Source organism: Phascolarctos cinereus, unplaced genomic scaffold (genome assembly GCF_003287225.1).
Source record: "Phascolarctos cinereus isolate Bilbo 61053 unplaced genomic scaffold, phaCin_HiC Scaffold_7;HRSCAF=346, whole genome shotgun sequence".
Lineage (NCBI taxonomy): Eukaryota > Metazoa > Chordata > Mammalia > Diprotodontia > Phascolarctidae > Phascolarctos > Phascolarctos cinereus.
Window position 1 is genome coordinate 31,420,862 of NW_027556180.1, and position 288,358 is coordinate 31,709,219.

Consider the following 288,358-nt stretch of genomic DNA (forward strand, 5'->3'; position numbering starts at 1 on the left):
ATGCAGAGAGAAGTCAGAAGAGCATACATATTGATGACAATTGTGTGTGTCTGTGTCTGTGAAACACAAAACTGAAGGTAATTAAAATTTATAATTATAAAGAATGATTTAGAAGGAATAAAGAACAAACAAGAATGCATTCCAGGTGTGGATATCACCTGTGCAAATGTTTGTAGGTGGGATGTGGGCAGGTGCATGCGCTGGTGTCTATTTAATAATTATCTCTCTGGAAAAAAATGTATCTCTGACACACAAAGTTTAATCTGCATTATTAAGATTTTCTCCAACACTTCTTAAGTCTAGACAGTCAACAAAACAATAAATGAAGGCTGGATTTATAGAGTTCGCTGATTTTCAAGGCGTTAAGTGTTCATACTAAAAATTTAACGATCAGATCAAAGGCACTTACAAACTGACTCCAGCACACCCTCAGAGGTGGGAAACAATTAACAAGCCAATTTGACTAGAATGGGAGCTCCTTGCAAAGTGTTAACGTGAAATAAGCCTGGACAGGTAAATGCAATAGATTTATAAGTCACGAATTAATTTTCTAGAGACTAATTAATTAAAGGTGAACTTCTAAGGGAGATGCTTGAGGAGCTTACTAGTTTTTCAGCATTTTCTCTCGTCTTCTCATGGTTGCTCATGTTTGTAAAGAACTATAATAAAACCACTGTCCTTGTGACTGTATGAAGCAGGTAGAAGCAGCATTGTTTCTGCTTTACAGATGAGGAAATTGAAACTTAGAGGTTGAGTAATTTGTCCAAGATAACAGTTTGTTGATTGATTAATTGGTTGATGGATAACTATGAAGAGGCTTTAGAGTTAGAAGACCCGGGTTCGAATCTGCCCTCTGATGCTCACTGTCTCTGACTTTTGGCAAGTCGCTTAACTTCCCTGGGTCTCAGTTTCCTTATTGGTAAAATGAAGTGGCTACTTAAACAATCCTTTATAAAGCAAATCAACACCTCTAATTTGTCTTTTTGTAAATCTAGGTTTGGAGCAGTTAGGTAGCGGTGGATAGAGCTTTGGGTAGACCTGAGTTCAAATGTGGCCTCAGAACTTATTAGCTCTATAACCCTGGGCAAGTCACTTGTTTGCCTCAGTTTCCTTATCTGTAAAATGAGCTGGAGAAAGAAATAGCAAACCATTCCAGTATCTTTGCCAAGAAAACCCCCCAGAAGGGGTCACAAAGAGTTGGACAAGCTGAACAACAACCACAAACCTAGGTTTCCATATGTTTAATTTACTTAAAGAAGAAAAGATTTGAAGAATAAAGGGAGTCTAGTCCTGGCCAATTATTCCACATCTTGAATTAGTGAAGCTAGTAGGAATGAGGTTTGTGGATAAATAGATCCTGCAGGATTTACACAGAACAGAGAAGAAATAATTTTCCTTTTTTTCCCTTTTTTTTCACTAGTGCTGCAATGATTTAAAAAATCCACTAGCTGTCTCTAAAGCCCCATTTCCATTTTCACAAGAATCCCTTAAAGATGTGGGCTCTGGAGCTGCTCATCACCACGATGGGCTTTATTTGTGCTGACGATGCACTGTATGTCTCATGATTTCCATAAACCCATAGTTAACTCTGGACTCCTTAGTCCCATTTGGGTTTCTACAGCATGAGAAGAATTTGAATGTTCCTATTCATGTGATTTTAGATTCAGGAGCTGGGAAAAAAACCCCTTAGAACTCATGGAAGGAACCTCCTCATTTTATAAGTAATGAAACTGAGGCTCTGAGAAGGTTGTACAGATAACAAGTGGCAGGGGAGGGGCTTAAATCCAGCTCATAGAGTCACAGGAGCTATACATGTAGAGCTGGAGATAATCTTAGAGGCCATCAGGTCCAACCCCTTTATTTTGCAAATAGGGAAAATGAGGCAAAAGAGGGGAAGTGATTTACTTAAGATCATACAGGTTGTAAGTGAAAGGGTAGGTATTTCGATTAAGGTCATGGAGTCATAGGGGCTATAGACTAAACCCTGAAGGTCATCTTAGAGGCCATTAGGTCCAATCTTTTCATTTTTATAAATAGGGAAACTGAGGCACAGAGAGGTGAAAGGAGAAGTAATATGGTGGAACAAGTATTCGAACTTGAGTCTTGGAATCATAACTATCTTAGAAATTATTTGGTCCAACTCTCCCATTCTAGAGACAAGGAAACTGAGTCCTAGAGAAGGGAAGAGAATTGCTCAAGGCCACTTAAGTAGTAAACAGCAGTGGGGTTTGAACCCAAGACTTCTGACTAAATCACTGCATTTTCCATGACATCATGCTGGAATTGAGTGGAAACTAAGTTTTTAACTAATTTTGCTCAGTACCTAGCAGATATTCGATAAATATTGACTGACTAACTCCCTTAACCTCCCTGCTAAATGTCCTAGCCTAGAAGTGATTTTTACATATGCTTAATCTGCAAAAGAGAATCCTGCATTAAAATTTTCTTTACTGATACCCATTTGAGCACTTCCATTCCTTTACTCATCCAGGTAGGATTCATAGAGGATCATAGGCTAAGAGCTAGAAGGGAAATTGGAGATCATCTGGTCCAACCTTTTCATGTTACATATGAAGAAACTGAGGCCCAGATAGGTTATATGATTCAACCAAGGTCCCATGGGTAGCAAACAGTGGGAGCTGGGGCTTAAACCCAGGCTCTCTGACTCTAAATCCGCTGCGCTTCCCACTACAGCACACTGCCTTTGTAGTAAAGATGCCAAGACAGATGGTAGAAGAAAAGTCAAAATCTCTGAAGAAAATTGTACAAAGTTACATCTTCTCTAGAAGAAGGGAAGAGATACATCTTCAGAGATGCCCTTCCTCCTTTCATCCTTATTTCTTCAAGGTTATGGGGAAGTTTTATAATTGTTTCCATGCCTTTTGTACCTAGAAAACTGAACTTGCCCTCCTCTACGGTATTCACAATCTAGAGGGGAAGAAAATAACGTAGCACAGAATTTTAAGTCAGTTCCTTAGAAAAAGTGTTTATTACTTTTTATCGTAGTTCTTTCCAATGTTTCTCTCCTGGTAGCAATATTCAGTCTTGGTCAGAAATGAAGTTATAAGCTAGGAATATACCACAAATCATCATCTTATCCAACTGCACAAAAGAGAGCTGAGACTTTCCAATGTAGAAACAGCACAAGGCAGATTTCACTAAGTGATGAAAAAGGTGTCAATTGCATGAGTGGGTGAAGAAAGTCCAGACGGGTATGCCATTGTTGGAAAGGAAGCAAGGGCTTTAGAAGAATAAACCTGCAACTTTCTACTGCAGTGGAAATGATCACTGGCCTGGGAGTCAGAATATCCACATTCTAATCCTGGCTCTCTCTCTTCCTTCCCCTGTGACCTTGGCCAAACCACTGAACTTCTCAAATATCTCCTTTTCCTTCACTGGGAAAGAAGGGGCTCAGATTAGCTAGGATTGCTGATTCCCAGCCCAGCTCTAACTCCATGGTCCTACAACCGGAGTTCCAAGCTCTCCCTACTTGCTACTTCCTGTATAATGGTCCCCCTCTGGGCCTCAGTTTCCTAATCTGTAAAATGGGTATAATAACAGCCAATTTACCTTATAAAGGGTGGTTGGGAGAAAAGAAAATGGCACTCGCCTGAGAACCAGGAGATGTAGGTTCTCAGGCCTGGCTCTTTTACTTCCTACCTGCCTGACCTTGGTCAAGTCATTTCTGTTCTTTTGGCTCAGTTGTACATTTTGAGGTGCTGGAGACATGTATCAATATGTAACAGCTAATGAGAATTGATAGCATTTACCTGCTTTATTGCTTGTTTTCTTCTTCCTATAAACTATCCTGATGGGCTTATAAATTAGAAAGAAAAAAGAACATGCAAGACTAGGAACACAGACCACAGTGCTTAGATCTCTTTTCTGTAACACGTTCATTTCTTCATTTTCCAATAAACATGTATTGAATTTGTGCTATTGTGTAAGGCACTGAGGCAGTGGAGAGGTTACAAAGATATGGAAGACACAGACTCTGCCCTGGGGTCGGGGAAGGGGGGAGATACTGAAACAGAGAGAGACAGCGACCGAGACACATACAGAGAGAGGCAGAGACAGAGACAGTGGGAGACAGATAGAGACAGACAGAGAATGAGAATGAATCAGCTTTGTTGATGGTATTTGTTTTTAGAGAGACAGACAGGCAGACACACAGATGGACGGACAGACTGAGAACGAGGCAACAGAGACATAGAGACTGACAGATACCAGAGACATACAATCTCGTGTTCTTTCTGTCTCTCTCTGTCTCTCTGTCTCTCTCTCTGTCTCTCTCTCTGTCTCTGTCTCTCTGTCTCTCTCTCTCTCTGTCTCTCTGTCTCTCTCTGTCTCTCTCTCTCTGTCTCTCTGTCTCTCTCTCTGTCTCTGTCTCTCTCTCTGTCTCTGTCTCTGTCTCTCTCTCTCTCTCTCTCTCTCTCTCTCTCTCTCTGTCTCTCTCTCTCTCTCTCTCTCTCTCTCTCTCCTGTCTTTCTCTCTCTCTCTCTCTCACACACACACACACACACACACACATGCACTTTAAGTTCCAACACTCCCCAGTGCCCCCCACTTCCTCCGGTTTACCCCTCCTTTCTCCTGCCGGATTCCAAACCCCGCCCCCAACTTTGGTCCTGTTTCCTGATTGGTTTTCTGGTGCCTTGGCCGCTCCCGATTGGCCGGGAGAGGGCGGGGCTCCTCGGTTTAAAGCCCGGGGGGCGGGGGCGCGCTCCTCAGCCTGTCTGCCCCGGGTACCCGAGAGGCTGGCACCGCTCACAGTTGTACACACTGTGCCGCTGCCCCTTCGGTCTGTTGCTACCTCTACCGCTCTAGCCCCGTTTCTCCCCTGGCCGGGCCAACCCGCTCTCTTGAATCTCCGAAGTCGCCCTGCCGGGTGTCCCTGAAAGGCCGGGGAGCACAGAAGGCAGCCCAGCCGTCTGCGCCGTCGGGGCTGGGCACAGCAGCCGAGCCCCCAGGGACAGCCGGCTTACTTGAGGGCTGAGCAGGGCGGGAGGGCTGGGGGCCGCGGCCATGGTTGCCACTTGCCTTCTGCTGGTTGGCTTTGTGACAAGCTTCGTGGGCTGGATCGGCATCTTGGTGGCCACGTCCACCAATGACTGGGTGGTGACCTGCGGTTACACCATCACCACCTGCCGGAAGATGGACGAGCTTGGCTCCAAGGGGCTCTGGGCAGATTGCGTCATGGCCACGGGGCTCTATCACTGCAAGCCGCTGGTGGACATCCTCATCCTGCCAGGTAGGGGCTGCCTCCTTCTCCCCGCTAGTCCCTCCTCTGTCCACTCTCGTAGGCTGCTTTTGTGGAGCCCATTCGGAGGCCTCATCTCTTCCATCAACCATCCCTGGGTTTACTTCTCATCTCTAGCATGGAGTGATAGCAGTCTCAAACAAGAGTCTCAGAAGGATGGACGTAATACAACGGACAGAGTACTGGAGTTGGAGTGAGATCTGGGTTCAAATCCCGATTCAGCCGAATCTTTAATACCTGTGTGACTTGGGGGCAATTCGCTTCATTTCTCTGGGCCTCAGTTTCCTCATCTGTAAAATGAGAGGGTTGGGCTAGATAACCTATAAAGTCCCTTCTAGTGCTAAACCTATGACCCTTTGAAATCACAGGGCTATGTATGAGGAGACTTCAGACACCATCTATTTCATATATCTCATTTTACTCTTAAGGAAAACAGAGGCTGAGGGAGGTGGAAGAACTTGCCTAAGGCGGCACAGGTAGCAAGCATAGATTGGGGATCTGAACTAGGTCCTCTGAATGGATAACCAGTCCTCCCGCCTTAGCACCCAGTGGAAAGGGCAGGATATTGGAACTGGGAGGAAACAGATTCATCTCCAAGCTTGGGACTTCCTACTTTCATGACCTTGGGCAAATTACTTTCCACAACTTGCTGGGCCTGCCCATAACTGGTCTGCTAGTCACTGGAGGGAAAGAGACAAAATCCATCCCTCATTTGTCAAGGGACAGGGTTGGATTTAAGGATCTGAAAGGTCTTTCTTCCTGCTCTCGGTGCCAGGCTCCTAAGATCACTTATCAGCTCCCATATTTAGGGACGCCAGTACCAATGCGAAATCCTCCCTCTAGTTATATTTTCCCTTATTTCTGGGGCTCATCAACAAATATTTTCTTTGTTATAGCCCTGCCTTAATCTCTTCTCCTTCCAATACTGTCCCCCCTCCCCCATCTGCACACAATACTTAATACAGAAGCCACAGGGCTTCATAATGCCAGTGTTTCCTTTGAGGCTCAGAATTCTTCACTCAGAGTTGGAAAAGATCTCAAGGCCATCTAGTCTGATTCCTGCTTGAACAAGAATCCTCTCTACAACATAGCCGACAAGGGGTCATCTAGTAGTTGAAGTTCTCCAGTGCTTGGCTGGGGGAGGGATCTCACACCACCCAAGGCATTTGGGGACAGCTTGAATTACTGGGTTGTTTTTTCTTGACATCAAGCCTAAATCAAGCTCTTTGCCACTTCCCTCGCTGTTCCTGATTGTGCCCTCTGAGGCCAAGCAGAATTCACCTGATTCCTCTGTCCAGTGCAGAGTTGGGGACTGATGGAGGTCCTCTGGAGGGATGCAAACATTCCCCTTACCTAAACTTGGTGACAACTTTTCTGGTCTTCAGCACCCACAAGCCACATCCCCTTCGTGGTCTATCTCTTTCATCCCCTGGGTTCCCCCCTCAACTCCACAGTGGGAATTCATTTCAGTTGAAAACCCTTCTGGTCCTTCTGTGCTTAGCATCATCCTTTTCAATTCCCTCCCTTTGCTGGGAATGGGGTGTGCTGGCATCTGAGTAGTAGTGTCTGTTGGAGGTGTTAGGGAAAAGTCTTTAAACTTCACAGACTTTCATTCTTGTTTAATTCATGAGGGTTCTTCTGCCTCTTTCCTCTCCCTTAAAGATGTTTTTTTTTAGCTGCCAAGAGCCCTATGTGAGTGGGAGCAGAGCCAGGATGCTCAGGATAATTTATGTTTCTGAGAACCATGGTTCTCTACTACCTCCAGCATCAAATAGCAATCCTCTAGCATTTAAAATCCTTCCCAGCCTGGCCCATTCTTACCTTTGTAGCAAGAATTCTGGAATTCCTTCCTCCAACACACTGTGCTCTAGTGACACTGCATGTCTTTTGCTGTTCCTCAAACTACAAAGCCCATCTTCTGCCTTTGTGCCTTTTCACTGGCTGGCGCCCAGGCTTGGAATCCTCTGCCCCCTCACCTCCACCTCCTGGCTTCCTCTTGGGCAGGAGGACTTAGGTGCTCCCACCTTGCTCGTTCTTTTCTTCTAAGATTATCTTCCATTTACAATTTACACTGCATCCGTCTTGGCTATCCCTAGTTATTTACACATGGCCTCCACGTTAGAATGTGAGCTTCTTGAGGGCAGGGATTGTATTTCTGTCTTTGCATTCCCAGGGCTTAGCGCTCTTCTTCCTAACACCAGATTCCAATGCGATGCCACCATCTTAATCACCTCCATCAACTGTTTGTTCCTTGTACCCAGGAATGTGCTAGTAAATGTTTAACAACCCCCAATCTGCACGTGGCATACTTTTAAGTTTAATATGCACTATTAACATTTTCCCTATCACTTTCTTAAGTTTAAACAATCAATACAATAATAAATCAAAACTTTATTTGTAGTGTCTGCCAATTTCTGGGTTGTAAATGCTCACACTGAAAATTTAACAACCAAGAGCAGGTAGGAGTGGGTTACCCCCCACCCCGACTGTTTAGTTCAAACACCATTCCTCCTAACTATAAAATGCTCAGTACTAAGATGGTATAACGGAAGATGGGAGGTGGTGGTATAGTAAAAAGAGCCTTGATTCTGGAGACAGAGGACCTGAGGGTCAAAGCCTATTTTTGATGACTACCTGTTGGCCTTTGCTGGGCCTCAGTTTTCTCATCTGTAGAATGATAGCCTAGTTAACCTCTGTGGTTTCTTCTAGCTCTAAACCTATGCACCTATGATTAGAATCTCTGCCCTGGTCCATGTTTGGATAAGTTACTTACTGTTTCTGGGACTCAGTTTCTTCATCTGTAAAATGAGGAGGTTAGACTCAATGACCTTTATAGGCCTTCTCCAAATTCCATGATTCCATAAAAGAATGTCAGAAGGAAGACTTGACAACTGGAGTCTTCCCTCAGGCTTTTGTTTCCCCCCATGCAGGGGTGTCCTCTGAAAAAAAAATGTATGCAAAACACACTTTGAAGTTTAATCTATTATTAACATCTCCATCACTTCCCCCCCCCACACTTTTTGGTGAGGCAGTTGGGGTTAAGTGACTTGCTCAGGGTTACACAGCTAGTAAGTGTCAAGTGTCTGAGGTCTGATTTGAACTCAGGTCCTCCTGACTCTCCATCACTTTCTAAAGTCTAGAAACCAACAAAAGGAAAAATCAGCCCCGATTTATCAGCAATTGCTGATTTCCTAGGTGTAAATGGTCACACTGAAAATTTAACTACCAGCTCTCTCTTTTTTTCTTTCTCTCCCCTTCTGCTCCTCTTTCTCCAGTATGAGCCAACTCTAGTATACACCTTCGGAACTGAGTTAGAAAGGGAGGCAGAGACAGATTAGGTCCCTGTGGTTGATTTTCTGGAAGACCTAGAGGTGGGAGGTCTTTGTGAGGTCAGCCAGTCTAACCCCTTCAATTTTCAGATGAGGAGACTGAGGCCCAGAGAAGTAAGCTTCAGAGTGAGGGTTTGAGCTCAGCTCCCAATGGGCCTCTCTGGTCAGTTTTTTTTCATCCACTCCCTCCTGCCTCTGCAAGTTTTAAGTTCAGGTTGAAGTTCTGATAGGCCCAGGACTAGATTGCCCAAGGTCCATCTCATAAGGCAAGCTGGGAAAAAGCCCTCCATGAAATTCCTTGCTTTAATAATAGACCCTGAGGAAGGATGCCTCTTGGATCTTATTAAAGCATTAGAAGCCTCCCTCAGAAGTTTTCATCATCACTCCTGAAAGAGGTGGTGGCCACATCACTCACTTCCATAATTTTGTCTATTCCTTAGCACACCTGGGTTGCTGTGGCTGAAAAAATTACTCTGTGGGGGTGGGGGGTGGGGCGGGGCAGGCACTCTTCTTGTGATAAGCCTTCCAGAATCAACTGAATTGGGCATGGAGGCCAGTAGGTGCAGGCTGCACTCAGAGCCCTTTCTTGGTACAGTAGCCTCTGAGATCCCAAGGTCACTTCCATGCCATCATGAGACATTGACAAAGGGTTTTAATGAAAGATGACTGCTCCATGTGGTGAAAAAGAAATAGGAAGATCGGAATTCCGAAGCCAATTTAGCTGCTTCCCCTCTTACTTGCTTTTTTTTTTTTTAGTGAGGCAACTGGGGTTAAGTCACTTGCCCAGAGTCACACAGCTAGGAAGTATTATTCATCTGAGGTTGGATTTGAACTCAGGTCCTCCTGACTCCAGGGCCGGTGCTCTATCCACTGAGCCACCTAACTGCCCCTCTTACTTGCTTTTTACTGATTGCCTGGGGCACCAAATTCCAAGGTGGGGGCAAAGTGTGTGTTTTAGTCTACCCTAGTCCCTAAGGATACCATTGGTTGACTATTGTCCCTTCCTTTTCCTCATTCATTCTGCAAACATCTCTACTGAGGAGTTATTGCTGGGGTGGGGGATGCTCTATAGAATGTCCCTGATAGAAGTAAGCCCCTTGAGGGCAGGAGTTGTTTCATTTTTGTTTTTGTGTCTTCAATGCCTGGCATGGTTCCCGGCACATAGTAGGTACTTAAAAATTAATAGCTACTTGTTGATTAATTGAGTCACTATGTGGAACGTTACACAAGGCCCAGTAGAGAGTCCCAAAAAAGAAGATGCTGTCTTAGCTCTTAGACTCCTTGGGGTGATGAAATATGCATGCCTGAAGTAATATGATAGTCACATAGCAAAATGCAAAATCTACAACACAAACTGGATGCATGTGGCTAGCTCTAGAATCAAAGGCTCTGGGTTTGACTCTCGCCTTAGGTGCTTATTACCTCTCTGAATGTGTGCAAATCACTTAGTCTTTCTGTGCATCAGTCTCCTCATCTGCAAAATCAAGGGGTTGAGCTAGATGAATTTGGAGGTCCCTTCCAGCTCTAAATCTGTAATCCCAAATGACAAAGAGCAAAGGAATAATCAGAGTGGGGAAGGGTTAATTAGGGGACTCTTTCTGGTAGTGGAAGATCTGAACTCAGAAAGGGTCAGTATCTCCCTCATCCCTCATCTTGAACCAAACAAGAAGTAATCCCCAAGTTTTTTCTTGTCTTCTAGCCAATATATACTTGGAAAGGTGACAACATGTAGTGAGCCATTTTAAAATTGAGCACGTTCAAAGCCCTGAGATAGATCTCTTATTTAATGTGAAAGATGGTCTTATCTATCTAGAGCAAGTGGAAGGAGGGGGCCATGAACTCTGGTGACCCCTTGCTTGCTCAAACACCAGTAACCCTTGGTCTAAATTTCTTTCTCATTGGCTTTCTTCCTGACAGGATATGTACAGGCATGCCGAGCCCTCATGATTGCTGCATCGGTCCTGGGCCTACCTGCCATCTTCCTGCTATTGACTGTCCTGCCATGCATCCGGATGGGTCACGAGCCAGGGACCGCCAAGTACCGGCGCTGTCAGCTGGCTGGGATCATGGTGATTCTGTTAGGTAAGGACAGGTTTTCCACCAGCCTTTCATCCATCGCAACTCTAATTCATCAGCTTTCTAGATACTTAAATGGCTATTAAGTAGTACAGGAAAAAAATGTGCTGGCTCTACAATCAGAAGATATGGGTTCAAATATGGCCTCTGGTGCTTAACTACTGGTACAGCTTTGGATAAGTCACTTTAATGACCCTGGGTTTCATTTTCCTCATCCATAAAATTAGAGGGATGAACAAGATGGTCCCACAGGTCTGACGTTGCTGATCCTATGCTCACTCCATAATGGCCTTTCCATCCCTCTTGAGTTGCAGCACTCTGTCAGAGGGATGGAGAATGTGCAGAACTATTGGGTTATCTCCATCCCTGGAGACCTTTAGGAAGAGAGCAAGTTGCTATGTACCCTTGGTGACTTAGATAGCAACTTATCAGTGCTACTAGCAGGATTAAGAAACATCTATGGATGCCACAGGGCACCCACCACTGGTGAGTGATACAGACAAGTAGGAGGTGGGGAAAAGGAGAAGAGAGAGTAAAGACCTGAAGTTTCTTCATCTGTAAAATGAGCTGGAGAAGGAAATGGCAAACCACTCTAGTATCTTTGCCAAGAAAACCCCAAAGGGGGTCATTAAGTGTCTGACACAACTGAAAAATGACTCAACGACAACAAAATATACGATCACACAGGGAGAAGGAAGAGCCAAAGAAGATAGAGTAAAAGGAAGGGATAGAATAGAGAAAGAGGAGGAAGAGACAGAAAGATTTGTCTGTGACTGGGTGTGATAGAGTGCTATTAACAATTGTCTTACTTTGCCCATAGGCAGGGGCTGAAATAGGTGCATATATCACTAGGTCTTCTGCCTGGTCCCCCCCCCCCCCCAATTCCATTTGTCTGTATTTCCTTTTTCAGTCCCACTTCCATCTTAGTAGTGGAAAGACTTCTGGTCTTAGAGTCAATTGACATCCGGCTTAGAATTCTGCCTTTGACACTAGCTGAGTGTTCCTAGACAAGTCATATAACCTGAGTTTCAGTTTCCTTCTTTGTAAAATTAGGGGAAGCTAAGTGGTGCCATAGTGCTTAGAGCACCAGACCGGGAGTCAGGAAGACTCATCTTCCCCAGTTCAAATCTGACCTCAGACTCTTACTAGTTGTGTGACCCTGAGCAAGTCACTTAACTCTGCTTCAGTTTCCTCATCTTTAAAATGAGCTGGAGAAGGAAATGGCAAACCACTTTAGTATCTCTGCTAAGAAAACCCCAAGTGGGGTGATGGAGAGTCAGGTACAACTTAACAAAAAACACCCCGCACCTGAACAACAACAAAATAGGGATAAAAACATCTCCCTGGCAGGGTTAGTGTGATACTCACATGAGATAATGTATGTAAAGAGCTTTACATGCCTTAAAATGCTGTCTAAATGTCAGACATTATTTTATTATTTGTGTGAGTTTTGATAATTAAGACTGCGTAAAATGAGAATTCTATACCCCCTAACCTGGAAACACCAGTTGTGCTGATTGGCGGCAGCAGCGTGAATCTTTGTGGGGAGGCTTCTCTCTCAATCTCAGTTTCCCTATCCACAAAATGGGGATGATCATAGCACCTACGTCACAGGATCGTTGTGAGGATCAAATGGCATAATATTTGTAAATTGCCTTGCAAACCTTAAAGCACTCTGGAAATTCTAGCTGTGATTTTTATGAGAGTAAAAAAGAAATCTAGAGATTCAGAATGCTATGAAGAAGAGCTTTAGGGGCCAGGGGCAGTTGATCTGCATTTGGTCTTGAGGCACAAAGACTTTTTATCTGCATGTAATACACAAAACAATGATCCCGTGACCACCCCCTCTAAACTCTTGGGGATGTCTGTAGGGAACGTTTGATAGGCAGGTCTCTGTGTCTGCTTTGTTCTCCCAGCTGTTCGGTCAACTTGAGCGATAATAAGGAGATCATGTTGGTAATGATCCAAATTGAAATACCTCTTGCCTCCTCCCCTCCCCCAACCCAGTATTTGCTGCTGTGACTTTGATATTTCCTACCCGTGCTCTTGAGCCACTCATGAAGGCTCAGGAAGGCTAACAGATGTAGACAATGCAGTTGGAAGGGACCACCGCTTTGGCTGCCGAGAAAGCAGCCTCACACAAGTAACCCTAGAGGTTCATGCAGTGGGTTGCCCACCTGTAGATGCTTCTAATGAACCTGCATGAAGTTATTCCTTGTAAAGCAGCATGGGATGATGGATGAGAAGCAAGCAGTTCTGGAGTTGGGAAGCCGTGAGTTCCGGTCTTGCCTCGACCCATACTTTGTGACCCTGGACAAGCCACTTTACTGCTCAGTGCCCAGGCAGCCAGCTCTTCCTCTAAGACTAGGAGCTATAGAACAATTACCCATTGGCAAAGGGATTCTCCTTACCTGGAGTTCTCTATAGTGATCAAATCCTGGGTCTGGACCAGTCTCCCAGCCAGCATCTGTAAGAGGTCCTGATCTCTGGATCTACATGAAAGAGAAGAAATTGAAGAAAAACTGATAGCCTAAAGGCTATGTCTACACATGCTCACAAAGTGGTTTGGTACAGTGGAGACAGCCCTAGATTGGAAGTCAGGAAACCTGGGTTGAAGACATCGCTGTCACTGTATAAAACCAGATGAATGATCTTGGGGCTTAGTAAATGTTTGAATTGACTAGAATTGAATCAAATTGACCAATTTTTTTGAGCCTCAGTTTTCTCATCTGTAAAATGGGAGAGGGTGGGGAGTTGATGATGTCTAATGTCCCTTCCATAATAGCTCATATTTACATAGCATCTACTACGTGCTAGGCACTGTGCTAAACACTTTACGAATGTTATATCATTTCATCCTCTTAATAACCTGTAAAGTAGATGCTATTTTAAATGCCCATTTTACAGATGAAGAAACTGGGGTAAACGGAAGTTAAGTGATGTGCCCAGGGTTGCATAGGTAGTAAGCATCTGAGGCCAGATTTGAACTTGAGTCTTCCTGACTCTAGCCTGTACTCTACCACTGTACCATGTAGCCCCTTCTAGCTTTAATATAATGATAGCTGACATTTCTTTAGTGCTTTAAGGTTTACCAAGACACTGTGTCACATCAGTCAGGCAGCAAGCACTTATGAAATGCTTGCTATGTGCTAAGCATCATAGAGTCCTTATAATAGCCCTGCTCCAATGGGTAGATAGTAAAGGGCTTGGTATGCCCATTTTGCAGATGAGGGAAATGTAAAATGAGGTATTTGGATTAGGTGGCCATTGAGATCCTTTCCTGGAGGATCTCATGGAGCTATGATCCCATGATTTGCCTGAGGTCTCGTGGCTAATAAGGGCCACTTGAACTCAGATCCTTTGATGTCAAATCCAGTATTCTTCCCATGACTCAGAACCAAACCAACTGAGTTCAGATGAACAAGGACCAGCTGCTAAGATAACCAGTTATTTTAAAATAACTGACTGGCTGCAGTAAACAGTCTATTTCTCTCTTTTTTGCTCCCTCAGAGTGCTCTTTATTTGTAGACCTAGCCAGAGATTGAACAAGAGTAAGGTGGGGTTGGGTGAGGGCTGCAGATGCTCTTCTTCGAGAGGCCCCCGGGCTCAGGGCCGGGGACTGTGGCCCTGGATTCCATGGGTCTGGCTGGGCCCCTTGAGGCTGTACATCTCCCACTAATCCTGGCCTGGTTTTTATCTCAGGGCTTGGCAGAGAGATGTTCCATCTGAAGACATTAGGAGCAGACTAGTCTTGCTCACCTCCCCCGTGGTCACCCAAGCTCAGATTGCCCAATGACCCGGCCACTGTGTGGAACATTGTTGTGACTCGGATGGGACGGCACTGGAAATGTGAAGCTCATTGTCTCAAGTGTGGCACCTGCAGATTTTCTTGCGGGTCTTCTCTGCACAAATCCCTGAAACGCCTTGTTTTCTCTAGTTGGCTTGATGAGGGGGAGGAGAGAGAGGAGGAGAAGAAGGGAGTTCTTTGTGTCTCCGACTTGAGTTGGGCCCCTCTTGGTGAAGAAGCCAGTGCTGATCTCATGCCGGGTCCCAGGGTCATCAGTGAGGGCGGAGGCCAAGGTGGCAGCTTTGGCAAGCAGTTCGAAGTGGGCAAATGGGGAACTTTGAACAATGTTTTCATTAGTACTGTTATGAGGAGTCCACAATTTCTTCTCTGACAGTTCTTTCTCTTTATATACTATATATGTCCTTTCTTCATGCTGTAATAGAAGTTTAATATAAGTAATAATAATTAATAAAGATACTTTCAGGAAATGTACAGATGAACTCATATCCAGTACTTTGATTCAGTTACAAAAAGCAGTTATTTTATTCACGTGTGTAATAATCTATAGAACATTAAACTTCACAGAATGATAGCAGGATAGGAGTCATCCCAAACTCTTTCTATCTAGACTCCATCAAGTAATAATAAGGGTAGGGAATAGGGAATAGAATAAAGATAGTCCCTACACTGGCCTTGTGATTTCATTGTTTTAGGAAACCCCCTCCACCAATACAGGTTGCTTCTTTCCCAGCAATGTGTGTTCTTAAAGAGTTGCCTAAAAGGGATTAAGCATTTATTTAGTGCCTACTATGCCCTAGGCTCATGGTGTTAAGATCTATACAAATATTATCTCATTTGATCCTCACCACAACCCTTTGAGATATGTGCTCTTACTATTATATTTAGAATAGCTTTTTTTACATCTTTTCTTTTATATCACTTAGATTTTTACCATGTGTGCCTTACTTTCTACTCTCCCAGAGAGCCATTCCTTATAATAAAGAATTTTAAAGAAGGAAGAAGAAGGAAAAATAATCCCAGCAAAATAACCTGATGAACACACAAAAAAATCTTTTGGTGCTATTCTTATCACCCCCATTTTACAGATGAGTAAACAAATGCTGAGAATTTAAGTGACTTGCCCAGGGTCACATAGCAAGTAAGTGCCTGTCCAGGATTTCAACTAAGGTCTTTCTGACTGCAGGTTCAGTGCTCTTATCCCCTATGCTATGTTCATATGAGAATGAGATGATTGTCATCAGCATTAATAATAATAACAATTCCTTTATTAAAGTCTTTTTGTGGTGCCTCATTGCAGCATGGAGGTGACCCTGGGTTCTTGAAGGATGTGACAGTGTAGCTATGGCAGGTGTTATCAAGGGGGAAAGTCTTCAAGCAAAGGCTTGGAGACAAAAATTATGTCCATCGTCTGAAGACCCGACTAGCTAAGTGTGGAGAGATTTATCTTGAGCTTCCTTCAAAGTATAGCTGGGTATTTCCTCCTAAACAAGACCTTTCCTCACTTTACCTAGCTGTTGACCTACTAGCCTTAAAATTCTTTTCCATTACTTTGTACACGCTTACATATACATATATATATATATATACATACATATATATGTGTATATATATATATATATATATATATAGTATCTTCTCAGTAGAGTATAAACTTGATGAAGTAAGGATCTATTTCCTCTTTGTATCCCCAATGCCAAGTACAGTGGATTCCTAATATAGGTTTCTTGAATTGAATTGATTTGAACCAGCATGAGCTTGGTTACTAGAACACAGAAAAGATAAATCTTGTTTAAGTGTGTGTGTGTGTGTGTGTGTGTCTGACATATGACTTAGACTAGCATTTGAAAGGGTTAAAAGAAAAAAGGTGGTGACCTGTGTGGGCTAGAAATAAAGGAAAAAATATGGAAAGTTGGCCAGGAAAATAGTGTGCTCAGTTATTCCATTGGTTTGATGTCTGTTGTAAATATCAAATCATCATAAAAACAATTGGACAAATAGGGACTAACCTGTGTATCCTGCCAGATGGATTTCTTTTGAAGTCTTGATTTTAGAGAAAGATAAATTAGAAAAGGGGAAATGAAAGGCCATCCCAGTCTCAAATGATTAAAAAAATGAAATGAGATGTATATGTAGTAACGGTCCTGTAGAAATATCATGACTATCTTTGCTTTGGAGACACAGTCTCATTTTTGAAAAGTGAGCTTATATATAGACTATAATTATAATCATAGCATTTATAAAAGGCAGGCATCATAGGATCCCAGATCTAGATGTAGAAAGGATGTTGGGATCTGCTTACTTCAAGTGCTCTGCCTTTTACAGCTAAGGACACTGAGGCCCAGAGAGGGTTACATGCTTTGCTCAAGATCACACTGCTAGTAAGTGTCAGAATTGGGATTTTAGAATAAACAAACTGAATCGGGAAGCAGTTTTCAGTACTGTTTGTACAAGACCCCAGAATCATGCAGAATCCATTCTGATGACAATGGTGTTCCTTGTTCTAAAAGCAGTATTTTATAAAGCTCCTGGACTTTAAGTCTGAAATACTGAGAATGACAAAGGCAGAAAGGCAGATACCCATTTCAGGGGACCAGGAAGGCTTCTCTCCCTCCCCCTCTTTTTCTCTCTCAGGAATGATGAGAAAGTTGTTATTTCAAAGTGGAATCATCAACATCCTTCAGTCTTGTTAATTCAATCACTTTGTCCATGATGTGCCACCTATTGAAAGCACCATAAGTAATACAGTCACCTTCTATTTTGTGATCAAGACTTTATATTTGAGAGAGATTTTGCTCATTGTCTATATAGAAATCTGTTTCTTTTTAAGAATATGAAAATCAATTAAAGGCTACCTCTTATCCCATTATTTGAAAGTAACAAGGCAAAAAACATTTCCTGTTGCTGAGGACAGCAATCAGCCATTTTCTCCAAGGCTAGACCAGCCTTCTATCTGTTCAGGAATGCTCTCTGTGGGCTTATGAAATAGAATTCATACCCTCCTTCCCCTATCTCAAGGCGAATAGGCGTCTTTTCTCTTTTCTCTCTTCCTCCCCCTCTCCTTCCCTTCTTGCTTCTCTCTCTCCCTCCCCCTCTCCTTCCCTTTTATCTGTCTCCCTCTCAGTTGCTACATTCTGTAAAATAATAAGGAAAGAATCGGGCCATTGTGGTTGCCTTCAAGTTCATCTTTATCATTTCTAGGGACTTAACATCCCAAATCATGTATGTTTCAATGAAAACCAGAAATGAATGGTTGGCCAAGACAATCGCCCTACTTCCCCTTTCTTTCTTCAAATCCCCATACCTAGTAGAGAGCTTGGATTATTTATATTAGAAAAAAATCTTCCTAGTTTAAGTTTTTCTTAATATCAGAGAGAACCTTTCAAAATATCAAAGAGGTTTCCATTTGTCTTTCTAGAGAAATTTCTTTGAAAACCTATTAAATCTTTCCCCTTTGTGCTTAAGGATGTCTAAAAGCTCAATAATTCAATGGCCCTGGGATCTCCAAGATGTGTATCCACTGGTGCAGGTCTCAAGCCATCTATACCTTCTCATTTCATGGTTTTCATGTTCACATCATCTATAAATTTTCAGCAGATGATGTCCCCAATGTGCTTGGGGGTCTTCCTCTTAGGTCTTTTAACCATCCATGGGTCCTCTTGTAGGCAATTTTGGTAGTAACAGAGGCAATATGGTGGAAAGAGTCTTGGATTTGGAGGCTGGGAAGCTATGTGTTTAAATCTCAGTTCTGACACTTACTTGAATGTATACCCATGGATAAATTACTTAGCCTCTGTAAACCTCAGTTTCCTTGGCTGTAAAACAGTGACAGTTAAACTTGTATGACTTGCTCATAGGGTTGTTGAAGGACAGAATGCTAGAAATGGGAGCTGCTGTTACTGATGGCTTTAGGTCAATAGTGGCTTGGCTTGTGTTTTGATTTTACTGGTCAAAATGTATCCCTCCCTCCTCCAAAGCCATTTCTGTAACTGAAGAAATTTTCCTTTGTTTTCAGTCTCTTCCTCAAACATGCTTCATCCTAAGGGCAATTGAAGGTCAGCATCTCAAATGACCCTCTCATTTCTCTTCTTGTGGCATGGAAGTCAGTGTGTCATTTTCCGTTGGTTTTGATGTGGTGGTTTTGTGAAAGCCACAGGAACTCCATTCAAGGCTACTATATCTGCTAGGAAATCAGGACGTTTCTGGCATTTGACTGCTATCTCACTTTAAGAATATGTGGATTAGGAGACTGGAAGAGTAGAACGTCTGGGAACCATCAGGTGTGTTCATAGGGTGATTGATTTAGAACTGTTGGCTACTTGAGGGGTCAACTAGTCCACTTACCCATTTTACAGTTGAGGAAACTGAGGCCCAGAGAAATTGAGTATCTTGCCCAAGACCACACAGCTGGTAAGCATCAGAGACAGAATTAGAACCCAGGTCCTCTGACTCCAGGGCTACTGCTTTTGCCACTATACCAAAACGAGATGGTTGGAATCAGAGTGAGGATTTGCTATTTTTAGAAGCCATCTTCTAGAGAGGATAGGGTGGAAAAGGGATCATAGGATCATAGTCTTAGAGCTTAAGGATAATCTTGTCTAACCCTCTTTGTGAGGAAACTGAGGTCCATAGAGGTGAAAGTTTATATCAGATGGATGTCATTGTGGTACAATAGGGAGAGCTCTATGGTTGTAAGACCTGGGTTCAAATCCCCTCTCTGATCTTTAGCACCCAAGTGACCACAGACTAGTCATTTACTTACTGGGACTCAGTTTCCTTATCTGTAGAGTAAGAGGGCGATTTGGACAGCCTTTGAGGTCTCTTCTAGCCCTAGCCCTGTAATTCTATGAATCCAAAGCTATGTTCTTTCCACCCCACCCAGCTCCACCTCCTAGTGGGGTGGGGTTGGAAGGAGAAGAGCTACCACATGCATGTGTACATATTATTATTATTTTTGGAGGGGAGAAGTCTGGACTTGCATGAGCATAGGTAGAACATCCTTACTGTGGAAACAATCTCCCCTATTGGAGATGGACATTTCCCTTTAAATCTGTAGTCTCAACAGTTGCTGGGGGCACATGGAGACTTGCACAGGCCAAAAGACAAGACTTGGGGTCAGGGCTCCCTGACTAGGTGACCAACCCTCCATGCACTGTGTGCTCATGGACCTGTGAATGTGTGCGTACAAATATCCATTCATATAGCTCTTTAATTATGGAAAGTTCCATTATAGCAATGGCTGTCTAGGAATTTCCCCAATCTCATGACTGTTAGCTAAATTAAAAAATTAAACCAAATTAAAGCTAAATAAAACCAGAAAACCCTTAGCTTGTCTGAGCAATCTTCAAATGCTGATCTGGCTCTCACCATGAGAACCAGGGCAATAGATTGTTGAGCCAGTACGTCTTAGCTCTTCTACTTACTTACTCCTCATGTGACTTTGGGCAAGTCACTTAACTGCTATGGGCCTCAGTTTACTTATCTGTGAAAGAAAGGGATTGGATGAGGGTCCTTCCAGCTCTAGATGTAATTTCTACACCTTTCTACGTAGTCCCAAATGATGTAGATGGGTTAAGCCTACCAATGTTTATTAAGCACCTACTACATGCACGATGCTGTATGTGGGATCCTTTAAGGCTCTGTGATTTGGTTGGCGTAGGGAGTCCCTACACCGATGCAGGTCTCAGTCCCTCTGTGACCTCCGTAACTGTGACAGCTGCTCTGGCCAACCCCTTAGATCTTATCTAGGGTGGTCCTCAGACAAAGGGCCCAAAGTCTATAGATGAGGTTATACTACAAGTCTTTCCAACTTGGAGGATCCATCATGGGCCCAACCTTCCAGAATTCAGGGTCACCTCCATGCCATGAGGTATTAGAGCAGGCAATGGAGACAAAAGCATAAATGAAAACTATCCTTGCCCTCAATGAACATACATTCTATTGCCCGACCATCTTATGGTAAATTTGGGTTGCATGGACAGAGAAGCTGGGGGATCCTCACCCAACTCAACCCCCTTTGTTCTAACAGTTACATGGAATTTCTTAGTTTAGTCCTCATTGTTAGAGGCACATCTTGCTATTTTTGTGTCAAACATCTAATATATTGTGGAAACTTAGCACATGTTATACAAAAGCCTATGTTTTACTTATTACCAACATGTGGTAAAATGGGTTGAGAGGCTTTCCCTAGGTGAGAAAAGGCTGAATCTTTCCTCAAATTTAGGAGAAACATAGAAAGAATGTGCCAATTCAATTTAAGTGCCCGTGGTGAAGGGAAGCATTGCTATTTCTCCTCTGGAACACAGGCTGGAAGTGTGCAACCACAATAACTCAGAAAAGCTCTGTAGAAATCAACCAACAAATATTTATTAAGTACCTGCTATGTGCCAGGTACTGTGCTAAGTGCTAGAGAAACAAAGAAAGATAAATTGTCCCCATTCTTAAGGAACTCATACCATAAGAGAAAATATATCAAATCCAAAGGTGTAGTCATGTCTGCTGGAGATGGGGGATGGAGGTGCATTAACAGTATTGTGAAGGTATTCCCACCCTACTTTTTATACATCACTTTACTATTTTCAAATAGTATGACACCCCCTCCCTTGCCCCCTTAGAATCCTTTAAAGCACAGCTGACATACTGCCCTCAACCCAAGGTCTTTCTTGATCCACCTTCTTAGTTCCAACCAATTGTTGGGGCTCTCTTCCTATGGAAATTACTTTGTGTAATTTTTGTGTAATTTTGTAATTATGTAATTTGTTTATGTTCTAGATCCTAGTAGAATGGAAGCTCTTTGAAGGCAGGGATTGTTTCATTTTTGTCTTTGTATCCAGAGTGCCTGGCACATAGTAAGTGCTTAATCAATATTTCTTGAATTGAATTCAGAGTTTTCTCATTTGAGACAGAAGTCTGTGCCCTTTACCTAATGCCACCTTGGCAGTATTACCATCAACTTCCCATTAGGGATAGTATGTGTAAGGAAGTGGATCTCAAGATATAGGAGCAATCATCTCATGCTCAAGAATTCTATGTCAAAAGATTCTTTCACTCTGGAGGTCAAGAAGGAAGTTGAGGCATTGCAAGCTCTTACCCAGAATACCTAGAAAGGGGAAGAAATAAGGCTAGGTAGTCAGCTGCATGGTTTAGTGACAATTCTACTTATCAGCAGGGATGTCTTTGGAGGATATTTATAATCCTTTTCTCCTATGTAATCTAAACAAGAGTTAAGCATGGGCTACACATTGCAAAATTCCTGTGTCCTACAGGTAAAATCTCATTATAACAAAATAACATTTTTGATCAGCTCCCTTTGCTTCAAAGGGTGGTATGGTAGAGAGCAGAAAGCGTACTGGCCTTAGAGCCTGAGTACCTAGGTTCTAGGCCTATCTCTTCTTGTTCAGTTCTGACTCTTCATGACCTCATTTGGGGTTTTCTTGGCAAAGACATTGGAGTCATTTGCCATGTCCTTCTTCAGCTCATTTTACAGATGAGGAAACTGAGGCAAACAAGGGTAAGTGACTTGCCCAGGGTTATATAGCTAGTAAATATCTCAGGCTGGATTTGAACTCATGAAGATGTTTTCCTGATTCCAAGCCTAGTGCTCTAACCACTAAACTACCTACCTGCCCTAGCCTCACCTCCTCTACTTTTTAATTGTGTGAACTTGAGCAAGTCAACTTCTCTGGACCTCAGTTTCTTTACCTGTGAAATGAGGTGCCTGGATTGGATGACACCTTTAACATTCTATAATTGTATTCAGTGATTACTCACATTCTTGAGGTGTATTTGGGAATAGTATAAATAGCGACAGCAGAAGGATTTCAAAGCCCCAGTTGGTAGTAGTTTATTTATTTTAAGCAATGTTCTGTACAACAAAGTTATACAACAACAACAGATCTGGACTGTTTTAATGTAATATGATTTACTCCATATGAATAAAGTGAATGGAGAATTGGGCCAAGTGGACTTTGCCCTTCCCTATTTGGATAGCTCAGACCAGTGACTTATTTGCCCCTTCTTTCCTTCCTTCCTTCCTTCCTTCCCTCCTTCCTTCCCTCCTTCCTTCCTTCTTTCCTTCCTTCTTTCCTTCCTTCCTTCCTTCCTTCCTTCCTTCCTTCCTTCCTTCCTTCTTCCTTCCTTCCTTCCTTCCTTCCTTCCTTCCTTCCTTCCTTCCTTCCTTCCTTCCTTCCTTCTTCCTTCCTCCCTCCCTCCCTCCTCCTCCCTCCTCTCTCTCTCTCTCTCTCTCTCTCTCTCTCTCTCTCTTTTTCTTTCTCCTTATTTCCTTCCTTCTTTCTTTCTCATGACTTGTCTAGGAAACAGTTTAGCTTTCCATTTTAGGGTGTGTGTGTGTGTGTGTGTGTGTGTGTGTGTGTGTGTGTGTGTGTGTGTTGGCAAAGCCCTTATCCTGTTTTGACAAATATTCTTCATCAGTGTTGTCTACTGCTAAACGTTGCTAGAGACTTTGTAGAGACCTGACCTCTGCTCTGGGCTTCTAGGATGCAGCTTCAGAGACAGACTAGATCTTTGGGGTGGCTATCTGGGGCAATCCCCTCGAAGTGCTCACACGGGCTATAAGTGGTGGAGCTGTCAGAATTTGAACCAGGTCCTCAGTCCTTTCCACTGCCCCACACCACCTGGTAGGTGGCGCTGGTGAGCCCGTCTCTGACAAATGCTCCACGGTCACTGCTTTCTTTGTGTTTCCCCAGCCCTGTGTGCCTTGGTGGCCACCATCTGGTTCCCTGTGTGCGCCCACCGTGAGACCATGATCATGAGCTTTGGCTACTCCCTCTACACGGGCTGGATCGGGGCCACCCTCTGCCTCGTTGGTGGTTGCATCATCTTGTGCTGCTCGGGAGATGCTCAGTCATTTGGCGAGAACCGCTTCTACTACTCCTTCAGGCTCCAGCTCCCCGACTCACGCCAAGAGCGCCCACGTATAAAGGGAGCAGCTGGACTTGCCCGGGCTGGCCACTGAGGTGCGCCAGCTGATGGACCGACGTGCCTAGGGTTTGCTTGTGACGGCGGGTTGCGCAAGAACTCCCCTGCCAAGCTCTGACGCCGAAGGTCTAGAAAAGCCTCCTGTCCAATGTTTCGTAGCCTGATTTGCCCACCTGTTGCCTTAAGAGAAATCTGTCCCTCGGTTGTACCCCCCTACATGTCGCCCATGGTTCTGCCCAGTCCAAGCACTCCCAAAAATTCATATTAAAGAACCTTGGGCCACACCTCTGTTTATTTTATTTTATTTTCTTGCTTTGGGTATCTTATTTCGCTTTTGCAGGTATTTTTTTCTTCTATCTCGTCCAACATTTCTGAGTTGGGAAGGGAAAAAAAAAGACACTTTCAAGCTATTTCAAATGACAATGCCAGTTGTAAGGTCACATCATTGTAACAAATAGAAAGAGAAAGGATGGGGCCCATGGGCTTGGGGAAGGGAGGGAGAGGAAATATTGGAACTTTCTGTTCCTGAGAAAGTTGTTTTTGTAAATTCAGAGTGGGGTGGAGGGGTTTGGGGGTGATTATTTTTTCCTTTTTTCAAAATTTGGGGTTTCACATTTATCTGTACTTAGCTTTTTATTTTTCATGCTCTTTTTTTGCAATCATGATTTTCCTGACATTCTCGATTCATTAGTATGAAGGAAATGAACCGATTAGGCTCTAACCACATAGTCGTTAACCATGCCTAGCTTGAAATGATATTCCACAGAGCAGCTTCTGATTTTTGTTTTCTTCTGGGTACAGAGTAGTTCTTCAACTCATCATTTCATGTTTCCATTTAACCATTAAAAAGCACCACCACCACTTTTCCCCTTTCCTGCCCTCGTGTCCATTCTGACAACCAGCTTGACGTGGCATTATTGAACATGTGCTGTACTGGGGTGTCTATAAGTCTCCTCCCATGCTGAGCCATGATGTGCCAGCTAGAGAGAGACAGACACCCATGTCTCCAAGTACTGATGCATTTTGTACCTTAAGTAAAGTACTGTAAAAATAAATAACAGACTGCAAAACTGGCCTTCAGTCTTCTGTATTGCAAAGGTATAACTTATTTTTAACTTCAAATTTCATCCATATTTACTAGTGGTCAAAGGGATGTCCCTTTGTGTTTCAGGAAGGGCTGATTCTGCTTGGGTCTCTATGATTATAACACTAGAGCTGGAAAAGATCTCAGGCCATCCAGTTCAACTCCTTAATTTTATACGTAAAAGGAAACTGAGGTCAGAGGGGTTAAGTAACTTGTCCAAGGTCACACGGATTAAGGAGCTGGGATTTGAACTCAGGTCCTCTGACTCCCAATCTAAGAAGAAGTGGATAAAAAAATCCTCCTTTTCCCACCCACCATATCAACAGAATGTGAGTTGGAATGGGTCTTGTAGGTCACTAAGTCCAACTTATACTTGAACAGTCACCTTTCCCCCATCTCTTCCCTTAACATACCCACAAGTGGTTGTTCAGCCTTTCACTGAAAACCTCCGTCAAAGGGGAGCCCACTGTCCCCTGATTGCTCACCCTAGAATCAAGACCTGAGCGTTATCCCTCTTTCCTGGGTTCAGTGCTGTCTGCCCACCAAGCTGCCATGCTTGAATGTGTACTGTGGTGACTGGGCTATGGATAGAATTATTTATCAAAAATTCCTCTTGTTCAAAGAATGGTTAAAGGGATATAAGCCAGGGTTTAAACCCAAGTTAAAGACAGCCTTTGCGAATTTAAAGAAATTGTAGCTTCTAAATAAGGGGCTGATTTCTAGTCATAATCCTATGGGCTGCAGTAAATGTTGGGTAATGGAAATACTTCATTCTTCATTTTTTTCAATGGTGTATCTATAGATATGGGTCTGCTCTGAGAAAACATAGGCTACCTCAGTTTTGTTTGCTTTCTTTTCCCCTGCAAATCAAATGCGAATTTCAGCAACACTTTGGTGATCCAACAGCTGCCAAACATTTCCTGTTTTGGAACATCTGTTCCAGTCATCAGAGAATGCATAAACATTTGATTTGCATTGGAGCTGGTTTGGAAGTTTGCACCCATCAGGAAAATGATGGCCCCAGTGGAATACGCCAGTAGCTTTGGGATCTGATCAATGATGCTTAATTTCCTTCCAGTAAAACGTTTGTGCAGACTAGATAGCTTTCTTGTTGGTCAGTATATATATTTAGCATTGTTGCAGTTACAATTAGGACATAAACCATACAATTATTTCTGGAAATGTCTGGATGTAGCTTTCTCCTACCCCCCAAAAAAAATGCATGAAAAACTGTTTAGTCAACAATAATATAATTCATTTTATTATATTTTATTATTTTATAAATTTTTTTCAGTTATCAAAAACTTTTTTCTCCAATCACCCTCCCACCACTGAAAAAAGAAATATAGAATCTATGAAATTTTATGCTAGAAGTGCGTAAGTAATTGAATAGAGTCAAGTTAAGCCAAGTCATTAAGCATTTATTAAGGGCCTACTATGTGCCAATTATTGAGCCAAGTACTGGGGATACAAAGAAAGGCAAAAGAAATTCTTGCTGTCAAGGAGCCCAGCTGAACGGGGAGAGAGAACATGCAAACAACTATACAGGCTATATTGGAATAATCTCAGGGAGGAAGGTATTAGCAGGAAGAGGAATGGGGAAAGGCTTCATATAAAAGGAAGGATTTTAGCTGATACTTGAAGGAAGCCAGGGGAGTCAGGAGGTGGAGAAGAAGTAGGAAACGATTCCTGGTGAGGGGGATAGCCATTGAAAATGCCTAGAGTCAAGCAATGGGAGTGTCATGTTTGAAGAATGACTGTCGAGTCACTGGGGAAAGTATGAGAAAACTAGAAAGTGGGAAGGGGCCAGGTTATAAAGGGCTTTAAAAGCCAAACGGAATTTTCTTTGATTTTTGAGGTAATAGGGAACCATTGGAGTTTATTGAATAGAGGAAGAAGACTCAAAGTTGAGAGCAAATGGGAATCGATTCATGAGATGGAGGTCCTACTAAAGGCTCTGTAACATCCAAATTGTTTTCAGGTACCTTTATTCCTACTGGCCAATTATACTTTTGTTAATTTTCTGTGTTATTGAGGCGCTGTGAGAAGTGTTGGGGTCCCAAAGAGAAATTAGAGGGTATACGCTTCTACTCCCAAGGAATGCCAGTAAGCCCAGTGGTAAGTTTCAAAATAATCTCTAGGCTGTTCCAGAAATGGCCATTCTCCATGTCCAACTAACAGCTTGAGTTGAATGCATCCTAAGTGACTCTATACTGTTGATGTCCCTTCTTTTCCCTAGCTGGCATTCACACTTTTATCTATATCATCTATATTACCTAAATCTTTCTCTATATCTGTATCTATATATATACCTACATATGTATACCTACATATGTATATGCACAATCCATATATATATATGTATGTATGTATGTATAGAATAGTTAACTCTGGGTCTGGGATGGGAAATGTCAATGATGATGAGAGAAGAAACAAATGCCTGGTCCCAGGTGCTTGAAGGTAGATAACCCAAATTTTCATCCATGAAATGGGGGAACCAAAGTTTATGTATCCGAATGCTGGGGCTATAGAGTATACTATCAAAGAGAAAAAGAGCAGAAGAATGCAGGAGAAAGAAGACCAGATGGGGTGGCCGGGAGAATTGGGGACAAGCCCCTGTGTTACTATTAACTTGTTGGATGACCTTGGACAAGTTGTGGTCTCTGGTGGGCCATCAGTTTCCTTGTCTGTAAAATGAAGGAGATGGGCTGGAAGCCCTCTGGTTCTTTTTCAATGCTTTCTATGCCCATGAATCACTGCTTCTCTGGTTTCCAGACAACACCGGCCTCGCCCTCTTTATCACGGTAGTTATGGGAGGGCAGGATGGCCTTGAGATGTAAGCTGAGGTTTTGTTTTTTTCCTCTGGCTTTCAGTGAGTAGACTGTGGGTTGGGGATCACTAGTTTGAAAATGGTCCAATGTAACTCATGGTTTTCTGGAAAATGTAGGGGAGGTTGATTTAACAAAATGTCTCAAATTAATCTTTTACTGGAGGTATGCTAGCGTTAGAGAAAGAAGATTGTGTACTTGAAGAGCACAATCTCTACATTTGTGCTGACTTAGTGGGTGGGAGGAGGGGAGCCCAAAAGAACAGAGTTTGGTTTTATCTCGTGCTGTATTTATTTTTTTTTTAAATCTGGGTTGCATATTGTCTTTCTATACAATGTACGCGATGTGGACCGTAACTCCTTAAATGTTTGGCAGGACATTCGTGCCCATTACCTCACAGGCTGGGTAGTACAGAAGAACCACTGCACGGCCGTCAGGAGAGGCAGAATCAGTGCTGCCATTGATTCTCGAGATGGGGCCCCCACAAAGGACTATGGAACACCCAGATGTGCAGTTCTATGGAGACTGAATGGGGATTGTGGATTGTACACTTCTCTGTGCTGTGGAGGGCCTGAATAGCATCTCTTGAGGAATCTATGTTTTTCAATATCATACAGAATGTCAGTTTCAGAGAGCGGGCTTTGTGTACCAAGCATTGGGGGAGGGGAGGCTTGTGGAGGGAAGGACCAGTCTCCTTTCCATACTCAGAGCCATAACTAGGATTTCTTGTGCCCAGGTCAAGTATCACAGCACTAGAGCAAGTGGGTGGTGGTGGGGTGGTGGTACATTGCCTGCTTAGAGGGAGACAGAGAGCAAGGACTACCTCCTCAGCCTGCTGGGGAGGCTGCACATGGCCAGTAGGTAAGGACTGGGGAGGAGAGGGACTCATTCTAGACTGACTCCAATTTTTAAACTAAATATTCTTGTAGACAAAGTGCTAAGCCCTGCTATTTCTGCACTGCCAAAAGACCCTCTAAATTCTGTGCCTTGGGTCCAACTCCTGATTGTCTAGTTTTGGTTACTACTCTGACCCCATGTTGAAATGAAAAACATGGAAATGTAAAATCTTTAGAATGTTGTAAAACTCTTCAAAACCGTCTTTTTTGGGGCACCCTATATCTAGTGATGAAAGAGTCCAGCCACCCCATTTTATTGATGAGGGAAGTGGGGACCAGAAAGTTTAAGGTCACATAGGTGGCAGAGCCGGCATTTGAACTCAGGTCCCGTGATTTCAAACCTGGTATCATGCTAGGAGACAGATAGGTAGAATGAAGAAAACTGTCAGGAAGAGTATTAGTGGTGACAGAAGAAACAGATAAGTGCCCAGGTCAGATGGCTCTACGCACTTTTCTCAAATGGTGATACCCCAAGAAGCAAATAAGAGAAGAATCATTCACCATTGAAACCAAAATTATTTTTGTGGTAGTAACTGTGAGAACATCTCTACCAGATTTTAAGCTTGTTGGTGCAGAGACTGAATCTTATCTGTATCTTTCCCAGATATATGCATAGTGGGTGTCGAATTTGTTTGTTGAAAAAATAAATGGCACCTTTTAATTTTTATTTTATTTATTTATTTTTTAATTTTAATTTTTTTTTTTTTTGGTGAGGCAATCTGGGTTAAGTGACTTGTCTTGGGTCACACAGCTAGTAAGTGTCAAGTGTGTGAGGCCAGATTTGAACTCAGATCCTCCTGGCTCCAAGGTCAGAGCTCTAGCCACTGTTCCATTTAGTTGCCCCCCCCCAATTTTTATTTTAAGGAGAGGTTTATATCCTGCAAGCTCTGGCCTCTTCAGGTGTAGGTCATGTTCACCCACAGCAAAACAGGCCATGCACGTGGACAAAGTATCTGATTGCCTATGCGATGTGATTTTATTAGTGTTGGGAAGGCTCCCTCTCACCTCCTGCGCTCAGCTCACTGAACTATTACAAATATTTTCTTATGGCTTAAGGCTTTGTCTCCTGAGGATGTAAATACTCCTCAGAAAAGAATCAGAGAGAGTAGCAGCATATTAAGTCTTATCAGGTATTTTCACCTTACTGTGAGTTTACTAGTTCTTTTTCTGAGGGTAGGTTTTGAAAGTGAGGAAGGAAGAGAAAGTATGTGTGTGTGTGTGTGTGTGTGTGTGTGTGTGTGTGTGTGTGTGTGTGTGTGTGTGAGTGTGTATTTTGTGTCTGAGGACAGGGCAGAGGGTTACTTCTAAGCAGATTTTGAGAACAGGATTGCAAAGCATTGAAGCTCACACACTTTACTTGCTTCTCAATGTTGCATAAGGTAGAGGCTAGCCCACAGTATCAGAAGATCCTTGGCAGTATGGAAGGAGTAAGCCTCTTCTCGGCATTTTTTTTTACCTTAAAGAATTTATGAACTCAGTTCCTGCAAAGCAAAGAGGACATTTGCCTCAGGGGATCTTCTATGTGAGAGGTTCTCTGGCTCTCCGGCCCCTCTCTTCCTAATGGGGCTTCTTTGCAGAGTTTCTCATCTCAGCCCTCAGTTTCTCACCCAATTTTTGACAATACGGGTTGCTGAGATGCATTACCCTATAGAATGTTACAGAAAGAAAGTCTACTGAGGTCATTCTAAGAGAGTGAAGACAAATTAATCTGGGTGTGATGGACGTGTGGCATGTGTGGATCTTAGTGATGTTTTATGACTATGTTAAAGATAGAAAGGAAATTTACCCAGAGCAGTTGTGCAGCCTTATCTCACATTGGTAAAGTTTCAGACAACGATGAGGTATTGCTGTGGGTGCTAGCAAAGGTGATTGTGAGTCACACTGCTACCATGGCACAGGGCAAGGGGTAAGTAGTTCTTGGTGAGCCTAATTATGCAGATGCAATCAGTAGGACTTTTCTATGCCCCGGTAATATCTTTCCAATTGTATAACAACCATTAAACATTTATTAAACATATACTATGTGCTAGGCACTAGACATATGAAGACAAAAATGACAATAACCTCTACCCTTAAGAGACTTACATCCTACCAGGATGAAATACGATGAAACAGGGTGAAGTAGCCAGAATGAGGATCATTTGAAAGAAGTGGGGATGTTTAGCTTGCAGAAGAAAAAAAATTAGTGGAACTTGAGAGCTATGTTCAACTGTTTAGATGGCTGTCATATTGAAGAAGGAATATGCTCATTCTGCTTGGGCCCACCCAGAAGTGATGGATGGAAATTGCAAATAAGTGAATTTAGGTTTGAAGTCAGGAAAAAATGTGTTAATAGAGCTGTCCAAGAGTAGAACAGATTGCCTTAGGAAGGAGCTAGGTTTCCCTTCCCTTGAGGCCTCTTTTTCTTATTTTTAATTTTTTTTTTTGCTTTTTAGTAAATATTTTATTGATGGTTCTTTTGTTTTTATGTCACTGTGACTTTCCATTGTCTATTACCAATAGAGCCCTTCTTCATGACAAATGACATTACAAATCAACACATTGACCAGATCTGGCAATCTCTGCTCCATTTTATGCCCATGGTCTACCCCTCTCTGTGGAGGAGAGTTGTGCTTCACTCTCAGTCCCCTGAAATCATGATTAGTCACTGCATCCACCAGTGTTCTGAAGCTTTTCAGCATTTTCCTTTACATCATTGTGTTCAGCATCTCTTGAAGTCTTTAACAAAGACTGGATCACCATATGTAGGGATGCTATGGAGAGAGTTCCTTTGCAGTTCTGCGACTGGTCTTAGAGGTCCCTTCCAGCTCTGAGATTCTGTTGTCCACTGAATGTGGACATTGAATTCAACCTTGTATTAGACTTATTTTTGTAGGTGGCTTATTTCCCTCTATTATATTATAAACTCTTTGAGGCCAGACACTATGGGTTGTTTATTTCTATATCTCCCCCAGTGTCCATCAGCATATTTTGCCAACATGAGTCTGGTCCATGTTTCTTATGAGAAAACTCCCTCCCCTAATATAGTTCTACAATTGGTGATCTTAGAGAGTGGCCTTGGGGCACTGAGAGGTAGTGACTTGCCCAAGGTCAGAGAGCCAATATGTTTCAAAGATGGGATGTGAACCTAGGTCTTCCTGACTCTGAGGCCAGCTCTCTATTCACTGTACTTCACTGAATCCCAGGCTATCGCCAGTCATCCTGACGTTTGTCCTGCTACTGGACTTCAATAACTCTGAAGGAGAGACTGAGGCTGATGACTTTGTGCAGCTCTGCCTCACTTAAATCCAATTCAGGTGCAAGCTGAGACATTACCTGTGATGTCATTGGTCTTTTTTGAAAATAAACCAACCACACGGCAGCTAGGTGGTGCAGTGGATAGCACACCGTCCCTGAAGTCAGGAGGCCCTGAGTTCAAATCTGGCCTCAGACCAAATACTTGACACTGGCTAGCTGTGTGACTCTGGGCAAGTCACTTAACCCCAATTGCCTTTAGAAAAAAAGAAAACAAACCAACCAGCCAACGTCACACTGTTATTTGTTTTGCCTATAGCTAGTGCTTAATAAATGATATTGTGTCAGTGAGTTAGTGGGCATTGAAACCTAGCCATTTTCTTTGGGTTACAGATCATATTTTCACGAATGACTGTGTCATTGAATATGACCCCAAAACAAATGTGGAAACTAGGAAGAAAAGTCTTGTCTGATTTCTGCTCACACTCCCTGATGAGCGTGTAGGGCAGTCTGAGTCTCTGCTTTCCATAAAGTTTCAGGGCATTCTGGCTTTGGGCTGGAATTGGACTGAAGGCTTCACTCTCTCATCTGTCTAATCTTTTTGAAAACAGCCTCTCCAAATGTCAGTCCTCAGCTTCTGTTATAATGGGGTGCTATGTAAATACAGATAAATCAGCTGGAGCTGTCACATACAGAAAATCCATGGCCAAGTCTAAGCTAGCAAAATGATATCAAAAATGGGCCAATCAGCCTGAGAAGAAGAGAATTTCCAAATGGGAAGGGACCACAGAAATATGAATATATGAACAGGAATCCTCTTTTATAACACCCCAAAGTTGCTCACCTGGACTTTACTTGTAGATCTGTAGTCAGAGAGGCATTGGTATTCATAGTCAGGGGACCTGGCTAAAGTGTTGGCTCTCCTACTTACTCATATATGTTGGGCAAACCATTTAACCTTTCTGAGATTCAATTTCCTCATTTGTCTAATGAGGGATTTGGACTAAGTCATCTCTAAGATACCATCAGATTCTAAATCCCATGATCTTAGGTCCTCAGTTGGTTAGTTGTGTGTGTCCTGACCCTGAAATGGAGCATGAAATGATGAGAGAAGCAGTGGACAGATTTGGGTTCTGGTCCCAGTTCTTCCACTGGCTAGGTGTGGGGCTTGGGGCCAGTGGCTTCATCTTTCTGAGTATGAGTTTCTTCGTTCTTTCTTTCTTTCTTTCTTTCTTTCTTTCTTTCTTTCTTTCTTTCTTTCTTTCTTTCTTTCTTGCAATTGGGGTTAAGTGACTTGGCTAGAGTCACACAGCAGTAAGTGTTAAGTGTTTGGTCTGAGGCTGGATTTGAACTCAGGTCTTCCTGACTTCAGGGCTGGTACTCTATCCACTGTGCCACCTAGCTGCCCCTGAGCATGAGTTTTGTCATCTTCTCAAATGAAACCAGGGGTGGGGAACCTGTGGCCTTGAGGTCCTTAAGACACACTTTGACTGAATCCTGGGAGATTTGTTCTGTGACGTTTGGATTCTTTGGATTTAGACAGTCTTCAAACTCTCTTGAAGCTGTGGCCTTCATGGGATCATGGATTCAGAGCTGGAAGGTGCCTTAGAGGTCATCTCATTCAATGTCCTCATTTGACAGATAAGAAAAATGAGGCAGAGAAGTAAGGCGAATCACCCAAGGATTCTCTGGGCTGGGATTGTCTGAAAATGTAGCTAATCATATTTATGAACCTAGTTACATTTTCAACCTGATCACATCTTGGAGGTAATAATGATAGCATTTATATAGCACTTTAAAGTTTGCAAATTGCTATGTATATGTTATCTCATTTGATTTTCATAATGACTTTGGGGGGGTAGGTGCTATTATTATGTTCATTTTGCAAATGGGAAAACTGAGGCACAGAGGTTAAGTGACTTGCTAAGGGTCGACCAGATAGTAAATGTCTGAGGCTGGATTTGAACTCAGGTCCAACATCAAGGTCCAGGGTTCTATACACTGTGCTACCTAGCTGCCTCTAGATAATGAGGTCTTTACATTTACTACCCACTGTGAGAATAGTCTTCCTTTTGTTTGTTCTCAGATGGCCTTCATTAAATTTGTTGCTCTGTTTGATAGATCTGACAGTCTAACCATCCACTGATTCCTATTCTCCTCCTTGATCATAACAGCAGGGTGCAGTGGAGAGAGCTTTGGGTCTGGAGTCAGAAGACCTAGCTCTGTTACTTATTTTGAGAAAATCAGCTGTCTTCTCTTAGCCTCAGTTTATCGATCTGTAAAGTGAGGGGATTGGGCTGGATGGCTTCAATGTTCACTGCTATCCTATGACCTCTGTTGCCCCCTCCCACTCTAAATCTGGGGTCCTTGCATCCAATTGTGTTGCACCCTTCTCCCTGCTTCACCCCATCCTGGTTACAAATTGGTCAAGAGAAGCCAGAATACACAGGACAGCAAAGGGTCCTTTATATATCACTGGCGTTATCATGCACTAACTTGGAAATGGGTTTCATGGGCTTGGGAAGATCCCACTGCCAACTGCCTTCCTTCCTTCCCTGGGAAGAACATTGCCATGAGGCAGGGAATCCAATCACTGCCTATTGAGAGCTTTCCAGCTGTGGCACTCCATTTGGGCAGTTCTGTTGATGAGTTTTGTTTCCTTTTTGGATTTCACTTCTAAAGTGCCTTTCTGTCATCCTACATGACGTCAGTTAGAGCCTTCAGTCATTTTCATCCCTTGCTGTCAGAGGAGTTACTGACATAGCACTTATCTGGTTGGGTTAATTGACATCAATGACTCCCCTTTCCTGCAGAGGTACTTGGAAAGAGTCCCAAATCTGTCTTTTTCCTGACGCATCATGGCACCAGGCTTGCACATGATTATATGAAACTTGGGCATGCTGTCATCTTTCTGGACCTCCCAGCTGCCAGGGGCTGTTTTGTAGCTTCAGATCTGGATTGGGGTGAAGTCAATGGAAGGCCAGTGGGAAGAACCTGTCCTGGGACAGAGTAGGGAGTGTGGGTGCGGTGGGAACCTCTGGCACCAAAAAATGCTCATTTGTACTTGGAAGTAAATTATAGAAATGAGGTCAGCTGAATATGTGGAATGAGAGGATGTTGGAGGAGGCAGTGAAGATAGTGATGTGTTTAACCCCTGTAATATCTCTGAAGCAGCACCCTGGGTAGGAGAGGTCCCTAAACAGCATGTGTTTCATTAGTCTGTCTGTTCTTTGGCCACCTTGAGAGTAAAAGAAATGGCATTACCACTCTTGGTCCTGGTTTGCTAGCCCCTATTCTTAGACTTGAGACGAGGGGTGAGATTGCCCTAAAAAATCCCTGCTGCTATGACCTGTGTGACCTTGGGAGAGTCAATGAACCTCTCCAGGTTTCTGTTTACACCTCTGGAAAAGTAAAAGTTGAGGTTAAATGAAGTCTAAGATCAATTCCAGATCTAACTTTTAGGATCTCATGATAAATAGATGGAGGAAGTGGTTTGGACAAGACAATGGTACTGGTAATCACACTGGATCATTGATTTAGAGTGAAGAGAACTTTAAAGTCATCTATCAGTCTTAACTTGGGTACCATAAATCTGATTTTAAAAATATTTTGACAACTATATTTCAATATAAATGGTTTTCTTTGCAATCCTATGTATTTGATTGTACTCATGTAACAACATTATTCTGAGAAGGGGTCCATAGGTTTCACCAGACTGCCAAAGAAATCCCAGACACAAAAAAGCTTAAGAACCCTGATAGTTCAACTTGTCTACAGGTTCAATTAAAGAAAAATTTTAGATGTTTTTAGCTGAGGCCAGATCTGAACATATTCTGGAAGAAACACACAGTCCACAGGTTCCAGGAGTTCTGATCACCCGAAACTCTTTCCATTTTGTGCACATAGAAACTGAGTCCCATCAATCGCTGTCTGGAGATGGATAGCCTGATGGCCTCAGAATACAAATTGAAGCAAGTTTTCCTTCCTTCCTTCCCTCCTTCCTTACCTCCTTCCTTCCCTCCTTCCTTCCTTCCTTCTTTCCTTCCTTCTTTCCTTCCTTCCTTCCTTCTTTCCTTCCTTCCTTCCTTCCTTCCTTCTTCCTTCCTTCTTTCCTTCCTTCTTCCTTCCTTCCTTCCTTCCTTCCTTCCTTCCTTCCTTCCTTCCTTCCTTCCTTCCTTGCTTCCTTCCTTGCTTCCTTCCTGACATGTCTAACAAGAGAATTTGCTTTGTATGACTATACAAGTTTGTAATAGGTTTTGTTTTTCTTGCCTTCTCAATAGGTGAGGGAGGGGAAGAAGGAAGGGAGAGAATTTAAAACTGAAAATAAAATAAAAATTGAATTAAAAAATAAATTAAAAAAAAACAAGCCTGAGTCCTAGTTGGGCTTAGTGATACACCTAAGATCACACACAGAATTGGCATTACACCCCCAGTATTCTGAATCCTAGGTCAGATGAGATCCACTAATCTAAGCTGTCTCCCATTTAAAATCCTTATCTTCATTTTTTTTTGTCATCTTCAGTTGTATTTCCAAAGAAGATGCATTTTGATGTGAAAGAATATGATCAGTCCCAGACACAAATGGTAATCCCTTTTAATGCTAGTCACCTTCCTTCTGTGATTATCTCCAATTCATCCTGTAAACAGCTTGTTCAAACAAACTGGCCTGTCTGTCATCTTCCCTATTAGAATGTGAACTTCTTGAGGTCAGGGATGATTTTTTGCCTTTCTTTGCACCTCCAGCATTTAGCACAGTATCTGGCTCATGGAAAACACTTAATAAATGCTCACTGACTGACTGAATGATGGTGGGTAGAAGGTGTGATTAGTGAGTTAAAATAGGATGGTTCGTTTCCAACATGATAGGAAATCTTTTGGATCATTAAAAGAGTATGATAAGAAAGAACTGGAAGAGTTATGTGCTCTCTTGTTGTGATTTGAATAGTTTATGGACCTGGGTTTGAATTCTGGCTTCATTCCTTGCGTGACCTGAGGCAAGTCAATTAATTTCTCTGAATCTGTCTCGATTTCCTCATCTATACAATGGAATAAGACTAAATGCCCTCTAAAGTTTCATTCAACTTACAATCTTTTATCCTGTGGAATCCCACAGTACCCCTCATTTTATGGCTGTGGGCATTTCCACCTCAGCAGAGTGGACTCCACTATCACTCGGTGGGAGAACTTTGCTGTGGTCAAAACGTTCATGCCCTTGTGGCCAATCTGGGGATGAGCCACTCCGCACTTTACTGGGCTGAGGCTCAGAGGGAGATTTTGTAGTGGAGAACACCTACAAATAAGAAAAATGAGACATCTATGCCTTTGAAAGAAGGGGGACTCTCCAGCGTGCCTCAAATCATGGGATGACAGAACTAGAAGTAGAAGGGGTCTGACAGACCATCTAGTTCAACCCCTTTATTTGACAGATGAGGAAACTGAGGCTAACTGACTTGCTGAGAGTCAGACAGGTAATAAGTGTTTGAGGAAGGCTAGGATCTTTTGACTCCAGAGTTGGTGCTCTTTCCTGGAAGAGCCCGCAACTGGCTTTTTCTCCAAATTAACGTTGTAAAAGTCAATCTGCTGGATTTTTTTTTTTATAGTTTTATTGTGTAAACTAAAGCCATTTTCCACAACAAAGCAATTAGTACCGAAATTAGCTCTTCTAAGTGGTCTTTCTGCAAAGGAAAATTGCAGCATTTAAGGCAAGATTCATTTCTTAATTTTCATTTGAGGATCAAAAGAAAATACCAGAGTTTAGGTATTGGTTAAGCTCAACAGAATCTGTTTGGGTAAGTTCCTCCATTATTGTTGTTGTTTTGGTTTAAATATCCGTGTAAAAGCTTTACATTACTCTGGAAATTTATAGCGAGACACTTCTGTTCCTGAGTCTCTTCATAAACCCATTTTTAATGTAAAGGCACACAAAAAAGCTTTATATATTTATTAAAATAGACACATTTTGTTTAGTTTAGAATTTCCCCAGTTTCGCAATAAGTTAATATAATGCTAACACTACAGTCATTGGAACATAAAATCCACTCCATAATATATATCTGCATATATTTTTTTCTTTCTTCATAACACACACAACAACGCCCCATTGTATGGTGCACCAATGGGAATTGAAAACCACAAGAAAGGAACACTTTGAAAAGCAAATACAGCAATTTCATAACCAAAACATCAGAGAATAGACACCAGAAAACACCGTCTGCACAAAGCAAGTTGTACTTCTTGAGGACCAAACAAAACGAAAAGTCGATAGAATTTACAAGCTGTATTTATAACATCAGATACGAATCAAGCAGCGATTTTCTCTTATATTTTCCACAGTGAGAAAGCTAGAAGTTGAGCTCATCATCAGACAGTTGTGACAGAGTGGAATATGTCCTCTGCAGACCTTAGCGAGCTGCTTACATGAGCAAAAACCGTTGAGGTATTTGTGATTCAGCAACCAGAGAGAGTGCTTGCTTTGGAAGATGGGAGCTCGGGATCCATCCCCAGTTTAGCCTTTCCCTGCTATTTGTCAGGGGATGCATGAGCCCAGTCAGCTCCCAGGACCCACCATAAAGGGACTTATGCCTTACCTGAACATCAAAATGAAAAGGATACCCCACAGATCATACTTCCTGGGAAAATCCAATGCCCCTCAGGTTTACTGTTAACGTCCTTGGTCTTGCACACAGTGCCTATGAAGACGACTTACGGGGAAAAGTTCGGCGGGGCTACCTAATGTGTGAGTGCACCTCCGCCTGCGTTGGTTTCTTAGTTCTGAGTAGCGCTGCGTCTCTTTCCTTGGCCTCTCCAAAGATCAGGGGCTCATGCACCCCTTAGGGGGCTGTGGACAGATTTCAGGGGCAGTCTATGAACTTTGATGGGAAAAAAAGATATTATTTTCACGAGCCTCTAATTTAGCATTTCTTCCAATTGTGAATCCAGGCAATAAAACATGATTCTCAGAAGAGGTCCATAGGTGTTACCAGACTGCTAAAGGGTCAGCGACACAAAAAACCACTTCAGAATTCCTGCATTAGAGGGACCCAGATGGGAGCTACTGGCTTTAAAAAGACTCACTTCTCTGCAATGGAATTCATGGATACATGATACATACAGGTCATCTTTTCTCCATCCATCTAGAATACTATTTATGGATTCACACCCCATTTAAGTTGACAGCATAGTATATGTCAATTTCAAAACATATATCAATATTGGACAAACCCCATAACCTTCCCTAAACTAAGGCAGGAAGAAGGATAGTACTTTTTGCTTGAGCTGGAGCTTGAGAGCTGAGAAGAGAAGAGGGGTCTATTTTTTATAGAGGAAAAAAAAAGAATCAAAGAGAGAAAATGAACAAAGGTTACTATCCTTGGGTTTACAAGAAAAGTGAGGATACCTTTCTCTTTTTAAGAAAAAGAGGGGCAGCAGGGCATAATGGGTAGAGGGCCAACTTTGGAGTGAAGAAGACTTAGGTTCAAGTCTCATCTCTGATACATACTGGCTGTGTGACCCTGGGCAAAGCACTTAACCTTTCAGCACCTCCAGGCAAGCCTTCAGTCTATCAGTGCCAAAAGAATTGTCAATTTGTGGAAGGAGTTTGAGAATTATCTACACCAGTGAGATCGCAGGTTAAGCCCTACCACTCCCTCATATAAACACATAAATACACTAATTAGTAGAGGAAAAGAAAATGTGAGTAATCTTTCTTATAAATTTTCAAAGGAAACAAAATATTGATATAGGGACAACATTGGAGGTAACATGTCCTACATATCTTGTTTATACACAGTTGTTTGCATGTTTTTTCCTCATCAGACTGTGAGTTCCACGAGAACATATACTGCTTTTTTTTTTGGCCTTTCTTTGTATCCCCAGTGCCTGGCACATAGTAGGTACTTAATAAATGTTTGCTGAGTTGGCTTGACTCAACTTGATTTTTGATTCAGGTTAAAGTCTTGCTTCTGACTCATGTTGGTTACATGACCCTGGGCAGACCACTTTACCTCTATGGATTATAGAGGAGGCACTGGTCTGTGTCACTGAAGGGAGTTTTCCTCATTGGAAATTCCCTATACCAATGACATCAAAGGCCTGGTTAAAAAAATAAAAAGAAAACATGAATTAAAGCTAAAAGGAGAACATTTGGTGACTAGTAGTAGTTGTGGGAATCACAGAATCCAAGAACTATGGAGTTGAAAAGACTTTAAAGGCCATCTCGTCCAACTGAGACCTGTGCAGAAATCCGTTCTGCAAACTTTCCAACAAGTGGTCGTTCAGTCTCTGCTTGAAGGTCTCCCTAATAGGACACATACACGTTGCTCCTTCCTTCCTCTGACCAGTGGAGGCCATTTTGGTTCCCTTCCTTTCATTCTATGTAAATATTAATGGTTCTGGAAATAACATTTAGGTTATTTGACTAGGGTCAAATCTAGAGATTTTCTCAGGAGCAACAGTCATAGGATAACAAGATCTAGAATTGGAGGGGACCTCAGAAGCTATCTTGTCCAACCCTCTGTTTTGTAGAGATGGAAACTAAAGCCCAGAAATTTCCATGATTTTCCCAAGGCCACCTAGGCAGGATCACATATCTAAAGCTGAAAGGAAGCTCAGGGGTCATCTAGCCTAGTCCTCTAATTTTTTTTTTAAAGATGAGGAAACTGAGTCCCAAGGAGTGACCTTGAGACTTGCCCAAGGTTACGCAAGTAATAGGCATCAGAGATGGGATTCAAAATAACTTAGGCTAGTGTAAACATTATGTCTGCTAAAGCTGCAACTTGAGGAAAAGGGGATACTGCAAAGGAGGAAAAAGAAAGATCTGGTTATGAAACATGGAGTTAGTTCCTCCTTTCTCAAGGATGGGCTCTGTCCAGACATTATAGTATATGAAGGTCACATTGTTCACAGGTGGTTCTACATCAGCCTGTGATATGAATACCTTAAGTCCAAGAAGAGTTCATTAGCTGCCCAATTCAGTCATTATAGCCATGGTTCAGTCGTGAGGTTCAGCCACATTTCCTGGTCTCTCCCACCTCTCAAGGGAACTGATTCTGATCTGGAGGGTCTGGCTTTATTTCAACACCTGTTCTCCGTTTTTGCTCTGGGAATTCCACCTGGCTATTTTGACCATCTGTGGCCTATTCTTTGGAGGATGGGCGATTCCACCATCTTGCAACCTTGAAAGAAGTACAGGCCAGGGGCTTAGTCATAGATTGCAGCCAAATGTGTCCTAAATTATGTCACTTGTATCAAATATTTCTAGGAGAACATGGGAATAATGTTTGTAGGAGTTTCCTTTTGTCTTACTCAGAAACAATGTACTAAAGTCAGTAGAAACAATCTCAGCACCTTGAAGCTTCCTAAACCAATGGATTTGTTAATTACAGATGACCCTATCTGGTCAATAAAGCAGCTTCAGCAGGGCTTGAAAACTCTAGGTTAGTTGTGATGACTGCTAAGGGAACTTGTATGTAACTGAAGTGGATTCTGAAAGGAATATTCTATAATTTTTTATTAATTTAGAAAAAAGAGACAGATCTAAATGAATGAGACAGTATAGTATAGTGGACAGAGAGCTGGTCCCAGAGCCAAGTAGACCTGAGTTCAAATGCAGCTTCTGACACATATTGGCTCTATGACCCTGCGGGCAAGCCACTTAAACTCTTAGTTTTCTAAGCAACTCTCTAAGGCTAAAAGTTTCAGAAAAGGTGCCATTCTGCTTTGGCACAAAGAATCCCTTTATCCAACAGTTCCCTATAATAATGAAGTAACAGATCCAGTCCCTGTTCCTGTCCTTTAGATTCTCATTAATTTAGAACGGTCTTAATCTGAAGAAGTTATTTATGATAAAAATTATTTTTTTTGGTCATAGATCAAATAACTATAAAAGATTATTATTAGGTCCAATGGCTTATATTTTTCTTGTGGATTAAAAGAATAATGTAAATGTCACATACCTATGCCTTCGTTTATGATTTCTGTTGGGATACCCAATTAATCAATCAGTCAGTCAACAATCATCTATTAAGTGAGTGCTATGTACCAGACACAAATGGAGAATCGAGACAGTCATTATCTTTAAGGAGCTTATATTCTATTGGAATGTAAAAATTTAACAGCTGAAGCTATTAGACTCATTTGACTTGTGGTGAAACCAAAAGTAGGACATGAAAATATAAGCATATATTGTATAAAATGGGCATATTTCTTACCTCTTCCCTCTGTTATTGTGAACTCAGACGATTTTCTGTAATTCCTTGTGTTTTTACATCAACCGATCACAGTAAAAGCTCATGGTAAAGAAAAGGCCAGACATTCATAGCCTAGGACAGACTTTTTCTAGCACCCAGGTCCGGTGCAAAGGAGAAGCTGGTGCCAACATCACTTTGTGCCGTTATCAGATATGGTTTCAGTTATCTGATTCCTCTCGGCATTCTTTCCTAGCACAGTTTGGATGACAGGTATAGTGAAAGAACTTTTTAATTTGCTGGGGGTTTTTTGGACCTAAACAGAAGCTGTAAAAAGTATAGATTTGTTCACTGATTTCTTCCCAGTGCTTTTTATCAAATCTTTAATTTCAAATTTGCATCCCATGAATTTTGTGGTTTTGGTCCCAAGAGGCTGATTTTTGTGAATGGAAGCTAACTGCTTGAGTCAGCACATTTAGGAAGTGGGATGAAAATGAGGTGGTCCTAGAGCTCTTTTAAATCACTTAATTCTATTTTAAAGACAGTGAATAGCCTAGTCTGATTAAAAAAAAACCACAACAGACCAACTGTTAGAAAAGAGCAGTTTTTGTACAATGCTGAGCAAGTCAGGGGCAGATCACCTAACCTGAGGATTATTAGAGCCATAGGCCTCTCTCTTTCCTTCTTTCTGCCTTTTGTTGGCCAGCTGCTATGGCACTGTTAGGAGAACCTCCAGTGGAGGCAATTGGCAAGGAAACAGCTCAGGAAATAGAATCCGAGCCAGTCAGTCACAGGATTGATGGAGAACCATGGATATGCAGAGACTTTCTGTTTCCTAGCAATTTTAACAGAGTGTAAACTCCTGGAGGATAGGGACTGATCTTTTCATCTTTGTCACTCTAATGCCTGACACATAGTATGCCCTTAAGACAAATATTTGTTGGGTTGATATGAATTTAACCCAGTAAAATGTTTCATGGAAGAGGTGAGTGGAATGATGGACTAAAATGATATTTGTAAGGATTATCAGTACATTCCAATTACCCACAATTGCCTTGCTATCCATTATTAAGGAGAAAGAGTACTTTTCATTCTGTTGCAATAATTCTCCCAGTATCACAGGAGCTTTGGTGATCTATGCAAAAGAAATGAACTTTACCAAGGACAACACACAAAACATCATTCTTTTCTTGCACTTTGATTGTTCATTACTTTGATTTACTCTTTGCTGCTCCAACTGGACTGGCCTAGTCATTGCTCCCCCAACTTTCTGCCCCATCTCATCACTGTGTCTTTGCTCAGACTTTTCTGCATAGTTAGAATTTCCTCCCTCCTCACCTTCCCTTCTGAGAATCTTTAGCTTCCTCTAAGGCTGATCTCAGGGGCCATCTTCCATAGGAAGCCTTTCTTGCCATCTCTTCTCATTAATTTCCTCTCCCTTCTCAAATGATCTTGAATTTCTTTATTTGTACACCAATAGGGAGGGAGAGTATAGGGCAGTAGAATGAGCATTAATTTGGGAGATGGAGCACCTGTGCTCAAATCCTGTATTTTATGCTTATCACTTTGGACAAATCACAACCTCTCTGGGGTCCAGTTTCCTCATCTGTAAAATGAGGGGGTTGGATTATGTTGCCTCTAAGTTTTTACTTCAATGATTTTCTAGTAGAGTATAAGCTCTTTGAGGAAAGGGACTGCTTTTCATTTTGTTATTGTAACCTTAGTGCCTATAACAGTGCCTTGCACACAGTAGGTAATTAATAAATGCTTGTTGAATTGAACTATTGAATAGTGGCAAAACACCTACCAAACCCTCCAACAGACCTCTGCCAATCTCTATTTTCTGCATTAAGATTTTTGCTATTTCCCCCTCCCCTATTTTTCTCCCTGCTGTGATGTTAATTAATAATTACTTTCTCTCTACCAGCTGAGAGACTGATCTAAAATGCAATTGGATATATTCAAACAAGGTAGGTTTGATGAGTCTTAAAATAAACCCATCACCTTTTTTTCTCCCACAAAGGTTACCAATGATTATCTCTCTCCAGTGCGCAGCATGAACATAAAAGCATGAATTTCATTACCCATCTGCTCCTTCAAATTCCTCTTCCTTTCAGACCAGGCGCGGTCTCCCTAAGCGAAGTTCAGATGAGAGAAACACAATATCGTGGATTGGAGGTCAGAATCCCGGTGAAGCCAACAGAAAACCAAAATTTCAAAACAATAACCATAAAGGATTTTTTTCTTTAAAGGAGTAGTGATAAGTTTAGAGAGTATTGCAGCTACTCATGAGCTATGCTGCTTTCCTGGGAAATAATTTCAAATGTGATTTTGAAGGGATGGCTCTACCTGTCAAGCCCATGTTTTGATTATAACGATGGTTATCTGAGATGGCATGCTGTAGCCCAGGGGTGGGGAACATGTGGCTTCTAGGTCCTCGGGGGTGGCCTTTTGACTGAGTCCAAATTTTGCAGAACACATCCTTTTATGAAGGGGATTCGTTCTGTGAAGTTTGGATTCAGCCAAAGGGCCACACTTGAGGACCTAGAGGGCCACAGGTGGCCTCGAGGCCGCAGGTTCCCCACCCCTAATCTAGCCTTTCTATGGGAGACAACCCTGGATCTGCTCTGTCTCTGAACAGGGTAGCTGTCTGCTCACCATCGTCCCAAAGCAAACGAGGAGGCTGAGAATACAAAGTCCTGACATTTAGAAAGAGAGAGACCAGGGCATATTGCTGCTTGATGGAATTAGGAAAACAGCAGGATGGAGAAAAAACTACCCCCCCCCGATCATTCTTGCAAAGATTTTAGCTGAAAGCAATATGTGAAACAGTTTTGATCGAGCTTATATGCAAGGAACAGTGACGCCTTGGGGAGAGGCGGCCAAAAACCTAAGGGGAGAGTTTCCAATTAGTTGTATATTACTCTTAATACTTCCACCACATTTTGTTTGGTGTGTGTGTGTGGGGGGGAGTGCTTTATTTTTTTCCTTGTAAGAATACCTACTACAGCCTAGACCTAGTACCTCCCCTGGTGAGGTTTTCCCTTGCTTGGGGCTTCACTGATACTGCTTGGAGAAACATATGGGAAGAGAGCACTGGTATGTAGGTGTATACCCCCTGGATCAGCTGGTTCTGAGGTGGGATGGAGGCTTGTGGAATGCTATTATCTGACTAGCCATATGTCAACATTTTTCAGAGTAGCACCCACTAGTCAAATGGTTAGATATATCCAAGTACTGCACAACTCATTATTTTAAAAACAGAAAAGAATTTTCTGGGAGACCTTAATTGTTGGGGGTACCTCTACTTGCTAAGATCTTTATCCAGTGATAAAGAAAATTTGGCCTAATTTTTCACGGAGTCCCATAAGATTCTTTGCCTTCTTTTTTAAACCTTTGTATTGGTCAGATATCTTGAACTTATTCTGAAAACAAATGCTCCCATGGATTGCAGATTTCATCAGTGTGGGGAATAGGTACTCCCTTCACTTCCTTTGCAGTGGCTACCATGATTTCTGCCCATGCTCTTTGGACTTTTTTTTTTTTGTCCCAGAAGCTCATCATGTTTTTAACAGAAAATTTTATGGTACCTCAGGCCATGCCACTTAGTCTACATGGCTCCATCTTTGCAGATCTGGGCCATCAGGGGAATATGTTTCAGATCCACTGATCTTTGTTTGGTCCATTGGTGCATGTGGGTAGAGTCCCTTAGTAAATACAAGGAGGCACCTGTCTTGTCCAAGAATTTCTTGAGCTTCCAAGACATTATATTCCTTGCTAAGAAAATGTCAGCTAACTTGTTTGCACCATTCACTTGTGGTGAGGGACTCTTAGCGGAAAGGATTGAGAACATGCCTTGTGCCCTCCTCGACTCGGAGGATGGGCTGAATCTGGTGACTTGTCATTCACCCACCAGCTTTGGCACCTCTCTCAATGGGATGGAAGCATTGGACTATGCTTCTTGGTGTCTCAACAGGGCCTTAAAGAACCTTTGAGTCAACCGATAAAATAGAGGGGTCAGAAACTCTCATTCAGATCACTCCTGACGTCGGAATGAAGAGGGATTCTCCATCAGCCTTGTTGGGTTTGGTTTTTTGCTAGTTTGGGGGGAGGGGTGAAGATGGAAGAACAGGGTCAATTATAGGGTTCAGGTTAAACCTTTTTTTTACAGAATTATCTCTAAGAGGGAAATAGCAAGGTAGAGGCTATGATTTGGGGGGTTGACTTATGGGACAATTGCAAATGACAGCTGAGAAAGCCCTGACCTCCTAACCCCCAGGTTAGCTTGCCCATAATCACCATCTCTTCCACCCTTCACTTATTGACTTCTACTCTGGGGAGTAATCTAACTCATCATTTGCGATCAGAGCCTCCGAGTTCTGTTTGTGTTTGCCTTTGCTTTTCGGTTTGCTACTTGTCCGGCTGCTTTCCTTTGCCTCTGACATCTGCTGGTAATAGAAGCCTTTGTCTTCAGCTGTGGCGTCTCCCCAGGCCTGCTGGCCCTCCCCCTCTGGGCCGTAGGAGAAACTGTCCTCTACGGCAAAGGGATCATCAACATCATAGCGCTGGTAGGTGCTCTGGTGCAAGGCCTCTTCCCGGGCACTGATTTCCAGCGTGCTGTTCCATACGCCATATCCAAAGTAAATAAGCATACCTGTAGAAAAAGACACAGATGGCATCAGCTGTTGCTTCTTTCATCTCAGAGCCAAGGAGGGCTACAGTACAATCAGAAAAACAAACAAACACACAAAACTCACTAAGTGGTTAAATCTCTTCCTCTTGCATTGAGTGTGGGTGGTGAGGCCAATCTGGATGGTTTTACAGGATCCCCGACATGAATGAAAAGGCTGCTAGCTGGTAGCTCTGGACCTTGGCCCAGTCTCACCATCCCTACCTCCTCTTTGCTGAGCTGGCATCCATTTCTTTGCTGTTACTTAGCCTGATGTCATTCCATTCTGCTGTGCACTCAGGACCCAGAAGGTCAAGCCTGTTTTTGCTGCCCTGGGCAACTGAGAAATCCTGTCCTCTTTTGGATGGTAAGTATTCCTTTTCAAGCTCGAATTTCTTACTGTTGTCTCATCTGACTCTCCAAAAAGCCCTAGTGAAATCATCCTTCCAGGAGCCAAAGTAAGCAGAGATTTATAGGCCTAATTGGTAATGAATCCTAGAGTTAATTATCTGCAGATGTGGCCTGCACTTCCTAAACAGCAGTTTCATCTTTTTGGTTGGGTATTTGCTCTTTCTGATGCTGTGCTGGGGGATGGGGAAGAGAGAGGAAGCGTCAGAAATTAGACGCAATCTTTGTGGAAAATGAGGTGGCAGTCAGTTGTTTTTTAATAAAGGGGCCAATATCCTTAGGCTTGAAGCTCTTCAGTTGGAGTATCAGAGATTTAGAGTTAGAAAGGACCTTAGAAGTCATGGAGTATGCCCCCTCCCATTTTACAAATGAAGAAACTGTAGTTACGGTTTCAGATCTGGAAGGGAGACAATTGAGTTCACCCCTCTTATTTTATAGATGAAGAAACTCGGAGAAGGTAAGCAACTTGTCCAGAGTCACACAGCTACAAAGCATCAGAGATGGGATTTGAACCCTAAGTCCAGCTTCTATAAACAGCACCCAATACTGCCTCTCAAGTAGGATCTGGGCATCTTAGGTGTTGGCTTGAATCATACAATGGAAACTGCAGAGACAAATCAAAGGAGAAGTTAGAGATGTTTGATTCTTTGCTGACTTTTCTCCTACAAATGACTGACATTTTAATAGTGTTTCAAAGTATGCAAAGTGCTTTGCAGGTGTGTGTGTGTGTGTGTGTGTGTGTGTGTGTGTGTGTGTGTGTGTGTTTAGGGTATGGGGTTGCACTATTATTCTCTCCGTGGATGATGCCATGAGCTTTGGCCCCTTCCAGTGGGGACAACTGTTCTGGTCCCTTGCTAAAGGATATGAGTAACACTGTGAATTCTGGCTGGTCCCTTGATCTCTGTGACTGGGGTTGTGTTGAATATTATTGGCTCCCTAGCTAGGAAAGCATAGAAGTGCTACAAAGGCTTTTCTTCCTTCCTTCCTTCCTCCCTTCCTCCCTTCCTTCCTTCCTTCCTTCCTTCCTTCCTTCCTTCCTTCCTTCCTTCCTTCCTCCCTTCCTCCCTTCTTTCTTTCTTTTTTCTTTTCTTTCTTTCTTTCTTTCTTTCTTTCTTTCTTTCTTTCTTTCTTTCTTTCTTTCTTTCTTTCTTTCCTTCCTTCCTTCTTTCCTTCTCTCTCTCTCTCTCTCTCTCTCTCTCCCATCTATAACAATTTTGTGGTTTAGGAAGATTTTCACCAATGGAAGTTTACACATTTGAGAAGCAGAATGGAAGTGAATTGGGTCTATTATTCAGTTTTTTTAGTTGTGTCTGATTCTTCATGACTGCATGTAGGATTTTCTTGGCAGAGATACTGCAGTGGTTTGCTATTTCCTTCTCCAGTTCATTTTACAGATGAGGGAACTGAGGCAGACAGGGTTAAGTGACTTGCCCAAGGTCCCACAGCCAGTAAGTGTTTGAGGCTGAATTTGAACTCAGGAAGATGAGTCTTCCTGACTGCAGGCCTCGTGCTCTGTGTGCTGTGGCACCACCTAGCTGCTCCTGGGGGCTAGGGCTCTCCAATCATTTTGTTCTGTTTAAACGTGGTGAAGTCTTTACCTTTCTCTGTATCCCCAGAACTTAGCACAATGCCTGGCACACAGTGGGTGCCTAATAAATATTTACTGACTGATTGAGGATAGTCTGATGTCCTGATGGACTGTATCACCTGTTGGACATGAACAGTTCTTGTAATATGCTGAACAAATTAAGCCCCTTGCTTCTCTCCTTCCTTCTGACTTTTGGGAAATCTGCCAGCTCTTCCTTGGATTCCAGGGGTAGAGGGAGGAGATGATTTCACTTGTGTGTCCTTGGGCTAGTCACTTACCCAAACTTTCTTTGTCAGGCTCAGTTTCCTCATTTGTAAAATGAAAGAGTTGGATCAGAGCAGGGGTGGGGAACCTGTGGTCTTAAGGCCACATGTGGCCTTCTAGGTCCTTAAGTGTGGCCTTCTGATGGAATCCAAATTTTACAGAGCAGATCCTTTTATTTTTATTAATTCATTTTTGTTCACCTTTCACATTTTTTATTTGATTATAGCTAAATATTAATATGGCCTTCCAACATGAAAAGGCTCCCCACCCCACCATAGAGGATCTCTCAGGGGCCTTCCAGCCATATGATCCTATGATACTTGTTTTACAGATGAGGAAACTGAGGCTCAGGGGTGAAGTGTCTTGTCAACGGTCATAAAGCTAGTGAGTATAGGGGGTGAGATTTGAGCCCAGGGCTCTTCTCACTCTAAATTGAGTACTCTGTGCACTCCATCATGTCACCTTTTCTATTACAACCAGGCACCTTCCAAATCCTTTGTAATAATCATCATCATCATCATCATCATCATCATCATCATCATCATCATCATCTCTCATCTCTTTGTCTCGCCGTGTCTGACTGTCACTTTGCTTCTTACTCTCTGCCTCTGACTTTCTTTGTGACTCTGACTCTCTGACTCTGACTCTGTCTCTTCTCTGTCTCTGTCTCCCTGTTGCTGTCTTTCATTACCTGCAGGCTATGGACATTACATCTTTTTATTAGGGTCTGCTATACTGTTTTGTAAGAAGCAGTGTGACACAGCATATGAGGAGCTGGCAGTGGAGATGTAAGTTCCTGTCTCTGATCCCTACTAGTTGATGACCAAGGACAAATCACTTAACTTCTCAGGGCTCTAGGGAACTGTCCAACACTATATGTTACGGAAAGATGCCATCTGCACTGGTAGAGGGAGTCTCCTCACCTGGGAGTTCCCTATGGCAATGAAATCACAGCTCCAGCACCATTTATTCTGAAATCGATTTGCTCTGGGACTGGATTATTGGGAAGCCTTCCAGGAACAGTTTAATGGTAGTGGGGCATAGTAGGAAAAGGGTAGGGCTTGGAGCCAGGAAGACCAAGGACTGAATCTTGCCTCTGACACTGGATGGCTGTGTGACCCTAGGTGAGTCACTTAAACTCCCTAGGCCTGATTTTACTGAGCTATAGGTATAATATCTCCTTCCCAGGTCTTCAGTGAGACTCAGACGAGATAATGCAGAGCACTTTGTAAAGTTTTAAGCACCATAGAAATATAAAGTATTATTCTTTATAGGTGAGAGGGGGTGCAATGGAACGAGCACTGGACCTGGAATCAGGAAGACCCGATTCAAATCCCATTTAGACACTTACTGGCTGTGTGACTCTAGGAAAGACATTGACCTTCTGCCTGCCTCAGTTTCCTTACCTGTAAAATGATGCACATACTAATAGCACCTTCCCAGAATTGTGCAGATCTCATGAGACAATATTTGTAAGGTGCTTGGAAAACTTTAAAACATTACATAAATATTAGCTATTATTATTAGAAATCAGTGAAGCCTGAAGGGACTAGAACAGGGTTGAGCCCTTGGCACTTCTGCAATATAAATAACAATTCGCTTATAACAGCTGACATTTCTATAGCCCTTCAAGGTTGGTGAGGCGTTTTACACAACAGCATTGTAATGTATTATTGTCCCTGTTTTACAGAGGAGGAAAACTGAGGCTTAGAGGTGGGAAATGACTCTCTTTTGCATTTATTAACCCACTAGACCAGGGGTTCTTAAAGTGGGGTCCATAAGCTTTTTTTTTTTTTGCTAACTGTATTCCAATATAGCTGGTTTTCATTGTAACCCTACATATTCAGCTTAATACATTCAAAAACATATATTTTTCTGAGAAGAGGTCTGTAGGCTTCACCAGGCTGCCAAAGGGACCCACGACCCCAATAAAGTGACGGGCTCCTGCACTAGCCAGCCAGAAGCTTGTCACATGACCTTACATGGCTCGGGGCAGCGGATCCCGACGTGCGAAGGGTGGACTCTTGGTAAGACACAGAGTTATTTCAAAAGGTCAGTAAATCCATAAAGGTACAACAAACAGTGTGCCTCATACAAGCAGGCGCTATTCTTTTTCAAAGGGGCGGAGACATCACTCAGGTGCATTCTATGCATTACTGCCGGAACGATTTTCCTTAAGCATAGACCTGACCACGTGACCTCTCTGCTCGACCAACTTCCAGCAACTCTAGAAATAAAACTCCCTCCGTTCAGCTTTTAAAGCCTACACAACCTGGCCCCCACATATCCTTTTCCCTTATTGGGAATACTCATCTGCCCGCATCTGGATCTAGCCAAAATGGCTTTTTCCTTGTTCCTCACACACAACTCTTCATCTCCTGTCTCCTTGACTTTGTGATGGCATGACTGGAATCCATTGCTTCCTTATCACCTCATAGACACCTTTCCTTCTTTGAAGATGCAGCCCAGATACCATCCTCTGCATGAAGCCTTTTCATAACCGGCCCCCTCCCCCTACTACTAATGTCCTCTCTTTCTAATTACATATTTGGGGGGGGGGGCAGCTACGTGGAGCAGTGGATACAGCACCAGCCCTGGAGTCAGGAGGACCTGAGTTCAAATCCAGCTTCAGACACTTACTAGCTAGCTGTGTGACCCTCGGCAAGTCATTTAACCCCCATTGCCTCTTAAAAAAAAAAGAATACTTCACCTAATTAATTACATGTTTGTATCTGTGCCCTTTATATTAAGATTGTATGCATATTTCACATATGCGCTCTTTTGTGAGTTAGTTCCTTGAGGGCAGGGATGGTTTCATTCTCTGTATTTGGATCCCCTGTGCCTAGCATAGTGCCTGCTGCATAGTAGATACTTCACAAATACTTTTGAATGATTGTTGCAATGAATAAAACACAAACACATTTAAACACGTTACTTAATTCATTGCAGCTTTGTTTTGTCAAATATTCTAGCCAATAGATACGAACACTGGTGATCACGTGTGGTTCCGTGACTATTGTTGAGTCCCTTATACTCGAAAAGGTCAGGAAACACTGGCTCAAACAAAAGCTATTTTAAAAGAGAATGCTGCCCAACATGAGATAACTGCTGCCTGATGGAAGAGGCAGCACCCTGCAGATGACCCGTTGGGATAAAGCAGATGGGGGAGGGGAGCAGAGGAAAGAAGGCTCTGCAACTAGGTTTAGATCCAAGGATTCTCTGCTTTCTGGTATCTTAGCATCCATGCTACCTTGAAGGTCTGACCCTTGTTGTCTTAGCTGTAATGAGGAAGGGTGAGGAGGAAGGGAAGAGGGAAAGGGAGGAAAGGCAGAAGGAAGGTGGAGGGAAGGAGAGAGGAGTAGAAAGAGGAGAGAGAGAGAGAGAAGAAAGAAAGGGATAGAGAAGTAGAGGGAAACAGAGAGGTAAAGAGAAGTAGGGAAATGTGAGGGAAAGCAGAAGGAAGGAGAGGAAGAGAGAGAGGAAAAGGCAAGTGGGAAAAGGAGACAGAAAGAAATAGAGAGAAGGGTGGTGAGGAAAGAGGGAGGGAGTGAGAAAGGGAAGAGGATAGAAGGAGGAGAGGGGGAAAAGAGAAAAGGAAAGACAGGGAGAGAAGAGAGGGAAAGAAAGAGGGTGTGAGAGAGAAGGGAGGAAGAAAGAGAGAAGAAGGGGGAAGGAAAGAGGTGAGAGAAGGAAGGAGAGAAGGAGAGGGGAAGAAAAAGAGATGGGAAAAGAAAGCAATAAGCTGACAGAGAAATACAGAGAGGGAAATTAGGAAAGAGAGGGAGAGAAAGAAAAGAAAGGGTAGGAAAGAGGGAAGAAGAGATAGAGAAACATGTATTGCTCTCTCTCTGTCTCTGTCTCTCTCTGTCTTTCTCCCATGAATGAAGGCTTTGTGTTGGAGGATAAACACAGTTGCTAAAAGGCTCCTGTATAGTAGCAACATTATTTGTTCTTGCTGCTTTTCTTGGTTGACTGTGAGGAGTGACCAGGGGACAGTTTCTGGAAATATGTGGGGATTAGGGGAAAATGCAATATGCTCAGCTTTAGGCAGCACCTGGCTATGATGAAGCATTAGAATAAGGGATGATTTTAATAGTGCCTTTCTTCTGAGGAGCATCGTTCGTGAGAAAGTGACAGCTTATCTCAACTTGCATCCTGATACTGTGGAAAAAGCGCTGTCTCCAGAGGTAGAGGAACTGGGTTCTCATCCCACCGCAGCCGCTTACTGCCTTTGTGACCTTGGGCAAATCACAGCCTCCCTGGGTCTCAGATCCCTCATCTGTGAAATGAAGGGGTTGGACTCTAAGGGCCCTTCCAGTTCTAGATGCATGGTTCTATGAGCTACCTTTGTCACTAATTACTGGTGGGACCTTAGGCAAATCACTTAACTTCCTTGGCTTCACCTTTGTCATCTGTACAAAGGAGGTGGGCTGGATGGCTTCTAGTTCTAGATCAGCTCAAAATTTTTTTTTCTATGTCGTGGACCCCTTTGTTAATCTGGTAATGCCTATGGATCTCTCCTTAGAATGATGTTTTTAAATATATGCAATAAAATACACAAGATTACAAAGGATATAAAGTGTATTAAAGTACAGGTATCAAAATATTTTTAAAAACCAGTTTGGGGCAGCTAGGGGGTGCAGTGCTTAGAGCACTGGCTCTGGAGTCAGGAGGATTTGACTTCAAATCTGGCCCCAGACACTTACTAGCTAGCTGTGTGACCCTAGACAAGTCACTTACCCCCCATTGCCTCCACAATTAAAAAGCAAAAAAACCCCACCATGTTTATGGACCCTTACTCTAGATCAATAATTGTATGATTTAATGTCTTGAGGACAAGTAGGAGGCATAGAAAATATAAGGAATTATCTGTTTTTAACTTGCCTAAGGTCACACAGTCAGTCTATGATTGAGTTGGAATTCAAATCCTAATCTCCTGGCCTCATGTTTTTTCCCCATATACCATGTTTCAGTGTCAGTTTGGGAACTCCTGGTTTGTGTCAAGCAGGACAGACTGGAATACCCTTTGATGCAGCAATGTCACTATTAGGTCGATTTCCAAAGATGATTAGGGAAAAAGGAAAAGAATTGATATGTTCTAAAATGTGCTCTCTTTGTAGTGGAAAAGAACTGGAAACTGAGGGGCTGCTCATCAATTTGGGGAATGGCTGAACAAGCTGTGGTATGTGATCCTGATGGGATACTCCTGTGCTGTAAGCAATGATAAGCCTGATTCTAGAAAAACATGGAAAGACTTGCATGAAATAATGAAGGTGAAATGAGCAGAACCAAGAGAATGTTGTATACAGTAACAGCAATATTGTTTTAAGAGGGGAAAGGCTCTTTAAGGACACTGGCAACATGGAAGCCCCTTGTCTGAGGTCCCTATGCTCTGGGCTGGTTACTGCTCCATGCTGTGGCCCCTGCATCAGACACAGGGCTAAGAAGCCCTTGGAAATGACTGAGGCTGCCTCTGGGGTCTGCTGAAAGCTTTTTCTCCTCCTTTGCCATTTTTTTTCTCTCTCTCAGAATTGGAGCAGAGGAACAAGAGAGGCAGGGATTAGAAATTCACTGCTGCAGGAAGTAGGAGCTATCCAGCAGGCAGCAAAAAGGTGGGAGGTTCTCATGTGCCTAGGAAAGGATGCTGCCTTTCAGCTGTGGGATTGTGGGTGAGGCACAAACTTTTCTGAGCTGATTTCCTCATCTGTAAGAGGAAGGGGTTAGAATAGGTGATTTGGAGGTCCTAAAATCCTGAATAATAACAATGCTGAGGACAGAGTGCCTGCAGAATGTTTTACATCCGTCACCTTTTTTGAGCATCACAATAGCCCTGCCATGTTGGTTAGTATGGTCCCTAATTTACAGAGGAAACCCAGGCACAGAGAGGTGGACTACTTGCCCAGGGTCACACAGCTAGTATGTGAGCAGAGACAGGACTGGAGCTCGAAGTTTCTTGAACCCTAATGCTTGCATTAGTGGACTTAGATAGTTGAGAGACAAGCTATTTGTAAGCCTTAAAAGGGTTATCTTCTCTTATAGAGAGGCAGCAGAGTACACAGAGCCCTGGCTTCCAAGTCAGAAGATCTGGGCTGAAATTGCTGGGTGTCCTTGTACAAATAATGTAACCTGGACCTCTGAAAATGAGGGGATTAGACAAGATGATTGCTTAGGTCTCTTCCAGCTGTCAATCAATGAATATGAGTATGTCCATATGTATATATGTATATCTAGGCATATGTATATGCATATATACACAGGCATACATGTGTCTATATATATGTCTATATGTATATGCACATGTATGCATATATGTGTCACACACTGTATACAGAAATGCATTTACATATCCATATGTGCACATACAATGCTTATATGTATATATGCACTGCATATTTATGCACACGTATATGTATGTATATGTATCTCTTAGAGGCATGGTTGTCTAGACCTTTGATATCATCAGCATAGGGGGCTCCCAGTGTTCTGGCTCCCTCCACTGATGCCTGGGGCACTAAAGAGGATAAATGGCTTACTCATGGTCAAGCAACTTGTATGTATCAGGACTCGAACCCAGGTCTTCCTTACTCCAAGATGAGTCCTCTAGCTCCTATGGCATTCTCCCTTTGAATATGATCTCTCTTTATCTATAAAGTCCTATATGGGAACAGGGACCCATGCTGTCACTTGTAATGCGGAGCTCTCGGGTGAGGAAATCCCTCTCCCAATGTAGGATGGCGCCCAATAATAATAGCTAAACATTTATAGAGGCTTGAAAGTTTGCAAAGCACATGACATGTGTTAACTCATTCAATCCTCACAACAATTCTTGGAGAAGGTGCTATTATTAGCCCCATTTACAGAGAAGAAAACAGAGGCATGGAGAGGTTAAATGACTGAAGCCAAAGATAATAGAGCTAGTAAGTGTCTGAGGCAAGATTCGAACTCAGGTTTTCTTGACTCCAAATCCTGTGCTCTGTCCTCTACATCACTCTGGTGTCCTCTTCTCTTCAACTTCTACCCTGAGAGTTAGAGCAGAGGGGTCAAATGTGTGATCTGCTGGCTGTAGGCCACCACTCCCAAATATAGCCCAAACCAAACTGAAAAGTAATTGGAAAATATTTAACAAAATAAATGAAGATACAATAAAACATGGATAATGCTATCATGTGGTTTCCTAAGTTAATATGAGCCCCATAGGAATCCTTATAAATGAATTAGTGGCAGCCATTTCTCTTGGAATTTGACACCATTGTCTTAGAGTACTGGAGCTTAAGTGATTTGCTCAAGGTCATGCAGATAATCTATGTCAGAGGCAGGACTTGAGCCCAGGTCTTCCTGGCTTTACGGTGAGCCTTCTTTTCATTATAAAGTCCATCCTTCCAAAGTCCTATATAAAGATGAGTTATTACAGTATACTGGAGAAAGTGCTAGGTTTACAGAAGGAAGGAAGTACCTACTATGTGATAAGCCTCAGATGAAGAATTTTCAATAAGGAACAGAAAATTAGAGGAAATGCCCGTGAAAACCTCAAGTGAGAAATTTGAATGTGTTCCATAGAACCAGAGGACTGAGAGCCAGAGGGGACCTGAGATGCTATCTAGTTGCCCCACACCCCTTTTCAGATAAAATGAGCTATTATTTGCAACATGCTTTGCAGGCCTTGAAAAGCCATATAAACATTAGCTATTTTTGTTGTTTCAGATGAGGAAAATTGGACAGAGAGAAAGAGAGAGAGAGAGAGAGAGAGAGAGAGAGAGAGAGAGAGAGAGAGAGAGAGAGATGACTTGTCCAGGACCTGGTACATAGTGGGCGCTTAATAAATGCTTGTGGGTTGATTGCCCAGGGTCACAGTTCCAAGCAGAAAGGAGTAAGTAGCAGAAGTGTGTTTTGAATCTGAATCCTTCAACAAAACCAAGCCTCCTAGCAGTCCTTTCATTCTGACACGCTGCCCTTTCATTGTGACAATGTCTTGGGTGCCAAGCGCCATATATGTACAAAACTCTGATTTCCACAAACAAACTGTCCAAGGTTTCCCTTGGAGTTGCCCAGGGAGATAGTGGGCTCCCCCTTCCTTGGGGTCTTCTAGCAGAGGCTGGGTGACCACTTGTAATTGTTATAAAGAGAACTCTTATTCGGGCACAAGCTGAACCTGATACTTCTGAGGTTCCTTCCAACTCCCAAATTGCAACATTTTATGATTCCCAAATATAGTGTTGTTGCATCTCGTGATTATGATGGTGAGGATTTCATAGGAGCCATCCATATTCTTGCCAGTCATCAATCAATCAATCAACTAGTATTATGAAATACCTACTATGTGTCAGGTACTATGCTAGACATAGGAGATAGAAAGACAGAAATGTAACAGCCCCTGCTCTCAACAGGCTTACATTTTATTAGGGTAAACTAGAAAGCCTCTAAGAATGATAGTTTCTTAAAATTAGGAACTTACCAACACAAAAATTTCAATATGCAAACAACCAAAATGAGAAAATAATCTTCTTATAGCAGTGGTAGGTTATTGCCTCACTCAATTATTTCCGATATCTCTCTACTGCTGCTACCCTCAGCCTGGGATTCAGTGATTCTATGGAGGCACTCGACAGTCAGCCCGCAAGCATTATTAAGTGCTTACTATGTGCCAGGCACATAGCTCCATCAGAGCTTCAATTTCCTCTTCTGCAAAAGGAGGATAATAGTATATATACTGCCTACCTTCTGGAGTTAAGAGGAAAACATTTTTACTAACCTTGAAATATTATGTAAATGTGAGTAGTTGTTATTATTGTCATGATTTCAGGGGCAGCTAAATGATATGGTAGCTGTGTAAATACTAGCTATTGTTGTTGTTAATTATCATTTCAGTGGCTGGAAAGAGAAGGCCGGTGGTGAGAGTGGAAAGGAGGAGGAGGAGGAGGAGGAGGAGGAAGGAGAGAAAGAGACACTCAATATTCTCCCAGGACCTGGGTCTTAATACTTAAATTGAAAACACCTTTGACTAACTTCTCTTCTGTTGGAAACTTGACTCAAGTTAAAAGAGAATCCCCCCTCCCCAGGCATAGCACTCAAATAGTTAAGCCAAAGACCCCATAACTCAGTGGGCCCCAAAGCTGTTGGAAGAAATCCAGGACAAAGATCCAGTTCTAAAAAGAGGTGTGCTTAGGTAAACAATGGTGGGCATCCTCCTCGCCCCACAGGCACAGAACTCGGCACACATGGGTGGGGCGGCCAACAGAATCAGGCAGCTCTTCCAGCAGGGCCTTAGCAGGGAGGAGGCCCACCCGACCTTGGGCTGGGTGGGTCCCCCTCTTCCTGGGGAGTCCCTTCCCCACAGGAAGCCCTGCCTGCCGCAGATAACCACAGGGCTTTTGTTTGGCTTGTGAACTTTTTTCTTTTTTATTACTTTGGTATCAAATTTCCAAAGCAGGCACGTCCAGCGCAGGGTAGTGGAGGCAGGGAGAGAGGATGGTAATGAGGTGGTTGGTCCCGCGGGCTCACTGAGTTCCTTTATAAAAAAGATCATGTACTCCCGATGAGTTACAATAGCAATTAGGTTTATTTTTTATTCCATTTAACACTGTGTGGCCAGGAAGGCATCGCTGAGGGTGGGAAGGCAAAACGTTGAACCAGACTGGCTTTCTAATTGACATAATGCAAAGTAAGTATACTGAGCTCAGCATGCCCCAAAGGAGCTCATTAGCTTCCCCTGGAAATCCTAGTTCCCTGTTTCTGCGGAGGCTCCCCCAGTCTTGCCCATCACCTCGTTTTGCAGTGTTGGAGTCTTCCCCCACTTTTCTCCCTCGCCTCTCACAACCAAATCTGGTGAATTTGACTTCCACAGTATCTCTTATTGTCCCCTTAGTTCCACCTGTAAGCCTGGCTGTTGCATCAGCCTCCGACTGGAAACTCCCTGTTTTCAGTCTGTCCTTTCTCCAACCCATCCTCCACACAGCTGCCAAAACAGCCTTAATTTTTCTTTGTTATTATTAACTAAATAAACATCACCAAACTCAAACATTCCAATACACAGAGAGTCAATATGAGAAATAGTCCTCCTACGGGAGAGGTCAGGTCATTCCCCTGCTCAGGAATTTTAAATAGCTCCCTATTGCCTCAAGGATAAACTATCAGCTCCTCAGCTTGGCATTTAAGACCCTTTGCAGTCCTGTTTCACATCGCTCTCATTCACACATTCTCTTTTCTTGCCAATGCTTGTTCTCCCAACTCAGTATTCCATTTCTCTTGGTGCAAAGGGCCTCCTCACATCCAGCTCTTAGAACACTTAGGCTTCCTTCAAGGCTCATCTCCTATAAGAAGCCTTTCCAAATGCCCCAGGTGTTAGCGCTATCTCGCTCCTCAAATTATCTCATATTAATTTATTTTTATGTGCTGTATTCTATTTTTCTTCCTTTCCCTCCCCTCTTGAAAAACACAAGTTCATGGATGGCAGGGATTATTCTTCATTTGGTCACTGTGTTCTTAGTGCCCAGCACCAGGGCCTTGCACATAGTAGGTGCTTAATAAATGTGTATTGAATTAAAAGACATTTCACTACTTTCTACCTCAGTTTCCTATCTGTAAATAGGAAATCTTGTCTCTGCTGTCTTCCTTGTCTGGGAGATGTGATTTCTCTGGGGTTTTAATGCTTGTCAAAACTCATGAGAGCAATTTCATAAGAATGTGAGTGGGGATCAAACAATAACCCCATCTTACCCCACTTAGCAGTCCCTATAGTTTTCTCATGTAAGAACACATCTTAATCTGAATCAGCTGGATAAGAGGTGTAAACAAAGTCTGTACACCTCTGTTGAATCAATCAAAGGCGATTCAACTAGGCTTGATAGGAAATCTAATGGGATTGGCTTACCAGTGAACTAGTTTAGAATTGTGCATTCAAGAGTTTGTCAGCTTAGTGGTGGGAGCCTCTGTCAAGCCTCTGAGAAGGAATCACTTGGGTCAAAGGAGAAGGCTCTAGCCTCAGCCCCCCAATCTCCGTTTTCTCCCATCCCTCTTCCCCGCTACTTTGACTGGAGGAAGACCTCATGAATGTTGGAATGCTGGGATTGTCCCCTGCTGTCCTAGTCTAAGCATTACCTCCCGAACAGCTATTTGCATCAGGAGCCCAGGACAAATTAGACACATTAAGGAAGAGGTCACTTTAAGACTAGAAAGCATCCAGCAGAATTACCTAAGGAGAACATATTGAAATTCCAGCAAAGGGTGTCTAAGACCTTGTCTAAGACCTGTGCTTAGAGGTTGAGCCCACTTTCCTTTTGGATTCTGGTCGTAGATTGCTAGTGGAGATATTTTATGCCAATTGCAGTAGATAGATAGCTTGACTTGGTGTCAGGAAGCCTGGAATTCAAATCTGGCCTGAGATACTCACTAGTTGTGTGACCCTGGGTAAGTTACTTAATCTTTACTTCAGTTTCCTTGTCTGTAAAATGAGGATAATAATAGCCCCTACCTCCCAGGATTGTTGTAAGGATAAAATGAGAAAATGCTTGTTCATTGCTTTCCAAATCTTAAGGTACTATATAAATGCTAACTATTATTATTATTACTACACCATTTTAGTAAGCAAACCTTTCTAAAGGTTAATTAAGTCTGGCTGACTAATTGATATCAACTAATAAATATGAGGGGAAACATTGATGGGGTCTCTTGGATTAGAAAGATAACCCCCAACTTCCTCAGGTCTACCCCTAGAATCCTGAGGGGAGACATAGCAGCTACCTTCTGGGCATCCATTTTGCCAAGCCAAGTAGGAGTTGGGCTAATAGCTCCAGAGAATGTCCTAATAAATAGAATTATTATTATTATATCCCACAATAGGATTAGAGATATAGAGCTGGAAGGGATGGCTTTGAAGACATATAATCCAACCACCTAATTTTATCATTGTGAAACTGAGGCAGAGGGAGGTTAAATGACTTGACCAAAGTCACTCGGGCAGTAATTATCAGACACTGAATTTAAACCCATGTCTTCTGACTCCAAATGCAACACTGTGTCTGCACTTAACTTGGGAGGTTGTGTGCTTTGGCTGTGGTGGATGTGGGGCCTATGAAAATTTCAGGGACTGGTAGATATAAGAAAAATTAATCATGTACAATGAGGCTTTAGATCACTAGAATTGAGTAAGACAATTGGACGTTGGAAACAGAAGAAAGTTTTCCAGAGAGGTTGGAATCTTCCTCCCTGGAGATCCTTAAATTTAGGTTAGATAGCCTTTAATTAGTCTCTGTGGTCAGTAGTCTGAATGTCCTTTTACAGGTCCAAGGGGGATAGATGAAATGATTCTGAGACTTCTTTCAGCTCTCTATTTCTCTAATTCTCCAAGTATATAATTATAGCAAAGGCTTCTGGGACTCTGGGAAGAATGGTACTACTGTGATGCAAGTCACGGTTTTATTAGTATTCCATTTCAGTGTTTCCAGGTGACAATTGCTAGGCAGTGAGAGAGAGATGCGGTTATGCCGTAGGACATCTAGCAATGTCAGGGGGCAGCGCTGGGCAAGAGCTTAGGAGGATCTAGCACTTGGGGAATTATGATTTAGCAAAAAAGACTGCTCATTTGGAGACAAAAGACTCGGATTTGAGTTGTGACTGTGCCCAAACTGAAACTCAACCCATTTCTTCCATGTGTTACCTTGAGGCAATGTCTTCATCTGTCAGATGAGAGGGTTTGGCAGGATGCTCTCAGAAATAACATTCTGGGATCCTTAGCCTGTGCTTGCAACTCAGCTGTTGGCTTTTAACTACAGTGTGAATTTTCACTCATATTTTCCAGATTCATTTCCTCTGAGATTTCAAACTTTTTTCAGCCTTACAAAATCCACAGGTTTACAAAATCTCCTATTTCTTTCCATCCCTCTTATTTCTCAAGAAGTATTTGCTAGCTTCAGAACCTGTTGCCCATCAGATTTTAGCTTGGTTAGCTCTTTACCCTTTTATTTCAATTCTCCAGCTCTATTAGCTAATTATGCTTGAACCATGGGAGGTCACTATCCCAAATCATTCTCTTGCTCCTGATTGGTCCACATCCACTGGTAGAAGTGACACCTATGTGACCAGTTTTGTTCCCCGCAGTTTCTGCCTCATCTTGGAGAGAGTAGGCATTGCTTTCTTCTTCCCACCTCACTTATGACCACATATCTGTTCTGGGCTCACTCTCTAGAGCAGGTCCAATACCTGACCTGCGTCTCTGCTCTACCCTTGCTGTGATCCTGCCCTCCTTCCATTTTTTCCCCTTGAGTAAAAAGGCTGCTTTTCAGATACCATGTGATTCAGAGAGCGCTACTATAGCCGACCATCTCCCTTACATACCTCTTTTTAGTTAGTCTTGTTTGTTTCGTTCTCCACTACCATGTGTCCTTTCTCTTTGAACTAATTTAACACCCGTTCACAGGCAATGTCCTTGGCTATTTGAAGGCCTCTGTTACTAGATGGAAACATAGCCATGGCGGGGAACTGCCAACAGGTGCTAGGCAGCTCGGTTACACAGCAGCTAGAGTCCAGACCTGGAGTCAGAAAGACTTGAGTCCAAACCTGACTTTAGATATTTAATGGTTATGTGACTTTGGACAAGTCACTTAACCTCTGTCTGCCTCAGTTTCCTCAACTGTAAGATGAGGATAATTATAGTATCTACCTTGTAGGGTTGTGTGAGGATTAAATAACATAATATTTGTATAGTGCTTTGCAAACCTTAAAGAAATATATAGATGCTAGCTACTATTATTAGATGAAAAATTCAGAGAAACTTGGGAATACATGAATGAAGTGAGGAAGAGTAAAATGAGCAGGACCAGAGCAATTTGCACAATGACCACAATCATCGAAAGGCTTCAGAACACTGATCAATTGTAACTTCAGAGGACTGATGGCAAGATGTGACTCTGTTCTCTCAATAGAGAGGTGGTGGACCATTGGTTCAGAATGAGTCATACATTGTCAGATGTGGCCAATGTGGGTTGGTTTCTTTTGCTTAATTTTATTCTGTAACCAGAACATGCTTTATGGGAGTGGGTAGGGACTCACTGGAGAGTGCCAGTTATATATTAAAAAGAGCTTCAATAAAACACAAAAGAAAAACTGGCAACAGCTGAAGCTAAGGCAAAAGAATGAGGTAGGCAGTATTAGCCCAAATGCAGATGCTTAAAAGAATGACAGCACTTAGCACATTGTAGGTGCTTAGTAAATGTTTGTTGATTGAACATTCAAGAAACTGAGATCAAAGGATTCCCTTTTGGATGAGCCCAACCTAATTCTGGGTTCTCTTCCCTGCCAGTTCTGCCCCTTTACAATACTCTCTAACTTGTTGTTAGGTATATGACCATCCGCGACCCCATGGACCATAGCACACTAATACCACCCATGGGGTATTTTTGGCAAAAACAATGGAGTGGTTTGCCATTTCCTTCTCCAGTAGAGTAAGGCAAACAGAGGTTAAGTGATTTGTCCAGGATCATATAGCTAATAAGTGTCTGAGACTGGCTTTGAATTCAGATCTTCCTGACTCCAGGCCCAGTATTCTATCCACTGAGCCAGGTAGCTGCTCTCAAATTACTAACCTGGCTTTCTGGATCTTGCGTGTGCTTCCTTTATCTGGCCTCTGCCCCCTTACTGGCTGTTGGCCAGCACGGTTTTTGGACTAAAAACTGCTATGGCCAGAAGCTTTTTACCAGGAGTGGTCTTTGTTCCACTCACAGTCAAACCAGGGGAAATAGTATAGTCCCTCATCTTTCTCTGCCTTTCTCATCATTACCACTTCATAGCTCAGCTGGGTCTTTACTGCTGCTTGGCAATACTCTTTTATCTACTTGTAAGAGTTTCCTATTTTATTTTCTACAGGTGATTTCCAAACCTTTTCTTCTCAGACTCATCTCTAGCTGCCACCTTCCTCACCCACCTTGTTCTTCATACTTACAGCATGTAACTTACCTTCCTATGTCTCCCCCCTCTTTTTCTTTTCCTTTTCTTTTTTAAAGTGGTTCTGTCTTCCTAATCTTCCATTTCATTGAGATGACTGAGGCTATCCAATGTGAACTCTCTCACCTCTCTTGCTACATTCCTAAAAAATTTCTAAACATTATCACACATTCTTCCTTTCTGCCCTCTTGTCACAGGAGAAGAAATATCCTGAATTTTCACAAAGGCCAATCCTTTAAATGGCGCCATTGATACCTTTCCTCTCTTTTCCTTCCTGACCTTTAGTCCAGCAGTCAACCTCTTTTCCTCGTGCATTTTCAATTTCTCTTCCTCTGACTCCTTCCTGTTCTGCTACATAATCCTTAGGTCTTCCCAATCCTAAAAACAGATCTTCTTTGATCCCTTGACCCTTCTGATCCAACTATTATCTTTTTACTTGTCCTCAGTGTAAACTTTTTGGAGAAATTGCTAACATCTGATGTTTCCACTTTCCACTACTCCCTTCAACTTCTTGTAAAATCTACTTTCTGCCCTTCCCAGTCTAGTCAAGCTATCTCCTCACAGCTCATCATGCCATCTTGGCTCTTTTCCTAATTGCGCATTCTGTGTCTCCTTCACTTGTGCCTTATCTTCTTCCTGATGACATAATGTGGATTTTCCCCAAGGGTCTGTCCTTGGCCTTCTTCTCTTTTGGCAATTTTGTGGATTCCTTTAACGTCAACTTCTGCCCCCACACAGATTAGTCCCAAATATGTATCTTCAGTGTTGATGACATTTGTGAGCTTTGGACCTTCATCTCCGACTGCCTACAAGACAGGTCCTACCTGGATATCCCATCGGGTTTAACACCAAGTTAATTAACCAGTTTTTCTTTCTGACTTCACCATTTCACCACCTAGTTCCCTATGTGTATGTGTTTGGCTTCCTTTCCCCGTATCTCTCAAATTTATTCAGTTACTGAGCCATGTCATTTTCACCTCCTTGGGAGCATGATGTCCGCAGAGATACCTTCTCTGGATATCTCTGTCTATACCATGGATAATATCTCTGCCTCAACCAAGGGAGCTAGCCTTGAAGTCACAAAGACCTGGGTTCAAGTTCTGCCTCTGATATATATTGGCAGTTTGCCCTCAGTAAGTCATTTTAACTGCTCAGTGCTTTAGACTTCAGTGCAGCTAGGTGGCACAGTGGATAGAGTGCCAGCCCTGGAGTTAGAAGGACCTGAGATCAAATCCAGCCTCAGGCTTACTAGCTGGGTGACCCTGGACATGTCACTTAACCCTGTTTTCCTCAATTTCTTCATCTGTAAAATGAGCCTGAGAAGGAAATGGCAAACCACTCCAGTATCTTTGCTAAGAAAACCCCAAATGGGGTCACAAAGAGTTGGACATGACTGAAAAATGACTCAATAACATTGAGAACAATACTCAGTGCTGATCGGACCACATCTAGGTATGTTCTTCAATTTTGAATGCCGCATTTTAAGAAAGCCATTGATGAGCTGATACATTTCCAGAGAAAGATAGGATGGTGAAGGAACTCTAAGTCATGTCATAAGAGGGGCTAATAAAGGAAATATGGATGGTGAGTCTGATAAGAGAAGCTAATGGGAGGATTATCCTCAAATTTATAAAGAACTATTCAGAGAATGGCACTTAAACTTGTCTTGTGTGGCATGCATCACAGAATAGGTGGGTGGATAGAGCACTGAAAACCTGGAGTCAGAAAGACCTGGGTTCAAATCCCATCTCAAACACTGTGTGATCCTGGGTAGATCTTGTACTCTCTCTCAGCCTAAGTTTCTTCATCTGTAAAAAGAGGGACTCTGAGGTCCCTTTTAATTCTATGTTTATGATCCTATAATGGATGGACATCATAGGGAAGTACAGGGAAGCTCATTAGAAGGAAGAGATTTCCATTACAAAGAGATGTCTAAAAATAGAAATGGGTTGCCTAAGACAGTGAACTCTCCATCACTGGAAATGTCCCAGATGAGGCTGCATGGCCGACTGTTGGGCATGTAGAAGGGGAGATTTCCATTTTGGATAGGTGATTGGCCTAGAACACCCTCAAGGCCCTTTCTAGTTTCTATGATTCTAGTACATGAATTGGTGATTTATGGTATGCTCAGTGAAAGTGGGATGGGAAATGGTTTTTATTGCCACCGCACTGGCTGTGGTTGTGGGGAGGAGTGAACAAAAGCTGTAGAGATTCCAAGTCATCTGGATTCCATGGCCCCAATATCTCTTGTATCTGTCTCCTATCCTCTGCTCACATAGCCATTACCCTAGTTCAGCCCTCATCACCTCATCACTATGGTGACCGCCTAGTTAGTGACTCTGTATCTAGGCTCTCCCCTCTCTAACCAATCCATCACATAGCCACCAAATTGAAATTCCTGAAGTGCTGGTTTGACTATGTTACTTCCCTCTTCAAGAAGCTTCTGTAACTCCCTATTGCCCTTGGAATAAAACACAATTCCTCTGCTTGGCATTTAAAGCTTTTTCCAGTTTCACTCTAGCTTATCTTTCCAGGTTAGGTTTCTATTGCTTCCCCCTCATGCACTTTCTATTACAGCCATGGCTGTGATATGGTATTCTTGGTACTCTATGGTACCAAGAATACTCTATGGGCTTTTTGGTACTCCACCTACAACGTACCATCTCCATAGTCTTTGTCTATGCTGTACCCCAAACCTGGAATGCTCTTCCTCTTCACCACTATCTCATAGAATCCTTAGCTTCCTTTAAAGCACAGTTCAGATGCCACCTCAAATTGTGCCTCTGGTGCCTGGCACACTGCCTGGAACATAGTAAAACCTTAAATAAATACTTGTTGACTTTTTTTTTTTTGCTTTTTGGTGAGGCAATCAGGGGTAAGTGACTTGCCCATGGTCACATAGCTAGTACTTGTCAAGGGTTTGAGGTCAGATTTGAACCCAGGTCCTCCTGACTCCAAGGCTGGAGCTCTATCTACTGAGTCACCTAATAGCCCTTGTTGACTTGTTTTGATCTATTATCAGAGGCATTCCCAGTTTCGTCCTTGTATTAGGGCTCCCTGACTTTCAATATTACATTTTATTGACTCTGTATGCGTGTATTTTGTATATACCCACCTGTGTATATGTAGTATGGGTTTTCCTGGCTGTCTGTAAGCACTTGGAAAGCACTTTTTGTCAATGTATCACCAACGCCAAGTATAGCAGCTGCCACTTAGTAGGTGCTAAATAAATGCTATTGAATTGAACTGAATCCAGCATTTCCTTACATTATTTATGGGCACTTCTTCCCCCCTGCAAGGGAGGAGTCTGGGAAGAGAAGTGGGGAGACAAGAGCTAGCTGCCCCTCCTGTGTCCTCTGCTTCTAACCCTAGCTAGGGATTAAAGTGACACCAAGCCACATTTCTGTAGTACCTAAAGGTTTACAAATACTTTTTCCCCCCATGACAAACAGATCATACGAGCATAATTTCCTCCATTTTACAAATAAGTCAGCCAAAGTCAAGAGAGGTAAAATGACTCTTGCATGTTCACATGGCTGATGGTGGGGTAGACTGGATTTGGCACACCTGGATTGAAATCCCAGCTTTTATTTAGTAGCTGTGTGACATTGGGTAAGTTACTTTGCAGTTCTTTCTGGGTGTCACTTTCCTCACATCCACAGAGAAGGCACTAGATTAGATGAGCTTTAGGGTATCCCCCAGCTTTGAATCCTAAGGGTTAAAAATGGAACCTGGGACTTCTGTGGTTGCTGTTTAATCGATTTCATTTGTGTCTGATTCTTTATGACCACATTTGGGGTTTTCTTGGCACAGATACTGGAGTGGTTTGCCATTTCCTTCTCCGGCTCATTGTACAGATGAGGAAACTGAGGCCAACAGGGTTAAGTGACTTGCTCAGGGTCACACAGCTAGTGAGTGTGTGAAACCAGATTGGAACTCAGATGTTCCTGACTCCAAGCCCATCACACTATCCACTGCCCCTTGGACTACTGTATTACAAGTCCAGGGTTCTTCCTACTACCCTACATTGCTTCCATGAAAGGGTGGCTAATGTATTAGGAGATAAAGGACTTCAGCTCTGTTCTCTTCTCAAGGGCACTTGCATTTTAATGGGCATTTCCAGTCATCTATTGCTCAAATCATATGGTGATTATGGGGACTTGATTGAGGAAAGGTTTACTCTGTTATTCCTCTACATATTAGATAGAGCAATTTTTACATCAAGAATTGGCCAGAGTTTGCTGCTTGGGCTAAGTAAAAAAGACTAGGAATATCTATTTCTCAAATCACAAAGTAATGCTGGGGACTTAGGTGAGCAAATACTCACTGTTACATGTATCAAAGAGATAATTTTAAAAATTTGAAGAACTTGCAAGAGTTAGATGCTTGGTATGACAGGAAAGATATGCTTTTGATAAAGCATTTCAAGGAATGGCTGACCCTCGGACTCGAAAGATGCCACAGGAAAGACAATTGTGCTCTCTCTTCCCTGACGATGTTTTCACGCTCGCTGAATCTCTCCCAGCTGAAGCCCATATGAACAATACTAGACTTTCTTTTACACAAATGTATTACCAGTGAGCAAAACAAAAATATTCTTTGGCTGGGGCTCCCTTTGTGGGGCTTAATGAACATTTGACATTTGTATTCCTTTTCTCAGCTCTGGGAGAAAAAGAAACAAAAGCAGGGTGACTCTGTAGGGACATTGGCTACTTTATGCTGCTTGAGTTCTGCTGTTTCTGAAGGTCAACACTTTTAGCAAAACGTTCTTGCAAAAAATTGTCTAACAAATACTTGCTTATCAAAAGTGAGAGAAGAAAAATGTACATTAAAGAAGCTTATCAAACAATGACAAGATGGAAACTAACTAACTAACTTTCCAAGGAAGCTGATGTTTAGTGAGAAATTCTATTGGGAAATAGTTTTGCTGGCCTTCCAGAGAAGAGTGTGGTTCAGTGAAAAGTTGACTAGATTTTGAGCACTGGAACCCCAGTTTGCATCTTTGACCTTGCTACTTGTAACTTTTGTGACTTTGGGCAAGTTTCTATCTGGTTGGGCTTCAGCTTCCTCATCTGAAAAATGAGGGAGTGAACTAGATGATTTTGAAGGGTCCTTTTAGTTCTAACGTCTGTGATCCTAAACCCAACCCAAGCCAATCCAATCCAACCCAACTCAACCCAATCCAATCTAATTCAATCCAACATGCACTTAGGCGTCTGCTATATGCCAAGCACTGTGTTAGATACTGGGGATTCAAAGTAGAGCAAAACCTAACAACAGTATATGCCTTCAAGGAGCTTATATTCTAATAGGAGAGAGGATATAACATGTCACCAACCTGGTACATAGACACATAGATAGATGGCAATCTGAGGAGGAGGAGGAGGAAGAAAGCACTAATAACCAAGGGAATTAGAAAAAGTTTCCCATATAAGGTGACATACGGATTAAGACTAGAATGGGACTAAAAATTTTAAGAGGTGTGGGTGAGGAGGGAGCGAGTTCTAGGCAAGGGCAGAGGCATGGAAGTGGAATATGGATGGAGTACTGAGTTCAAGGAATAGCAAGTAGACTACTTTGTCTGAAATGTAGTATATGAGGGGTTAATAATGTGTAATAAGCCTAGAAAGATAGGATAGAATTAGACCATGGCTTTAAATGTTAATAGAGAGGAGTTTGTCTTTTCTCTTAGAAGGAGTTAACCTTTTTCATGTCATGGACTTCATTAGTCTGGGGAAGCGTATGGTCTTCTTTTTAGAACAATATTTTTAAATGCATAAATACATAGGATTATAAAGGAAACCAATTATATTGAAATACAGTCATCAGAATATTAAAAAACCCCAAATTTACAGACCCACTGAAATCTTTCCATGCTTTAAAAACTCCAGGTTAAGAGAGGTTTATCATAGAGGCTTGAGGGAGCTACCAAAGCTTTGGGGTGACACAATTTTACATGCTTTAGGAGTACTGTTTTGATAGCTTTGTGGAGGACAGATCTGAAAGGGGAGAGGCTAGAAGCCAGGAGTTCAGGCCCAAAGATTTAGATATTGGCTGTTTATTCTATGTCACCAGGTAAGGTTTTTAAAGCCTACCGGGGGGGGGGTTATGTGTGTGGTGGCTGTCACACATAGTAAACCGAGAACAGAGAGGCTGTCTGTTCATCTGCTCATCTCTTAGTCGTGCATTCTTCTTAGATGAAACCTCTCTACTCCTTTTTGTAGCCAGCAAGAATTGTGTCAGTAAGGACACAAGGAGTAGGTATGGGTGGGACATGATAGCTTCTGAGATCCCTTCCAACCCTGACATTCTGAGCTTCTGGGACTTTGTGAGCAATAAGGAGTCCAAGAGACTAGGAGCCCAATGACTAAGGAGAGGGAGACGGAAGTCTCCTCATCTGCAGATCTGTCGCAAGATGGCGGCAGCAGGTGGCCAGGCTCCAACACTTTCCTTCACTGTGATTGAAAGTTCTGGGGCATTACACTGAGCAAAGGAACCCTTCCAGTACTAGACAACCAGTAATGGACAACTGGACACTTAGGGAGTGTGAGCAGTTTTTTAGGGAGGAGTTTTTAGTTTGTACTACAAGAGAGGCTAGAAATTAATAAAATAATAATAATTATAATTATAGCTGGTATTTATACAGGGCTTTAAGGTGTTCAAAGCATCTTATCTATGTTATCTCATTTGATCCTCTCAATAACCCTGTAAGGTAAATGCTATTTCAACCCTTATTTTATGTATGAGAGAAGCAAGGCAACATCAAGATTAAGTGACTTGCCCGGGGTCACACAGGTAGAGTCTGGCACTCCAGTTTGACCCTGGCTGCCTCAGGCAGCTTGCCTATGCCATAAATTCTCAAAGGGCAATCTTAGTTGAAATGACTCTATATTAAAAAGCTATTTGGCAAGTAGAGTATTTGTCCATGGCATAGTGGAAAGAACACTGTTGGAGGAGTGAAGAGACCTCGGTTCAAGTCCTGCCTTAGCTACTTCCTACCTATGTGACCACTGCTGATGAATCACTTAATCTTTCAGAGGCTCAGAAGACTCAGAATCTCTAACTGACAGATAGGGTGGGTCATCTGCATCACTGCATCTCATACTGATGAGATCATATGTCCATAGATTTTGCAGGGGACAATAAATGTATTCCAGTAAAGAAAGAGAAAAATATTATTATACAATAATTAGTGGATAATAACAAAAACAAGCAACAAAAGAAATAAACAAATAAACAACCAAATACTAACAAATAAAACAAACATAAAAATAACATAGATCTGATGCCAGGATAAAATGAAAACTTCCACTAGGGGGCAGCATGATGCAGAAGAAAACCCTGTCCCGGAACTAGGAAACCTTAATCCTGGTCTCCTTTCTGCTTCTGCCTGGCTGTGTGACCTTGGACAAATCACTTCTTCTCTCTGGCCTCAGATACCTCATTTGCAATAGGAAAGGGTTGGACTAGAGGATCGTTGAGGTTCCTCCCACCTCTAACATTCTGTAATTCTGACTGTGTGTTACTATCAATTGCCTCACAAAAAAAAAAAAAGATAAGCAAGGAGACATAACCTGAAGTTATGTCAAGGCTTGTAACAGACCTCAGAGGCCACATAGACCTACAGAATCAGAATCTTCTCCACAACGTCTTCCTCAAATGATCTTGCAGCCTTTTTTTGGAGACTTCCATCTGACGTCTCATGATTCAGGCAGTCCAGAAGTGAGACGCTTTAGGTGCTAGTGAGTTCCCCATCATTGGGGATCTCCAAGAAAAGGTTGAAAGACCCTTCATTGAAAGATGCTCTTCCTGTCTGTTTGTAGTTTTATCCCAATGTTTTGCACGGTGCCTGGAACATAGTAGGAGCTTAGCAAATATTTCTTGAATAAACTGGGGTTCTGAGAATGGAAGTGAGGTGTTGAAAAGGTGGAACAAAATGGTAGAAGGTAGTGGACCACATAGGTAGGAGCGTGTGCTGAAAGTCTAAGAAAGGGTACGAGGGATGCTCCTACCCATATTGCCTCCCAACCTCCAGTATTGCCTGCCCCTTTCTCTCTGCCTATCTAAACCCCGCGCATTCTTCAAGGCTCAGTTCAGATTCTGACTCCTCCTTAGACTCTAGCCTGAAAAACCTCCATCTCCTCTAGGTTCCCAGCCTGCTTATGGCTCGCAGTATCATCTACCATTTGGTTTTCACTTGACCTTATTTATCTCTTTCACTGGTTGGGGAACTTCTGATGAGGAATCACTACTAATTCAGATCACCAACTGCTCTGCAACGGAGTCTTAGAGAGCTGGCAGGGGTCATCAATCAGTTAAATGTGTAAGTGGGTCAGATAGCAAGTAGGTTTTAGAGGTAGGGCTCGAACCCAGGGCTTTTTGGCTCTAAGACTAATGCCAGCTGTTTAGCCTATATAGACTTTAAGGCTGAAAGGGATATTAGAGATTCTCTAGTCCAGGGTGCTCAGCCTGGGGTCTATGAACTTGAGTGGGGAAAAAAACTGCATCTTTATTTCAATATAATCAGGTTTCTTGGTAATCCTATGTATTTAATTTATGCATTGAAAAACATTACTCTGAGGACAGGTTCTTAAAGTTCACCAGATTGCAAATGGCAGATGGATAAATGGTGTGATGGATGAAGTGTTAGATTTGGAATCAGGAAGACCTGAATTTAAATTCTGCCTCAGTTGCCTAACTTTATCCTGTGCAAGCCATTGACTATCTCTCAGCCTTAGTTTCCCCATCTGCAAAATGGAGATGATAATGACACCTACCTCATCACAGGGTTGGGGCATGGATCAAATGAATGAATGTGTAAAGTGCTGTGTGAATGCTATCTATTATTATTAGCTGTTATTAGACCCTTTGGGGTCTAAGGCACAAAAATGGTTAAAGCCCCCATTCTATTCCAATCCTCTTAGTTTTTTGATGAGGAAAACTAAAGACAAGGAGTGGAAAATGGCTTGCCTGAGGTCAAGTACTATGTGGTAGAGACAGGCCCAAACCCACATCTCCCAATGACTAATCAAATGGTATTTCTACTCTGTTACATTGTACTTTTGAAGCATCACTTTGTAGATAGCAGGAGTTCAATGGATACTTGTTGAATCAATTGTTCCCCATTATCCTTCCAGAGTCAAGGTCATTGGAAGGAACAGGCTGTTAATCTGAACTAGAAAGGGCCACTCTGTTTCATTAATATAGAAGCCCGGGTCCACAGAGCTCAGCCTGATCTCTTTCACATTGGAGGTGGCCCAGTTCCCCCAGAAGAGTGTTGAGTTAACCCTACAAAAATGTCCTAGAACTCATCATCCTTGAAGGAAAAGGCTTACCCACAAAGCACCAGACAGCAAACCGGATCCAGGTGATGGTGGAGAGTTTTAGCATGAGATAGATATTCACCAGCATGGCGAAGGCGGGCACGAATGGGAGGCAGGGGGCCATGTAGGGCAACTTCTTAGGATTCTCTGGCTGCTGCAAGATCACAAACACCAGGGCAGCAATGAGCAGGACCATGAGGACGACCAGGAGGATGGCCCACCAGCTCTGCTCCGAGATGTAATCTGAGCCGAAGATGATGAAGGAACAGAAGATAAACATGAGGATGAAGAGCAGGAGCACACAGACAGTCACTGTGTGGCCAGTGGCCGCCGTGGGCCGGTCCATTTTGCCCGGAAGGCCAAGGCGGATCCGCAGGGTATAGTAGCGAGGTCCAATCAACTTCTTGAGCTTGATCAGGTAAATGTTTTCTGACTCGTCGGCCTCTATGCCAGATGTCATATCCACGGTGCCATAGTTAGGATGGTTGACATTGTAGGCAGACTTGTCCGACTTCCCGATGAGCATCTCATTGTCTCCCAAAGATGGTAAATTCTTGGCCCCACACGTATTTGTAGCTGGGCCTGAAAACTCTTCCCCTTCACTTACAGGAGAGCAAACTTCCTTCTCACATTCAGCCAGGACACCTTCCTTATTCTTGGTGTGCTCCTGAGACAAGAACTTAACGAAACCATCAATGTCGCTCTCTGGCTGGTATCGGAGGAGCAGGACGCAGACTGAGACCAAGGTGTAGGCAAGCAAAGTGCCAATAGACATCATTTCAATCAGGTCCCTCAGGCTGACCAAGAGAGAGAGCAGAGCGGCTAGGAAGCCGGACACGATGCAGGCCACCACTGGCGTCTCTGTGTAGGAGCTGACGTGGGCCAGGAATCTAAAGGGAGACAGAAGCAGGGCTTAATAATGATGCCGAGAGCCCTTTTACATTTATTACCCTATTAAATCCTCACGACAAATTTGTGAACTAGGGGCTATTGTTATCCTCATTTTACAGGTGAGGGAACTGAGGCAGGCAGAGGTTCAGCGATTTAAGAGTGGGAGGTAGAATCTGGACTGCCAGCAAAGGTGATTGATTTGGATCATAAGGAGCCCAGGGCAAAGTTTCTCCCACTCATTGACAGATTAGGTATAGTTCCACAAGAACCCAGAACTGCTGGTGCCTCAGGATTTGGCTCTTAAAAAAACCTCTGTAGTAAGAAGTAACCCACCTGGGATCATTGCAGGATGTGACCAGCTTCTTCACTTCTTGATTATCTGATGTGACATGTTGATTGGGTCTGAAGAGTATGTCAATGACACAAAGGGGCATGTGTGTATGTGTGTGTGTGTGTGTGTGTGTGTGTGTGTGTGTGTGTGTGATGACCTTAACAAATCATCACGGGTTGTCACTGTGATACCTACTTTGGAAGGAGATGGAAGGGCATTGTTTTAGATGCTCCACAATCCTCCTCGGCTCTCTAGGTTATTTCCTCCTTTCCTTTGCTATTCTGGGCATTCTGACGACTTTGGAGGGCATTTTGATCATAGGAAGGAAAATGGGCTGTTGGAGGGACTTATCAGTGTGACCCCTGAACCAACCAAGGGGCCATATCCCTAACTTTTTCTTGTTTTTAAAAATAATTTAATTTAATTTTTCAACTAACAAAAATCTATTTTGTCTTCCTACTTCCTTCTCCTTCCTCCCAAAGAAGAACAAAACCTTGAGAGGTGATGGAGTCAGGGGATCTGCCCCTCTTCTTATAAACCCTTCTCAATCCTTTGGCTTTCCTAGTGCATCTGTCCAAAGCTTCAGTCAAGAGTGAACAGTGACTGAGGTACTGACATGCGGCCACCTCCAGAGTCTGGGAACAGGGTGGTCATGGGAAAGGAGTCTACGTCCAGGAGCGTGGCACTGACCTGAAGAGAAGCCCATCACCAGCCATGGCGTAAATGACCCTGGGCATCGGGAAGAGAGACCCCAGCAGGCTGACTGTCAGGCCAGCGACAGAGCCGATGGCCACAATGAATTTTGCAGTGTAGAATCCGTGGGCCACAAACATCTCCATGAGGGGAGACTCGGTGTCAATGGCATAATAGGGCACCATCAGGGTCAAGATCACGCTCACCTGTTCAAGAAAAGAGAGAGAGCACATGCCAGATTATGAGCACGGAGTGGGACATATTAGACCAACAGTCATTTTGCAGAGTTCTAGGACAAAGAGAGACCTATTCAGATCTCAAGGAAGATTAGATGTTTTCCCATATAATAAGAGTTCTTACTGGTTGCTTGGGTGACTTTGCTCCCAAACTTGGTCAAATTATGTAGTTTTATGTATTACAGTGATGTGATGGTGTCTATTAGACAGTAAGATCCAGAGGGATAGGAATCCTATCTTATCTCCTGTGCACCATGCTCTGTCTCATTAGTGTTTACTATGGTGGGTACTGGATGCCAGCTGCTGATGCTGGCCCTTGTAGCCAAGCAACACTGAGACCAGTGGGTTTGCTGGGGTGTCCCTAAAGATCTTTCCATGCCTTTGCTCTCTTTCTTACTCTCTCACCCCTAAGTGCTTAGGAGTAGAGTCCTTCCAAGCCCAGTGATGGGATTTTAGGGTTGTTGGGACTAGCAGTTTGACTGAATGGCTTTCCCTTTAAGACCCAATGTGAGCTGAGGGACTCAAAGATTCCCATCTCTGCTCACTTTGGGCTGCTAGTCAGAGGCTGACCTTATCTTTAGAAACCTGGGCAAAAACCAACCAAATAAATAAAAAACTCCAGTATCTGGGAATAGACCTCCCCTCCATACAGAGATCTCGCTGGATGCTGTGAAAACTGACTACGACAGGAGAAAGGGTGAAGTAACGTAGGGGTGATAATGTTTATTTTGGACCCATGGCTGTTGGTGAGTGGATCTCCTGGCGTAGAGGCTCTCCAGACCGATGGCTCTTTTGTAACCAGTAAGTAGTCTTAGAGAGCTGCCTGAGGAACTGAGGAGTTGCCCTGTCCTTGGCCAAACAGCTTGTATGCATCCACAGCAGGACTTGAACTCCAGTCTTCCAGGATCTTCTTCTAGCCTTTCTATCCACTACGTCTTATTCAGCTTGTGAAAAAGCCAACTTTTGGGGGAGGTGCACAGGTGAAAAATGCCTTCAGACACTAAAAAGTTTTGAGGTGAGTAGAATCAGACACATTCATCAATGAGACAGCATGATGCAGTAGAAGGCCCTCAGTCTGAATCCCGGCTCTGCCACTTACTACCTGTATGACTTCAGCTAAGTCATTTTAATCTATCTGTGCCTCAGTTTCTTGATTTGTAAAATTAGGTGCGTGGAGTTGGTGGGTTGTTTTCTTACAGCTCTAAATCTATGCAAACCAACATTTCCAAGTGTAATTTGTGCTCTCCCCAAATCTAGCCAATCTTTTCCCCTCCCTTCTTTAACCAGTTGGTTATTCCTTGGGGGTGGCTGCTAAAGAGAGTTGTCATGAAGGAAGAGGTATCACCTTTTAGGTCATGGCAGGAGGAATGAGAAGCTTGGCCAATGACTCCAGGCTGTGATTTACAAACAGAAGTCCAAAGACTTTATTATGTTAATTAATGGGGTCTGGAAATGGTGCTGCCTCTCTTGGCCCAGCGTGATTAGTATGATGAGATAGCCTATTAGCCAGTCAGAGGTTCTCTGTTATGGCTTGCTGAGAGCCTGCTTGGCAGTGAAGAGACATATCTCTGGTCTGTGCACTAGGCAGGTACAGACAATGCCAAGCCTTAAAAATATTAGCACATTCCTAGGTGTCAATTCCTTTCTTTTTTTCACGTGGCATCTGCATATGAACCTTAGGAGACAAAGATGGGAGCCTCACACATCTGGGGAAGAGCCTCAGGGGACCAATTAGCATTGATGCCAAATGAAGAAGGGGCCAGCTGGAACATACCAGGCAAAAGGGATGGGAGTAGTTGTAGATAGGTTCAAGGACAAAGCTACAACAAGGGTGGGGTGATAAGGGCTTTATCCCAGGGTACTGATATAGTGCTTGTAAGCCTTCAGAAGCATAGAAACAACAGAGTTTAGCTCCTCCTTAGCAAAGACAATTTGTTAAAACAGGAAGCTACAAGATGGTGGGTCACTGTGAGCTCCTCCCCTAGCTCATCCTGTTTCCTTCCTACCCTGGATGGCAGCCTCGCAAGAAGCAGCCTCACAGTATCTCAAGAGTGCTCTCTCTGCCTCTGTCTCTGTCTCACTCCTGCCTAACAGAAAGCATGGTTTCTGTTGCTTGTCCTGGGTAAAGTTGGCGGTATTCACTGGGGTTCAAAAATTCCTAAGTACAGCTCTATTCTGCACAAGGGAGTGGCTGGTACTTCTGCTAAATTCTCCGGATGACATGCTGATTTACCTTCTCTTCTATTGGCAGCTGAATTTGATTATATTGCACTGGCAGCCTCCAAAGACAGAAGCTCATTGACGTGCGACTACACGAGGACCGAACAGTGCCTCAGCTTTGCACAGCCGATACCGCCAGTCTATGATGTGTGCTGCCTTGGACAGCATCCCAACCTGAAGTATTTGCCAGGGTCACTCTGGCCCAGAGATCAGAAGTGAAACTGTGCAAAGAGTGGAGTGGGTGGGGCATGAAGGGTGTGTTTTTGTGTGTGTGTGTGTGTGTGTGTGTGTGTGTGTGTGTGTAATAGGGTCTTTAGCTTATCTACTTATTCCAGTCCAAATTGAAATGAATGCTGGGGTTTTGCAGGAGAGACAGATGATTTCTATGAAGAAACATCAGACTGTGATTTTTTTTCTCTTCCGTGGAAGTTGAAAGAGCGCCCTCAGCAGACTGAGAAACTTTTGATTCTGTGGATGCTGCAAAGAAATGACGGCGTCTGAGGCCAAAGGGGATGACTTCAGAGATGTCTCTGGTAGAGACCTACCGTGACAAATGCTGTGAATCTCAAGTCTCAAAAAACATTTGTAAGTTGCTGGCTATGTGTACTTCTTGCCCCTGGGCCTGAGGGGTGTGTATGTGGCTCTCAGGTGCTAGAACCCAGGGCTTCAAGCAACAAGAGTAGAGGCTGAACGCATGTATTCCAATGTTCTGTCTCCCCAGCTGCACTGATCTGATGCAAGTCACAGAGATTCACAATGGACAACAATGTAGATGGAAAGAATGCAGCCATGAGGGTGAACACTGTAAGAATAGCTCTCCAGCTTAGCCCTGGAGAACTTCCATTTCCTTCTCTTATTTGCAGAAATGGGGAACTAGGGGTAGAGGACGTTGTACATGCTGTCAGACTTGGGTAGTGTGTTGGTTAGAATGGTTGGAAATGTTTTTTTCTTTCTCTTTTTATTCTCTGTTGCAAAGCTAGGAGAGAGGGAGGGATACATTCAGAAATGAAGATGGTAGAAAAGCAAAAGATATCAATACAAAAAAAAAGTCAGAAGACAGACAACAGAGAAGAAAACACACAGCCACAGTCATTTTTCTCAAATTAGAAAATGGAAGGAGGTCCAAGGGGACACCTGTTGCATGTCTCCCCTCCATGGATTCTTATACTTACGGACACATATGCCGTGAGGCAGATGACCAGGGAGGCGGTGATGGCATAAGGAATGGATGTGTTGGGATTCTTTGCTTCTTCTCCTGTCGTGGCGATGATGTCAAATCCAATGAAGGCATAGAAGCAAGTCGCTGCTCCTTGGAGAACCTGGATGGGTAACGAACATGGCGAGTCATGGGAGAGAGGGCTTGGTTCAAAGCCATGAACAGGACAGCCACCACTAGTGCCATAGATAGGACCTAGAGCAGGAAGGGGACTGGAGGTCATCCTGTCCACTGACTTTGCCCACCTGTGACCTGAGGATCAGGGAGCTTTTGGAAGGAGTTGGTCCACAAACCCATAAATAAACAGATGTCTGTTATGTAGACTGAATAATCATTCAAAAGTCTTAGGGAAGTTTTAAGTTACTAAAGCTTACCAAAGACTTTTGGGACACCCTTTGTTTTTCAAATATATGTAGACCCTTGTGTGATAAGTAAAGTAGCAACTCGTTAAAAAAAAGAATTATTGAATTCATAATAGCTTCCTGTCATTATATATTTTCTTAATCATTTTTTTTTGAGTAACCTGGAGTTGTGATTTCACTATGGTAAGAAGTTCCTGGTTGAGCTCTGCTGAATGAAGATCTCATGTGGTTCTGCATCTGCAGTCTTCTAGAGTTGCCTGGGGTGACTTGTCTAGAGTCACACAGTGTCTGTCAAAAATGAGACTTGAACTCAGGTCAGGCTGCCTCCAGGGCTGGCTTTATCTTTACTACACCACACTTCCTCTCTTCTTAATCAATAAGATCTGAAATTTATGTATCATCTTAGATACATTATCTCACCTGTGCCTCTGCATGGCCCTGTAAGAGAGGTACTAGAGTTACTATTTTCCCTGTTTCACAAATTAGTACATTGAGGTATATGGACACTGTACCCAGCATCACAGAGCTAGTAAGTGTCTGGAGCTGAATTTGAACTCAGCCCTTCCTGACTCCAAGGTCAATGCTTTATTCACTGTACCATCTAACTGCCTTAAGGATAGTCACTGACATCAATATGAATATTTTGATCTTGTAGAAAATCTTCAGTCACTTTAGCTGTGTGACCCTGGGCAAGTTATGTAATTTCTCTTACCTCAAGTTTCCTCATCTGAAAGAATATTTACCTGGGGCTGAACAAATTTGGGGAAAATCACAAAATCATGCTGACTAGGTCTACTACAAATGTATGTTACAGAATTTCAACTGGGTCCTCACAGCTTCAAGGCAATCCTTTAAACCTTCCTAACTGACTCACTATGTCAATCAAACCTCCTCAAATGTACCATGGCTCTCCCTCTCAGCTAAGGGAGAAATAAGAGCTGCCTTATATTTCACTGAAGAAAATTGAGGCGATTTGTTGAAAGTTTCCTCTTCTCTCTTCCTCCTCACTTCACATCACTCAGATGCCTTCTGCTTCTGTCTCCTCCTTCATCCCTGTTTCATATAATAAAGTGACTTTTCTCCTTACCAAGGCAAACTCTTCTATAAGCACGAGTGAGCCCATTCCATTCTGTCTTCTCCAGCAGATTGTCCCTCTTCATTCCCACTTTCTCACTTACCTTTAGTCTCTCCCTGACTACTGTCTGCTTCCTTCTTACCTACAAACTTGCCCATGTCTCTCCAGCCCTCAGAAAACCCTCACTTTATATGTTCATCCCCTCTAGCTATCATCTCATATCTCTCCTCTTTTTCATGGCTAAATTTCTGGAGAAAGCTGTCTCCACTTCCATTCATCTCATTTTCTTCTCATCTCTCTATGGTCTCCATTCTTAGCTCATCATTCAACTGAAACTGCTGTTTTTGAAGTCACCAGTGATCCCTTAGTTACCAAATCCGATGGCATTTTCTCAATCCTCATCTTTTTTGATCTCTCTGCAGCCTTTGACACTCTTCTCCCATCTATTCTTTTCTCTCTAGGTTTTCATGAAGATGATCTCCTCTGGGTCTTCTCCTACGTTTCTGTCCATTCCCTTCCTCCTTTCCTTTCTTTTCCTTCCCTTCCTTCCTCCTTTATTTTTCCTCTTTCTCTTCCTCCTATTCCTCCCAGTAGGCAGCCAAGTGGTGTGATAGAGTATTGGATCTGGAGTCAGGGAGACCCGAGTTCAAATGCGACCTCACACACTTACTAGCTATGTGACCCTGGGCAAATCACTTAACCTCTGTTTGCCTCTGTCTGTCTCCAAGTACAAAATGGGGATAATAATACCTCAGAGGCTGGTTGTGAGGATCAAATGAGATAGTATTCGAATGTGCCTGGCACGTAGTAAGTGCTATATAAATGTTAGCTATTTGCAACTTCTACGCACTGCTATTAGTAGATGCTTAACAAATGCTTGTCTTCCTTCCTTCCTTTCTTCCTTTTTCCCTCCCTCCTTCCCTCCTTCACATCCTCTTTTCCTTCCTTCTTCCTTCCCTTATTTCCTTCATTTTTCCCTTCCTTCCTTCCTTCCTTCCTTCCTTCCTTCCTTCCTTCCTTCCTTCCTTCCTTCCTTCCTTCCTTCCTTCCTTCCTCCTTTCCTTCTTTCTTTCCTTCCTTCCTCCTTTCCTTCCTTCCTTCCTTCCTTCCTTCCTTCCTTCCTTCCTTCCTTCCTTCCTTCCTTCCTTCCTTCCTTCCTTCCTTCCTTCCCTTTTCCCAGGAATGAGTTGCATAATTTCCCAGAGTTGCAGGCAATTCTCTCTGGGGCTACAAGGTATAGATATAATCTTTGGTCCTTGATTGAGAATTCAGGATTTTGTCCTTTTTTGGGCTGCTTTCTTTGGCAAGCTAATGCTGACCTTTTGTGGGGGGTGAGTGGGGGAACATGAGGAAACATGGATGATGGAAGTGTGTGTGTGTGTGTGTGTGTGTATGTGTGACAAAAGTGGAGGTGGTGATAACTTAAGTGAGGGCAGTTTATATGACAGCTGTCTTCAGTAGATGAGAGTGGGATTGTGAGTTCATAAATTGAAACATGTCACTTCAAATGCTGATCTGAGGGTTTATTTTCTCCTCCAGAGAATCCATTAAAGTAGAATTAATAGACTTGTACGGGCTCCCCCAGCATCAGATTAAAGTAGAAAATGAACTTGGGCATGTGCCTTCTGACTCTCTTTCAGGAGTAAAGGAGAGACATTGGGAGGGGCTACTCCTCTGCCCTGCTTGCCCACACTTCTGTGCCTTCTGCTGCATCCTGCATCAGTCCCCCCTTCCCCAGGTACCTCTGCCCACCTAATCTTCATGAACTCAGCTCACTCTGAGCAGCTGCCTTTCAATATTTGAAGGGCTGCCATATGACAGAGCGAGCTAACTCTTTCTGTGTTGCTTCAGAGGGCAAATCAAGGACCAAAGAAGTCAAAGCTGGAGGAAGGCAGGATTCCAGCTCTAAAGAAGAGCTCAGAAACAGAGGAAAGGTGCTGCCTCACAAATTGGGGCTTCCTCTTGATGGCTGTTATCACAGCCTTGTAGGCTCATAGAGTTAGAGGTACAAGGGACCTCAGAGGCCGTAAAATCCAGCCCCCTCACTTTCTAGAGAAGGCACCGACAGTGGCATCTGAATTCAGGTCTTCTGGATAGCCATCTATGTGGGGTGCTGGAAAGAAGGTCAAACTACTCCAACTACTGATGATGATGATGATGATGATGATAGTAATAGCTGATATTTCTAGAGTCCTTTCAAGTTTGTAAAGCACTTTACTTACGTTAAGTCACCTGATCCTCACAGCTATGCTGAGTGAGTTCATCCATTTTCCAGATGAAGAAAAGGAGGCTCCCATGGGTGGGTGCCCAGGGTCACACAGCCAGTATATGCAGAGATGAGGCTTAGACCTGTCTTCCTGGCTCCAAGGTTGTATTCTATGGCCCTTACGAATTCATTGGTGTTTCTATTTGGTTGTTTGTGGTGAATACTTTTACTTTAAGTTAGTTTAATTCAACAAGTACATACTAACAGAAATGGGATGACCCCTGCTCTCAAGGAGCTTACATTCTCCAGGACGGCTGACTCTTCTAGAGTTAAGGCACATGAAGCCCAGTGTCTTGAATGAATAAGATGACTTCTGGAACCTGTAGACCCACTTCAGATCTACTCAGGTATAATCTTCTCTGGAAGAGACCATTGAAAGCTATGGTGTTTATGACTTTAATTTAATCTCTGGAATTATTTCCCACAATATCTAATCCTGAAGCATTGACTAAAATGTTTTTCTTCTTCATCTCTACCTGAATACATAGTTCTATTTAAGGCTCACCTTGAGCATCCTAATGAGGTCTTTCCTGATTCCTTCCAGGTTTTAGAAATTCCTTTCCCTCAAATTATTTTGTATTTATTTGGCTCAGTACACAGAGGACTTGGGGTTCAAAGCACACTTTTTATACTTCCTACTTGAGTGATCTCAATGTAGTCACTTCCTGGACCTCCGTTTTCTCATCTGTAAGATGAGGGGGTTGGACAAGATGGCCTCCGAGGTCTGAATCTGTGATCTTACTTTGATCATACGTATTATTTTATTATATCTATATATCTATATATCATTTAATATGTATTTGGATACATACTATTACCTGTGTGTATGTTATTTAACTCTGATTCTTGAGGGCAAGGACTTTTGTTTTTATCTTTGTATTCTAGCACTTAATGTTTACTGAATTCAATTACAATCAGGGTCATGCCAGAAAGTCCATGGACCCCAGCTGCTGGAAGGCTGGTGCCTCATTAATTGGCAAAACCAGCCACACCATTTGTGGCATCTACCCAAATGTCTAGGTGTATGGTGGCAAAAGCTGGCCTGACTGCAGTTTGCTAATGCCTATGACTGACCAGGCCAAGCCTTTGGCCAGTCATCTCGCCAGACTCTGAGCGTGTAATTAGCCACCATGGCATCCTTATTCCCAGTTCTACAAAAGACCTAGCTTTGAAATGAATAGGAATTTGTAGCCATCTGTCCCCCTTCTTCATTAGCAGCCTACACATGGTGAGGGAGAGGGGGAATGTGTTAATAAGTTATGATAAATGCAGTGTGATATAGAACACACTCAAAACAATTTTTTTGCTGTGTTTGGACATTGCAGGCATTCTCTGTACCACTTATCAGGGACGTTTTTCCAGGGAATTGTTTGGACAGTTAAAATATCTTGCTTGGTTAAAGAAAAATACAAAAGATAGCATCAGGAACAAGTAATATAAGGCACATACATATTAAACAGCATCTGGAGGCTGAGGAATTACAGATGGTAGCTGGAGTTCATCTGAGGGACAGCTGTTACTTGATATGGGGGTGGGGGGATGTTTATTTTTCTTGAGCTGTCCAAGAAGCATTTGACCCAGATCTTGTAAGTGAGTAAACTGTTCTTCAGTTCATGAGAACCAAGAAAGGTGATGGTGGGGACGAGGAGGCGAGGGGGAAGGGAGGAGGAGATGGACACAATGTTCAGGAACCCTTTCAAACAACTATGGAGACCATGAGGACACTAGAACACTATGAGCTTGGAGAGCTTATTATACGGTGCTTACAGGGTCACTTTGACTTAGTCCAAACCTTTCATTTTGCAGGTAAGGAAACTGAAGCCCTGAGTAGTGGCTTGCCCAAGTTTACACTGGACCCAGGCAAGGTAGACAGGCAGCTGAAAAGAACGGAGGTAGGAGATGGAGAAAGGAGAAACCTAGAAAGGATGAACGGGACCGAGGTGTAAGAGCTTTTAATGCCAAACGAAGGACTTTCTAATTGATCCTAAATCAAACTAGGTTTCCCCAAGTGTGTATGAGGAGGGTGGCATGATCAGACCCATGCCTGAGAAAAGGTATGATGGTGGCTGTGTGGAAATGGATTGAACTGGGGAGGGACTTGAGGCAGAAAGACCAATCAGAAGGCAATTGTGATAGTCCAGGTGAAAAGTGATGGTGGCTGAGCTAGGGGAGTGACTGTGTGAATGGGGAGAAGGGGAATAAATGTCATGGAGAGAGAAATGACATTTGCCAACTGATTGGCCATGTGGCATCATCTTGAGAGGAACCTCAGTGATGTAAAAAGCATGGCATCTAGAGTCAAATGGTCTTGGACAAACGACAAGACCTTACTGGGCCTTGGTTTTGTCAAGTATAAAATGAGGCAGGTAGGTGGCATAGTGGATGGGGCTGTGGTCAGGAAGACCTGAGTTCAAATCCTGCCTCAAATGTTTCCTAACTGTGAGACTCCAGGCAAATCACTTCACCTGTTTCTTTGTCTGTAAAATTAGGGAGTTCGACTCAATGGTCCATTGGGTCTCTGCCAGGTCCAGGTCTATGAACCTATGAAAATGAGGGAATATTTGGTTTTGGTGACTTTTGAGGTCCCTTCTAGCTTTAAACATCTGCTCCTTGGATTTAATAGGGTCCAAGTCCCAGTTCACAAAGTATTTTTTTCCAGCTCATCCTACCTGCTAGAGGCTACAAAGCTGATAAAAGGAACCATTCTTGCTAGTTTCCCAGAGTATTTCCCCAAATATACCATGAAGCTTTCATGAGTTTGTGGCTTTGCATTGTGGTACCCTGAGGTCTCCAAAGATTTAAGCTTGAGGGTCCCTCAGAGAGCAGCAGAAAGGCTCATGGTAAACACGAGCAGACTTATAAAATGTGCACAAGGAATTAGGAAAGAAAAATGATGGAAAGTATGTCATCAGAGATGTATGTGAGTGATAGAAAGAGCGACTGGATATGTGGCAGGAATGGGGGAGAGTTAAGTGATGGACAGTCATTGAACCCCACTGTGATGGGGCTCACAAGAAAAAATAAAGAATGCCCTCCCCACATCAATAGTGAGTGGACTCTTTCTGGTGAAATTACCAGAGGCATAGGGTGAGTGGGCATGGATGGTTTGCAAACTACATTGATGGAGGGAATGTCTTCATCCATGAGACTACTACTTCCCCAGCAATTGCTTATTCCATTTCTGGCTACTGAAATGTAGAGCAAGCTCATTAAACCTGTAGATGATACATTGGTGGCAGGTGTCCAGCACTTTGGAAAATAGGATCAGATTCAAAGTGACCTTAGTAAATTGGAAAAGTGGCCAGGAGCCTACAGAGTAATTTTTTTAAAAAGGTAACACACAGTATGATATACATAGGGAGGAAAAATGCATAGTGTCTAGATCCAAGGCCTGGCTCTATCCAAGAAGCAAAAAAGGTGGATAAGTCCAAACTACAACACTGGGACTCAAGGCCCTTTATATTCTGGGTCTAAATGACCTCTCTGGCCTCATCACAACTATTCATCTCACACTCTATAGTCTAGCCGACCTATGTTGCTCTCTGTGCCCTGGAAATATCCTGTGATTTTTTTTGTCTTCATACCTTTGCTTATATCATTCCTGTACCTGGATGTTGGTTTCCTATTTACCCTTCAAGGTGCAGCTTAAATGGCACTTCCTCCATAAAACCATCCCAGATACCCTCAATCAGAAGTGATCTTTCCCTCAACTGTTCTCATTACACTTTATGAGACCTCTTGTGCACTTATTATATAATAATTTATAGTCTATCTATCTGCATTGCGTGTCTTATCTCCCCTTCTAGATTGTAAGCCATTTGAGGGCAGGGATCATGTCTTATTTATCTTTCCAGGTGCAGTGTGGTACAACAGAAAGCCCCTTGGATGTGAAGTCAGAGGAAACAGGCTTAAATCCAAGCTCTGTCACTTTACTACCTATACTACCTTGGGAAAATCACTTCACCTCTTGACCTCAGATTCCTCTTCTGCAAAATGAGTGGATTGAATAGATCATGTCTATGGTCCTTTCCAGTTTTAAATTTGTCAGTGAAAGCAGCATGAAATAGTGGATAGAAGGCCAACCTCTGATTCAGGAAGATCTGGGTTCAAGTGCTGCCTCTGTTATGTGCTGGCTATGAGACCCTTAATCAACTTGACCTCTCAGAGCCCCCATGACATCATTAGCTGACCTGCAGATGATGATCTACTTTGGAAGAGGGAACTTCTGCCCTGGGAATTCTCTACCCTGATACAAATTCTCTCAGCCCCCAACACAGTGCTCTGCATAAAGTTCTTATACGATGTTTCTTGAATGAGTTCAGTTCTTAACATTTGGAGGCAAAGATGTTGCTTCTTACTTACTTTTTTAAAACAAGCACTTATTTCCTCTCCATTCTCCTTGCCACTCCCGTTGAACAATAAAAAGAAAGAAGAGAAAACCCAAACAACAAATATGTGGAGTCCAGCAAAACAAGACTATTTTATGGAGAACTCACACAGAGCAAGCATTTACATGGTGGTCAGAAGAAGCCATACAAGGACACTCTCAAGGTCTCTCTTAAGAACTTTGGAATTGATTGCATGACATGGGAGACTCTGGCACAGGACCTCCCAGCATGGTGTGCCCTCCTCAGAGAAGGTGCTGTGCTCTATGAGCAAAGCAGAATTGAACCAGCTCAAAAGAAATGTGAGATGTGCAAATTTAGAGAACCCACTCCAAATGTTCATGTGGACTATTTGTGTCTGACCTGCGGTAGAACATTCTGAGCTCATGCTGGTCTGATCAGCCACAGTCGATGCACTGTAACTTGACTCTACATAGTGATGTCATTTTGTCCTTTTCGAGAATGAAGGACAGCAAATGAGTGCCAGACAAATAATTAGTAAGTAGTGAGTTTCTCATCAATAAAGAAATTGAAGGAAAGATTGAATAACCACCTGTTGGCGAGGAAGTAGAGAGGATTTTCACCTGAGGCAGGGTGGGATTGGACTAGATGTCTTCAGTGCTAGGATTCCATGGGGAACCAAATAAACAGAAGACATATAATTGGTCTGGAATGATTCCAGAATAATTGTTTGAAGACTATGGAATGAACTGAAGGATCTTTAAAAATTCTTCTCAGTGCCAAGAATCTATAATTATGTCACTTTGAGGTTGTGTAGGGAAATAAAAATTTAACAGTTGAACATCCTATTTTAAAGCACGGCTCATCCATCATTATAGTTAACTATCACACCCTATTCTTTTAAATGCCTTTCAAAAATAAGACCTCCTATTTCTTTAAAAATAACTGGTGTCAATTACTTGCCATCCCCATCTAATGTGTGAAAGAATCTCAAAAAGAGGAGTTTAAAAGGCTGGACAAAGGGTCCAGGGCAATAAACTACATCATCCTAGTGTTTTATTCACTTATCTTTGAACTCTTATTTTATTTCTTATGTCTGGATGAGAACAGTAAGAGTGTGTTCCAAGAATTTCCCACTTGGTGGGCCCTGGTAGGGTTTGTACTACTTTTTTATAGCTTTTGGGGACCATCTTGGGGTCAAGGAGGAAATTAGCAGACTTCAATGTAAATATGAAGTTATTTCATGTTCTCCCACATGATCTCTGGTCATGGGACCATAGATTTAGAATAGGAAGTTATGAGAAAGGGCATCCCATCTGACACCCTTACTTATAGTTTTCGATTTGGCACCAGAAGACTTGGATTCAAATACTACCTCTGCTAGCAGCGTGACCTTGGACAAATCACTTCGCCACTCTGGGTCTGCACTTCATTGGAGTGTAGATTTAGGGACAGCAAGGACCTTAGAGGTCATTTAGAACAACCCTGTCATCTTACAGATAAGGAAATGGAGAAGTTAGTTCACCAAGGTCGCACACACAATAAATAGCAAAAGTGAGATTTTGGACTCCATCATTGCTGCTGGATCCATCATTCTCTCAACCACACCACAGCTGCCTCATCCTTGGGGGGGAGCCACTTTCAGCAAACTCTAAAACAGCAAAACTGGCCAAGTGCTGAAGGAAGCATCCAGTGACTACCTGAAGAGGACTTTCTGGCAAATTCCATGAAATCCAAATAAGCACATAGGGCCAATTTGTTAAATGTGAACCAGACCTTCCTTCAATGTTCCCTCCTGTAAGGAACCAGTGAACAGTGACAACACTTTGAGGTTTATAAAGAACTTGGTCCCTTTAATAGCCTACTAGGGAGGTATTGCAGGCACTACTATACTCATTTTATAGATGAAAGAACTGAGGCCGGATAGGGTCACCACCTTCTTCATGTAGCTATTTCTGATCATTCCCATTCCTAGTATGTCCCTCCCTTAGTATCTTGCATTTAACAACTTCATTTATTTGGTATTTATTCCATAGCTATTTATATATGTATATGTTGCAGACCTGTTATGTTAAAATTTAAGTTCTTTGAAGGCAGAGAGTATTTCTTTGTATCCATGGCACCAAGCAAGTGCCTGTCACATAGTAGGTGCTTAATAAATGCTTGTTGATTGACCTGCCAAAGGTCACACAACTAATGAGTATCAGGAATTGGAAATCTTATTTTCTCCTGATGCTAGGATTCATCTTCTGTCCAATGGTAGTCATTATTTATGAAATGATTGAAGTTTGCAAAGCACCTTAGAAACATCACCTCATTTGAGTCTTACAACAACTATGTCAGAAAGTGTCATTACCAAATAATAGTAAATTATCTCCCATAGGGAAGCACATTTGGTCTTAAGGCATTATAGTTAGCATGACCCCTATTTTACAGATGAGGAAACTTAGGCTCAAGGAGCCCATGGTCACAAGATAGTATCAGTGGTGGGCTATGAGCCCATATTTCTGACTCCAAGCCCTGTCCCTGTTCTTTATACCACATTGCCTTTCTAAAATCTGCTTTGCTTGCCTTTCATTTTTAACTTAAAAGAGAATTGAACAACACCACATTCCGAAAAGGATATTCCTGCCACTCCAATTTAGAATGCAAGCTCCTTGAGGACAGGCACTGCTTTGTTTTGGTTTCTGTATCCCCAGCACTCAATGCTATGTCTGGCTTATTGAATGGATGGCTATGGTCAAACTTGTTAATACAGTCTCCTCCATCCAGCTCCTAAACCTCAGTTAAAATGCATTCTGAAATAGAGACTACAAGGCATTAAAAAGAGGCAGCTAGTGGCTCAATAGACCTCCAGTTCAAATCCTGCTTCAGATACTTGCCAGCTGTGTGATCCTGAGCAAGTACCTTCATGTTCTTCAACCTCAATTTCCTCACCTGTAAAATGGGAATAATAATACCACCTACTTCACAGTTTTGTAAAGATCAAATAAGATAAGAGATGTAAAATACTTTACAAAACCTTAATGGCTATATAAATCATAGCTATTATTATTAGAAGGGTGCTTTGAGCCCAGTGGGACAGAGTAAGATTTTCTGTTGTCTTTTTAGTTAGACTACCAGCCAGAGGGGACACCATGCCCACCCAGACTCTGAAAGAAGCTTACCCCTGACCATCCATGAGGCAGGAACTGTCCTTCAGCCCAGTAGCTTCCGTTGATGAAGAAAAGACCAGCAATCATGATAAACACCCACACAGCCAAGTTGAGTACATTGAGAACATTGTTGAAGCCCACAGAATTTTTCACCCCAAGGGCAACAATGATGGTCACAATGACAGCAATGACAAGGGCCAGCAGGTCTGGGTATGATTCTTCTCCTTTTCCTGTAACACAGAGGAGGTAGGCACCAATTACTTTTATAGTCAGAGAAAAATGGTTATGGGCATCCCACAATGAGACAGCATTTGTTTTTCTTCTTCTTCTTTTTTTTTGGCAATGCAATTGGGGTTAAGTGACTTGCCCAGGGTCACACAGCTAGTAAATGTCAAGAGGACGTATTTGAACTCAGGTCCTGCTGACTCCAGGGCTGGTGCTCTATCCACTGTGCCACGCAGCTGCCTGGTGAGAATAGGGCTGTATGTATATGTGCATGCATACATATCCTGTAGCCCATACGCAGCTGGATGTGCCTATCTGCAGACCAGTTAAAAGATGTGATCAAAACCACATGCTGGTTTTCATGGAGTAGGGCCAGGAGTCAGGAGATTACGATTTCAGCTTTTACACTTGCCAGCCAATTCTCCGGGGGCAAATTACTTCACTTCTCTGAGCTTCAGTTTTCTCATCTGAAAAATGGGCATAATGAGCCGTTGTACTCCCTATTTCCCTCTTTATGAGAGATGTACTTTGCTATCTTTAAAGTGCTCAAAAAGTTGAATTATTGTTATAACATGTATGTGGCAAAATTCTCTCAGTTCCTACTTGTAAGATTTCATAATATGATTAATTAAAAATGTTAGATCCTACTTTTGGTTTCACCATTTTCACATTCTCTTCCTAAGTTCTTTGTAAATTGATAAGGAAGATTGAAGAGTGAACCATTGGAAAATGCTCCAACGACAGATTTCTGCCTATGTGTGTAAATGTGCAGAGACAATGGAAAACAGAATGTAAGAATTTTGAGTTTGGGGACTATTTTTTCTCATGTCTTTGTATCCTCAGTACTTAGCAAAGTGCCTAGCACACAGTAGGTGCTTAATAATAATATCTAACATTTATGTCACACTATGTACCAGACATGCTGCTAAGTACTTTATAATTATTATCTCATTTGAGCCTTATAATAACTCTGGTTGTATATGCTATTAGTATTCTCATTTTACAGATGAGGAAACTGAGCCTGACAGAGGCTAAGTGACTTTCCTGCTAGTAAGTGTCTGAGGCTGGATTTGAACTCAATTCTTCCAGACTCCAGGCTTCGTGTTCTATCCACTGTGTCACCTAGCTAACTGAATTAAAATAGGATCACAGGAAGAGGCTTCCAAGGCCATTCCAACTCCCTCACTTTATAGATGAGGAAATTGGGGCCCAGAGAGTCTACAGGAAGCCTTTCTCAATCCACCTCATTTCTAGTACTTTATCTCTGTTGAACACTTCCTATTTATTTGTCTACAGCCTGTATGTACGTGACTGCTAACCAGCTGACTCCCTCATTAGATTGTAAGCTCCTTGAAGGCAGAGACTGTCTTTTGTCTTTCTGTTTATCCTCAGCACTTAGCACAATGCCTGGCACATAGTAGATGCTTAATAAATATTTATTGACTGATTGGTGGAAAGAAGATTTGAATTCAGGTTCTTGACTCCAGATCTCGAGTGCCTCTACTACATTGGCTGCCTGCAGTCTATTATTCATCCAAACATTTATTATTACATCCCCCCCTCCTGTTTTAGCTTCTTTTTATGTTTTATTTCCCCTACTAGATTGTAAGCTTCTTGAGGGTAGAGACTGCCTTTTACTTTTCTTTGTATCCCCAGAGCTTAGTACAGTTCCTGGCACACAGTAGGCACTTAACAAATGTTTATTGACTCAGACCCTGATTAAGCATCTACTATGTATTATCCCCTCATGGTAATGGTGATACAGAGATAAAAAGAACAGTATTTGTTATCCAGGAGCTCACTTTCTATTGGCTAAAGGGCAGTACAACATGTAAGCCAATATGAAATATGTAAAAAGTGTATGGCGGGGGAGGAGGCATGATGTTCTTTGACTTGTTCACTAGTAAGTGAGTTCTGTGGCAAGTGAGCTCTTTTCTTTAAGGACAAGGCAGGAGATACAAGGGAAGCCCTCTAGGACTGAAGAAGAGCATCAGAGAACCTAGCTTCTAGTCATGGTGTTATCACTAATGAATAATGAGAATTTGGGCAAGGTACTCAGTCTCTCTGGGCCTCAGTTTCCCCATCTGTAAAATGAAGAGATTGGACTCAATAATTTCTAAAATGTCTTGTGTCCCTAATTACGTGAGGCCCATTTGGACATGGCAAAAAGTGGGGATGCTCATTAGGCCTTGATGTATTTGGTCTTCTTAAAGACAGCTGGATCATAGCCTCACAGCCTGAGACTGATATGGTGGAATGAGCACTACCTTGGACATCAGTGCAAATCTCACCACTCACGCAGTCAAGTTATTTTGTCTAACCTCTAACCCTCAGTTTTCCCATCTCTAAAATGGGAACCATATTAGCTGTAGTGTCTGCCTGACAGGGTTGTTGTGGGTATCAAATGAGAAAATGTCTATAAAGTGCTTTGCAAACTTTAAGATATTAATGATAATTAGTGGATCTTGGTTCAAATCCCACCTCTGATATTTACTACCTGCATTGCTTTAGGTAAGTAATTTCATGTTTCTGGGTCTCAGTTTCCTCTTATGTAAAATAAGAGGGTTCACCTAGCTGGCCTCTGAGGTGCTTTCTGGCTTTAAAGTTAGGGTCCTAAGAGGCCTGCCTGCCATGGTAGAAGTATTCTGGAGAGGATCCACCAATGGGAACACAATCTTACTCAACTCTCTGACATTTAAGATAATAAAATCAGATACTTGGGTTGAAAAGAAGCTACCTCTGGTCCTTCAAACTTGGGTCCAGTCTCCTTTTTGACCAGAACTATGCCTTCTGGTTGTGTGAAGTGGAATGAATTAAATTCAATTGAAGTGTATTATAAACTTTTGTAGGCAGGATTTTTGTTTTGCCTATCTTTTTTCTCCATGTGTCTAGCACATAGTAGGGATTTAATAAATATTTGATTGGGATTAGTAAGAAGTAGAATGAGTCTGAAATACCATAGGATATATCTGTTGTGTGGGGTCTGGACAGATGGCTATGTAAGGATCCACTAAAGGGCAAGTGTTTCTCTTCTAGGATTCTTACCCAGACCATTTAAAGTCCCCACGCTGTCAATCATCCAGCGGCTGATGGTGTGGTTTGCCAGGGAGTCAAACATACTGCTTAGGGCACTGGCCCCTGCTGCGGTGCCAATCAGGTACTCCAGGATCAGATTCCAGCCAATAAAAAATGCCACAAACTCGCCCACTGTGACATAGCTGTAGGTGTAGGCTGACCCAGTGGTCTTTGGAACTCGAACTCCGAATTCGGCATAGCAGACACCTGCATGGGGCACATGTACAAGATAATTCTTTGAGACTGGAATTATTGGAAAGGGGAGAAAGCCTTTTGGTTGTTATCCATCTTGGGCTTCAAAGGCACCAGAATGATCATTACTTCAAAGAATGTACTACTCATAAGAATAAAAGCTTTACAAATATGAGTCCTCTTTAAATGTCTCTTCTGGAAGACTTCTCGACTTGGTCAAAGACAGAAATAAATTCCCCACATCACACAAAAAATATCGTTTTGTGAGAGGCAAAGGATTGGGGAAAAAAAGGACCCATGGATTAAGAAATGGCTAAGCAAATTGTGATGTATGAAGATCATGACATATTATTGTTCCGTAAAAAAATAACGAATATTAAGACTCTAGAGAAGCATAAGAAAGTTTTTATGAACTGATTCAGAGAGAAAAAAATAGAACCAGAAAAACTCCATACACAATGACTACAGTGATTTAAGCAGAAAGAACAGCAAAATTAACCCAAATGCTGTGTGATTACTTAAAATTTTTTTGATACTTTTTGTCACCAAAATTTCTCCTTTTATTTTCTTCTCTGAGAGCCATCATATGTAATAAATATTTTTAAAAGAAAAAATAGAATTAGCAAAATTGATCAACACATTGAAAAAGTCTGAAAAAGTTGTGCAATGTACCACAATGTGAATCTCCCACCTCTGCAAAGAAGTGAGGTGAAGGTGTCTTCTTATGTTTCTTCCTTGGAGTTATGCTTATTCTGTATAATTTTGCAATATTCACTTTTGATTGTTTTGCAGTTATTCTTTCCATTGAAGTTGTAGTCATTGGATATGCTATTTTCTAGGCTCTGCTTACTTCAATCTGCATCAGGTTATGAAAATCTTTCCATACTTCTGTTTTCATCATATTTGTTGATTTTTACAGCACAGGAATATTCTATTACATTCATATACCTCAATTTGTTTGGCCATTCCCCAGTCAATGGGCATCCGTCTAGTTCTTGGCTATCATAAGAGTGCTACTATAAATAATCTGCTGTACATGGGAATTTTCTTCTTATAATGAACTTCTTGGAGGTATAAACTTGGTAATGGAATTTTTGGATCAAAGGATTTGAACACTGTATTCACTTTATATGGACAATTCCAAATTGTTTCCCAAAAACTGTAGTGATTTCACAACTCCACCAGCAATGCATTAGTGTGCTCATCTTCTCATAAGCCCTCAAACATTGACTATTCCCATCTTTTGTCATCTTTGCCAATTTGTAGGGTGTGAAGTGAAACCTCAGTGTTATTTTGATTTGCATTTCTCTTATTATCAGTAATTTGGAGCATTCTTTCACGTGATTATTAATAATGTGCCTTTCTTCTTTTGAAAATTATTTGTTCATATCCTTTGACTACTTATTTGTTTGGGGAAGACTTTTGGGCTGAATTGCTTATGTATCTTAGATACCAAACCCTTATCTGAGAAAATTGATGCAATTATTTTTTCCTCATCCTACTGTTTTCCTTCTTATCCTAGGTGCATTAATTTTGTTTGTACAGAAGCTTTTCAGTTTCATGTAATCATTTTTTCTTTTGCAATTACCTCCATCCCTTGTTTGGTTAGTAATACATCTCCTGCCCAGAGCTATGAAGGGAATATGATTTGACTCTTTTCTACTTTTTATGGTATGATCTTTAATATTAAGATCATATATTGATTTAGAATTTATTGTGGATATGGCTTAAGTTTAATATCTGCCAGACTGCTTTCCAGTTTCCCTAATTGCTGTGTCATCATAATCACTAAACTTGGTCCCACAGAAAAGACAAGAAAGTGCATTTCCTCTTTTCACTGAAGAGCTGGGGGACCGTGGCTATGGAATGTTGTAGATATTGCCAAATATGGTTGATATATTGATTAGTTTTGCTGAGCTATTAAAAAAAAACCAGTATTCTTTATAAATAAGAGCTCCCTGGGAAGGCTTTGGGGAAAGGGATAGATTTAGAAATGACTGTGATGTAAAAACAAAAGGCATCAATAAAACAAACAAAAAAAGTTTTTCCATATGAAGTCCTTTGAAGAACCAAGATGACTTCAACATTTCTATACTTTTCTGACCTCAGTGGATGGCCTGAAATCCATTTCCTTTTTCTGAGTTAATCTGTGTGCATATTTATATTTCATTTTTCTGTTGAATTTAGATTGAAATCCACTGAGTGGGTCTGGTATTTGTGGTAGTCTGTAAAACTTTATTTTCTGCCTCTTTGAGATCCATCAGGCTTTTGTGTTCTAAATATGCTCCTTCTTTCTGCTGAGTCCATCTATCCTTTTTCTAGGCTTGCTCATTGCTGGAATCTTCCTTATTGATATGGGGATGGGACATCTTGGATATTCTTTGGCTTCTTAGCATCTCCCCTCCTGTGTCATCAGAAGTGGGAAACTAATTAGATAAGATTGCTAGAGATTGCCATCCAAATCAGTGGCCTTAACCTACTTTTGTGAACTACCTGATTTGAGGAGGATAAAAGATCCTGGGATGTAATAAAAGCTTCTTGTTGCCTAGAAGGGGCAAGTCTAGAGGGCAGGGAGCCTCTTCCAGGGTCATCATGACCCCTTTTCTTCTCTTGTCACAACCCACAAGTAATTGAGCCTGATGTTCTGGTCACCTCCCTGGGCTTTTCCCTAATTACAGTCGACCTTCCACCCTCAGGTCTCCTCAGTCACTCCTGCCCACCCACAGTGGTTAGAGAGCTGGAATCCAGAAGACCTGAGTTCAGATCTGGTCTCAGACACTTACTAGTTGTAGGTCTCTGAGCAAGTCACATAACCTTTCTGTGGCTCAATTTCTTTCTCTGTAAAAAGGGGGAAAATAATAGCACCTACGTCATAGTGTTGTTGTTAAGGATGGAATGAGATAAAATATGTAAAACTCTGCAAAACATAAAATGCTGTATAAATACTGGCTATTATCACCTGTCATGGTAGCTGAATTTCCATCACTAGAGATTCATCCTTTAACTTACTAAACATCTTCCTTTAACAGCTTTCTACCCCCAATGTTGAATGAGTACTGACTATTGATTACTACAAATTAATTTCCTAGCTTGTGTCGCTATCTGCCAATTAGCTAAGCAAAGCCTCGAGGGAATGGGAATTTTTATGGGGTTATGGAGGGACTTGAGAAGTAGTTTTGGAGCATGAGAAAGCCTAGTTTTCCCATAGTCATCTAGAGGCAGCAGGAGAGCAAGTATTCCAGGGGAGAGGATGGGATGGACGAGATCTCAGAAGGCAGAGGCTACTGAAAGGGAAGAAGGGAGAATGGCAAAACCAGACTCTGATGGTATCACCATTTTAGTTGCAGCTGGCATTGAAATGTTGAACAGTAAAAGACTGCTCACTTCATCCTGGTCAATTATCTGGGAGAGGCAAATGTTGTATAACAGTAGCTTTGGAGTCGGGGTCACTGCTGCTGCCCACTTGAAGGATCCATCAATGAACAGAAGACATTTAGAGACCACACACACTACAAGGAAACTGCAAACCTTTCAGGAAATGGAGATCCCCATTACCCTCAGGTTGCCCTCAGATTGCTAACTCAGCATACTAAGAGACAATTTCTGATACATGTGGACTAAGGAAGCCTGCCAGCTGCCTCTTTTTACTCCTTTCATGGGCATAAACATGGCTCACAGGTCAGAGGGGAAGGGGAGCCGACTTGCAAACTTTAAAATAGCTACATAAATGTCGGTTATTGCTGGAAAAGCTCTCAGAGCCTAACCTCTTCTTCTCACAGGGGCAGACTTCCAGTTCATAAATAGAACATAAGATCAGAGATTTAGAGCTAGAAGTCAGTCAATAAACATTTAGTAAAGTGTCTATTATGTGCCAAGCATTGTGCGAAGTGCTGGTACATACAGAGAAAGACAAGGGACAGCTCTACTCTCCAGGGGCTCAGTCTAATTGGAAGGAGCCTTAGATGTCATGAAATCCAAACCCTTCATTTGTAGATGAGGAAATTGAGGAGAGGAGTTACATGATTTGCCTAGGGTCACACACCTAGTAAGTGTCTGAGGGAGGATTTGAATTCAGGTCTTTCTGTCTCCAAGTCTAGCAGTCTTACCCTTTGTATCACCCAGCTTCCCCAAACCAGGGAGATATGAAAAGGAAAAATAACTGATTTTTTAAATCTTTGGGGCATTGTTTTCTCTACATTAGTAAAATTCCGATGGCTAGGGATGGAATGTTTCTGCCACTTCTACTTTTTTCTGGGGAGAAGAATTTGCTGGATTCTGAGAACAATCTATTTGGACATACTTGTCCTGTGTGGCTGAAGTTATCAATCCCATGACTGATACTCTTGCTTGGCTAAACAAATGGCTCATTTCATTTCCAGAAAACAATCCATTGGCTTCTCCCCTTCTCCTGCCTCTCTGAGACTGTCTGTCCTTTTTTTTCCATGGAGGATATTTTGCCAGACTTTATTGTTACATCACCTGTGACGAAGTGGATTCCCGTCAGTTTTTACAAATGTGTCTGGAAGAAAAGTAATTTGTCTGGGTAGTTCATATGTCTTTTCTCAACTCCTTCCCTTTGGGGCTGAGCAGAGAGATCTAAGTGCAGCTGTCCAGACATGCTCAGTGGAACAGCAGCAGAAGATGTTTTAAAGGGCAGAGCATGCCATCAATCATAGAGCTTTATGGAACTATTATTTACTCTATGCCTGACTTCCTGTAATCAGAGTTAGCCAGTGAATGGGGAACTCTTGAAAGAATGGCACCTAATTTATTAAAAATGAATCACTGGTGAGAGAAGGAACCCAACAAATAGAGGATTGATCTATTTCAAGTTTTGGGATAGTGAAAGAGAGCTTTATTTAAAAGTCAGAGAATCTGGGTTCAAATCTGAACTTAGCCACTTGTTAGCCTTGTGCTCTATCCATCTTTCTTGGCTTCCATTTCCTCATCTGTAAAAGGAGAGGGCTGGGTTAGATGATGTTTTAGGTCCTTTCCAAATCTCCATCTCTTCCTATGAACTTTTCCAAGTCTCTGATTGGGATTCAGAAGGACTTGGCAGTCATCACACACAAAGAGTCTACTGAGATTCTTTAAGAATACAAAATAAAAGACTTGCCAATGGGTTATCTGGGAATGACTTTCAGCAATGAACAGTGAGGACTACAAAATTCTTATATTGTGGTTCATAGAATCACAGGTCCTTGCATAGATTTAAAGCTGGAAGAGACTTTAAAGGTCATTCAGTCCACCCCCTCATTTTGGAGATGAGGAAACTGAAGCCCAGAGAGGCTTTGTGATTTGCACAGTACCAGAACTGGAATCTGAACCCAGGACCTTTCTCCAAATCCAATTCCTTCCCCTGAACTATAGTGAATAGAATTTTGTCTCTAGAAATGATTGTATAGCAGGCTTAAAATTCCAGTGCTTACATGGTATCAACAAATGCCCACATTTTCTCTCTAAGCATATCTCTCTTGTCTCCACTTAGGTCATAGAATTTAAAGAAAGAAGGAGCCTTAGAGATTATCTTCTCCAAATCCCTCATTTGGTAGATGAGAAAATGGTGGCCAAGATAAGTTAAATGACTCGCCTAATGTCAGAAGATATGTAGCATAACAGGGATTCAACTCCACATTTTCTGTCTGTAAATCCATTCAAAATTCACTGCACCATCCTACTGCATACACACCATACCCCAGTTCCCCAGACCTTTTTTTCATATTTTCTCATATTTAAGATTTGTGAGAGACCCTCTGATTTGAGCCTCTGAAATGTATTTGAATCTGGATTCTTACAAAGCAGATAGCCACAGCCCCCAGCTTAACTTCATGCCAAATATGAGGTGGGTTCTTTCAAAACTGACTTAATAAGCAGGTAAGCTCCGAATGTCAGACTTCAGCAGATCCTCTTGCACCTGGCAGGTTCATGTAACAGGAACCCTGAGGGAGATTGACTTGGATGGCTTTAAAATCAGGCAATGGTGCCCTTGAATTAATGATGACTTAAGCTAAGTGAAAGCCTAGTTATTGTTGCTGGCTGATTGAAACAATGTGACCCTTCTTTGTCTAACCCATGTGGAAAGAAATGTTGAACAGAGAATTGGGGCTTATTTTGTATTGCATTAGTTCAAATCCTATCTCTGGTCCCTGTTGGCTAAATAACCCTGGGCAAGTCAGTATCGTCACATTGCTGCAGACAATTCTCTATTAAGTTAAAGAGTAGGTGCTAAACTGCATTGGTAGAAGGAATTTCCTCAATGGGACTTCTCTATACCAATGAATGCATAGATGTAGTCCAAGAAGAAATGTCAGTGTAGTACCCATGATTTCAGGGATGTGGCACTCACTTCGAGGACACAAATTGCAAGCCCTTTATGATTCTGTAGATGGTCTTCCAGATTATTATTTGGAGATAGTCTATTGTTAAACCTTTCTAAACTTAGCCGGGCCGAGGTTTGCAAGCAATGTGCATTATATAGTCCATCTCCAGACACCTATCAGAAGCCTTTTCAGTTTTGCGCTTTGTTTGTGCTTGGCTGGCAAAGCCTTGGAGAACCAAGGTTCATCTCCATCCAACAAGTGGATATCAGAGGAAAACTTTTGTAGAACTTTGGTTATTATGGGACGCAGTGTGGAGCACTCGGAAGACTGCTGGATTTGGAACCAGAGGACCTGGGTTTAAATTCTCCCTCTGCTAGCTGTTGTTGCTGCTACTTAGCTGTGCAGTTGTGTCCAACTCGTCATGACCCCATGGACCCTTCTAGCCTTCACTATCTCTGGAAGTCTACTCAAACTCATGTTCACTGCTTCCGTGACACTATCTATCCGTCTCATCCCCTGCATCCCCTTCTCCTTTTGCCTTCAATCCTTCCCATCATCAGAGTCTTTTCCAATGAGTCCCATCTTCTCATTATGCAGCCAAAGTATTTAAGCTTCAGCCTCAGTATTTGACCTCTCAGTAAACAGCCTGAATTAATTTCTTTAAGTATCGACTGATTTGATCTCCTTGTTGTCCAAGGGACTCTCAAAAGTCTTCCCCAGCACCACAATTTGAAAATGCCAATTCTGTGGGGCTCAGCTTATAGTCCTTATAGTCCAACTCTCACAGCCATACATTACTACTGGACAAAAACCCATAGCTTTGACTATATCGACCTTTGTCAGAAAGGTGATGTCTCTGCTTTTTAATATGCTGTCTAGCATCTTTTAATTTCATCACTGCATTCACTACCTGCAGTGATCTTTGAGCCCAAGAATATAAAATCTGATACACTTACATTTCTTCTCCCTTCATCTGACACAAAGTGATGGGACCAGTTACCATGATCTTAGTTTTTTTTTTCTTTTGATGTTAAGCTACAAGCTACTTTATACTCTTTTCATTTACCACCATCAAGAGGCTTCTTAACTCTTCTTCACTTTCTGCCATCACAGAGGTATCATCTGAACATCTGAGATTGTTGATATTTCTCTCAGCAACCTTAATTCCTGCTTTTGATTCATCTAGCCTGGCATTTTGTATGATGTGCTCTGCATATAAGATAACAAATAAGGTGATAATATATAGCCCTGTCATACTCCTTTTCCAATCTTAAATCTTTTCTTTCTTTCTTTCTTTGAGGCATTTGGGGTTAAGTGACTTGCCCAGAGTCATACAGCTGATAAGTGTTATGTGTCTGAGGCTGGATTTGAACTCAGGTCCTCCTGACTTCAGGGCCGGTGCTCTATCCACTGAGCCACCTAGCTGCCCCCCTCCAATCTTAAATCAACCAGTTATTCCATGTTCATCCTAACTGTTGCTTCTTGGCCCACATACAGTTTCCTCAGAAGACAAGGAAGATGATCTGGCACTCCCACCTCTTTGAGGACTTGCCACATTTTGTTATGATCCACACAGTCAAAGGATTTAGTGTAGTCAATGAAGCAGAAGCAGATGTTTTTCTAGAATTCCCTTGTTTTCTCCAGAATCCAGCAAATGTTGACAATTTTGCTCTCTGGTTCCTCTGCCTCTTCAAAAACCAGCCTGCTCTTCTGGTAATTCTTAGTTTACATATTGCCAAAGCTGAGCTTGCAGCATCTTAAGCATAACCTTGCTGGCATGTAAAATGAGCACAGTTGTTTGGTAATTTGAGCTTTTTTGGCATTGCCTTCTTTAAAATTGAGATTAATCTGATATTTTCCAATCCAGTGGCCACTGTTGAATTTTCCAAATTTGCTGGTATATTGAGTGCAGCACATTAATAGCATTGTCTCTTAGGATTTTAAATAGCTTAGCTGGAATTCCATCACCTCCACTAGCCTTGTCATTAACAATACTTCCTAAGGCCAATTTGACCTCATTCTCCAGGATGCTGGGCTCTAGATTAGTAATCACACTCTTGTGGTTATCAGTGATGTTAAGATCTTTCTTATATAGTTCTTTGGGTATTCTTGCCACTTCTTAATTTCTTCTTCTTCTTCTGTTAAGTCCCTACCATTGTTTTGGTCTTTTTATCATGTCCATTTTTGCAGGAAATATTCCCTCAATATCTCTGATTTTCTTTCCTGCTACTTACTAGCTCTGTAACCTAAGGGCAAATCTCTTAACCTTTCTGAGCCTTGGTCTTCTCATCTGTAAAGTGAGATAAGTAGATGACTTCAGAGACCCTTCCTGCTCAAAAACTATCATCCTTTGTTTATTGTTCATTATTGTATATTGAAGACTACTCATTCTTCTCCCCACTCTGTCCCCCATGCAAGGTGGTCCATTGCCCTCTCCTTCTTCTAGATATTTCAAGAAGATATCCTGATTGAGTTGAATAAGCACACCCAGCTTCCCAAGAGGGAATCGCAACAGATAGAAATAATCGAGGAGATTAGATTATTTTTCTTCATCCTCTATCCCCATAGGTAGTGATGGCAAGGGCAGGAGACAAACAATCCAGAATTTGGGGGAGAGATAATACAAACTCTCAACATAAGCCAATATAAAATTAAGGGTAGAGATATATTTGTAAGGTGCAAGGAGAGGTGTAGTTCTTTTAACTCTCTTGCATGTGAGGATTGTAACCAGGGTAATTTAGAAAGGACTTTAGAAGGTAGTGTGGTCCAGTGGAAAGAGCAATGAATCTGAAGTCAGAAGATCTGAGTCAATATCACAGCTGTTGCCATCTGTGTGATCTTGGACAAGTTACGTGGCCTTCCTGGGCCTCAGTTTCCTCATCTGTAAAATGAGAGGGTTGGATGAGATGATAAACCTTGTTGGTCAGACAGAGGGACCTCTGAGCTCCCTTCCAACCATACATCTATGAGCCCTGGGGCAGCAATTTGTAAGGATGAGAACTTCATAGTTAGAAAGTAACCTCATTTTATAGAAGAGGCCCAGAGAGGGGATGTAATTTGCAGTAATGAACAGTAGGGTTAGGGTTTGAAGCCAGGTCTCCCGGCCACAGAAACACTACTCTTGCTACTATGCCATAAGAATCACCCTGTGTAGGAGATGGAATCATAGAGGAGACAGTTAGTCTAGAGAAACATTCCATAATGGAAAAAGCCCCTGCATCTGGAGTTGGATCTCATTTCTAAAGCGGCTTTGCCTCTCTCTGTGTGATATTGGGCAAGTCACTGAGCCTCAGTTTCCTCGTCTGCAAAATGAGGGATACCATTGACCCGGGTGACTTCTAAGGTCCCTCATAACTCTCATGTGAATATAGCTTATAGATGGCTAAGGTCATACACTGTGTAGGTCTCTGTGCCCCACCTGTCAATCAAGTGAAATACTTTTGAAATGCTTTTAGGTGCCACGTATAGTCCATTGTACAGACCCTCGAATTTTGGTCTGTGTGGGTAGCAGCCATATCTTAGCCTCTGGACTTAGAGTTTTCAGTTTCTGGTTCTCACCTTAAACACCTCTTTCCATCCCATGTCTCCAGCATGGAGCCCAAGGAGTAGATAAGGACCTATGAACCACTTCCCCCTACCCTTCTCCTGTTTGCCCCCACCCCTTCTTCCTTTAGGGGAATATGGCTAATGGACCAAAGACCAAGCAGACCACATGGAGAATGAGAAAGTGGAACTCTGACTCTTCCCTGATCTCCTCTCTTGCTCAAGTACTCTGCAATCAATAAGGCTCTAAAACCGGACAAGGGGCAGTGATAGCATAATGGCTAGACAGTTGGCCCTCGGGGTCAGGAAGACCTAGGGTTACGTCTTGCCTCTGACCTAACTTCTCAGGGCCTCAGTTTCCTCATCTGTAAAAGGAGGAGGTTGGGCTAGATGACTTCTGAACTCTCCTCTGACTCGAAATCTATGATCCTATGTCAGTGCCCAATTGTCCTTCCTCATGAGAACACCGTGGATAATAATCATAGCTCTTATTCGCAAGGTGTTTTAAGGTTTACCAAGCAATTTACAGACATGATCACATTTGATCCTCACAACAATCTTGGGAGGTAGGTATTATTATTATTCCCATTTCTCAGATGAAGAAACTAAGGCTTAGGGAGTGCAGATGACTTGTTCAATGTAACACAGTATTGGAGGCAAGATTCTGACTCTTAGTCCAGCATTCTCTTTATGTGACAGGGCAGGAAACCCTATAAACCCAAGATAACAGAGCTGATCCTTAGGTACTAGTCACAGGGCATGGTCAATTTAGGAACAATCCAAGCAGGTGGGGAGGTGATTGGTATGCATAATGGAGGGGTACATCTTAAGAATTTTCCAGGGATCATGGGACATAATGATCCAATTATAATTCCTCTTGTGAAGACTTTGATGTCAGACCTTGCCCTTACTGAAGGGTGGGAATTGTTTGCTTTTATGTATTGTGTCTGCCAATATGTATATTTTTTTATTATGAAACTTGGAATCTAGGAAGCAGCTGTCCCAGGGAGGGCCATGAACCAGGACTCAAGCCTCTGAGAGAAAGGAGCAGAGTTTAAGCAAGCAGCAGGGCCAAGAGAAGGTTCTCATTGTTTACTTTTCCCAGGGTGAGTGAGAAACGAGAATTGGGTGGGAGCATCTCTAGGTGGGATGGGTCCTGAACGAGAAATGAAGATCAATATGGGAGAAGGATGCCATGCTGGGAGCAGCAGGATCAGAATCGAAGATCACAGTGAGCTGAGATCATGGACTCACAGGGCTATATGACCTCGGGAGAGGAGGTGGTTCAGACACCAGGCTAGGACAACTGGGCAGGGGAGAACCAGCTAGGGGAAGCAGCTCCCAAACTTGCTTCCAGGAAGTCAGCCAGACCAGTGAGAGAAGAGCTTTTATCCAGGAAGCCAAGAAAGGATAGGTTTACCAACCAGGGCTATTAACTATGGGTAGCGATGGAATCATCAAGGGTGGGGTCTGGTAAAGAAAGAACACCTGTCATGGCACTGAGCTCTCATGGCTAAAGCTGGGGAAGTTGATTCCAGGAGGATTGGGACCTACCCAATATTGCCAAGCTGAACCATTAGCTAGAAACTAATAACTAGGGCCTGGCACATAGTAGGTGCTTACTAAATGCTGATTGATTGAAGTGATCTAACATGGAACTCTGAAATGATTGAGCTATATAACTTCAAGGATAAAACACTGTAGAAGTAGATGGTCAACCAGGACGAAGAAGAAAGGTGAAGAAAAAGCAAGGCCTGATTCCATGTAACTTACTTGCCTTGTGTTGTAACCCGTCTTGGGTGATGTAAGCTCCTTGCAAGCAGGGACTACTTCATTTTTGTTTTATTTTAGTTTCAGTTTTCTTTTTTATCTTAGTATCCCAGAGCCTATGAGTTTCTGTTACTTAGTAGGTACTTAATTGGTGCTGACTAAATAAATGAATGTATATTAGCCTGTAACTCAACTGAGCTTTAATCCAAGCCTGGGGTGTTTTGGACGTTGCTATATTTAGGAAGGAGTTGTGACTCCTAAGTGGTGGGGAGAATATTTGCTTTAACACTGCAGACTTATATAAGGGGCAGAGTTGGTTCCAAATATTCTTTGAGTCAGACCTTTGGGGAGAGAGATAATAAGTGGTTGCTGGCTGTCTTTGGGACCCACTGCAAGGAAGAGAGATACAAACTTTGGAAGTTGTAGAAATGTAGGGGAACCCTAAATAGCCCTGATTTCCAGCTTACCTCCCTAGAAGCAACCTTCCCTCCCTAGAGGTAATTTCCCCAAGGGTGAGATTGGATTCTTTCTCTTGGTTAGAGCTGCTATCTTATCTAGTTCCTGTAAAGGAAGAGCTCATTTACTCTTGCATATATTTTTTGTGATATATTCTAAACTGTATAACTTCCCCAGTTCCTGTTTACTGTTTTGCTTAGATAAAGGGGTTTGCTCACTATTTGCTAATAGGGATGCCTTTTGTACAGCCAAAATTTGGTGGGAAAGTGTCAAGTCAGTGGGTATAAGCTTGGTATAAGCATTTCTACAACTTCCAAAGTCCTCACTCAAGGACTAGTGATTAGCTAAGAAGCTTTTGTTTTAAATCCCTAGAAGCATAATATTTGGGGATGGAGCAGATAGCTATAATTTTATTCCAAGCACCCTTCTCCAAGACTGGAGAAAGAGTGTTTAATCGGGGCCCCTTTCCTGTTCCCCTCAAGTCAGGAATCAAATCTTCCTTGGGAAGAGGAAGGCAAACTGCCTGAGATCCTCTCTCAGTTCCTCTCATGAGCCACATTTAGACAGCCCATGTGGACATATACATCTTACATGGGCACACACATACATTATAAACACTTAGTTGTAAAGTCCTTTGCTTGTAAACACATGATTTCCCCAGTATTAGTGCTTCCTCCACCTGGGCACATTATAACCACTGTATGAGCTGGGAGGTGGTCCTCTTGAGTTACTATAGCTGAATAATTCACTACCTTTCAAGTGAGGAGCCTCTCAGAGCTTAGCTAGGCTAGTCCTCAGATAATACACAGACAGTCCATCCCTTGAAACCTTTCTAGGTCAGTAGGACCCGCCTAAGCCAGGGTTCCATTAGCACAGTTTCAAGAAACTAGGGTCATCATGGTACTCCAAGGAACTATTGGAGTAAGACTTTAGTGGAGCTATGTAAAACCCTTCCAAACACCTAGACAAGGGTAGTGTGCTGTTTTCAAGGAATATGGGAAGGAAAAATCTATGTCTTTTCCCAATGGACAAAGGGATCCTGGGAGTCCATGACCAGAAAGGAGAAGCAGCCAGAGAGGAGGGACAGCCAGTGAATCAAGCTCTGGGGTAGGCTGGATGAATCACTGAATATGCAAGCTGCAATTGTACTCATACTCCCAACTCACTGAAGGCAGTGGCCATTCTCCTTACCAAGACAAACTCCTCTAAGTGCGCAAGTGATTCCATCCCACCTTCTTCAGCAGATTGCTTCCTCTATCATCCTTCCTCTCTCCTATCCCATTCTCTCTCTTATCTTCAATCTCTGCTTGCCTGTGGCCAAAAGCCCACCCATGTCTCCCAGAATCTCGGAAACCCTTACTTTACCCATCCATCCCTGCTAGCTATCAGCTCATACCTCTCTTTCCTTCAGTGGCTAAACTCTTTGAGAAAGCTTTCTCCAGTTGTTTCCACTTCCATTCCTCTCTTCTTAACTCTCTGTGGTCTGGTTTCTGACCTCATCATTCAACTGAAACTCCTCTTTCCAAAATTACAAATGATCTCTTAATTGCCAAATCCAATAGCCTTTTTGTCAATCCTCATCCTTCTTGACTTCTGTGCAAGCTTTGACACTTTCAATGCCCTCTTCTCTTGATTCTTTCTCCTCTTTAGGTTTGGTGATACTGCTTTCACCTGCCTCTCCTCTTACCTGCTTGACCACTCTTCACTTTCCTTTGACCTCATCCAGATTATGTCTAGTAACCATGGGTGTCTTAAAACTTCATCCTGGGTCCTCTGCTCTTCTCCCTCTCAGCCTCAAGGTCATATATGACCCTTTAGGTCCTCAAGTTTGGCCTTTTGACTGAATCTGAAGTTCATAGAACAAATCCCCTTGGATTCAGTCAAATGGCTGAACTTAAGGACCTAGAGGGCCACATTGGCCTCGAGGCTGAAGGTTCCCCACTACTACTCTAGACTATTTCACTTAGTAATTTCATTAGCTTCCACAAATTCAATTATTATCTCTATGCAGATGATTCTCAGATCTATTTATCCAACCCTAATCTCTCTCCTGACCTACAGTCTCACCTCTCCAACTGCCTATTGGACATCTTGAACTGGATGTCCTGTAGTCATCTTAAACTCAGCATGTCCAAAACTGAATCCATTATCTTTCCCCTCAAACCCTCCTTTCTTCCTCACTTCTCTATTACTGTTGAGGGCAATACCACTCTCCCAGCCCCTCAGGCTTGTAACCTAGGTGTCCTCTGTGGCTCCTCACTCTTTCTCACCTCCCAAATCCAATCAATTGTCAAGTTCTGCCAATCATACCTTTACAACATGCCTTGTCTATGCCCCTTTTTCTATTCTGACACTGCCATCAGTCTAGTGTAGACCCTCATCAACTCACACCTGGACTACTGTAACAGCCTTTTGATTGGTGTCCCTACCTCGGGCTTTCCCCACTTCAGTCCATCCTTCACTCAGCTGTCAAACTGATCTTCTGAAACTATAGGTCTGTCCATGCCATTATCTCATTTAATAAAGTGCAGTGGTTCTCTATTACCTCCAGGATCAAATATAACTTTTAAATCCCTTCATCACTTGGCCCCTTTCTACCTCTCCATTCTTCTTATACCTTCCTTCATGTACTCAGTGACTCAATGACACTGACCTTGCTGTTCCTTACACAAGATATTGCATCCAAATGTAATTTCCACTAGCTGTCTCCCATGTCTAGAATGCTTTCCCTCCTCATCTCCACCTCCACGATTCCTTGGCTTTCTTCAAGTCTCGGCCAAAATCCCACCTTCTGAAAGATGCCTTCCCTTCCTTCTGAGATGACCTTCAATTTATCCTGTATATATCTTGTTTGTACGTTGTTATTTGCATGTTGTCTCCTCCACTAGAATGTGAACTCCTTGAGGGCAGGGACTAGTTTTTTAAACTTTATTTGTAGCCCCTGTGCTCAGCATAGTGCATGGCATATAGTAAGCTCTTAAGAAATGCTTGTCCTTGATGAATAAAAAAAAACATTTGTTAAGGACTTACTATGTGACGAGTACTGGAGATACAAAAACAAAAAAACAAGGCACTGCTTGCCTTCAAAGAACTTACAGTCTACTAGGGAATGATTATAAATAGAGAGGAATGGTGGCCAGAGAGAACTGATTTAGACTGGAGAATCAGAGGGATGGTCAGTGGAAGAAAAGACTGTGGTCATGGGTAGTTGCTCCCTTAACAGTGGAGAGAAATTCCTTCTTTCCAAACAAGGTCTGGCAAGAGTTTGGGGATGAGACAATGGGATTAGGTACTGATTTACTTATCAATATCTGATTAATGGAGAAGGGCAAAGCTGGTCACAGCAATCTTTTGTGATGGGTCCTAAGAAATAATGAAGAGACTCATAAAAGTGCAAGAATTTAGATGTAGGAGTAGAAATCACACCCACTCTCCTTTTCTCTTTTTAGAGGTCCAGAACCAAAAATGGTTAAGAACCTCTGGCCTGGATAATGTACAAGGTTCCCTCAAGCTGAGAACCAATGATCCCTTGCCTTTGTTTCCCCTCACTGTTGTGCTGCCTAGGCTCCCTTAGCCAATGAAACTCCCCTCCTAGAGTCTGATTTTGTACCGGGGGTGATGAAGGTTAAACATCACTGGTGAAGTGAGCGCTGCCACCTACTGGTCTGTAAGGGGGAGTGGGTTCCATGCCCAGTACAAATGGCACCCATAGTGTCATCATTCCCAAAAGAACCTTCAAATAGGAACAAGGAACAGGTCCCAGGGTCATGTTTCCAGCAAAGCACATGGTGCTTCCTTGAAGATCACTGAAGTGTTTTTAATGGGGAACCCTAGTGGGTAGCACTGAGAATACTCCTGGGACTTCAAGGGACTTCTCCTAGAACCCTTCTTAGGCAAGAAAAAAATCAAGTATTCTTAGCTTGGGTCATGAAAATGATATGTGTGGCTCTTCTCACAATGAAGAGATTCTTGGTATTATAGAGATGGAGTGTGTGTATAAGTGTGTGTATGTATGTGTGTGTTAACATTTGTTGGGTAAGAGAGTTGAGAAATATTATATTGGTTATTTTCTTTAAAACTGTAAAAGGTTCAAAGTACAGATATTTGTAAATATCATCACCAAGACAGATCAACTTGTGCAATCCATAGCTGTTTCTGAGTCCAGTAGGACAGGGGAAACGCCTCAAAAGTGTGCAGGACCTCCTGGATTACATAATATATATGTGAATATATGTATGTCTATATACATGTCTACATACACATAAATATATTGACATGTACCTATGATTTTTTTCCTTTGTTTCATAGGCTTCCGCGGCCAAAGAATTGATCACAAAGTGGCTAGGCCATCACTACTCTTAGCTAGACTACAACTACTACTATTACCAGTACTGCTGTTGCTGTTACTGCTACTACTGTTCATGCTGCTGCTGCTGCTGCTACTACTGTTCCTACCCCTACTGGCTAGCATTTATATAGCACTTCAAGGTTCACAAAATACTTTACACATTATTTCATTTGATCCTCCCAAATCCTCATCACAGATGAGGAAACCAAGGCTGAGAGACACTTACTGACTTGCCTGGGGTCACATAGTTAAGTGAATGTTGAAGGCAGGATTCAAACTCATGTCTTCCTGATTCCAAGTTCATCACCTTAGCCTGCTAGGCCAACTAGTTGGGTACTGAATTTTTCCATTCTTGAAGAGGCTGCTGCATAGAAAGCAGACATAGTCTCTTGCTGCACTCAGAACTTCAAGAGAATTTGAGAAAGGCCCCCAATATTTGGGGTGATTCCCAGTGGTGACAAGAACCAAAGGTGAAAAGACAGGCAGGCACAGATGGGTTGCTATTCGCATCATTGGAGGGATTCTGCACATTGATGTGATCTCAGATCCATAGGAGAATTAGAATCCATAAGGCTTCAAAGGTCATACAGGGGATCATAGCTTAAGAGCTGGCCATCATGTCTGATCTCTTCATTTTATGAATAATTAATGAGATACAGGGAGATTAAATGACACTTTCTGGGTCACCCAGCTCATAAGCATCTGAGGTAGAATTTAAATCCAGGTCTTCCCAAACCCAAGTAAATACTTTGCCTTCTTCTCTATACTGCCTCTCAACCTAGAGTAGGAATCATTATTTTTTAAAATTGATATTATTCATTTTTAACATTCTTTAAGAAATTTTGAGTTCCAAATTCTGCCTCTATCTTTGCTCACTTCACTTTGCATCAGATCACGTAGGTCCTCTCATTTTTTTTTTTTTTAGGTAATTGGGGTTAAGTGACTTGCCCAGGGTCACACGGCTAGTAAGGGTTGAGAGTTTGGTCTGAGGCCAGATTTGAACTCAGACCCTCCTGACTTCAGGGCCAATGCTCTATCCACTGTGCCACCTAGCTGCCCCTCCTTGTCATTTCTTTATAACACAACAGTAGCCCATCACACTCATGTACCACAATTTGTTCAATCATTCCCCAATGGATGAGCACTCCCTCAATTTCTGATTCTTTGCTACCACAAAAAGCTGCTATAAATATTTTTGTATATGTAAGTCCTTTTCCTTTCCCTTTGATCTTTTTGGGATACAGACCTAGCAGTAGTATTGCTGGGTCAAAGGGTATGCATAGTTTCATAGTCCTTTGGACATCATCCTAAATTGTTGGACCAGTTCACGACTTCACCAGCAATTCATTAGTGTGTCTAATATTAGTGTTCTTTCATCCCTTCCAACATTTGTCATTTACAATGGAAAGAACACTGGCCCTGGAGTCAGATGATTTGGGTTCAAATCCTTCCTCTAATGCTTATTACTTATGTGACCTTAGCAAGTCGCTTTATCTCCCTAAGCCTCAGTTTCCTCATCTATAAAATGAGAAGGTTGGATGAAAGGTATTAGGTGCTTTCTAGCCCCTGACCTATGATCCAGTGGTCCTATAATTTAATTCTGCATGATCCAGTAGAATATAAGTTCTTTTAGGACCTAGCAGACAAGCATGTATTCATTTATTCTTTGTATCTCAAACATTAGCATATAGTAGAGTTTAATGAATAATTATTAAGGGAGCCAAGATGGCATATTAGAGGCAACTCACTTGAACTCTCAAAATTCCCTTCCAAACAACTTTAAAATCATTTCACACATAAAATTTTGGAGCAGCAGAGACAATGAAAGGTCAGGATGAGACATTTGGGGGGTTGGTAAAAGTATGTGACATTAGAGTGGAATACCTGTCCAGACTCCACATATGTGATGGCAGCAAGAGCAGCTTCAGGGGCTCTTAGTCCAGAGATGGTAAGGAGGTCAGACAACTGTCCAGAAAGAGATTACAGAGTACTTCTGCTAACACTGGCACTGACTGGCCACTCTATTGTTCATACGCAGTTTTCAATCACAGTTCCAGAGGAGAGAGGAGCACTGGTGCTCATTCACAAGGAAGCAGAGGCCCAGGTAGCAGTTTCAAGGCAAAGAGAATGCTAGTGCTTGTGGGTGCAGGGGACTAGGGACTCTTCCCAGGTAAACACCAGAGCATAGGCAGGAAAGCAGTGATCACGCCTCTTCCAGGATCACACCAGCTTGGAGGCACCAAAAATTGCAGGCCCCCAGAACTACTTCTGAAAACAGCAGCACAAAAAAGCCTGAAGCTTGGGACAGTGTTTTCCGTCCCCAGGTAAGCAGACATCAACTTTAATATAAAGTGTAAAGTAAAGAAATAGGCTGGAAAAAATGAGCAAACAACAACAAAAGCATTTGACCATAAAAAGCTAATATGGTGGCAGGGAAGATCAAGACATAAACTCAGAAGAAGACAACAGTGTGAAAACCCCCAGAAGCAAAGCCTCAAAGAAAAATGCTAATTGGATCCAAGCCCAACAAGAATTCCTGGAAGAGTTAAAGAAAGAGATGAGTGGTAGAGGAAATATTTGGGAAAAAAATGAGAGTGATGTGAGAAGACTACGAAATGAGAATTAACAGATTGGTGAAAAGGGTAGAAAAATGCTGAAGAAAATAACACTTTGAAAAACAGAATTGGCCTAACGGTAAAAAGGGCACAAATTCACTGAAGAAAAGAACTCTTTAAAAAGCAGAAAAGGTCAAATGAAAAAGAAGGTACAAAAGCTCACTGAAGAAAATAATTCCTTAAACATTAGAATTGGACAAGTTGAAGCAAATGAATACATGAAATTTCAAGAAACAATACAACAAAGTAAAAAAAGAATGAAAAAAATAGAAGAAAATGTGAAATATTTCATTGGAAAAACAACTGATGTGGAAAACAGATTGATGAGAGATAATTTAAAAATTATTGGACTACCTGAAAGCCATCATCAAAGAAAGAGCCTAGACACATTTCAAGAAATTATAAAGGAAAATTGCCTAAATATCTGAAATCCAGAGGGTAAAATAGAAACCAAAATAATTTGTTAATCACTTCCTGAAAGAGATCCCAAAATGACAACTCCTAGGAATATCATAGCCAAATTCCAGAGCTCCTAGGTCAAAGAAAAATACTTCCAAGTAGCCAGAAAGAAACAATTCAAATATTAAACCACAGTCAGAATCATATAATATTTGGTGATTTTCATGTTGAAGGATCAGAGGGCTCAGAATATAATATTCTGGAAGGAAGGGAAGCTAGGATTACAAATAAGAGTAACCTACCCAGCAAAACTGAGTATAATCCCGCAAGGGAAAAATGGATATTTTAATGAAATAGAGATCTTTCAAGCATTCCTGATGAAAAGACTAGAGCTGAATTGAAATTTTGACATTTAAATATGATTCAAGAGAAGCATAAAAAGGTAAACATGAAAGAGTAATCATAAGGGTCTCATTAAAGTTAATCTGTTTACATTCCTTTATGGGAAGATGATTCATGCAATTCCTAAAAACTTTTATCATTATCAGGGTAGTTAAAACAAGTTTACACAGACAGAGGGTGTGGATGTGAATTGATTATGTTGGAATGATCTCCAAAAAAGAAGGGATGAGAAAGAGGGATGAATTGGGAGAAGGGGGAAGGGAGAGGTAGAATGGGGAAAATTTTCTCACATAAATAAGGCACACAAGGAAGAGATTTTATAGTGGAGGGAATAATGAGGAGGGTGATGGGCAATGCTTGAACTTCAGTATCACAGGAATTGGTTCAAAGAGAGAAGAATACACATACACACACACACACACACACGCACACATTCAGTTGTGTTTAGAAATGTAACTTACCCAGTAGGAAGTAGGAGGAGAAGGGGATAAGAGAAAGGGAGGGGATGATAAAAGGGAGGGCAGAATTAAGGGAGGCAGTGGTTAGAAACAAAATAGACTTTTGAGGAGGGACAGGATAAAAAGAGACAGAGAAGAAATAGCAGAAATAGAATAAAGGGAAATACACAACTAGTAGTCATAACTGTGGATTTGAATGGGATGATCTTATCCATAAAAGGGAAGCAGATAGCAGAATAGATTAGAACTCAGAATCCAGCAATATGTGGTTTACAAAAGACACACTTGAAACAGAATGATACACAGAGTTAAAATAAAGAGCTGGGGCAGAATCTAACATGCTTCAGCTGAACTAAAATGGGTGGGAGTAGCAATGATGATCTCAGACAAAGCAAAAGCAAAAATAAACTTAACTAAAAGGGTTTATCACAGAAACTGTATTTTGCTAAAAGGTACTGTAGACAATGAAATAATATGAAAGCTTTTTACAGCAAGTTTGTCTGATAAAGTTCTCTTTTCTCCAATGTGTACTGAGTATAGTATCCCCAATGGCTAAATAGCCAAAGCATATAAAAAGGCAGTTTTTAGAAAAAGAAATCAAAGCTATCTATTGCTGTTGCTTACTTGATTAATCGTGTCTGACTCTTTGTGAATCCATTTTCTCAGCAAAAATACTAGAGTGGTTTGCCGTTTCCTTTTCCAGCTCATTTTACATATGAGGAAACTGAGGCAAACAAGGTTAAGTGACTTGGCCAGGGCTACACAGCTAGTAAATGTTTGAGGTCAGATTTGAACTCAAGTCCTTCTGACTTGAAGGCCAGCACTCTATCCACTGTGTCACCTAGCTTCCCTATCTATAGACAAGAAAAATGCTTCAAATCACTGTTGATTAAAAAATGCAAATTAAAATAACTCTGAGTACTACCTCACACCTATCAGAAATGACAAATGCTGGAAGGGAAGAAGGAAAAATAAGTACACTAATGAACTGTTGGTGGAGTTGTGAACTGGTCCAACCATTCTGGAGAACAATTAGGAAATATGCCCAAATACGTTACAAATCTGTGGATACTTTTTGAGCCAGCCGTACCACTACTAGGTCTGTAAACCAAAGAGATCAAAGAAAAAGGAAAAAGACCTCCATGTACAAAAATATTTATAGCAACTCTTTTTGTGGTGGCAAAGAATCAGAAATCAAGGGGATGCTCATAAATTCGGGAATGGCTGAACAAGTTGTGGTGGACGAATGTGATAGACTGCTATTGTGCTGTGGGAATGACAAGGGGGGTGGCTTCAGAAAAAACATGGCAAGACCTGTATGAACTGCTGCAAAGTGAAGTGAGAAGAACTGAGAGATCCGTGTTGTAATGATGATCGACTTTGAAAGACTTTGCTACTCTGATCAATATGATGATCCAAGATGATTTCAAAGGACTCATGAAAAAAATACTATCCACTTCTAGAGAGAGAAGTGATGAACTCTCAGTGCAAATTAAATGATAATTTTCTCATTTTATTTATTTTTCTTGTTCTTTTTTGAAAAAAATGGCTAATATGGAAATAGGTTCTGCATGATTTCGCACTTATAATTGATATCATATTGTTTACCTTCTCTGTGGGTGGGGAACAAAGTGGGAGGGAAGGAGAGATTTTGGAACTCAAAATTTAAAGAAAAAAATGTATAAATTATAAATAAAAATAAATACTTGTTATTAAGTGCCTCCTATATGCTCTTGCATATGTCAGACACTAGGGATTCAAAGTAAAAAACCTAGTGGTCCTTGCCCTTAAGCAGTTTATGTTCTCCTGGATGTTGAGTGGCATTATTGCATGTGAGAGAAATTGAGGCTATCTGGGTCTGGCTCTTTCTCCATGAAAAGCCAAATCTGCTTGAAGGCAGCAAAGTTGCGGTCAGTCTAATTGACTGTTAGCCAAAACACCAGTCTTTTCTACTCTTGTGATGCCCCAGATAATACTACCCCTGCTCACGCCACGACAGGGTACAGCTGCTTGGGATAGCTTTCACCATGTTCCCATATCTCGATGTTGTTGTTCAGTTTTCAGTCATGTCTGCCTTTTTGTGACCTCATTTGAGGTTTTCTTGGCAAAGGTGCTGGAGTGACCTGCCATTTCCTTCTCCAGCTCGTTTTACAGATGAGGACACTGAGGGAAACAGGGTTAAGTGACTTGCCCAAAGTCACACAGCTAGTGAGTGTCTGAGGCCAGATTTGAACTCAGGAAGATGGGTCTTCCTGACTTCAGGCTCAGCACTCTATCCACTGTATCACCTAGCTTTGACTTATATCCATGAGGATTTTTAACTAGAATGCTGTTTAAAAGGGTATCAATGTGAAATAAAAGTAAAAAAAAATTAAGCATAAAACAAAAGAGAAATGGAACTTTTAGGATAGTTGTTAAAATGCCTTCATTCTGAAAAATAGCATGAAAAGTAAAGTTTGAAAACGTGTCAAAGTTACTGTCTTCTGTCTATGCCCTTCATAGGTTGCCCTCCTTCCAAAATAAAAGGTGAACTTTTGAAAAATTTCTCATAAAAATATGAATTATTTTGTCATTGTTATTTGTTTTTTTCCTTTTCCTTCTGAACTACAGGGCTGACTGTATTATCATGCTGATGGATTATCTATAGGAAGAGGGCTTGGAATTCATGAAGATCTCATCTATTTGTGTGACAGCCAGACGGCTTTTTTTTTTTTTGAAGCTATTAACCTGGATAGAAACCTGAATGGCTGACTTTAGAGATCCAGAATTCATAGCTCTAAACACTAGTTTCTCCCTCATTTTACAGACGAGGAAACTGAGTTCAGAGCTAAAGCAACTGACCCAAGGTCACACAGTTCATAATTAGCAGAGTCAGGTTTTGAATTCCAGTCTTCTGAATCCAAATCCAAAGATTTTTTCCTCTGTACCAAAAGAGGGCAAACCCAGATGGCTTTAGTTATTTAGTTATGTAGCTATTGGTTTTCAAGGTTGTAACATGACCTAAGATCTTCTTATATCTGTGAAATATTGATTCAGGTTATACTACATATGCCTGGATGACAGAAGAATTCTACCAGGACAAAAGAATCTACTGAAATGTAAACTTTCAAACACACTCTTGTCTCTTTAGTTGTTTTCTCAACAGTTCTGCCATTCTTTGGATTATTCTTCCCTGCCACACATATAGAGAGAGCTGGATTTGAAGTAAGGAGGGTGTGAGTTTAAGTCTTACATGCTTAAGTATGCACGTATGTATATATATGTGTGCATGTATGTTTTTGTCTTCACAACCCAAGTGCCTACCACAGTGCCCAGAACATAGTGGACATTTAGTAAATATTTCTTGACTTGGATTCAACTGGGAAGAACAACGGTTTTGGAGTTTGGGGAAATGGCTTTGAATTCTTGCTACTTTCTATATAAACTTCAGAAAGTCACTTAACTGCTCCCCTCCAGTTTCCTCACCTGCCAAATGAGAGGTCAGACTCGATGACCTTTCTAGGTCAAAGCATTATGGTTTTGCAATTATTTGGGCTCCCTTATGCATACACAGCTTATTCTCAGGGATGGGGGAAGCCAGAACTCCTGAGCATTTGGGAAGAGATAGTTGAGGATTGGTGGATACACTCAGAAGTGCTGACTCAGGTTGACAAGTTGGTGTCAACATTTGGTGGCCATCATGAACCTTACCTGTCTCACAGGAGCCCTGCAACACTTGTGTTATCAAGAATCACCACTAGAGAGAGCTCATTTTACCATGATTGGGTACATTGCTGTCTCTGAGATGAAGAGATACATACAAATAAAAGATTATCATGTAGAAGAGAGGGGTGAAATAGCTCAGTCCCAGAGGATAGAGCTAGCAATTATGGGTGCAAGTCAAACAAGGAAAGACTTCCAGACAATTATTGCTATCCAAAAGTGAAGTGGGCTTTCTTGGTGGTTGTGAGTTTCCTCTTACCAGAGATTTTTGAATAGAGCCTGGATAACTGTTGGTTGGGTGGTGTTGTAGAGGGGTTTCATTTTTAGTTTTCCATTGGATGGTGGCCTATGAGGTCATCCTCAGCTCTGAGATTCTATGATTCTGTGTCTGATTCAGCCCATCTTCCCAAAGCTTCCATGGTGGAGGTCCTAGCCGCTGTGGGCTATAATAGTTTGAGGTTATTTTGAGTTGACTCCAGGGAGTCTCTCTATGGATTTTTGGGCAGGTAAGTGTTCTTTTTTCACAGTGGTGCATTTCTAAGCCCCACCAGAGTTTTTGCAGAGGGATCTAGATTCCTCTACATCCAAGTACATTGTCATCTTCTCATAATCATCTCCCTAGATCATTACTCATTCTCTTGCCATTGGCCATGGCACAGACTCGCCATCCTTTGTTGACTTAGGTGCAATGGGCTTGGCCAAATGACCTGCCCTGTAGCTAAGATCCTTTTCAGCTTGAATAGAATGACTGATTTGCTAAAGTTTGGCAGAATCAAGAAAACATCAGCAACAGGGGTCTCTCACTGCTTAGCCTGTCATGAAATAGACCAATTGCTAGTAAACACCCCAAAGAGAAAAGAGAATCAAAGAATCACAGCTTCCTAGAGCTAAAAGAGCCCTCACTGGCCATCTAGGTTTGAGACCATCATGCTTAAAGAAGAATCCACACTACACAGAGCCGACTAACGGTCAGGGAGTCACCTTCCTCCCTAAGCCGCCCATTCCACTTTGGGACAGCTCTCACAAAGAGATTTTCCTGATGTAAAATCTAAATCTACCTTTTTGTAACTTCTTCCCACTGTTCATCGTTCTGTTCTCTAGGGCCAAGAAGAATGAACCTAAACCTCTTTGATTTGACAAGCCTTCAAATCCCAAAGACAGCCATCATGTAACGTTCCCCCAGCCGCCTCTAGTCTACCATCTTGTCAAGTCACTTCATCAACCTGTCATACCGGAATAACAGTTTTTTCCACCTTTCCTTGCAAGTGAGCCTAGGGATATTCATAGGAAAAGACGTAGCTACATGGCTCAGTGGGTAGATTACTGGACCTGGAGTCAGGAAGACCTGAGTTCCAATCTGGCCTTGGACATTTGCTATCTGTGTGACTCCAGGCAGGTCACCTAACTCTGTGTGCCTCAGCTGTCTCATCTGTAAAATGGGGATAATAATACCACCTACCTCCTAGGGTTACTGTGAAGATAAAATTAGATCATTTTCACATATCGCTTTGCCAGACTTAAAGAGTGCTGTGTAAATGTCAGCTATTATTGTTAAGGAGTTGGTAGAGCGGTTTTTTCTGTCTATGTGATCCTCCCATCCTTTAGTACTTGCATGTGCTTTGACAGAGAGGGCTAATCGCCCAATCAGTGCCTCAGCTTGAGGAGGCACCCTGTCCTAGTGGAAAGCTCACTGGATCCAGAATTAGGAAAGCCTGTGCCTCTGACACTTATTAGCCTCATGGCCAGGGGCAGATTTTTTTGAGTCTCAGTCGGTTCATCCACAATATGGGAAATAACACCTGTGGTAGCCCCTTCACAGGGCTCAAGGGAGATAGTTGATCTAAAGTGCTTTGCAGATAGTAAGAGCTGGAAGGGACTACTGAGTCCAACCCTTTCATTTTACAGATGAGGAAACTGAGGCCAGTGAAGGTGAAGGGACCCACCCAACGTCTCTCAGGAAGTCTGAACCCTGGTCCTCTGACTACAAAGCCAGCCCTGATTTTCTCTTAGCCTCTCACAGGCCTGGCTAGCAAGGTTTTGCCACGATTACGATGTCTGGGAGTACTCTAAGAATCAAAGGAAGAATCAATAGCTACATTTGGATGCTGTCCAAAGGTGGCAAGTGGTAGCTGACTTGGTCAATACCAGACCAGTTTAGGAACAATAAACCTTTGTGGACTAGATGTTGATTTTGGAAAAAGTAAACATTTCCTATGCAGTCAGATATAATCCTTTCCTTATTACAGATCTGAAGGGATCTCAGAGGCATCTAGTTTAAATTTTTCATCTTACAGGTGAGGAAATCAAGGCCCAGGTTACCCAGGTAGTAAGTGTCAGGGGCACGATTTGAACTCAGGTCCAATGTGTGCTCTAGCTGGTGCTCACCGCTTCCATTGAGCCTTCCTTTATTTTTGTCCCTGTCTTCTCTGAACTCCCTTAGTATTTATTTCACTTTTGTCTTTGTATCCAGGGTCTACCCCAGTGTAGGCATACAGTAGATGCCTAATATGGAGTTCAGTAGTGTGTACCTTCAGAATAATTTTATGTAGAATAAATACAAAATAAACACAAGGTAGTTAGGGAGAATGGGCACCAGTAATTAATAAATACTGCCTGCTTGATTATCTGACTGGGCAAGAGAGTAGATGCTAGAAAAAACTATCATTAGTCAAGCACATTTAATGAGCCCTTGCTATACTAAGGCACTCATTGTAACAGATGATGTAGAACATTTGAAAAAAGAAATAAGAAAAAGCACAGAGCCTAGCTTTTCCGAAGAGGGAATCCCTCAGAATACATGGGGTCACTCAACTCTTTTCATTCATAGGATCCTAGATCTAGAAGGGACTTTGGAGAGCGTCTCGACCCTTCATTTTACAGAAAAGGAAACTGAGGCCCATGAAGGGTGAGTGGCGTGCCCAAGGTCACATGAATGGAAAGCATCAGAGGTGAGATTTAAACCCAGTTCCTCTGACTTCAGACACAGGACTCTTTTCCCTATATCGTGAATCTTTGCCATGCATGCCATGCTAAATTCACCTTCCAATTAGAGTGGTTTGAAGAGCTTGCAAAATTTGTATTAAAAATACCTGTTCACTGCCTCTGGACCTATAATTGGCAGAGTAGATATTCCATCCTACAAGGACATCAATCCAGCGCCCTAGATGAGATGGTGATTCTCTTAATAGCAGCCTTTTCTCTACCTGTGACAGGTGACAGACAGATATGTTGAGAAGTCCCTTTCCATGCCTTGATTTACATGTAGCTGGAAGAATGAACTGGAACAAGCTGAAGTGGTAGCATGAGGGGGGTCTCCTCAAAGTAAGAGGGAAGAGCTTCTTGATGCATCTGATTCTCTCCGGTGGCTCTAGAGAAAAGGTGGTGGGGTTGGGGTTCTGGTGGACAGAGGCTTCTGGAAGTACCAGCATCACTGAATCTGAAAGGCACGGTTGAGATGCTGGCCCCAAGAGCTGTAGAGCAGTTGGACTATGTGCAGTTCCTTGATTGCTGGGAGAGGCCTTTGAAAAGTGAGACTGAAATAGAACCCCAGTGACCCACCAGACTCCTGGGGTCCAGTGCCCACATCCTGCCTCAGCTTGGCAAAGACTTGGAACAAGCAAACAAGACAACTCACTGTTAGGCTATCTAAATAACCTCTGTTTCTTAAGACAACAACCTTGCTGCTATGAGAAAACAACCCAAGACGAGTAGCCCGAACACCGAGAACCACGTTTAAACAATGTGGGAACCCCGGGACAAACCTCTTGGAAGGGAGACTCTTCCAGTCCCAAACCTCAAGGTCAGTGCATGGAAGAAAGGGGCAGGTCTTCATTCTGTACCCTCTGATGCCCACACCATTCCTCCAGGTCTTGAGGGATTTGAACTTATTGTAAGCTCAGCACAGCAAATGGATCAATCACTTTAAAGAAAGTTAGAGATGAGGACTGCAGCCAGAGCCATTCCTAGGGCAGGGTAGCTTGGGCTTTATCCTAGGCTGCAAATATTGGTAAGGGGACAGCTCTTCATCCCTGTGGCAGACTTTTGACTAGCTATCCCTGTTTTAGATGGCATGACTGCCACCAGGACCCCTTGCTTTAGGGCCCCTTTCCCAGGGTTTACCTTTCCCTAACACCTTCCCATTCCCCCACTCTGCCTTTTCCCCCACTGTTTCCTAGAGTTGAAAAGTTGGGTGAAAGTGGATTGTAATTCATGCAATGGGGATACAGGCTCTGCTTTCTTGGGAATGGGCCACACCCAAAGCAAGACAGCTATGCCTGACAAAGGTAGACTGTCTTCACTCCACATCATGCTACTGGGCTTAGGGACCCACTTTCTACCTTTCATGTTGCAATGTTCCAGGTGCACTAATGAAGGTGGGAACTTGAAGCTTTCCCTTCTCCTATTCCCTGGCAGACTCCAGCTGCCTTCCTGTGAAATACAAGGCATCACGGTCCAGGTCTCTGTTCAGGTCTACCCCACAACTTGTTTACTCCAGGCACCAGAATTCCTAGTTATGGCTCTGATTATAGCAGGAAATAAAAATATGAAACTCAGTAATTCAGCCCCCCAAACTCAGAAATAATGCTCTGACATAGCCACAAACCCCATTCAATCCCTCATCACTCCTCACCTGGCCAGGACTATTGTAATAGCTTCTGATTGATGTCCTTGCCTCAAGCCTCTCCTCTGTCTAGTCCCTTCTCCACACAGCTGCCAGAGGGACAGTCCTGACCCTGTCACTTCCCTGCTCAAGACATTTCAAGAGCCTCTAGAATAAAATGCAAATTCCTCTGGTAGCTAAAGCTTTTTCAAATATGGCTCCAGTGTCCCTTTTCGGGCTGATTACACATTATTCCTCCCCAGTTCGTTCTCTGGGCCTGTATATTGGCCCTTTTCCTCTTGCCTGGGCATGGCATTCTCTCCAAGCCTTTGAACAGGCTTTCCCCTATGCCTGGAGTACGCTCTCTCATCTGGACTTTGGAATCACTAGCTCCCTAGTGCACCTTTCCTGATCCCATTAGTGGTGAGTGATTTTTCCTTCCTCCCATTACTCTAGATTTACACTGTATGTATTTCTAGTTTAGTCAGCGAATGAGCACTTATTAATATTTATTTAGTCTGTGCCACACACTGTGCTGAGTGCTGGGAGTAAAAGAAAGGCAAATCCATGGTTTCTATTTACTTGTCTGTATGTACACTGTGTATGTGTGTGTACACAAATATATGTGCATATGGACGTGCAAATACATGTATATGTGCCCTTATATATATGCGTATGTATATGTGTGAATATATGTATGCAGCTGTCTACAGGTTATATCTCCCAGTAGGATACACTGTTTCCCCTCAAATGTTTGTATTTCCATTGCCTGAAACCTAGTAGTGCTCACTAATTGGTTGTTGGATTGAATTGAACAGTCAAGCCTGAAGTATATACACATACACACATGCATACATGTATATATACATGTATATATGTATACACACATATGTGTATATATACACACACATATATATACCTATGTATGTATTTTAGGAAGCTTGGAGGCTTTGTTTAGACTCAGATAAAAATCTTGCTTTTCTCAGAGGAAAAGAAATCCATGTGCTACCAATAGGCCACTCGGTTTGAATTTCCAGGTCATCAAACATCTGGTTCATGCTCCCTTGTAGGGGTCTGCTTGACTCCACATTCACCCTGAGACTCTCTGAGCTTCAGTTTCCTCGTAGGTAACACGAGGGAGGTGGACAAGGTGATCTCTAGTCTAGTGCCTTCCCTCTGATACTACCACCAGTTTATCCTAGCTATCTTTATTCTTGTTTGTATAGAATTGTTTGTATATTGTCTTTCCCATTAGACTATAGCCTTTTCAAGGGCAATGTCTGGTTTTTGCCTCTCTTTGTAGCACTAGTGCTTGGCCCACTGCCTGGCACATAGTAGGTGCTTAATAAATGCTAGTTGACAGAGTGACTACCTGGGATGTTTCATACCCAGAGCATATGATCTATATGGAATTCTTTCATCGAAAAGAAAATCCAATTCATGGTGTATCTTTCTGACAGGAGACAACATCCAATGGATGAAATATTTTGCCTGTCAAAGGGAAATAGATATTAATAAGCCAGGCAGTCAAGGCAGAGTTGTCCAGGGTCCTTTGACCTAGTTTGTAAAATCTCTTTTATAGAACCTGTAAATTCTTCAGTTTATGGGGCTCCTTCATGAGCAAACTTCCTCTGTCAAATCAGATCAGCATCTTCTGTACAATGGGGGGTTTTAGATAACCTGGGCTCTGTGAGCTGTTCTTTCTTTCTTTTTCTTTTTTTACATTTTGATAAGCTGCATTTAAGTATAACTAGTTTCCTTTGTAATCCTACATATTTTATTTTGTACATTTAAAAACATTATTCAGAGAGGGGTCCATAGGCTTCAAAGGGTCCAGGACACAAGAAAGGGGTGAGCTCTGTCTTAGACAATTTTCTGAGAAGTTAAGTGATTTATTCAAGGTCACACAGCCAGTGTGTACCAAATTGAGACTGGAACTCAGGTCTTTCTCTCTATCACATGATCTTATCTCCCATGGAATTGCAGATTATTAGAATCAGAAGCTGGTTTTAGAGATCAGCGTGGGGTAGTAATCTTTGTCTACAAACAATGATGTCTGTACTATATAGATTTAGACCTTTACAAAATTTCCCTCTTTAAGTGCAAATTGCATAAAATTCAATTATTCTCAGTCACATCCAACCCTTCATAAACAAATTAATTTGCAATAAACAAAAATACAGAAAATAATCAATCAGTCTTCTGTGGGTAGGGAGTAGGAATTCTCTGGTTCATTGAAGATTAAGTAGGAAATTTTTTTGTTCCAACACTTGTTCGAAGTCTTTCGGAAACCTTACCTGATTTAGAAAGCCCAGGGTGATGAACATATTTGAGTCTTTGGGCGAAGAGTGTTGTAGGATACTGGAGGTATCCTGAGACTGGGCTCAGCACTCACCCTCTCTGAAATCTGTGGTTTCTGTGTATGTTCAGCGTGATGTTAGATTCAGGAGGTTCTGGATTTGAGTGTCGCCTCCAATACATACTATGTATCCTTTGGCAAATTACTTAATTTCTTCTGCTCTAGGCAACATTTTAAGTTACAAAGCAGGTACTCATTTGCATTAGTGTAAGGAACTGGTTTTTTATTGGGAGCTCTCTATTTCAATAAAAGCACAGGCCATCTCTACCCTGCAATGAAATCCTTCGTATGGGTTTATTTCTTTCTGTTTTCAGTGATTTGCTTTTCTCTAGGAGTCAAATGTAACATTAATATACCATTGGCAAGGTGACTTGGCCCAGCTCATCTAGAAAAGTTTTTGGACTATGTTCCCAAAGTCACCCAAATGTTTATATCTTTTGACTGAGTCTGACCAATACTGGTCTTTTTACTCCAAAGTGTAAAGACAAAGGGAAAGGTGACTGTGTGTATGTGTGTGTGTGTGTGTGTGTGTGTGTGTGTGTGTGTGTGTGTATCAAAACATTCATAGCAGCATTATTTGTTGTAGCAATAAAACTAAGCCAGAAACAAAGTGATATCTGTTGATGGGGGAATGGATGAAGAAATCATGGTACATGAATGCTATGTATATTAGGGCACTGTAAGAAATGAAAAATATGAAGAATTCAGAGAAACTTAAGGTTTGCATGAACTGATGAAAATAAGCAGCAGCAAGGGAATAATTTTCATGACTACAGTAATGTAAAGAAAAACCCCACATTCTAATCCATGCGATGACAACCTTTCCTCTGGAGGACTAGTGAGGAAACACACATCCTTTCTCTTGGTAGGGAGGGTGAGCTGCAGTGCAGAATGACAACTATGCTCTTCAGACATAAACAACGTGTTAGTTCATCTTGTTTAACTTCAATTATGTGTCACACCAGTGAGTCTGGTTAGCAGGGGATGGCATTGGGAAATGACAGTGATTTGGAAAATCACCAATAAAACACTGAGAAAATAAACAGTGAGTACAAGCAGGCATATGCTGGAGCCAGCTCATACAGTCTCACTGGAGAGGATTACCAAAGTTTCAGTGTGAGCGTTTACATCTCAGAAACCAGCAAACACTACAAACCAGAGTTGCATTCACTGGTTTTTTATCTAGACTTTAGAAAGTGATGGAGAAAAGGTTACTAATGCAGATTATGCATATGTGTGTGGTTTCACCTCCCCCTGCTTTTCAGAGATGTGGTTGGTAAATATTTACCAGCATTATACCTGAACACAGGTAAAGCCCTGGGTAATTTACTGTTTTGGTCAATTGTGCTCTCACTGTAAAAAATCTACCCTCCTTAGTTTTGACATCAATCTTTAGGAAATGTTTCTGGAACCCATTTTTGAACAACCTTAAAGAACCATGTTAACTTTTTTTTTTTGGCAGTTGGGGTTAAGTGACTTTCCCAGGGTCACACAGCTAGTAAGTGTCAAGTGTTTGGTCTGAGGCTGGATTTGAACTCAGGTCCTCCTGACTTCAGGGCCGGTGCTCTATCCACTGTGCCACCTAGCTGCCCTTAATTTTTTTCTTACACTTCATAAAGCATAGAACCTTTGTCAATTCTAGATTCTGGAACACAGTAGAGAAATATCACTAGGACGTGAGCTTTGGTCTCTGACCTCAGACTTTGAGAAAAGCCCAGGTACCCTTAACTTGGCATTGCCCTTTAACAAAAGGGATTTAGACAATGCTGAGTCTAGGCACACATTGAAATGTGCTCTGACAACTCTTAAAAAGTGGGAGAAGAGTGGCACATGATTAACAGAGAAGCAGCAGAGAGTGGAAACGAGTATTCATAAAAGCCAAGTGAGAGGGGCAGCTAGGTGGCACAGTGGATAGACCTCTGGCCTTGGAGTCAGGAGGACCCGGGTTCAAATCTGACCTCAGACACACAATACTTACTAGCTGTGTGACCCCTGGGCAAGTTACTTAACCCCAATTGTCTCACCAAAAAGACAAAAAAACCAAACCAAAACAATAAAAAAAAGCCAGTGAGAAAGAATAGGTGCATTACCAGGTAGAATTCTTTGATATCTTGAAGGTAGCATCCCACAGATTTTATCTTTGTCCTTACTTAAAACTCTGAAAATCAGAAATCTCTCTCTTTTCACAGTTCAGGAAATCAAGGTCAAAGATCTAGGGCTGGAAGGGACCTCAGAAGTTATGTTAACTAGCCAACCCCATTTTACAGATAACAAACCTGAGTCTCAGAGAGGTGAAGAGAATTGCCCAAAGTCATGCATGCAGTAAGCATTGGAAGCAGGATTTGAATCCGTGTCCTCTGACTCGAGAGCCGCTCCCCTTTCCACTAAGACACACTGCTATAAGCTGCCTTACTGACACTTCATGGTTTGTGGTTGTTGAAATCACCGGTCTTTTAGAAAAAAAATGTTCATTGCCTTAGGCATTTAATAGCTATGTGGCCTGGGCAAGTCACTTGACCTTTATCCCTCACTTTTCTCATGTGTAAAATGGGGGGGGGTTATTAATAACACCCACCTCCCAGAGTTGTTGTGAGGACCAAAGGAAAGTAAAAACTTTGCAAACCTTAAAGCAGCATATTGGTGCTGGGCCTGGAGTGGAGCCCTCCCCTGTCTCCAACAATTAGGGACCAGTTGTCGTCCATACCAATTGCTGCTTGTTCATATCCTTTGACCGTTTGTCAATTGGGGAATGACTCACTGAAAATTTGAAGTAATTCCTTCTATATATTGCAAATGAGACCTTTATCAGAGAAATTTGAGTCCAGGACTGTGCATATTTTTATAAGACTTTGTTTTTATTTTCATTGCAGGCAAGGTGAGGAGAGAAAAGAAATACCTGTAATAAAAAAAGGAGGCGGGGGGAGGCATCTAGGTGGTGTTGTGGTTACAGCTCAGGCCTGAAGTCAGGAGAACTCATCTTCCTGAGTTCAAATCTGGCCTTAGACATTTACTAGATGGGTGACCCTGGGCAAGTCACTTAACCCTGTTTGCCTCAGTTTCCTCATCTGTAAAATGAGCTGGAGAAGGAAATGGCAAACCACTCCAGTATCTTTGCCAAGAAAACTCTGAAAGGGATCATAGAGAATTGGATATAACTGAAATGACTGAACAACAACAAATTGAAAAAATAACTATACTTTTATAATTTGTTTCCTTTGTATTTTATGTATTTAAAAATGTCATTTCATAGAAGGGGCCCTAGGTTTCATCAGACTGCCCAAGGGGTCCACAACGGAGAAAAAGTGAAGGTGTAGAGAAACACTTGTAGGGTATGCTGTAGGGGAATTCTTATTCATTATGGGTTGAGTTAGAAGGGCATTAAGGTCCCTTAGCTCTGTGAAATTCTGTGAATTTGAATATCAGTTCTTTGAGGAGAGGCATGTTTTCATTATGCCTTTCTGTACCCAGCATGTAGCAAAATATCTGGCATGTAGTAGGTGCTTAATAAATGCTTTTTGAATTGAATTTACATAGTAATTGCTTAATAAATGCTTTTCATTCATTCATTCACTCATTCATTCTGTGAAGTGCCAGGCAGAATAGCTTTACTCTTTGCCATCTTATTTCTTAGCCCCCTCTACTCTGCTTCTGCTATCTCATCACCCTCAGCTCTGGGAGGGCAATGAGAACTGATGTACCAAAATGAGTCTTTGAGGAAGGCAGACTTCCCTTGGAATTGCCCTTGCCCCCACCTCCCAACTCTGCCTCCTCCACAACGCTGACCCCAAGGCTGAGATGCTCACCTGATAAGATAGAGGCCACAGCTGCAATGATAAAGGACACGATGACACCGGGTCCTGCCATTTCTTTTGCCACCAGCCCAGATACCACATACATGCCAGTGCCCACACAGCTGCCAACCCCAAGGGAGATGAGGTCCACCGTGGTGAGCACCTGGGCCAGCTTGGTCCCATGAGGTGCGGTGCTCCCCGTGCCTTCCAGCATTGACTCCACGGGCTTAGTGCGAAGGATCCTGGAGTGCATGGCATACCAAGCAGCCCCCCACTGTACCCTCCGGGGGTCCAGGGAGGCAAAGAAGCCACTCATTGTGATGGAGAAGGATGGAGGCAGATGCCAGCTGGCTGGAGAGACTGGAGGGCTTAGTCAATGGCTCAGGAGCTCATCAACTTCAAGGGAGGGGAGACTCAGAAAAGATCCAGGGGGCCCCACAGCCACATGCTTTAGTCACAGGCTTCCTCCTTTCCCTGAAGCTTAGAGTCCTGTGGCAAACCCTAGAAGAAAAAGGACAAAAGAAAAGGATGAGTGAGATCGCATGGAGGCAACACTTGGGTCTGAAGAACAAAGGCGTAGTGGAAGGAACAATGAAGTCAGAAGACTGTGGTTCAGTCTCAGCCCAGCCTAGGGCCATAACTAGGGTATGGCCATTGGATCTTTACTCCTGGGTGCTGAAATTCAGAAGGCCCTGGTGATACCTACATTCATTTAGCCTTATAGAAACAAATGAACTCAGCAGGTAGTTAGCAAGAATAATTAGTTAATGTTATAGACTTCGAATTAAAAAAAATATATGTATGTGTGTGCATGTGCTAAATTTAACAAGGTAATTAACAAAATTGCTCTATTTGTGTTCACTCCTGCATCTTTTAATTGCTTTTGCAAATTAAGAAAAAGTTTTATTTATATTCTTTTTTCCTGTTTATTACTATCTCTAACTCATCTTCCTCTATCCCTTCAGTAGAAGTCTTCCCTTGTAAGATATATGCATAATCAAATAAGACAAATGAACACACACACACAAATGAGAATTGGCTAAAACAGGGAGTTAGAAGATGTTGTACCACCCCTTCCAAGTCAGGTTGTCCCTGCCTTATTGCCTTCTTATCACTCACTGCTATTGGCTGGTATCATTCCCTGGGATCAGCCTCTCTGCCATGGCCTCACTGGGTCTCAGGATCTCTGCCCACAGGGGTCAGTGTCTGGGGGTTTCTGCTTCTTTTCCATGGCTGAGGTCCCAAGGTCTCTCCTCCCAGGAGTCCTCATTTCCAATGGTCTTCCCCAACCCCTTAAATTGTTTGTCTTTGATCTGATGGGATAGTTTGTGTTCCTTGCCTGGGAAATCAATGACAACTCTGATACAGCCACTAACTTACTATGGTCAAGTTGCTCATCTTCTCATCATCAGTTCTTTCATCTATAAAATGAGTATAATAACACTTGCACTACTTATCCACCAGAAATTTGAGTTATTGTACCGGTTGGAGGGAGTCTGGGTCTTACGTATCCTTAGGGCTATCCTTAGCTTACTCAGGAGGAATCTTACATCTGTGATATGGCTTTCCTATCCAAAATCCCTCACCTTCACTCTGAACTTTCAACTTAGACTTCAGCTGTCTGAAATACCAAAGACGTTCTAAGGGCTAATGAAATGCAAAAACACCAACTCGGGGTTCTTCTAAGTCATTTACATCTCTGGACCTCAGTTTCCACAACTTGAGAAAGAAAGAATTGAATGAGATACATTCTAAGGCCTCTTTCAGCTCTGAAGTGCTCTTTGCCTTTGGAAATTATCCCATATAACTTTATATATATGTTTATTTACTGATTTGCCAGTCAGTCAATCACTAAGCATTTATTAAATACCTACTATGTGTTGGTGCTGTGCTAAGCACAGAATTGATGGGAGACAATCAGCATTGGACAGGGACCAGTATGGAAAGTGAAGGCTTCTCAGAGGAAGTGGAATTTTAGCTGGGGCTTGGAGGAAGCCATGGAAGACAGGAGATGGGGATGAAGATGGAGAGAAACCCAGGCATGGCGGACAGCCAGCGAAAACAGCTGGAGTGTTGGGAGATGGAACGTGCTGTTCTGGGAACAGCAAGGTCAGTGTCACTGGATGGGGGCAGGTGAGTAAGGAGTAAGACAATTGCAAAGGTGGAGGGAGAGTCAAGTTGTGAAGGGCTCTGAACTCCAAACAGGATTTCATATTTGTTGCTAGAGGTATGAAGAAGTCATTAGAATTGGGGGAGGAGGGGAAAGTCGACATGGTCAGCTCTGTGCTTTGGGAAGATTATTTGACAGTTGAGAGGATGGGCAGAATATAAGCTCCCTGAGGGCAAGGATAGCTTTTTGTCTTTTTATCTGCAGGGTCTAGCACAGTATCTTTTATATAATAGGCATGAAATAAATTTCTACTGAACTAAGTTAAATAAATACCATGATTAGCTTTTTGGAACATTGGGAGCATTATAAATGCACCAGTTTAGCAGAAATTCATCGAGATTAGAATCAAGCATTGATTCTAGGTACATGACTGATATGATCAAGGCTTTTTCCTTTGCAATATATATTTTTAACCATTCCTATGATTTCAAACACAAAGCTCCTGGGGGTGAGGAATTTCCTCAGCCAATTCAGATGGGCATCTGTTCTGCATCTTATAATCTTAGGTGGTACCTGGGAGCACTAACTGGTTAAGCGACTTATCCAGTGTCACACAGTGGTAGGACTTGAACCCAGGTCTTTCTGATTCCAAGGGCTCATCTCTCTATCCATTATGCCAAGCTGCTTCTCTTTCAGTAAATCACTTTGGGAGCAGTTTTGCCTTGAAGTCTGTTAACACTATTAATTCAAACTGCTTAGCACTTGGTACAATGATTATCAGCTTTCAGAGTATTTAGAAACACTAATTCATTAACAGAGTCAGGGGAAATGTGGCAGTTTGGTTCACAGGGGGGTAGTGTCAAGTTTACTTGGTTTCACATCTCAGATAAGTTGAATTTTGGAGCCTGCATCTTCACTGTGTATTTCTTGTCTGAACAATACCTTGATGGCACCACACATGTCTGGGAGAAAGTCTTAACTTTCAGGCTTACATCTTGGTTAGAGAAATGAGGCTGCACAGTAAAAAGAGATCCCCTCCCTAGCACAGGGAGAGGCTTGAGATCTAATCTCACTTTGGGCTCTTATTAGCTGTGTACCAAACAGCAGATCAGAGTCTCAGTTTCTACATCTGTAAAACAGGGATGATAACACCCACCTTACAGAGTTGTTCTGAGGATTATTGTGACTAGAAAACCCTCTTCATTAACGTTTAGAATACAAGTTAGCAAAAGGCTTTTTTTTTCCCTTGTTCATTTGTTATAATGCTGGGGAGGGGATGTAGTAGCAGGGGAGGAAGCATTATTTAGCAGGCAGTTTATCTATGGCTATTTACCATTAAGCCACGTCTCACAGGTACTTATGGCATACAGAATATACATAGCAGTGCTGATTTACAAGCTGTCAGTCATTAATTTTTTTTCCTGTGGAGAAGAGTCAGAGCCTTTCTAATCTGCTAGTCTGTCACTGGCCTCAGGTCTAAGACAGGTCTAAGGCCTCTGTTTTTGATCACCTTAGCACAAAGAACTGAGTCAAAGGAAGGTAAGATATAAGGTTAGATGTGCTTAGCCATTTAACAAAAAAATGGAGGCTTATTCTGAGATAGCATTACTCATATCAAGAAAGAGAAAAGTATCTTTTATCTGCTACCACAAGATAAAAAAAGATAATATTTAAATGCTAATTATTATGATGGTAGTATCTAGTCATTACTTCTTGATTCCTCTTCAAATTTTCTTTTATCTCCAACTTGCACAGTACTGTTCTCTTTGGAAATACTGTCCCACCTCCCTCCCTCCTCCTCATGGATTGTAAGTACCTTGAGACCAGAGCTCAGATAAGTTTTTGTAATTTGTATTCCTAACAACTAGCACAGTATTTGGCATACAGTAGGTGACTAATATCAATTATTAGTACAAAATTAAAACAAATATTTGCTGAAAATCAAATTTGTATACTATTGGGATAAGGACTCCATAGTTGCTGAAAACCGGAAAGCAGTTTGGCAGAAACAAGGTTTAGACCAGCATCTTATATTACCTGTCACAACAAACTCCAAACTGATACATGTCTTAAGTGTAAAATGTCACAGCCTTTAAAAAATGGAGAAGAATAGAAGGTAGCTAACTTGCACAACTATGGCTGGTAGAAAATTCCCAAAGAAACAGAAAAGAGAGAGAGGAGATGGCTGAAGATAAAGTAGGCAAAAATGTACAAAACAGGGAAAGAAACCTCTATAGGTATTGACTCTATTCACCAATCTGCTTACTTGATTTTACTTACATGAAATTGAAAAACTTTTCCATGAATAAAATAAATGTATGTAGAATGTGAAGAGAAGTAGTTAATTGGAGGAATGTGTTTGCAGTATAACTGCCTGATAAAGATCTGATATCCAAGATACATAGGGAATCAATATAACTATATAAGAATAAGAACTATTCTCTAATGGATAAGGGGTTAAAAATAACTGGGTGATTTTAAAAAGCAGACATGAGGGGCAGCTAGGTGTCACAGTGGATAGAGCACCTGCCCTGAAGTCAGGAGGACCTGAGTTCAAATCTGGCCTCAGACCAAACACTTGACACTTACTAGCTGTGTGACCCTGGGCAAGTCACTTAACCCCAATTGCCTAAAAATTAAAAAAAATCAGAAATGAAAACTACCACTACCCTAGTAAAAAAATGCTTCAAATCACTAATACAAATTAAAATTCTCAAGGTGCAAATTAAAGCAACTCACCAGATTGGTAAAGATGATGAGAAGAAAACAATTCAATGTTAACTACTGGTCTTCTTTAAGGGATCAGGTCATTAAGCAGATGGAAGATTGCAGAGGTCAGTAAAGGAGTATCAATGAACATACTTAGCTAATAGTGTGTTAATGAGACATGCTATAAAGGAAGAACTTGGGATTTGGAATGAAATCACTATCTTTAAAGTTCAGGTGTGACCATATGGTTCCCCTGCTCGAGAAATCTCAGTGCTTCCCTGTTACCTCCTATGATCAAAGACATTCTCCTTTGTCATTAAAGCCTTTCACAGTCTGGCTGCATCTCTCTTTCCAGGTTGATTTAACATTACTCCCAATCACACCAAATTCCAGCCTCATTGCCTGTGAGACCAGTTAAGACCCATTAGGACCAATTACTTAAGCTACTGAGTAGTCTTCCAGTTGCCAACAAGTCCTCTCCAACCTGGCTTTTCATAAGGCTCTTTTGGACCCTCTCTGTCCTGCAATTCTAAAGGAAAGCTCCTTCAAGCGCGTGACTTAGACTATTGTAGCAAATAGAACTCATGTCTGTCGGAATTTCTTTCTTTCTTTCTTTCTTTCTTTCTTTCTTTCTTTCTTTCTTTCTTTCTTTCTTTCTTTCTTTCTTTCTTTCTTTTTTTTTGTAAAGCAATTACATCTTATGCTTATTTACATCTCAAGCCAGTGATTTTTTTTTTTTTTTTTTTTGCTTCATTGAGTTGGAGAAATTCGAGTTGGGATAAGCATTCAGGAAGGCAGATTGGAGGTGGGGAAGGCAGGAACCTGGATTTTTGTTTCTCAGTGTGGATCATGATGCCCCTTCTTTCTCAAAAAACTCTCCTGGGGTTTTCAGCTTCTGCCCATCTGTTCCCCAGCACATATTCTTCTCCTAATTTATCCCTTCGTCTTACCTAGGCTGCAAATGTTAATGGAGCAACTTGCAGAATGGCCTAGTGCTATCCTATTTAGCAAATGCTTATTAAGTTCCTACTGGGTGGAAGGGACTGTGCTAGGCACTAGGGAGACAGAGCCAGAAATGAACCCTACCTTAACCTTGACCTCTATTGGAATGCTTCAGGTGTGCTTCTCTTGTTCTACATACTCAGTTTGTACTCCCTGGAAGGAAAGGGCAGCTCAGTTTAAGTGCTGTCTCCTTCAAAAGCCCTTCCCAGATTCCCTGGTTGTTAGCTGCTAAGGTAGGGGAGCCCACATCCTCACGGAGCACGGCAACTCAGGGGGCATCGTCCATCTTCCTCCTACTTCCTCTTGGTCTGTTTGGACAAAAAACCCCCATCCGTGCCCTGTGCTACTTGCCACTGCTGGTGGTGATGTGAAAACCTAATTCTTTTTTATACATTAATCCATTCCCCTTGAGCAGCCAGGTGGTGTAGTGGATAGAGTGCCAGGCCTGGAGTCAGGGAGACTCATCTTTGTGAGTTCAAATATGATCTCAGACACTTACTAGTTATGTGACCCTGGGCAAGTCACTTCACCCTGTTTGCCTCAGTTTATTCATCTGTAAAATGAACTGGAGAAGGAAATGGCAAACCACTCCAGCATCTTTGCCAAGACACTCCCAAATGGAGTCATGAAGAGTCATTCATGATTGAAAATGACTGAGCAACAATAACGATAACAACAAAAACCATCCCCTTTGTCTGCAGCTAAGTTTGTTACTTGAGATGAGAATGTGTGTGTGTGTGTGTGTGTGTGTGTGTGTGTGTGTGTGTGTGTGTGTGTAACAGCCTTGAGGGTTTTGCATTTCGCAGCTTATCTGTGCTAGGACCCTGGCACTCTAGCACAGGAAGTTGAAGAACCTTGCTGGCATCTAGAAAGTCATCATTTAATTGTCTGAATGATGCTACAACTCTTCCAAGTAGAACCCAAAACGTTGAACTTGAGGCTCACTTAAATTTCCCCTAGAAGAGTCAATCATTGGAATGTGGTGCCCTTGAGAGAAAGAGAGTGAAGTTCCCATTACCAGAAGGGAGGGAAAATGAGGCTAGCTCAGCCCTTTGTGCTCTTAGGGACACCTAGTGCTCCATAAGTTAAATGCTTTGTTAAATGTTAAATGTTATTATTAAATAAATATGCCGCCATTATTAGAGCTTGGAGGGATTTTAGAGATTATGTAGGCTTATTTTTTAGTTGAGCAAACTGATGCCCAAAGAGGTAGAGTGATTTGTTCAGTATCCTATAGCTAATGAGTGGCAGAGGCGGAACTTAGCTCCCCGACTTACTTTCCAGAATCTGTCCACTCTAACTTAGCCTAAATGTGTTTATGCAAATAAAAGCCATTGTCAACATAATAAATTAGAAAAGGCTGTATGTGCAGCTATGAGGGAGGGAAAACCTGCCTTGGCAGGCATAGGAAGGATCAATGCCAGCTTTTGTGAATTGGTTTTAAAAAAAGGGGTTTCCGGCTGTCTAGACTATCTTATATCATGTGTAATTCCTAAAATGCACCCCGCTGTAATGAAGGCATTGAAATTGCACCTGCATGATTGTGGAGTCAGCCAGGGGCAGCAGCTGCTCTTTCCCTGGCATGTTGGACAGATCCACCCAGTGGGTTAGGGATTTTGGACGTGCCATTTGGACATGTGGGCATATTTGTCCAGATGTGGCATTCATGAAGACTTATCGTAGAGGACGTTAGGAAATGAATCCTACTTGTTAGTGATTTGGTAGCTATTACTTGAGTCTGATTCTCTTGATAATGAGGAATGCCACTGGGAAGCGAGAAAGTTGTCTGGAATGGGGGTGGAGAGTGCTGGCAGTGCCTTATAGCTTTATTCTGCCCATGTCATTTCCTAACACCCCCCTGGATTGAAACAGACAGGAAGCATATCAGTTCCCTCCTTGTCAGAAAATCTTCCAAGATATAATGAGATAAACTCAGTTAAATATAGCAGGGAGTGCATATCGACTGTTTATCCATTTGAACCCATTCAGATGAAATGAATCAATGGGAGTGTAGAACCATTAGTGACTACTCTTTGAGTTGAGTCATGCAAGCAACCCTGACTCCATCTAATTGTGTTATCATCCAATCCACATCTCTTTTCTTCTCCATAATAGTATGAGATATTTTATTAAAAGTGCTGGGCTTAGAGTCAGGATGACCGGACTTCAAATTCAACCTCAGACACTTACTAGCTGTGTGACCCTGGCCAAGTCCCTTAACCGCTGTCTGCCTCAGTTTCCTCAACTGTAAAATGATGGATAACAATAGTATCTACCTCCCAGGATTGTTGTGAGGATCAAATGAAACAATCTTTGTAAAACACTTAACATAGTTCATGGCACGTAGTAAGTATTTAATAAATGCCTTTTCCCTTCCCCTAATGTGGATCTAGCAAAAAGTCTTCCTACAATCTATTGTTTACGTATTGTTTACCTACCAGGGGATTTTACTCTTTTTTTTCTTCTCATGGACCCCTTTGGCGTTTTAAAAAAGCTTATGGATCCCTTCTTGGAATAATAAAAGTAATGTTAAATTTTAGTTAGAAGTCAGTAGAATTAAATGTTTAATTTTTTCCACCCAAATTCATGGCCATCCTGAAATCTATTCTTTGACCCTTTGGTGAAGTGTCTGTGGACCCTTGGTTAAATCTAAAATAGCCATTATTTTATTTTTTATTTTGGCTAGGCAATGGGGTTAAGTGACTTGCCCAGGGTCACACAGCTAGTAAGTGTTATGTGTCTGAAGCCGGATTTGACCTTAGGTCCTCCTGAATCCAGGGCCGGTGCTCTATCCACTGTGCTACCTATCTGCCCCAATAGCCATCATTTTAGTAACCCTGTCAAAAGAGAAAACAAGGATAGACTAATCTAATCTGTTTTTGATAAAGCCAGCCTGCTTTTTTATAATTGCTGCTACCCTTTCTGGGTCTTCACCAACCAACTCTATAATGAGCTATTCTAGAATGTTCCTAGGAATTTAAGTCAAGCTCATTGGCTTATAGTTCGTAGACTCTGGATTCTCCTTTTTCTTTTGAAAATTAGGGCAATATTTACTTTCTTCAGTCTGTATGCATTCACTAGCTGTGTGACAGTCATGTAATCTCTCTGAATGTCAGTTTTCTCATGGAGAACAGCACTTATGGTACCTCCCTCACAGGTTGATGGGAGGATCAAATGAGATAAGATATGTAAAGTATTTTTTTTTGCCAACATTACAACATGATGTAAATATCAGCTCTTGTTGTTATCATTCTGTGAATATTGAATACTCACTATGTGCATAGCACTGTACTAGGCACTGTGGACTGTGTGCTGTTGAGTCACTTTTGTTCTACTTGGGATATCTGTAAAAGTCAACTTTGTCATAAGACACCAGAATAACAAGGCAACAGATTCAGTGGCATCCATAAAAGTCAAGTTACTTGGCTTGGCTTCTGAAATGACTTTTGTTAACATGGATGGGAGCTCATACAAATGAGATGAGGAAGCTTCCCAGGGTTTGGACCCATTGCTTCCCTCCCAAATTAAATTTCCACTGCTTAGATGAATTCAGTTTATTCTGAACAAGCCCTGGCTTCTTTGCTTTGGTTAATTTGCTTGTAGAGAAGTATAAATATTGATTTCTCCTAATGCATTGAGTGAATCTGAAACTCATCTCATGGCAGTAGGCTAGGGGAATGGGATGAGAAGTCCATGCAGGTTTGTTTCTTTTTAAAGAAAAACAAGAGCGGTTTACCAGTACATGGTGAGTGGACTTTAACTCTATCTAAAAGAAGGCTTCTTCCTTTTAGAGTCACTTCCTTATTTGCTTATCCTATTGGTTCAATTCGACTGGACTACTCATTCAATTGAGGGAAGGATTAGACTGGATATTCTCTAAGCTAAGGGCTCGTTTACCTCTGATTAAATTTCAACTCAACAAACACTTAGTAAGTCCTTACCATGGGCAAGGCACTGTGATGGGCACTAACCACTCTTCAGTCTTTGGGAAGGTGATTGAGAATGCCCCCAGTGAAGTCCCCTAACAGGTTCTCCAATGAAAACACTCAATAGAGAATGATTTTCAACTACTTGGCTTATGGAGAAGAGCCATAAGTAATGGAAACTCAAGCTGCCATGGCCTTTATGTTGGGGTTCAGTGCAGCTGCATACTTTCTGGGCTGCTTGCTCTGTGAGGTTCTGCTTTCTAAAAGGTCCTTCAGATGAATGGTGAAAAAAGCTGCCAAAGTCTGTTGCCAACTGCCTGTATTCTGAGATTCATCAGATATCAGAATCATTCTCCACACAGTTGCCAAATTGATAGCCTTAAAGTGAAAATCTGACCACGTCACATTCCTACTCAACATTCTTCAGTGTCCCTTAGGGCCTCTGGGATTAAATGCCAAATTCTCAAGTTGGCCTTTGAGACTCTCTATGACCTATCTCTCATCTACCTTTCTTGGCCTATCTCATTATTTTCCATCATACATTCTCTGCCATTGGCCCTGGAGCTGCACGCTCTCCACTTAGGCTCTCAGTCGCCCTTTTAGCTCTGTGGCCTTGGCCAAATTGTGTGGCCTCTCTGAGTCTCAGTTTCCCCCCCTTGGAAGTGGATGGAACTTAACTTACCTTCCTGGGATGTCTCATATGGTTGTTCTAAAAATATGATTAGGTAATTAATATGAGATTGCTTTGGGAAAGTAAAGACCTGTAGGGATACAGCCTATATAGAAATATAGCCTATAGCTCTGTAGAGATACAGATATAGTACACACACCACACACACACACACACACACACACACACACACAACTCTTAATGTACAGTGAAAATTCATTTCACTAGAATCCAATCTTCAATTCCATCTGAACATATATTGGTCATTGATATAGAAAACAACTGGTAAAGAAACAACCTTCATCAATACAGATCAGCAACTGCCCCCACAATTTATGATGTTAAAGACTTGCCCAGGAGGTACTGCTAAACCTTTATATTTTTTTCATTAGTTCCTTTGATATTCTCTACTTTTTGTTTCTTCCAAATGAATTTTGCTATTTTCTTTATAATTCAGTAAAATAATTATTTGGTAATTTAATTGGGATGGCATTGTATATACAATTTAGTTTAGGTAAAATTGTCATTTTTGTTATATTGGTCCTGCCTACCCATGAACAATCAATATTTCTCCAGTTATTTAAATCTGATTTTATTTGTATAAAAAAGTTTTTTTTTTTAAATAATTTTGTTCATATAGTTCCTGGGTTTGTTTTGGCAGGTGTATTTTATACTGTCTCGAGTTATCTTAAATGGAGTATCTCTTGCTATCTCTTCTTGCAGAGTTTTGTTTGTGGTATATAGGAATGCTTATGATTTATGTGGATTTACTTTATATTCTGCTACTGTGCTAAAGTTATTAATTGTTTCAACTAACTTTTTAGTTGAGTCTCTGGGGTTTTTGGAGGCACCATGAGGACAAGTTTCTTTCTTTTCCCTTTAGATGTAGGATTTAATTTTACCTTCATAATATCTTGTATACAACTAATTCTCTCCTCTGACACTGCTACCTCTATGATGCAGGGCCTCATCACTTCACATCTGGACTATTGTAATAAGTTTCTGGTTGCTCCCCCTCCCTCAAGTCTCTTCTCATTTCAGTCTGTCCTCCTCTCAGCTGTCAAATGATCTTCCTAAAGTACAGGTCTGATAATGTCACACACCTCCCTCTCATTCATAGGTGGCTTCAATAAGTGGTTTCCTTAGAACCTTTAGGGTCAAATATAAAATCTCCTGTCCTTCATAATCTGGCTCCTTCCTACATCTCCAGTCTTCATCAACAGTGTTATCTGCCACGCAATGACACTACTGTTTCTTACATACATCATTCCATATCCTGACCCTGGCCATTTTTACTGGCTGTCCCTCACGCCTGTAATTCTCTCTCTCATCTCTGCCTCCTAGCTTCCTGGCTTCCATCAAATCCTAGTAAAATCCTTTCCCAATCCCCTCTAATGGTAGTGCCTGTTGATTATCTCCGGATTATCCTATATACGTCTTGTTTGTAATAGTTGTTTATTTGTTTTCTTTTCCATTAGACTGTGAGCTCCTTGAAGGCAGGGACTGCTGGTTATTTTCTGTTTTGTTTTGTTTTGCTTTTCTTTGTATCCTCCATGCTTAGCCCAGTGCCTGGCACATAGTAGGTGTTTAATAAATGCTTGATAACTTGATTTGACAGCACTGGGTTGGAAGTCATCAACAGAACAGGGCCTAGTTCCAACTTTGCCAGTTGCTACATGTTCAAGTTTGTACAAATCACTTAATTTCTCTTAGCTTTGGTTTTCTCTTCTGTTAAATGAAGGGGGTTGGACAACATGACCTTCATAATAGATGTCCCAGGTGTTATCATCCGACAGCAAATTAATTTGATTGCTTGAAGCATAGTAGACAATGTTACAGAGATAGCTGTTAAATGGAAATAGATATGCAGAATGCTTGAGCTGTTTGGGGCCCAAGAGTGTTTTTGGTCCAGGGTTCTTCACCTATTTTGTGTCATGGCCCCCTCTGGCCTTCTGGTGAAGCCTTTGAACGCCTTCTCAGAGGAATACTCTTCAATGCATAAAATAAAATACAGAGGATCACGAGGAAACCAATTATGCTGAAATAAAGATGTAATTTTTTTACCATTCCACTCCATGGATCCCCTGAAATCTATTCACAGACCCCTGGGGAGCAGTCCATGGAGCCCAGGTTAAGAACTTCTACTCTAGTCTAACCTCTGACTTTACAGATAAGCAAACTGAGGCTTGGAGAAATGAAGTGACTTGCATGGTTACACAGGTAGTGGTAGGTCTAGGACTAGACAATAACAATAATCATACTAACCAGCATTTTGTTGTTGTTGTTGTTTTAGGCAATGGGGTTAAGTGACTTGCCCAGGGTCACACAGCTAGTAAGTGTTATGTATCTGAGGTCAGATTTGAACTCAGGTCCTCCTAATCCAGGGCTGGTGCTCTATCCACTGTGCCACCTAGCTACCCCCCTAACTAGCATTTCTAAAGCACTTTAAGGTTTGCAAAGCAGTTTGCAAATATTATCTCTGATCCTCACCAACAGTCCTTGGAAGGAGGAGCTATAATTGTTTTCATTTTAGAGACAAGAAAACGGAGGCCAACACAGCTTGTGACTTAGACATAGTGACTTGCCCAGGGTCACAAGCTAACAAGTGACTGAGGCTGAATTTGAACCCAGGTCTTTCTGACTTCAGGTCCAGTGCGCTATCTAGCGAACCATCTAGTTACCTCCCTTTAGAAGGGAAGCTCTTTGAGAGCAGAAATTGTTTTTCTCTTTGAATTCACACTCCCATCCCCCAGCACCTAAAAAGGCAGTAAGTGCTTAATAAATGCTTGTTGATTGGTTGAGGAAGCTGGTTTTTACCAATGGCAACAAAAGCCACCACTTGATCAGCTGTTTTGTCCGTTCCTGTTGTGGTGCTCATAGAATTGGAGAAAAGAGCACCATGGAGACTGTTCCATTCTAAGCATTAACAGCTGTTGCAAAGGATGAAGAGGCAGAGAAATTATACAGAGAGCTGGATAAGAACTTCCAGATTAAATCGATATTACCTTGATACTTGGGGACTTCGGTGTTTAAGTGGAAATAGATGAGGGTGGTGACAAATATGCTGGAAAATGGGGATCAAGAATCGACAATGAAAGACTTGTAGACTACACAGAAGCCACATGCTTCTACGGCATAAGGAATTTCTTTAACAATTCCAAGGAACCAAGCATGGTGAATATTGAGTAATGCCACAAAAAATGAAATTGATTTCATTTTAGCAGACAGGAAATGCCTCGTTCCTGATGTGGGAGTCACTCAGCTGACTGGGTATAGTCAGAGCACTGACGTGGAACGGTAACGATTGAAACTGACGTAGAGAAGAAAGAGTAAAACAGAGAAAAAGACATGGAATGAAATTAGAATAACTCAACACAACCCACTAAGCCAAGTTATTGACAGTGAAAAATGGCAGTTGGATAGGGAAAGGATATAAACACTGATTGCAGTAATTTCATACAGGAGTTTAACTAATGGCTCTCATGGGGAAATAAAAAAAGAATCTAGAAATCACGTTAGTCAGCAAACACTGACCTTGCTTGCCAAGTGGAGGGAGAGACATGGCAGACAAGGGTATGCTATAGGGTGAGACCATAAATCAATTTATACAATTTTACAAAGAATGGTGGAAGATTGTCAGTAATATTACCTCATAAAAGGGAGGGCAAAGTCAGTCTAAAGAAAGCTCGGTGAGAGACCTTGCTAAGTGAGCAAAGCGATCCTGAGGGCATTCGTGGATGGAACTAGAAGGAACACCACCAATAGAAGAAAGATAGACAATACCTGCTAAAACTTTATACCAAACTCATTTCCCCATCAAAGTCAGTAGAATCGCCACTCTTGGACTCAGCATCTCAGTCACAGATTTGCTTATGGAGGAGGTAAACGTGGCACTAGAGAGCAGGGGGATGGGAAAATTATCTGGCCCAAGTGCACATAGCAGAGGTGACACAATTGTGGGGGCGTTCAGGGATTTATTCACCAGGCATAAAAGGAGCAGAAAATACCAAAGGTTTAGGGGAAAAAATCAGGCGTTTTATGAATAAAAAAAGTTGACTGAGAAAACATTAACAACTATTATCTGCCTACTGACTTCCTTGATTTCTTTTATGTTCCAACTAACATCCCACTTTCTACAGAAAGCCTTTGCCAACCTCTTTTATTTCTAGTGCCTTCCCTCCCCAAATTATTTCCTATTTATCCTTCATATAACTTGTTTGTACATCTTTGTTTGCTTGTTGTCTCTCCCATTAGATTGGGAGCTCTTTGAGCGCAGAGGTTTTTGACTCTTTTTGTATCCCCTGGCACACAGTAAGTGCCTAATGACTGACTGCCTTACAGACCACATGGTCACCTTCTTATTTACGGGAAAATTTCACCAAAACAATTTCCTTATCCAATGAGGTCATCCTTGAAAGTATGTGTGGAGATCAAGCCAGTTTTTGCAAGTGATATTTCAAAGTTGACACCATGCAATTTACTGAGAGATGTAAAGATTACAAATACTACTGTGTTTTGTTTCTTGACCATAAAAGCTTTTGATTTGGTAGAACAAAACATTGTCTTACAGCTTGTTTTCCAAGAAGGCATATATCTACACAAAACTACGCAAAATTCTTTGAAATATGTAATGATAGATATGAATGTGTTGCTTCTCCCCAGGAGAATGTACATTTTTCAAGGGCAGAGAGTATTTCCTTTCTGATTTTATGGTTCTAGCAGAGGAGGTGCTGACCTGAATTGTTAGAAGTCTTCTCATCTGGGAGTTCCCTATAATAATGAAACTACAAGGTCCAGTCCCCTTTCCTACATCTATTCCCAGCACTTAGAACAGTGTCTGACACATAGTAGGTGCTTAGTGAATGCTTTTAAAATTGAATTAGTAGGATCAGAGTCTACTGGCCTTTAGTGTGGCCTTTGAGAACCTAGAAGGTCACATCTATTCTACAGTGACACAACAGAAGCCTTTGGGGTGAGGGGGTCATTGTTATATTCCTTCAATGCTCACAGCATCTCAGAGGCAATACTGTCCAACCTGCACCTTACCATGAATTCCCTCTACAATATGCCTGCTAGTTAACAGATATTATCGCATAATACCTAATATGTGATTACATATAATTATGGTAATAGCTAATCGCTAGCATTTTCATAGTGTTTTAAAGTTTGCTGAGTGCTTTGCAAATATTATCTCATTTGAGCCTCACAACAACCCTAAGAGGTAGGTGCTAGTGTTACTCCTATTTTACAAAGAAACTGAGGTTTGGAAATGTTAAGTGACTAGCCCAGGATGATACAGTTGATAAGGATCTGAGGTTGGATTGGAACTCAGATCTTCCTGACTCCTTTCTGACAAGTTGTCAAACTGTCACCTGCACTTTTCTGGTGTCCATTTATCTGAATGTTATTCAGCTTTTTTGTTGTCATCTTTGCACGTGTATAACCAGAGCTTAGCACAGTGCTTGGCACACAGTAGGTGCTCAATAAATGCTTATTCATTTGAACTGACTTGGAGTTCCCAAGTATCTTTTGATGCAATGTAGGGGAAAATCCCAAGTCTTATGAAAACTAGGTGTATTCTATAAAGAGAAGGTCTATTATTCATGTCACATTTGTGACACTGGTTTCTTTGAGCCAAAGGAAAACAGTTGATGCTTTTGACAGGTTGGGGAGTTGAAAAGATGGTAAAAACGAGGGGTTTTGATTGGCACTGTTTTGTGCCTTGCTCATTTTTAGCTCTGAAATTCCCCTTTGAGGCCAGCCTCATTGGGTCCCACGTGGGGTTCTATAGAGCTGATGGCCCTCAGGATACTCTCTCAATCCAAAGACCCTAAGAGTGTTCTCCAGGGCTGGATTTGGTTTCTAGCTATCATCCTGTCTTTCCATTAGACAACTGGAAAGCTGAGGCAAGCATCTTTCACTGTCACTGATCTTCGCTCGCAGAGGACAGCCAGGTTTCACGACGTTGGTTTGAAATGAATTTCCAGCTAACACATCATGACATGGAAAGTCTCCACATCCAGTTAGTTAAGTGGAAATTCTGTTTCATAAATTAAAATGGATCTCTACCACAACACAATAATGAATGACTGAGGCCTGGATAGAGGCAGGGACCATGCAAAAGGGCTCAAACAGCCACCCTGCTTACATCCTTTCCCATGCTGACATTTCAGAGAGGCAATGGAATGCAGAGGGCAGAGTGTGAGCCTGCGAGATGGGAAGAACTGAGTTTGAATCCTGCCTCTGACACATCCTAGCTTTGTGACCATAGATAGGTCACTCTTAATATCTCTGAACCTCAGGCAAGTCTCTGCCTTCCTTACAAAGTTATAGACTAGGTTGTGATTCATAGCCAAGATGGAGCCCTTAACAGTAGGCACATGTGCTTACAGACCAATAAGGAATTCTCATGGGATCTTCCCTGCCCTCTCAGGTCAAGGACAAGGCATGTACTGGAGCTCTTGAGCTGATTGTTAAAATTTCAGTGTGGGGATTTAGACCTGGAAAACAGGCAAGTGCTACAGATCGAGGCTGGATTGATTGTTTTGTTGGTTGTCTAGATCACAGATTGGCAAGCTACGGCTCTTCAGCCAAATCTTCCCCCTTTTTGTTTCTATATTCTTACTTACAGGCTGTACAAAAGCAGACAGGAGGATTTGGCTCTCAGGCAGTAATTTGCTGACCTCTTAGTCTAGAACTAAGTAAGTGTTAATACTACAGATTTACCTTAAAAGTGGGTCATGCGTGCAGCTCTTCCCCTAGAGAGACAGTTCTTAAACATTTGCCAGCACATCCCTGCCAAAGATTATTGGTAATACTCCTGAAGGGTGTGTTGGCACAACCCACCCATACACTATATGCACGTGTGATTCCTATACTCATGAAATTGCAGATGCCTGAAGTACTGACATAATACCTGTAATAACTTCCTCACAAGGTAACTGTGCAGATCAAATTAGATAACGTTTGTAAGGCGATTTATAAAAGTTATTGCGAGTAATGTTTATGGACAGTTCCTATCATGATTCATCTTGGAATTCTTCCTTACTTCTTAATGTAATTTAATAACTGTACATTAGCCTTCATCTTTTTTCTCTCATTAACAATGAAGAAGAACACTTCAGGGTCAGGGACAAACATCTCTGATTGCTCTCTCCTCTTCAATTTACATTACATTTACTTATCTGTGTATGTGCAATACTCTTGGATTTGAATGCAAGGTCCTCGAGGACAGGCACTGTTTTATTGTACTCTCAGCACCTTGGACCCCTTCATGTGTAGGACTTAATAAAAATGTGGCATATTAAATTTGAATGAATGTGTGAAAGAGCATTGATTTAATGTCTACTATTATGTGCCAGACATGTGATTACAATGATTAGATACTCTGCAAGCTTGTCTCCAACTCCATAGCCTATGTTCTGAAATCTTCAAATATAAAGGGGGTCCTTGTAGAATTTAAGGGGCCCTTCCTTTGCTTTGGAGCTCTGTGCCCACTGTCAAATTTCATTGAAAGTGACCAGATAGAGAAAGAGGCAGTTAAGGACCAAAACAGAACCACAGGCTCACAGAGCAATCTTCTTCTCATGAACAGGACTAAGAATGGAGTCAATCAACTACCTGCCAGGGAGAGAGGAAATCATTTTTTTAAGAACTCCTACTCCCTCCCTTGTTTGTGTTCGCACACCACAGAGAAGCAGCCTTGTCCAGAATGACTTGTCGCTGGCCCCCTACCTTGCTTCTGATACAATGCTACCAGCTCTTTCAAATCTGATATGAAAACATAACTTTTCTCTTTGGCTTTTATCTCAATCCTCTTTCCATCTTGGTCTATAATGTAATAAAGCAACCAGAGAATGACTTCTACAAAGAGGCATCCTGTGGCCAAGGTCAAAGACAGGAAGTCCTGCCTCAGACAAGAGTGATCTTAGGCAAAGTCTTAATCTTTCAGTTCCCTGGGTCAGCTCTTTTAAGACTTGCAGTTAACAGAGAGGTTGCTGAGCTGCATTGTGGAGGGAGGAGCCATACCAGGAATTCCTTAAACCAGTGAAATCCCTGCTCATCCTCCCCTTTGCTGTCTGCTAAACCTCAGCAACCATAGGATGGAACATTGAGTTTAAGATACCACATGTCATGTATGCTGATTTAGAGGCTGCTGCTGGGCAGGATGTTACTGGGAGAGGGAGCAGGATGGAGCTAGGGTTCCACTCTAGGGGATGTGCATGATGGGAAGGAAGCACACATCTGGGAGCTTCCTATTGAATTAATTATTCTTGCTGATTACGTGCTAGGCTCTGTTGATTCTCCGGCCAGAATGAAAGGGCTGTTAGTGCTCTATGTCTCCATACCCTGTTTCCCCACCCTATTTATGCCGTAGTAGTTTACTGCTACTGACCCACATGTAGTCCCAGGGCTCGATGGAACTCTCACTCAGGAACCCCTCTTTGATGCCCATTCCCCCTACACTACCGACTGACAGCCATGACTACCAATCCCTGCTGCCATAAACTGAGGCAACTAGAGTCCGCTCTTGGACGACATTATGAAAGACAAGGCCCTAAGCCATAGTTATGGTGACTTCTTAAGTTCTAACCTTTCAGAACTGATCCAGGATATCCTGGCCCTTGTCTGAAGAATTTTCCTTCTTTTCTCCTTTCCTTCTAAACTTGACTGATGCCTAATATTTGGCTCGACATAGCAAATCATTTTATTTTCTTGGTTACTTGGAGGGTGCTTGGCTTTCTGGGTTCAGAATTTTGCCAAGTTCACTTATTATCTTACTTTTTTCTGCCACACTCACCTCATCTTAGAGTCTGTTCTAGCCTCCTCTCCTCCTTCCTTATCTTATGTCTCTGTCTTACACTCCAAGCTACAAATGTGGATTTTCTAGGGTTTACTCACAATAGAGAGGAGCATGTAAATTCAGAAAGGATATGCAAGGGTAAGGTCAGCAAAAATACTTTCTAAACCCAAAAGTGATATGTCAGCATAAACTGGTTAGACTAAGTCCAGAAACCAGACAGGGATAATGTCAAATCTTAGACTTCAACCTCCCTTGAATCTACCTGCTTTTATCTCCTTAGACCACCCTACCTTGGTTGCTTTCATCACCTCTCGCCTTGAGCATTGTAACAACCTCAGAATTGTTCTCCTTTCCTTTGGTATTTCTTTTCTATGGCTTATCCTTCACGTAGCTGCCATAATCAGCCTGTTTAAGATCTTCCAATGAGTCCCTAGGAGAAAATGCAAACTGTTTACGCAAGCATGGTTTCCAAAGTCCTTCATTCCTGGCCCCCTCCCACCTTTCCAGTCTTCTTCCACCTTACTTCCCCCTCCAATCTATCTCCACTGACCTCCTGGCTGTTCCTCACACAAGACAGTCCATCTCCTGAATCTGAGCATTTCTCCTGACTGGCAAGAAATTGTCTCCTTTCTCATCTCCATTTTCTGAGTTTCTTCAATTCCCAGCAAACACCTCACCCTCTACAAGGAGTTTTTCCTGATCTTCCTAATGCTTGTGCCTTCCCTCTCCAATTTGTTCTATATAGATCCTATTTGTACATAGTTGTTTGCAGGTTTTCTCCCCCATTAGACTGTGAATTACTTCAGAGTGGGGACTGTTTGCCTTTCTTTGTATCCCTAGCACTTAACACTGTGACTGACACACAGTAGGTGCTTAATAAATGCTTGTTGACTGACTTCAAAACGTACCTTTCTAGATATTTCCTTTCTCATGCCTTTATGCACTGGATGTTTCAGCAAAATTGGCTTACTAGCTGTTCCCTGAACTTGACTTTCCTCCTCCAGGCTCTGTAGAGTCACACAGGCTTTCACCATGTCTGGAATTCATTCCCTCTTACCCTTCCCTCTTGGAATCTTGAACTTCCTTCAAGGCCCAGTTCAGAAGCCCCTCCCTTTTTTTTTGATCTACTGAAGACTTACTTTATATTTACTTATCTATTTATATGTCAAACCCCCCTCCCCCAACCGAATGTAAGTTTATTGAGATCTAGAACTTTTTGTTGGGATGGATTACCTCCAAAGTGTAACCCGCTTTAATATTCCAGAAGTTTATAATAAGTGCTGACCAGCAACTTGGAGCAGAGCATTTGAGGGAATCCTCAGTGACAGATTGGATTGGGACCCCCTCCTCTAACCCAGCAGGGGAGCCCTTAGCTCCCCAGAGAGGAGAGGGGAAATATGATGTGTCTAATTCTGAAATACATCACATGGTGAGGCCCAACCACTTCTCCTATGTAATCCTTGCATGAATCCCCCAGAAGTTTCTTCCTGGGGTAATCTGGGTTGAATTTCCCAGTGTTTACATAACTAAGCTTCCCCTTATACAAGTAATTAGGAAAAAAAATTGGATGTCATGACGTAGTGCTAGCCCCAACCCAGCCAAGCAGAGCCTGCTCCACCCCAGGCACAATCTGGACCGATTTCCCCAGAGGCAGAGGCAGAAAGCCTGCCTGGTCCAAAAGCCAGAGAAAGTGTTGGTGCCGACACCATGTAAGAGATACCTAAACTAGAGTGGCAAACTTGCCTCAGAATCCTATTGTAGGCTAAGGGATGTATAGTGGATAGATTACTAAATTGGAGTCACAAAACCTGGGCTTGACCCTCACCACTGGATCAAATTCAGGAAGCCTGAGGTTCAAATCCACTTCTAATACTAGTGATGTAGTCATAAAAAGTCATTGTCTTTCTGAGCTTCGGTTTCCTCATTTGTAAAAGGGAGATAATAACACTTGTGTTCACTCCCTCACAGCTTGTTGTGAAGATCAAGTATGGTAATGCATATAAAACACTTTGTAAGCTCAATAAATGTCAGCTAGTATGGGTCAAAGGTGGGACTGGAACACAAGTCTTCCTCACTCTAAACTAGCTCACTACCCACTCCACCACGCTCATTCTCTACCTGACAAATAGTAGGTTCTTAATCAATGTCTATTGGGTTGGATCAGATTACTCCATCTGATTACATCCAGTCTAATTATAACCTGAATTGCCTGATGTAGGAAACAGGGTAAATTCAGTCCAGAGCTGTGGGATGCCCGCTGAGAACCAATGGAAGCCAGTTAATTGCTTAGTTGTCTCTTCTTTCCTTTAATAAAGCTGTTTGTCATTCTCTTTGGAAAACCAGTAGCTACTCATTAAATATGAAAGGGCCCAGCTCCCCTGAAATATTGACTGCTCACACTGTACCCAAGGATTTATTACCCTCTGTTTATGTTGACAGAAGCAAAGTCTGAGGACTGAACACAGATGGACAGAGACATGAAGACAATAGTGAACCTCCGAATCGCAGGACTACAGATTTAGCACTGAAAGAGACCTGGCAGGCCATTTAGTATAACTTCCTCATTTTACAGTTGAGGAAACTGAGGCCCAGGAGGCTACATGACTTTCCCAAGGTCACACAGAGATCCTGTGGCCGAGCTAGGACTTTAAATCCATCCTCTGCCTCCAAATCCTGCGAATTTTCCACAGCACCACATTGCCTGTTTCCAAAAAGGGATCAGGGCATCAGAGTCAGGAATCAGAACCACCCGAAACTGACTTTGTATTTGTATTAAACATTTCCCAATCCCCTTTTAATTGTTTCTGGTCACTCAGGAGTTTCGATGGTGAAGTTTGATAACTCTGACTTAAATGAATGACTCTTGTTTCTACCCATGTGACTTTGGGGAGATAACTTCCTTTTTTGGGGGGGTTTCAGATTTCTCGTGTTTCACAGGAGGGGGCTGGAATAGATGACCTCTGAGATTCCTTCCAGTCCCGGGATATGGTGATTCTGAAGTGACCTGAGAGCCTGGTGAGTGAAACAGAAGGAAAACCCAGTGGAAAGAGTGAGGGGAGAGGAAAAGATGCAGACACAAACAGAGCAGTGGGCTGGGAGAAGGGTTGGCTTCATCCCCTCCCCTCCTCCTCTGTCCATCCCCTGAAAAGGATGAAGTCTGCTCTGGAGGATTAGAAGGCCCCGATTCTGTTACACGTTCTCCAGTAAAGCAGTGACGTCAATGAGGCAATTCAATAAGCAGGAGTCAGCGTGGCTCCAGGCTGGTGCAGATAAGGAGGAAGGCCTTCTTTCTGGGAGGCTTATCAATCCCGTATTTTCCCCTTCTTCTCACCTGAGGTTTAATTCATTTATCACAAAGTCCGACGCATGCCAGTTAGAGGCCAATCAGTAAGCATCCCCTCAACTTAAAGAGCCAGGATGTGAGCCAGGGACATACCTCCTTCTCACACAGGGATGCTGGCATCTCCTGGCAAGCCTGTCCTTTCCTGCATGGGTTGGGAGCAGGTCAGCCCAGGGATTTTCTGGGGCTGAAGCCGTACGGCAGGGATGTGTACTATTATAATTATTACCTAGGTTTTACATGGATATTACATAAGGCTGCACGGCATAGGAACGAGCATTCATTAAGTGCCTACTGTGTGCTAGGCACTGTGCTGAGTGCTTTTTACAAATCCTGGAAGGATAAGAGTGCTTGACTTGAGGTCAAGAAGACCTAGACTCAGACTCTTACTTGCCGTGTGACCCTCTCTTAGCCTCAATTTCTTCATCAGCAAAATAAGGACAATCAAACTCGTTACTACCTATCTCACAGGGTTGTTGTGGGGCCCTGAGTTAAGAAAAGCTCATGACCAGTGGGTTGATCTCCAGATCTGAATTTTTCAGCCATTGCAGCTCATGACATCTACCATCAACCTTTGTTAATTATTTCCTATTTATCCTTTATATAGCTTGCTTTGTATGTATTTGCACGTTGTCTCCCCTATTAGATTGTAAGCTCCTTGAGGGCAGGGACCATCTTCTGCTTCTTGTTGTGTCACTAGCACTTAGCACAATGTCTGGCACTTAATAAGTGTTTATTGATTAACCGTCTACCATCTACCTCTATTATTTCCCAATTATCCTGAATAAAGTTTGCTTTGTATACATTTGTTTACATGTTGTCTCCCATACTAGACTGTAAGCTCCTTGAGGGCAGGGACTGTCTTTTGTATCTTTTTGGTATCCTTAGCACTTGCCACATTGCTTGGTACCTACTAGGAGTTTAATAAATGTTGATTGATTGATACCAACGGCATGGATAGATCACGATTTGTGTAGAACAGTAGAGCATACACAAAGTATTAAAGAATTAGGAAAATAAATTTAGAAGAAGGAGCCTTAGAGACCATTCTGGTACAACCCTTTCATTTTATAGATGAAGAAAACTGAGAACCATGGAAGTTAAATGACTTACTCAAGGTCACATAGCTGACAAATGTCAGAGATAAGATTTGACTCCAATTCTCTGCCTACATTATTTTTTCTGGTATATACTGCCTCCATTCTTGCGGTTGAATCCCTGGGAACCTTAAAGTAGCAGAGACCACTCAGACAATGAAGAACCTGCCTTCTCAGAGAGCATATTTTCACCATGACGACTCCTCCTTTGTATGAACAAGTATAGTAGTGGCAAAACCCAATCCAACCTGGAATGGGTAATCAAGAGACTTTGGTTTGAATCCATGCTTTGCCATGTGGTCCCAGGAAAATCATACAACTTCTCTGGGCCTCAGTTTCCTCATTCATAAAATAGGAACATTTAGAATAGAAAAGAGGAATAAGGATTCTTGCATTCACTGTGTCTCCTAGGTTTGTTGGGAAGACTAAACGAGTATTAGATTTCAAATGATTTGCAAACGACGTCACTATATAGGAGTATGGTACTGTTATGTCAGATTTAGGCACAGAAACAAGCTATTCAAGTGAATTGAATCAGATTTCTCTAACTAGGAAGGTTAATGGCCTCAACTGGTTTCCCACTTTTCCTTTAACAAGTAAAGCTTAAGAATAAACTTAAACTATTTTTATAAAGGCAGGATGGCCAAGGTGACACAGGTCCCATCTGGAATATCATGGATGTCTTTGGCCCAACGTCATAGGTTTTAGATTTTGAGGAAGAGATCTCAGAGTCTTCTAGTCCAACACTCTCATCTTGTAAATGAGGAAACTGAGGTATAGGAAAGTTAAATGACTTACCCAAGGTCATGCAGAGAGTGTCAGAGGTAGGATTTGAGCTGAGGTCCTGTGACTCCCAAGTCTCTAAACCATGCCATGGGTCAAATCTTGCATAGCTACTATTGTTCTCTATTAGCATAGGCAGCATGGTGATGGTGAAAGAGACTGGACTGAGCTGAATGATGGATTCTAGTCTAATCTAGGTCAAATGGAGTCATGTACATTAATTACTCAACAAACTTTACGACACCCTATCATTGCCAGCCATTAATGCTCCCAGTTTTATCACTCAGTTACCCAGGTGACACCCTGAACCTCAGGTTGCTTCACTGCAAAGTGAGATTTATAAGCTCCCCAGGGTTGCTGTGAGAATCAAATGAAATCATATATAATCAACAGACCTTAGTTTGAACCCAATCTCTGCTGTGTGACCCTGGAAAAGCATTTCCCCTCTGGGATTTGTCATGGAAGGGCTTTTGCCCTCCCTTGTAAGGAATGGGGGGTGGGAAATGGAGAGAACACTGGCCTGGAGGAGGAGCCAGGAGACCGGGGTCCCAGGCTTCACTTTGCCCTCCTTGGCTATGTGTCCTAAGGCAGGGCAGTGGTACAAATGTGACAGGTTATTTTATGAGTCATTGAGTGCATCAGTCTCACGTGAAATGTGGTTGGAAAGATGAAAAAGCGCAGAAGGGGACAGAAAGGTGACATTTTGACTGACGAGGCCAGCCAAGAATTCTGAAAAGCCTTCGCTGTCCAAAGGATAATGCCAAGCTGGATTTATTTTCTGTTTTTGTACTATGGATGGGTTACAAAGTCATGAAAGATTGTCATATCCTAACTTCAATTCAATCCAATTTAATTCAGTCACTATTTATTCAGCAATTTCTGTGCATAACTTACCCTGCTGGATGTTAGGAATAAAAAGATGATTAAATCTGGCACAATGGAAAGAGGACTAGAATTTGAGTCAGAGTAATTGAATTCAAATCTTGGCTCAAATCTGCATTACCTTGGACAGTTAATAGACAACTTAGAGACAGGTAGAAGGGTCTAGAGTCAGGAAGCCCTGAGTTCAAATCTGGCCTTAGAAACTTTCTAGCTGTGTGACCTTGGTCAAGTCACTTCACCTCTGCTTGCCTCAGTTTCCTCATCTGTAAAATGGGGATAATAATAGAACCTAGTTCGAAGTGAAGCTGTAAAGATTAAATAAGACAATGTATGTAAACCACTACATAAATGCAGTTTATTATTATTATTATTATTATTATTATTATTATTATTATTATTTACAAGACTTTACAGGAACTATGCCATATGCTGGAGAGAAAGAGACAAAGCAAAATGGTCCCCACCCTCAAGGAGCTTAATTTGAATATAGGAAACCTCTGAGGTCTCTTTCTCTAGATCTATGATCTTATTGTAAGAGGAGGGAATAGTTGCAATCATGCTATCCCACTTAGCCCTGTTACCTTTATCATGTGAGATCACATCTCAATTGAACAAATCAATAATAATACTAGCTACCATTCATGACACTTTACACATTATCTCATTTGATCCTCACAACAACCCTGAGATGTAGGTGCTATTTTTATGTCCATTTTAGAGGTAAGGAAACTGAGGCAGAGGTTAAGTGACTTGCCCAAAGATTTCACAGCTATTAAGTACTCTGGGCAGGATTTCAATTCAGGTCTTCTGGACACCGAGTCAAGCACTCTATCCACCACTTTTAATCTAGCTGATTGTCAGAGATAAGAATGGGGGTGAACAAGGCCTGAATTCCATTTTAACTAGATGCTACTAGAAATCTGTGCAGATTAGTTGAAGTACTTGGAAATGCCCTGTTGGGCTTATGCAGAACCGAAGAGAGAAGTTCAGAACTGGGGATTTGAGCCTTTGCGTGTAGAAGCCTTCCACCTAAGCAGTTGAGAAATAACTGCAGGGGGTGGGGAGGACAACTCCCAAGCCTCAGCCTTAGCCTTGGCCTCTTCTAATCTCCCTTTCCTAGAGGAGAAGTCTGTGAAGTGTGGAGGATCAGTGACAGAGCAGTGTGCTGGGGGCAGCAGTGGGTGGCAGTCATGTCTACAATGGGAGTTTAGGGCATGTTGGGCACAATGAAGAAAAGCAGATTCGAGGCTACCAAGAGCCCAGCAACAAGCCACATTCTACTGAAAGGGATCATCTTGAGGACTTCAACAAAAGGACTGTGATTTACCCACACTCTGCCATTTTCCTCTAGACTCTCCAAAATTACCAACGATCTCTTAGTTGCCAAATCCAACGGCCTTTTCTCAGTCCTCCTTCTCCTCACCCTCTCTGTAGCCTTTGACACTGTCGCTCCCTCCTCCTTGATACTCTCCTCTCTGGGTTTTCAGGACATCTCTTTTTCCCAGTTCTCCTCCTCCCTCTCCAATCCCCCCTTCTCTGTCTCCTTTGCTCTATCCTCCTCCAGATCAGGACCTCCATCCCTATGTGGCCCTCAGAGTTCTGTCCTGGGCATTTTGGGGAAAAGAGAATGAGTTTCATTTTAAACATGTTGACTTTAGGCTGTCTACTGGATATTCAGTTTGAGGTGGCTGAAAGGCATTGGAGACCAACAGAGTTTGGGGCAGGAAAGGTAGATTTGAGAATACTCAGCATAGAGACAGTAATTAAATCCATGGGAACTGATGAGATCCTCAAGTGAAGTAGCATAGGGGAATTGAAAAACAATTTTTATTTTGGTACAGATCTGTGATCTTATAAGTATAGGAAACTCCTGGTGTGTTAATTTCTTTCACTGATGCAGCTCAGCAACTCTTTTCCCCAAAACAGTTACCCTCTCCTATCCTCCCTATTACCGCAGAGGGAACCACCATCCTTCCAGGCTCCCAACCTAGGAGTTAACCGGTATTCCTCACTGCCTCCCCTATATCCAAGCTGTTGCTAAGGACTGTCTATTTCACTTTTACAACATCTCTTGAATATGCCCCCTTTTCTCTTCTGACACTGCCACCCTCCTGGTGCAGGTCCTCATCACTTCACACCTGCTGGGGGGTCAGCCTGCCTCAACTCTCTTCCCATTCTAACCCACCCTCCATTCAGTCACCAAAGTGATTTTCCTAAAATGCAAGCCTAGTCATGTCACTCCTCCCTTATACAATAAATTCCAGCGTCTGTCTATTGCCTCCAGCATCAAATACAAAAATGCCTTGTTTGGCATTCAAAGCCCTTCATCACCTAGTCCCGTCCTATCATAGTTAAGCACCATTCTAGTATTGGAGATTATTTTCCATTCTGCTGAGGTGTACCTAGAAGTTTTAATAACTCATTCTGAAGTCAAGGCCTTTTCTTCATGACTAATGCAGAGGCCTATTTGTCAGCTTTGTAGATCCTCTGACAAAATGGCCCTGGGGAGATGGTGGTGGAAGGTGGATGAACCATTTTTCATTCTATTAGGTGACATGTTTTATGTGAAGAGGGTGAGCTTCCTAACTGAATTACAGCCACAAGATTTCATTATGACTAATATTTCAAAGGGAGTTGAAAACAATTTTTATTTTACCTGTGATCTTATCAGTATAGGAAACTCCTAGTGTGTTAACTTCTTTCACTGATGCAGCTCAGCAACTCCTTTTTTGACTTACGCTCTTAAAGAATTTTGCTCAGTTAGTTAACAAGCATTTATTAAATTCATTTTGTGAATAATGAATTGGGTTACAGCACCAGGAATACAAAGAAAGGCAAAAGACAGTTCCTGCCCTCAAGGAGCTCACAGTCTGGAGGCAGAGATAGCCTGAAAACAATGTTGTACAACGAAGAGAGATGAAGTGACTTCTTATGATCACACAGCTAGCGTGTGAAAACCCAGGTCCACCTGGGTCTGAAGCCAGCCCTCCATCTACTGTGCTAGCCTGTCCCTCCAAAAAATGTAGCTCACCATTTTCCCAGTTATTGAGAAAACAACTCAGTTGGTTTCTCCTGAAACCAAAAGCTTAGCTCCTTGGAAGTTGAGTAAACTTGGCTTTGGAGCCAGAGTACCTGGGACCAAATTCCACCCTTGACCCTTTTCAAATCCTACCACTTGCCTTCATGACATGTGTGATCTTGGCCATCAGTTTGCCCATCTATAAATGGGTATCTATAAAATGAAGAGGTTAGGTGCAAGGGCCTCTAATGTTCCTTACAACTCTCTATCGAGGAGCCTAGATAACTTAGCAAGTCACTTTCTCTCTGGGACTCAGTTTCCTCATCTGTAAAATGAGGCTGTTGGACTATGTGGCTTCTTATATTCCTTCCACTTCTAAACCTATGATTCTGTGAACTCATTCAGCAACATGGGGTTGAAAGTTAGCTACTGAAGGGGTAATTTGGTACTTTGTATATGGAGTCAGGAAAACCTGGGTTCACATACTGCTTCAGATAGCTACTAGGTGTGTGGGCCTGGGCAAATCACACACCCACTGTCATCCTCAGTTTTCCTCTATAGAATGTGTGTAATGGCAGCCCCTACCTTATAGAGCTGTGAGGAGCATCTAATGAAATCATGTGTGTGTGCGCACACGTATGTTTATATTGTTGTTCAGCCATTTCAGTCCCATCTGACTCTTTGTAACCTCACATGGGATTTTCTTGGCAAAGATACTGGAGTGGTTTGCCATTTCCTTCTCCAGCACAGTTTACAGGGCCCTCACCACATATGGTCCCCCTCTCCACTTGGGGCGCTATACTCTTACACGTAGGTGCTCTGTCCATAGGAATATAATTTTTGGTCACTTACATTTCATGAGATATTTTGGGGCCTGGAGGCTAGATTTTTAAAATTTTTAAAAAATCAATTAATGATTATCATTATTATTTTCAAAAAGTTGGGACAATTTGCTTTTTTGTCCTGTGCAGTTTTCATTTATGGTTTCTTGAAATACAGCTCTGAAAAAGCAGACTTTAAAAAGCCAATTGTGATTTAAATGGAGCTACTTGACCATGCCTTTAAGCACAAATCAATTGGTTTTCATTGAATTTCCAATAATAGCCCCCAGCCCAAGTCCCTTGTCTTTTAGGTTTTGATGGCTTAGAATGAGTGTAAATAACAACTGTTTTCTGTTCAGGCCAGAAACTCTGAGGGCCTTCCCTTCCCAGACTGATTCCTTTGTGATGGTAAACTAGGCCATCTTTTGTCTCAATTTTTACCTAGCTTTTAGTCATCGAATGGGCATTGCCTCAGAGAAACCTGGGAAAGACCTTATTTTAGAAAGGTCCAGATCACCCACTACGTCCTGGGCCATCATTACTCATCTTGACTTTTGTCTTGCCACAGGAATCTCATTACTCTGGAGGAGATTGTGAGGCTAAGGCCTCTGTGCAGCTCTGACTCACTCAGATCCCATTCATGTCAAGACGTCCCCCTGGTGATGTCATTGGTCCTCTTCCAGAACAAAGGACAAACAACAACATTTTACAGATGAGGCACTGAGGCAAACAGGGGTAAGTGACTTGTCCAGGGTCATACAGCTAGTAAGTGTCTGAGGCCAGATTTGAATTCAGGAAAATGAGTCTTCTTGATGCCAAGCCCAGTGCTGGTTATAGATGATAGCTGGGCAGAGCCTTAGAGATTGAGCTCTGAACTCTGCTACCATTATGCACTAGATGAAGTAACTGAAACCTAGAGTGAAGCAAGTTGCCAAGGGTCGCGCACAGGGAGTAAGTAGCAGAGGTAGGAAATCTGGTGTCCTTGTCACTGCACCACATTTATGTGTTAGTCTCCTTCAGTCTCACCGTCTCATTTTACCAAAGGGATGAAGATGGAAGCTAAGTTGAGCCAGTGTGGTATAAAGGAAAGAGCTGGGTTCAAATTCTGCCATGGATGCTTACTACCTGGGTGACAATTTCCCCAGCCTCAGTTTCCTCATCTTTAAAAAGGGGGGTGGGGAGGTTGGAGTGAAGGTCTGTAAGGGCCCTTAAGACTTGAAATTTATGATCCTTTGGTACAGGACTGTACTGAGCCTTTGATATAGAGTCAGGGGTGAACTGGCTTTAAGCACCATCTTTGATGCTGACTGGTTGTGTGACCCTGGGAATGTTACTTCATCTCTCTGGCTGCAGCTTTTTCATCTGTTGAAAGGAATCCTTAATGCCTGCCTCACAGGAATGTTGTGAGAGTCAAATGAGATAAAGAAATACAAAGCTCTTTTTAAACCTTAAAAGGCTATAAAAGCTATCATTAGACAAATATATACTGTAAAGACAGAAATGGTTTGTTTAAGCTTCTCTGCCTAAGGAGATAGCCTGACTCCTAAAGCTATAATAATACCATATATAAATCATGGAAGAGAAATTAGGCTGTTGTATAGGCTGACCTATGAGGTAACATGGTATAGTGGATGGCTGGCTGTACTTGGGGTCAAGAATATCTGGGTTCAACTCCCGCCTGGGCTAGTACTAGCTGAGTGATCCTGCACAAGTCTCTATCCTCACACTGTCCCCAGGCAACACTCTAAAACTATAAATTAAAGCACCATTGCCAAACTGCACCAATGGAAGGAATTTCCACACCTAGGGTTCCCTTTAACCAATGGAATCGCTGGTCTGGAATGACAACAAACAACAAAAACAAGTTGACCTGGATTTCATTATACTAAAAATTTCAATTTGAACCTAGACTTGTCACAGGAGCGAACTCTTACTTTGCCACTGTTACTGATGCTACTCTTTCAGGCAAAGAGGGGCAGTAGGGTTTCTCCTTGCAGATGAGGACTTGGCATCAGAAAGACTTGTCTTCAAATCCTTCCTCCAACACTTCCTAGATGTGTGGCCCTAGATCAGTCTCTTAAACTTTCTGAGTCTCTGTTTCCTTCTCTGTAAAATGAGGATGATAATATTTGTAACTCCCTCATAAGGCTGTTGGAAGGTTCAAATAAGATAATGTCTGTAAAGTGCTCTGTTAACTATATAGTACTATGTGAATGTCAATGGTTAACATTAGCCTAATAAATTAAGCAATCTACTAATGGCACTGCTGAGACTTCCCCCTCTCCTTTGCACTTTCCCATGCTCCCTTGTATCATAGTTATTTGTGCACTTGTCTTTTCTTCTCCATTTTAATCGCATAGGATCACAGATTTAGAATTGGAAAGGACTTTAGAGGCTATCTGCACATTGTGCAGATGGAAAAACTGAGGTTTAGAGAAGTCATAAAATCATAGCTTTTGAGCTATGATTAATCACAGCTATTAAGACTGTGGTCTGTTTTTGGTTAGAATTTCTATGCTGAAGAAATCACGGCTCCTCGAAGTGCTGAACTAAACACTACCGTTAATTCTACTTGTCACAGTTGTAAAGAGGGTGAGGCAACTGGGAGAAACACTGAGAGAACTCACACTTCCTTCTAGCATGGAAGGAAGCTAGAATATGACATCCTTCTACCCCACTAATTCCTTCCCAGCAGTGTTTTTGGTCATGTTCTGGTGTCTAAGTCTCCCTATCATGAGACGATGTCTTGGAGTATCTCTCCAACACCAGTTGAATATGTCTTAAAAAGTTATTTTAAGAACACATTTCAATCAATCAATCAATCGATCAAAATTTATTGAGTGCCTACTGTGTGCCAGGCACTGTGCTAAGTACTGAGCACACATTTGGTTTGGTTATGTTTGATGAAACTTCTCTTGTCCCTTCCCACCCCAATTGCAGTTATGGATTTGTTAATTATTATAATTATAGTTATAATAATCCTGGATCACTACCTTGTCATAGTGGAGTGGCTTACATAGCTCAGTGAAACTATGAATTGTGCCATGCAGGGTTACCCAAGATGGACAAGTCATAGTGGAGAGTTATGACAAAAGTAATCCACTGAAGAAGGAAATGGCAAACTACTCCACTGTCTTTGCCATGAAATCCCCATAGACAGTGGGCCTGGTGTGCCAAGTCCACAGAATGATGTAGAGTCAGATATGACGAAAGTACTAAACAATAACAGCAATAAAAATTGTAAATGTGCCATTTAAACAGAGTCTAGTGGCTTGAAAGAGTTAATCCAGTCACCAGAGAAAGACATTTAGACAATGGAAAAACATAGCTTCTTTGTAGCCCCTTGGAGAGAATGCATTTTATCAAAGAAAGCCAATTTTTAAAAGGTGTTGCAAGGTTGTTTTTCAGGCATGAAAGAAGTAAAAAAGATGAAAGAAAAGATTCTTTCGATTCATTGATTGGACCAATTAGTTTTAAAACAGGCAATGTCATCATTTAAATAATTCTTTCTGATCAACAGATGCAAAGTCTGTATAGATTCTAATTTGGAATGCATTGTTTCATTTTGAGCAAACACTATTTTGTTTGCACATATGACCATTTCAATTTATTTCCATCCAAAAGCTCATTTGTTTGCCATAGTTCAGGAAGGATATTTATTAATCTGTGCTCTAATTAAATACCATAGATTTTTTTTAATTGCAAATCCATTGTCTGGCTTGGAGAGACTGGCAAATACATCATGATGACAACATATAATGTTTTCTTTTTTTCATCTTGAGTTTCAAGGTCAAGACTATGGCTAGTTATTCAATAACAATTCTCGTTACACATAATGACTTCAAGGGGAATTAAAGGGGGGAAATAAACCCAATCTCTTAGCCTAGTGGTATTTTGTGTGTACAGAGCTGATCCAGTCATTATTTAGTTACAAAAGCCTCTCCCAACTAAATATTTATAGATGGTCTTAAAAGTGTCTAATTCTCAGCATCCTCTGCTTCCTTCCTGGCATTCTGCAATGGTTATTGAAGATATAGGAATCTGCACAGGACTTGTGGTGGTTTTAGATTTTTTCTTTGTATCATGGGTTGTATTCATTACCATGTGGACAACCTACTGGTGCCAAGCTTTCAGAATTATTGGGACCATTTGCGGAAGATTGAAAGAAGGACAAGAGCCTCACAGATGGCATGGATGTACTGCCATTTACATTGCAGGAGGAAATACTCACATTGATAAGGTCACAGAGCCACTGGGTATGGAAGTGTTATAGACTTCTCCCTTATTAAATTGCTCATTGGATTTTATCAGGACCTCTCCTTTCTGCTTATCACATTCTGCCTTGTACCAATGATATTTACGTACAACATGAGGCCTCTTTTCACCAATGGAGATCATAGTTCCTCTCTAAAGTTTTTGTGAATTGTTGTAACTGAAAATCTTACCCACTTGTGGCCAACTTAAGGAGGAATTCTTTTCAAGTCACAAAGCCCTATTGTCCTACTCTGTTGCCAGCATGGCCAGGCTGGGGACAACAGAAGGGCCCATACTTCAAGTCTTCCCAGCTTGGCAGGAGTTACCGGGGTTTATGAATCTATGGCATCACCTTTGGGAACCTAGGGCTACCTTTTTATGTTTAATGTGCTTTCTCCTCACCTCTGTCCCACATAATCCTTAGCTTCCTTACAAATTAAGCTCCGTTTCTATTTCCTTTCTATAAGAGAAATTTCCTGATTGCCCCGGTTGTTAATGTTCCCTCTTCCCCATAAATTATTTTTAATTTCTTTTGTTTACTCTTCACAGTTATTTATTTGCTTCTATGTTGAAAATGTAAATGCCTTTCATTTTTGTCTTTGTAGCCCTAGTACCAAGCACAGCGTCTGGTACAAGCAGGCACTTCAGTGTGCTGAATTGTTTTAAAAAAAAAAACAAACCTGCATTGTCATGGAAAACCAAACCCTATGCTCTTCCTTCTAACTTTTAAAAGGCATTGCCAAACTCATGTTCCTGAAGCCTTCTCTGGCCAATTTTTGGTCTATCAGGAACTCCTACATGACCAAAACACCAGCTTCCATCACCACTACCATCAGCACCCTCAGCACTCCATCATGCTCACTATAACTGTCCTTATGACCTCCACCACCACTATCATGGCTATAATCATCACTACCATCACTATCATGTTCCAAATAATCACTGCCATTATCACCATCACTATTAAGATCACCTTCTTCACCATGACATCATTCCTGTTATCATCAGGGTGATGCTTATCACATCGCCGTCAGCATCACCATCAGCATCACTTACCACTACCATCATCATGATCATTAACATCAGCATCACCATCAGTGATGCCGTGACATTGCCACTATTGAAATCACCACAATCATCAGCCATCACTGTCATAGTTACCACTGTCATACCATCGTTTACAATTATAGCATACTTTATAGTTATGAAGTTGTTTATCTCATTTGATTTTCACAAGGGCCTGGGGAGATAGATTATTATTCACATTTTGGAAATGAGAAATTGAAGCCTGGAGACTGTATTCAAAATTACACAGGGAATAAATAACAGAAGAGGGCATTTGAACCTAGATATTTAGACTCCATCTTCTTTGATGTATCTATACAGGTGTACCTCATGCTATGTAACAGCAACATCTCAAAAGAGTGATGCATAAATTGAATTTTTGCAAATGGAATTACATTTTCACCTTGAGTAACACTGTAATTTCAGAAATTTCTCACTTTCATTTCTTTTGTGAGATGATTGGGGTTAAGTGACTTGCTCAGAATCATATAGCTAGGAACTCTTATGTCTCTGAGGCTGGATTTGAACTGAGGTCCTCCTGACTCCAGGGCCGGTGCTCTATCCACTGCACCACCTAGCTGCCCCCTCATTTTCATTTCTGATGGGTCCTTGGTTAGCAGTAATTATTAACAATTTGACTTAAAGTTTTTTTTCCCTACAGTGACTCTGTCAGGTGAATAGGTTGTAAGTGAACACTAGAGAAATGTCTACTGAAAAGAGCTCGTGTATATGTTAGAGTTGAAAGAAACCAGAAAAGTAATTTAGTCCAAAGTCTTCATTTAAAAAAGGGGGAAACTCAGAAAAATGAAGTGGTTTGGCCAAGGTTGCATATATAGTGGGTGGAAGAAGCAAGACTAGGTCTCTGGGCATAGATTTGGAGTTAAAACAACAGCAGCAACAGCATTTCTATAGTTCTTTAAGGTTTGAAAAGTACTTCATATGTGTCATCTTATTTGTTCCTCACAATAGCCTCTATGATGTAGATGCTATTATTCTCCTATTTTACAGATGAGAAAACTGAAGTAAACAGAGGTTGTGACTTACCCAGGCTCATGGAAGTAAGTGTCTGAAGCAGTATTTGAAAATAGAGCTTCCTGATTTTAAGTCTGGCACTATTCACTACAGTACCAAGCTTAAAGGTCATGTAGTCTAGCTCCTTCATTTTCCAAATTAGGAAACTGAGGCCCAGAGAGATTAAGTGATTTGCCCAAGATCACACATTCTACTAAGTGGCAGAACTATTGGCAAACCCGATTCTTCTTCCTGTAAACCTCAGGCTCATTCTACATCATGCTGCTTTTCAGTCTGGGTAACTGAAGGGGTAGCAACAAATTTAAGGCCAGTTCCAGAGGAAATAAGCAGTAACCTCAGGGGTCTACTCTGAGAGCCAGCACTTGCTCTGGAGAATGGAGGGAGGAATCATTTGTGGTCTTGGTCTTTTTCTGGGAATCCATAGTCCTATTGGCCAACTTCTTCAGTGAGCCCAGACTTAAACATGACATAAGCTGAACAGCAGATGGTAGACCTGTAACGATATGTGTTCGTGTTATATTTTCACTCTAAGCATTACAGAGACCTCTGCAAATCATTGAATTCCCCTAGTTTTATTTCTTCACTTTCAAGATGTGGGTGTTAATTATGACTTTCCTAAATCAGAGTGTTGTGAAGAACATCTGCAAATGTGGAGGAAATGCATAATAAAAATAAATAGGAAGAGATGCTGAGTTTGACACTCCTCTCAGCCCACACAGGAACAAGGGTCACCAGCAGGACCATGTGGGAAAGTGCTGACTGTGTTGACCTTAGGCTTTCCTTGTTCTGTGGATAAACTAATGAATTCAGTCTGTTTTCCTATTGAAGCAACTCCTTCCCTACACTTACCAGGAAGGAAAGATGGAAGAAGAAAAAAAATCAACCAGCATTCAAGAAATGAATGGGAAAAAAGGAAAGAGGAAAAATTAAACAAGAAAACCACATCCTTGATACTTTACATGTGAGAAAATTCTATTGCTGGACCTAATAGATGAAATAAATACATCTCTTTAATCAACTATTGTTGATTTCATTCACTTTAAAATGATAAATCTGAAGTGGCAGCTCAAGTTGAAACTCAATTTTGACAGATATGATCTTATAGCCCATTTAAAATATATCCTGGGGCATATTTGGAAATGGGCCATAGTAAGAGACCACTGGGGCAGCTAGGTGGTACGGTGGATACAGTGTTGTGTCTGAAGTCAGAAAGACTCATCTTCATGAGTTCAAACCTGGCTTCAGACATTTACTAGATATGTGACCCTGGGAAATCACTTAACCTTGTTTGCCTCAATTCCTCATCTGTAAAAAATGAGCTGGAGAAGGAAATGACAAACCATTCCAGAATCTTTGCCAAGAAAACCCCAAATGGGTCATTAAAAGTCAGACAGAACTGAAATGACTGACCGACAAGAGGGCACTGAAAATTTCATGAGCGCTCTCCATGGTACTATGAAAAACTGGAGAGTTTCAATTCAACAAGCATTTTTTAAATGTATGCTATGTGCAGGGCAGTATGGTTTAGATGACAGAAGGCCAGCCTTGATGCCAAGAGGACGAGGTTCATGTCTGGCCTCTAATGCATACTCTATGTGACTTTGGGCAAGTCATTTAACTTCTCAGTGCCCCAGGCTACTCATTAAAACTAAATAATAAATAAGTTGTTGATCTGAAACACAGGTGGGATTTTCCACACCAGTAGTTCATTATACCAATGAAATCCCAAGTTCAGTCCCTCTCTTTTCCCAAAGCACTTGGAATTGTTAAGGCACTGGGCATACAATCACAGTAATTGAACTGCATAATTTTGAGGTTGAAGCTGTTATGACATCAAATCCATATCTGAAAAGAATCTCCATACATTCACCAAAGACGAAAATGAAATAGTCCCTGCCACCCTTAAGGGGCTTACATTTTACATGAACTGAAATAGAGCTTATGCAACTTTTTACCTGACAGCTGGCATTGCACACACCTTGAACTAGAATATTCCCTAGGCTAATTTCTTTTTTGGTCTGAAGGTTTCACTCTGGTTGTTCTCTATGCAAGAAAACATTTGGTCCTTATGCAAGGGAAGAGAAACTCAGCTGGCAGGATGCTTATAAATCAGATCTTGAGACGTGGTACAAGTTGGAATCCATTAGCTGATGAGTTTATGATGATGCCTCATGAAAGTGACTTCTAAACACTATAAACAAATGGAATTATCCAAAGCTGTGGGAGGGTCAGGGAAGAGAGAGGTAACCACTGATTTTTAAAGAGGACCGTCTCTTTTCCAAGGATAGACTACTGTTCTAAAGTCTTTGCCTAATGGAAAATGTCATGTCTTTCCTCCTTCTTTACTCTTTCTCCATTTCAAGACTAAGAGTTTACAGTAGAATTTTATTCCTTTTCATTTTTATTTGTCTCATTCTTGATATTCTCTCTAACATGCAGAATTTCTTTAAAGTCCCCCCAGTCAATGAGATTAATCTTTAAGATGCTCTCAAACTGAACATAATGGCTTTGCAAATTATTACCCTTCCTTTCATATCCTCCACCCTTTGGCTGGTTTGATGAGTAAGTATCTATTCTTACCATCAGTTATCCAATTACATTTTATTAATCCTCTTGCACTACTTTCATGCTTTGTGTTAATCAATGAATATAAGCCACCCTGGAAATAAATGAGCTTCTCTAGGCAAATGAAAATGAATCTTTAATATAGAGCATATTAATGCATCTTAATCAAGCAATGGGACATTTGTGCTTTATAATTTTGGACAAATTGATCTTCCCCATAAACATGAAGCCATCTGTAAGTTTTGAGAGTTAAGTATTTCATCCCTTGAAGTAGCAACATATATTACAATCCACCTTTTTTTTGTACCACTAACATTGCTTTTATGTTCTATATTTATCCGAGATGAACTCAAGTCATTTTACAGATTTTTAAAAGTTCTATCTCTATCACAGCCCTGTAAACCAGATATTCATTATTATCTTCTTCTTCTTTGTGTGCAGACTAGTAAAGTTTATAGAAGGCTGACTTTATTCAGAGTCACTAGGCAATTTTTTGATGCCTGAGTCCATTTCAATTCAATTCTATAGGCAATTATAAAGTATCTGCTATATGGATAGCAATGTACTCAGAGCTAGGGACAAAAAAGGATGTAAAACAGTCCTTGCATTTGATTAAGGAAGCTTACATTTGACAGGAAACACTGTAGCATTCATTATTACATGTTCGGAACTAACATTTTTATGTGGTATGCATGTAAACCTCTCTGGCAAACTGAACTATATTTTAAACAGATTCCATCAGTAGTGTAATAGACTTGTTCTTAGTAAATATAATAATTATATTATGAAAATAATCAATGTAATAATTAGTAATAATATAGTATAATGGAATAATATGATAATTATTCATTATTCATAAAGATGGTGTTGTCTGATAGAAAGAGTAACAATAAATCACATTTATATGGTGCTTCAAAAAGTGCACAATTTTAAATCTCTTATCTCATTTCACTCTCACAACAACTTGTGAGGTAGGTGCTAAGGGCATTATTATCCCCATTTTACAGATGAGTAAACTGAGGGTTAGAGAGATTGGGTTAAAGTAGAACTTGAACCCAGGTCTTTCTGCCTCCAAGTCTACCACTCTATCCATTACACTCTTTTAAGAACTGAACAGGTGGATCTTAGTCTGAGCTCATCACTTCCATGATGTACAACTTAGGCCAAATCATTTTACTTTTCTGAACCTCAGTTTCTTTGTATGTGAAATGGGAATGATAATACTGTCTTATCCTCTTACCTCATGAAGTTGTTGTGAGGATCAAATGAGATCATGTGCATGAAAGTGGTTTGAAAACACTTGAGAAATAAAAGTTATTTATTACTACTACTATGAATAATTCACCCTTCTCTTTCCTGATAGTGCCCCTAGCTTGCCTCAATGCACAGTGCAGGCCCCACCTTGAATGCAAGACATTTCCTGGTCACCCCAGTTCTTCCCTCTTGAGATTACTTTGTATTTACTCACTCAGATATATCTCCTTCCTCCTCTTGTCTCCGTCACATCAGTAGAATGGGAATCTCTGTGAATGCAGGGGGCTCTGGTTTACTATTGTTGTATCTCATTGCCTAGCACAGCACCTGAATCATGTTGGATTTGTTGAATTATTCTTGACCTTTGTAAAAGGAATGCTTAACACCTTGGAATATCACACCCACACCCCCACACACACTCACACATACACCCTCCCCCCCCACTCACATTAGAAGACTCCATCTTTAACAAGTCACTCCCACATTCTTAATGTACATTCAAGTCCGAGCGATGTTTACATGATTATGTATTGGACCAGACCATTCATGAAGATAGCATTGTCACAGGGGCTTTTCAGATCTGGCTTCTACAGCCCAGTGTTAGAGCCGTTTATCTCAGCCATCTCTATTCAGACCTTATTTTGGCAGGGCCATTCATACTAACCCAGAGATTCTCTTCTCCCTCCCTCTCTGACTGAGTTTTGTCCCTAGAGTAGAAACTCTTTCAAAACTACTGTGTAATCATGGAAGAACTCAATATAAATCCCAAACCATCAGGAAAGTCCACATCCGGCTAAAAGAGAGGAACTGGTTATCTGGCTATTTAAGGAGACTGGACCTGAAGCCAGGAGTCTTGCTTTAAATCTCAGCACTAACACTTATTCACTGTATGATCTCTCTGCAGCTCAGTGTCCCCGTCTGTAAGACAGGGAGAATAGCACCATACTCACAGAATATCAGAATAGGAAAGAAGTTCAGTGACCATCTGGTCCAATCTATACCTGAAAGAGCAGCTCCATGACATATTCAAAAAGTAGTCATTCAGCCTCTGCTTAAAGACCTCCATTGTGGCAGATGGGAGGGCACTGCCTTCCAAGGCAGCTCATTCTGCTCAGGGGTTGCTCATACTGTTAACAAGATTTCGCTGACACATAGCCTGAATGTGACTCTCTGGAACTTCCAGTTGTTGTCCCTAGTTTTGCCTTCTGAGGTAAGATAGACCATCCTTCTTCCATATGACAGTCCTTCAAATATTTGAAGACAGCTTCCATGTCTCCACTCCTCCTAGGGCTTCCCGTCTACAGGCTGAGTACCCCCCCCTCCTGTTTACTAGCATATAGGCTGGTTTTGAAGAAAGGGCTTTGTTATATGATTGTGATGGAATACTACTGTGCTATAAGAAATGATGAGCTCAATGACTTTAGAAAAACATGGAAAAACTTGTACGGAATAATGAAGAGTGGAATGGGCAGAACCAAGAGAATGCTGTATACAGTAACAGCAATATTGTTTTAAGAATAATTTTGAGCAAATAAGTTATTTTGTCTATTATAAATACTCAAATTAACTATAAAGGACATAGGAAGAAAGACATCATCTGCATCCAGGGAAGGAACTGATAGAAATATGTATAGAATAATATATATGTATATGTATATAGATACATATAATATATATGCACACACACACACACGTGTGTGTGTGTGTGTGTGTGTGTCTAATGGTAGCCATCTCTAGGGAAGAAGGAAAAAAAGAAATTTATATGATTATTTTGCCATATATTTGAAAGGAATAGAAAATTGTGCATAGCAGATTTATAGGTTCATGTATAATCATATTTTTATTGTACTATGCTATGGAAATGCTTGTTTTATTCCAGAAATTAAAAATAATATACATTTTAAAAATAAGCTTTGTAAACCTTAAATGTGAATTATACTTGAAGATGAAGCATTTGATATAGAACAGAAGGGACTGAGAGGTCATTTAGTTCAACCCTATCATGTTACAGATAAGTTATCCCACAGCTGAGAGTCATGGGAGTCAACTGTGCATGGGGGCAGGTCTCCTGGCCACCCTTTCTTCCTGTAAAACTATACCAGATCCTGAGGGACTGTCAATGAATTGTTCCTTTACCCCGCCCCCCCTCTCACCTTAACTAAATGTATCTGGGGCATCAGAATTCTTAGTTAGAGGACTGCTCAAAACCACAGGAAGTGATTTCTTTTCTTAAATTTTGGATCCTATTGCTATATCTGAATGAGGATGGATGAGATGAGTGTGGGGCATTCTGTGTTTTCATTTGAAAATAAAGCCAAGTAAAAATGCGTGTATCAAGCAGCCACTATGTAGCTAGCACTGTGCTAAGTGCTGAGGGTACACAAAAGGGCAAGAACTAGTCTCTGTCTGTAATTTAATGGGAGGGGAGACAACATGAAAACAATGACATGCAACTGAGATATATGGGATAAATTGACAGTGGATTACGCCCACCTATTAATAATGCCCAAGAGACAGGCATGCATTGCTGACATGGGAGTTGCCTGAGAATAAAAAGAACTTGACTTATGGACTTTCTAAGCAAAGCTCTGTAATAAATCATAGTAATATGGACTTAGGTCTGGAAAGGTGTTAGAGATCAAAGACTCAGAGATTTTTGAACTGGACAAGACCTTAGAAGCAATATAGTCCAACACCTTCATTTTAAAGATGAGGAAACTGAGTCACAGAGAGGTGAACTGACTTGCCTATGGTCACATAGATATTTAAGCTGCTAAGGAGGAGTTGGGTTCCACTTGCAAGCCAAGACTGGGTTGACTACCAGTTGGGTATGCCATAGAGGGAGCTCTTTTTCAAGTATGATTTGGACTAGACACTTTCTGAAGTCTCTTCCAAACTTAAATTCTGTAATTTTCTGAAATACTTGCCCTAGTGGACTTTGAGTCAGTGACTTGACCATGCAATCTTTCCTCACTGAACCTTTGGGACAACTGTTGGAATGATGTAACCTAAGAAAGCCTGTGATTCAAAAGTATCATTAAGAATTCCCTAGTTGCAGTTTTTGGTGAAAACTGGTGCCAGTTTATCAACTCAGAAGCTTGAATCAGAAGATTAAAAATTATTTGGCTGGGATCATAATATTCTCAGCTGATCAGATTGGCCACATTATGTATTGAATTAAAATGAGTCCAGAAAGAGCATTAGCAGGTCCAGCAAGCATTAAAATTTGCGTTGTACTTATGCCTTGGTTGGCAAGGAGGGCAAGATGAGACCTGGAATGAACTTCACAAAGGAACACTGGGAAGTTTAAATCTGGTCAGAAAGTCAATTCCAATACCAAGAAGGAGAGTGTATTGAATAGCTGGGATAGAAAGTGATAAAGGCAAGGGAAAGACTGAGATGAAATGTGCTAGGAGAGGGGTTTATGAACTTCAATGGAAAATTTTTTTCATCATTCTCAAATCAAAATTTAGCATGCCCTTCAATTATGAAAACTTTATTTATATATTTATTTTTAGAATTAAATTTAATTTCCAGTTCCAAATTCTTTCCCTCTCCTTTTCCCTTCCCTCCCCTAATGAGAAGGCAAGAAAAACAAAAATTTATTACAATCATGTATAGTCATGCAAAACAAATTTCCACATTAGCAATGTTAAAAAAAATGAATAGAAGGAAACATACTTCAATCTGCTCTTTGAGTCCATCAGCTCTATCTGGAGAGAGAAATTCATGTTTCATCATGAGTCCTTTGGAATTGTGGTCAGTCACCATGTTAATCAGAATAATTAAGACTTTCAGAGTTGATTATCTTTACAATATTGTTATTATTGCATAAATTGTCTTCCTAATTCTGATCACTTTACTTTGCATCAGTTCATACCAGTTTTTCCAGACTTTTCTGAAACTATCCACTTCATCATTGCTTACAGTCAATTAGGTTTCCATTACATGCACATAACAGAACTTATTCATTCATTTTCCAATTGATGGGTATACTCTCAGTTTCCAATTCTTTGCCACCCACAAAAATAGTTGCTATAAATATTTTTGTATGTGTGAGTCCTTTTCCTTTTTTTTGTTCTCTTTGGGGTAACAACCTAGTAGCATTATTGCTGGATCAGAGTTTTATAGCTCTTTGCATATAGTTCCAAACTGCTTTCCAGAACAGATGAATTAGTTTATAGGTCCACCAACAATGCATCAGTGTACCTGTTCTCACCCAGTCTCTCCAGAATTTGGTTTTTTTTTTTTTGGTCATCTTAGCCAATCTGATTGATGTGAGGTTATACTTCAGAATTGTTTTAATTTATATTTCTTTAATTATTACTGATTTAAAGCATTTTTAATATGACTCTTGATAGCTTGGATCACTTCCTTTGCAAACTGCCTGCTTATATCCTTCGACCATTTATCATTCAGGGAATGGCTCTTTTTCTTGTAAATTTGACTCAATTTTCCATATATCTTAGAAATGAAACCTTTATCAGAGAAACATGCTTCAAAGACTCCTCTCCCCTCCCCCATTTCCTGCTTTTCTTCAAATTTTAGCTGCATTGGCTTTTTTAAAAATTGTGTAATCAAAACAATCCACTTTGCCTCCTGTGAACCTCTTCTCTCTTGCAAGGTTATGAACTCTTCTCCTATTCATTGAGCTGACAAGTAATTTCTTACGTGTTCCACTAAATTAAAAAAAGATTCTGAGAAAGGATCCATAGGCTTTGCCAGACTGACAAAGAGGTCCATGAACCAAAAAAAGGTTAACAGTCCCTGATCTAGGAGAATTTGAGAAAGGAGAGATAGATTGTTTTTTGCTGGGGAGTTGGAAGAGGCAGTACCCAAGCTGGTACTTGCAGGAAAAAGGGGATCGTAACAGGCTTAGATAAGAGACAGGTACATGCCAGGCATGAGGTATAGTCTGTGCTATTGCACAGGGACAACATTGTTGGATGAGATCAAGGGACAACTAGCATTGCAGCTTACCTCACTTGAAAAGGAGTTGCAGCCAAATTGTAGAAGGACTCCCACTAAAGGCCCTGGGAACTAGAGAACCAGTGAAGGGTTTTAAAAGAATTTTATTTTTTTATTTTTAGGCAGTTGGGGTTAAGTGACTTGCCCAGAGTCACACAGCTAGTAAGTGTCTAGTGTTTGGTCTGAGGCCAGATTTGAACTCGGGTCCTCCTGACTTCAGGGCCAGTGCTCTATCCACTGCACCACCTAGCTGCCCCCCAGTGAAGGGTTTTGAGTAAGGGAGTGGCATAGGCAGTGGGACTGGGTCCTACTGAGTAGGAAGATCATTTTTGGCAGATGTAAGAAAAATGGATCAAAGTAAGCAGATACTGGGACCAGGGAGGCCCATTAGGAGGCAAGAAGTGATAAGAGCCTGAACTAGGCTGGTGGCATAAGGGAGTATAGAGGGAGTGAGGGTGGGAGACTGAGGCAAGAAAGCTTGCCACGGTAATACCATTAGGACTCAACAAGTTGTGTGGCTGGGACACGTGTGTGTGTGTGTGTGTGTGTATGTGTGTGTGTGTGTGTGTGTGTGTGTGTGTGTGTGTGTGTGCGCGCGCGCAGACTTCAGCCCTGAGTCAGCAAATGTTGGAAACTATAAGACTCAGCTCTTTCTCTATAAAATGAGAGGACTAATTAGAAGCCCCATCCAGTTCTGGAGTCCAAGGAGGCCCTGTAAGGTGTGCAGAGAGAGGTGGTGAAGGCACTATATGTCTGCCTCGTTTTCAGCCTGTCTGAGATGAGCAGCCCTCCCGTGAATCCTCGCATCTGGCAGCCTTACAGGATGCCTTCCCTGACCTAGACGAAGAAGCAGGCTGGCCATGCAGCTGGCAAGTGGCTTTGCCGTGGGTACTGATGATGCCACAGAGCAGCTGTGGGTGAAAAGAAGGAATATTATTCACCTCTCACATAGGCAGCACCAAGACTTCCACAGACTTGACAAGAGCTGGAGGTCTTGTGCTAGTGTCAGCTCCATCCTTCTTGTCTTGCTCCCCATCGTCTGTCCTCTAGCTATGCAAGTTCAAAATAGAGACAGAATGCACAGGGCCTTTCCTTTACACTGTGCTGATGACGAATGGTGCACACCAGCCATCCAGGATGTCTGGGCAGTCTGTGGAGTAATGGGGTTAAATGTCATGGTTCTTAGGAGATTGCTAGGTGAAAATCAGGGGCTTTGACTCAACTCTTGAATTCTTAGGGGCTCACTAAGGAGTTTGTAGATTATTCGAGCCATTGACTTCTGGGAAGAATGTTGGATTTGGAGTCAGAAGACCTGAGTTTGAATCCTAGCTCTGCCACTCACTAGCTGTGTGACCTTTCTGAGTCCTGGTTTCCTGATTTGTAAGATGGGGGGATTGGACTATAAAGTTCAGCATCTTTGCTAAAAGGAAGGCATGCCAAAGAAGTACCATATTAACTCCCCTTTTCTATCCTGTTATTAGTCTGATGAAAGGGACAGTAGAGGGGAAACATGAAAACTACTGACTAAAACAAAGCTTTTAGGCTGCCTACACTTTTTAGGTATCTATCCCATCAGGAAGAAGGGGAAGAGGTAGGATATTATGGACAGGGCAGTGAATTATTGTTTTGACGCTGATGATAATAATAATAATAATAATAATAATTCATATTTACATAATGCATTAAGATTTCCAAAGCACATTTACATCATTAATAAATTAACAAACATTTATTAAGAGCCTACCATGTGCCAGGCATTGTGCTAAGCACAAAAGTGAAACAGTACCTGTCTGTAAGTAGCTTACATCCTATCAAAGAAATGTGCAATAAAAACCAGATAGTTTTATGTGAGAAGGTACTAGAATGGCAGGGTATGGGGTGAATCGGTAAGGTCTTATGCAGAAAATGGTGCTTGAACTGAGTTCTGAAGTAAATGGGGGAATTTAAGAGATGCAGGCAAGGAAAGAGTTCATTCCAGGCATGGGGGACAGCAAATACAAAGGCATGGAAATGGGAAATGAGTGTTTTGTGTGAAGTACAGTAAGAAGGTGTATTCAGCTGGATTGTGGAGTATCTGAAGGTGGATAATGTATAACAAGACAAGTAAAACAGATTGGAGCCAAGTTGTAAAGGGCTTTATCTCATTCAATCACAAAAATTATCTGTATGACCTTGGGCAAGTCTTTTCCCCTCTTCTTAGCCTCAGTTTCTACACCTACAAAAGAAGGGTATAAGAAAATAGCATGACATTGGTCTAGAGGCTCTCTAATTCTTTGATTCTATACCACAAATAATTGACAAATGATCTTATTCCCAAAGGTGGAGACCATATGATAATTATATTGTACTGGCAGCATGGGGACAATTGCTTATGACTTATGGCTTATTTTTTAAAAAATGGAATGACCAGCCCATAAAAACCAGCTTGTTCATGTGCAAAACAATCCATTGGGTTCACATTTTATTGCAAAACCACCCTTTTAAGAATTGCTTTAGACTGGAATATTCTTTCCTTTGGGCAAATGAGCCATAGCTAATTTCCATGCATCTGTTTATTGACTTGCTAGTTTAGAATGATGTTTTCCTCTCATTTTTGTCAGCAACCACCAATTAAAACACTTAAAGTGAGCCCAATTATTCCTGGAAAAAGATAATGCTCAGAAAATAGTCAGACTATGATGTCACCAACTCCCTTCTAATTAATATGTGTGTGTCCCTGGCTAAGCTAAGTTCCTTCAGCATTCAGGGACAACAGCTTCTGTACAATCATAAATTCCAACCAGGTCCCCAAGGCTATGAATGGACAATTGCTTATTTAAGGGGAAAAGGAAAAGAACAGGAAATTATAGCTAACCACCGGGTTTGTGAAGCTTTTTGTTCTCCAGGATCTGCAGGATTTCAGTCCAGATGTGCTCCTACCTCCCCAGGTGAGCCAGTGGGACAGAGTTTACAGGAATAATCTGTCCATCTTTGCCTATGCTACTTGTGATGCCCAGCAGGGCTTAGTGTAGGGGTAACATGGAGAGAGGTGGATTTTTGTGTGCTGGGAAGAAAGTGGAAGGGTCTAATCTTCCTGATTCTGGGAGTATACCAGGAAACCAAGGGGAAGACCCTCATGATACTGGCAGTCTGATAGTAACAGCTACTCTTTCATATTCTTCTCTCCTTTTCTCCTCTTCCTTGTTTTTCCCCTCTATCCTTCATTTATCCTCTCCCACTCCCTCACAGCAGGAAGAAGCCAAAGACAAGAAAAATAGTGGCCCATTTGAATTGTGACCCACTTTTGGCCTTCTTCATCCCTATTGCAATTGTCTCAATCCTCCAATCCTAAGACGTCTAAGGACTTGCATAAAACCATGGTTTGCAACCTCTTTGGGCTAGTGGAGAATATAACTTCTGTTTTTTAAAAAAAGTTTTGTAGTTATTACCACTAAAGCTTCACTAAAGCCCCATCCTAATGGATCAGTGTGGCCTGGGGGTGATGCTGGATCCCACTTGAACTCAAGCTGGACAATTCATTTAATCTCTCTAGCATCATAAGATCATGGTATTTATATGGAATTATGGTAGAAAAGGCCTATGGATTTATAGGTGGAAAACACTTCAAAGAACTCCCTCATTTTAGAAATAAGGAAACTCATAGCCTCAATTTCTTCATCTGTAATATGCTTTACTGCTTCCAGGGATCTGTGATCTAATAGATACAGATATTACCTCTAATAGTGTTATATATACATCCTCATCCTGTGAGATTCTTGTCCATGTCTTCATCTCAATTCTCCATAGAGGAGCTGCCTAAAATCCTGGATGGTGCTTGGAGGCCTTTCAACACTTTGTGGGCACCCAGGGTCATTCATTCGTTATTTCTCACCTACCTCCTTTTCTGATTATGTATTTTCGAAATACGTGCTGTTAGATACTTGTACTGTGATGATGTGATTTGGAAAATCTGTAAAAAGAAGCGGGGATTCCAAGCACTGGACATTTCACAGATTTATTATGAGGAAGATACTTTTCATGCCTTGAAGTGCTATAGACATGTGTTTGTTTGTTTCATTCATTCAACAAGTATCTATTAAGTACCTACTAGGTATCATTCACTGTACTAGTTCAGAATCTATGTAAGTAGAGGCAGCTTGGCATGGTAGTGAGCCAGTCTTGAAGCTAATAATAATAATAATACCATTTACATAGTTCTTTAAGGTTTGCAAAGAGCCATATATTACATGATTTGAACCTCAGAATAACTATGTGAGTTAGGTACTATTATTATCCTCATTTTACAAATGGGGAAACTGAAGTTGAGAGAGGTCATTTAACTTACCCAAGGTTACACAGCTACTAAATGTCTGGGGCAGGATTTGAAATCAGGACCCTCTAACATTAGATCCAGTACTGTCTCAACTATTCCATGTTGTTTAATAAGACCTGGGTTGAAGCCCTACCTCTGAAACATATTAACCATGACACCAAAGGCAAGTCAATTAACTTCTCCATGAAGAGAGTTCACATACTGGGAGTTCCTTATATCAATATAATCACAGGTCTGGATTGAAAAGAAAATTTGTTGATTTGAATTCTTCCCTCTCTTCTCCACTCCCCTCACCCCCATCATGGTAAAAGATTTTGAGAAATGACCTATGTTCAAGCGAGGATTGAAAGAGGAAGTTCACAGGCTAAAAATTGCTAGTTTGCTTCAAGGGAGTGAGTTTCCTTATCTAGAGGTCTCCACATTGATGAAATCATAGGTCTGGAACAATTCTTTTTTAAGTAAATGGATAGAGGCAGCTAGGTGGCACAGTGGATAGAGCAGTGGCCCTGGAGTCAGGAGGACCTGAGTTCAAATCCAGTCTCAGATCAGACACTTGACACTTACTAGCTGTGTGACTCTGGGCAAGTCACTTGACACCAATTGCCTTGCAAAACAACAACAACAAGATGACTATGTATTTTTTAAAAAAAGTAAATGGATGGTAGGCTCTGGCAGATTCTACTGGGCTAGAAAAGCTTAAAGTATAATTTGTGTATCTGTCCTCTGAGGACCAACCCAGCCAAATTTGGTAAACCTCAGCACCAGAAAGCTGGCTAGCAAGTAATGAATGATTTCAGCCACAATAGTTTCTGCACATTGCCCACTAAGACACAGAGTGATTGTGATCTGCACTGGGGCTGGAAGTAGCCACACTATTGAACTCCCAGCTCCTTGAAGTCCTGATAGAAAGAGATATTGTGTGCTGCAAGCTTGACTCTCAATACCATAGGGATTGCTTTCATTATTTACTGGGGTATAAAAAAAGAGTAGTCCCTGAAGTGAAAGACAGCTAAAATCTAGCATTTTTCAGCTGAGAGGCAGTAACTTTCTCCTCAGCTAAAATTCAGATCCCTCTAAGCAATAAATAATCTGCTATAATGGCTTCCCTCCAAGCAATAACTAAATAAACATGGCTCCCAACAAAGAGCGTGTAATGCTGGGAGCCAGGAGATGAAGTAAATAACTTGATGCATTTTTCCTTCACTAATTTCTTTCCTCAGGAGCCAAAAACACTGCCCTTGAATGTGCCACAGCTTCTACAAGTTAGCACAAATCATAGGATCATAGATTTACAGTCAGAGGAGATCTCTGAAATAATCCAGTCCAAGACTATCATTTTACAGATGAGGAAACTGCAGAGAAATTAAGTGATTTGTCTGAGTTCCATTGGGTGGCAAGCAGCAAAGGTAGGATTTGAACCCATGTCCTGGCTTCAGGTTCACTGGCTCCAACAGTGTGGGTACTCCTTCAGACAGAGTAGATTACCACCCTTCCAGGTCTTTGTACATAGTCATCATGGGTTGCTGTGATTGAAAACATCCTGTATTTCCCTAGCAAAGGTGCTATGCTACCTCCAGATGGAGGAATAGAGACTCAGGGATGGAGATTTCTTTATAGTCATTTCCTTGGCTGAGAATCTTATAGGTCCTTCTTAGCACTCCTACAGGAACAGAGGGAAGCTAGGTGGCTCAGTGGATAGAACACTAGCCCTGGAGTCCCGAGGACCTGAGTTCGAATCTGGCCTCAGTCACATACCACTCACTAGCTGTGTGACTCTGGGTAAGTCACTTAACCCCAATTGCCTCACCAAAAAAAAAAATCAGGAATAGAGGCATCTGAGAAAAGAATTCACTTGCCTGAGAAGACAAGAAGACAATAGTACTAGGATAAAAGGCAGTGTGGTATAGTGGGAATATCAGTGGCTCTGGAGTCATTTGGCCTAGATTTAAGTCTTGCTTCTGATGCTTACTACCTTTGTGACCTTGGGCAAGTCACTTAACTTCAGTTTCCTAACATGCAAAAGTAGGGAGTTGGACCAGATAGCCTTTGAGGGCCCTTCCACCTCTTGATCTATGATCCTATAATCCAATGCCTTGGGTTCCTTCCTTGACCTCTGTGGGCCTCAGTTTCCTCACCTGTAAAATAAGAAGGCTGGGCTATGTGACCTAGATAGTCCCTTCTTGCTCTAAATCCAGACTCCTATGATATATTATTATGAAAAATAAATTAAACTAAAATAGGTTCCTTTAGAGATACCTTTTTAAAATGAAATAGGTATGTGTGTATGTGTGTGTGTGCGTGTGTGTGTGTGTGTGTGTGTGAAAGACAATGAGGTGTGCAGATAGAATGCTGGACATGAAACCAAGAAGACTTTGGTTCAAATCTGGCCTGTGACCTTCATGGCTGTGTGACTACAGACAAATTGGTTCACAACTCTGAGCTTCAGTTTCCTCATCAACAAAGTGAAGGGCTTGAATTCGATGACCGAGGTGGTTCTTTCCAGCTCTAAATTTATCACCTTAGGAACCTAATGCCCTTGATCCCAGTTTGCTGCCCCATTTATTCTCTTGAAAAGTAGATTATCCTTATCAGCTCTTCAAGAAGATGAATAATAGGACATCAATGAATAATGATAACACAACAGAATATTGTGACTGGATTGGTTCATGTCCAGGACAGTTTTCTATAATACGTGAAAATCACATTGTCATCTGTACCATAAAAAAACAACCACCTGAACAGCAACAGATTGGTTTTTGTTGTAGAAGATGATATAGAATGCCTCTTGACTCCCTGAGGATATGATGATGGTGGTGGTGGTGATGATAACAATGATGCTAATGATACTAATAACCCATGATTGTATGACTTTAAGTGCTTTCCTCACAACAACTCAGTGAGTTGTTGAGTTGAGGTAGTTAGTCAATGTCCGTGGATTGTGTAACATAGATTGCACAGGCTGAGAGGTATAGGATCAGACAGACTGCCAAGATATGTGACTAATGGTAGCACCCCACTTAAATTTGTGTTCATGGCTTTATCTGCTCACACCCAGGGAGAGTTAAGAACATAGCATGACATTACTAAAGTGCTTTGGACAGGATCCCCAAGATAAAACTCTATTTTTTGGTTAAATTAATTGCCTCCAATTATATTCTTGGGTGCAACAGAAGAAAGGGAGAAGTTAGGTAAGAGAAGCAATGCAAAGAATGGCATACACAAGAGAGATGTCTAACTCTAGTTCTGTAAATCTAGTGTCCTAGGGCCAGAAGAGGAGGTGGGTTGGTTGGGTGGCAAGAGTGAGGACAAGATAGTTTGTGCATTCCATCAGTACTCATGAGAAGTCAAGATATTGACAAGAAGGTGCCCAGCATATTGGGTGAATTCCCTGTGAAGGACTTATGGGAAAGTATGCACAAAAGTGGTACAGAATGAGCAAACACAGACAGATTAGGCTTTGCATTGTTGGAAGGAGTACCCATCCATAGCAGACAGGTAATAGACCTATTGGAGTATCTGTATCTTTATGGCTTAGAAGATGAAAAGAAAGCTTTTCATTAAGTGTTAGTGACATTTCTTCCAAACTAATTCCCACTGAGAAATGCAGATAATTCTTTTATTTCCCATGTAAAGGTTGTTACTATGGTGGAGGCATTTTTGAGGGTTGAGCCAATGTATTTGGGAGGCTTGAATTCACATACTCTTAAGCATCCTGGTAAGCAAATGAATAAATCAAACCAAAGCTAGCACATAACAGACACTCTATTAAACCATAACTTTACTAATGAGAATCAAAATCATGGGGATTCCTCCTTCCACCACACACTACTCAGAAGGGTGGGGTAACTATCAAAACAAGCTCCTGTTTTAGTAAAACAACGATAGGACCTGCTGAATATATTTAGGCCTCAGTGTACATTCAATACAATCTCCTGCATCTTCTCCATCTGCAAGGCTCTGCAATTAACATGGATATTCAGAACAATGACCCTTAGCACCACAAAAGCCTCAATGACCACAGAGTCTCTTAGGTACCCTACACTGGCTGACTAAGGAGGGAAAATGGACTTGGGTATATTCAAAAGATCTGCAAAAAAAGAGGGTTGAAATCAATGTTATGTTTAAATTAAATAGACAATTCATTCAATCAGTAGTCCCTGAATGTTCTAGTTAAATGAAGCTTGATAGTCTTTGATTTTATCTTGGAAGGGGTTGAATTCCTTAAAAAAAGACGAGTTCAATGGGCACTGAAGCAAATGCTTAGTTGTCTGCTAAAAGACTACCAGAAAACCCTTCTGACTCTAACTTGAAGTCTCCCAGAAAGTCTGCGACACCTATGACACACCCAACAAGTGGTCATCCAGTCTCTAGTGAGGGAGATTCCATTGCCTCCCAAGGAAGCCCATTTCCTTTTGGACAGCTCCAATTGTAGACCTACATTTGCCTTTCTAAAACTTCCATCCATGGCTCTCATCTGAACCCTAGGGCCCAACAGAGTAGACCTAATCCCCTTTACATATAACAGCCCTTCCAATACTTACATAGAGCTGACTTCTCCCAGTTTTCTCATCCTCAGGCTAAATATTTCCAATTTCTTCAACTAATCTCCATCTATGATATGATCTTCAGGCCACTAGCCATCTTTGTTGCCCTCTTCTGCACTCCTTCTTAGCTTGTCAGAGCTATTCCTACAATGTAGCACACAAAATTGAACATAGTACTCCAGGTGTGGTAGAGTATAATGAATGTTACTTCTTTTATTTATTTTATTTATGTCACTCTCATCACAGCTTAGGATCACATTAGCTTTTGTGCCTGCCAAGTCACACTGTTGACTCATATTAAATTTGTGGTCCGTTAAAAGTTGGATATTTTTCTTAAGGGAGATGGACTAGACAATGTCTAAAGTTTTTTTAGTTCTAAATTTCTAATTCCACCAGATTTGGGTTCTGTTACTTGTTGTGACTTAGAAAAAGAAAGGAAGAAAGAAAAAAAGAAAGGAAGGAAGAAAGGAATAAGAGAAGAAAAAGAAAGGAAAGAAAGGAGGAAGAAGGGAAGGAAGAAAGAGGGAAGAAAAAGAAGGTAGGAAGGAAGGGAGAGAATGATGAGAGGAAAGCATGCCTCACTCTGTTGAAATCCACCCTCTCAGCAACTCAAAGCTTCATCTCTTAAACTATGTTCCAGAAAATTGTTCTAATCATTTCTATGCTACTCATAGCATCAGAAATAAACTTTTTAAAAAGTGCCACTATTACACCCACACACAATTGCGTAGTACAAAGAATCAGAAGATTTGGATCCCAAGTCCTAGTTCTGTTGATGTGTAAATTTAGGCAAGCCACTTACCCTCTCTGAACCTTACTTTTCTCATTTGTAAAGTGAGAACATAATACTTGGCCCTGCTTCACAGGTTTGTTAGAGGGGAAATGCTTTGTAATCCTTAACTAGCAGCATAGCTGTAAGTTATTAGGAAGAAAACAACACAGAACAAAATGAGAGGGAAATAATACAAATAAATGCTAATGAAAACCCCTAGTTTTCAGTGACCTATTATGTGGAACCCAGGCACAAAGACCTCATCCTGTATTTGTCCATTTGCCTTAGACTTACTCAATACCACAGAATATTTACCATCATGATATCTCAAGCTGCTTTCTTAACACTTGAACGATGAAGCACATAGGAAAAAGAACACAATTTCAGCTTCTCCTTCCTCATCCTTCAAGTTACACCAGTTAGATCCCAGGGTGATACTCTCTCCTAGCTTCTCCTCCCAGGGGAACAAAAAAGCGCCCCCCGATCCCCAGAGTCCCTGGAGGCCAAAGAGAACAGACTCAGTGGAACCAGTTTACACGGCTTCTCCCTCCGTTTTTAACGCAGTTTCTATTTCAGGGGAGCCTCTCATCCTCTATTTAAGGAGTGCTGATCATCCCTGAGGATGAGCTCTCCCCGGTAGAAGTTTCAGAACCTAGGACAGCAGCCACTCCCTTCTGGGCACTCTGCAGGCCAGGCAAGCATTCTCGCTAAAGCCAAACCTTTGCTAACCTACTCCCCGGACTCAGCACCTGCTTCAACCCTCCGAGCACGAGTGGGGGCACCTTCTCCCATCTTTCCGATTGGTTAGGGGGCTCTTGCCCAGAGACTACGACTCCCTATCCCCCTATGGTCAGATGCTGGCGTTTCCACTTCTCCCTCCCTAGGGCTGATCAGAACTGTGACGCTCAGTCCCTTTGCGTTACGCAGCTCCAGACATCAATGAACCTCGCTCGGGTCTCCAGGGAGGGAGCCAGGAGAGAGCCGATGCCCTGTTCAGGCTGCTGCCTCCGCCTTCGCGGCAACGTCCCTTGCATTTGATAGCACAGGGCTTTCTCTCATCAAATGGATTATCTTTTGGGCGCTCAAAAACATGGAACAGGAAGAGGGGGTGGAGGTGGTGAAAGAGGTCGTGATGGGTAGAGGTGGGTGTCGCTGCCCCTAACATGGCCCCTTCCTCCAGTGTCCTATTTGCTTGTAGGAGAGAGAGGGATGTATTGGAGAAATCCTCTGAGAGTGAGTGCCTTAGCTGGGGCAGATACGGGGAAAACGAGTGATCAAGACACTTTTTCTAACACGTCTTTCTTCTTCGCTCCCCCCTCCCCCACTCTCCCCCCCGCCCAGACCATTGCCTGGTCAGACATTACCATCCCTGTCCCCACTCCGCCCCCTTTGGCCAGGTCCTGAGGAGGAGGTGAGCAGTGGAGCTAGGCCAGGTCAGCTCTGGTTCCCTTTGAAGAGTTTGCTCTAGTAAGAGGGCAAACTCGTCCCCTTCCTAGGTCTTTTCTCCTTTTGGGATGCAGCCGGAGAAGGGCCCCTTCCTTCCTTGCGTGTTGTGTCTGTCCTACGGCAGAGGAAGGAGCAGAGCGCAGAGGGGTGAGGGAGGAAGGGAGGAGGGGGAAGGTGAGGGCGAAGAGAAGGCTGAGGCTTGCTGGCCAAGAGGAGAGGAGGGATGGAGAGGAAGCCCTTACTCTTCTCCTGCCTCCATCCTTCCGCCTCCTGGCTTCCAGGCGGCGTCGGCTTAGTGCCTGAAGAGCTTGGGCAGCAAGGCAGAAGCCCTAAGCTAAAGTCTCCAGTCCCCCACAACGCCAACACTGTCCAAGAGATTTTCCAAGGCAGAGGATCAGAGATCTGCCCTCCCCCCAAGCACCTCTGCCCCCCAGGGGATCCCTCCCAAGCTAGAGCAGTAGAGCTTACAGCCTCCGCGCCATGTTCCCCCTCCCCACCTCCCTTTAGCACCGTTCCCTCGGTTAATTCAGGAAGATGTTGGGAGGGAGGAATCAAAGGGTAGGGGGTTCGATGGAGGTGGAGAATCAAAGGGTAGGGATAGGAACCCAGACCTTCGAGGAGACGGCTTACTCACCTGGCCGGAGGATGCAGGAGGTGGAGGACTTGAAACTGGTGGCCGGATCTGGGAAGCAGCCCCTGCTGTATTGGCTTCTGTGTGTCTGATGCTTGTGTATACGGGGGTAAGTGTGGGGCTGCGGGTGATGGGAGCAGAAGGGAGGAGGTGGTGGCTGCCTCCGCCGCCACCGGGGAAAGCTGCTTCTCAATTATTCCGAACGCTTTCCCTCCCCCTTGCGGCCAGGCGATCCTCCCTCCCTCTCTCCCGCTCCCTCTGTTTCTCCGCCTCCCTTGTCACGTGGCTAGCCCAGCCCCATGTATTATTTAGCTTGAGCCTTTCACCAACGCCCCCATGAAGCTGTCATTGCTGCCAGCTCTCCGCACCCTAGGCAGGTCCCCCTACCCCCGCCCTTGTACCTCGCCTCCCTGCGCTGTGGTTGACACCACAGGGTCCCAGAGTAAGTCAGCTCTGGCTTCATCATGGTGGTGGTGCAGTGTTTGGGATGGGGAGGAGGCAGCTGGAAATGGGAGCAGTTTCCTGTCCTGGGAGAGCAGGATAGGGCTATGCAGCATCTGTGCAGAAGGCAACTGTTCTCCCTTCTTCATAAAAACCATTTGTCAAGCTCCTGATTGCATGTGGTGGGACTGATTTTGAATCTGGCCAAAGAGAATTTCCAGGGGCCAGTCATTACCCTCTAGGACCTTACACCAAAAAATGAATCACAGAATTCAAGATCTCCAAGGAATGCGGGATTCATAGGAGATATGTCCAACCCCTATACGAAAAACAATCCCCTCTCCCACAAGTCCAACAAGTGGTCATCCAACTTTTGTTTGAAGACTTCCATTGAGAGGAAAGCCACTAACTCCTGAGGCAGCTCATTCAGTTTTTGGACGGGCTCTAATGCTTAGCAAGGTTTTTCAGACATGGCACATAAATCTGCCTGTAGACAACCTCCACCCTTTGCTCCTACTTCTGACATCTGGGAACTACATAGAACAAGGCTGATAAATCATTTCTTGTAACAGTTCTTCAAATTCTGGAGGACAGTTTTTATGTCTTCCCCAAGTCCTTTCTTTTGCAGGCTAAACATTCCCATTTCGTTCAACTTATCCTTGTGCATGGCATATTCTCCAGTCTTCTCACCACTCCTGTACATCTTCCATTTCCCTCATCACCACAGAAAAGGGGACAGGCAATGAAGCTCTAGGGAAAACCAAAGGAGATTTTGCTGATCTGCAGAGCTCAGCCTCTCCTTTTTTACTCTTCCCTTATCCCAACTCCCATTTTCCTCCAGTTAAAGCACATTCTTTTATTTTTCTCCCCTCCACCTATCCTCCTCCACAGCAAAATTTGTTCTTAGGAAAAGATCTGATGGATCTCAATCATTTACACCTCATTGGAGATGCTGAATTACCTCTCCCAAGGGATATCTGCATTTTAAACTGAGCTCTAAAGGTGGGATGACAAATTTTGTCCTCCATTAAGGAGATTTCAAAAATTAGCCTGAAGGGGTGTGTGCCCCTGTGCTCACACAGCAGTTTTTAAGTTCAGAGTCCTTCTTTGCTTTTTTGTCACATATGTATAGGTGGTCACTACTCATCCCACCAAGAAATAGAGGATAGATCATAGAATGATGAATGTCTGTGTCCTTTTTCTGTCCAGTCTCCTATCACAATAATAATAATAATAATAGCTGATTTTATATGATACTTTATCTCATTTGAACTTCATGCTATTCCCATGTATTAGTGTGTGTATACATATATATATGTGCATATATATGTATATATATATAAAATTATAGGTATTATGAAGTGTTCCCTTTCCCCAATTTGACATATGGAGCAACCAAGTCTCACAGAGATTAAGTAATTTGTCCAAGGCTGTACAACAAGTATTAAAGGTCAGATTCTAACCAACTTCTCTCCCATTGGCAAATCTGGTGCTCTTTTCCCTATGCTATCTATTTCAAGAATCCAGATACCATTTTATCAAACAGGGTGACCAATTACAGAGGCTTCACCATGTAGAGAGGAGAACAATCAATCAATCATAAAGCATTAATTAAGTTCTTGGTACATAAAAGATATTGTGCCAAGCACTGGGGATGCAAGGACACAAGTCAAAACAGTCCTCAGTCTAAATGAGATAGAGTTCTAACAGGGGTTAGAATATGCACTTATATCAACATAACAAAAATATGTTGAAAATCAATACAAAATAGTTTGGGGAGTTTAGGTAGTACCATATAGAGACAGATGGGGGGAGAAATAAAAAAATGTTTCATATTGGTGATCCCTGAACCTAATTTTGAAGAAAATTGGAAACTCCAAGAAGTGGATGTGAGGAAGGAGCATATTACAGGCACTGGGGAATAGTCAATGAAAGGCAGTGTGAAGGAGACAGGAGATAGGCTGAGGAAGGGCTGGACTGCAGAGTGAGGACTGAAGTGTAATGTATAAGAAGACAGGGAAGGTAGGAAGGAGCCAGGATATGAAGAAATTTAAATGCCAAGCAAAAAAGTTTATAATCAATCTTAGATGTGATAGGGAACCACTGAGACATGTATTGAATGAGAAAAGAATATGTGTATGTGCACGCTTGTGTGTGTGTGTGTGTGTGTGATGGTTAGACCTATGGTTTTGGGAAATCATTTTGGCAGGTTAGGGAGGATGGATTGGAAGTGGGAGACAATTGATGTAGGGAGACAAACTGGAAGGCTGTTGCAGTAATTCAGATGAGAGGTGATGAGGGCTTCAACTGGAGTAGTGGTGGCAGTGTGAGTGGAGAGAAGGAATATATATAAGAGATGGGGAGTTGGAAACAGAAATATTTGGCAATTGATCGAAGAGGTGAAACGATGGAGAGTGAGGAATCAAGGATGACATCTAGACTATGAATCCGAGTGACTGGAAAGATGGTTGAGTGTTCCACAGTACCAGAGCTGTTTAGAAGAGAAGCAGATTTGGAGGGAAAGATAATGAGCTCTGCTTTGAACTCTGGGTTTGAATTCAGAAGAACTGCAGTCACAACTTAGCTCTTCCACTTGCTACTTGTGTGACTTCAGACAAGTCATTTCAAAACTCTCTGTGCCTCAATATTTTCATCTATTAAATAGGTGAAGTGATTAGAATAAATTATGTCTAATGTACAACTCTAAATCTTAATACCCCTTAATTTCACCAAATTGTAGTCACCAGGAACATCTAAATTTGAAGAAAAAAAAACCTCTCTGAAGCCATCTAGCCCAATCCACACAGGAAGAAGAATGATCTCCTCAACATAATTGATAACAAGTCATGTAGCCTTCCATAAAGGGAAAACCACTACCTCCCATTACTTTTTACTCTTTAGTAATTCAAATTATCAAGAAACTTTTCCTTCTATCAACCTTAACTTTTTCTCTCTACAATTCTCTGGCTCCCCGTTCTGCCCTCTGGGGTCAAATATAACAAGTCTAATCCTTTTCCCACACAACAATTCTTCAAATACTTAAAGACTGCTATCATATTTCACTATCTTTTCTTCTTCAAGTTAATCATTCTTAGTTCCTTCAAATAATTCCCAGCTTGAGGGCCCCCACCCTGGTTGTCTTTCTCTGGAGTCTCTCCAGCTTATCAAAGAACTTCTTATATTAGTGCATCTAGAGCTAATTGAATTTGCTCAGTTGGACTGAGTAGAATAGAGTACATTCTGGCTATCCCCTCCCATTCCATTCCTCTTAATGCAGCCTAGGATGACATTAGCTTCCTTGGCAGTCATATCACAATGTTGATGCGTATAACTTTTTCAATCTACCAAATCCTTCAGGTCTTTTCTAGAAAAATTGCTTACTAAGCTTGCCTCTTTCATTCTATTTTTATGAAAGTGATTCTTTTTTAAAATTTTGGTGAGGCAATTGGGGTTAAGTGACTTGTCCAAGATCACACAGCTAGTAAGCGTCAAATGTCTGAGGCCAGATTTGAATTCAGGTCCTCCTGACTCCAGGGCTGGTGTGCTGTCCACTGTGTTACCTAGCTGCCCACGAAAGTGATTCTTAAAACAATGTAAAACTTTACATTAATTTCTATTGTGTTTCATCTCTTAGATTCAGCCCCATGTTTTTTCAGGTTAAGATTTTTTTATTTGTATCCCAACTTGACAGCCTTGACAGTGAACTGTTTCAGTTATCCCATCTAGCTTTGTGTCATTTATAAACTTGACAAGCACTTCAACTATGGCTTTATCCATATTAGTGATAAAATGTGTTAAAGGCCAAATACAGATTCCTGGGGTGTCTCACTGAATACTTTCCTCTAACTTGTATAGAACTATTAATGATAACTCTTTGGACCTATCCATTCAATTCATACTGTTGTTTAGTGCATACTTCTTCATCTTGTCCACAAGAATTACATGAGAGACTTTTGTCAAGTATTTTGCCAATATCTAAGTAAACTATGTCTACAGCATTCCCTTGATCTAGCAGCCAAAGCTATAAATAATAAAAATAATGATAATGATGATAATAATAATAAAGTTAATTTGGGGTGGTCTATTTTAGATGAAGTGATGCTGGCTTTTTTCTCTAAATGTTCAAAGATCATCCTTTTAATGTTTTCCAAATTTTATCAGGAATTAGCCAAGTTCATTGGTCTTTATTTGAAGACTCCACTTCTCTTTTTAAAAGAATTGTCTCTTCTCCCATCTTGTAGTACCTCTCCTATTCCTTACAGTCTTTCAAAGATTACTTAGATTCCTTCAGTCATTCTGTTCCTCTAGTTCTTTGGGCTAACATTTGTCTGGTTAGGTTAACTTGAATTCATCAAGGACAGGCAGGTGCTTTCTTCTGATCTCCTTACTTAATCTTAGTTATAAACTTCTTAGTATTTTTGATCTGTCTTTTTTATACTAAGATCAGTCTTGTCACAGAAAAAAAGGAGTAAAATGGGACCAAGTAACTGTCTTCTCTCCATCATGTATTTTTATTGCCTCATCCACTCTAGGCAATCACATCCTTTTTAAATTCTCTTTCTCAGGGCAGCTAAGTGGCACAGTGGATAGAACACTGGCCCTGGATTCAGGAGAACCTGAGTTCAAATCCAGCCTCAGACACGTAACACTTACTAGCTGTGCCACCCTGGGCAAGTCACTTAATCCCATTGCCTAACCAAATAAAAAATTCTCTTTCTCCCCAATGTAGCTAACTCCCTCTTCTTTGTACTTGGTTGTTCTTGAAAGCATAAACCTCCTCTGCCTTTAGCACTCCTGATATTATTTTAACTCCTTACCACATCCCTTTTTTGTCTTCACTGTTCATTGCTTGCTGTTGCTTCCATCATTTGTATCTGTCTTTAAAAGATCTAAATTGATTAATGAATACTTTGTACATCCACACTACCCTTTTTTGGGGGACACATTTCAGGTTTTCTTCCTCATTGATATGGTTTCTTTTTGTCTTTATAACTTTATTTTTAAGAGCTTCCCGGTTCTCATGGGCTAACTTCCCCTGCAGAATTTTAGTCAATAAATCAATAAGCCTTTATTAAGCTCTTACTATGTGCCATGCACTAGGATAAGCCCTGGGGTTACTAAAAAAGGCAAATATAGTCCCTGCCCTCAAAAAACTCACATTCGAATCAGAGAGGCAACATGTAAATAAATTGGTACACCAAAGATGTATACAGGGTAATAGAAGGGGAACTCAGAGGGATGGCATTAACAGTGTTGAGATGGAGATGGGAAACCAGGAAAGCCTTTCTGCCAGAGACACTATTTGCTTTGATTCTTGAAGAAAGCCAGGGATCCTAAGAAGTTGAGGAGAGGAAGGAGGGCATACTAGGCACTAGCAGCTGGGACTAGGATCAGGAAAGGCCTCAAGTAGAAGATAAAAAATGTCATTCAATTATCAAGCATTTATTAAGTACTATTATGTATCAGGCACTGTGCTAACTGCTAGGAATAAAAAGACAAAAGCAAAACTGCCCTTTTTCTCAAGGAGTTTACAATCTAATAAGGGCAATGACATGCTTATATAGAGGAATTTGCAAAGAATATGCAAGACAACCTTGGGGGGAGGGGAGAGCAGAAAGGCACTAGCCCTGGAGATCCTGCCTATTCTACCTAGGAATGATCCAGGACCATTCAAATCTAGAAAATGTCGACTTGTACTCAATACCCATTCTAGGAGCAAATTGGAACCAAGTCAACCTCTGAGACAAGATCATAGACAAAGTTCCCCAGAGGATGTGCCCAGAGGAACCATTATTTATATCAATTACCACACATTTTGCTCCCTCAGCAAGAAAACATGAAAAACCTAACTGATAAATGCCAGAGCCAGGTTGAAGAATTGCCTTGTGAAGTTAATCAAAGTTGCATGGTTTGGCAAATATGTATTTTCTTTTAGTTGAAGGATCACTGCCTTGTTGTGACAGAGAGGCTTGCATAGCTCAATGAAACTATGAACTATGTCGTGTAAGATTACCTGAGATGGACAGGTTACAATGGAGGATTCTGACAAAAGGTGAGCCACTGGAAAAGGAAATGGAAAACTACTCCAGTATCTTTGCCAAGAAAACCCTACAGGACCATATTAAATGCTAAAAGATATGACATCAGAATGGAGTGCTGTAGTCAGAAGGGTCACAAAGAATTGGGTACAACTGAAAAACTCAATAACAATAAAATCAGTTGAAATCAGCTTTGATAGGAAAAGGAGAAGGAGGAAAAAAAAGACTCAACCTGAAGAAAAATGAGGACAAGCATTTGGAGGAAAATGAGGTTTGGAGGTTTTTTTTTTTTTAAAAGTCTAGAAATTGAATTTGGGGGAGAAAAATTTGGGAAGATTCAAAAAGTCAGAAGGATCAGGAACCAGATTTGAGCTGAAAAAGGGAGGAGAATGTTGGGTGGAGAAAGACTCAAGTACGAGGACATGATTTGGAGAAGAAGGAAGAGTAATGGAAGAAGGAAGACTTGAGGAGGAGAGCAAGAGAAGGATGCTGCTAAGGCAGAGGAAAGTAAGTTGGATGTAGGCTAATGCTAACCATTCTGGAGAACAATTTGGAAGTATGCCCAAAGAGCAATTAAATTGTGCATATCCTTTGATCCAGCAACACCACTGCTAAGTTTGTATTCCAAAGAGATAAAAAAAAGGGAAAAGGACATACTTGTAGAAAAACATTTATAACAACTCTTTTTATGGTGATGAAGAATTGGAGATTAAGAGGATGTCCCTCAGCTGGGGAATTTCTTAACAAGTTGTAGTATATGAATGTAATGGAATATAATTATACAATGCTATAAGTTATTATATTATTATATAATTATATAGTGCTGTAAGAAATGACCAGCAGGCAGATTTCAGAAAAACCTAGAAAGACTTACAGGAACTGATGCAAAATGAAGTGAGTAGAACCAAGAGAACATTGTACACAATAACAGCAACATTATATGATGATCAACTATGAATGACTTAGCTATTATTAACAACACAATGATCCAAGACAAATACAAAGGATTCATGATGAAAAATGCTATTTACATCCAGAGAAAGAACTGATGGAGTCTAAATGCAGATAAAGCATACTATTTTCACTTTATCTTTTTGGTGGGTGTTTTTTTTCCCCTTTGTTCTGTTTCTTCTTTCATAACATGACTAATGTGGACATACTTTTTACATGCTTGTCCATGTATAACTTATATCAAATTGCTTACTCTCTTAGGGAGGGGGAAAGGTGAGGGAGGAAGAGAGAAAATTTGAAACTCAAAATTTAAAGAAAAATGAATGGCAAAATTTGTCTTTACATATAATTGGAAAAATGTTATTAAAAAAGTTAAGGGAGATGGGAATTTTTATAGGTGAGTCAGAAACAAAAGCTACCCACAGGAATGATGAAGGCTGAAGACTTGGTTGGAGAAAAGATGGAGAGATAGATGAATTTTCTAGTGATCTAAAGAAGAATATGAGGTTTATTTTTCTCTCATGATCAAATATTCTTATATGTAAGCCTACCATTGTTTTCTGAGTTTAAAGTGCAGGCTGGTCTTCCTTTTAGAAGAAGAAGTAAAGAAACTCTAGAAATGCCTTACTAATCTCCAAGTTATGTGAGAGAATGATGTTTTTCTTTTTTTTTTAAAGCAAACTTTAGTCCGTAAAAAAGATGAAAAAGAATCTGAAGAGCAAGTGTGGAATCTTGGCCCATGTAAGGGAGATGGACGATAACACTATGTGGCATAGAGGAGAAATAGAAGTTCCATTGAACATTTGGAGTTGAGTAACAGATATAATGATTTTCTGGAGGAGGTGAAATGGATGATCGGAGTAGGAAGCAGTACTTGTCCTCCAAAGAAGTAGGTGGACCCCAGAGACTGTCAGGTAAGGTCAGAGTAATAAGACGCAGTTAGGTGACACAGTAGATAGGGCACTGGACTTGGATGCAGGAAGACGTGAGTTCAAATCTGGTCTCAGACACTAGCTATGTAGCCCTAATAAGTCACTTAACTGCTATCTGACTCAGTTTCCTCATTTATGAAATGGCTGTGATAATAGCACTTATAACCCCCTGCACCCCTAAGGTTGTTGGGGGGATAAAATGAGATGATATCTATAAAGTACTTTACAAAACTTAAAGCTATCTAAATGCTGGCTACTATTATTACTCTTATTAGTAGTGGTAGTTGGTAACTCTCTCCTGAGAGCTCCTGAGGGAACTTGCTATCTGTAAATGTAGCAATAATGATTGTGAGGTCTGCTATATCTCCAAGACATGCATTCTGGACATGACAGAAACCTCTCAAGTCCTCAATCCTGAGGACTACAACCAGGAGTGTGCTGGCTGGCTGAGAGCCATTTGTGAAACTTTTAGTGTAAGTATTTCAGCTTTGAAAATCAGAAATTCCACCCATACCTGCCTTTGAATCAAATTCATCCTAGACTCCTGTCAAAGAAGACCAGAGACTTTGGGTCATTCCCCCAAATGACCTAGCATCCTGGAGAATGCCTCAGAAAGATGATGACCTGCATACATACCCTTAGTACCTAGCACAGTATCTGCCCCATAGCTGGTTGTTGTCCTTTAATTTCAAAGAGGACCAGAATGACATCATTATGTTGCAGTCAAGGTACAGTGGCTGATCAGACCAATATGATACTCTACCACAAGTCAGGCACAAATAGTCCATATGAACATTTGGAGTGGAGATGTCTCTAAATGTACACATCTCATGTTTCTTTTGAGCTACTGCAATTCTGCTTCGCTCCTAGAAACCCAGTGCCTTCTTTGTGCTGGCATGCTATTCTGAGTAATCCTTTCCCAGCATCTCCCATGTCATACAATTGATTCTAAGGTTCTTCAGAGAGACCTTGAGATCACTTCTTCTGACCACCAAGTGAGCACATGCCTTGAATTAGTTCTCCATAAAATAGCTGTAGCATTCTCATTTGCCACACCCTGGTAAACCATTTCAGCAGACAGGCTAAACCAAGTTAAGGGTAACTGAGGGGTCTCAAATTCTTTGGTGATTTAGAGGGGGGTCTACCCCAAGAACATAAAGACTTCCACCAGCAGAATGGGTGGATGAGAACAAGTTGTTTCCATAGCAGCCATGTAAGGAATATCTATTGATTTATTGATTGACATGGAGTGATCACAAAGATGACCCTCATGAAACACAGTATGTAGATGTGATAAAGTACAAGCTTGAAGACATGTGAACCTACTGTGGGAAGTAACTTTGATGGACCATGATGGTGCCACAATAAGAGTGTTCATTCTGAGTCAACAGGATTGTATACAGGTAAAAGGAACAGAGAGTAGTGAAGCACCTGATTCCTCCAAGCAGAGGGAGGGTAGATTGACCAGGCAATTCCACAATGTGTTCAAGGTAACTGACTTGGGGGGCTTGCTTCCTTTCTGTAAGGAACAAAAAGTCTTACCAGGAACTCCACGTGGCCTAGAGTGAAGCAGGAACAGCCTTTATTGTGATGCGTTTGCAAAGATGAGTGTCCTATGAGTAGGCACACCCTTGAGGCTAGAAAGTACAGCCTTTTATTCCCTACTATTCCCTTTTATAACCTTTATTCTGAAATGCAAGTCCCTCCTCTGATTCCCCATTGGCTGTGTACTACAAAGGATACAGTCTATCTGAAGCACCTAATTTTGTTTCTGTCTCTCACTCCCCACCATTCTAAGACCCAGGCCCTTATTTACTTTTGCCCTTATTTGGGTATGTCCACATCCCTTTTGCTTGGGATGCAAATGTGTTAATCTACACCTAACCTCAGAACTGGTTTTTGCTGGTTAGTCTATTCACTTGCCAATTCTACTTTATGGCTTCCTTTGTTCAACTTCCACCTAGCCTTTAGATTGCATTCCTGAGGTTCCATGTGACTTTTGTGGAAATTTACAAAAAACAACCTAGCTATTTCTCACACTCCCTATGGAGAGTTTTTGTTCTACTATACCCTGAGCATCATAGACCTCTACTGGCTACACGCTGTGGCACCCTCACTGCCTTGCTCAGCCTCGGACCACCACTTTGTGGGAGCCATCACTGAGTTTCCCCATCCAAGTGCTGCCTTTACTCATTGCCATGACTCTGCTCTCCCCCTCCTTCCCTCCCCCCACTGCTTCCTCTCCTTCCATTGAGTTTGTGGGGTCAAGGGGTTGTGAACTCTCTAAGAAACAGATCAACCTTTCTTGGGGCAAGACTATGTCCATGGGGCAGCTAGCAGTGGATAGGGCACCAGCCCTGGAGTCAGGAGGACCTGAGTTCAAATCTGGCCTCAGACACTTGACACTTACTAGCTGTGTGACCCTGGGCAAGTCACTTAGCCCCATTGCCTAGCAAAAAAAAAAGACTATGCCCAACCCAAGCAGACTGTCACCTTCCAACACTCCCTTCTCTAACTCCATTCATTCCATTTGCCAGAATTCCTAGGTTATGAGTCTTATTCCAAGTGTGGAAAGAGCCTCAGGTCATGTGACAGTCTTCTTAGTTGCCCTTCTGCATATGGATGGTTACCCTGTTAGGGACATCAATGAGAGCATCTTTGAAAATGAAGGCAAAAAGATCCACACTTATAGGCGTGACTTGGAGAAGAATGAACCACACTCACTATAACAGAATTCTTACCTTGCCCCAGTCTTTACAATCCACTTCCATGGCCATCAAGAAAACACAGGGAATGCCAAACTTCTGCCAATGATGCCTGATGAAGTATTAAATACTTTGGAGTATTTAACAACCCAACAATAATAACAAATTACTGTTATTATTAAATTCTAAATTCTTTTTTTAATTTATTTTTAGTTTTTTTTATTTTTAGGCAATTGGAGTTGTGACTTGCCCAAGGTCACACAGTTAGTCAGTGTCAAATGTTTGGTCTGAGGCCCAATTTGAACTCAGGTCCTCCTGACTTCAGGGCTGATGCCCTATCCATTGCGCCAACTATCTGTCCCCTTTTTAGTTTTTAAAAATTTATTTGTTTATTTTTAGTTTTCAACATTCACTTCCACAAGATTTTGAGCTCCAAATTTTCTCCTCATCTCTCCCCTCCCCGACCCTAAGACAGCATGCATTCTGATTACCCCTTCCCCTAATCTACCCTCCTTTCTATCCTCCCCCCCCATTCTCTTATCCCCCTCTATTTTCCTGTAGGGTAAGATAGATTGTTATATCTCATTGCCTGTGTATCTTATTTCCCAGTTGCATGTAAAAAGAATTTTTAACATTTATTTTTAAAACTTTGAGTTCCAAATTCTCTCTGTTCCCCTTTTCCCACCTACCCTCATTGAGAAGGCAAGCAATTTGATATAGCTTATACATGTGTAGTCATGCAAAATACTTCCATAATAGTCATGTTGTAAAAGACTAACTATATAAATTTTAAATTTCAATTGTAAAATTTTATTTTGAATTTAAATGATCAAATTTTAAAGCATTTTAAGGTTTTTATTGAAGTGCTTTCTTTACAAAAAGCTTGTGGTGCAGATAATGCAAGGATTGTCATTCCTATTATACAAATGAGGAAACTGAGACTTTGAAAGGTGAAATATATCACTTGTCATCACATGGATAGTAAATGTCTGAGGCAGAATTAAAATCCGGGGTCACCTGACTCCAGGTTCTGTGCTTTATTCAAGACATCACACTGCTTTGATATGTAGGCAAGTCACTACTAGTAGAGTATTATTAATCATGAAAACAAGTGATTTTAAAAGAAAGTGTTGGCATGTCCAAGGTACTCAGGCTGATGTGTAATGTGCAGGCATTTGCATATTTAGTTGAAGAATTTTTGGAAAATAAAACATTCTTTTCATTTACTCATTTCTTAATTATTTTGGGAATTGCAATGAATTTCTAAAGCATTTTCATCTTCTCAAATGAATGGGAAGGATTTCAGGAAGTTATCTCATTCATATCCTATGGAATGCGATAAGATTTGTAAAAAAAAAACACTTAGCCCAGTGTCTGGCACATAACAGGTGGTATATGAATGCTTATTCCCTTTGCTTCCCCTTTGTTTCATTCAACAATTATTTATTGAGTACTTACTATGAATGAAAGAAAAAGCATTTATTAAGCACCTACTATATGCTAAGTACTGCTGAATGCTGGGGATATATCTATACAGAGAGATAGTTCATGCCCTCAAGGAAGTATCATTCCAGTAAGAGGAGACAACAAATACAAGAAAATGATAGCTAAAGAACTGAGTTATTGTCTGGGGTATTGCAGAAATGATAAAAAAAAAACCCATACACACAATGTGTCTATTCATCCCCTTTTACCACTTATCTGCAGCTTATCTATTGCAAAATGACTAAAAATTTTTTATATTTGTATCAATTCTTTACATGTTTTGGGTATTATATCTTCATCAGAGAAAGTTGCTCCAAAGATATTTTGGTCTGTTAATTGTATCCCTTCTAATTCTAAATACATTTATTTTGCTCATGGACTTTCAGCTTTATTGAATCAAAATCATCCATTTTGTCTTTTATAGTTACCTTGATTCTCTTGTTTAAGTAAGGATTATTCCCCTGGCCATGTGCAATATGTTGTTTTAAGCACTAAAAAAGTACAAAGATGTTTAAATCATACTTCTTGTCCTTAGGGAGCTTACAGTAGAGCAGGAGAAGAAAGATAAAATGATTGATAACTTGAATGTGATGTGATTGGTAACAATTGCAGAGTATAAAGAAAGTATTGGGGAAGGGATGAGAGAGAGAGAGAGAGAGAGAGAGAGAGAGAGAGAGAGAGAGAGAGAGAGAGAGGGAGGGAGGGAGGGAGAGAGACAGAGAGAGAATTGAAGCAGTGTTTTGTTGGCTAGCTGAAGTTTGGCCATTCAGTTGGATGACTAGGCAGGAAGAAGCTTCAAGGAGAAATGACAAAAGAGAAGAGAACCAGCCATGGGAAAATGAGCTTTAGTTGCAAGCTGAGTTGTGGAGAGGAATAAGACCAGGTTGACCAACCTAGCAGAGATGCTTCGACCGGGAAGGAGTGGTATGAGGATGTCACAAAAAGAGAAAGAACATTGGGGCCCTGCACAAAGACATGAGCTGTTTTGATCACATATACTCTGAAGGGAGACTTCTACCAGTGAAATCCAGTGCTGCTCTTTTTCACTGATAATGTTTTTGTGGGAGAGTGTACCCCAGGTTTTGGGGTGGGGACAGTGTTTAGTACTGCTCTTACCATGATATATTAACAAATGCCTTTGCTTTAAACTAATTGTATTTATTGGCTATCAAAAGCAAGTACACCAATGGGGGCTCATGCTACAGTTTGCTTCACTTCTTGACCATCTCAATGTCATGTTGCAGAGCTCACATGTCCTTCCCTCCAGCTTTCCAACTCTAGCTCTGAGGACAATAATCAAATTAATACTACCATTCTTGGGAAGCTGTTATGCTAATCATTTGCCCAATGTCTCCAATAACCATTCCTTCTGACTTCATCATTGGCTGTCACTCCCCTATATATGTTATTTCTTCCTATTAGAATATAAGATCCTGAGGTCATGGACTGCCTTGCTTGTTGTATTTTTATTCTTAGTACTTAACATATTATTTGGCATCTAGGACTTGATTAATTCTTTTTTACTCACTCATTCTATAGTTTTGGTAGTGTGGGCCCATTGCATACTCAGAACCTGAAAGCCTAGGAGTAATTGTGCCCCTGAGGACCCAACCTTTAAACCTGTGAATGCTGAATTCTGGAGGTAGCTGAGAATGGTTGCTCTGCACATAAAGTAGTCTGGATTCAACTGGTTTAATTGGTCAGCAATAGAGCAACATGGCAGACTTTTAGGTAGGTGAATGACATGGCCAGAGTTTTGCTTTAAGGCCAGTGTTCTGGTAGGAATATTTAGGAAGATTTGGAATGGAATTGTAGAGGAGATAAAAGATCTAGGGAGACCAGTTAGGAGTCTACTGACATAGTTTGTTAGGATTACAGCTCTAGAGTTAGAAGTGACTGCAGAGGGCATCTCCTTCAACCCCACCCCCCTTTCAGGGAGGAGGGAACTTCAACACCCTAATGGGGTCACAAAGAATTGGACATGCCTGAAAATGACTGAACACTGACAACAGGCTATCTTTAAGGATTTCCATTCCTGGATAACTTTGATAACCTGGGCAAGGCTTCATTATGGTGGAAGTCCAGAAGTCTTTTTTACATCTAACTGAACTTTCCTTTCTGCATTGTGTCTGTCTCCTTTTGTTCAGCCTTCTGTTGAATGGCAAAACAATTAGTAAGTTGCCTTCTTAGAATAAAGATTTGTTTGAAGAATGGTGAGATATTCGTTCCTTCACCTTATTTCACGAAGACAAGTGATATTAATTCCAAATTCCAGTCGCTTCCACCATCTTTTGATTGATCTTTTTAGTGTATATTTTCCAGAATTTCTTGATTCTTGAGGAAGGACAGCTGATAGAGAGCGTAATCAAGTTAGAATTCAAAGATCTGGTTCAAATCATACTCTGCCCCTTACTAGAGGTGTGGCAATGGAAACACGATTTCACTACTATAAGCCTCACTTTCCCTACTCGTAAAATGAAGAGATTTCTTTCCTACCTTGTAGGGTTGGTGTGAGGATCAAATGGGACATCTATATGTCATATACATGCAAGCAATTCTTAGTAATATTATAATAATACCTTTGCATTTCCCCTTCTTTATTGGGTCAGATAGCCCTCCAGTCAGTTTGTTTAGCCTTGGACAACACATTTGTATCAATTAATGTATCAGCCTAAGGAACACTTGAAGCTATTACGGGAAATGAGGCAAACTTAATCCCGTCTCATTACCGCTTAAAGACTATAATTGCTGCACCCTCAACAGATGCCATATGATGGTTGCCTGAACAGCTATCCATCCATCTCATTCGTATTCTCTAAGAATCATTACCCTCACTCTTTCCCAAATGTGCCTTCTATAGACAAAGACCTTAAATCAACTCTCACACACTTGTTTATATCTTTGGTTGGTTGGGAATCTCAAGGCAACTACTATGAAATATGACAGCCATAAACTCTATACTCCAACCAGAAGCTTTGGGGACTTTGGCATATGGATAATAACATTCTGTTAAGAAGATTTGCTCAAGTGTTTTGTATACCTAGTTGGAACAACTCTCATGGAAGAGTTTTGAACATTTGGGATTTCTCTCATATCTGGCCATAACTATATCTATAATGAGGTGAGCTTAAAATGATTGTAAGCAGAAGGGAAGTGCTTAAATGGGTAATTTGAAGAGTTTTTCAAGCAACCTGATAAGATTCCAGGCATGGGCTATGTTTTGGAGGCAACTGAGGAATACCTCTTCATGGAATATGTTCATGCTCATTTTTACTATACCGATTAGGTTGAGAGACTGGAACTGCCTCCTAATGCTTAGCCATCCCTCCTCATGATGTATAAAAGTAAGTCGGTTAGTCAGCCAGTCAGTCAATCTCTGTCTCTGTCTCACTCTCTTTCCTTCCCTACATCCTTGTCTCTGTTTTCTTCTCCCTCTCTTGCCTCTTGCCTCTCTCTTGGTCTCCCTCTTGCCTCCTCCGGCAGTGCGATAAGGATGGGAAACAGGATTTCTTCCCCTTCCCCCAGGAGTACTTAAAGGCAATTTGTAGCAAAAGCACATGGCCAAGGTAGACATGGGGAGAGAACCTGATGGAGGGCTTTCTAATATTAAGGGTTCCTGAGTTTGAGAGTTTGGGCAATGGACAATTCAAAGAGAAATGATTTCCTGTTTCACTGTGCTCAAAAAATGAAGAGTATATTATTGTTATATTGCATCACACTTGGAGAGTAAAGCCCGTGAGCTGCTTTGTAAGTCTTGTTCAGCAGTCTCTGAAAGATGTTTACTTTTTGTGGGGAGTTTAACCACAGAATGGCGCTAAGTCTGGATTTTCACTAGCTGTCTTCCATACCTGGAATTCCCTTCTTCATTTCTGCCTCCTGGCTTCCCTGACACCCTTTTAAGTCAGAACTAAAATCCCACCTTATGCAAGAAGCTCTTCAAAATTCCTTGTAACTCTAGTGCCTTCCCCCCAGAGATCTTCAATTTACCCTGTATATATTTTATTTGTGCATAGTTGTTTATATGTTGTCTCATTAGGCTGTGAGCTCCTTGGGAGAAGGGATTGTTTTTGCCTACCTTTGTGCCCCTAGCTAAACTTAGCACAGTGCTGGGCACATAGTAGGTATTTAATAAATGCTTATTACATGATTGACTTCATATTAGAGCACCTGATTTGAGATTTTAAAAAGAACCCAAATAATTTCCATTGACTTTCCCATTTCATTCCCTTTCTCCAGGTCCCACCCCTACCTACTGAAATGAAGTCAATTGTGGAATAGCGAATTCAAGATCATCCTTGGAGTGAAGAAAATCTGTCCGAATCCCATCTAGTTAAATCATCTCACTGCCTTGGTTTCCCCATCTGTAAAATGAGAGGGTTGGACTCAGCTTCTAAAGTCTCTTACTTATACAGTAGGAATATTTTTGAGCATGTATGTGTGTGTGTGTGTGTGTGTGTGTGTGTGTGTGTGTATTTTTGCATGTTATCTCCCCAATTGGAATCTGACCTTGAGATCAAGGATCATGTTTTTGCCTATTTCCCCAGCAGTGTGGTCATTGCTTGGCACATAGAGTTTAATAAGTACTCTTTGACTGACTGGCTGACCTAGCTCTAGATATATGATCCTATGGTCAGACATGGAAAACACCAAGGTCATCCACTGCATCCCAGGCTATTGCCAGTCATCTTGACTTTTGTCTCGCCAGTGGACTTGGATGACTCAGGAAGAGAGAGTGAGGCCAACTTTGTGCCTCTGCCTCACTCAAATCCAATTCACACAAGAGTCAAGACATCACCTCATGATGGCAGTGGTCCTTTTCAAAACTGAAGAACAAGTCGAAGTATTGCCTTTGTTACAACTCTGAGTTCAGTTGTCTTTTGGGAGGGTGTATAACTGATGAACTATTTCAGAGCTTTCTTTATTTCTGTATTTGTTCATAGGCTTTTGTGGGTTCTCCATATATTTCAGATTTTTTTTTTGAGGTGAAATAAAAACTGGTCCATATTCAACATTGATTTAATATTTTAAATCTTTAAATCTTTAATATCTTATGTATATGGGAGGTGAGGATTTGTCCTTCATACTGGAGAAAACTGGACATAAATTATACCACAAAGGAAGCAGTGATCAACAGAAGTCTGTTTTGTTCCCCTCATCAAAATCCTGAATCAAAGAAAGAGCTTCCAAGCCCACCACGATTATTTTCTTCAGGTGTTTTGTCTAACGTTCTTTTTTCTAAAATTTTTTCTTTTTATTTATTTTGTTAAGTATTTCCCAATTACATGTAAATTTCCTGAGGAGACACCTGCTCTGGGTTTACCCAGGCCAGTAATAACAAGCCATTTATATGGCATTTTGACACTTACAAATTGACTTCCTCACAACAGCCCTGCGAGTTAAGTAATATACACATTATCATCTGCGTTTTACAAATTAGGAATCTAAGATTCTGCGAGCCTGGATTTCTTGTGCACAGTCATGAGATAGATAGCAGAGCTGAACCCAGGCTGTTGTCATTGTCGTCGTTGTCGTTGCTGTTTGTTTTTTTCAATCGTGTCTGACTCGTCATGGCCCTATTTGGGATTTTCTTGGCAAAGATACCGGATGGTTTGCCATTTCTTTCTCCAGCTTATTTTACAGATGAGGGATGGAGGCAAACGGGGTTAAGTGACTTGCCCAGGGTCACACAGCTAGTAAGTGTCTGAAGCCCCCTCCCCCTCTTGTGTATCCGTGTGCATGTGTGTATGTACTGAGAAGGAAATTTCAAAGTTATCAGAATCTCTGATGTCCGTGGAGGGTACTGAGGGTCATTGTTGCGCCCAGAGTTTACTCTCCTTCCTGATCAATGCCATTTTACAGTTTGCAGGGTGAGGTGAGGGGAGATGACAGATTCCCTATTTTCTAATGACCAAAGAAATCAATATGATGCCCCACCATGAAGGCTCTAGCCCTGCTTATTTTACTTCCAGCCTCTCTGGGCTTCTGCAATGTTGCGCTTTTCCTACTTACTCCAGCTTCCCCTCCCCCAGTTTCTAGTCCCATTTTATGTTTTGTTTTCCCCCACTAGAATCCAATCTCCTTGAAGGCAGGAACTGCTTTGCTTGCTTATGTCTGTGTCTCCAGTGCTTAGCCAGTGCTTGGCATATGGTAAATGCTTAATGCATGCTCTATCCATTTAGAGCTATCACAGTGGTAGTGATGCATTGTATCTGTTATGAAATGTAGACATCTCCAGGCACTAATCTTCCCATCTCAGCCCCCAAAATCATCACTCATTTTGTCAACATTATCAGAATGTCACAGCTTATTCTCAGAATCATTTAGCTCCACCTGTTACCTTGCTAGTCTCTAGCAGCCTTAATAAGGATGTTAACAGTGTTACTAGTGTTATCTTACTATTTCTCCCAGTCTTTTTCTAGTAGTAGAGAGAGAAAATCCAAGTAACAAGTTGCTTTCTTAGTGTGACACTGAAAAGAGGCATATCGTCGATGGGACAGGACTTAATTTTTTTTTAATTAAAAAAATTAGCTTTCAGCATTCACTTTTATAAGATTTTGAGTTCTAATTTTTTTTCTCCCTCCCTCCCCTCCCTCCTCCCCAAGACAGCATGCAATCAATCTGATATAGGCTATACCTGTACAGTCATAGTAAACATATTTCCACATTAGTCATGTTGTGAAAGAAGAATCAGAACAAAAGGGAAAAATCACAAGAAAGAAAAAAAGAAAAAATAGTATGCTTTGATCTGCATTCAGACTCCATAGTTCTTTCTCTGGATGTGGATAGCATATTCCATCTTGAGTTGGAATTGTTTTAGATCATTGTATTGCAGAGGAGAGACAAATCTATCAAAGCTGGTCATCGCAAAATGTTGCTGTTACAGTGTATAATGTTCTCCTGGTTCTGCTCACTTTACTCAACATCAGTTCATGTAAATCTCTCCCAGTCTTTCTGAAATCTACCTGCTCATCATTTCTTATAGAACATTAGTATTCCATTACATTCATATACCACAGCTTGTTCAGACATTCCTCAATTGATAGGCATCCCCCCAACTTCCAATTCTTTGCCACCAAAAAAAGACCTACTATAAATATTTTTGAATATGTGGGTCCTTTTCCCTTTTTCATGATCTCTTTGGGATATAGACCTAGTAGTGGTATTGCTGGATCAAAGGGTATGTATGCACAGTTTTATAGCCCTTTGGGCATAGTTCTAAATCGCTCTCCAGAATGGTTGGATTGGACTTACTTTTCAAAAAAATTAATTTATTTTTAGTTCTCAACATTGACTTCCATAAGCTTTTGAGTTTTAAATTTTCTCCTCCTCCCTCCCCACCTCCTTCCCCAAGATGGTGCACAATCTGATATAGTCTCTACATATACATTTGGACTTGCCTTTTAAAAGAGGTCACAGAGGAAAGGTTTAGCTGGCGCTGCCATTGAATACTAGGTTCCAATTCCAACTCTGCATTCATTGTTTATCTGTAAAATGAGGGCATTGGACTAGATGATTTCTGAGGTTCCTTCTAACAGGAAACCCTATGATCCAATTACAGGAATTCCTATAGGAATTTTAAAAGTTGTTCCTTAAATCCTGCAGTAGATTAAGAACAGACTCAGACTGAAAAAAGCTTAAAGAGTCAAGAGATGCCAAGTCTGTGTCTTACAACATTATTGACAATCCCTCTGGGATACAGCAGTCATACTGTGTCTCTTAGTATGATACCAGGAACAGCAGGAGAAATGAAGAAGGGTATCTTTCTGTGTGGGAAAAGGGAAACCTTCAGCTACAGTTAGAGTGGGTCCTTAAATACTGAAATATCTTTGGGGCAATATTTTTATAAGTTCAAACATACGCCTGCTGCTCATTATATGCATTTTGTAGAATATTTTCAAAAGGCTATACAGCCTCAGAGACTGATGCCCTGATAACCCTCCCTCCCCCAAAGCTGCGAAATTAATTTCCCTAAGGCACAGGTCAATTATATTAATTCTTTGCTCAAAAATCTTCATTTGCCCCCATCGCCTCTAGGATAAAGTATAAACTCCTCATCCTGATATTTAAAGTCCTTTACATTCGGACTTCAATCTACATTTCCAGCCACATTTTATATTACTAACCATTTTGTGGGGGAGAGGCAGCCCATCTTACTTAAATTTTTTTTTAAATTTTATTATACAGCATTACACAACATTAGCAGTACAATATTTTCAAACACAAATGATATCCACTCTAAACGCTGTGCACTTATCACATTTCCCCCACAAATGCTCTTCATTCACTTCCAATAACAGCAATATCAACAGCCATCTTATTTCATTAGTGCAGTGCAGTGAAATATGTTTGGTTTTTTTGGTAGCAGCATGATGCATTATATTTTCCAAATTCCTTTGTGGCAGTGTAGTTCAGTGCTTGAATTTTAATTCAAAACAACATTGCTGAAATTTATTGAAATAAGTGTGGCATATCATAGCATAAACATCCCTCGATATTTTCTTTTTAGATTTAATCTTTGCTTCCCATAACCAAACCCTCACATTTGAGCATATAAAAGAACCTCCCTCCTCCCATCCTACTTTCCCCCCTCTCCTCATGAAGCCTTCAATATGTAGCTGCTTAGTCTGGCAAAACAAATTCCAAAATTAGCCATATCCAAAAAGTCTCTCTTTTTAGAGTTCATCACCTCTCTATCAAGAAATAAGTGACATGTTTCATCTTTATTCTTTTGGACTCTTGGCTTATCATTGCATGATCAGAGTTCTAAGGACCTTCAAAGTTGTTTTTCTCTATAATGTTGCTATTATTGCATAAATTTTCTATTGCTAACCTTCATCGCATCTATGTTGCAGCCAAACTGGCTTACAAGCCATTCACTAAACTAGACACTCCATCTCCCATCTCTGCACTTTGGCACAGCCTATATCCCATTCCCGGAATGCACTACTTCTTTACCTTTTAAAGTCATTAACTTCCTTCAAGACTCACTCAGGTTTTTTTTTAAATTTTTTAGTGTTCCTATTCTTTAGTGTTCTCTCTCCCCTCAAATTATTTTGTGTTAGCTGATCTGGGTACATACTATATGTCCCCAGTAGGACACTACTCTTCGAAGGCAACGATGATGTTTCATTTTTTCTTTAAATCCTTGTACCTAGGACAGCACCTTGCCCATTTATGATGGTTACTTAATAGATATTTGTTGAATTGCATTTCCTTGAATTGAGGTAGATGGAAAGTTGAGATGGAAAATTATCCCTCTCCTTTGAAACTTATGGTCCAGTAGGGGGATATGACACATACACAGATAACTGCACATAAGGCCAAACTCATTCAGTCATTCATTTGTGTCTGACACTTTGTGACCCTGTGGACTATAGCACACCATTACTGTCCATGGGGTTTTCTTGGCAAAGATACTGAAGTGGTTTGCCATTTCTTTCTCCAGTGGATTAAGGCAAACAGAGGTTTGCCTTGTCCAGGGCCACACAGCTAATAAGTGTTTGAGGCCAGATTTGAACTCAGGTCTTCCTGACTCCAGGCCCAGTGCTCTATCTACTGAGCCACCTAGTACCAAATATGGCCCATCAAATACTAAGCATCAGTTTCCTCATGTATAAAATGAAGGTAGTAGGCTTGATGATTTCCAAGGTCCACTGTAGCTCTCAATATAGGCTCCTAGGACCCTATAAGTATTTGAAGAATTGTCATATGGAAGAGTACCCAAATATATTGTGCCTAGGTAGGAGCAGTGGATGGCAGGGAGGCAGAATTAGACTGCATATAGGAAACACTTCCTAACAATTAATACTGCCCAAATGTGGAATGCACTGCCACTTGTCAGGCATGTTGTAGAGGAAATCCTGTTTCAGGCAGCAGCTAAAGTAGATGACCTCTGAGGCCCCTTCCAGCTCTGACATTCTCCGGTTCTGGGACCTAAAATACACATTAATACTTTGTAGGGATATTAGAAAAGTGTGAAGAAGTGGCATGAAAAGTCTGAAAGGGAAATATTTGGGCCTTTAGCCCCTCTGACCTGGCCTAGCATGATATGCTCCTAATTGGTCTCCCTGCTTCCAATTTCTCCTTCCAGCAAACCATCTTCCACAGTTGTCAAAATTTTCTTCTGAAAGCACAAGTCATATTTCACATGGCTGCTTGAAAACCCTCCCTTGCACTTATTGCCTCTAGTTTGAAATACAGACTCTTCACATGGATGTTTGGGACATTCTAAAATCTGATTCTATTTACCTTCCCAGTCATACTATTATTTGTATGTTGGGCCCATCATCACACTAAGCCAGTCTACAGATGGGTCCTTCAGATATCTGTCGAGCTTCCTCTCCCTCTCCCCTCTTTCTGCCTCGCTCCTTTCAATCAGAAGTCCTCCAATTCTCCCTTATGGTTGGAATAGGGTGAATGAGTAACTTCCAACTCTAGTTATCACTACTCAGGTCATGCAAATTCCTTTCACGGTTCAGTAAATTTCATGGAGGCATTTTGAAACACTGGAGTTGCTAACAGAGCTGGTGACTTTCATCCTGCATTTCTGTTACTATGGTAAAAATCCCTTTCCCCTTATACTCATATATTTACTTATCTACACACGATGGGTCCTCCAGTATAATTTTAGCTCCTTGAGGGTATGGATTGTGTTGTTTCTGTCTTTGCCTCCCCAGTGCATAGTACATTTTGAGATGAGTGTCTGGATTTGTAATTTCATCAGTGTAGAGAGTCCCAGGTGTGGAAATTCCCTCTAGTAATGCGAATTTGCAATTGTTCTGAAACCTAGAGTCTTAGACAGTTGCCTGGGGCTACTGGAAGGTTAAATGATTGGCTTAGAGGCACAAAGCCCATATGTGTCAGAGGTAGGTCTTGAACCCAGGTCATCTGGACACTATGATCACTATATGCACTATACCAGTGCTTCTTAAACTGTGGGTTGTGAAAAATTTGGCAACAGTAAGATGCTTCTGAATGTGCAGTGACCAAAAATTAATCAAAAATCAAATGCATAATGAATCTGAGGTATTTCTGGCAGTGCTTTCCTATGTTGTATTATGCAACTTCACAGCAGCTTTGGTTCTGGAACACAAAGCATGTGTACTTTGCACTGCGCATGCCCTCAGGCCGTGTAACACCAACAAATGCTGCTGAAATGGGGAAAAGAAGGGGTCCTGAGTGGAGAAAGTTTATGAAGCTCTGCGCTATACCGTGCTGCCTCATCTGCCTATCCCATAAATAAATAATTTGTTGTTAAATTCAACTGAACTTTACCAGCCCCACTTAGACCCTAGTTGGATTGGTGGATGTCTATATAATATCAGAACAACCAGCTAAAGGTGAAGCATCCATCCAACAAACAATTTTGTTCGTATGAGGCTACATAGTTTGAAGAGAGATAAGACCAGATGACCTCTTAGTTCCTTCCTAGCTCTAAATCTATTTCCTGTGTCTCTAGCCTGACCTCTGACCTCCGCTTGTTCATAAAGCAGGAAGTTCTTTGACTGATGATGCAGGCAATCTTTTTGGCATCATGTAGACAAAAGTCAAGTGCCACAATAAATCAGTTGCTAACATGGGTCAGAACTCAGGGCCATGGCATTTGCAGCCTGCAAGCTGTGTTCTCCACCACCTGACCCTTTTTTTGATGAAACACTTTTCTCTCCAGCCTCTCTCTGACATTCTTCCTATCCATGCACTTACCAATGAGGCAAGCAGGCAGGATGACTTCAGGTCCTTCCCCCATGCCATGACCTCGCTGTTGGATTCCATCCAGGTTCAAAGAAGGGCCCTGAATAAAGAGACCAGGATCATGATGACAATTTGATTGGACTCCCCATGTCCTATGTGGACAAGGTTGGGGCAGGCTGATTGAGAGCAGAGGAGTGGACCAATGTTGCTGCTTCAGGCCCATAAAGGGCAGGCCTCTTCATTTACCAACCAGCTTCCTGTTCATCCTTCAGCTTTTTACTGCAGTAATTGCCCAAGGATGTTTTGAAGAAGCATGAGAAAAGCAAATGCTTAGACAGCAGGGGAGATGAAAAATTTCAGGTCATTGGAACCACAGGCTAGTTTTAAGAAAGCCGTGATATGTTTATTATTTTTTAAAAGAATTATCTAAATGGTGAAAGGCCAAGAAATTGAATTTTTCTGGAGTGGCTCATCTGCAGGAATAAGTGGAAGTTAATTTGGTTGCAAAGCCTATATCATTATCACGTTAAAGTTTACCCTATCAAAGCTTCTGTGTGCCCACATTGCAGACTGTTCCCTCCCAAGGGAGACCCTTTCATCCATCAAATCACTGTATGATTGATTCATTTTCCCCATTAACAGTGGGCCGATGTCGCAAACTATGTTATGGAAACACCAATCACCTCCTTGACAAACCCCCTAAGATCCTCCAAGTAGAGAAGGATCATACGATCACAGATTTAGAGCTAGAAGGGAACTTAGAAGCCATTGAATCCAACATCCTAATTTTGCAGATGAGCAAACTGAAGCGCAGGGAATATAAGTGACTTGCCCGGAATCACACAACTGTACATGTCAGTTGTGGTGCAGAGGCAACCCAATGTGATGAAAAGATTATTGGATTGTGGTTTCAGAGCACTTGTAATTAAAAAAATTTTTTAAAAGGTTTCATTGATGTATTTTTATATCATAATCATTTCTGAATATGCTCCTCTTCCCATTTACTGTGGATGTAACAAGCATTTGACAACGCATGCAGTATTCCACCACCATAGTCCCCCATGTCTCCAATTGAAAGAGGAAATGTACATTTTCTTATCTCTTCTCCAAGCTTGAATGTCAATCAATCAATAAGTATTTAAGTGCTTATTATGTGCCGGGCAACATGCTAAGAATTGAGGATACAAAGAGAGTCAAAACAGAGCCTGCCTGAATGAACTATATATTCCAGTGGATCATTCTAATTACCCAGTGTTCCACTTTATCGTATTATTCTCTTCAGACCTACACTCAAGTCAGAGCTTCTTGGAATTTTAGTTTTCTCATTTTATAAAATAAGGGGGTCAGGCTAGATGATCCTTCCAAATTATAACATTGTATGAGACAGATTTTTAGGGCTCATGATAGAGGACTAGGTACTTTCTGCAATTTTCATGACCTCTGAATCCTTTCTAAAATAGGAATTATGCACAAGAGATGAAGCAATTTCAGCAGTCTTCATGGTTAGAGAAAGGAAGAACCTTAATGAGCCAGCAACCCAATAAACTAGCAATAGAGAAGGCTAATGCCTAATGAAATTGCTCAGTGCTTCCTTCTTCACTGGCCAGCATGCCAGGGACTCAGTTCTATGCTACCTTTACTGGAAAGCCAAAGGCCTGAAGCTTGATCAGCCTAGGACTGCAGTATGGAAGTTCAATGTGTGGTGCCAGTGCTCATTTAGAGAACTGAGGAAGAGAGGAAGCTGGGGCAGGATTCCAACATTGGGGAGGGTTGAAGAGGGGACTTCATTAGGCCTGAGGGCAAGTGGGCTGGCATCCAACTATGGCCAGTTCTGTCCCCAAGAAGTCACTTGAGGCAGAAACCAATGCCAATGAAAAGCAACTTGTTTTTTTGCAAGGGAAGAGTCTGAGATAGCCTTAAGATCCAGCACTGGGAAATCCTCATCAAAGGGAAAGGAGTCAGAAAGTAAATGGTAGGGTAACATAAGGAAACATTGTATGAGTCTAAAATTAATAAATTCCTTAGGGCTGGGAAAAATTCAAAGGGGGTATATTTTGTTGAATGAGAGGAGACAGGATTGACATCTGGGTACAAGAATTCCTGCATGTGAAGCAGACTGGAGACAGAAGTCACATGATTTGAGAAGTTGAGAAACTGGAGGTCAGTACATTCAAAGGAAGAATAAGTTGGGATAGAGAAGACTGTCAGCCTGGTGAATTTTGGGGGGAAGGAAGAAGGGCAAATGACATGGATGTCCATAAAGGACAAGAAAAAGGTTCTGGGCAGGTTGGAGTGAACTTCAAACGAAGAAGGGTGGTTGCTGAATGATAGGGACAAAGATAGGGTCTGAAAGTGGCCTTGAGAAGTGAGGAGATGTGAATGTGAAGAGAACTAGTAATAGGGATGCCCTCCAAAAAGTAGAAAGAAAAGAGGGTCATTGTGGCATTTTTCAAATGCTCAGAAGAGAAAAGAAGGGAGTTTAGAAGGAGATACAGATTAGCAAGACAACTTTGAAATGAATATTTTGAATTTATTAAAATCTTTAAAAATGCAAATTGTACACAATAGAGCATCATGGCATCATGTACAAATCCCTTTTCCTATTATCCATATATGGAAACACTCATATTCGATGATATTTGCCAAATAAAAAATTACAAACCAAAAAGTTAACATTTACATGTGCCAAGCACTGTGCTAAATGCTTTAAAACTATTATCTCATTTGAGCAACAACTCTGGGAGGTAGGTGCTGTTATTATCCCCATTTTACAGATGAGGAAACTGAGACAAAGAGAGGTTAAGTAACTTGCCCAGAGTGATGCAACTAGTAAGCATCTGAGGCCAGATTTGAATTCAGGTGTTCCTGACTACAGGCCTGGTGCTCTACCCCCATGCCACCTAGCTAAGGAGGGCTCTAAAGAGCATAGTGAGTGACAAAGGAGGGGAAGAGGGACTATGGACTGTTAAGGTTGAGCTCAATATAGGGACATCAATGATTACTCAGTTGATATTCTGTAGGGGGAAAGCAGCCCTGGAAGAAGCATTTCACAGGACTCATGAAACTCTGGGAGGAGGGGATGGTGCCACTCCAGGATCTAAGCAAGGGACTAGAACAATTTGGGTGGCTAACAGAAGGGTGTGGAGCAGAGCAATTGTGCTCTGCCCTTCAGATATCGGCCATTGATACAAATATCCCACCTGTCCATGCTAGTTCCAGCTCTGATTCAAGTACAGGCTATGCCACCTACTGACTGCGACATTGGGCAAAGCCTCTTAACCTTTGGCTTGTCTGTAAAATTCAGATACTAATACGTGTGCCACTTTGTTGTGAGACTCCAATGAGATGATAATCATAATGATACCCCCTTCTTATGGCTTACAAAATATTGTCCCCTTTAATTTCTTATTTTAAAAATACTATTTTATTTTCCCCCAATTGCATGTTAAAGCATTTTAAACACTTTTTAAAAAAAGTTCTGAGTTCCAAATTTTATTTAATTTCTCATATATAAAGCGAACTTTGTAACTGCAAGGCAGTCGGTAAGGTAAGTTACCCTTTCCTTGCTCTGTTTAGGTGTCCCAAACTGGATGGGAAGTTAGAGGTCTTCTGGTCCAACTCATTCATTTTTTTATTGGCTCATATTGTTTTGACACTCTAGACTCTTACCAATTGACACCCAAGCATGACCCCTACCCATCTGATTGCAACTGTCAGGCTGATGGCGCCAGTTACTTTCCACTGATGTACTTTCCCAGTTGCTAATAGAAAGGAAAGACGTGTCTTTAACTATGATCCTCTGGATGCCACATGGTTCTTTGTCTCTGACATGGATTTTATTATTTCTTAGTCTTGTTTTCATTTACCGTGCAGTAATCAGTATATACTGATAGATACACTATTCTTTTGATTCTCCTTTCTTCACTTGGAAGCACTTTGTCCAAAATTTTCTCTAAATTCCCACTATTCATCATTCCTTATGTTGCAATAATATTGAATTATATTTATTTACTATAGTTTGTTTATTCCCAACTCTTGGACACATATTTGTGGGGGTAGTGAATAGCACACTTGACTGGGAATCAGGAAAATCTAAATTCAAATCCTGCTTCAGACAGTTTAAGTCTGGTTTCAAAAATCTTTGTAGCCACTGTGACCCTGAGCAAGTCACTTACCCTCTTTTTGCCTCAGCTTGCTCATCTGTAAAATGAGAGGCTTCTATGGTACCTTCCAACTCTAAATCTACCAGCCTGTTTTGTTTCTTGCTTTTTATCACACATCTAGAGAGTAGCAGAAATGGGATTATGACCCAGATTCTCCCACTCCAAATCCAGCACTCTCTATTACACCACATTTTAGAGCCCATGAATCAGTTTGTTCTCAAGTATCTACGTTTTTGGAGTAAATTTATCAGGTGGCTGAGAACAACTATGTGATAGAAGAAAGCTAAGGGAACAATCTGAAAACATCTTAATTTACATCTAATTTGAACTGATATCAAGTATGTTCTGGAGCTGCTTAGCAATGAAAGAAATAACTAGGTGCTTTGATTGCAAAATTTCTTTATTTCTCCTGGGTTGTGTGTTTGCATTGATTGGTGAACAATATCCTGTAGGAAATTGCATTGCAAAATTTTTCATTCATTCTCCTTTGAAACTATCTCTAGATTAGCCATTATTAACCTTTTTTTTGTGTCATGGGCATGGACACCTTCTCAGAATAATGTTTCTAGATGCATAAAATAAAATACACAGGACTGCAAAGGAAACCATCTGTATTATACTTACAAGTTATGGCATATGACTATGATAGAATATTATTGTGCTGTAAGAAACTATAAATAGGCTTTGGTTTCAGAAAAACCTGGGAATATTTATATGAACTGATACAAAGTGAAATGAGCAGAACCAGGAGAGCGATATTAACTTTGATCAATACAATGATCCACCAGAATTCCCAAGGACTCATGATGAAAAATTCTATCTACATCCAGATAGAGAACAATACATATTGAGGTGTGTTTTTATCTCTTCTTTATTTTTTTTAACATAGCTAATGTGGAAATTTATTTTGTTTTTTATTTTTATTTATTTTTCAATTTTTAAAATATATTTTAATTATTTATTATTTATTTATTTTTAGTTTTCAATGTTCATTTCCACAAGATTTCAAGTTCCAAATTTTCTCCCCATCTCATCCTTCCTCCCACCCCAAGATGGCATGTATACCCCTTTCCCTAATCTGCCCTCCCTTCTATCTCACTCCCTTTATCTTATCCCCTTCCCCTTCTATTTTCCTGTAAGGTAGGATAGATTTCTATATCCCATTTCCTGTATTTATTTCCCGGTTGCATGTGAAAACATTTTTTTTAACATGCATTTCTAAAACCTTGGGTTCCAAATTTTCTCCCTTCCTCCCTCCCCATCCACCCTCATTGAAAAGGCAAGCAGCTCAATACAGGTTATACATGTGTAGTCATGCAAAATGCTTCCATAGTAGTTATGTTGTGAAAAACTAAGTATATTTCCCTTCATCCTATCCTGCCCCCCATTTATTCTATTCTCTCTTTTGGAAAATTATTTTGTATAACTTCATCCGTGTAATGGATATCATGCATTTTACCATCTCAATGGGTGGGGAAGGAGTGGAGGAAGGAAGAGAAATTTGTAACTGAAAATAAAAATGAAATTAAAAAATAATTTGCAAAATAAAATACAAAATGTTTATAAAAAACAAATTTGTGAATAACATATTAAGAACCTGTGCTCTAGTGCCTCGTGGATAAGGTCCATAATTACTGAAAGGAGTTTGATCTGATTAGGCATATAGGGAAAAAAACCTAGTGGTTGAAGAATGCTTATTATCCATACTATGAAAGGCATGTAGATTGGCAAGCTGTAGATCTCACCCATTACTGTGCATACCTTTGATAGGCACTGAATATGACACATAATTAAACTAGAGAATTGGAGTAATTTGGATTTTCAAAAGTAGAACTCCTTTAATGACCCTATACTTCTCCCTGAAAGAAAGATTCATTTTAAAAGTACTAATCTTCTACCTGTGTTGTTATATGGTTGTGAGACATGGAACACTACAGTCACCAAAGAATTAAAATGGAGTCTTGTTCAGAGGGTAACGGAGAAGCATGTGATATGAGTGAACAGGCTGCAATGCATGATAACTATGAAGATCCAAAGCAAAAGACAGCATCCAAGGAATGTGTGATTAAAAACGGTCTCATGGTGATCCATTAATGCGTGACTATTGAACATCCTAAAAGCTCCATCCTTGAGACAGCAGTAGAAATCAGGGCAGGCTTTCAACACAATAGGTGAACAGCCCATGATGAACTAATGGGTGGACATGGAAAAGAGTTTTCTAGAATAGCAGCCTCCAAACCTGCAGAGAACATCCACATCAATGAGATCAAAGTTTCATTTTAGTATCTCTTGAGCCAGCATATACAATTAAAGCATGAAATGGGTCTTCCACCTTCCTTCCTAATCAAAAATAATGCTCCTGAGCCACTGTAAGTAGGAATATAGCTTTGAGCTTTTCTTTTTTCTGATCATGATGTTGGGTTAGTCATTGTTTTTGATGATCATCATTTCCTGATAATCATTTGCAAGGTTGGTGTCAATGATAACAGATACATTAACTTTGTGTTGTCAAGAAAGTCTTGGAAAGTAAATGTTCCTCCAGAAAATCATGGGCAAATAGATGTCTGTTAATCTGCTGCCACAACATGGAGTACCTTCTAGCTATACTATATCTCCTGTGGTCTGATCCCTTCAGCACTGAATACCTAGTTTCTCCTCCTAGTATGAATAGATTACAGGCAAAAGGTCTTGGCTTCGGCATTGCAATATCTTGAATGCTTCCTCCTTGGTACATTCCACTCTTACTTTCTGTTCTCATTGGCCTTGTGGTCAACTTCCTTAGCAAATTGGTATATGGATTTTAGATACCCTACCTATCCCCTAGTTCACAGTAGTGTTTGGGATGTAGCATGAGAGAGAGTTAGGCATGGTCTATAATTTCAGGAGATATGTAAATGCAATGATTGAAACATACAGTGAAAAATTGGCACCATAAAATGCCCAACTGAGCTAGCTGAGATGAAGAATCTATCTTGATGAACTAAAAAAAAAGAGCTTCGAAAGTTGACTTTCTTATATTAGTCAACATATAATGCTAGCCTAGTAAAAGAGTCCAGAGTTTCATACAGTTTCACTTTTGGTTCACTTTCTATCCATTGGAAAGGGTAAGCTGGGTTCAAATTCAGGTTCTAACAATGACTATAGGAAGTGTAGAATAGAGGAATTGGAGGACTTGGGTTCAAGTCCTGGCTCTGCCACTAACTGATTTTGAGCAAGTTGCTTCTCTTCCCTTGGCAGACTTGAGGAATTCCAAGGTCCATTTTTAGTTCTAAATTGATGACACTGTGAAAATCACTTAGTAGCCATGAACCTCAATTTCTCCAATTATTAAACTGAGATAATATTTGCAATGCCAGCCTCCTAGGATCACTGTTAGAAAAGCACTTTGCAGATCTAAAAGTTACCCTTGTGAACTAATTTGCAGTGATTGCCTACAAAGTAAGAATTCTTTTTGCTTTATTGTGAATGAATGGGGAGATGGAGAGGTAGGGAAAGAGAGAAAGAGATGGTAAAATTTGGCCCACAAACCTGCCAGTGTTTCCTGATTTTTAATTTACATTTTTTTCCCCCCAACGGAAGTGCCCAATGTTCCTTCCAGACTATGTATTAAAGGAATACTGTCCTTGGTGCTGAAATGGACTTTTCCATCTGTGTGGTTAGCTTGACATCTTGGAAATGGTGCTCATCACTGCCGCTGGGAAAAAATGCAGAGTTCACATTAGTGCTATCTAACACTTCAAGGAAATGAGAGCCAGTTTGCATATAGCATGCACTAATATGGATGTAATTTTTACAGGATCTAGTGGAGTGGGGATCACAGCCCCTACTTAGGGGATGGCTTTCCTGGCCTCATTGAATTGAAGACATGCTGAGTGAATGCATTTCCCACTGAATCCTGATCACAGAAGCTGCTGCAATTGTACGTCTGTGTTGCAGGCATCAGGGGAAACAACCATGTCAAGCAGCAGCTGCTCTTTTCCCAGTGTCCAAAGCAGCTACATCAGGGTCATGGTCAAGAGCAACTTTCTGGGAGAGCTGAGGCCGGAAATATGTTGGGTAACAACTCCACTACAGTCTTCACACTTGGGGACATCCCCTTTTCCCATCAGTAGGTCTCATCCTCCTGGCCTTTTCCTTGCTGTTTTGTCTGTGTTTCCACATAATCATCTTGGAGGCAGGCAGACCTTATGTATGTTTTGTATGTGTATGTATATGTGTGTTCTGAGAGCACATTTTATTCATATGTTCCATGTCACACCTGTGTGATGTGTGTTCCTGGCAGGGAATGAACCCAGATTTGCTGCCCTTTCTGGCTTCTCCTTCTACCTGAACACAGAAGGATAGAGAGTACAGAGGCTGTCATGTTCAAGTCATCACAGATGTAGCAGGTTTAGGGCACCTTGATCTCTTGCCCACATCTCTGGTTGGGAGGATAATTGTTGTCTAGTTCCAGTGGGGATAAAGTGCCCTGCAAAAGGATGGAGAAACTTGGGGGAAAAATACTCAACTGAGAGAGTCAGGAGACTTCTGCCAGCAACTTGTTGTGTGTGCGCCCTTGAGGATATCTTCTTTTTTATTTACTATATAGCTTTTATTTAAAAAAATAATTACTCAAGGAGGATATCTTCTTTAGTCCTAAGATGTTAGATCTGTCAAATGAGGGGTAGACTAGATATTCTCTAAGGCATTTTTCATCTCTAAGTTCTATGATTACTTTTTTTTTTTGAACTAGGCAGGGTATAATGTAAAGGGCACTAGATTCAGATACAGAAAACCTAGATCCCAACACAGTTCTGCTGCTTGTTACCTGTCCGACCTTGGGCAAAATCTCTTCACCTCTATAGGACTGCATTTACTTGTTTATGGAATGAAGAGTTTGCACTCTACGAGCTGTAGGATTCCTTTTAGTTTTAGTATTCTATGAGTATGTGACTCTTATGAGATACATAGAACTGGGAGTCCAAGCTCTCAGATCAGGTTTATCCATGCTGCCCTTCTTAAGGAGACAGTACAGTGGAAAGAACACTGGATCTGGCATTAGGTGGACCAGGATTCACATTTTGCCTATGTCGCCTACTACCTATATGATCATGATTAAGTTATTTAACCTCCCTGGGCCTGTTTCTTCATTTCTAAGATAAGAGGGTTGGGCTCAATAAGCCCTGAGGCCCCTCTCATCTCTCAATATGTGATCCTAAATTTACTGTGGAATATGACCACTACTGTTTTCTTCTACTGAGGTGCCAAAGTGGAGAATTTATGTAGGTGTAACTGGGGATCCAGCATCCAAAGAGATCCAGTGACTCATTCCTTAGATGCCTGAGCCACAATGACCAGTAATTTATGGCTACATCATCCACTCTGGCTTTGGGTGGTGTGTTTTGAGGGGCACCAGGCAGGGCTTCCATGTCCCTAAATATAAGGTAATGACTGAAACTCTCCCACCATTGAAGATTTTTTTTATTTGGCACATTGTTCAGAGAAGGCCATGGTTAAAACGTGCATATGTTGCCTGGGACACATCGGCATATTGACCCATCAGCGCTGAGTTAGTTGATACCAAGCAACAGAGTACTTTTACCATTCCTATCCGACTGAGTTATTAGTATATGACGATGAACCTCATATTCAAAGAGGCCAAGGTGTGTGATGGGAATATGATAGGAACATGGTATAGTGGATAAAGCAATGGAAATGGAATCAGGAAGATGGATTAAAATCTCATTTCAGAAACTTCCTATCTAGGGTAAGTTACCTAAATTCTTTGTGCCTCATTTTCTTTATCTGTAAAATATGAGAATTGCCTTTAAAATTCCTTCTAGCTCTAAATATCTGATCTTATGATTCTTCTTTTATTAATCCCAAAGAAGGCCTGAGGTACAGTGAAAAAGGAGCTTAGGAGCCTAATTAATTTTTACTTTTATAGGGTTAACCATTGGAACCTTAGAGATTTGTCCCCAAAGTCTTACCTTATAGACATAGGGCAACTCAATTAATCTCTATATGCCTCAGTTTCATTACCTGTGAAGAGGCGGAATTTGATGGCCTCTGAGGTCACTTTCAGTTCTAAATACATGATCTATAAAGTTGAGGTCCAGAGAGATTTAATGATGCTCAGATTCACAAGTTCATTCATTCATTCAGTCAGCAAGCATTTATTAAGGACCTACCATATGCCAGGCATTGTGATAGGCACTGGAGATTCAAAGATCAAAATGAAATGGTTTTTGCCCTCAAGGAGCTTATATTCTATTGGCAGAGTCTGTATTCTATAGACAGATAAGTAAATACAACATATACCAAAAAAATTGAAAACACTTTTGGCTAGAGGAGGGCACTGGCAACTGGATGAAGAGACACTCAAGAGGTGCTGCTTGACCTAAGCCTTAAAGGAGCTGGGAATTTAAGTGGCAGAAGTCCTCACTACACACAAGTACTTAGTATATATAAGTAGCAGGCAACAGAGTTTAGATTTCATCCTAGATCCAAATCCAACACTTCCAGTCACTCTACCCTTCTCTTTCCCTCAGTTTCCCCAGTGATAAAATGAAGGGGTTAAACTCCCTGTTAACTTCAAATCCTATGATCCTAGAAAGCTCCTGGCTGAGTTAGAAAAAATGGTAGACTTCCTTCTCCCACCCCAGAGTTGCTCAGCGCTTCTTGGAATCACTAAAGAAGGAATGGATGAAAACTGTGATGGTAGTGATGAGCTCCCAAGCTGCTCAGTGCAAGAGCTTTCCAGACACATTCTTCTGGCTTAGTTTTGTTCAAGCTGATGACATAGTGGACGAAACCCAGACAGCTCAGCAGGGGCCATGGCTTCCTGCCTGGCATAGTCTATGCCTCACTTTAACTTGATTTTTTTTTCAATTAACAAAAATCTGTTTTCTTTCCCTCCTATCTTCCATCCCTATTGGAAAAGAAGAAAAACAAAACCTTAGTAACAAATACATATGGTCAAGCAAAACACATTCCCTCATTCTATGTTTTACTTTGCAACCCTGGTCAAAGTATTTCATCAGAACTGAAACAAACAAACAAACAAATGATGGTCTGAAATTAAAGAAAAATCAGAATGGACCAATAAGAGAAGAGCTGATATTTACGTAGCACTTTTAAGGTTTGCAGAGTGCTTTGTAAACATTATCTCATTCCATTCTTACAACCCTGTGAGATAGGTTCGGTTATTATTCCCATTTTACAGATGAGGAAGACACTAATGGTCAGAAAAATAAAGTGATTTGTCCTGAGTCACACAGATTTTAGTAAGTGTCAGAAGTGGGATTCAAACCGAGTTCTCTCTGACTGCAAGTCCAGTGCACACTCCACGACACTATCGTGCCTCTTTGCAAATTACTCGTGTGTACTTATCTGTATATGTGGGACCATAGATTTAGAATTAAAAGGATCTTATCGATCTTGTAGACCGGCGGTCCTTAATTTGAGGTTTATGGACCCTTAAAGGGTCCATGGATAGATTTCAGAAGGTCTATGAAGTTGGGTGGGAAAATCACATTTTTCTATTTTTTCCTTTGTAATCTTATATATTTTAATTTATGAATTTGCTGACACTATTCTGAGAAGGGGTCCAGAGACTTCATGAAATTGCCACAGGGATCCATGACACAAAAAGGTGAAGAACCCCTGAGCTAGACCAAACCCCTCATTTTACAGAATAGGAAATTGAGCCACTTAGGGGTGAAGTGACTTGCCCAAGTACACACAGGTATCAAATTGTAAAGTCAGAATTTGAGCCTAGGTCCTCTGACACCAAAGCTAGTGCTCCAGCAAACAAGCAGCAAGTCAAATGAAAGCCAGACCATGGCTATGGCAGCTCTAGGATTGGCTGGTTCAGTGCTCTGTTCAGCATGTTTTTCAATGGCTTGGATGAAGACATAGCATGGTTATTAATTTGCGCATGATGCAAAGCTTGGCAGCATGGCTAATATGTGTGAAAAAGAATCAGAATTCACCAAGGTCTTGATAGGTTGGACCAATGGCCAGAATAAGCAAGATGAGACATCCCAGATAAATGTGAAGTCCTGCGTTTAAAACTCCACCAGCACCACCACCGCACTGTGGAGTGCTTTGCGTAAAGAAGACCAGAGGGACTTAAATGCAGTAAATGGGACCTGGAGAGTCCATCAGGGATCCCAGCTATACAGGAATGAAATGGAGGGCCCCAAGGAAGAGTGAGGCCCCTGTTGTCCTGCTACAGTCTTGTGCCCCTCAGGTACTCTACAATCCAGTGATGCTGTCCTTTTTGCTATTCCTCCAACGTGACTCTCCATCCTTCTGCCCTTTTCCTTGGCTGTCTTCCATACCTGCAATGCTCCCCTTCCTGACTTCCCTGGCTCCTTTCAAGTCTTGGCTCAATTCCCATTTTCTGAAAGAGCCCTTCCTAGTCCCCCTCAACCTTAGTGCTGCCCTTTTAAGATAACTTCCCATTTACCCTATATATGTTACGCATGTCTTTAGCTGTTTGCATGTTGTCTTCCCTATTAGACTGTGAGCCCCTTGAGGGCAGGGACTGACTTTGTCTTTGTTCATATACCCAAGTGCTTAGCACAGCACCTGGTACGTCCTTAATAAATGCTTGCTGCCTAACAAGTAAAATTGCCAGGTGATTTGTTTTCACTTCCTGATGGAAAGTGCCCAAAGTACAGCTCCCTTCATTCCTCTTCCATCTTCTGGGGCCTCTTCTCCTGAACCTCAGGGTGCCGAATTAAGCTGGCTTGAATAAGATTGCTTTTGGCTGAATACCCAGGCAGTGCCTCAATTCATTCCCCACAAAGGGATAGGAAAGAGAGGAGTCAGTGTTTATCATAGAGGGTAGCACTAATAAAGTAATGAGAGAGGGATTTTTCAGATAACTTATGGAAATCCCTCTCAGGAAGGCAGCTTGAAAACAGCCCCTCGTGTATTAGATAATTGACAAAGATCAGTCTTTGACAAGAACTTGTAAGTTGCAGATATACTTGAGGATTTGGGAGTCAATGCAAAGAGCAATGCTTCGTCAGCCTCTGAGGATGTCTGCGGTGACAAGCGCACTTGTCTTCTGGTCTCATCTCCTGGGCAGTTTGAGATTGATCTGTGTCTGTGCAGAGGTGCCATAAATTTTATTTGTCATGTCAGCAGGTGAAAGGGTGAAGGATTTACCCCTGGGCCTTATAGCTCTTGGCATCTTTTCAGTTTCCAGGGATACCAGCTCTTCCTCTTGGGACAGGTCTGGGAAACACTGGACTTTGGAACCAGGGCTCACTCTTCCTTATTTTTAAAGCTCAGTTTCAATTCAACAAGCATTTAGTAGGCACCTATGATATGCCCAGCATCTTGGTGGACCACTAAAAATTCAAAGACAAGAAGGAACAAGTGTCTACACCCCCAGGGCCTAAATTCCAACTGGTGAAAACAGCACACATGCAGATAAATAAATACAAATGCATACAAATTAAATAGAAAATAATTAGGAGGTGGGAAGGGAGAGTGCTAAGGACTAGAGAATAAAATTAGGCATTATGGTGGAGGAGGCATTTGAATTGAACATTGAATAGAATCCAAAAGAGAAATAAAATACACTGACTATAGTGGAGAAGGCATTGGACTGGAGTCAGGAAAATCCTGCCTCTTATATTTATTAGCCATGTTTTTCTTTATCTGTTAAAGGAGAGGCTTGTATTCCCTGGCCTCTAAGGTTCTTTCCAGCAATAAGACTGCACCGGTCACTGAATCGCTTCTCATTCCATGCCATTCTGTGATCCAACAGGCACCTTGGCTCCTTAGGTTTGATGATTTCCTGCACTTCACCTCTAATTCTCTGCCTTTGCCATTGTATCTTGGTGCCTGGTGACCTTATCTATTTCCTTCTTTCCCTTCTTCCTTCAGACCAAAAAAGGGTATTTTCTAGGGTTTTTACAAGGCAAAAGAAATATACAAATTGAGAAATAACGCAACAGGGGAGAGTAAGTAGTTGTTCAGTCTTTTCAATAATGTCTGACTCTTTGTGACCCCAATTGGGGTTTTCTTGACAAAGATACCGGGGTGGTTTGCCATTTTCTTCTCCAGCTCATTTTACAGATGAGGAAACTGAGGCCAATAGCATTAAGTGACTTATCCAGGGTCACACAGGTAATAAATGTCTGAAGTTGGATTTGAACTCAGGTCTTCCTGAATGCAGGCCCATCTCCCAGCAGCAGAAAATAAGAAGAGGGGAATATAAAGAGAAAATCCCATAGTGTCAGGCCATAGGCAACTTAACTTGCAAGCTACTCTACTTAACTTGTAAGCTATAGTTGCTCTGACTCAGCTTGACTCATGCTTATTTCCTCTAGAATCTTTGTGATACTGGAATTGGGAGAGGGAGGGGAGGGGAGAATGTCTTTCTTAGAGCATATCTTTATAGCTGACATTAATGTAGTACTTTGTGGTTTATAAATTACTTTGATTTTTACAATAACCCTGTAAGGTCAGTGCTATTATCATCCCCATTTTACAGGTGGAGAAATTAAGGCTCAGGGAGGTTGATTAATTTGTCCAAGATCACACAACTAATAAGTATCTGAGGTCAGATTCAAACCCAAGCCTATCTGACTCCAAGTCTAGGGCTCCATCTCCTCCAAAATGTTGCCAGTTCATGAACATTGTAAAAAGATGAAAATTGTTTTTCAAATTTCTAATCCCTTGGTGCTGTTAAAGGTCACATAGCCCCTTTATGCAGTAGAAAAATTAAAAGGTTCACCCACAGTGCAGTGGGTTTCCATTAAAACCCACAAAGAACAAATGAGTAATTTCTTAATGTGTTCCATTAGTAAATGAGAAGAGAAAACATTAATTAGTAATCTTTGGTGAATCATCACTGCCCACAGAAAATAAACATAGCTGACATTTCTTGCACAGAAAGCAAAGCTTCGCCCCACACCAAGTTTACCTTCTTTGCTTCAAAATCTGTCACTCAGTTTTTCAAGGCCATGTGGATGGCAGCATAAGCATGATGCTACTTCCTCCATGTTTATGGGATCCCAGATTCAGAATTGGAAGGAACCCTAGAAGCCACCTAGTGGCTTCATCTTATAGATGAGAAGCTGAGGATCAGGAAGGGAGAAGTGATTTGTCCAAGGTCAGAAAAACTGTAAGTGGCAGAGTCAGGAGTGGAACCCAAGTCTTTTGACTCCAAAGTAATGCAAAGTAATATGTATATGCATGCGTGAAATTTGTATATGATTGCAAGACATGGAACACAACAATCTCAGAGAATTGATGAGGTAAATGTAAGTATGGGTAGGGTGCCACAAATAACCAATGAGGAAATCCAGAGGAGAATAGGAGTCAAAGATGTCACCAGAGACATGTTACTGTTGTTGTTTGCCATTTGTTTTTGAAGAGGACCAATGACATCGCAGGGTGATATTTTGCCTTGTGTGTGAACAGGATTTAAGTGAGGCAGAGCTGCACGAAGTCATCAACCTCACTCTCCCTTCCAGAACCATTGAAGTCCAATGGGAAGACAGAAGTCAGGATGACTGGTGATGGCTCAGATGCAGTGGATGTCCTTGGCATCTTCAATGTCTGACCAAGATCTACACACTCCACAGTGCCTGCTTCAGTCACCTTCATGGTCATTAGGACAAATCGTTTTCATCTGCCCATTCTGCTGGGAGAAGTCTTCACATGCTTGAGATAAATACCCGCCTAACTTCCTGATGGGTTTGTAGTCGGTTGGTTATGTCCAACCTAGTTTATTCCATCTGCTAAGATGGTTTACCAGGATGTGACTACTACATGTGCTACAGCTTCTGGGAGCCTCAGTTGAGATTAGAATGCTAGGTGGACAAGAAATGAGATGTGCATACTCAAAATAGTAGATTAACTCATTATATGGTTGAGGGCAAGACATAACAGTTGGGCAGTCCAAGGTACCCCTCTGCTATCCTCACATCACCAAGAAAAAGTGAACAAGGCCCCCAGCACATTGGGGGGGACCCCTCCATGTGTATCTATAGGAAGACACATGCAAAAATGCCCCCGTATAGGCCGGCATGCATAAGGTAGCCTCTGGTCAGGTTACTGCACACTGCAAGCAAGGATACAGGTCTGAGGGAGCAACCAGAATTTCTATAGTGAAGTTCCCATGCTGCAGTGGGAATAGCCCAATATTCCCATAGGGGAAGGCCCTAGTCTGTAGCGCACATGGGATTACAAACTGTTGGAGTTAGAAGATGCTGACGTACAGCATCTTCTCCCACACAAGTCAGAGAATAAAAATAATCTTGTTTCGTGCATAAACTGAAGGCTTTCCTCCCAGCCTTGGTTTGCTTCTGATGGGGTCTTGTAGTCCCCTTGACATATGAGACCATCCAGAAAAGGTGGTATGATACCTCCTTACACCCGATGCTTCTCCCACACTGTGCAGGCCTGTACCAGTCACATCCTCATTATCATCTCCATGAGAGAATAGTGGACAAAGGTGTAATTCAACTGAACTGGCATCAGAACCATCACATCTAATTTGTATTCTTGTTTTGTATCCAACATCTGTATTTTTATAAGCTAAGTAAATAGACTCTTCCATATCCTCCTGCTTGCGCTGCATTAGTCATTCGCACTATTCTGATACTTGTTTAGAGTGGCTTATCTAGCACAGTTGGAATCTATGTCAGAGGAAGCAACATCTAAATTGTTGCAAACACAAGTACATTTGAATGTTTCAGCATGGCAGGAGGAAAGTCTCAACATTTGGGGGCACGTATAAAAACCATTATGGCAGTCCTTTTTGTGTTGCCAAGGAACTGGAAACTGAAGATATGCCCATCCAGTGGGGAGTAGCTGGATAAGTTGTGGTGTTTGGTTGTAATGTAATACTCTTGTGCTGTAAGAAATGACCAAATGAATGGTTTCAGAAAAACCCGGGAAGACTTATGCAAGCTGAGGTAAAGTGAAGTGAACAAAACCAGGAGAACATTGCACACAGTAGCGGCAATATTGTAAGGAAGATCAACTGTGAAAGACTTAGCTACTCAGATCAAAACAATGATGCATGACATTTCCAAAGGACTCATAATGAAAAATGCTCTCCACCTCCAGAGAGAGAACTGATGAACCCTGAGGGCAGACTGAAGCATATTTTCTTTCACTTTATTTTTTAGATTTTTTTTCTCTCTCACTACATTGCTAATGGGGAAATGTATTTTGCATGCTTTCATATGTGAAATGGATATCTCATTTCTTGTTTTCTCAGTGGGTCTGGGAGTAACAGGAGGGAGGGAGAGAATTTCAAATTCAAAAATGAAAAAGATTAAATTGGATTAAAAAAAAACCTGTGGGCATCAGGAAAGGCTTCAGTGCTTAAGTTATGCCTTTAAAGGAGCCAGAGATTCTAAGAAGTGGAGGGGAGGAGGGAGGACATTCCAGGTATGAGAAATAGCTTATGCAAAGGCTTAAGGATGGGAGATGGAATGTTTTGCATAGGAAATAATAAGAAGAGCATTTTGGCTGTAACATTGAGTGAAGGGGAATAATGTGAAATAAGCCTGGGAGGTTAGATTGGAGCTGTATTGTACAGGACTTTCAGTTCTGAACAGAGTAGCTTGTATTTTATCCTTGAGATAGTAGGGAGCCAGTGGGACTTCTTAATTAGGGGAATGAGTTGATGAGACCTTTATTTGAGAAAAAAAGATACTCATTGTACAGTGTGCCTCCTTTAAAAGCCATAAAGAAAGAGTAATTCCTTAATGTACTCCATTAGTAAATGAGAAGCGACAATGTTAATTAGTAATTGTTTAATTTGGCATCTGTGTGGAGGATGGATTGGAGAAAGCAATTGGAGAAAGCAAAACCACTTGGGAGACCTTTGCAGTGGCTCAAGTTAGAGGTGATGAGGCCCTGAACAAGGCAGTTACTGTGTAAGTAGGGAGAAAGTAAAAGGCATGGGAGACGTTATAAATGAAAGTAGAATCTTACAGACCCTCCTATCCCCTGTAAATGTAAATCCCCTGAAGATGACCAAAACTCTAACAAAGCAAAGGCAAATATCTGATACTGAAATGTTCCTTTGTTCCTATGCTGTGGGTGATATTTTGACTCTGCATTATGGAGTCATGAGAGCAGAGATTTAGGGCTCAAAGTTGCCTTAGAAATCATTGCTAGGCTACATTTATTAACATTTTTCATTGATTCCCTTGATATTTTTGACATTTTATTCTTTTAGATGAATTTTCTTATAATTTTTTTTCTAGCTCTAGAAAATAATCAAGTAATGCAAAATGGCCTGAAGCTTGAGACAATGCCCCTTTCTGTCCCATGCCAGGAATAGAACCCAACATTAACAAAAAGTTCCAAATCAAGAAATAGGGTGGAGAAATGAGCAAACAGCAAAAAAGAACCTGACCATAAAAAGATACTATGGTGACAGGGAAGATCAAGACCCAACCTCAAAACAGCTACAAGCAAAGCTTAAAAGAAAAATGTAAATTGGACTCAAGCTCAACAAGAATTCCTGGAAGGGCTGAAAAAACAATTGGCTCCCACTTGCCCAATTCTAATTTTTGAGGGATTATTTTCTTCAGTGAGCTTTTGTATCTATTTTTCCACTTGACTAATTCTGTTTTTGAAGGTTATTTTCCTCATGTGCCTCTTTTTACCAAGCTGTTATTTGTCTTTTCATAACTTAATTTCTTTGCTCTTATTTTTTAAACCTAATTTCCCCTCTATTACTCTGATTTGATTTTGAAAAAAGTTTTTTAAAACTCTTCCAGGAATTCTTCTTGGGCTTGAGTCCAATTTACATTTTTCTTTTAAGCTTTGCTTGTAGCTGTTTTGAGGTTGTGTCTCGATCTTCCCTGTCATCATAGTAACTTTTTCAGGTTCTTTTTTTTTCTTTCTGTTTTCTCATTTTCCTACCCTATTTGTTAATGTTGGGTTCTGTTCCTGGTGTGGGGCAGAAAGATGGAAAGTCTCAATCTTCAAGTTTTTTGCCCTGCTATTTTCAGAGCTAGTCGGGGGTTTGGAAGTTTTTGGTGCTTCTAAGGTGGTGTGATGTAGGGAGAGGTGTGATCACTGCTCTATCGATCTGCACTCTGGTCCTTACCCAGGAAGGGCCCCTGATTCATTGGGATTGCAATCTATACTGCTCCTCAGGGCCCCTCTTCCCTTGGGACTGGAAGTAATACTATGCCTTATCTGCCTTGAATGGACACCCAAGTGGGGTCCTTGGATAGATTTTAGGAGAGGTCTATGGACTTGGATGGAAAATACATCTTTATTATGATATAATTTTTTTTCATTTGTAATTCTATGTATTTTATTTTGTACATTTAAAAACATTATTCTGACAGGGGGTCCATAGACTTCTGTACTGCCAAAGGGGTCTAGGACACACACAAAAAGACAAGAACCCTTGTTTCAGCAGCATTTAAAGAAATGACTTGTGTTTCTGCTGACTGCTCTGGGTAGGACCAAGACCGTGCAGGCTTCAGCAGCAAAGGCAAATTTGAATGATTTTGCGTTTTCGGGGCCTTTGAGTCTCACTAATTATTTCTCCATGAATTCAATTTCCTTCCTCAAACTCCCACTGAGATGAATAACTGGAAGATGAGGCCACTCCTCAGTGACAGTCAGGTTCTGCTATGGATTCTTGGTCCCTCCTGTAATTTCTTGTTGCTGTCATCTTTGCTGGAACTCCATCTTGCTTCTCCCCCAGGGTCAGTCATTATAGCTTTCTTTATTTTTACTTGCAGCTAGCTGAGCTTTGTGGCACACCAGTGAAATTCAGACAGTGGGGGGAATATCACAGGCTATCCACTGTCAGCCACTACTCTATGGGGGGGTGGAAGTCTGCCACATATTTAAAAACTGAACTGTAGGTCACTGGGGAGGGAGGAAAGATTCTGAGGAAATACATCAACCTGAGATCCTGTGCATTTAAAACTGAAAAGAAAAACATAAGGATGTTGTTTTTTTCCTCTCTGAATAAAAAGACAGCATCAATTAAAATGCCAAATACCTTGGCACTGACCCCTGCCTGAGGACTCTGCTACAGGGGGATTTTATTTAAACAACCAAACAAACTCCTTGGCCTCTACCCTCAGCCTTTCTCTTCTTTCCACCCTTTCATCTAAATTCAACAAATTGATTTTTAGGCAGTTGTTATTTTCCATTTTGAGATGATGAGCAGGTTACAAAAAGCCCCAAGATCTGTCTGAATGGGAATCCTGTTTGTGAACAGCTACTTCTCCTGTTTTGAGTAAAGTGACAATTAATTGACTAATCAACAAGCATTGATTAAGTCTGTAGCTACTATATGCCAGGCATTGTGCTAAGTTCTGGTTAAACAGGAAGAAAACAGCAGAACGGCTCCTGCCCTCTAGAAACTTGCATTCTAACCGGGAGATATTGTGTGACCATATTATATCAAAGAAATATAAAATGAATGCAAAGAAATTTTGGAAGGGATTGAACTAGCGTCTGGAGGGGATTTGGAAAGGTCTTCATGCAGAAGGTTGTCCATGATCTAGGTTTTGAAGGAAGTGGCTATTCCAAGAGGAAAAGGTAAAGAGGGAGGATATTCCAGCCATGGGAGACAGCCAAAGGCATGGATTCTGACAAATAGCATTATTGCCGACCATAATTGGTCTATTCTGGAAGGCAATGGAGTACACTGAAAAGTACCCTGGATTTGAAGTCAATCAACTGAGACCTGAGTCTCATTCCGGCTCTGACACTCTCAATAGAAAGAACACTGAATTGAAAATCCATCAAGATCTGGATTCAAAAAATGCTCTAAATCACTATTGACTAGAGAAATACAAATTAAAACAACTCTGAGGTACCACGTCATACGTATCAGATTGGCTAATATGACAGAAAAGGACAATTATAAACGTTGGAGGTGATGTGGAAAGGCAAAGATGTGATTTATTGTAAAATATCGCTTTAAAATTTTATTTATTTATTTATTTTTGTTACATTTTAAGTTCTGAACTATCTCCCTCCTTTCCTCCCCACTCTACACTAGAGAGGGGCACCATTTGATGCAGATTTATAAATATATGTAAAACCATACTAAGTGCTTTTGTTTATCAGTTCTTTCTCTGGAGATGGATAGCATCTTCCATTGAGCATTGAGAAATCATAATTTTAAATTTGAGTATTTATAATACACAGAATAACTTGGTTGTTCCCAATTACTCTCAGACCAATATTGCTGTTAATGTATACAATGTTCTCTTGGTTCTTCTCATTTCATTTTTCATTATTTCCTGCAAGTCTTTCCATGATTTTCTAAAATCAACCAGCTCATCATTTCTTACAGCACAGTAATATTCCATCACAAACATATACCACAACTTATTTAGCCATTCCCCAACTAATGAGCATCCTCTCAATTTCCAGTTCTTTGACACTACAAAAAGAGCTGCTACAAATATTTTTAGAACATATTGGTTCTTTTCCTTTTTCCCTGATCACCTTGAGAAATAGACCTAATAGTAGTCTTGCTGGATCCAAAGATATACACAATTTTATAACTCTTTGGGCATAATTCCAGATTGCTCTTTAAAATGGACGGATCAGTTCACAGTTCCATTCACAATGTATTAATGTCCAAAGTTTTCCACATCCACTCCAACATTTGTCATTTTGGCTTTCTATCATTTTGGTCAATCTGAAAACGCGTTGTAGGTAGAGTTGTGAACTAATCCAACCATTTTGGAGAGCAATTTGGAACTATGCCCAAGGAGCTATAAAACTGTACATACCTTTTGATCCAGCAGTACTACTTCTAGGTCTGTATCCCAAATAGATCAAAAAAGGGAAAAGGACCTATTTGTACAAAATATTCATAATAGCTTTTTTTGTGTGGTGTAAAAGAATTGGACATTGAGGGGATGTCCATCAATTGGGGAATTTCTGAAGAAGCTGTGGTATATGATTGTAATGGAACATTATTGTGCTATAAGAAATGACAAGCAGAATGAATTCAGAAAAACCTGTAAAGACTTACAGGAACTGATGCAAAGTAAAGTGAGTAAAACCAGGAGAACATTGGACACAGTAGCAGCAATATTGTATGATGATCAACCCTCAATGACTTAGCTATTCTCAGCAATACAATGATCCCAGACAATTCCAAAGTACTCATGATGAAAAATGCCACCCACCTCCAGAGAAAGAATTGATGGAGTCTGAATGCGAATCAAAGCATACTGTTTTTCACTTCACTTTATTTTTCTTGTGGTGGGTTTTTTTGGCTATGTTTTCTTTCACAACATGACTAATATGGAAATATGTTTACATAATTACCAATATATAACCTATATATTAGTGTCTTAGAGAGGGGGATGGAAAAGAGGGAAGGAGAAAATATGGAACTCAAAATTTTTAAAAATGAGTATTAAAAATAGTTTTTACATGTAATTGGGAAAAATTAAAATACTACTTAAAAAAAGAACTGGACTCAAGTCAGAGTTCTACTACTTCCTGGGTGACCTTGTAGAACTCACCTCTCTGGGTATCAATTTCCTCATCTATACAATGTGAAGATTGGACTAAATGACCTTTGAGGTCCCTTCCAGATCAAAGTCCATGATCCTATTGAGTTATGTGACCTCTGATGAATCATTTCATCTCTCAGGGCTTCAGTTTCCTCATCTACATAATGGGGGAAAATAACATTTGTACATAGGTACTTCAAAGAGTAGTTGTAAATAAAATACTTTGGAAACCCTGGTGTGCTATTTAAATGTAAACTACTATAAGTATTCACTCAGTCTAAAGAGTAATCAGTTGTGCAGGCAGAGCTGTTCTGCAGAGCCATACTCAGCAGTTTTGGTATCTGGGGCAGGTTCAAGTCAACAAGCATTTATTAAGCACTTACTATATGCTAGGCACTATGCTAAGCCCTGGGAATGTACATACAAGCAGAAAGAAAGACAGCAGGTTGAGCTCAGCTCTTTAAAAATACAAACTCTAAGATTTTAACAAACAAAACAAAACCACCCTCCTGCTACTTTAAAAAAAATCCCCAATGAACAGCAAAAGCAGAAACAAACTGCCCCCTCCCCAAATAAATCTCTACTGATAAAAAAGAAGCAAATCCCAAGCTATCATGATCCTATGTCTTGGAAGTGATTAGGAAACTGGTATGTTTCATTCACGATCACCGCACTGGGCTTTTTAGAAGCTATTATCCTGTTGTCCCCTCATAGGTTATTTCTCCCTTTGGCCTGGATTTTGGTTTGTCAGGATATTGGGGCAATTCGGGTGTGTCAGGAACAGAGATGGTAGCTAGGTGGCCCCACAGTGGATAGAGCACTGCTCCTGGAGTCAGGAAGACGTTTTCCTGAGTTCAAATCTGGCCTCAGACACTTGCTAGCTATGTGACTCTGGGCAAGTCATTTAACCCTGCTTGCCTCAGTTTCCTCATCTGTAAAATGTAAAGGAAATGGCAAACCACTCCAGTATCTCTGCCAAGAAAACTCCAAAGGGAGTCACAAAGACTTGGATATGACTGAACAACAGGAACAGAGAACTCCATGAATTGGCCCAATTCCAAGCACCTGTAGCATTTTTTCTCTCTTGTTGTGAAGGGAGTTTTCAAACTCACTGCTGGCCCAAGACTTCTTTCCTCAATTCCATAAGTAACTTGGTGACACCTTTCCCCTGAAAATAGGTTGTGTTGCAGTCACAAATTTTGTACCTTCTAAACTAAAAGGTAAAGGGCAGAATGAAATTTCTCCCTACTCTTTCCTCACGGGTGGATTCTGCCATCCAAAGGCATTTTAAGATATTTGGAGGAGAATAATTGAGATCAGAGTTATCTAAGGGGAAATGCCAGCATTCTAGGAAATGATCAAGGCTGTGTGGGATGTGAGACCAAGGGATATTTCAACAAAACACTTTTGAAAGTGGATTCTGCAGGACCAGTAATTTTGAGAAGAGTTTTGTCCATTCAATTGAATTCAACAAGTGTCAATTAAAGCACTTGTCACGTGCCAGGTGCCATGCTAGGCACTGGGGACACAATGAAAAACAGTGCCTAGCCTCAGAGAGTTCACATTCTTCTGGGGAGGAGGAAGGTAAAGATATATACTGCTAAATAAAGGGGAAATCTATTAAAATAAACACAAAGTCATTTCTCTGGGGAGAGCATTAACAGCTGAGGAGGATCAGGAAAGGCCTTGTGCAGAAGGTAGAGACTGAGTTGAACCTTGAAAAGAACTAAGGATTCCAAGAGATGAAGTTGAGGAGGGAGTACATTCCAGACAGGGGCACAGCTTGGGCAAAGATGTGGAGGAAGGAGATGGGTACAGCAAATAGCCAGCAGGCCAATTTGGTTGAGACATAGAGTGCGTGGAGTGGGGAATAATGTGAAAATAGTTTAGGAAGATGGTTTGGAGGCAGCTTGTGAAGAGCCATTAATGCCACACAGAGGAGTTTGTAACTTAGAGGTAATAGGGAACCACTGGAGTTTATTGAATAGGGGAGTGACATAGTCAGATCTATGTCTTAGAAATACCATTTTGGCAGTTGTGTGGAGAATGAATGGAGGGATTCATGGCAGTGAAATCCAATACAGAGCTTCTTAAATAGCTCAGGATAGAAGAAATGAAGACATGAACAAGGGTGATGGCTGTATTAATAAGAGAATCAGTAGCAAGCAAAGTTGTGACAATGTCAGGATCTTCCAGGCTCTGTGACCTACTGGAGTAGAAGCATTCCAAGATGCTGGGCCTTTGGCTGGCCGTGCCCTGGAATGCGAGTCAGTGGTCTCTGCTATAAGAGAATTCAGGTTTAAGACAGAATGTTCCTTTATTTCAAGGTTGTTGTTTTCTGTCTATTGTTGCCTTTTGCCCTTGCCCTCTCCCTTATCTCTTGACTCTCACAGGTTGCTTGGTTTTGACTCACTGACCCATGTTTGTGAGTCTTGAGTTCTCTGGCATAGGCATACCTGAGAGAATAGGAAAAGGCCCACAAGGTCAGCCAGTTAACAAGCATAACTTGTTTATTAGCAATAAAAAGAAAGGCAAAAACACTTTTCCTGTCCTCAAGAAATTTACAGCCTAATGGAGGAGATAATGATATGTATATATACATACATCGTTGTATTTAGAGACATATGTGTTGTCTGCGTATGTATATGCATACATGCACAAGATATATATAGGATAAGTGGGAGGTCATTTCAGAGGAAAGGCATTAGCAGTGAGAGAAAAATGGAGGACCAGAAGAAGACTTTTGGAGAAGGTGAGATTTGGACTTAGTCTTGAAGGAGACTAGGTAAGCTGGGAACCAGAGACAAGGAGGGAGGGTTTTCCAGGCAGGGTCGACAGCCAGTGAAAAGTTACGGGTCTGAGATGGTAGGAGGCACAACAAGGAGGCTGTTGTAGCTGGGTGGGTCATAGAATGAATGGTGGGGAGTAAACGAGAAATGAACTAGACAGGGAGGAAGTGGTCAAGTAGGTTGTACTGCAGAGTCAGGAACAGGAGGCCCTTAGGGATTCTTTGTGCTGAAGAGGTCGGGTAGCTTGCTAAACAGTGCAAGACCCAAGATTTTCCCCAGAAGACATAACCTAGGTGTCCACAGGCACAGAAACCATGAGGAAAATTGCCTGGAAATGGCCAGCTCCCCCCGGAGTCGCATCTTTCTACTGTGAAGAAGTCTCAGCAGGGCTCCCTTGCTCTTCCTCCTTCCAACACATAGACCTCTCTGTCTGAAGTACAATACGTCATCCCAAACACCTGCACATGTACTCTCTAATGTTATTTGGGGTTCATCAGCAACTTCAGAGCAAGAGAAGTTGCTAGTCCTAATTAGGACTCTTGACCCATAAAATTATAGGAGCTAGAAGAAGATAAAATTATTCCGTTTCTCTCTGTTTCTGCCTGTTAATTTCCCGAACCACAAAATTAATGACCATTTCTGTACAGTAGCTATTATTGTTGGGTTATTGAGTTGACTTCTAAGGGACACTAATGGGTATGGTTTGCTAATTTCAGTGAAATAAGTGGAGAGGCTATTCCCAGCATCCTGTGTTCCTCCTGGACATCCTCCTTTGGTTTCCTTTGGGAGAGGCTACTTCCCAAGGTCACAAACATTTCCTGAGAGGCAATTGCCACCATCCTTGTTTACCAGATCATCAGAGGGTAAACTCATATTGCTGCCATACACTCTGTCCATCCATCTTATCCCCCACCCATCAGAATTTCAAGTGGAACTAACCTTCCCCCCCCCAACTTTCTAGGACCTTTTTATGTCTTGTCTATCCCCATTAGAATGTAAGTTCCTTGATGGAAGGGATTATATCACTTGCTTATATTTGAACATCCAAATCTTTGCACCGTTCTTGGCACACAGTAAAGGACTTAATAAGTACTTTTTCATTCATTCATATTGGTATTTTGATCTGATGTAAAGCTACCATTCTATTGAAGTCCTAGTCCAATTTTTCATTGTATCAATGAAAGGAGATAATCCTGAGTTCTCAGAGACCATATGCCAATGAGAACCCCCATTTTTGTAGGGCCTAACAAGACCCTACCTTGAAAATACTTATTATGGGCTAAGTTATGGACTATGTCTCTCATTCAACTATTAGCCTTGTTAAGTTCAGAGATGTTATCAGTCCAGTATGGACCACTCAGCGATACCGTTAATGTTTTTTATTTTTTTTTGCCACAGTAATTTATGAAGACCATTAATTAAAAAAAGCACGGGTGGGAGAGAAGGTTATGAATTGTTTTAGTGTAGAGAATATCCATGTCAATGAAGTGCCTTTGTTTCCTGGATCAATGTTGCTACCTAATAATATCCAACTCCAGAATCAGATACCATCTGGCTCCATATGGTGATAAGACAACCAGTTCTATTGGTGAAAAAGAAAAATTACTAACTGGTTGTTTGGTGTCCTGAAGACAACATGACTGGTTGATTGAATAATGCTTTCGCTTTTCAAATGGCTATTTTGTTTCTACCAGACTCCTTCCAGAAATGGAGGACAACATTCTAGAGCTGGATAAGATTATCTAGAACAGAGGTTCTTAACAAAGGGTCCTCAGACTCCCAAGGAATCTGTGGACAGTGAATTGATAAATTGTGAAATTATACAATTATGAAATGGGGGTAGGCACACCCAGTTCTTTGGGCATGCCCCAGGGAAGACCAAGATGGGAAGCAGGAAATGGGGCAGCAATCACACTTCAATGAGCCATAGAGACAAGTGGCAAAAATGGTATGGAGGCGGATGGTGGCATGGGGCCAAGGAATGAGATAGTGTAGTATGGGGGAACAGGATGGGGGGGGTGAGAGGCTGACAGCATCACTCTGTAACCATGCGAGCACTCAGCAGTGTGGACTCAATGGACTTATGACTGTGGATTAAAGCTGGGAGCAGCAGGCAGCATGGACTTGAGGGAGATGACAAATGCTTGGAGGGAAGGAGTTGGAGGTCTCATTTTTATAGTTTTTTTTAAATAGACCAACATCCATCTGTGCCACCTTGGGTGTAGATCGTTAACTTATTTTAATCATCTCGAAGTTATTGGTAAAACTTCAAAGTTATCATCCCAAAGCTTTCAGCACCTTTTTGATGTTCTGTTGGTCTGGATTTGTGGATGTCTGGATTCTGTCTGCAATCATAGCACCAGGAGCCTTCACAAGCAGTGCCTAGATGGTTTCTCCTGGTCTGGCTCATATTACCAGGATGTAAATTTTAGTTAAGATACGATACAATTTATAAATGGTGCTCCTTTGATCTTTGGGATGGTTTGTATATGACTTCCAGGTTCCCCTTTACAATCATTTTCTACTAAAACTTACTGACTAGAAGGGAGTGGGGGTATCAGAACAAAATACGGTTTTAACAGAGAGAGATTTCAGAGGGTCCATTAATCAGGGAGAAGAAAAAATTCCATCTTTTTTTTCAACATTAGTTTCCTTTGTTATCCTGTGTATTTTCTTTTATGAATTTAAATTCATGATTCTGAGAAGGGGTCTGTCAGCTTCATCAGACTGTCAAAGGAGACCAGGACAGAAAAGGCCAGGAACTGCTGAGCTCGTCCAACTCCCTCATTTTAGGAATAGATAAAACAAGGCCTAATGAGATCTCAAGGTCAAAAAGCTCATTAACAGTAGAGGCAAGATTAGAACTTGTGTCCTCTTTTTTGTTCAGGACTCTTTGCTATACCACAGGCCCTCCCAATGTCTTCATGGTCTACCGAGTAAAATCTCCTGATACTTTGAAACATGAATGGTCTCCTTTTCCTACCAACTTGAGTCCCAGTCCTTCTACAATTTAGTGGAGAGTCTTCAAAAGTTGTGGTGGTCAACATATTCATGATTCTCTGGCCAACCTGCAGATAACCTTCTCTAAGTTTAGACAGGCTGCAATACCATAGAAAGTCATGCATCACTGGACCTGGTTTCAGTTTTATAAAGTCCACACAAATCCATTTCACAGGGGAATATAGTAATCAATCACATAAAGCTACATTTAGTGTGATACAGAATCAGTGTCAGTGTCCACTGAGATAAAATAAAGTTTTGTCTTCATCAGATTCATGGAATTCATGGAATTTAGATGCCCACTGGGTGGGCATCTTTGAGAATCCTTTTAGGGAGAATGGCAGGGTAGTGTGGTAGAAAGAGCGCCGAATTTGGAGTCAGAGGACATTATCTGAATAACTCTAAGCAAGTTGATTGACCTCTCCGAACCTCAGTTTCCTCACCTGTAAAATCAAGGAACTGAACTCAGTGGCCTCTGAGGTCCCTTTTAGCTCCAAGTCTGTCATTCTCTGTCTTAGGTGGCTACTACTTGATGGCTTAAAAACGATCCTGGGGAATGTTAAAAGTTTTTATAAATGTATTTGGGAAATATTTAATGAAATAAAAAATATATCTAATGAAAACAAAGCAAAACAAAAGTGGCACTGGCATATCTGTTTTTCTTCAGAAATTTCCTTGGAGCAAGCACAGGTATTAGCACTAAGTCCTTGGTCTTTTTGATATGTCATATATTAATAGTAAGGTTATTTCCCTTAGATTCAGAAGGATCCCTTAAAGCCAAGTGAACAGAATGGAATAGACTACAAAAGAAGTCCATTTAAGGCTGAAGAAATTCCCTCCACCAATGCAGGTTAGCACCTTCTCTGAAACGATAGTCTTTGAGAGCTGTCTAGAGCACTGAGCATTTTAAGACAAAGGCATATTGTAGGTAAAAGTATATTTTTTAAGTACAAATCATTTCAAATGTATCTTTATTTGGTTTGGTTGTTTTAAGTTAAATGTTTAATAAATTAACAAGAAAAGCTATTCCCCTCGTCCTCTCAGATTCCCTCTATAAACTTTTTATTTTGGGACTTTGGTATTCACAAAAAAGACATCCAAATAAGACTCTGTTTCATTGGTTCAATAATACTTGAGTCCATTTCAAGAGTGAATGGTTTTGAACACTGAATCTGTTCAACTTAATGGTTTACATGTTGAGTTTATTTTTCTTTCTGACATGGAGCTAAAGTTAGATTTATACCATGGAATGGCAAAGAAAATCAGTTCAGACCTGAAGCTGGTCTTATTCACAGTGAACCTACTTATTATTATTTCCCCACATGGCCCTGGGAATTTGCTTCAAGAATATGATGATCAGTATTGGTGGAAGAAGTGTTTCCTCTCCTCTAAATTGTTCCTCTCTCCATCCCTCCATCGATTCCATTGCCTGGATGGATTGTCTTTTTCAGTTTGGAGATTATCCAGACACTCATCCAGAAAGTGGGTTCCCCCCTTGGATTTCTTCAAGATAAAGGTTGGACCACCATTTCTTCATGATGGTGTAAAGCAGTGGTGTCAAACTCAAATAGAACTGCATCCCTTAGGTCACATATTGACTTAGAAAGCCACAAATTGACATTATCTATGTTGTACTGCATTTTTATCTATTTTGGTAAACATTTCCCAGTTACTTTTCAGTTTGGTTCAAGACATGCAGAGCCACCATAGCTTGGGCTCTGTTGTAGAGGTCACCCTTGTTCAGATACGGATTGGATTGGATGACCTCTGAGGTCCTTTCCAATGCCATCTTTATCCATCTCTGAATGGACTGGGGACTCAGCCTCTAAACCCCACGCCGGCCAGAGGAAGGGAGGGGAGCCCAGAATCCCCCATTATCCATCTGTCTTGGTGTTCTCTTGGATATTTCTCTGCACTATTCACAGTCACAAGAAAAAAATATCCTTCTGTCTTTTTGTGAATTATCACCTTACAGCACAGTAACTATGACTTTCTCTTCTGCTCTCTAGGTATTGAAATAGTCTATGTAGGTGAATTTGCAAATGTTTATTTGCAGTTCAATTCACAATTTAAATAGAGGTAGTAAAAATCAGTAAGAATTGCTCCTCCATTTCCATATTCTGTTAATTAATTCCCATTGTGTATAGCTGAAGTTGAAGTGGACAAAAGTTAACCCCTTTTCCTCTCATAAAAAGATTGGCAAACAATTCTCCAGTAAGCTTTGCCCTTCACATTTGCTCTCTAAGAAACAGAACTTGACATGTTGAATATCTTGCTAAGCCGTACCCAATAAGGCAATGGCAGCCTTGGGGACAGGACGAATTTTTCTCTCTTCCAACCTTGCCTCTGGTTTTCTACTCTAGAAGAAAACTTGGCTGTCCTTCTTCCTGCAAATTGTACTGACTTAAGAAGTTGAATGTATATGTTAGGTCAATGGGGCCTTGTTGTGCATCTTGGTGTAAAAATGAGATATTTTTTACTGCAAATAATTAAAGACTCTGAAATCTGATGACAATCCACTGAGCATACTAATTATAATCAGCCTATGTTCTCAGTCAGAAAAAAATAGAGTGAATAAGCACAATTCCATCCAACAGACTGGTCAGGGAATAATTTCATTGCTACTGAGGACTGATGTAATTTTGACTCTCAAGCCAGAACTTAGCAGATGTCTCTGCTTGGAGAATGAGGGACTTAGAGGGAGACTGGGTCAATGAATAGGCTTCTAATATCATTATTTAATTAAAGCTAGGTCTGTCTCTCCTAATGAAATTATGTCTTGGGTTGGCCAGTAGAAATGAGAACTGAGGATTGACCAGCTGAATATCGTCCTGCAGCCCTTTTCCCTTGTTTCCTCGGAGGGGTGGGGGAGCATTAATGACTAGGATAATCAGAAGATGACCTATGAAAGAGACAGAATTTTAATGAAGCTTGGGATACTGTAAGGTGGATGGAAAGAAAGAGGGCCTTCTGTACATTCAGACATAGTCTCTATTGAACTCCAGGCCAGAATCACCAAGTGCCTATTGCCATTTCCAACTGAATGTCCAAGATATCTAAACACAATATGCTCAAAATATAATTCATTATCTTTTCCCAAAAAACTTACTCCTTTCCTGAACTTCCCTGTAAACTCTTCTGTTTAGCTTTTAAAGACCTTCACAACTTGGTCCCAACCTAAGACTTTAACTTTATGATATATTAGTCCCCTAACTGGCCTTTTCTTTATTCATCACATGCTGCAATCCACCCTCCCCTATTTCTGTGCTTTTGCACTGTGCTGTTCCCCATGCCTCGAATGTACTCCCTCTTCAAGACCTTCTCCTCCGAGGATTCCTGTCTTTCTTCAAGATGCAGCTGAAGCACTGCTTCTGGCATGAAGCCTTTCCTTGTCCTCCCAACTACCTTATATTGATTATCATGTGCCTCTTGTCTCTCCCTGTAGAAAGTAGGCTTCTTGAGAGTAAGAATTGCTTTTTCTTTGTTTATGTTTTTCGTTATCACCAGCACCTAGAACATCATGGGGCATATAGAAAGCCATTAACAAATGCTTGTTGCCTGATTAAACAGAGAAATGCCCTAGGACTACATATTTGGCACATGTGTGGACTATTGGAGGAAGAAGAGGCTTGACTTGGGGAAAGCAATTTGGAGGCTATTTTTTCTAGACAATGAGGGCCCAAATTCAAGTCTGACTGAGTGAAGATAGAGAAGACAGGTGAATAGTTATGGCTAGGCATCCCCCTAACTAGAATATAAGCTCTTTGAGGACAGAGACTGTTTGTTTTTGTAACTAGCACCATGCTGGACGCCAGAAGTAGGTGATTAATAAATGATTATTGAACTAAGTTAACTTGCATTGTTTTTCTTAAGGAAGACCTAAATTCTATATCCAAATGGGAATGGGAAGCAGTGAATTCTACATTCTCTTATGAGTTCTAAGAAACTAGAATCTTCCTAACTAACAGTGTCAGGAACTAAGAAATGAGTGGGGCTCTGGCCTCTTCACACTCTAGGCCAGATGCGTTTATATCCAGGTCCAGGATCATGGGTCTGAGCTGCAGAGTCCAGGAGATTCAAATGGAAAGCCAAGATGGACTGAGCCCTTGGGCTTTTCCAGAATGGAGCTGCCTGGAGTGATCAGGAGTGGAATCTGAAGGCTCAAATGGGATCCCAGTAATTGTTGCCTCTAGTGAGTTGAAGATTGAAGGGAGCTTGGAGAAAGTGATATAGTTAGTTCATCAGCTTCATTTTACAGGTCCATACAGGTTATTCTACTGTCCAGGGCTCCTTTCTTCTAGATGTCTAATTTGTCTTCAGTGGGTTTCTCAGTTCCCAATGTAGAAGTTGTTATGAGTCACTGTTGCTCCAAGGATATGGATAAAGGCTTTGATGAACATTCAGCTCTTTTGTCTTTGGTCAACACCAGGTCTAAGGTGGAGAGGAGACAAACTAGTCTTCCCATCCCTGCCCCAGGGCAATTCCCTCTCAGGAGTCCTTCACCACTGGATTCAACCACCTCAACTGGGCTGCTGCTGGAATCTGTGATTGTCAATTGGCTTGTTAAGTGTGCTATATCGGGCCAGAGACGTGGCTGAGTCTTTCAGTGAATCACAAGTCATTTCCTCAATGGAGTCATCTGTTTTCATCCAATGACCCAAAGATCCTGTGATCTTTTAAAATTGACTAAGATTTATTCAAACCTAGCTTACTCTTGATTGATTGATTCAATCTCAATGTCTGAGCCTTCAGTGATTACATTAATTGGGTGAGAGGAAAGCACCAACAACTGGGGAAATCATGGAAGGCTTCTTGTAGGAGGTGGTAGGTAGTTGGGCTGAGATTTGAAGAAATTTAGGAGTTCTGGGAGGCTGAGGAGAGGAGAGAGAACATTTCAGGCATGGGATACAGCCTTGCAAAGTCAGAGGGGAGAAAAAATGCTGTGAACAGGAATATCGAGTACATGGCCAGTTTGACTGGAGGGTACAGAGGGGAAAGGGGAGTAACGCGTAGTCAGCCTGGAAAGATGGATTGGAGCTTTACATGCCAAGCAGAGAGGCAATAGGGAGCCCCAGGCACTTCTTGAGCAGAGGAGTGATGTGGTCAGACCCATGCTTTAAGAAACTGTAAAGAGGATAGACTAGAGAGGGCAGAATAACTAAGGTGAAAGGTGATGTCCTGGAAATTATTTTTAGTGCAATAATATCTCTACAAATTAAGAGGATACACTGATTATAGATGCATATTGTGTGATCAGTAACTTCAACCATAGAATTACTGATGCTGGAGCAAGAATAAGAATGCCAGATGTTGTTATGGAAAGAATATTTTATTTAGAGTCAAGGGACTCAGGTTCAAATCTTAGTTCTGTAATTTGCTCCCCTGTGACTTTGGGAAAAGTCTCTTAACATCTCGAGGCCTCGGTTTCTTCATCTGCAACATTAGGAGGTAGAACAAGAAGGCTCTTAGTGTCCCATTGCAGGTCATACATTCCTTGTCTATCAGTTCTTGCTAAGGGTTCTTTACCTGACCTCCCATGATGCTCAGTGTGCTCTCTGAGTTCCTGCTCAGGGTAGGTGCTTGATAAATGCTTACTGACTGACTGGTCCTATGGGCAGTGAGAAACATGGCTCTGCATCTCTCGTTTTCCAATCATTAGGTATCCTAATTATAATGGGACCTCATTTTCAGATAATTAGGGCCTATCAGTTGCAGCAGATTGGTTCTGCCTCGTGTAGACAGAGGCTACATCTTGCCTCAAATAAACCTATAACTAAGGGGGCAACACTACCTCCCCATCCTTGGTCTCCATCACCACCAACCCAACCCTAAGGAGGCAGACACTTGCCCAGAGTGTGCTGCACCTGGAATGATTTTGTCCAAGGAAACTTTATGGATCCTGTCTATGCAGAGGAATTTGTAATATGGGATTAAGGGTTTTCTTTGCTGTCTTCTTTTCTGCTGCTGCACAGACAAGAGCTAGATTTACAGCCTATCTGAAATCTCCTTCAATTGTGCTCATTCCAGGGCCAGGGGCTCTGCAGTCATTAATGATTCAGAATCTCCTGGGCCCTGTTGCTGGTTGGAATTGAGAGAATTAGCTCTGCAGAGGCTGAGCCAAGCAAATATTCTGAGCTTAGAGGACAGCCCCACAACTCAGCATACCTTTACATAAATGCTGTATGTATTTGTGGGTGACTGCACCCCAGATTTGGGGAGAGACAGTGTAGTTACTATTCTTACTAAGCCATAGCGGTAAATACCTTTGCTAAGAGTTAATTGTGTCTAAGCCATCTTACCTTTGCTAAGAGCTAATTTTATCTACTGGCTGATTGTTAATGGGAAATGTACTGGTGGTGAGCTGGTGAGCGTAATGTTTTAGACCTGGGTTCCATAGTCTACCCTTGGAATCCCCAAAGTAGCCACCACTTTCTCAGGCCTAATCTTTGAGTCTGACAGTTTGGAGGAGTAGCTCAGAAGGGATGTTAAGTATGTACTTGTCTCTCTTATTAGCGGATAACCTCCTCTGAGTAGGAATTGTTTCTTTTTTTGTATATATACATATATCTCCGTGCTCAGCACAGTGCTTGGCATATGTTAGGCACTTAATATGTTTTGTTAATTAATTATTAATTACAAGGACATAATTAGAACTCACAAGTTTACAAAGAAATCTAGGAAGACTTTATGAAATAATTCAAGTGAAAAATGCAAAACTGAAGATAGAGGAAAAGTGGATAAGAATGAATGAAGGCCAAGAATCCTGGTGGGGTCTGAGAGAAAGAAAGAGAGACTGAAAAGGTGTAATAATTTATGTACTGAAATTAATTCATTTAAAGGTAAACAGAGACAACTTGCTAATAGCATAAGTTAAAGAGAATTTGCTCATTTGTAATGATAGAAGTTTGTCAGATCTGGATCATCTCTCCCCTAGCTCCACTCCCCAAAGAAATGAGAAGTTCATTTGGTTGTATTGATAATCTGTGTTTTTTTTTAATAAAATGTTTAATAAGCAAGTAGTGGTGAGGGCACAATGTCCCACTTCCCCCTGTCCATTGGAAGTAAATAAAATCCTTTTTCTTCTACTTATCCTATCCTCACCTTTGGAAGGAGGTACATTTAGAAAATTGAAAACAGTAAATGGCTGCCTCATCAGGAATTCTTGCCCAGAGCAAAGCTGGCATCAGCCCTGTCTGAGGCTGCCACAAAGTGAAAGACTCTCAGGAGGCCATGCTGGACCTTAGGTAGGGAAGCAAAGTGCCAGCTTACAATAAGATGGCTGTGACTGTGAAAATGTCAGGACCCCGGTTTGGAGGTGGGATTCTGGGCCAGGCTCCTGTAGGGATTTGCTGCCAAGAGTCACAACAAACAACAGCTGTATATTAAGAATGCTTGTAATTTGAGGTTATTTTGAGCAGGTTCTGAAGAGATGTTCTACAGAAATGGTCCCTATGCTTTGTCTGGTCTGGACACAGAGTAGCTCAGAGCAATGGGCACTCTTCAAATTCTATTATCTGGTACCCTCTAAAACATAATTTGAACTCTGACACTTAGAAACTTTTTGACCCTGGACAAGTCAATCTCTCTGAGCCTCAGTTTCTTCATTTGTAAAATGGGGATAACAATACCTGTAGTACTAAAGAGGGTTATTTGGAGACTCATATGGGAGGCAATATAATATGGTAGAAAGAACACTGGTTTTGGAGGCAAAGAACATCTGTTCATATACCTCTTCTGGTAATTATTAACTGTGTGACTTTGGTCATGTCACTTAATCTCCCTAGCCTTAAGTTTCTCATTTGTAAAATAAGGTGGTTGGACCATCTGACCTCTATGATTCCTCCAAGCTCTAACTCTTTGATTCTGAGATAAAAGTAATTTTCAAACTTTCAAGCACCTTATGATGTCAATTATTTTTCTCCTCTCCACCTTCCTTGACATTACCATGAACTAATGTTGAAATTAAGCACTTCCAAATTAAGCCTTGGTTAAAATGAATACTTATCTACATTCTGTCTTGTTAGTGAATTTCTTTTTAAGAAAATTATTGTAAGGGAGGGATTTGATACCCATACTTCAATCAATCAACTGACACCATTAAGTGTTAAGATAATGTAAAAAAAAATGATCTACATATTTTGACCCCTTAATCCTTTTTAACTGGGTCAAGAAGGAAACAATTTTGGCTAACCAAACAATATAATCGTGCCCTTAAAAGTTTTTAATAGTGGGGAAAATGTCAATAACTGTTTAGTCAAATATTAGACTAGTCCTACAAGTAGTTTGGAGGGCTCCAGGGAGGAAAGGAGGTCTTTGAGAGAGAGGAAGAAAAGAGTTTCTCTCCCTCTCCTCCTCCTCCTTCCCTCCTTCCACCACTATATTACTGGAGAGGCTGGATCAGTAGCAGATAATGCATCCAGAGGACACACAGAAACAAAGACAGACCAAAGGAGGAAATATCTTAAAGGAATGTGATCCCTTGCACTGGAGAAGAATGATAACTATAGGCTTGAGAAAGGACTTTTAGTAATCAGGATTTGTGAGTTTACCTTTTGGCCACATGTATCATATATGTGTATCTCACTATAGCCTTGCACTTTCCCTTGTAAACTGTGTGTACTTACAGGAAAGTATGTCTGAAACTTTGGGGGGGGGCAATTCTTTATACCAACTGTTCTTAATAAATCATCTTAGTAAATACCTTTGCTAAAAGTTAACTAAGGGTACTGGCTGATAATCAGTGGGGAGCACACTGATGGGGGCCTGTGAGCAACAGTAGTAGAAGCACCACCTCTCAGCATTAACCCTAGGATCATGAGGGATGTAATAATCAACTTACTCTCTGGAGACTCCAACCCTGTGAGTTTGAGGGCAAGTAAGATGAATGGTCCCAAAGTGGAAGGAGACTACACCATGAATTTAACAAATGCGAACATTTCAATATACAAAGAAAAAAAGAAAAGGCAGGTTTTTTATGAAACTTTGTTTCATATTAAGTATATTTTAAAGATGCATATTAAATTAACATGGTAGTAACAAAACTATCCTCTTCTAAACTTTCTTCTGCCTTCTTTGTAGTTTTAAAATGTTTCATTGATGCTGTTTTCTTTTTCTTTTTTTTTAAATTTTGCTTGCATCCTTCTCCATTCAATTTTAGCAGAACGCTACCCAAATCTTGAATGACAGCAATAAAATAGCATCAAAATAAAGCACAATGTCTTGCACACAGTGTCACTCAATAAATATTCGTACCAGTGTGCATAATGGCTAGAGCCCTAGACTTGGAAGACAAGACAAGAAGGCTTGGTTTGAATTCTTCCTCATCAGCTATATAACCACATTCAAGGTTCTTAGCCTCTCTGAGTTGATGTTTCTTCGTCTATAAAATGGGCATTATAATACCTGTAGCACATTATCTCACAGGATAGTCATGAAGTCTGGATGAATGTATATAATGAGCTTTACAAACCTTATAGTGATATTGAAATGTGAGCTATCATTTATTGAATGAATAAACTACAGTATAGAAAGAACTTAGTTTTGGGAATCAGGGTCATTGACCAGGTTAGTCTTTGTAAGTTACTTCATCTTCCTTGTCCTTGTTTTTTCATAAGATTAAATGAGATAATATTTATAAAGCCCTTTGCAAACCTTAAACAAATGTTAACCATCATCACCACCATCACCATTATTGTTATTATTATTGGAAGGTGAAAGGATTTGGTTTGATAATCTTTAAGGTTTCTTTTTTGGGGCAGCCAAGTGGAGCAGCGGACAGAGCAGAGGGCCTAAAGTCAGGAAGACCTGAGTTCAAATCTAGCCTCAGACTCTTATTAGTTGTGTGACCCTGGGCAAGTCACTTAATCTGGTTTGCCTCAGATTCCTCATCCATAAAATGATCTGGAGAAGGAAATTGCAACCTCCTTCCACTCTCTTTGCCAAGAAAATCCCAAATGGGGCCATAAAGAGTCCGACAAGGATGAAATGACTGAACCACAATGGAGGTCTTTTCTTTAATTGTCCAACAAATTGAAGATATCAAGGGGCAGGTTAGTGGAAAAAAATGATTAACTATGAGTTAATTCACAATGATTCAAGTGATTCATCTTCAGCTTGCAAACTTAAATTCTTCCTTCTAAGACAAAACCACATGTAAAATCACTTTTGTTGTTATAGCCCTGTGGGCATGATGAATTTGTCGCTATTCAGCAAGATCAGGAAATGACAGTCCTCTAGAGATTGTAGTCTAATTCCAACCTAATTTGGCTTTGGACCCCTGATGGTTTGGCTCCAGAATTGTTATTGGTTACCAGGTTAAAGATTTGTATTGGGGATATCAGAAATGCCTATCCACAGAGTTTGCCCACTGGTAAAAATGACAGAGCCTTATTGAATTATTGTCTATGTAGGCTTATTCCTATGTATTGAGCTTCACCTCTCTTTTTCTGTGGGCTGCATTTCCCATGTAAGCTATAAACAGAAAAATTGGGGTACCCTTACCAGACTGCATTGTAATTGTACAGTCCATAGAACTGAGCTATTATAGATCCTGCACCCAAAATCCCCTCTGCATAACAGCCATCAGAGTAGGGCTTGGAGTAATTAACAGACATGGATATGACTTTTTCAGAGTTAGCATTTTTCAATGTTTTAATCTTTCAGAAAGTTTCTGGGTTGTTAGAATACCCAGAAATTAGAAGCAAATGATGGAATCATTGAAGTTTCATGATTTATAGCTCAAGCATATGGGAAAAAGGCAAATTTATTAATGAGCCTAAGGCCAGTGGGTGCTGACACGGTCCCATGGTGCTGACCTCTTAGGCGTGAGACACACTTCCTCCCCAAGAGAAATCATCCCCTTGCTTTTCATCTTCCATATGCCTATGTAGCCACATGACAGAGATGTCAAAGGGAGATTGTGGAAGGCCTTGAATGCCAGAGTCAGGAATTTGTACTTTGTTCTGTGGGTAATGGGAAGGAACAAATGGTTTTGGAGTAAAGGTATGGAACAATCATATCAGTGCATTAGAAAGATTATTTGGTGAGTGAGGAGGGGATATTGCAGAAGGGACAGACTAGAAGATGGCAGATTGATTAGGAGACAATTGCAATGACCTTAATGAAAAGAGATGAGAGTCTGAACTTAGATGAATGTCCCATCTCCCATCCATGAGTTAAGTTTCAGATTTGTCAAATTTGAGGCATCAGTAGAAAATCCATGTTGAGACCAGAAGATATTAGATACTAAGCTGGGCAAGACCAGAAAAACCAGCAAGTCCAACCTTTTCATTTTTATAGATGAGCAAACTGAAGCATATAGAGGCAGAGTACCTTGCCTAGGTCATCGAACTTGAGAGTGGTTGAGGCAGGGTTTGAACCTAGTTCTTTCTGATTTCCAAGTCCAATGCCTGATTCACTATGCCATATCCTTCATAGACTATTTGGGGATATAGAGCTGGAGTTCTAGGAAGGATTAGGGTGGAGCTGTAGATCTAAGGTGGCTACACTACGTGGAAGATAAATGTCTCAGGGCTCTGAAAGCTTTAATATTTGATGGTCTAAAACATCCTGACATTTGGTAAAGGCCTTTGTGGGTTTTACGTATGGGAACCTGAATCCTGACCTTTCCTCTGAACTCCATCAAAATAGGGGAGTTGCAAAGGCTTTGTAAGAATTCATTAATTAATGTTTTCCATCTTGATGTAACTTGAGTGTGGGTTCCTTGGAGCCAGGAGCCACACTTATAATGGAATGATCTCTGAAGATGCCTGTGTTCTTCATCCCCCTCAACCTTCCCAACTGTAGCTAGAAAGACCAGGTCAAGTCAACTTCTGTTTGTTTCCCGTTTCTTATGCAAAATGTGCTGGGAGCAAACAGGCAGCATTCTGTTTGACTGTCACTAATAATGACAGGGCAGTGTCTCCTGATACATTATGATCTGTGCTTTCCCATCACCCCTCCACTATTTCCTAGACAAGGAGATGGAGGCACTGAACACTGAGTAGCCTCTCCAAGGTCTGGTGGTTATTTATCAGTCTAGACACCAATAAATGACTCTGTTTGTCTAGATAACTTTTGCTTATTTCTGGCTCATGATTTATGTGCCCAAAACTGGTCAAATGAGCAGCTATTAAGAACTGTGGGCAAGAAGGTGTCAGTAAGATATGTGAGTTCAACACTTCCCTGTCTAAGAGGCAATATGGTGTAATGGAAAATATTAAGTGATATGGGTTCGAAGCTAGCTCTGATATTTAAAAACTGTGTGACCTTGGGTACAAATTATTTCTAGACCTCAGTTTCCTCATCTGTAATATGAACAGAGTGGTGGTAGAATTGGACTGGACATCCTCAAGGTTCCTATCTTGTTCTAAGTAAGTAAGGATAAGAGAGGTGGTGTGATGCAGTGGAAAGAACACTGAACTGGAATCAGAGAAGCTAAATTAAAATCATAGGTCACCTTTACTACTTGTTTGACAGGTAAATAATTTAAGCTCTATGAGTTTCTGGTTCCTTATTTGTGACAAGACAGGGGTAGGGTAGCTTACCCTTAAACTCTCTTTCAGTTTTAAGTCTATGATCATATTATCTATGGCTCTATGTCTCAGAACCTCAGTTTTGACAGTAAAACTGAGATGCTATTTACCCTGCCTACCTCACAGGGTCGTTTGTAAGGACTGGATGGCATGGGAATGAAAGCATTTATAATTGTTTTAATCCTTCCAGGAATTATAGTTCTGTGGATGCAGGTCCTCCTTCTGTGGTGGGGATGGCCACCACCATTTTCCCCATCACCTGGCCTTGCAATCTTGAAGTCATCCTTGCTTCTTTCATCTATCTCAGCCCCCATATTCAATCAGCTGCCAAGGTTCGCCAGACCTAATTCCACAACATCTGACTGTTCTCTATTCATACAACCTTGACTCTAATTCAGGGTCTCATCACCTCTTGTCCAGACTATTCCATTGGCTTCTCTTCCTCAACTCTCTTTCCCTTCCAATCTTCCATAAAACATAGATGAATGGATGGGTTAATGAAATGGTTGTTAGAATTCACATGGCAACCAAATCCAAGGCTGAACTTTGGTTGGCAGTGATAGTAAAAAGGGTGGTGGTGGAGGGAGTTATTTCATAGAGTAGATCCTGGAAACAAACTACCAAGGGCATCAGTAGTTGTATGGTGAACAGATGACTTGTCTGGCTTAGCTTCTTCACTTCGAATGATATTTTTGATGGCACTACCATGCTGGCCATAATACCTTCTTGTTCAACTGCCCTTGTTCCATGGGCCCCTCTTATAAATTAGTTATCCGATTTGACTCAATGAAAAAGCATTATTATATGTGTCAAGCACCATACTAAATGCTTTGGATGCAAAAACAGTCCTTACATTTAAGAAGATTGCATTTTAATGGGGGTAATAACACACACTGGGACAGCTAGGTTGTGTAATAAATAGAGCACCCAGCCTGGAGTCAGGAAGACCTGAGTTAGAATCCAGCTTCAGACATTTACTAGCTGTGTGACTCTGGGCAAGTCACTTCCTTGTTTGCCTCATTTTCCTCATTTGTAAAATGAGCTGGGGAAGGAAATGGCAACCACTCCAGTATCTTTACCAAGGATACTCCAGTGGGGTCATGGAGAGTCAGACACAACTGAAACAACTGAACAACAATTAACGTACACTGGGGAGTGGTGGCCAGGGTGGGACACTTTGGTCCTGAAAATTACATGGATGATGAATGGGGCCATAGGAGATTAGATTGGTACTATCTAGGAATAAATAAACAAAGGGTAAATTTGATCATGGGTCACATAAATTCAAAACTAGGGAGGTAAGGGAAAGGGGAAGAGAAGAGGTATTGATTAAACTCCTACTATGTGCCAGGTACTGTGTTAAGCACTTTATAGCTCTTTATCTCATTTGATTCTCACAACAACTCTGGGAGGCAAATACTATTATTATCTTCATTTTACGGATGAGGAAACTGAGGAGTAGAATGTTCAAACGACTTAACCACAGTCATAGTATCTGAGATTGGATATGAACTCAAATCACCCTGCTTTTAGGACCAGAATTTTATCTGCTGCATTACCCAGCCTCTTCACAAAATTTTGGAATTGCTCTAAGTCTTTTGCTGATGTAGCCTTCTACTTTGATGGCCCCACCTCCTCCCTGCAGCTACCTCCATGTAATCCATGTCAGCCTATTGGACACCTCAGGATTTCTGTTCTCAGAAAAATCACAGCATCTCTGAGTTGTGAGCTCCTCAGAGGCCCTCTAGGCCAATTTGTACCAGAGCAAGCCTCTTCCTTACAACATCCCCACTCTCTTTACTCAATGGCCCTATTGAGAGGAGATTCTTGGTTTCCTCATGCAGTCTCTTCCACTTCGGGATCACTCTAATCGTTCAAAATTTCCACTTACATTGAGCTGTGAAATTCTACCAATTACCTGCCCTCTGGGACCAAGAAAAATAAGACCTAACCCTATTGGAGAAGACAAAGATCTTCAAAGATCTGAAGATAGCTTTTAGGTCCCCTTTAAGTGTGCTCTTCTCTGGATTAAATGTTCCCACTTCCTTCAACCTCTTCTTAGAATAATAATTGTTGTTGTTCATCCTTTGTTCTTGAAGAGGACCATGACATCAGGGAGGTGATGCCATGACTTGCAAGTCAATTGGATTTAAGTGAGGGAAGGCTGTGCAAAGTCACCAGCCTCACTTTCTCCTCCATAGCCATCTGGGTCCAGTGACAGGATGACTGGAGATGGCCCAGGATGCAGTGGGGGACCTTGGCCTCTTTAAGCTAAGGTCTTTAACAGGTGGTACCTGATATTGATAGAGCACCTTAAGGTTTGTAAAGCCCTTTCACTATTCTGGCTGCCTTCCTCTGGACATGCTAAACTTATTCATATTCTTCCTAAAATATGTCACCCAGAACTGAACATGATTGAATCAGATGGGGGTTCCAGCATAGTCATCTCATGACCTTGAGGACACAGTTCAATTAGCATCAAAAGTTGAAATTTTGGGGAGACAGTTCGTGTCAGACAGTTAACTCCCTGATTTTTCCTATCTTCTAACTTCTGACCTAGTACAGACTTCCCTGATTTGAATGTCCATGATGACACCTGGCTTCCTATTCACTCATTACCTTGGACTCTGATACACCCAGGAGTAGAATGGGTACTCACTCTCAATGATTTCTTAGATCACATGTATACAACTTCTATGGAAGATAAACAGAAGAAAAATTGAAAAGGAGTACATAAGTGTTTGGAGAATAAGGAGGAAAAAAGTGACAGGTAAATAAGTGACTGGTAAAGGACTGATGTAAAATTCAATTAAATAAAACAAACATTTCATAATCAAATAGAACTCAGGTGGATGTATGATTTCAGAAATCTATTTGCAATGCTGCCTAGTATTTTCCTAGGTCCTTCCAAAGGTCATATTTGTCCTTCTCAGGCAAATTCCTTCCTTTCCCTCTACCCCAGGCAGCCTAACAAACCATAGGAGGAGATTTTATGAAGGTCAGAGAAAGTCATTTTGAAAATCATATTTCCTCTTTTCACTAAATCCCTAGGTCTAGGAGGATCTGATCTTTCTATCCTTCAGCTTGAGAGACCATGGGGGAATGAAGACTGCTAAGAAATCTAATGACATAGACGTGAAAGGGAAAACAAGATCAGAATGGTTCCCAATGGAAAGGCATTGACTCCTATGGTCTGATCTCTTCAGCTTCGCTGTGCTTGGGATGTAAACAGGAGTTTAATAAAGCATTGTTTTAAAGGCCTGGATTTCTCTCCCCCTCCTTACTGAGGTTATTGATTTTAGCCTCTGTTCTTAAACAACCTTCCTTTCCCAGGGGGCACAGGGGCTTAAAACGTCTCATATATCCTGTGCTGGAACCAATATGAAGATGAAGAGGGTTCTCAGAGAGTGATACAAAGCTAGGGTCTCTGAATGAAGCCATACTCTCTACCCAAAAGAGGACTTGGCCAGTGACTTCGGAGCTAATCAGAAGAACCCTTAATGGCTCAATTTCTCCTGTAGCAAAACAGAGAAGATAACAGATGGGGTGGTTGGTGATTGAGAGCTTTTCTTTAATAAGACTTTTCCCTGGGAGTTTATTCACATTTCATGCAAATGCCAACAAGAATAAAGGAGAAAGGGAAATCAGCTCCTGAACTGGAAATATGATTGTTCCTTGTCTGGATCTTGAGGTCACACTTCCTTTTAGCCCCCCAGATTCCCAGAGGAAGGACTCTCTTTGTATCCAGGGCACTTGTGTCGACCTCACCTGGGAAATTTAATCAAGAGCTCTCAGACTTCTTATCTGTCTCACAGATGGAGCCATGTCTCCCTTTCCACCTTGAGCTTATCAGAGACAAAAGCACTGGAACATTATGGTACATCTTTCCATTGAGATGCTAGATAAATAAGATCTCCTTCTATTTTGTTGAAGGGTACAAATGGCGCCTATACATCACTCCTCCTCTCCCTATCACCCTTCTTTCCATTGGAAAGAGTAAAAATTCTAGTTATTTCCATTTCTTCCCATGAATAAGCTCCTGAGGTCCTGGGCCCCTGGGAAATGCCAGCTCCATTTTCTGTTCCTGTTGCTACTGGGGTGGCAGAGGGTAGTGGGAAGAACAATCTGCGTGGCTCTTTGCTTGAGAACTGAGTCATTGCTCAGTCCAGAACTCTACAGGATTTCTCCTGACTCTGCCCTTTGCAACATTGCTGAATTTGTGTTTATTCACTTAACAAATGGGAGTAAAGAAATTTAATTCAATAAATATTTACCAGGCCCCTACTGTTTTATGAACAATTCAACAGCAATTAATAAACCTTTATTAAGCACCTCCTCTACATCTACAATAAACTCCTATTAAGTGCCTTGTACATGCAAGGCACCATGATAGAGACTGGAGTAGAGACTGAGCCTGTTGATTTAATTGATGTGCGGATCACTTGTAAAAGAAAATCCCTCTACCAATAAAGGCCAGGTTTTTGAAATAAGTTTGACAGATACTGAGAATGACTTCAGAGTCCCATTAAGTAGAGATACTGTGAAAAAAAAAAAGCTTTATTGAGGGGACATACTCCCAACAAGGTCAGTTCCTCTTAGCTTTAGCTGCACTGAGTTGCTTAGCGGAGTTCTGCACTCACATTGATAGGGTCACTTATCTGGGTTACCACCTGGCTTTCCTAGGGCTCTGTTGGAGTTAATTTCTGGCTGCTAAATGACTAATCATGGCCACCTGGTGCTAAGTGTTGAGCTGTGGGGTAGCCCCTTAGGCCTTAGAAGAACTGATTGTAATCAGCAAAAGCTGTAAGCCTGGCTCAGTTGATTATTTTGTTGATTGTCTAGACTTAAGAAAGAGAGAGAGTTATGCAGATTAAACCTAAAAGCATGTTGTGCCTTTTTGGAGAATTGATTGTTAAACATTGACCTGCAGCCCCCCAGGGACTTAGCAACTTGGAGAGTTTTCTAGAGCAGGCAGGGGCTAAGTGACTCACCCAAAGTCCGTATGTGTTAGAGAAATTGGATCCTACATCATTTCTGGCTCTGATGCCAGCTCTACCCCTTATGCCACAATTGTCTCAAGATGCTGGAATAACTGAAAAATTAAGCAATCCTTGACCTTGTTGAGCTTGCATGCTCTTGACGACTGGTGCAAACCCAACATGTACACACGAAAGTATAATATCAATTCAGTGCAATTCAACAAGCATTAATTGAACTCCTTCTACACATCAGGCACTGTTCTAGGTGCTGAAGAGACAAAAATTTTAAAATGGGGTAGTCCCTTCAAGAATCTTATATTGTACTGGGGGAGATTATATATGTATACAGATAATATATACGAAGTAATTTGGGTGGGCAAGGAGAGTACTAAAAACTAGAGGGTGAAGTAGTGAAGTCAGGAAAGGCCTTCTTTTGCAGGTGGCATCTGAGCTCTGCTTTGAAGGAAGCTAGGAAATCTAAGAGGGGGAAGTGAAGAGAGACAGCATTCCAGCCCAGAGGCTGGAGATGAAATGTTGTGTATGGGGAAGAGAGGAAGTACGTAAAGAAGTCAGTAAGCAAGCCAGTTTGTCTGGAATTTAGATTGTGTGAGGAGAAGTACAGCTTCCTTGCTAGTCTTGGGGGAAGGAGAGAGTACAAATGAGTGGCAAGGGGGAGTGGGGTTCCTGGAGGAGGAAGAGGCTCCAGAGCTGGTTCTTCAGGGAAGATGAGGATATACATACATACATACATACATACATACATACATACATATATACATATATGTACATGTGTAAGTATGCCCTGAAGGACACATAGAAACTTGGTCCCTGCCCTTGAGGAATTGACACTGTAATCAACATATTTCTGTGGATCATACAAGGAGATACAAACTTTAAAGTACCATGCAAACATAAGGCATTAGGGTTCCTTGAAACATTATAAATGTAAATTTTTTGTGGTGTTTCTGTGTCTTTTGTGCCACTACTTTTGGTTGGACAAAGCTTTATTATGTGTGAGGAAGTGGGTTCTCCATGCATGATGAAGACTCCATGCATAAGGAGTCCTTGGGTAGTTTGAAGAGAGGCAGAATAGACATCTCTAGACTCTTCTCCTCCCACTGTTCTCCAAGGGAGATTTTGATTCCTGCCAAGAGGGGAAGCAGGAGGTTGGGGCTGGAGATTGCTTTGCCCTTTTCAGTAAGATGGGGAACTGGTTTAGAAGTATATCTATCTACTTCCTTAAATATTGTTAGTCTAGGGGATATGATTGGACTCCATTTAGATAATAGAAGATAGATAGATAGACAGAGGGATAGGTAGATACTAGGTAGATAGATGATTATTACATAGATGATAGAAAATAGAAAGATAAATAGAAATAGAAAAGATACATAGAGATAGGTAGATAGATATATGATAGATATGGAAATAGAAATAGACAGAGAGATATATGATAGATATAAATTAGAGAGTTGGTAGAGCGTTTATTAATTTTAACACATGCAAGATAGAAAGGTCATCTGGGCCATCATGGGTTGGTCCAGATTAGAGAGAACAGTTTGGTCAGCATGGGTACTCCAGGGTATATATCTATCTGTTGTCTGCAGACTTGTCCAGCTGAATATTTATCCAGAAGCTCAACGATAGATGATTAATGCTTTGGCAACAACTTGCCAAAGTAAATGAACAGAAGAGGGCTGAGATCTGAGGGGCACTGGATAGAGCACTGAGCCTGAAGTCAGGAAGACCTGAGTTCAAATCCAGCCTCAGACATTTACTGGCTGTGTGATTCTGGCCAAGTCACTTAATCTCTCCAAGCTTCGGTTTCCTCACCTATAAATTGGGGCTAATAACAACACCCACTTTGAAGGACTGTTGCGAGGATCAAATGATACCACATATGTTATAGTCATCCTAAACCTTAAAATGCTCACTCTATAAATGTGAGCTATTGCCATTCGTTGAGGGAATACTCAGCAAAGAAATCACAATTCTACTTTTCAGTATTGAAGGATTTGAAAGCTTATGTAGCATGATCCCTTGTGATACAATAGATTTTGGATTCTAAATAGCTGAGTAGGTGATGATAGGATGATTTACTAGCAAAGATTAGTGCAGAAGGGGAGACAAGGTGGTCCCCAAGGTCTAGAAGTGATTCCCTTCTTGATCCATTGGTGGCAGTGGAGTTGGCCAAAATCAAACTGTTCAAGAGGGCAGCCCCTGGACATTATCATCATGTTGTCTGCCTACCTAGAACTTCAGTTCTTCTAGGACAGGGTCTAATAACCACATCACTCAATAAACTCCAGTGGCTCCCTATTGCCCATAGGACAGAATAGAAAATCCCCTTAGTTGGCATTTAAAGCCTTTCACCATCTAGTTCCAAATTACTTTTATATCCTAATTATCCATTATGCCCCTTTAAGTACTTTAAAGTCTGGCCAAACTGGCTTTCCTCACATGAGACACTTCATTTCCCACTCCTGCCTTTCCATGAGCTCTTGTCCATGTTTGGAATTCATTTCTTCCTCATCTTCATCTCAGAGAATCCCTCATCTCCTTCAAAGACTCCTATATCTCCAAATAATAACTCATATTTATACAATGCTTTAAAATTTGCAAAGCACTTAACAAGTATTATCTCATTTTACCCTTGTAACAACCTTGTTATTATTATCTCCATTTTATGGATGAGGAAATTGAGGCAGAGAAGAGTTAAGTGATTTCCTGGGGGGGGGGGGTCATACCACTAGTAAGTGTCTGAGATAGGATTTTAACTCAAGTCTTCCGGACTCCAGAGCCAGTGCTGCTCTGTCCGCTGCACCAGCTATGTTTGAGATGCTAATGTTTCCTCCCCCCCCCCCCCATTACCTTGCATTTATACTATACACATCTTGCATATGCTTCTTGGGTTTATTTCTTCTCCCCAGGCGTCTTGAGAATAAGGACCATTTAATTTGTCCTTGTATCTTCAGTGCCAAGGACATCGTTGCTGTTCAGTCATTTGCAGTCATGTCTGACTCTTTGTGAGCTTATTTGGGGTTTTCTTGGTAAAAATACTGGAGTGGTTGCCATTTCCCTCCCTAGCTCATTTTACAAATGAGGAAACTGCGGCAAAGAGGGTTACGTGACTTGCTCAAGGTGACATGCCTAGTAAGTGTCTGTGGCCAGATTTGAACTTAAGAAGATGAGCCTTCTTGATTCCAAGCCCATATTCTTTCCACTGTGGTGACGCAGTGCTGCTCCTGATTAATACATGCTTATTGATTTATTACTATTATTGCCTTACCTCCCCACACCTGATGCACAAATAAAACTGAGGTCTCTGTACTTTGATTCTGGAAGCTTTTAGGCACCTTGCTCCTCACTGGACTGATAAAAACGGTCCTTCCCCCTTTGATGCCAGTGCCAAGAACCTACCACGAGATGTGAAGGAAATTGAATGTGATGATTAGTCATCCTTTCCAAAACAGCCCTGTCCATGCCTGAGAGGACAGAGTGACTCTCTGCAGGCCTTTGGGTGCAAACAGGGATCTCTTAGTCACCAGGGTTGAGCGAGTCACAGGTGAGTGTTCAGGGCTGGCAAGATGTGGGGTGACTTTGGAACTTCTCAGAGGGTGGCTTGGAGATCAGTACTGACCTCACAGTGGGATGCATTGTACCCTGACCCCAACATAGTGATGTCATTTTGGTCCTCTTCAAGAATGAAGGACAACCATTGGCTTCACATCAAGTGGGAGCTAAAAAGGAAAGTCATTGAATCATGTAATTATGGAGAGAGAGAGTGAAAAGAGCCCTGGACCTGGAGGAACCAGGAACCAGAGGAACTGGGTTAAAAGAATCTCTGAGAAGCAGGTCTTGAATCTCAATATTTCTAGCTCTAAGCCTGGCCCTCAGTTCCTCACTGTCTAGAGGACACTCCCTCCCCTTACAAAAAAAAAAAAGGAGCTCAACACTTACCTATCTGTTGAATTATTGAACACATAGTACATGTGATTGATTAGACTTTTAAGGCTGTGTAGGACCACAGATCTAGAATTGGAAGGGACCTGGTGGGCTCTCCAATCCAGCTTCTTTATAAAACAGATGAAAAACTGGGGTCAATGAGGTTGTTTGTCCAAAATCATAGAAATAGTAAGAGTCAGAGCCGCCATGATATGAACTTAGTTCCTCAGGCTCAGTAGTTGATGCTATATCCATGGTACAACCCTGCTTCCTAACTGACTCAATTGGAACCAAGACACACAGAATGGAGGAGAAACACAAACAACTCATTTCTCATCTCCCTCTCATCTATTTAGAATCTCTGCCCTGTTCTCCCTACTCCTGCCTTCCCCGAACTCAGACTTGAACGTATTTCTGCTTTCTTGAAATCCCATGACTTGATGCAGCAATGGCATGGGTAGGAGGAAACCAGGTAACAGAGCCACATGTTCAGTGGTATGATGATAAATGTTTAACAACCAGCTCCCCAGGGAGGAGAAGTGTACACACAACATAATTTAATGTGCATTACTAATATTTTCTTCATCACTTTCTTATTAATAATAAAACAAGCCTCAATTTGCATCATTTGCTGATTTTAGAGTTGGAAATGCTTATGCTGGTTTTTTTTTTTTTTTTTGGTGAGGCAATCAGGGTTAAGTGATTTACTTGCCCAGGGTCACACAGCTAGTAAGTGTCAAGTGTCTGAGGGCAGATTTGAACTCGGGTCCTCCTGACTCCAGGGCCTTAGCTCTATCCACTGAGCCACCTAGCTGCCCTGACACGGAAAATTTAACAACAGCTCTTGGGAGCTGGTATGAGCTGACTCCAGTACACTCCTATGATATGTCCCTTTTTGCCTGAGTATCTCTGACAGAAATTGGGAGCCCAAAAGCTGAGGGATATCCTAAGGCTACGAGATGAGGGTATTTCTGCAAGTTTTAGGCTGGAGGACGCAGGGAGGGAAATTGGACCTAAACTTTCATCCATGGTAACACATGGGAGGGGTAGGGGGTGGTAGCATGGTTAGATGGTGTAGTGGGAAGAGCTCTGCTTTAGAATCAGAGGACTCGGGTTCGAGTTCTTATTCTGTAGTTTAGTACCCATAAGACCTTGGCCTTGCCTTCCTTTCTCTGGGCCTCAGTTTCCTCATCTGTAAAATGATAGTCCTTTCCAGATCTCCTTAGTGAAATCCTCTTTCTAGCCATATTATCATGTGTATAATTAACCCTTGACATGCTGTGTGTTCCCTAGGTAGAAATTAAGTTCCTTGAGTTTTTAAATTTTATTTTATTTTAGCCCCCAGCACCTAGCACAGGGCCATTCCCATAGAAGCTGCTTCATAAATGTTTGTTAGACTAGACACAAGGCAGTAGCATTTCTAAGAAGCATATATTTGGGGCTATGCTGGAGCCAGCTTGAACCAGCTCTCTAGAGACTATTGCTAAATCTTCATTGTGATAATTTACACCAGAGAAGTTGGCAAATGCTACAAATCAAGACTTGATTTATCATTTTGTTAATCATCTAGATTTAATAAAGTGATGGAGAAAATGTTAGTAATGCTGATTAAATTTAAAGGAGTGTTGTTTATACATTTCCCCCCCCCAGAGACATTTATTAACCATTTACCAGCACATGTCACCCAGAGGAGGGAGGATGTGCTTGTAGGAGCCTCCTACTCTCATTTGATGATTCATCTTCATGTTCTAAAACTCTAGCCCTGGGAAAAAGACTTCCCTCGTCAAGGAGTTCTCAGTCTATATCAATTAATTCATAGGTCTGATCCCTATCCCTCTCCAATGATGCTCCCAAGGAAAGGGAAATGAAACCTATGTGCATATTTTAAATTGATTTGAAATAGACGAATGAACATTGTTTGTCTTCAAGCAAAAGCTGGATGGGATAGGGGATTGTTGGGCATGTTGAAGTGGAAATTATTTCGTATATGGGTTAGACTACATGGCCACCGAGGTCCCTTCTGACTGTGACATTCTGTGATTAGAATTGGAAGGGAGCCTAGAAATTACTTTTTGTTGTTGTTATGACCGCATTTTGGGGCTTTCTGGACAAAGATACTGGATTGGTTTGAAATTTCCTTCTCTAGCTCATTTTACAGATGAGGAAATTGAGTCAAATAGAATTAAGTGACTTGCCCAGGGTCACAGAGCTGGTAAGTTTCTGAGGCTGCATTTGAACTCATGAACGGGTTCCAATCCTAGTGCTCTATCCACTTAGCTGCCTAGAATTTATCTAGTCTATCACTATCCTCCCATTATACCAATAGAAAATCTGAGGCCAGACATGTAACCTACATGATTTCTATCATTCCTAGGATCCTTGTATCTCGTTTCCCAAGAAGTAACTACAGAACAAATGGACTCTGGCTTTATGGCTATTCCAAGCTCTTATCCTACCTGTAAAGGAGACCACGTTCCAGGCGGTCCCCACAACATGGGCTGTGGCTTGCTTTGAGCATGGTCTCCATACCAGGTAATAAATGCTTTCTCTGCAACCTACTATAATTAGCTCAATGGAAACCATTTCCAACACTGTATGACTGCCCTCCTTTACACCCATCTAATCATGGAAGTGTTTTCATTGGGGTGAAAGGGAAAGTTGAAAGTAGCAAACCTTTGGAAGGGAAATATTGACATATCTCCAATGAAGCAGAAAATGACTTGTTTTTCAACCTTACATTAACTAAAGAACAAATACCATCTTATATTAAAAAACAGTCCTTTGTCAAGTCTTATAACAGGATTGCAAATGATGCCTGACATTTCTTTTCACTTACCCATCCCCCATATTCCATTTTTTTTTTGCCCTTTCAAACCAATCTCCTACTTCAATTTCCTATTTCACCGTAGTGACAGCGAACATTATCTGTGACCCACCAGCTCATTTGCTTTTTCTCTTTTTCACATGGATTCCATTTTGCTTTTTTTTTTTTAATACAAAAGGGGAAAACTAGTGGTCAGTTCAACAGAACTAGGGCATATAAGCATCTTGGAAATAAAAAATCCAACATCAATTTGGCCTTGCTTTCAGAGTTTTGCAGCTGTCCCTCCCCATCCCTTGGACTCCCTTTCCTGGAGTGGAGTGTCAAGGATAAGGAGCTGGTTAAACTGAAAGATCACCAGCAATTATTCCATTTGTAAGTTCTGAAAAGAGGAGGAAGAGACGACTTTCATGTGTTCATGCAAAGGACCCGGTGCAAAGGAAAAGCATTACAATTATGAAGAATCAGAGTTATAATTTTGCAATTTAAAAAGATTTCTTAAACATTTTAATCTTGGGTGCAAATTACTGCCTGGGGTTGTTTTTAAAATAAGGAAATGGCTTAGGTACCAAACATCCACAATAAGCTATTTTTATATCAATCTTTACCTGTGCCAGAAATTGTATTAATTGCATGCAAGGGAAGAGGTTATTATAGGCGTATTGACATTGGATTAAGCTGGAGAACTCACCTTTACCATTATCAGGCCAGTTTTTGTGCACCGATGTGATAGTTATCCAGGAGAGCTGGAAGGATGCCAGTGAATGTCTTTATTTCTAGATGCTGCTTCTTTGGATCAGAGAATACTCAGCTATACTTAGAATAGGACAGAGCTGGGGAAAACAAGAACTAAAAGTGTCAAAGCTGGAGTGAAGAAAGCTATATCCTTGCTTTCCCATTCTTCCAAATTCATGGTCTCTGAATTGGAAGGGACCAGAGATCACCAAGTCCAATCCACACCTGAAGAGTAATCCCCTTCTACCACACCCCTAACAAATGGACATCCCTTAGAATTAAGGAAAGTCGGGAACAGCTTCTTGTAAAGGTGAAACCTTCACTGGAGTTTGAAGGAAGTCACAGAAGCTAGGACATGAGGATAAGAAGGGAGAGAATTACAGGTAATGGGGAACAGCCAGTAAAAATGCCTGGAGTCTAAAGATGGAATGTCTTGTAGGAAGAAGAGCCTCTGATACTGGCTTGTTGAGCATGTGTATGGGAGTGGGATAAGGTTGGAGGGGAGGAGAGGAGTAGAGAATAAAGTGTCAAAAGACAGAACAGGTAGGAGAGGATCAGGTTTTGTTATGAAAGGCTTTGATGCCAAGCAGAAAATTTTATATTTTATCCTAGAAGTGGCATCGAGCTACTACAATTGATTGAAAAGGGGATTTAGGTCAGACAGCTTTTCCTGTTCTCCTTAATCCTATTACTTTCCATTTGTTTAATCATCTCTGATTTAACCTGCATAAATCTTGCTTGTACATAGTTGTTGGCATGCTGTCTTTTCCGACAGAGCTTGAGACCAAGGACTGGGATTTGTTGCTGGTTTTTTTGTCTATTTGGTTTATTATTATTTTTAAATTTTGCCTTTCTTTATATCCCCAGTGCTTACCATAGTGTCTGGTATATATTAACATTCACATCTCGTATATAGCAGCATTCACATCTTTTCCACTTCAAATTTCCAAAGACCTGCGATTTCATCAGTATGAGTAATCCCTCCATTGGTGCACATTGCAGCCCTTTCACATCTCTGTAGATGGCTTCATGAGGTACTCTGGCCCCAAACTCCATCACTTCATGGTTGACGTTTTGGCACAGACTCTTTGAACATTCTGGGTCTGCTCGTTCATTGATATTCTGGTGCTTGGCCCAAACTGAAAAACTTTTTAGCATCTGCTAGAACTTGTGATTCGCTAGCAGACCTTGGCAAACCCAGGGTCACTTGCCTGATTGTGAGGTATACCACTTCAGTGATGGAGAATGGCACCTGCATTCATTTAAAGAGTGAATACCAAACATGTCCACAGTTTAAGCAATTAACCTCATGTCATTTTGTAGCAGAAGATTAAGTTGATATTATTTGGCAAATCAAAAGACGTAACCAACAAGATTTTCCTGTTAAGGGAATTCTGAACTCCCTGGTATCAGGCTTCTTCAGCCTATTCCTTTTTTCACCCTGCCATCACACAGCTTTCCAAACTGGATCTGCAGAGACTTCCAGAGAGAAGCTAAGAGGTTAGCTTCTCCTTCCTTCCTCCCCCCCCTTTCCTCCTTCCTTCCTTCCTTCCTTCCTTCCTTCCTTCCTTCCTTCCTTCCTTCCTTCCTTCCTTCCTTCCTTCCTTTCTTCTTTTCTTCCTGATTTAGATCTGGAAGAGACCTTAGAGGTAATTGGATCTTAGAGTTCAATCCCTTCATTTTAAAATGAGGAAACCAAGATTCAGAAGGTTTAAACGACTTGCCTACCATCTCATAGCAATAGTAGTAATTGCCCGAGTTAGAATTTGAACCCAGTGCTCCATCCCTAGGCTATGTTGTCTTCTAGGTGTGGGTCCCTGAACAATGGTGAGCATTCCACAACCAGGAAATTTGATTCCTTCTTTGAATCTCTTTAAGTCCAAATATCACAAATACTTTCTTGGAATTTTGAGGTCTGGCAGTCTGTAATCAGGAGCTACACTGGGCTGATCATTCATTTATGATGGCTGGCCCCACTTGTTTTTGTAGGAGCCATCCCACTGATAGGAGAGCTAAGCCAATATATTCTGCTTTGTTCTTCACTGGGGAAGATACAACAGGGGAGTTGTTTTCGTTTTATTTTTATGATCAGCGAGGTGAGGAGTTAGAATTTATTTTTAACTACTTAAATGCCCTGCATTTATAGCATTTCCCTCTAATAGTGGAATAGTCTAAAGAAGACAACAATGCAGCCTTTAGGCACTTTTTAATTTCTCCTCTTCATGATTATAAATAACCTGAAAGCGGGAGAACATTCTGGTGTGGAAAGAGACCTTGAAGAGCCCTCTGGGTGATGTGTTAGCTCCAGAGAATTAGTCGTCAGAGAATAGAGGGAAAATGTAAAAAGTAATGACTGGTACTGCATAAACTCCCCATCCTCCAGCTCAGATATGCAAACCCAAGAAAAGAGCTTGATGTAACTTAATGGCATCAGCTTCTGGAAACACTCAGGTAAAGCCCAAGAGAGATGGGCCCTTGGTTTACTCCAAAGAAAAGAGCAGGTTCAGCCCTAGGCAGAATTGTGAGACTGAGATGGAATTAGTCCTGGGGGACTGGGGCTGTAGCTCAGACATCAACACTCCAAGAGGGCATGAGGCAACCATCAGACTCTTTGTTCCTGTTCCCAGGACCCTTCCCACCAGAGTACAGAAGGGCACACTACGCTCTACATCCCTTCCCTTAGGGAAAATGTCAGTCTATTTTGGGGATGCGGCTCACACAGGTTGCAGTCAGACTACATTGGATCAGGTTGGTGGATCAATAGGAGATGTGGCTCACCACTGGAGCCACAGGTCACTGTTGGCACTGTCCTCCATAGTAAACCTAGTCCTAACCCTCTGCCCATCACTAAGCTCCTTTGCTCTCTTTGTATATTTATACTTTGAGAGCCTTTCTTTATTATGCTACAATGAAAAGATAGCTAGATTCATCAAATATTTGTTGAGCCTACTAGGTGCCAGAGGAAGATTGTGAAGACAAAAATGAAACTGTCTGTACCCTCCAGAAGCTTACATTCTAATGGGGGAGAGGGAGAGATGCACATATAGACCAACAAGCATTGACCAGCAAAATGGAGACAGGAGGGGGCTCCAGCAGCTGCTGAGACCAGGAAAGATTTTGTAATAGCTTTGAACTCATCTTCCTGAATTCAAGTCCAGGACTCTGTGTGCTACTCTGCCTTAAAAGAAGACAAGGACTATAGAAATAGAGATGAGGTGGGAAGACAATCCATGCCTGGAGGATGGCTCTTGTGAACAGAAAGTCCAGGGCAGTAGTACAGTGACGCTGGCCTCCGTGATGTTCCTCCCACAAGAGACCCCATCTCCCCACTCTGGGCATTGTAATTGGCCATCCCTCACACGTGGAAGGCTCTCCATTCTGCTTCCTGGCTTCCTTTAAATTCCAGCTAAAATCCTACCTGCTCTACAGGAGGGCTTTTTGATCCCCTTCATTATTCATATCTTCCTTTCATTGATTATTTCCAATTTCTTCCAGACGTGTTTTGATTGTACATGGTTATGTGCATCTTGTCTCCCTCATTAGACCATGAGTTCCTTGAAAAGAGAGACCTTTACCCTTCTTTGTACCCCCAGCACTTAGCCTAGTGCCTGGCACATAGCAGCTCCTTAATGCGTGTTTATTGACTAACAACCTTCTGGAAGACCACCAGTTACAGATGAACGGTCCGTCTGTATCAGTGGAGGAAGTGTCTATACCCACCATGCCTTGTATTGATAAATGCTCAGAACTTGAAACCCCTTCTCCCAATAAACATTATTATTCTACATAATGAATCACTCACATTACTTTTACAATACATATTATACTACACACAGTGCTTTAAGTTTCACAAATAAACAGAAGAATCAATCTTTAGGGCCATTAAAGAACAAACAGAAAAAAATTAAACTCCTTTTCCTCTTGGGGATCCTTGATCAGAAACAAACTTCAATCCTAAGGACTGTGAGCTCCAGAATCCTATCAGACGGTGTTTGCCCTTTGGGTTGCTTCTGCCTTTACTTCTTTTGTGAGGGCAAATACTTTTGCTCCACACACCAGACAGGTGGAATTGGAAATAGATTCTTTCCTGTGGGTCTTATGTGTCAGGCCCTGAAACAACAGTGCCACCCACAATGAGAATCCTATTGTGAATGGAGCAATGGTGATTGTCCCTATGTAAGCCATCACCATTCCAGGGCAAATCAAAGCAGCCCAGCCTTCTCTCAGATGGAAAACATGTGCTTGGCTTGGCCCAGAGGAGGCTGAGAGCTTCCACTTCATGCCACATGAGGACCAGATGAAGGGCCTCAAAGTTTAGCGTGGGAGAGAAAAAAGAATAAACTAAGACCTGCAAGGAAAGCTAAGGACAACAGTAGGATTGTGGATCATTGGTTTTCTTTTTTTAAACTTATGACAAAGAGGAGCATTGAACAAGGCCCATTGTTCAGGATTGCTGAGGCAATGACAACTGACAGCAGAGAGAGAGAAGAGGGGAAAGAGGAGGAAGGAAAGAAGGTTAGAAGAGCATCAGCAGGTTTCATTACTCCATCGGGATGAGGAGATAATATTGCTAATTCTAGCACCTAATTTATGGTGGAGGATGAATGGATTTTGAAGCCAAGTGGTATGAACTGTTTATTAAAACCATTTCATGGAAAATGCCCAGAGCCCTGCAGCCTGACCTGCAGAATCAGGGCTAGAAAACCTTAGGAGATTTTACGTAATTAATGATAAGGCAGCTCCTTAAATAAATCATTTGCAGCCTCTAACAATTACTTTAATTCAGGCTTCTCTGCTTACTGGCCCAGCCTGGGTGGAGATACTCTCCCAGCCAGCCTGGAGGTTCTCTCAGAAGTGTGAGAATTGGGAACATTTGCAGAAGTTGTGGCTACCAGCCTAGGTTTTTTCACTGAGTTTGATAAATGCCTATTCCCTTTTAATGCTAAGTGTGTGAATTCAGAGCCCCAGGCAGGAAGGAGCAAAGGGGAAGGCTTTTTCAGTGACTCTGGATGGAAATGAAATGGTGCAGTAGGGCTTGGGTGTCTCCTACTCTCTAAGGACCAGATGAAGGGCCTCTGCCTTCACTGCCTTTGCCAATGGCTGGTGCTCAGTAAATGTTGCTGGCCAACATCATCCCTCTGGTTCAACAAAGGACCTAGGCCTAAAAGGGATCCCAAGGCTCCAGATCACACAGGTTGATGCAGATGAGCTAGAATTCAAAGCACAGCCTCTTTCCATCACATACAAGCTGCCTTGCCTCCACACAAAGACTATTGTATGAATGAATGAATGAATGAATCAATGAATGTTGTTGCATGCAGTGATAATGATGACGATGATGATGATGAGAACAGGCATTTATTTAGCACAATAAGGTTTGCAAAGTCCTTTACATATATTATCTCATTTGACCTCCCAACATCTCTGGGAGATAGATGCTATTATCATACCCTTTTTATAGATGAGGAGACTGAGGCAGGTGAAGAGATTAAGTGACACAGCCAGTAAGTGTCTGTCCATCTCAGGTCTTCCTAAATCCCAGTCCAGAACTCTATTCACTGTACCACTTAGCTGCTTGTTTCTATATGGAGACGATGGGGTCACGGTCTATAGAAGCTAAGTGTTCCTGTATCCTTCCTGTATTCCTTGCTGGGTTAGGGAAAAATAAATCTCCTTTTGTTAATTGCTCAATGACTTATGAGTATCTCATTTTATCCCCAAATCAAATCTGATCTAATAGAGGGCTGGCAATAATTAGGCTTGTAGTAAGGAAGGCTTGTCGGGTGCCCTTCCCCCCTGCCACACCATGGAATACTCATGGGGAAGACATAGCCAGAGTTCCCATAGGAAGGGCAGGCATGCATCATTGGAGGGATGAGTCACATCAATGAGATCATGGATTCAATGGAGTATTTGAGTGGAGAGGGCCCTGGAGCATATATATTTTAGCACATCAGATTTCCCACAATTCTTTGTGCTTGATAAAATGATGAGGCTCCAAAACCCCAGTAAAGGTCAGAAAGTAGTGCCTCTCCAAAGGATGACTTTCTCAAATGGGACAACACAGAGCGGAGGCCAAAGGCTTGGGTTCAAATCTCAGCTATTCTCCTTACTACCTCTGTGACATGGGACAAATCACTTCCTTTCTTGAGACCTCAGGGGATTAATCATATGTAAAATGAGAAAGTCAGATTAAATGCTAAACCCAGGATCTTATGATCCCATAGTCCTTCATACTCTGAATCCTGTGATCTACCATATTGTTTACTAGAATGATGATGGACCATGGATCCTTAGCAGGCACCTGCTGGCCAAATTGGGAAATATGGAATGGAGAACAGGAAGGGACGGGCATTTTTAGAAGTATTGCTTCTCAGAGAAACAGCTGGAAAGATACATCCGTGATGTACCCTGGCAGCCCCCTGCCTCTTGTTGACCAGAAGGCTGGGCTAGGCCTGGGGTCTTCTTTGACATGCCCTCTTCTTCTACTTTCCTTTAGCATGCTGAAACACCAACAGTTTGTTTGGGAAATGCTCTTTTTTGCTGGTTGGGCTTTTATCTCAGCTGGAGGCCTTTCCTGTTTCAGCCCCTTCCTTTCTAGGACTCAAAACTAACACTTGACTCTGGGAGTTACAATCAACAAAGCCCCTGTTGTTAGATGAAGCTAAAGTCAGTTTTATCAACAGCTCCTGCCAAGAGTTTTGAGGGTACTCCATGATGTGGCCACACCTGCTGTCTGATGCATTGTGTGGAGGCTTCTGTTTGGGCTCCTGGCCCAGGAAACAACCCCTCAATTAGGTTGTACCCCCCTCTAGGTTCTAAGGGCTCTCTCTTTCCTCAGATTACTTTTTTGTAAGTATCCTACTACTTTAGTCAATAAAACATGGCTGTGAGATGGAATAATAATAATGTCATAGAATAAAAACAATAATAGGTAGCATTTATATGGTTTTTTTAAGATTTGCCAAGTACTTTACAGCTATTATCTCATTTGGCTCTGATAACCCTGGGAGGTAGGTACTCTTATTATCTCCACTTTACAGTTGAGGAAACTGAGGCAAACAGAGGTTAACTGCCTTGGTGAGGGTCACAGGTGTGATTGTGTGGTTTGTCTTTCGTTTTCGAAGAAGACCATGACGTCATGAAGATGGTGACGTGATTTGCAATTGAACTGGATTTGAGTGAGGGAGGGCTGTGCAAAGTCACCAGCCTCACTTTCTCCTCCAGAGCCATCTGGGTCCAGTGGCCAGATGTTCATCAGGATGACTGGAGATGGCCCAGGATGCAATGGGAGACCCTGGCCTTTTTATGCTAAGGTCTTTCCAAGTTCTCACTCTGAGCGAGGCAATGACCATTTAGTGAATAGGCCTGTTGAAGCAGTGAGTCAAGGGATGGCCACAAAGCTAGTGTCTGAGGCCAGAATTGAACTAAGATCTTCCTGACTCCAGGCCCAGTGCTCTATCCACTGCAACACCTAGCTAGGGAAATCCACAGTCGATTAAATTCTCTACACATCTGTTAAGGGTCAAAGTTTTGTGCCAGATGTTGTGATTACAAAGACAGAAAGAGACAAAACAATCTCTGTCCTCAAAGAATTTATGTTCTACTGGGAGAATACATGTACGCAGAGAAGTAAATACAAAGCAATGCAAGGCAACTCCAACTCCAGGACTAAAGTTGGATGAAGGATTTTCAGGAGAAGAGAGAACTGAGAACTCAGGAAAAGCCTCGTGTAGTCAAGTCAAGTCAATAATCATGTATTAAGTGCCTACTCTATACCAGGCACTGTGCAAAGGGCTGGTATACAAAGAAAGGCAAAAGACACTCCCTGCTCTATACAGCTGAACAGAGGAGACACCAAAGCAAACCGCTAGGTATAAATAAGATATAAGAAGGATAAATTGGGAATGGCCAACAGAGGGAAAGCCCTAGCGTTTAAGGGGAGTGGGAAAGGCTTCTTGTGGAAGGTGAGATTTCCACTGGGATTTGAAGGACCTCAGGGAAACCAGGGGCATGAGGAAGGAGAGCATTCCAGGGAACAGTCAATGAAAATGCATGGAGCTAGGAGATTGAGTGTTTTGTGCAAGGAATAGCGAGGAGGGCAATGTCACTGGATCATAGAATACACAGAGAAGAGGTGTACAAAGATGAGAAGGGTGATGGAGGTGGGGCAGGGAGTGGAAGGTTTTAAACCAAACATTTCATATTTGATCCATATTAGAGGTAATAGAGGGCCACAGAGTTGATGGAATAGGGGGCGAAATGTTCAGAAGGGTGCTTTAGGAAAATTAATTTGGTTGCTAAATGGAGGATGGACTGGAGTGAGGAGAAACTTAAGTCAGGGTGAGCCCCCAAAAGGCTTTTGCAGTAATCCAGACATGAGGTGATTCCAGCTTGTACCAGAGTGATGGCTGAGTAGGAGTATGAAAGGGGATGGGTAGGAGAGATGTTATTGAGTACAGAACCAACAGGACTCGGAACTTGGACTGAGAGCGTGAAGAGTTGAGGATTACACCTAGGTAGTTAGTAAGCATGAGTGACTGAGGGGATGGTGGTAGGACTCCTGAAAGTGATAAGGCCTCAGAAAGAGGAAAACACTTGGAGTGGGGGTGGGGGAAAGATAATGATTTTAGGTTTAGACATATTGAATTTAAGACGTCAATAGAATATTTAGTTCGAGATGTCTAATAGGCAGTTGGAGATACAAAACTGGAGGTTACTTCTAAATAAATCAATTTGAAAATCATCAGCAGAGGTGACAATTAGCTCCTTGTAAATGGATGAGATCACCCAGTAGAGAGGAAGAAGATGCTCAGGACAGAGCCTTGGGGAATGTCCACATTTAGGATAAAGATTCTGAAGAGAAGAATGAGGAGGAGGATGGTAATGACTCAAAAAACCTAGGGAGAAGAGAGCACCAAGGAGAAAAGGCTGATTGGCAGTGTTAAGGGATGCAGAGGTCAAGAAGGATGAGGACTGACAAAAGGTGAGTAAATGTGGGACATGACACCTGAACTGTGTTTTGAAGGAAGTCAGGAACTCTAAGAGGCAGGTGTGAGAAGGGAGAGAAGGTACTCTAGACATGGAAATGACAGAGAAGCACATGGAAGGTGTGAGGGGATTGTACTTAAAATTGCCAATGAAAAATTATACGGAAGAGGTGACCATCAGAGAACTGTATGACCAGAAAAGGAAGTGGAGAATGGGAATTAGGATTTATTAAGACCTACTATGTGCCAGGCACTGTGCTAATCACTTCACAAATAGTAACTCATTCGATCAATTTTTAAAAGAGAAAACAACGAATTATGAATAATCATTTGAAAAAATTCAATCTTACTAATAATCAAAGAGAAGCAAACTTTGAGATATCAATTCATGCCCATCAAATTGGCAAAAATAATCATAAGTAGCCAAATTCAATATTGAGGGGCTATGAAGAAACAGGTACGCTTATTCACCATTGTGGAATTGGAAACTTACAGAATCCTTTTGAAATATATAATAAAAATTACAAGAACAGTTCTTTTTATCCAATATTTCTATTGTTGGGAATATACTTAGAGAATGTTGTCAACATCCCTCTACCCTGCCCCACCCCCATACCAAAGATGATCAAAGATTTTCTTTTTTTTTCTTCTTGTTTTGGTGAGGCAGTTGGGGTTAAGCGACTTGCCCCGGGTCACACAGCTAGTGAGTATTATATGTCTGAGGTCAGATTTGAACTCAGGCCCTCCTGACTCCAGGGCTTATGCTTTATCTACTGCACCACTTGGCTGCCCCCTGATCAAAGATTTTCATGGCAGCATTATATGGAGTTTATAAAAATTTGGAAGAAACTAAAAATCCAATGCTAAACTTCAATATACTGTGGTCAATCAGTAGATTAGAATAATGTTAGGCAGTTCAAACTCACAAATATAAGGAGTACAAATAAACATGGAAAGAAATTTATGAAGTTATACAAAATAATACAAAAAGTTTAAAAAGGACTAGAAGAATGAGATACAAATTAAGAGAAAAGGTGACTAAGAAAGAACAGACAAAGAATCGTTAAGTGCCATGACAGGAGTGATAGACAGACCCCAGATCTTAATGCAATGCCTGGCATGCTTAGCACTTAATCAGTGTTTATTAATTGACTGATTTCCTGTGTTGACATTAATACTAAGAACATTTATTTGTTTGTATTGATGTTTGGTGTTAAATTTCTTAAAATTTTTTTTTTAATCCTCAGTTGCTCCTAGGGATCCTCCTGTGACATTAATTTGAAGTTCCTGTCCATCCTGGTCCCCCTCCCCTGCACATATTCCTAGATGATGGTGGCCAGAAATTAACTTAAATGTTTGTTATATTGTATCTTAAATGCAGACTTTCTGATTCCAAGGCCTGGATTTTTTCTGTGACACTGTGATGTCTCCTCTCTTCCCAGAAGCCTTTCTGATGTCTGGAAAGGAGAGGCAAAAGCAGGGGTGAGGAGGGATGAGGGGAAGTGGTGCACCTGTAAGAAAGGCAAGAAGACAGCCACGGAGTTGAGCCTGGATCATCAAGCAATACTCGAGCCCGGGGCACCCTGCTCCTGTCTTGTTCTTTTTAATTATTTATTAGGCTCTGACAATAGACCCACTGCCGTATAGGACATGAAAGCCTCAACCCTGCCCTCCAGTGTAGCTTCTCTCTATGCCAGGCCTGCAAATAATTCAGAGGAATAGGGCCCCCACTGAGAACGTGCTTAGTTAGCAGGGGGACAAAAGGCTTTGGTTTTGTTGGGGGATTCGTCTTTTCTACCACCAAGTGTCTAGTATGTGGCAACATCTCTTTCTGGGAGCAAACGCTGCACTCCAGCCTCTGCCAGCTGTCTGGTGAGGACAAAGCCAAGGTCACAAATACAACAGATAATATAGTGCTATAGCATCGACCCCAGATGACACAGTTCTGAGCAATGATGCTATATTATCCCGAACACAAGAACATCCTTGGACATGAGCCAAGAAACTCCCTTAAATTGTCCTCCACGGTCTGTAAAACACAGTGTTCTGCCTATGAATTTATTTTTTTAAAATTTCTTTTATTTTTAATTAATGGAATAAAACAAGCATTTCTATAACATAGTATAATAAAAAAAGATAATTGCCCGTGAAACTGCAAGTCTATTATGTACAACTTGCTATTCCTTTTAAATATATAATTAAATTATCATGTAAATTTTTTTTTTTCCTTTTTTTCTTCCCTCCCCCTTGCCCTGCCCTAGAGATACCTATCATTAGACACAAATCAGTATACACATACACACACATATACATATTATATATAAAATTACTATATACATACTTCTATTTATCAGTTCCTTCTCTGGATGCAGATAGCATCTTTCTTCACATATCCTTTATAGTTAATTTGGATATTTATAATAGTCAAAATAACTTATTCATTCAAAGTCATTCTTAAAACAGTATTGCTGTTACTATATACAATGTTCTCTTGGTTCTGCTCATTCTACTCTTCATTATTTCATGCAAGTCTTTCCCTGTTTTCCCAAGGTCATCAAGCTTATCATTTATTGTAGGACAATAGTATTCCATCTCAATCATATACCACCACTTGTTCAGCCATTCCCAATTAATGGGCATCCTTGCAATTTCTAGTTCTTGTCACCACAAAGAGAGCTGCTGTAAGCATTTTAGAACATATAGGTTCTCTCCTCTTTTCCCTAATCATCTTTGGAAAAAGACCTAGCTGTGGTATTGCTGGGGCAAAGGGTATAGGCAATTTAATAACTGTTTGGGCTGCCCATGAATTTCTACCTACACACTTCCACGTAGCATTGATACAGGACTTTCAGGGTTACCAATAATAGCCGTGTGAGATGGGGAGTGCAAGTATTATTATCTTCATTTGGCAAATGAGGAAACAGAGGTTCACAGAGTTCAACAACTTGCCAAGTATCATGCAGTTAGTAAGAGCAGAAATCAATAAATCTATCAACCAAGATTTATTGAGCACTTACTCTGTGTTGGCAAAAATGAAATAATCCTCGCTTTCAAAAAGCTTACATTCAATCAAAGGAGGCAATGGGCATAAGTACAAAAATACAAATTAAATGCAAGAGAGATTTTATGGGGAGAGGAAACTAGCAATTGATGGGTTGTGGTGGTGGGGGAATCCGGAAGGGCTTCATATCAAAGATACCTGTAGAGCAATGTTTGGAAGAAATAAGGGATTCTAAGAGGTGGTGGTGAAGTGGGAGTTTCTTCTAAGTATGGGGCATGTGTGGCCAGTGGAAATGCATGGAGATGAGCAATGCAGTGCTACATGTGAGGAGCACCAATAAAGCCAATTTGGCTGGTTTGTAGAGTGTAGGAAGTAGAGTTACACAAAATAATGAGTTTGAAAGGGTAGGTGGCCATGGAGGACTTTCAAAGTTAAGTAGAGCAGTTTTGATTTGATCTTAGAGGCAGTAGGGAGCCGTTAGAGTTTATTGAATAAGATGGAGTAAGGAAGCGACACGATCAGACTTATACTTAAGAAAATCCCTTTGGTGGCTGTGTGTAAGATGGGTTGGAGAGGGGAAGTATTGGAAGTAGGGAAACCAATGGAGAGGCCATGGAAATGATCCAGGCAGGAGGCTGTGAAGGCCCGAACTAGAGTTGTAGCCATGAAAGTAGAGAGAATGGGGTAGGTGGGAGAGATACTGTTGAGGGAAGAGGACAAAATTTGGATTTGGCAGATGAGGAAGAAATGTAGAGTCAAGGATAATTGCAAGGTTGCAAATTTTAGTGACTGGAAGCAGAAATAGGGAGGTTTAGAAGGGAGGAGAGTTTTGTGGAAAAAATAATGAGTTCAATTTGAGATGCCTGCAAGAAATCTTGTCTTAAATATTCATTAGGTACTTGGAAAAGGGGCAGCTGGGTGGTGCACCCAGCTTAAGACAAGATTTCTTGCAGGCATCTCACTTCACCCTGTTTTCCTCAGTTTCCTCATCTGTAAAATGAACCTGAGAAGGAAATGGCAAAACTGCTACAGTATCTTTGCTAAGAAAACCCCAAATGGGTCATTAAGAGTTGGACAGGACTGAACAACAACAACAATATTCCCTTCCCTTCCTCCTGGACTGGTTTGACTAGGGTATGCCAGCACAGATGCAAGTCAGGCTTAAATACCCCTCGACCCATTACAGAGATGCCTGGAGCCCTTGATCCTTGTCTCTAACATTCAGTCCTGACTCTTCTGCCTTCTTGCTTGTTGCCAACACCTTAGCTGCAACATATACTTCCAGGGCATGGTCATTGGTTGAAGTTCCTATACAGTGGTCTTAAAGACTTCTGATGAAGTCTCCAATTTGAGCTGAAAACATTTTTGGTAAAATTATTAAACCATAGAGGAGGGGAATATTGTGGATATAATTTATTGTAATTTTAGCAAGACTTTTGAAAAAGTATCATTCTTTCCTTGTGGAGAAGATGGAGGGATATGGAATAGATGATAATATAATTAGATGTATTCACAACTGGTTGGATGGACAGACTCAAAAAGTAACTATTATTGGTTCAATGTCAATTTGACAGGAGGTCTCCAGTAGAGTACTCCAAGGATCTGTATTTAGACTTGTACTGTTTGCTATTTTTATTAATAACTTGGGTAGAGGTAGAGCTGGCATGCCTATTAAATTTATAGATGATACAATCCTGGGAAAGATAGCTAGTTAGCATACTGAATGACAGAGTCAGCATCCAAAAAGATCTTCACATTTTAGAGAATTGGGATCAATCTAATAAGAAGAAATTCAATAGGGATAAACGTAATGTCTTACACTTGGGTACAAAAAAGTCAATTTCACTGGGAGAAAATGAAAAGGTTATTATTAGACAGCAGTTGTTCTGAAACGATATCCCCAATATTCATGGCGACTGGCACATAGTAGGCACTTAATAAATGCTTGTTGACTGATTGACTTCTCGTAGACTTAGTCCACTTTGTACTAAGGCTACCAGTCCCTTTGCTGCCTCCTGGCCATCCCCTTAGATCCAATCACCCCGTTTTGTTACATTAAGAAGCCTAGATACCCATACTCTGCTTTTACTTCCAGATCACAGCTTGGATGCCAGCTTCTTTCTCAAGGATGTGTCTGTCTTTCCCTTGGGCCCTGTTAATTATCCCTAATCACCATTGATCATTGGCCCCCTTCTCCCTAGGGCTGGGACTTGACAGTGTAGTTAATAAGCAATTCTTCTGATTGGCTTCCTCTAGTCTCCACCTTAACAAATTACTGCCCATGTCCTTATTTTTAACTAAGGCATTAGTCTACAGCACTATTATAACACATTAGAGTTGGAGCTCCCATTTTTAAGCTATTAACACTCTTTTTCAGAGAGTTATTCTTGTCACATTTCATTATATGACCACAAGAAGCTCTATAACAATATAAGATTTCTAGGTTCAGGCTTAAGGCCCTAAGGTCAACTCATTTTTACTAATATTTTATGCAATTTAATTCTAATCTAACCCAAAATTTGGGCAGTCATAGAATCGTAGACTTATAGCTGAAAGAGGGCTTAGAGGTTACTGAGTCTTCATTTTTACAGATAAGGAAACTGAGGCTGAGAGATATTAAGTGATTTGCCTAGGATCTCACAGCTAATAAATGTCCAAGGTAGGACTGGAACTCAGAGCTTCTTGACTCCAATCACTTTCTCTGAGAGAGCAAGAAGTCCAATGTCACTGGACCTCAGAGTACATAAGTGTGTGTGTGTGTGTGTGTGTGTGTGTGTGTGTGTGTGTGTACAGTTTATAGAGAGCTTTATAAGCCAAACAAGTTTTATATTTCATTCTAGAAATGATAGGAAACCACTGACTTTGATTGAAAAGGGTGAAGAGGGGTGGCATTATCAGATCTGTATTTTAGGAAGATTAATTTGACAGTGGAATAGAGGATGGACTGAAGTGGTGATAGTTTTGAGGCAGGGAGACGAATGAATAGATTACTGCAATTGTCCTGCAATTGTCCAGGCATGAGGTGATGGGGACTTGTAACAGGGTGGTGGCAGTGTCACAGGAGAGAAGGAAGTATATTCAAGAGTTTCTACAAAGGTAGACAACAGAAGGTTGAAGAGAAATGAGAGATCGGGGATGTTAAGAGGGGGTGATCTGCTGGAGAAAATGGGACAGAATGTGGACACATGCATATAGAGGGTTTTCCCTTGACAAGAAGAAGGGTCAGATTACCCTTTGAGGTCCCTACCAGTTCTAACACCTTTTACAATGCTTCAGTGTATCTGTTATCTCTTCCAGGTAGATATTCCCTCTCTCGACACAGATTGCCACCTCTTCATACCCTTTTATTTTGTGAGATGCTTCCCTACATAGAGGGCCCACCCAACATTCCAGAAGTCTTCCCTTGGGATCTTTAAATATCTTGGGGTCACCAAGTCTTTCCATCTAACCCTTATCCAGAATCAACGAGAAGAGATTACTTTCCTTCTCAACCACATCCTTGTGCCATTTTTTTCTGCCACCATCATGCTCTCATCACTTCTTCCTAGGGAAGCACAAGCTATTTTCCACATGCTGGTGCTGAGTCCAAATGCAAATCTGGAGATCGACAGTTCATCAGCCTTGCCTTACCTAGTACTACCTGTTGGGAACTGGTTGTCCTTTGTGAGATACATCTTCATTCAGCCTGACGAAATCTCCATTTAGTCCCAGACAAATACTAAGGGCTTTATTTGTATTAGTTCTGTCACAGGGATTATTGTCCTGCGGTACCCAAATATTGTGATCCATGGATAATGGAAAAACAAATAATGATGAACCTTTTGGCTTATTTGCTTTAATTCAAGGAAGTGCTACTGTTTTAAGTTGGCAAATCTCCCAGGAAAGAAATCTCATTGCTATGGTAACCATACCTGGCAGCCACTTAAATATGATCACTCCATATGCTATGTGGATGTGCATGTTATAAGGATGAATTTCCCTGCACATTTGGTCCTTAATCAACTTTCCAGAGTGTGAACACCTTAGCTAAATAGGTCTTTTTGTATTCCTCATTAAAGAATCATAGCCTTAAAGAACACTAGAGCTAGAAAGCACATTAGGAACCTACTTTCTCACTTTAAATAAGAGCAACCTAGGACTCAGAGGGGTTAATTTACTTTCCTGGGATTATAACATCATAGATTTCTAAATTTAGGGCTAGGAGAGACCTTAACGGGCCTCAGGTCCAACCACCTTATTTTATAGATGAGGAAACTACAACTCAGAGAGGCTTAGGGACTTCATCACAACCATATAGGAAGCTAGGAATTATCTAAGGAATGATTTGAACCCAGGTCTTACTAGTTCCAACATTCTAACCCCTAGAGAATTTTGACTCTCTTAGTCACAAAGGTTCATTTGTTCAGTTGTGTCTGACTCTTTGTGACCCTATCTGAGATTTTCTTAGCAAAGATACCGGAGTAGTTTGCCATGCCCTTCTCTAGCTCATTAACAGACGATAAAACTGAGACAAACAAGGTTAAGTGACTTACTCAGGGTCATGCAGCTACTTGGTATATAAGGCCAGATTTAAATTCAGGAAGATGAGTCTTCCTGACTCCAGGCACTCTATCCACTGGACCACCTAGCGGCCCATAGTCACAGAGGAAGTAAATAGTAAATTCAGAATTCAAACCTAGGTCTTCTTAGGATGGAAGGATATGCTTTGGATATGGGGTGACCCACAAATGGGTATAATATCAAATCAAATGAGGATATCAAAAGGGGATAAAAACAGCACCTTCCTCTCAGGGTGCCTTGGTATATCATAACAAATCCTGGCTGGTCACTTGCTCCTATGCCTACCCCATGACAGTGGCAGGGGGCGCTGGTGTGCTCAGTCATTTAAAGGAGAGACCCCTGACGACTCCTTCCTCTTCTTCAACCATTCAGGTGGTATCCATTAACTTGGATTTCCAGGGTGTCCAGAAAACTACCTTAACATAAGGCACTGCCTTCGGACTTTTAGACTACTGACTGGTTGTTTTCTATTTCACCCAGGCTCTGCACTGTTTCACCCTAAGGGTCTACGAAATGTGAAAACCAAAGCTCCCAGAAGAGCATAGTTATAAGTTACTGAATCCTGTTTTAAGTGGAATCATACATCATGGATTTAGAGCTAGAAAGGACCCAAGAGACTGTCTAATTCAGCTCCCTCTCTTTGTAGATGAGGAAACCAGACGCAGAGAGATGAATTGACTGGGATTTGAAACCAGAGCCTCAAACCCCAAATCTAGTCTTTTTTTTTTCAGCACCATGATATTTGGGCCATTTCTGTCAGGGCATAGTGTGAGTTTTTTGTGTCTTTCAGCATTTCTTCTGAGTATACAAAATAAATTCCCATCCCATCTTGGATTCATTTTGTACATTGACTAACTTCCTACGTGTCACCTTTTGGGAGACCTTGGAGATGCCAAATCCTAAGCTTTAAATAATTTGTCCCTGGGGTTCCAGATGGGGGTCTTAACAAGCAGAGGAGTAAGAGAGGCTGAACTTGGTTTTGTGTGAGTCTGCAAGGGAGGGGGAGTCATTCCTTCATCCCACAGATCTAATTCATTGCCAAATCTTGTTTCTACCTTGACAAAATCTATCATTTATATTAGCTGAGTGGAAGATGGATTGGAGTGGGGAGAGACAGCCAGGGAGTAGGCTATTGCAATGGTTCAGGTGTGAGGTAATTAGGGCCCACACCAGAGTGATAGCGGTGTCTCTGGAGAGAAGGAAATATAGAGGTGATAAAGGTCTATTAGGGTTCTGGCTATGTGAGAGGAGAAGGGAACATATATGATATATTTTGTTAAGGTTGAAATAAGATTTGGCAATGAATTATATCTGTGGGGTGAAGGAGGATAAGAAGAACACCAACATTTATGAACCTAGATGACTGAGAAGATGGCAGTACCTTGATAATGAAAGGAGAGTGGTAAAGAAAGGAGGTTCGGAAGGGAAGCGAAGCTAATGAGTTCTGGTTTGGACACGTTGAGTTTGAGATGCCTTATAAGAGCATCCAGTTTGACATGTCCAAAAGGCAGTTGAAATGAGGGACTGAAAATCGGGAGAGAGACTAAGATTGAATAAATAATCCATCTGTATAGATATTAATTGAATCAATGAAATCACCAAGTGAGATAATGTAGAGTGAAAAGAGAAGAGGGCCCAGAACAGACCCTTGGGGGACACCCATGGTTAGTGGTCATGATATGGATGAAAGGCCAGCAAGGAGAATGAGAAGTAGCAGTTCAGTTGATAGGAGAATCAGTAGAAAGGAGTGTCATGAAAACCTCAAGAGGAGAGAGTATGCAGGAGGAGGTGGGGATCAACATTGTCAAAGATTGCAAAGAGATCAAGAAGGATACGGTTTGAGAACAGGCCAGTAGGTATGACCATTAAGAGATCATTAGCAACTTTATAGAGAGTGATTTCAGTTGAACAGTGAGGTTGGAAACCATTCAGTCATTTTTCAGTCATGCTCGACTCTTTGTGAACATATTTGGGGTTCTCTTGGCAAAGATACTGGAATGATATGCCACTGTGAAGAGGATTAAGAGAGGAGAGGAAAGGAAGTAGAGGCATTTAGGATAGATGGATTTCTCAAGGAATTTAGCTAAGAAGACTGTAGCTTACCTGCATGGTCAGGTGAAGTGAGATTTTTTGAAAGAGGGAGATACTCAGTTGTGATTTGAGGAAACATGGAAGGAATCATTAGATCAGGAGAGACTGAAAGTTAGTGAGAGAGTAGGAATGATAGTGGGTGTGGTCTTTTGGAAAAGATGGGAAAGGAGATGATCCGGGTTTGTCCTTGGCAAGAAAGGACACATCGTCATCCAAGACAAGAGTGAGGGAGTACATTGTCAGGAATCGTGGCTGGTGATGTGAGAAGAGGAGGGGATAAGAGGGAGCTCTCAGTGAATGGCCCTAATTTTTTCACTAAAGTATGAGGCCAGATCTTCAGCTGAGTGGAGAAGTTAGGGGGTACCATTGATGAAAGATGAGAAGATTTGGAACAGCTGCTGGGGAAAGTGGAACAATAAATCAATTAGGGAGGAGCAGAATGATTGAGGTTGGACAGCATAAATTTGTAATGGACACAATTAGCATGATTGCATTATTTTCTCCAGCTCTTTTCAGTAGCAAGTGAATGGGACCTAAGGAGGCAGATGAGGGGGAGTAATCTCAGTTTAAGGTTTGGCAAGCTGTAAGGACAAGGGGGTAAGGGATTTGAGAGCAGAGGATGAGGGAGAATTGGCTCCCCAAAGGGTCTGTAGTCAGGCAGTGCAAGTATTATCAATGCATTAAGTCAACAAGCAAGTCAAGTCAAGCATTTATTAAGTGCCTACTATGTGCTGGCCCTATGCTAAGTGCTGGGAATAAAAAAGGCAAAAACGAAAACAAAAAACCACATCTTGCTCTTGAGGAGGTCACCGTCTAACAGGAGGGACAACAACTATGTGCAAACGAAATTGGTGACAGTTAAAAGAGGGATGGCACTAGCATTAAGGGGGAACTGGAAAAGTCTTCCTGCAAAAGGTGGGATTTTAGCTGGAACTTGAGAGAACCCAGGGAAGCCAGGAATCCTAGGTGAAGAGGGAGAGAACAGGCATGGGGCCCAGCTAGTGAAAATGAACATAGATGGGAGATGGAATGTCTTGTGGGAGGAACACAAAGACCAGTGTCACTGGGTTGTCTAGTAGAATGAGAACATGTGAATGAAGCTTGGAAAGGTGGGGGAGATGGGAAGTTTAGGCACCTACCTGCCAAACACCGTATTAAATGCTGGGAATAAATAAAAAAGTGAAAAGATGATTCCTAACCTATAGAATAAAGAAGTGAAGATGCGGAGTCAGGAATGACTTGCTCCAAGGCCATCCTGGCTCCAAGGCTGGCCTGTATCTTTTGCCACATTATCTTTCAAGCATAACTTGTTCTTTATAGACCTCTTCTGTTTTAGATATTTGCCGATTGATTTCATTATATTTAAAACACATTCTTCTTTTATATTATCAATAGAAGCTGAGTTTACAGACCAACAGCTATGTCTGTAACAATCAGGTCAGTCAGTTGTGCAGTCATCGTTGATTGTTCCCTCTGCCTTACCCTCCAAATCCATCCAATTGGTAGCTAAGTCTTCTCCAGCCTCTTCCACATCCCTTGCCCATCTCTTCTCCATTCACACAGCCTCTACTCACATTCAGACCCCTCATCACCTCTCATTTGGACTAGCAATAAAGCCTCCTAATTGGTCTTCCATCCTTGAGCCTCTTTGATGTCCAATCCATCTTACACACACGTGTCAAACTGATCTTCCTAAACCATAGATACTACCTTATTAAAAAAACAAACAAACCTGGAATCCTTCAGTAGTTCCTTGTTGCCTCCAAGATAAAATACAAAATACTCTGCTTGGCATTAAAACTCTTCACAGTCTGTCTCTTACCTAACCTTCCAATCTGATACTTTATGTATATTCTATAAATATTCATGTCATCTATTTGTAGGGGATATGAATATTCCTATTCATATATTTATACAACATATTATATAAATATTTATATTCTCATTATATTTACCTCTATTTGAGGAATGTCCGTGTCAGGCATGCTCACTTCATGCCTTGGTATAGATAGCTGCTTCTTCCTCATCTCATTGCAGCTTTTCTACTCCCTCTTATATGTCAACTTCCCCCATTGGAGCATAATGTCCTTGAAGGCAGGGACTGCTCTTTTGTTTTCATTATCTAACAGAGTGCTTTGGCACATCACAAGTGCCTAATAAACACTTCCTCTCTACCTATCTATCATTTAGTTATCTTATTCCCTTTTATACTTTTTTTTGTCCAGTCAAACTGTCCTGTTAGATGTTTCCCATCTCCTTCCTTCATACCTTTGTATAAGTGGTTCTGGAATGGTTCTGGAATGCATTCCATCCTCATTTTTGCTGTTTTTGTTGCCCCCATGGACCATCGGGTTTTCTTGGCAAGGATAATGGTTTGCCATTTCCTTCTCCAATGGATTAAATCAAAAAGAGGTTAAATGACTTGCCCAGAGTCACACAGCTACTAAGTATCTGAGGCTTGATTTGAACTTAGGTTTTTCTGACTCCAGGTCCAGAGTTCTATCCACTGAGCCACCTAGCTACCTCCTATTCAATCCTCACCTACACCTAATAAAATCCTTGGTTCTCTTCAAAATACCATATCCTATACAAGGTCTTTCCTGATCTCCTTTTACTAGCACTGTCTCTTATTTAAATGACTTTGTATATACTTTAAATTCCTTGTGGATAAGTTGCATCTCCTGCCCCACCTTCCTCACCCTAGAATGTAAACTTCTTGAAGGCAAAGTTTTGTTTTTTGGCTTTGTGTTCTCAGCACCAAGCCCAGTTTCTGGTACAGAGTAGGTGCCTCATAAATGTTTAATTGAATTGAATAAAAACTGTGGGACTCAATTTCCTCTAATCCATCATATCTAAAGCCTTTGGCTCTTCCTAATGGTGGTAGACCACTCCCAGGGCAGACATCTGGAAATATGCTAAGAGCCTGGCCATCCCTTTGTCATTGAACTCTTAAGACTTGTGCACCTTTCCATCCAACTTCTAGCTGGAGGGTTCCTCCAATATGTATCGCCTCCCCTACTTAGACTGTGAACTTTTTGAGACTAGGAACTATCTTCTATAACATCCTTAGTGATTGGTAAATAGTAAACACTTTTTCATTCATTCACATAAAAAAATGGCGTTGGATTAGAGAGCCTCTCCAGTTCCTTCCAGCCCTTGACATAAGATCCTATAAATATTCAAAACCCTTCTATAACTGCATTTCATAGGATTGTAGGAGAAACAACATGGTAAGACCCCCAGGAAGTTGCAGCAAATGATTTTGGATAAGATTTATCTCCCTCAGGAATTTCTCAAGATGGAAATTCCCTTTAATGTAAGTCATATTTGCAGTAAACACACATATATTTGCTCTCCATTGAAGTTTCCAAAAGCACAGTCGGTAGGATGTGTCTATTGCATCAAATGTGCACACATTTTCATAATTAGACCTACGAACACTGTATAATTTGACGTTTGCCACAATTATGTACATGAAACATAAGGAAGAGATTCCTCTTGATGAAATCACTCATTAACAAGCACAGTCAACACTCTGCTTCACCTAACCTTAAAACTTCATTTTGAAGATCCAAGTAACACTAGTATTTCAGGGGAAGTGCCTGGTTTGCCTTATAAATGTTTGCTCAAATTAGCCTTTCTCTCCCAAACACTAGTTACACAAAAGATCAACACAAAGAGTGAATAGCAAGTAAATCCGTTTATTCAACAAAACAGCAAACAGAAATTAGAGAAATTTCACAGATTAGAATTTACCACAAAACTAAATGAACTCTTCATCTGGGAATACGATAAGATCTTAGCTTGCACCCAGAGAAAGAGAAGCATCTCACCCAGGGGAGGTCATCTCTCAGTAGTATCTTGAATTGCAGACCGTCAGGGTCAGGAACATGATGGGGTCAACTCCCTTACAAGCTGAAAGGTTTCAGTTCTCCATTCAAAATCTTCTCTCTTCACAGGAATTCCTTTCCCTACATGTCTCACAGAATCTCTGGAACCAACTGAATTAAGTCCCTAATAGAAGGCATCACAATCAGCATCCTTTTACTCAATCAGTGGTCATATCTCCTTTTGCCTACCCTCTACAAAACCAGCCAGGTTTGGATGGAAGCCAGGTTATATACTTAAAGTGCTTGCAAACCTGAAAACTTAAATAAAAGTTGGATGTTATTATTATTTCAGGACATCATCATTTTACCTTACTGACCTTTGGTTTCCTAATTTGTGAAAAGAAGGTATTGCCTCTTAGGTCCCTTCCAACTCTAGATCTATGATCTTATTGTAAGGAGGGGGTGGGGCATAGACTCACCAATGAAAGTTCAGTCCTTAGAGCATGTATGAATACTCCCTTGCCTGGTTCCAGTCTAAGCTAAAAAGAAGAGGAGGAGGAGGAGGAAGAAGAAGAAGAAGAAGAAGAAGAAGAAGAAGAAGAAGAAGAAGAAGAAGAAGAAGAAGAGGAAAAAGAAGAAAAAGAAGAAGAAGGAGGAGGAGGAGGAGAAAAGTTGGGGGGTGCCTATTTCTTAACATGCGTGGCTGAAGGGCTGGCTGAATGGTGATGAATTCTCCAAGTGTCAGTTGAGTTGGAAGAATTGATGACTTGGTAGTCACTGAGCCAGAAGAGAGGAGAATGCAAAAGGGTCCTAGACTCATTCTTCCCTCTTTTTCTACTGTGTCTATGAGGCAGGCAGAACTACTTTGAGCTGGTTTAGAAAGGTGAGGGAAGGGGAAGGATAAGGCTAGCTGCCTGTCTTTCCCCCAACTGTAGTGGCTTGTGAGCACACTGTTTCAAACATGTTCTTCCCTGAGCTTAGGGGAAGAAGTATCCCAAGATGGAATAATCCCTAGGCATACCTAAATGATCTATTTCATTGGTTGGTTGCTGTGATTTCGTTGGTATACTGAACTTTTTTTTTTTTTGCTTTTTGGTGAGGCAGTTGGCATTAAGTGACTGTCCAGGGTCATACAGCTAGTAAATGTCAAGTGTCTGAGGCCAGATTTGAACTCAGGTCCTCCTGACTCCAAGGCTGGAGCTCTATCCACTTTGCCACTTAGCTGCTCTGGTATATTGAATTTTCAAGGAAGAAACTCCTGTCAATGTAGTTTGCTACCTCTCCTGCAAGTTGAGTCTTAAGAGAATTTGCCTGGGAAAGTGACTGACTTGCTTAGGATCTGCTGTCTGTATGTGTCATAGGTAATCACTTAAACTCAGGTCTTCTGACCCTGCTCTCTATCTATTAGACCATACTGCTTCTAAGAGTTCTATAAATGTGTGCTTAGTAGTAATGGGAATTCTCTCTCCTCAAACTTCTGTCCTTATCTAAAAACAGTCTCTACCTCACCAAAGCAGCAAACTGAATATAAAGGTGGCCCAGAAGATGCCTGTGACTGTTGGTGGTGACCAAAGGTATCAAATGAGCCTGGACTTTGTCCAGTACTTTGCATGAAAACTTTCAATTATTTTGAAAGCAATTTTGGAACTAAGTCCTTAAGGAGCCTTGGTATCTGTTTGTAGTTATTAAGCTGCAGAAATCCATTCCCCCCACACTTCTGGAATGGGAACACCTCAGAAGGGGAGGCAGGTTGTCTTCAGGTCACTGGAGATTAGAGGCCATTCCTCAGAGGCTGTCAAGATTACCAGCAAGTCTGGGGACAGGAAGCCAAGAGAGATATGGTTGTTAGGCTTGTGACTTTATTTTGCATGGCCCCTGGGGTGCTACCTGGTAATGACTTCCCATTGCTAACAACTAAATTGGAACCAATTATCTAGGAGCAGAAGGTGGAATATATCATTCCCAGGTATTATTCCTTGAACACTTGGAAACCTGGTCTCCTGTATTTTCACAAGGGGCTCTCCACAGAAACGCTGCTCCATCAATGACTATGAAATTCACCCTTCCATGAAATGCTGGTGGATCCCTGGAAGATTTTTCTTTCTCTCTTCCTATCACACCTTATTTTCCAGTATTCTCCAGTGTTCCTTGAGTCCCTTCCCACAAATTTGCAGTGTCCTCTGTGGGCAATCTCCCTTCAGAACAGCTGCTTTCACAGGTAGAAGAGAACTAAAACTATTGCTCATTCTTTTTTGCTTAGTTTTGACTGACCAGTACTCTGCCTAACATTTGTTTCTGTGATGGGTATATTGCATAGCACACATGTAGTTGTGAAAATAGTATAGCAAAAACAAAATCCCTGGTTATTGACATACTAGATTTGTACCTGTCTTTTAAACAGTTCTAGTTTCACCTGGAATAATCAGGAAGTGTAAAAGAGTTAAAAAGTGAAACAAAAAATTTTATCAGTTAAAAAAAATAAAACTATAGCTCATGATACTCTACTCATGAGATCCCCTTTAATAGTGACTCAGTAGACACAATTAGCTCAAAGCAAAAAGTATTTATTAATATGGCCTAGTAAGAATAGTAGCTACAAAACATTTCTCCCCACCTCTAAAACCTTGGGTCTTTTACTATACACAGTATCCATGGGAAAAGGGGTCATAAACCGAGTACAATGATAATGACACAAATGTGTATAGAACACATGTGGTCAAGAGAACTTAGTCCTTTTGTCTATCAGAGATTTGATGTTCTTTTTCTCCTCACAGACTTTTCACGTAGTTCCTGTCCTCTACTCAGTGTCTCTGCTGGGCTCTTGTGGTCTGCTCCTCCATAGTTTGACTTTTGATTGACAAGGTTAGTTCCTCCTAGAATCCATGAGTCAGCTCTCTTCTCTGCTGCCAGGGGTTCTGTTCCTTAAATTGCTTACCTTAAGGACCTTCCTACCACAGACTTCTACCACAGAATGTGTATCTTGGCTCCCTTCTTAATGGGGTATCTCCTACTGATCCAGCAGCTTTGTTTCAAAGTGCCATGACTTATGGGATGGGGAGCAGAAAGAGAAAGGATGTAATATTGTTAAGCCACAAGAAATGACAAACAAGAATACAAAGACATAAGAAAAGACATATAAAGTGATGTAGAGCAAAGAAAACAGAATTAGAACAGCATACACACTCATTATGAATAATAATAGCAACAATATCATAATGTAGACAAAAGAAAGAGATTAAAGGAGGACACAGGAGTAAATATGTTATTGTTATTTTGTTAAAGTTAGAATTAATGTGTATTCTTTAAAAGCAGATTGTGAAAAGCTCAGAGTTCATGGTTTTATGTATGCTTTTGACAACATTCATTTTGCTCTTTATTTTTGTTTTTGATTATTTCTCATAATAAAACAAATTAATCAAAAAGAGATTTGTTTCCCTTGACATTTTCAAGCAGCAGGTTTTATGAAGTCAGCCTGTATGTTGATTGTCTTTTCAAATGCACAAATAAAATAATTAAAACATGATTCTGATAACCTGTATTTGTTTTTACTCCCCATCCCATTCTCCAGTATTAACATATATGTAAATGCTTTGTTTACTTTGGGGTTAAAATCCCCATGAGTATCTTTTAATCGATAAATCAACAACTCTTAACTGAGTACCTACAGCACTTTAGGCCAGCACTGTGCTAAGCTGTTTGGGAAAGTCAAAGAGAAGCTTAGTAAATGCCTGTTGACAGACTGACTCTCTGCTCCCCTCCATGCTCTCCAGAAGGAGCTTGTCCTGTAGGTGGGAGGACACCATATACACTCAAAATATGAGGAAGCGTGTGATAAAGGCTAAGTGATTACTAAAGGGAAAAAGGTCTGCAAGAGTGTAGAGAAGGGGGAAATCACCGTACTCTGAGCAAATCATGGATGGCTTCTCAGAAGAGGTCAATTTGAGCTGAGTTTCAAAGGAGGAGAAGGATTCAGGGAGCCAGAGAGGAAGGAATGGTCATTCTAAGCAAGAGGGATAGCATGAATAATGTCCTAGATCTGGGAACACACTTAGTGTGTCTAAAGCCGTGGGTGTGAATAAGGGAACAGCAGGAAATAAGTTTGAAAAGGTAGAGAGGAGCCAGACTGCCCAACTAAGGACTTGAGGGTAGACTTGATTCTGAAGACATTAGGGAGCTATTGAAGGTTTTTGAACAACAGAGTAACACGGTCAAATCAGTATCTTAGGAAGATTAATATGGCAGCAATGTGTGAGATGGGTTGAGGTGGGAAGATATTGGAAGCAAGGAAGACAGTTAAAAAAGAACATTATTCTTGGTACCTTA

General features: G+C 41.4%; 2 protein-coding genes across 2 annotated transcripts; one reads left to right on the forward strand and one right to left on the reverse strand.

Moving 5' to 3' along the window:
- The first annotated feature begins 4,713 nt into the window (after positions 1 to 4,713).
- On the forward strand, positions 4,714 to 24,477 carry CLDN11 (claudin 11). The gene is given in 4 exon segments (XM_020980340.2): positions 4,714 to 5,251; positions 10,507 to 10,671; positions 23,176 to 23,363; positions 23,365 to 24,477. Coding segments are annotated over 4 exon segments (624 nt in total). The 5' UTR covers positions 4,714 to 5,025; the 3' UTR covers positions 23,410 to 24,477.
- A 13,015-nt stretch (positions 24,478 to 37,492) lies between these two features.
- Positions 37,493 to 184,080, reverse strand: SLC7A14 (solute carrier family 7 member 14). The gene is made up of 8 exons (XM_020980348.2): positions 183,874 to 184,080; positions 127,878 to 128,366; positions 92,881 to 93,117; positions 89,623 to 89,840; positions 78,363 to 78,509; positions 74,732 to 74,940; positions 72,832 to 73,709; positions 37,493 to 46,287 (listed from the first exon to the last, which is right to left on the reverse strand). Exons 2-8 carry the CDS (start codon positions 128,179 to 128,181, stop codon positions 45,962 to 45,964), a joined length of 2,319 nt encoding a protein of 772 aa, XP_020836007.1. The 5' UTR covers positions 128,182 to 128,366; positions 183,874 to 184,080; the 3' UTR covers positions 37,493 to 45,961.
- Positions 184,081 to 288,358: the final 104,278 nt, after the last annotated feature.

Excerpts from the sequence above, each read along its gene's own strand:
- SLC7A14 (XM_020980348.2), bottom strand. The coding sequence starts at position 128,181 with ATGAGTGGCTTCTTTGCCTCCCTGGACCCCCGGAGGGTACAGTGGGGG. Across the intron at positions 93,118-127,877 it reads TGTGGCCTCTATCTTATCAG|GTGTCTGCTATGCCGAATTC; the intron begins GTGAGCATCTCA and ends TGCCCCATGCAG. Across the intron at positions 89,841-92,880 it reads GGGGACTTTAAATGGTCTGG|GAAAAGGAGAAGAATCATAC; the intron begins GTAAGAATCCTA and ends TCTGTGTTACAG.